Source organism: Phascolarctos cinereus, unplaced genomic scaffold, assembly GCF_003287225.1.
Source record: "Phascolarctos cinereus isolate Bilbo 61053 unplaced genomic scaffold, phaCin_HiC Scaffold_5;HRSCAF=322, whole genome shotgun sequence".
NCBI lineage: Eukaryota > Metazoa > Chordata > Mammalia > Diprotodontia > Phascolarctidae > Phascolarctos > Phascolarctos cinereus.
Window position 1 is genome coordinate 315,822,807 of NW_027555958.1, and position 222,358 is coordinate 316,045,164.

At 37.8% G+C, this 222,358-nt stretch overlaps 1 protein-coding gene across 1 annotated transcript; it reads left to right on the forward strand.

Annotated features, from left to right (window-relative positions):
• Positions 1-1,416: 1,416 nt before the first annotated feature.
• Positions 1,417-216,853, forward strand: PPM1E (protein phosphatase, Mg2+/Mn2+ dependent 1E). Its single transcript, XM_020991860.2, is given in 8 exon segments — positions 1,417-2,036; positions 2,038-2,093; positions 175,809-175,927; positions 189,526-189,725; positions 201,940-202,128; positions 205,013-205,156; positions 205,441-205,534; positions 211,382-216,853. Coding segments are annotated over 8 exon segments (2,289 nt in total). The 5' UTR covers positions 1,417-1,607; the 3' UTR covers positions 212,440-216,853.
• Positions 216,854-222,358: the final 5,505 nt, after the last annotated feature.

The following is a 222,358-nucleotide window of genomic DNA, read 5'->3' on the forward strand; positions in this document are numbered from 1 at the left end:
ACCCTGGTAAAAGTCTTCTGGACTTGGGCTCATCTTGGTGCTCGTCTACTCACAGAGTTCTGGAGTAGTTGCCCAAGACTCTTGCCCTTGCCAGGAGTCAGCTCTGAACGAAGGAGGACTAATGAACCTATCAGTCTCACGAGGTGATCTCTAAGCCTGGACACATACATCTCAGGATCAATTATTCTTTCACTGAAGAGCAGGAAAGAATGAACACTGAAGGAGCAGCCCCAAGTCCGGGATCAGAAATATAGGTAGAACATGGGCTTTAGCTGCCGTGTGCTTACTGCCAAAAGGCAACCAGGATGTGGATGGGATAAACTGCTTTTCCTCCTAAGCCTCAGGGGAAGCCTCGGGTAACAGTACCGACACAATCTGCTACTTGAAAAGAGAAGAGAGACAGGAATAGTAATTTCCTTTTTAAAGGTCCACTGAGTCATGGTTTTTCCTGATCAGCAGCCAATGAGAGGATTTCTTTCTCATCTCAAAGCAGAATAATCTTTCAGCCCCGAATTTGGCACACAAGGCCAGCTAGAATCAGCCAGGAGTTCTGCCAATCCCCAAGGGCCCAAGCTTTGAGCTACTATATAGGGTCAGCTGGAAGCGGGAAGGCGTTGCATTTTGCGTGCTTAACCCCCATCCACATGTAGAACAGTGCAGAGTTTTGTTTTGTTTTGTTTTCTTCTTCTTTCCCTGACAAGGTTTGACCTATAGCATACCAATGGTTTGTGTGTAGTTTGGGTGGAAAAGCTCTTCCGAGTTCCAGTCAGGAGTGGGGCGGGGGGAGGAAGAGGAAGAACAATTGTGGAATAATCTGTAACATGCATATGCTCTGAACCAACACCTTTAGTGCATGTTTAACAAGCCTCTAGCAATTCTCTCAAAAGCAGCTTCCTTCGCGTTATAAAATGACAAGCGGGTGGAAGACTTGTCTCGATTTAACTCCATTCTACAGGCGAGGAAACTGAGGTATGGAAGGGAGCTTCCTAGCTCAGTGTCCGTGGATCTGGGTCGCCTGCGCCCACCCGCATCCGCTCTGTCAAGAAGGGTGGGGAGGATGCTGACATCCTCTGGGAATCCTCAGGAGGGGGGGAGTAGAGGCGGGGGTGGCGGAGGGACAGGAGCGTGCTGGGTCCTGAAGACTCTGCGGACCCGGCAGGAGGGACCCGGAGATTCTTAATTAAAGCAGGTTGCCATGGCTACGGTCTCCAAGGCGGCGTGGGCCCAGCTCTCCGGGGGCTGGAGGGAGGGCCGCTGCTTGATGGGGATGGTCTTGGTCGTAGCCGGGGGCGCGCGTTCTGAACCAACTTTCTCTCCCGGGAGCGGAGGAAAGAGAAGGGGGAGGAGAGGAGCGGAGGGGAGAGGGAGGGAAGGGGGACGCGCTCTGCCTCTGCCCCCGCCCCCGGGTCGCGCACGTCCGTACTCGGCGGCGCGCACGCCTGCGGGAGCCCTCTCCAGGCAACCCTAGTGCTGATCGCTCGTGCCGGTGCGGTCTCTCACCGCCCTTGGGGGAACCGAGAAGAGGCTCGAGGGCAGTCCCCCCGCCCCTCCCTGGGCTCTCCCGCCCTCCCCGCTCCTGCCCGGCGCGCGCCGGGGCATGAGCAGCGATGATGGCCGGCTGCAGTCCCGAGGAGAAAACTTACCGGCGCTTCCTCGAGCTCTTCCTGGGCGAGTTCCGCGGACCGTGCGGCGGTGGCGAGCCCGAACCGGAGCCCGAGCCGGAGTCCGAGCCCGAGCCCGAGCCCGAGCCTGAGCCGGCGGCGGCGGCCGAGGGGACTCGGGAGGAGGTGGAGGACGAGGCGGTGGCGACGGCTGCGGTGCGGGTGCCAGAGCCCGGGGAGGAAGAGGAGGAGGAGGACGAGGCGGTAGCCGCCGAGGACGAGGACGGGGACGGGGAGGGCACGGAGGAGGGGGTGGCCGACGAGGCCAGCCCGGGCCCGGGGCAGCAGACCGGGCCCCCTCCCCCGCCGCAGCAGCAGCCGCCGCCGCCGCCGCCCCTGCCCCCGCTGCCGCGGCCGCTCTCGGAGCGCATCACCCCCGGAGGAGGTGGAGGGCGAGAGCCTGGACCTGTGCCTGCAGCAGCTCTACAAATAGTTAAGTAGCCGGGACGGCCTCTGGGTTGGAGGTGGGGGAGGGATAGGGAAGGATAGGGAGGGAGAAGAGAAGGCGGGAGGGGGGGAGAGAGAAGCACTGCCCCGGTTCCCCGCCCCAGCCGCTAACTCCCGCACTAGCACCCGCCCACCCTGCCGCAGCCCTCGCGCCCCCCGCTGGGGCCCAGCCTCCGTTTTCCTCCCCAACCCATTCTCGTGACCTCAGCTGCCCCTTCTTGCACGGTCCATCCCGCAGCCCTTTTACTTTCTCTCATCGCTTTCTCTCTGCTCCCTTGTTCCTCCTTCCTTGGCCGGCTCTCCAAGGCTCCATCACACACTCGCCCCCTGCTCCGGGGTGTTTCCTTCCTCTTCGTCCAGCCCTCCAAAGTCTTCATCCCAGGCTCGCCCCCTGCTCTAGGCTACCTCCTTCCTCCTTGCCCGATCTCCAAGTCTCCAGCCTACTGCTCTCAGCTCTAAGATACCTCCTTCCTCCTTGGCCAGCCCTATATTATGCTTCCCTCTGGCTTCTGGGTACCTCTTTCCTCCCTTGTTGGCTGCCCTATCTCCATTCTGTGCTTACCCCCCATTCCTGGGTACCTCCATCCTCTCTAGCCTGCTCTCCAAGTCTCCATTCTATCCTCTCAGCTCCAAGGTACCTCCTTCCTCCCTGGCCAGCTGTTCTCATCTCCATCCTAGGCATGCCCCTGTTCCTGGGTACCTATTTCCTCCCTGGCCTGCTCTCTAAGTCTCCATCCTATCCTTGCCCCCCTCTCTCAGGCATCTCTTCCCATGTTCCCAGTTCTCTTTCCCTCATCGCCCACTTTCTCTGTCTTCATTCTATGCTTGCCCTTGCAGCCCGAGTTCCTCCCTCCTTCCTGGTCCGCTCTTCCAAGTCTCCTGGGTTCTCTTCTCACTCCACCCCCATCTATACAGCCATGGGAGAGTGGTGACTGTTCTCTCCTTCGAGGGGCTGGGAGATGCCTCCTGTGTAATGGCAACGGTAACAAAGATGAGAATGGCTTCTAAAGAGCACAGGAATGCCTGGAGACTGGATTTCCTCTCGAGGTGGTGCTGGTTAGTGCGTAAAAAAATGAGAAAGCCTTTTAGAAGACTTCATGCAGTGGTGGAATCTCAATCAAATTGGGCAACTTCACAGCTTTTTATTTTGGTCAGGCTTGGTGATTTCAGTATCCTGGGTGAGGAAATCCTCTCCATCAGCAACTGCTTTGCCATTAGAGTTATGTAGAGTACTAAGACACTATAGCCCAGGTCACACAACCAATATGTGTAAAAGACAAACTTGAACCCAGGTTTTCCTGACACCAAGCTGTCCCTCTAACTTCAGTTACTAATAGTTTAAATTAAAATGTGATGAGAGGGAAGTTGTTTAAAAGAGAAAGAAAGAAAAGGAAGTCAGTTCCAAATTGAAAGACAAGGTTAGGGGATGATTTTGGGGGTGGTAGTGGGGGATAGTTTTGTAACTGATTAAAACAGAAAATCAGGTTAGTCAAATTGAAGACATCCTGGCACACTCTAGCACTTTTCATTGGAATTAGGGGGTGAGGAGTGGAGAAAGTACTAAGGTTTAGTACTCTGCACTAAAATTCAGAAATCTAAAGATCAGTTTCCAAGACTGTCTGGCATTCCACTTTAGAGTTCTCTTGTTATGGCTCCATATAGAAATGTGTTACAATGGAATTTCTTTTAAAATGGATGTTTTTAATTGATGCCACAGGAGGAGACAAATGAACTTGTGAAAACATTTGTAAACCTAGGAGCTTTTGCTATTTAGTCGATAATTATAATGCAAGGTGTTACTCTGGTTCCCAAAAAGTATACTACCACAGAACCTACTGTAATTAAACTGAATTTTGTCTCTGGGATTTCCCAAAGAGCAGAATAGGAAGGATCAGGAAATTTAAAACTCTTTTTACATGCACATACAGCAGCACGTAACTACTTGCTTAGAGTCCTTCTTAGTGTCAAAATAAAGGATTCTTAAGGGGAAAAAGTAAGTTGGAAGACAGGTAGGGATGGATTACTGTTAATATTACACCCTTTCTAGGTTTCATTGACTTTTTGCAAAACTGTCTTTTTGCAAAGGTACTGAAGACCTATTTTTAAAATGGAAATATCTACTAAACTGAGAGAACTGAAGGAATGCAATAATAGTGTCTCACAGTCAGAATATTCTCTGAGTCCTGACAGTTAATCGTTGTCTTTGTAAGTGCACTTGCTGACATATTAAAGAAAGAGACACATTCAAAATACTACAGAAAGTCCAAAAAAAATGCCATTAGTACAAGCTAATTTTATTGCCACAGAATATTGTCATTCCATAAATTATTTCTTCTTAAGAAAAAGTAGGTAATAAGTGAATGCATATTTTTCAGATGGAAAAGAGAGAGGTAATTCCAATGTGTTGAATCAAAATGCATTAAGCATTTCATCTAGAAAAGCCATTCAAACAACAGATTGATCCCTTACCTGGTAATGAAAATTTTAGTTTGAAGAAAAAACTAGCATGAAAATTAATTTTTGACAAACATAATTTTACTTTAAAAGAGGGCTTCATGTTGTCATGCTATTTTTCTAGTAATGTTCTGTTTTTATTTGGCAGTACAATAAAATGGCTGGTTTGATTGGTATGAGGTATGTCTGTATAAATTCCACGACATAGGAATTGATAGCTATTTTTCTTGTAATTTACACATCTCAGACTTTTTATTTGGTAGTTGCAAATGAAAATAAAGCTTCTTAAATGAGAATCAGTACATGCAGATTCCCTAGTGACAAAGGAAATGATATACAAATGGCCCCAGTATTTGTTTCTTGAGACTCTAGCTGAAAATCCTGTTTCAAGTTTCTGTCTGAAACATTTGGAAATATTTCTAAATGCCATAAAACAGACTTTGAAATAAAGCTGGGGGAAAAATATGAAGTGCTAGAAATAGGTAGAAAATCCCTTATTATAAGGAACTCTTTCAGAAATATCTCCAAAATCTATCTGCTCTGTTGCTTTTGGAAATATCGAGCATATCTTAAAAATAGATGAAAGATACTTGTCAATGTTAAAATATTTATATGAAGTTACTTGTGTGTTAACATTTTCTACCCATTATAAGAAGGGTGAGGGTTGTTAATCCTAACAGAACAGGGACAATATAAATCATTGTTTCCCTCATCTGACATGTTAACATTCTCAAAATATTTATATATGCTTTATAAATAGGCCAGAAACTCCTTCCAAAAGGAACAACAACAAATCTTATCCCTTTTTGCAATGTTTTACATACACATTGGTTGAAATTCTATTTTTTAAAGAAATCATAGAATCTTATTGTATAATATCTCCCACCCTCACTCCCCAATCCTCCTCTCTCCCCCCTCCCATTTCACTGATTTGTCCAAGATAATTTTGGGAAAGGAACTGTAAATATTACATATAAAGTCTTTATCTTGCTAGCTTTTAAGCTTAGGCCCCCTGCCTAGCTTCAGATTAACAATTACATAGTCAGCTATTAAGATGAAGATCAGCATTCTACTGGACAAAATTAAATTCCACTGAGTCATAATTAGCAACTTAAAAAAAAAAGCTCAAGGTAGTATCTAGGAATGACTTGGAGGTTAGCCTCAGGGTTCAAAATTAGAAATAGATACATCATCTAGAGATTCCTTAAAACTGAATGAGAAAAAAACATTTTGAAAGAATAATCAATTTCCTGGGCAAAAATTACTTGGGGAGTAGGACAGGACCTTGATTTTAGATTATTTTATTTTTTTCATTTGATTAGGCTTTTTTTGTTTATTTAATCTCTTGCATGTTCAGCTCAAATCATTTCAAGAGCCATTGGTAAGCTTAGTGAAATACATGTTCTGAAGTATCATCTACCCTGAAGTATTTTGCTAAAAACATAGTTATTAGACTCTTATCCTCCATAGCATGAACTATTCCGGTGATTTGAAAGTTCCACATGCACATACTGAAATAGATTGTACTGTATTTCTCCCTGTAATTGAACATCTACTCAAATGTCCACTTAAAGATTCAATTAAATATTTTAAGAACATAGTATGTATTAGGAGACAGGGACTGGACCTCTGATTTTATTGGTATAAAAAACTCCCAGATGTGAAAATTCTCTCTATCAATGCAGGTCAGTACCTTTTCTGCAACTTTTGGTCTCGCAGGGTAGACTAAAAGCATTAAGAGGGTAAGTGATTTTCCAGTGTCACATAGCCATTATGTGTCAGAGGAGAAATTTGAACCCAGCACTTCCTTGCTCTCTACCCACTATGCTGTGCTGTCTCTTCTATATCTTCTTCTTGTTCAGTCATTCAGTTGTATCCCATTCTTTGTAACCCCATGGATCATCCATACTGTCCATGGGGTTTTCTTGGCAAAGATATTGGAGTGGTTTGCCATTTCCTTCTCCTATGCCTTACATAGCTTATATAATTCCCATTCCTGAAGTTGGTAAAAACAAATTCTCCCTTTTGAAAAGTGAAAGTGAGGGGGGGCAGCTAGGTGGCGCAATGGATAGAACTCCAGCCTTGGAGTCAGGAGGACCTGAGTTCAAATGCAGCCTCAGACACTTGATACTTACTAGCTGTGTGACCCTGGGTAAGTTACTTAACCCCATTGCCTAGCCAAAAAAAAAAAGTAGAAGTGATATGGTTTTACATTTACATTTACATTTACAATGGTTTGAGAAAAGGGATTTCTAACTGGTGATATAACATATTATACTATAGTAGATGTGAATATGAGGTTACACATTTATAGGTTACATTGTTCAGTACTATGCACCTGATTTTCTTTTACTATGCTGGGGAACTATTTCACTCTGCTATAACCTAGAAAAATCAATGTTCTCAAGTCTTTTTTAATACTACGTGTCACATTTTCACACAGGTTGCTCTTCAAACAGTTATTCATTTAGTTTGGGTTGGACTTCCCAAGAGGGAGACAGAGAAATCCCAACAGCCTGGCAGCCTTAAGCAGCTCCAGATGGTCTGCTTCAGGGAGGAGGTGGACACAAAAATGGCATGAAAATATTAATTATTGCTTATTGAAATGAATATGTAATGTATGTTGTACTATATTTTGAAAGAAACTAAGTTTAAGGTATGACTGTATTAATGACTCAATAAGGGATAAAAAATTACTATATTACATCTGCATTTCACATATATCATTCCTTCTATTTTCTTGATGTTTCTATTTTTCCAACACATATCTCCATACTTGTGATTCCTTCAGTGTGAAGAATTCCTAGTGTGGAAATTCCTTCTACAAGTTCAGATATGCTACTGTATGAACCTTAGAATCTTAAAGATTTTTTTTTTTAGAGCATTGAAAGGTCAACTGACTTGGCCAGTTTATGTCAGAGGCAGGACTTTGAACACAGGTCTCCTCACTCTAAGTCTGACTTTCACCCTTCCACCCAAGTCACTATTTCCATGCTGCATCTAAATATGCCATCAGTGCCTCAGAAATGGAGATTATATATCTATATACACATCTGTATACACATATATACACACATACTGTGTATACTTACATACATGTGGGTATATATACATACATATATACATACGTGTGTGTGTGTGTGTGTGTGTGTGTGTGTGTGTATAATCCACTGTTGAATGGGAGTATAGAATGAGGGCATTTTGACCATGCACATTAATCTAAAATTCCATGCTTAGAAAAAGACCTTCAATTTCTACCTCACAGAACTTCATTTTAAAATCCTATTCACAGGGGCTGGCACTGCAGTCAAGAGTTATATGGTGTTTATTTTATCTTTCAGAATAATAACAAACTGAACTAATACTGTTTGGATTTTTATCTCTGTGGCAAAGTAGTCTGATTTTTCAGACTGAAAACTAAGATCACTCAGTATATTCGTTCTCCCTGCTAGAACCTGAGATGGGAGGAAGCAAGAGAAAAAAAGCATTCAGAAACTTATAAAACTTCAGAGCTGCAAAGAAACTTAGAGATTATGCAGCCCAAGTCTCTCATTTTACAGATGATGAAACTGAGGCTTAGAGAAGGCAAATGATTTCAGTTAAAGACAACAAACATAAAATGCCTACCTTATACAAGACTCTATGTTAGCGGTGAGGATTCAAAGACAAAAAAAGAGGTTTTTCCTCCAAGGGTTTTAACATTTCATTTGGGGGAAGGAAGGAGAGTTCTACAACATGTACACAAATAATTAATTACAAAGTATATTCAAAATAATGTGAAATAATTTCAAGATACAGACAGTGCTAGTAACTGGGAGGAGTGGGAGTGGCCAGGGAGGGGGTTGGGGATGGGGAGGGGGGAGAACCAGGAAAGGTTTCATGAAGGAGATAACACCTGAGCTGTGCTTCAAAGGAAACTACAGATTCTGTGAAGTAGAGGTAAGGAGGGACTGCATTACAGATATGGGAGGCCATTTATACAGAGGCAGAGAGGAGAGAGATGGAATGTCATATATGAGAATACCTAGTAGTCTGATTTGACTGGATTAGAGAGTGTGTGGAGAGTAATGTGAAATAAGAATGGAAAAGAAAGAAATGGGAGCCAAATTGGAGAGAGGTTTAAATGCTCGTCCAGTATCTAGTTAGGGGGATACTTCCTCACCTCAGTATTCACAGGTTTACAGGTTGGGTCTCAAGGGGAGATGAATAATCTCACATCTAGGGCACCCTGTGGATCTATACTCCTAAAACTGTAGTCCACAAGCCTCTACTAATGAATTTACCTTTAATCTAAGTAGGTACAATTAGTTCAAAGCAAATTCATTTACTTAAATGGCATAGTAAGGACTTCATCTATAAAACATTCTCCCTCATCCAAACCAGGAGTGAATTCTCTCATAAATACTTGTAGTGTCCCTGGGAAGAGTGACCACAAACTTAAAGTATGTACACAAATAAGGAATATATGTGGTCATTGCAACTCATGCCTTTTGTACTGCAGGACCAGGCTGTCATTTCTCCTCTTATGGTTGCTTCATACTTTTCCCTCCTGGGTGTGATATCTTCACTGAGTTGTTTGGACTTATTCCTTTGTTATGGTTTAACCCCGACCTTCAGAATTAGTTTTCTTTTGAATCCATAGTTGGCTTTTTTTTGCACTGCCACAGGTCACAATCCTTGAAGCTGCTTCTTGCCTCAGACTCTCTGTCTGTGTCTGTCTGCCTCTTTGCTTTCTCCTGGATGTGGTGTCCCCTATTGGTCAAATGGTTCCTGTAAGATGCCATGCCCAAGAAAAGAAGGTGGGGAAGAGTCCCGCCTTCCTAATTTCCTATAGTAGGGTTACCCTCCACAAAATAGTTTTCCATCCTTAACTGCACCTCAAATATTTAATTATCTCTAGGGTTCATTGGGCTTAGCTTTTTAAAGGACTCCAGAGGTATGGCCAATCTTTAGCCAGCTAAATGCCATTTCCCCTCCAGTTCAATCTGAAAACTTTTTCACATTTCATAAAGGAATATCTTTAAACATTGTTAGTGTATTAATATTTCATTACCTTTGTTATCTACCACTTTCTATGATTATATCAACTGAGGCAGTGGTGGTATAGGAACCACCACCAACTTCTTAACATATGAGGTTCAGGTTTTTGTATTGTATCTAGAAGCAATAGGAAGCCAGTGACAATTTTTTTGGGGGGAGCACTGTGTTTTAGTAGCATCAATTTAACATTTGAGTCAACAGTAGATTAAAGAGGGAAGAGATTGGAGTAAAGACCAAATAAGAGACTACTGCAAGGTGAAGTCAATATTGTGGAGTTAGAGTCAGTATTTTTATCCCTACTCCTTCAACTCTATTCATACCTCATTGTTTATAATACTTGTCAGAAAATACTTAATTTGATCTGGTACTTTGCTTGCATATATCTGGACATTTAATCCTAAGAAGACTGATACCTGCAGTAATTTATTCATAGAGTCTATGTATCAATCACCCTTTACCATGACTTGTCATACCACACATAGCTTCTTTTTCTTTTGATATTCATTGTAGAAAACTTATACAATAAAGTACAATTTTAAGAAAACCTGAAAAATTCACAACTTGACATGGCTTTGCTAAATAAAATGTCTCTCAGCCCAGAGAAAAGAGAAGAATTCAGCTTCATGGTTGGGTTGATTTTGATTTATGCCCTTAGGTATATAAAAACATACTAACTTCATAATGGAATATTTAATGGACTCTTACAATGTGATTTTTAATTAGTTGATTTAGCATAAGACTACAACCTCAAGGGTACTTTCTAAATGTTCACTTGTACTCCTCTATTTTTCTTACTCTGGGAAAGTGCTTACATTTTGAATTGATCTTCAGGCTCTTTATAGAGGTCTGTGGTAGCAGAAGCTAAAAACATTTTTCTCATTGCTTCCTCCTTTTCTTTTGTTGGTCAAGGACAGTTTTGATTTTAACATCAGACATTGTGTTCTCCTATTTTTGGTGGGTGAGAGGGGGGAATGCCATAACTGGAATTTTAAAATACCCAATATGACATAATGAAATTATAGTTCTGAAGTGCTAGCTTTACTTTCTGCCATTGTACACTATATTAAGTAAAATAATCATGATTATGCAATGAAAGTGATTAAAAATGTTACAACATATTAGTCTGATTATGGGGTTAATGATCTTTGACATTATTATATTATAATTTTTATGATAAATTAATCTATGGCTGATTACTGATCAGTATGCAGTTTAGAGACTTGCAAAAGACTAGATACTGAATATGTGAAATTAATACAGATTGCAGACTAATTGTACCAAAATATTTCTCTGTTCTTTTTACTTAATTAAAAAAAGTCCACTCCTTCCCCAAAGTGCTTCTTTCTTTCCAAAAGGCATTTTATTTGAATAAATGACAACTGCATTTGGGATTAGAATTGGGAAATAGCTGCCTTTGGCTACTTCAATAATTAATATTGAAAGTGAACTAGTTAAATCGATTTCAAGATTAGTTTTGGACAGAATGGAAAACACAGCTTTAGGCATCTATTAACTGAATAGCATTATGTTTTCAAGTTCTGGCATTGTTCCCCGTTCTGAACTTTTTTTTTTTTCATGCAGTTATTTGGAAAGTTTCCAGATTTCAAATTATGTTTTCAACTTTAAAAATACTGAAAATTTGGTCAGTAAACTTTGAAAACTTTTTTTTCCTAACCTAAAGCTTTAAGGGTTTAGGTATGCTTTTATTGATCTTTGAATTGCTTTTTATTTATTTGTATGCCTCAGCTAGAGTACCATTTTGAGGATTATAGAAGTAATTGGAGGGAATGGGAATTAATTTAACTTTCTAAGAAATGTAGTTAATTTCTGCTTTTTTTCTTTAATGAGTATTCCATACATTGGCAGAGACTTGAAATTCATCAAATGAATCTTTATTTTCTTTGGCTAGTACAAACTCAGTAAAGCAGTAGTCTTAACTCATGAAATTTCTAGCTTCACTTCCTATGTAACATATCTGAATAGTCTCATTCACATATCATAGTCACTGAAGAAAACCAACTGTGGTTAAACTTTAAACCCATGGTAAATGAAAATAAAAGATACAGTGGAAAAAGTGAGCATTTTAGTTTTTAAACTCTTAGTTTGATGCTATCTTTAATTTAGTTATATAAACTTAAGAGGAAGTACCACCTTATTTTTTACTGCAGCAAGATTAATGTAGTGCTAAAAGATACTATTTAACCCTTTTGCATCTTAAAATATTAAAAGGGTAAGAAGAGAAAAATAATTAATCTAATTTTTAATAAGTCCATTTTAAGTTCTCTTTTTTTGGAATTGTTTTCCTTTCTCTCTCCCTAACCCCTATCAGGAAAATTTCAGTGTGTGTGTATGTGTGTATGTGTGTTTATATGTACATACTTTATACTGTGTATATACATATATGTATATGTATATATATGTGTGTATATACATATGTACATATATAACTGGAATTTCATATATATACACACATATACACAAACATACATACTTGTGTGGATGTGCACAAAGTTGATTAATATTTCTTCTTGTTTGTTTTGTACAAGATTTTTATTTGATATCATTTGGAATAGATTATAGAATAACAATAGGTAATAGAATAATATTCTTTTTTCTCCTTGACTCTAACCTTGTTGCTTCTACCTGAAACATATGGTTCCTGATTGTAAAGAGAAACTCTGGCATGTTGTCAACCATTCCATGTTTTAAAGGTTGGAAAAGAGAAAAAAATAATTTATTGTGTGGTCTGTTAAGTACTTCTACATTTTCTTATGTATTAAATGTAAGATCTCTTTTCATTTAATTTGAAATATTGGCCAAGAAATGACTAATAAATACATTTATTTTTAAATGTTCATTTTGTTTGTTAAGTATAGGAGACAAGTATTTTTGCAGTTATGTTTTCTTATGGTTTATTTTTCCATTATTATGCATCTGCTTTGCTGGAAGTTATAAATTGTGTTGCTTGATTTTTGGAAAATTTTATTGAATATATACATACATGTATTCTACCCACAATGGAGTCAGTTTGACACAAGCTATTTGTATTTGGTGAGTTCTATGAAACAAAATTCTTTAGATGTTTATCATCTTTGAAAATAAAAAATAAATATAAATCCAGTACTCTTTCTGTAGCCTTAGAAGAAGAAATATTTTGGGTTAGAAATTGTTTTTTAGGGGCAGCTAGGCAGCACAGTGGACCTGAGTTCAAATCTGGCCTCAGACACATAATGCTCACTAGCTGTGTCACTCTGGGCAAGTTACTTAACCCCAATTGCCTCACACCCCCCCAAAAAAATTGCTTTTTAAAGGGTTATTTAATTCCTCAGTATTGGAAAGTATGTATAAAGAAATAGAAAGATTATCTCTAATTGTAAAATAAATAAATCAGAACCATACACTGGAATTTTATTCTTAAAAAATGCATATGGTGCTTTTGGCTACAGCTATATAATATAGCCAAATTAGTCCAAAATTTAAAAATATTTTCTTATTTCCTACTCTGTTTTTACAAGTAGCATATAGTACATATTTATAGAAACTTTCAAATGTCAATCAATCAGTATTTATTAAACATCTACTATTTGCCAGTCACTGTGTTAAACACTAGATATGTAAAGTATCTTTAAGTTATAATTTTTTATAGAAAAGTCATGCTATTGTACTAATACATCTAATCCAGAAAAACTCCTTTAAAAATTAGAAAATAATTTAATTTGTAACAATTCAAATGGTCACTACGGGGGCGGGAGGAGTGAGATTGGGATGCTTGCCCTTTCCCTTTTTCATTAAAGGGCCCCTAGCTCTTGATTCTGGATTAGGGCAGCTAGGTGGTGCAGTAGATAGAGCACTGGTCCTGGAATCAGGAAGATCTGAGTTCAAATCTGTCCTCAGGCACTTACGAGCTGTGTAACCCTGGGCAAGTCAGTTCATTCCTTTTTGCCTCAGTTCCTCATCTGTAAAATGGGGACACACTGGAAAAGAAAATGGCAAACCACTCCAGTATCTCCAAGAAAACCGCATGGACCAAAGTCGGTGGGTCACATATAATCAGACACGACTGAACAACAAAAACAAAGCTCTGGATTCACTCTCAAAGGTCGTGTTCAGTCCTAGGTAAGCCTGATCTCTGAAGAAAGGAGCAGTTGGGTTTGTCTGGTTTTTCTCTGGGTTGTTACTCCCTACCTCAGAGCCTCAGGAAGAATCACTTAAAGCTAGGTTTGGTTCATGTCTAGGGTCTCACAAAGTTTCTCTATGTGTAATGCAGATCAGGCTTGACTAGTAATTTCCACCACACAGAAGTGCCTACAAGACACACACACACACACACACACATACACACACACATGATTAACAAGCACATGTTGACAAAACCTCAAAACATGAAGCAGTAACTTGCAGCTGCTAGTATGCTCTCTTAAGCAGTTTATACTTAGCACATTAAAACATGAGATAATTTGTGAGGCTGCTTGATTGGCATTTCCTCTTTACCTCAGCCCTGTACTGTCCAAACATCTCCAGCAAGAACCACATCTTCTGATGAGCCGTGCCAGGTTTAGGGGCTCCATCTGTCTGTGGTCATCTCTGAGAAGAGTGTGGTTGCAGAACACTTCCAGCTGCCAGTTAGATCTGATTGAGGGACCCAGGAACTTCCAAACTCTTTAACTCATGAAACTACTTCCAAAGTGGGACCCATCCATCTTAGCATCAGGGTCCCAAGGCTCAAGCTCAGGCTTGCCTAGGTAAGATAGGCATCCATTGCCATGTGATCATAACCACCATGCTACTGGGGTCAGGAAAGGCTCCTTTCTACCTCTCCTGGGAAGTTCCAAAGTTCTATGATGTCACATGTTCCAGAGAGAGGAAAGAGAGAGAAGAAGCCATCACTCCTTTTAAAGTAACAAAATGCCCTGCTCCTGTTTCTGGGGGTTGGCTGAAATGGATGGAATGTGAGTGGGCAAGAGGAAAGGACCTTTAAGAGTTTGCTGTATCATCTCAAAGCACAAAGTCTTTCAAAGCTGAATGAATACATGTTTCTTCTGGAGTGGCCAGGGAGAGGATCAGCAATCCCTGTGGGGGGCTCTAGTCAGAACCGATCACAGGACATGCCATTTACTTACATTACACATATATTAGGTTTAACTATTGTAGTTACTTTTCAGGTGAGGAGAAAAATGTCTCTGTACTAGTGATTTAATTGATTTAGGGACCTCTCTACAAAGCAGGTAAACTACTTATCGTGTTCTTCAACTTACAGTGTTAGTTGTCTGTGGCACTGAAAAATTAAGTGACTTGCCCAGGGTCACACAGTCAGTATGTGTCAGAGGTGGTATTTGAACTCAAATTTTCCTATAAGGCAATCTCTTTAGTCACTATCCTGTGCTACCTCTCCTTCTTTACATCATATAAATTAAGAAGTTATGATTAGTTGCATTTATCTTCCTTTCCATTTTACCTTTCATTCTTTAGAGATGGTTTTTCATATGGTGATAAAATTATCATCATTCAACTCAATAAACATTTATTATGCACTTTCTATGTGCATAATATACTATACTAGGTATTTTAGGATACTGACAAAAAATGAAGCAATCTCAGCTTTCAAGGAGTTTATATTTTACTGGCAGCATACAAGTTGTTGGCACTGTGAGGCTATTTTGTCTGAGGAGACATGCATAACATCACGTATAACTTCAGAAATTGACATAACTTGTGATTCTTAAGAGAGATAGTATCTGACATCTTTTTGTCTCAAGTTCCTGGTTGTGACTTGCATTCACTGGTTTGGACTCTTCCTTTCAAGTGTGATTCCTGATTGGTCAAGCACTCTTAGATGTCTCATTGCTGTATAAAGAGCATTAGTATGGTTCATAAACCAATGTGCTGTCCAAAGCATCATAGGAGAGTCACATTTTCTCACACCCTGAAAACCTGTAGAGATCTTCTCTTATATATCTATAACTCGCCAGTCTTTCCCCATTTTTGAATTGGAGAATTTGGCTGAGTTTTAGTAGCTTGCAGAAAAGCCCAAAGATAGTGTCTGTAGAGATAGGTAACCAGGGAAGAGAAGAGAACTATTCATCTTCAAAATACAAAGATTAGCTTATTATCCCATTGTATTAGAAAGGACAATACCAAAAGAAAAAAAGAAAGAATTACTATATTAGGTTGAGGCATAAACATGGCATTACTGTCAGCAAAGAATATACTCTAAGGACTAAAAGATAGCCAAACACATGAACAGATGGCAGAGATGCCATACATCTAAAATCATCAAGGCATTCTTGGCAAGCAACTGAGTTTCTCCAAGGAAACATCTGCCTGACTGTAATGTGGGCCTTACTTTTTTTTTTTTACTTCTTTTCCAGTTTATTCAAAACACTACTGCTAAAGCCCATGTTCTTTATGTCCAGTCTTTCTTCTAGCTTCATTACTAGATCTGCTTTGCTTTTGGTTTTTTTTGGCACTCCTCTTATTTCTGCTATTCTGATAAGTTTTTTTTAAACCTAATCCCTCATTCTTTAATATTTACAACCCTCTTACACTTTGCCTATCTTTATCTACTAGGTCTACATCCTTTCTATTAAATATGTTTGTCTACAAATATTTTAATGAGAAGGTTTTTTTTTCTCAGTCAACTCCTAAAATAATTGCATTTACTGCCATGTTATATAGCATGTTTTGAAATGTGTATGAATTAAATTCAAATTTATAAAGCAAGGACTTAGATTTAAAATAAATAAGGAATATAAAAAAATATAAAAAATAAATAAGGAATATAAAAAAATTAACTGGGAGTCAAGAGACCTAGGTTCTTTTCCAAGCCATTTCAAATGACTTCAACTAAAATTACCTATTGCCTGGTTTTTTTACACCTAAAATAGAAATATTGTAATTGCCTCTAGGAACCCCATAAGGAAACTAGGAGAGAGATGTAACTTCCTTTTATTTTACCATACTGACCTGAATTCTGAAGAATCAATTTCTGAAGACATCCATATAGTTCCTGGAAAGTTTTTTGGGAAAAAATCTATCCAGAGATGCAGTTCACATAAGCTGAATACAGATGGATTAAACCAGAAGGTAGAAACATCTAGTATGATCAACAAGACAATGTAATTTGGAATTGTTAATTCAGATCCTACCCCTAGATTTGTGGGATAGGGACAACATACATAGCCCTAAGGAATTGGAAAAGAGCATCAAATTTGGCAGACTAGCCATTGGCATGATCTAAGTAAACATAATGTTCTGTGTATCCTGGAAACCAGCAGGAGGCCAAAAAACTGCAATTTGGTGGTTCAGGTCTTTCCATGACTACATATGATCGGCACTTGTGAATAAGACATTGTCCACAAAAAGGTAAATTGGCTGATGCATTTACTGAATTAATTTTTAAATAAAAGCATTTGTTTTGTCTTCTCATTTCTCCGGTAACCTAAAATAAAGCCAGACCCTTTTTACACATAGTCAGAGACACGTGAAATAAATTCCTACATTGGCCAGGTGCAAAAATGCATCTCATTCTGCTTATTTAGTTCATCATCTCTCTTTCAGGAAGTGGATAGCCTACATCGTTATCAGTCTCCTGGAATCATGCTTGATCATTACATTAATATCTTTGAAAATTGTTCATTTTTACGGTGTTGTTGTTATAGTACGTCATTTTCTATTTCTGCTCACTTCTTTCTGAAGCAACTGATGCAAGTCTTCTCAGGTTTCTCTGAAACTGTCCCCTTCATTATTTCTTACAGCACAATAGTATTCCACTGAATTTATGTACCATAATTTGTTCAGCTATTCCTCAGTTGATGGGCACCCTCTTAGTTTCCAGTTCTTTGCCAACATAAAAAAAGAGCAGCTAATAATTTTTTAAAATATAGGACTTTTTCCTCTTTGATTTATTGGGGTGTAGGCCTAGTAGTTGTATCACTGGGTAAACACAGGTTAGCAATTTTTTTGCACAGTTCCAAATTGCTTTTTAGAATGGCTGAACTAACTTACATTTACTTATAATTAATTCTGCCTTATTATAGCTTTGATAGAAAGCTTTTTTTAATGTTTACAAAGAGTTTTACTTATCTTATTTGATCCTCAACATTCTGTAAGGTAGATGCTAGTATTATTCCTGAGTTACAGATGAGGAAACTGAGGCTGAGAAAGATTAAATAACTTGCCTAGGGTCATAGAACTAGGAAATGTCTGAGGTAGGATCTGAACTGAGGTCTTAGTGACTCCAAGTCTATCCTTCTACTTACTATGTTAACATAAAATGTGTATTTTAAAGGGTAATAAAATATAGATTTTTTTTAATAATTAGAAGTGTACTAGTTCAAGAAATCAATTTTAATCAGATAGTTTATAGACATTAAAGATGAATTTTTTTCAGAGAACAGCATCAGGATAAAGCCAGTAGATATTTGTATTTGGGAAATGTATGTGGCCCACATGAAACAGCATGAGTCACCCTGATGATGTATTATAACATTTGACAGTTTGTTAGGTTTTGACATATTTGAGGATTTCAGGATAAAAGAAGCTTTTAGGAAGCTTTGTAAATGTACCAAGTTGATGAAAGGAAGTCCAAAGTGAAAATCTTGTAAAATCTTTAAAAAGAAAGAATTAACTATCCTGATAAATATGTTTTGGAAAGCATATAGGTTATGTCGTTTTCCTAGGTAGTCTGGTTTAGTGAAAAGAGCACTAGATTTGAAATCAGAGCATTTCAGTTTGAATGTCAGCTTTACTACTTACTGGCCATTTGACCTTGGACAAGTAAATTTACCTCTCTGACCTCAGTAAATTAGGGGTTTGGACTAGATGATCCCTCTCAATTCCAAATCTTATGGACCTGTTAGAAAAAGAGAATTAAAACTGAGGGAAAGATCTTATCTATTCCATAGAGTAAGGTAATACCATTAAACTTAGATAAGAAAATGTGCATCTGACAATGGCATTTAAGCAGAAATGTAGATTTATAATTGAAGGAAGATGTTACTTGCTCATTAAAGAATTATAACTATGGACTGCAGAAGTCATGGATTTCATTTCTAATTTACATGATATTATTCCTTAATATTTGGAATACTATATTCCCAGAAGGTTGGTTGTAAAACAAAATTTTGCATATTAAACCTTCTCCCACCAAATTCAGCATGTTGTTGTTCAGTCCTTTTCAGTCATGTCCAACTCTCTGTGACCCCATTTGGGGTTTTCTTGGCAAAGATACTGGAGTGGTTTGCCATTTCCTTCTCCAGCTTATTTTACAGATAAGAAAACTGAGGCCAAGAGGGTTCAGTGAATTGCCCAGGGTCACATAAGTGTCTGAGGCCAGATTTGAACTCGGAAGATGAGTCTTCCTAACTCCAGGCCCTATCCACTCATCTGGCTGCCCTTCCAAATTCAATACACAATATAATATTCAGTTCAAATACTGTAACACTGTAGCTACATCCTTTTTTTTTTAAGTAGCCAAGATGTAATATAGTAACATTTAAAGCTGCAGCAAGTTTTTCTAAAACATAAAGGAAAACATCATTTCATAATATGGGGGGGGGGAAATAGCTGACCTTTACAGCTATTTTAAGGCTTATGGAGTGCTTTCATTTGATTCTATCAAAAACCTTGTGGGGCTAGATACTATTGTGTCCATTTTATAGATAAAGAGATTGATGCTTACAAAGGTTGTTGCTTGCTCATATTCACAAAACTAGTAAGTGTCAGAGGCAGGAAATGAATGACTACAATTCTTCTTGATTCCAAGTTTAGTACTCTTTCTATAACACCAGCTCACAAAATAAAAATTCAAAAATGGAAAATTCCAGAAAATATGATGATTGGTACAATAGAATTTGGTAGTATTCTTATACTACCAAACAGAAAAGACATTAGGATCATATGCCTTATCCTGTGAAACATTACTCTTTTGCTTCAGGCTTTGTGTCTGAGAAGAATTTGGAGTAGAGAAAGACTTTGCCTGTAGGCTTTTCAATAAAGTTTTTTCCTCCTACCATACCTTTATTACTGCCTAGAAACATAATAGTCCTTTTAGTGCTTCTCTCTTTGTGTCCTTGCTTGTAAAATTAGGAATTAAATATTTGCTGATAGAATGATATTTCATTTATTACTAGGAGCATTAAAATTTTCATGTGAAGTTTCCAGAAATATCCCTGAAGCTGTTTTTTTTTAATAATTTTTGATCAAAATTGTTCTTCAATATATTACATACTTCCCTACCTTCTTAAACAGAACAAATTAAATACAATTTAACTTTTCCTTCATGACTTAGATTTGTCATTATGAACTCTAATTACTGTAGTATCCTGTGATGTTCGCTCAGGACCTTATTCAGTCAAGAAGCATTTATTTATTTTTTCTAATGAACTAGAAAATCATTCAGAAACATGAATATTTACACATACAAAGAAGGCCAGAAAAAAAGATTGCTTATGAAACTGAATTTATTACAAACAAGTTGTTGTTTTTTAAAAAATATTACATTTAATGTAGTAGTACCAACATTGTCCTTCTGATTGTGTCCCTTTCTGAACTTCCTTCTTGCTCTCTTCTATGTATTTTTAAAATGTTTTATTGATGCGCTTTATATTCAATCTTTCTTTTTTTACATCACTATCACTACCACCCATGTTCTTCTAACCCCCAAATAAAGTCTTTCTCTTGTAACAAACAAGTATAGCCAAGCAAAAAAAATTTGTGATGTCTTGTCAGTGTCTGAAAATGCATGACTCATTTTGCACCTATGGTCTGTCATCTTTCCGTCGTGAAGTGGGAGACATGCTTCATCAGTTTTCTGGAGTCATGATTGGTGATTGCATTTATAAGAGTTGGTAAGTCTTTGAACAAGTATTAAATGTCTATGTGCTAGGCGTTGTACTGGCTGCTGGAAATACAAAGACAGAAGTAAAACATTCTCTGTACATATAGAGGTACACTTACTAGCTATATGACCCTGGGCAAGTTACTTAACCCTGTTTATCTTGGTTTCCTCATATATAAAATGAACTTGAGAAGGAAATGGCAAGCCACTTCAGAATCTCTGCCAAGAAAACTCCAAATGGTGTCATGAAGAGTCAGACAGAAATGACTGAACAACAGAACATAGAGAGGCATATACAAAACAGATAAGATATAACCTTGGGTGGGGGGTGGTTTGGGGAAAGCCTCATGCATAAGGAGACCTTAAGCTAAATCTTGAAGAAAACTTGGAATTTTAGAGGCAGAGATGAGGAGGGAGTATATTCCAGACACAGAGGACAGCTAGTGCAAAGGATAGAGATGGGAGATGGAGTCTTGTATGAGAGGAGCAATAGCTTTCTGTGCCAGGCAAGAAAGCCAATTTGGCTGGATTGTAGACTGTGTAGAGGGGAGTAATGTGTAAAAAGGCAAAAGCAGAATGGATCTAGTCTGTGAAGAGCTGTAAATGCCAAACAGAAGAGTTTATATTTGATTCTGGAAGTAATAGGAACTATTGGGATTTATGGAATAGGAGGTTGATATGGCCAGACCACTGCCTAATGGAAATCATGAGTGTCTTGTCTCTGACATAATATAGATTGTATTACCCTAAGCAAGTCACTTAATCTTTCGGGATTCCCAGACAATACTCTAAGACCATAAGTTGCAGAGCAGGTGTTGATTTGCGTTGGTAAAGGGAGCTTTTTCACAGGAAGTTCCCTATGCCAGTAGGATAACTGGCCCATTAAAAAATTGCTTATTAATATGATGAGTGGGCTTCTTTGGTATGCATATGGTTTCTTAATACGTGCTATTATTGATCATATTTTAGAGGTAGCTGAGTATCTTGTGGAAGATGTCCTATCTTCCTGTCCTAGCCTTGATATTCCTATCAAGACCCTAATGTGAGTCTTGAAACATAATGTCAGTCACAGACAGGAGGTCATCCATGAATAAGATGAGAACCCCACCATCTATAGAGAATCTCACTTCTATTTGAACTTTGTGTAAGACATCATCCATCATAATGGGGAACATGATTGTTTTTGGAGGTCCTGTCCTTAAGACCAGGCTGAGTGGAACATTTAGCAGGCACCAAGGTGGTGGGGCAGTGTCAGATTAAGTTTCTGGAGCTATAAGCCCCTTGAAGTGGCTGCTCTTTACAATACTTTATAAATGCAGTTTCTGGCTGAATATGAGGCCTAGTTACTACTGAACAGCTGATGCTGGGCCATACCATCACCCTTTATCTAGTTTACCCATTATGAGTTGGGTGATAAAAGATGATCTACAAAGTAGAACAGGGCACAGGAGGCTTCTTTTGTTAAATGAAAATGGTATATTTAAGATTATGCTGGACCAAGGCCCTCAGGTATTAATACCATTAATTAACGGGTTATGATTTTGTTGGAGGCTTAGACCTACACTAGTGCTTTGCCTTCAGCAGCACTTAATCATATTGATCCTCTTTCCTGTTGAAGGGAAGGGGGGTTATCCTTACCACAGTTGATGCTTATTGTATGACATTGCAGTGCCACTTAAGTCCACCACCAAAGCAGCCACAATCAAAGCTTTTACAATTTGTATGACATTTCTGCTGTTTTCTTTATGGGCCCTCCAAAGCACTGTCTCTGATCAGGGGACCCATTTCAGTTCAAAGCAAGTTTGATATTGGTTAGGCCCTCTACCATTATATTTGCTGGGTTTTCTGTCTCCTGGGTCATCTTTTAGCAGCCAGTAATGTTGAATGCTTCATGGACTCTTGAAACAATGGCTTTGTTATCATATGCCTCATTACCAGGGTTGAGTGTCCCACCTTCCAGAAACTATATATGTGATAAATTGCTGCTACTCTAGGAAGGGAGAGAACTCAGTAGTTTCTTGGATCTGGCCTCTAGAAATATTTATCTGATAAGGATGGAACTACTTTTGGACAGAGCTCTGGATGTGTCTCTCTAGCCTTTCCTTGATTTCTACACAGTTCCCAGCGTGGAGTAGCTTTAGCCTTATTCAAATCCCCCTTAATTTGAAGATTTCCCTCCCTCATGGTTTGGACAACTTCCTAGAAAAAGATTAGGATTAGGTTGGAAGGTACTTTGCTTTCTAATAACATAGATGAGGTGAAACTCTCTTTACACAATTGTTGGGGAATATGAATTACCTGGAAGGAGAGGTATCTCTTAGCTGATTTAGTGGCAATCCTGAAATCCTGAAGATGAGGGAGAAATTTCATGTAGCCCTCAAAGAAGTAGGTGGCAGTCTTTCGATAGAAGTCTCTAAGAGGGCAAGATTTGGTATCACCCTGATGAGGTTTCCATGGAAACAGAGTTTTTGGCTCGTGGGCCAGGGAGCACTAAGTAGGTGGCAGTATAGGGTGAGCCTTGGTTTCAAATCGGATCCTGGGACAGGTTGCCTGCAAAAGATTTAGGATTCCTAGTTATCTTACTGCAGATGACCGTGACCTGTGATGAAGATCTAGGTGGTGAAGTAGATAGAGTGTTGTAGCTTAAGTCAAGAAGATCTGAATTCAAATCCTGTTTCTGATACTTACTAGCAATGTGACTTTGGAGGAGTTATTTAATTTCTCTCAACCTCATTTCCCTTATCTGTAAAATAAGTTAATAATACCTGCCTCCTAGGATTGTTGAATATCAAATGAGGTAACATATATGATGTGTTTTGTAAATCTGAAAGAGTTATATAAATGCTAGCTATTATTGTTACCAATGACTGTGTCAGAGGTGCCATCCTTGGTACTATGGTTATAATATTCCTGGTACTGCTCCTATTCATCATTCCTGGTTAGTATCAGGAGAATTACTGTGAACTGCCCTTGACATTATCCGCATTTTACGGTCTATACCTTTTTCATGGATTTTCATGTTATTTGTTGTTTATTTGTTATTTTGTTTTATTTTTAATCCTTTTTTTTTGTTTGAACCAAGATACTTCACTAGTGCTACCCATGCCACATTGGAGTTGTTTTAAACTCTTTTAAGAAGGTCCCCTAAAGGATTTTTGGGATCTTGCCACTCAGAAGAGGAATGTGGTAGGAACATTTATTTTATGTAGGCTGGGATGTTTTCTCTTTCAGGAGGCAAGGAGGCTGTCCTTGGAATTTAGTTGGTTTGGAAGATGAGAGATAAAAATCCTAGCCTATGGGAAGTTGATGTTCCTGAGGTCTGGTAAATTCCCATTGCCTTGCGGGATTCCTTTCTGATCCATATTGCTGTAGTGAGGCATGCAGAGGTGTAGAGAAACTACATCTATTTCTAATAATTGTATTCTTTGAAAATCTTTTATTACAAGTAAAGTTATTTTTATTGCATTATATAGTCTATGAGTATTTTTCAGTGTGCTCTGATACTGAACCTGAATCACTGGATTGTTCTGTGCCAGCATATATTAAGTACTTACTGTGTGCCAGGAACTGTACTAAGTGCTGGGGATATGAAAAAAGGCAAAAACAGTCTCTGTCCTCAAGCAGCTTACATTCTAATGTAGACAATATACAGACACCTGGGTAGTACAAGATAAATAGACTAGATGGAAGGCAATTTCGGAAGAGAGGATATTAGCAGCTGGGGGCAGGAGGGATGTCTGGGAAAGGCCTCCTGTAAAAGGGGGATTTGAGATGTGTCTTTAAGAACCAAGGTATCTAGGAAGAATAGTTGAGAAGGAAGAACATTATAAGAATGGGGGACAACCAGGACAAAAACATAAAGATAGGAGAGGCCTTGTCTTGTGTAGCAGATAGGAGGTAGGCTAGTGTAGCTAAACTGTAGATTTCATTGAAGGGAATAAATTATAAGAAAAATGGAAAGATAGAAAGGTTATGAAGAGTTTTAAATGACAAAGAGAGGGGTCTATATTTGATGTTATTCAGTCATGTCCAACTCTTGGTGACCCCATTTGGGAATACTGGAGTGGTTTGTCATTTCCTTCTCCAGCTCATTTTATTACAGATGAAGAAACTGAGGCAAGCACAGTTAAGTGACTTGCCCAGATTTGAACTCAGGAAGATAAGTCTTCTTGACTCCAGGCCTGGCACTCTATCCACTGAACCACCCAGATGCTAGAGGCAGTAGGGAGTCACTGGAGTTTATCGATTAAAGAATGACAGGTCTACATCACAAAAATCACTTTGTCAGCTGAGTGGAATGTGAATTAGAGTGGGGAGAGTGTTGAAGCAGAGACCAATTAGAAGGCTCCTTTAATATTCTAGGTGATGAGGCCCTGAATTAGGGTGGTAGCTGTGTGAGTGAGAATGAGGGATGTGTAGGAGAGATATTGTAATGGTAGAAACAAGATGTGGCAAAAGACTGGATATGTGGGGAGAGGGAGGAGTCAAAAACAATGCTGAGAGTGATTTAGACGACCAGGAAGATGGTGGTGCCCTTGACGACAGGGAGATTTAGAAGAGAGGAGGGTTCAGGTGGGGAGAAGATGATGTAGTCCAGTTGTGGACAAAGAAATGTGCCATATTTTTTGAGAAATCACTGTCACTCCCTTCTATATGCATTCTTTGGCTGTTAAAGAGACACTATCATAAGAGGCTTTAAAGAAATACTCTGCTTTAATGTACCTTTGTAAAATCAGTGGCAAAATGTTTGCATATACACTTTTTTCCTTTGAATGAAAAAAAAATCTTTTGTTTCACATTACCTTCGTTTCTGAACATCCCTCTCTCTTCCCTACTCAGCAAGCCATCCATGATAACAAATGTAACAATGCACAGCTCTCTCCTTTGCCATTAATGGAGCCCCTTTCTGTTCTGTACCCCTGCATAAGTGAACTAGGTTCAGATTTGGTTCAGTGCTGACCTTAAGGAAAGGGATCAACCTCTTTTTTGGGCATTTTCTTTTATACCCCATCTCAGAGTTACATTACAAATTTAAGTTAGGCTCCTATCTAGAGACTCCCCAAAAGGGGTTTAGAAAGATACTTAATATACAATATCAATCAGATACAGGACGGCTATTTCTTTCTACCATACACAAAAAACTGCTAAACAGATTCACAAGTATGCAATGCATTAAGCAAGCGGTAATTTAAAGCAGCTATTATACTCCACCAGGAGGCTGAGACTTGAAACATCAAAGCGTGTAGAACTGCTGAATTGGCCTTTCACATTCAGCTCCTCTGCACTGTCAAAACAATTTTCTTCAGGTCTCTATCTTCTGGCAACCCAGGCAAGGGGTCAGGCTCATCCTGCTGGTGGTTAACTTCTCCAAGGAGCTCTGTAATAGTTGCTAGGGGCTTCTCCAGAAATAGAGCTAGTATTTATTCAATATTTAGGTGTTTTCAGCCTTTCTAACTTACAAGATTGCCCCCAAGAATGGACATGTCTATTTTGGGATTGCTTTTCAATCACCTGTGCTCCAAAAAGAAGTATAAAGCAGGAAAGGCAACCAGTGTTTTAAGATTCAGTCTTAATTTACCTAGACCAGCGTGTATTGGCTGTTAAGTGCCAGTAGTTTACCATTTATGTCCTTTTCCCACCTCTCCAGAAAATGGCTCAAGGAATTCTGAAACACTCAGCAGATAGGAAGAAAAAGAGAGTCAGAGGGCAGTTATTCCCTTTATGTTATGCTAAATGGGATACTCCTGGCTTGATGGACAATACTCTCTGATTCAGCTTTGATGTGATCTCTTTCACCTACCTTTGGCTATCCTGGTGTAAGGGACAACCAAGTTTTCCTGGGTAATCCAAAAACACAATTTTTAAAAAAGTTCTTTGTTCAATAGGAGTATAATTTTAGGAAGATCCTTTGGGATGAAATTTTTTTTTAAGGAATATTGAATGTTTAGCTGCACAAAACAGACTAACCTCCTACTTGTGGTTTATCCTTCCTTCTCAAAGAGGACCATGACATTAGGGAGATGATGACATAACTTGCAATTGACTTTGATTTGAGTGAGGGAAGGCTGTGCGAAGTCACCAGCCTCACTTTCTACTCCAGAGCCATCTGGGTCCAGTGGTCAAATAATTGATCTGAATGACTAGAGATGGTCCAGGATGCAGTGGGAGACCTTGGCCCTTTTAAGATAAGGTTTTTTTCAGGTTCTCACTTTGAGTGAGGCAAAGCCCAATTACTGGCTAGATTTCTTTTTTGAAGACCAAACCTTAAACCCAATTCACTCTGGATGTCAAGGATTGGAGAATAAGTCCCTGCCCAAGCACCACTTAATGGTTATTTTTTGGGCCCTCCCGGCTGAGTGAATGTAAATAACAACTGTTTCCCTTTTGGCCAGCAGCCCTGAGGGTCTTCCCCTCCCAGTTTGATTTTTTTTTTTATTAAAGGAGCCGTGCCTTGATTCACAATCTCTTAGTGTGACAACAGCATCGATGGTCAAAATTGTTGGCAAGCAGGTATTTTGTCACAAAAACCCCAAGTGTGAGCATGTGACAATACCACAGAGATAGTTCCTCAGGACCACAAGACCTTTCTGTCAGGCTTAAAGCTAAAACCTGTATATATTCACATTCTAAATGTGAGCTCCTAGAGATCGGGGATTGTCTTGCTTTTCTATTTGTATCCTCATCACTTTTCACATAGCAAACAATAAATGCTTTTTCTTTCATTCACTTTCTTAAAGACCTCCATTGTTCTTTTTTATTAACAAAAGATATAATAACATAAGTGGTTGATGATATTTTGTAGTTAGGGGTTGGAAAATAGGAGTCTTGGATTCTCAAGTTGGTGCTTGTGTTCTATGTGATCTGGATTAAATTATTTAAAATAGTGTTAACCAGCTGTATAAAATGGGTAAAATTTTCTAACTGGTTGTGGTTATTTCCTTCTCCAGCACATTTTATGTTTTTGTTTTTTGGTTAGGCAATGGGGTTAAGTGACTTGCCCAGGGTCACACAGCTAGTAAGTGTTATGTGTCTGAGGCCGGATTTGACTCAGGTCCTCCTGACTCCAGGGCTGGTGCTCTATCCACTGTGCCACCTAGCTGCCTCTCCAACACATTTTACAGATGAGGAAACTGAGGCCAACAGGGTTAAATGACTTGTCCAGGGTCATACAGCTAATAAGTATCTGAGGCCAGATTTGAACTCAGGAAAATGAATCTTCCTGACTCCAGGCCTGGCACTCTATTTACTGCACCATCTAACTGCCCGTTATCATTATCATCATCGTCATCATTGAATGGGTAAATTTTTTTTAACTGGTTATGCACTGGTCCTCATTTTTAGTTTTAGTGACCCTAAAATGCAATATTTAAGTGAAAGATATGGTAGAGACTACTTCATTATTTACATTATGTTGATATATCATCCAGCACAGTACCTTGCAAATAGCAGACCTCAATAAATGTTGAATGAATGAATGAATGAATGCACTTATTGATACTTCTCTACAGCTAGTGGAATCTTCCACAACCTCTTTATAAATCATAGGTATTTCACTTCTATTAGCAAAAAAGAAATATCATTCTTGGTAACCTAAAGAACACCTTATACATTTTAAAATTTCTATTTTATTTTATTACTTTGGCTTATTTGCTTTTTGGAACAACCGTATCCTCAGAATTGCAAAATCTCCCTTTCTCTCTTTCTGAACATTTTTCCCACCATGACACTGATGCCAAGCTGTGTAGGGGTTTTAGAACTGATGCCTGACTAAAGTGTTTCCATTTCAACCATGCTTAACTCCTATTTACTTCCTGGAGATTTTGAAAGTTAAGTATATTACCTTATATCGGTACCTACCATGTAAACTTGTTTTTCAGTGGAGAAAAACCATAAAACAGCTCCGATCTAAGAAACTTCTAACTAGGCACCAAGAGCTTCTAAACAAGCATATCAAACTGCTTAATAGTGAAGACTGTACCAAACTGTGCCCCATATTTTAAGTGAGCACATGATATGTGGGAGAAAGTTTGAAGATCAAATTTTCTAACTGAAGCTATTTCTTGGAAAGATGCTTACATTTCTATTGTTTCTTTCTACCTTAATAACCCAAAGTATCAATCTTCAACACACATGTAAGAAGCACATTTAATTTAACATTTCCTAGTACTATCATTTTTATGGAAAATTCTGTGAATAAAAACTTATATTTGGAGCCGTAAAAAACCCAAAGTAATGATAGTCTGAAGTTTATCTGAAAAATGTATTTTCTATGACCTAGGCTATAGTTTAATCTATTAATAGAACAATGGTGAAGTGCAGTTAAGTGAAATCATAGAGCTATCTGTATTGTCAAAATAACAACCCAACACAGTACCAATACAATAGAATATACAATTAAGAACAGAAGAAAGTCAGGTAAACAGCACTGACACAGAATTTTTCACATGCAAGTAAAGATCAATGATTAAGTTTGGATATTTATAGTTTTAAAGAGGGCATATATTCTCCAAATAAAAACTAATTATTGTTGGGCCTTTACCATAAATAAATTTGAAAAAATCCTCCTAAACTGTTTAAATTTATTACAGGTAGCATTTATAATTGAGGCTAATAAAACATAGATTCTATATGGTATCAATGTATTAATTTATCTCTATTTCGATAAATAGGTTGCATTCACTCTCCCCTGATTTTTAACATTTAGCAAAAACATAAATAGATGTTTTTGTGAGTCCTGATAGTCAGTTTAGGAGAGGAACTAAAATTGAAGCCAAAGAATAGAGTCCCTAAATGGTAATATAATAAGAAAGGGAATTATTCTTTCAATTCTGAAACAAAAAGAAAATCATAGTTTAGACAGGTTATAAAGAATTGCAGGAATTTGGTATTCTAGCTTATTTAGGTTTTCGTAGGATGATAAATTTTTAAAAATTATCTCAAGTGCAGTAAAATTTATACTAAAATTTCACATGACAGCAGTGTAGTTATTTTATTGGCAATCTACACATGTATTTATGCTTGTATGAATGCATGCATTTATGTATGTGTAATATGAGAAGCAACATAATATAGTGAATAGGAGCTGGCCTTAGAGTGATCCTCCTTACTCAGGAGGAAAACCTGCTTTCACCTACTTCTGATATGTATTCCTGGTTGTGCTACATGGGGCATGTCATTTAACTGCTCAGTGCTCCAAGTAACTCTAAAACTATTAAGCTGCAGAGACTAATCTGCATCAGTACAGGCACCTTCCTCACTAGGAGCTCCATATATGAATAAAAATCACAAGTCCAAAAGAAAAACAAAATAACAGACTATAGACAGGCAATTTTGAAAACTATATTAGGAACATTTAGATGTCATTTAAATGTTAATCTAAACAAATCTAAACAAAATCTAAACAAATCTAAACAAAAATGGTTTATTCTGGGACTCTTCAGTATCTAAGTTATAAAAAGAATTGAATCTCTTTTTGTATGAATTAAGACATTTCCATGTAAATATACTCTGATGCTATAATGCTAAATTTAATAGGTGAAAAACAAGTAATTTTAAATATATGAACACATATAAAACATAAATATATACTTACATATATAAGTAATATATAAAAATAAACATGTAAAATATATGTACATTTAGCTAATATTTCTTTGAACTAGCATATAATTTGATTCAGGAGGTAGAACTATAGATTGGGTGGGAATTGATCTACTCTATTTATTTTAGCTCTGATATCATACTTTTAAAGTACTTTTTTGTCAGCCATTGTACTGTACAATTAGAACGTTCCAAGACTACCGGGTACTGCCACTCTTACTGGAGTACGTCACATTAAATTTCTTTTTAACATCCAAGCTACTTTTAGAGATTAACATTTATAAACTAGGTTAAAATTTCATATGTTTTCATGTTTTTTCTTATTAAATTTAGCATTCTAGTATCAAGGTATAATTATTAGGAAACTTCTTGCTTCATGCAAAATATTGTCACTGAATGTGGTCTATTGGGTTTTAGAAGAAAAAAAGTCATTTTTTTTGGCAGTTGGGGTTAAGTGACTTGCCCAGGGTCACACAGCTAGTAAGTGTCAAGTATTTGGTCTGAGGCCGGATTTGAACGCAGGTCCTCCTGACCTCAGGGCCGGTGCTCTATCCACTGTGCCACCTAGCTGCCCCTGAAAAAGTCCATTTTAAGAGGATTGTGATATCTGGATCTCAAGTTACAATATCTATAGCACAGGGTGTTTAGTATATGACCAATATTATCATTGTTAGAGAATTCATGTCAGAGAGACTGTGCTTTAGATAATATTTAGCAATACACACACACACACACACACACACACACACACACACACACACATAATCCTTATCTTTTTCTAGCACAATAGATGACAGTTCAGTCTGAGTTTTTCATGTTGGCTTTATCTATGATCCTTCCAAGTCTAGAATTCTTGAAAAAGTGCCAGCTATCTTGCTTTGTGTATTGCCAAAATGAGTAAAGGCTGTGATAAGCTTCAGCAAGCAAGACCAGTACATGTTTTCAGCCAAATATTTCTGCTTTATTTCTAATATGATGCAAACTATCTTTATTAGTGGGTAATGTGGAATTGCATGGTGATTTTGTTTTTAAATTAGCAATTCAGATGACTTGTCACACACTGCTAGAAGCTAATTTTTCAACATTTAGATAGCAAATATTTCCAGTCATATGACCTAGAATTGCTAAATAAACTTTTAAACTTTGAATTAAAGAGCCATACATTGAATTGCTTAATCCTTTGGAAGTAATTTTGAACACATTTGTTCTCATCTACTGATAAACTGTAATCAATAAAGATTGATCAAGGTCATTTCACTTAACAAAATTAATTGGCTAAATAAAGCTTTATGGGATATTTGAAAAGGAAGGTCCTTCTTTCCCTTCAAAATCTCATTTCAAAATATTTGTAGCTGCAGCAGATATGAACTCCATAAAAAACAATGATTGTTTAATATTCTATGGAAAAAATATAATTGAATCTTATAGCTCATTGCGATACAAGACCAAATACTGATTGGCATAAATGGTCCAATAATTTTCTTTTTCCATAAGTCATTTATAAAATTGTGATTTTTGTACTAATTAATTGTACTAATGATAATTCCTTTTTAAAATTAATTTTTTTTATAATTCCTTTTTATTTAGAAAACTTGTAGTGATTAATGAAATGCATGCCCAAGAGATATACAATTTTATGATCATAAAAATAAGTAATGTACTTGTTTCTCAGCAAAAGGAGGACCTGGATGATTATGTGGATCACATAATTAATATATTTATCCTTAATTTCTATCATTTCTTAATTCCTATTTAGCCAACTAAGCCATACTATTTGTTTTGTTTTATTGAGGTCTTTTTTATATCAGATTTATTTTCCAATATTTTCTCACCCCATTAAACCTCACTTATAACAAAGAAAAACACTTAAAAAGAAATGACCAACAAAACATCTTTTGTCTGACTATACCCATTGTTCTCTACTTCTTCACCAAGATTTTAGCTCCCTTTTAGAGCTGTCACTTATGGATTTGTATTCATTATGTACGTGACTCTTGGTTCTGCTTATTTTGCTGTGCAGCAATTTGATACAAACTTTCCATGTTTCTTTGAATTCTTCAGATTTTTGTTTTTGTCATAATTTTACTTTATCATGTTCATATAGCAATATTTTTTCCTTGTATTTCCAAATGAATGGATATCTACTTTGTTCCCAGTTTTTTGCTAGCATAAAAAGTGCCTCTATGCATATTTTAGAATATATGGAGCCTTTCTTTCATCTCAGATCTCCCCAGGGTGCATATAGTTTGCATTTCTTTTATAGTGCAAAAGTCATCAATAAACATTTATTATGTGCCTCCTATGTACCAGGCAATATGCCAAGAAAAATGTTCATATCCTTTGTTTACTTGTGTCATGGTTCCACTGACATTGATGGAGAATATAGCAATAAAAATCTTTTCTGGGGCAGCTAGGTGGTGCGGTGGATAAAGCACCAGTCTTGGAGTCAGGAGGAATTGAGTTCAAACTCTGACACTTGACACCTGCTAGCTATGTGACCTTGGATAAGTTATTTAACTCCGATTGCCTTGCAAAAAATAAAAATAAATAAAAATCTTTCCATTTTTCACATAACTACTGTCCTTCCAGAATCACAGTGGTCCAATGGAAAGAATACTGAACATGTAGTCACAGGATCTGAGTTTGAATCCTGCATCCTCCATTTACTACTTCTGTGATACTAGGAAAATCACTTAACTTCTCTGGGTTTCAGTTGTGTAAAATACAGTGATTAGACTAGGAGATAACCTCTAGAACCATCCAGTATGTGTCAGAGAAGAGACTTTCATGTCTTTTTGACTTCATGGCCAACTCTATCCTCCATGCCATGCTGCCAGGCTAGACATATTTATTGAAGTATATACAGGATCATATGGAAATCAGTAGTTCTGTGGTCTGGCTCCCGTATTCCCAAAGTGGGAACCTCACTTAGCTTTGTTGGTTGTGGGCTCAGCTGCTTTCTCTGTTAGGTATGCTTTGTGCTCCACCGACATCCAATATATATATAGCAACATGCAAGATATTGCCATAAATCGAGCTGACCCATTTGTCTTTGTCGACTACCCGTCTTTTTAGTATCATTGCAGGGTAAGAAGTGTCTATGAGACAACATCAGCTAGTGCATATCATTGGATCACTGAGCTACAAGACCCTGTGCTGTTTTTTGAGGGATGCAAAGACTTTCATGACCACTTTGTATTTCTTTGTAGGTGGTGGTAGCATCTTGTGAAGAAATCTATTCACTTGATTTGTGTTTGTTCTGTGTTAGATTAGCTTATTTTAACATGCTGCTTTTGTCCCAGTCTGGCCTTTTAAAAAGTAAATTTGAGAATTATTCACTTAGCTTCTGCTCCAGGGATTTAGCTGAAATAAGTTGAGACAGAGTGACATCATCACAGAATTCCTTAATAATAAGGACATATTAGAAGAAAGGGGAGACTGTCACCAGACAACTGTTTTACAAAGAAGCTCAGAAAGTATAGCCAGGATCACAAGGAAGGACTAGAGAAGGGAGGCTTGATTATAGGAAGAGGGGATATGTTCCATAAAAAGGAGGCTGGCTCTATGAAAGTTAAATAAGAAGTGGCTGTGGACATTCATGCTTTGTAGCTTTAAAGTAAACAGTGAATTTTTTAAAAGCATAATATGACTCTGGATTATCAATGGGAATCTGACAATTTAAAAACTTGCTTTGAGTAGATTATGAGAGATAAGCAGGGGAATAGTTACATTTTTTTTTGTTGTTACATGGCAAATGAAATAAGACAGTGAGCTTTTTGTACTTGGAAAGCAAAGGAAAAGAATTATTGGTTGATAAAGTGGGTTCACTTTTCTTTTTTTTGTAATTATTTTATTTAAGTATAGCACTGGCATGCTATTTTCCCAACCTTCTTTTCTTGTTCAATATTTGCTGAATGAATGAACTCTTAAGCATTGATCATACAATTTATTTTCTTAATAATGCCTGAGAGGGGCTAATGCCATTAGAATGAACTACTTGGAAAAATATTGATGAATAATCCATGATAGCCTAGTGACCATAATAGTCAGGAAGGATGGAGTTGTGTTGGAAAATTATGATTGTTAAATAGAAAGATATGACTCTCATTAAAATATCTATGTATCTATATCCAAATCTATATCCATCTCTATAAAGAGATCTGCAGAGATGTAGAGCTACATCTCTATCTCTAGAGACAGAGCTGTATCTATAGATATATAGATGCATTCCATCTACCACTGTATTTGTCCTTTAGATGCTCTCTAGCTCATCAATGTCACTCTTAAACTGTAGTGTCCAAAACTGAATACAATGCCCCAGATGCTCACTAAAAAAGGCAGAATACGGTGGAACTTTAACCTTTTTGGGGACCTAGGTGATGCAATGGATAGAGTACTGTGTCTAGAATCTAGGAAGACTTATCTTCCTGAGTTCAAATCTGGCCTCAGATAATTCCTAACTGTGAGACCCTGGGTAAGTCACTTCACCCTGTTTACCTCAGTTCCTCAACTATGAAATGGGCTGGAGAAGGAAATGACAAACCACTTCAGTATCTTTGCCAAGAAAACCCCAAAATGAGGTCAGTGGAGTTGGACATGACTGAAATAACTGAATCACCCTCTTAGAAACTATTCCTCTCAGTGCAGTAAGATAATTTTGATGATTATTTTACTCTAATATGTCATGTAACATTGCTTATGCTATGTGTTATTTTTAGATAGCAAAGACCAGGTAGGGTTCAGGATAATATATAATTCCTATATAGTGAATGTCTGTGCTCTTCCAGAATGAGGCCAGCTACATTTTTGCCTTCAGGGTACCCCTGAAGGTGTGGGGGTGTCCCTTCTATAATGCTATAAGGTTGAGTTCTTGTTCCAATGTACTCCCCCTACTGTTATCTGCCAGTTATTAGCACCCTGGTTCCATTTACCAGTTGGCATTATTTTGGGGGGGGGTGAGGCAATTGAGGTTAAATGACTTGCCTAAAGTCACACAGCTAGGGAGTGTTATATGTCTGAGGTCGGATTTGAAATCAGGTCCTTCTGACTCCAGGGCTGGTGTGCCACCTAGCTGCCCCAGCATCATTATCTTTTACAAAAAGATATTTAGTGTATGGTCAAGTAGGTGGCAATGAATAAATTGCTGGGCCTGAAGTCAGGCAAACTCATCTTCTTGAGTTCAAATGTAGCCTCAGATACTTCCTCCCTCTGTGACCCTGGGCAAGTGACTTAACCCTCTTTGTCTCAGTTCCCCATCTCTAAAATGAAGTAGAGAGGGAAATGGTAAACCATTGCAGTATCTTTGCCAAGAAAACCCCAAATGGGGTCACCAAGATTGGATACAACTGAAACAAATGAACAACAAAAAATTCAGTGCGCAGATACAGCAAGAACAAAAGTGCAATTATTTTCTCCCAGCACCTAGGGGCCCACTCTCCTCTATGCTACTTTGGTCCCTGGGGAATGTAAGGTTAAACTCAAAGTAGCTTTACATAGTATTAGCCCCACTATGATGACTTTTAAATGTGTCAATGGATGGATAATGGTGGCATCTCTACCACTGCTGAAGCAGTCAGGGCAGGTCTCTTGGGACTTCACTTGTCACCATTTGACTTTTAGGAGATCCTGGCTTGAGCTCCAGTTCTCAGACTTTTGGTGGCTTGCTCTACTGACCTTTTGAAGCTCTCAAAGTTGTACTCCCCCTCCAGCTCAAAGTAGAAAAGAATAGATATAGAAGTAACAGCAAGGCCAGGCACTTGACATACTGTGGCAGCCCTGGTGGGAAGATAAAGGCCTGAGGCCTCCCTGGTCACCAAGGGCTTAATCCTTGCCTCCTCACTTGGTAGGAAAGAGGAAAAGGCCTTGCATTGGATGGTTAGTGCCTTTCGAAGGCCTCGCAGGTCTGGCTCCACAGCTAAAACAAAAAGGCTCCTCTTTACTGTGTGGTTGTTAGACTGGAACCAGTTACAGAATACTTGTGAATGCTCCAAAGTTCACATGAGGATTGCATCAGCTAAACATACTGTTCATTCTCAAAAGGACTAGCCTCTTTGGGCAATCTCAGGTTTCTGTTACACATGTTGTGGATAACCACTCAGATTCAATAATGAAATTAAAAATCAAATAACATTTCTTTTGTATAAGGTGCTATGCTAGCCACAGGTGAAACACTGAGACAAAAACAAAACAGTCCCTGTCCACATAGAGCTTACTATCCTGGGAGATATAACATATATTCAAATAAGTAAGTGCCAGATAATTTTAGGAATGAGAGAACACTAAATAGAGGAAGGGAGGGAAAGACAAAGGAATGCTCCGAACAGGCAGGACCTGAACTGTATCTTGAAGAAAGGGGAAGCTGGGTGGCAGAGTGGATAGAGGGTTGGGTCCGGAGTCCAGAAGAAAGAAATTATCATTATGTATGGCATCAGGGAGGCCAGGAACAAGCAAGTAACTTCATGCCAAAGAGAGAGCTGAAAATAGTTTGTTGAAGGGAGAGACAAATGAGGTAACAAAGATAAGTGAGTGAGTTAGTGCCTTTGTCTCCTAGACTGAATTTAAGAGAGGGTTTTGGCAAACTGAAGGCAACAGATTCAGAAGAATCTCAGTCACTGGTCTGACTGTGTCACTCCACTGATCAAAAATCTTGAGTGGCTTCCTATTGTCTCTAGGATAAATTACAAATTTAGTCTGCTGCTTAGCTCCTGTGATATGGCTCCTGCCCACATTTCCAGACTTATTCCACAATATTCCCCTTCTCCCACTCAGTGCTCCAACCAAACTTCACATTGTCTCTCCTGCATCTGCATTTCCATGGCCATCCTCCAAGACAGGAATACACTTCCTTGTTATCTCTGTCAAAACCCTCACCATTCTTCAAGCTTTTGTTGTTTGGTTATTTCAGTTGTGTCTGACCCTTTGTGACCCCAGTTGGGGTTTTCTTGGCAAAGATACTAGAGTGGTTTGCCATTTCCTTCTCTAGCTCATTTTACAGATGAGGAAAGTGAGGCAAAGAGGGTTAAGTGACTTGCCCAGGGTCACACAGCTAGGAAGTTTCAGGCTGGATTTGAACTTGGGAAGATGAGTCTTTCTGACTCCAGGCCTGGTGCTCTATCCATTTTTGAGTCACCTAGCTGCCTACTAAGTGTCACTTATCAAATTAATATCATCAATCAGTGGAACTCTTTGCTTCATTCAAAATATTCTTTCACTCTCAATTTAGTAAAACACATATTTAATCTAAAGAGCACATGATAATTTTCATTATTGTACCCCTGAACATTGTGAAAATATGATAGGGGATAAAGAGGTTAAATTCTAATGTTTGGGTTTGGCTTTTTGTTTTTGTTTTCTTTTTTGCTTTTTTGACCAAATAGTTGTCCTAATGTTTGCCTGACCCTTCTTACTCTTTTCGGCCTCTATGAACTTAACAGATAGACCCCCATGAGCATCACTTCTGGTCCCTTTTTTTTGTCTCTCTTCTCTTAATATTCCTTCACTGGTTTGTTTGTTTTCCATTACTGTTTGCTTCCTTCCTCTGTGTCTTCTTTTCTTTTTTTTTTAATTCAACTTTATGGGGGTTTTTTCAGTTCCAGATTCTCTCCCTCATTGATTCCTCTGATATTCTTGCCTTTTATTTCTCCAAATGAATTTTGGTATCATTTTTTTTTCTATCTCTATAAAATAGTTCTTTTGGTAGTTTGATTGGTAGAGCACCAAATAAGTAAATTAATTTAGGTAGTTTTTATATTGGCTTGGCCTACCCATGAGCAATTAATATTTCTCCATTTATTTAGATCTGCCTTTATTTGTGTAAAGTGTGTTTTGTTATTGTGTTCATAAAGTTCCCGTGTGTGCCTTGGCAGGTAAAATCCAAAATGTTTTATTCTGTGTGTAATTATTTTAAATAGACTTTCTCTTTCTATCTCTTCCTGCTGGATTTTGTTGGCAATATACTGAAATGCAGATTATTTGTCTGGGTTTGTTTTATATCCTACAGTTTTGCTGAGGTTGTTAATTGTTTCATTTAGTTTTTAACTGACTCTCTAGGGTTTTCTCTAAATAAATCATTACATAATCTGCAAGAAGTGATAGTTTTGCCTCCTCTTTGCCTATACTTATTCCTTAAATTTTTTTCTTGTCTTACTATTATAGCTAGCATTTCTAGTACAATATTGAATAGTAATGGTGATAATGGATATCCTTGCTTCACCCTTGATCTTACCAGAAAGATCTTCTAGTTATCCCCCTTACATTAAATGACTTACTCTTGGTTTAAAATAGATACTACTTATCATTTTAAGAAAAAACTCCATTTACTCTTATGCTTTCTAGTATTTTCAACAGGAATAGGTATTATATTTTGCCAAAAGCCTTTTCTGAATCCATTGAAATAAATATGATTTTTGTTGTTTTTGTTATTAATATGGTCAATTTTGCTTATAGTTTTCCTAATATTGATCCAGCCCTGCATTCCTGATATAGCCTGATTATAACATATAATCTTTGTGATATATTGCTGTAACACTCCTTATTTTCTAAACTTTTCAAATGTTTAACAAAATGATTGGTACAAGCATCTTACTCTACTGCGTTCCTATTCTGTAGTATTTTTTCCTTTAACAATAAAGTCAAAGTTGGCAGGTGAATAACAACTTATTAGGTAATATCTTAGCACTTTTTAAACACTCTAAAAATAGTACCTTTGTCTAACATGGCACTGGTCTCCTAAGGATTTTCAAGGACTTCATGAGTAGTTTTGAGGTAAGGAAAAACTGAGATATAGTATTTAGTAAAGGACATTCTCCCAGCAATAACCAGAGATTATAGTAAAATTCATCATCCTAGTTATAGGACCATAGGATTTAGAGTTGGAAAAGACATTAAAGGTCATCTATTCCAACTCCATAATTTTGCATGTAAGCAGCAGTAGCTCTGTAATGTGGAGAAATTGCATGCTGGGAGATGAAATTCTTCAGTTCAAAATGGAAACTCTTGCCTTGCTATCAGGAGGAAATGTGCATAGGGACACAGAGTTGAGAAAGAGATTCATTGTATGGGTTTGATCTGAGTGCTGACACAGGGAATAATATGAACTTGGGTTTTTTCCCCCCCACTTTTGTTTTAACAAGGAAACAGAGGGAACTCTGGATACCACAGCTCTTGTTGCCACTACTAGATTTCTGCTAACTGTGGCCACTACAGATGAGGAAATTGAGGCCCAGTGAATTTACATGACTTGCCCAAAGTCAAACAGAGAGTAATTGGCAAAGCTAGAATTCAAACCCAGGTCCTCTGACTCCGAGTCTAGGTACTCATTAAAGTGTAATGATGATAACAAGACTTTTGCTTCTGGTGACACCTAGGAAGCAGGCGTTAGGTGCGAGTCAACTCCCTTCATTTTACAGATTAGAAACTGAGGGCGAGAGAGGTTGTGATTTTCATAAAATTAATCTTGCAAATTTTATTTTATGCATTTGAATCCAACATTATGAGAAGGGATTTGTTGACTTCACCAGACTGCTCAAGAGGTCCATGACTCACAAAAAAAGCTAAGAACCCCTGCTCTAGACTAAGAGAAAGGCCTAAGTACTTTGTCTCCATTCTTTATTTTTTAAGAGTAAAGATTCATATTTTATTAAGATAATAGCTATTGAACTAGAAGATTCAAAATAGCTTTGTTAAATTGAAACTTATTTTTTAAATCTATCAATAGTATGGAACTTTGGTTTTGGGGAATTGTAATGTCTGTTAGGGGCAGCTAAGTGGCACAGTGGATAGAGTACTGGGCTTGGAATCATGGGTTCAAATCTGGCCTCAGACACTTCCTAGCTCTGTAACTCTGGACTTAACCCTGTTTGCCTCAGTTCTTTATCTGTAAAATGAGCTGGAGAAGGAAATGGCAAACCACTTCAGTATCTTTGCCAAGAAAACCCCGAATGAGGTCACAGAGAGTCAGACATGACTGAACAACAAGAACATTATCTATTAGGCTGGCCTATTTGATATTAACTCAATAAGCATTTATTAAATACCTACTATGTTCAATGTTTTGTGCTAGGTGGTGTGTTCTGAAAAGCTGTTAATTCACAATTATGTATTACATTTGCAGTTCTAAAACTGAATCAATAGACAGTTTTTGCATTCACTTTCATCCAATAATAAATGGGAGAGCTTTCTTAGAGTAATGTTAACATAGGTGTTTGGGGGCCAGCTAGGTGGCACAGTGGATAGAGCACTGGCCCTGTAGTCAGGAGGACCTGAGTTCAAATGCGGCCTCAGACCTAGCATTTGACACTTACTAGCTGTGTGACCCTGGGCAAGTCACTTAACCCCAATTGCCTAAAAATCTCCAAAAACCACATAGGTGTTTGGTACAGAAGCTCCTTGAATGTACATAACTATGGTAGATTACAATTTTTCAGTTTATGTTCTTTAAAAAAGTGCTTTTTAAATGGCTCCTATTTTAAGACTGGCTTCATACTTACCCTGTGAGTATAACCATTCATTACTCTGTCATCTGTAAGAGTTCACAGATTAATAGTTTTCCAAGTTTCTTATATTTGCGTTGAGCTTTTCATTCCAACCATCCTACACTAAATGTAGAAATTATTTCTTGTTGAAGTCTCCACAGACCTCTGAATGCCTTAATAGATAAGTGCCAAAATAGTAAATTAATTTGAAATCTTCCTTAATACCAAAATCTGTCTTTTTTTTTTTTGGTGAGGCAATTGGGGTTAAGTGACTTGCCCAGAGTCACACAGCTAGTAAGTGTTATGTATCTGAGGCCGGATTTGAACTCAGGTCCTCCTGACTCCAGGGCTAGTGCTCTATCCACTATGCCACCTAGCTGCCCCTGTCATAATTTTTAATATCTAAGGTTTGAGCTAATATGTAAGGTTTTAGTGTCTTAGATTTTTTTCTAAGACTTTAGATTACAGATGATTTAGGTAGTCTGAGAACTTATATGATAATAAATTAATATCTCTCATCTGGGAGTCTCAAAGTGCTAATATAATGTGTATTCAGTTATTAGTGCTTAGCTGTTAGTAGCTTTTCAATTATAGATTGAATAAATGTAGTCTTTGAAGTAATTACTTCTGAGTGATAATTATTGCTGTAGCCTAAAATAGAAAAGAAGAAGAAAGCAGGTTTATACAAATTAACTCAGAAAAATTATATTTTTTAAAAAACAAATATCAGCATATAGATTATTTGAAATGCTAATGAAATGAAAGTCTTTTGCCACTTTCACAGATTACAACAGTTAGCTTTGAAGAATGAAAATGCCAATTCTTTATGCAAGTATTGGCTTGAGTTTCTAATTTTACATTCTTCATAATGAAGTATATAAACTGTCTTTCTTTGATGCTTATAGGAAGACTTAGACAACTTCCTCAGAGATGACTGAGAATTTTAGTAGTAACATAGCATTCCATGGAAGTCAAAGTGGAATGTATAGAAACAGCCTCTTCTAGCATATACAATACAACAAATGTTTATTTGGTATGTGTAACTCACTATACTAGGTGCTGAAGGAGTTATAAAGTTTAGATTAGACTTGGTCCCTGCCATCAAGGAGCTTATAGTCTAGGAAGGGGATAAGATATAGTATAACATAAAAATCACATTGGAAAGTTACAAAATAAAATGTTACTTGGAGTTAAAGGGGGCAGCTTCCTGTTCCAGCTCTGTCCTTACTATAAATATGATTTGGGACAAGTTACCTAATTTCTCGATCCTCAGTATCTTCATCTGTAAACTACAGATAATATATGTGTGCCTCCTGCTTCACTGGATTGTTTTGAGGAAAGCACTTTGAAAGCTTTAAGCATTATATAAATGTAAATTATTATTGTTTTATTATTATTAGTTTATTATTATTGTTATTATCTGTATTGGAGCAAGATGCTGATTGTTGAAGTGGTTGAATGATTCATCTCCTAATTCTTCACCTGCAAACTCTTTACAGAATTTGATGCCATTAACCACTTATTTCTGCACATTTTCACTCCTTTGGGCTTTTAAAACAATGGATAGTTTGGATTTTCCTTCTACTTCTATTATCAATCATTTTTTTGCCCCATGGCTGATTCTTCTTTCTCCTATTCCTTAATATAGGAAGGCAGAAGTAACATGATAGAGTAGTATTAAGTCAAGTTTTCCAGAAAAAAAAAACTTTAAGCAGATCTAGAAAACATATCAGACCAAATCCTGATGGGGAAATTCAAGAAAAAGTCACTGTAAGTAATTTTTCCAGCCCATGTAGGCACAGGAAGAGAAATAGAAAGGCCCATGGACCCTGGAAATGAGATCTGGTCAGGAGGATACCATGCATGGAGCACTCCAACATGCAGGGCAAGAGAAGGCCTCAGACATATACCAGGGCATCTCCAGACCCGTAGTGGGGCTCCACATGGGCACAGGTGCCAACTGGGAGCTTTGTCACCTACTACCAACTTCTGGGTCACAGATTCAGGATAGAAAGCAGAAGGGGACATGCATCCAGGGGTGGCATTCTGAGAAAAGGAGCTGCTGCAGGTCCTAGGCTGAGAGGAGCAACTTCAGAAGTAAGCAGCAGCAGCATTGCTCCAACCTCAGGAATTCCAGCTTCTAGCCCAGTGGGAAGCCTCTAGAAGAATAACCAAGGCAGCAGTTCCAGACCAAAGAAAAGCTTATAGCTCTTTACTCAAAACCAGCAGAGCTTCTTAGCTGTGTGATAGTGGCTGTGTCAAGTATCTAGTCTGCTGTTGCTCAGATCCAAGCTAAGGTAAAAAACGTGCAGAGCTCAGACCAATTGGGCAGTAATCAGACTTTGCCCTGGATCAGACCACATTAGGAGCCCTGAAAGTGTGAAGGTTCCTAGCTTGAGCTTTCCCTAAAATCTTGGAATGACATAACACTCAGTATCTCAAGAAAGCATCAATAGGACCAGTGCAGATATTCCCTTCAGAAGTGTGTAGAGCCCAACTATAATAAAGTCTGAAGTCAAGGAAATAGGCTGGAAGGATGAGCAAGCCAAAAAAATAAAAAAGAATTACAATAAAGAGCTAGTATGATCACAGGGATGCTCAAGACAGAAACCCAGAAAAAGAGAATGATTCTACAATATCTAAAAGCAAAGCTTCAAAGAAAACACAGCTTGCACATAAATTCAACTAGAATTTCTAGAATAGTTAAAAAGTGAATTTTTTAAATAAATGAAATGAAAGCACTTGAAAAAATGGGAGAGAAATGAGAGCTATGGAAGAAAGAATGTCAAAAAGGGAATTAACAGCTTTGCACATGAGGGACAAAACTTTGTCCAGTCAGTGAACTCTCTGAAAATTGAAATGGACCAAATAGAAGCCAATGACTCCATGAGACAACAAGAAATATTAAAACAAGATTATAAGACTGGAAAAAAGAAGAAAATCTAAGGTATGTCATAGCAAAAAACAACTGGCCAGGAAAACAGACAGGAGCAAAAAATTTAACAATTATTGTATTACTTCAAAATTATGACCAAAAAAGAGCCTTGACATTCTATTTCAATAAATTTTAAAAGAAAACTGCCCAGAAGTCCTAGAACAAGAGAGCAAATTGGAATAGAAAGTATCTACCCATTACCTCATGAAAGAAACTCCAAAATCAAATAGCCCAAATCCAGAGCTTCCAGGTTAAAAAAAAAATACTGCAAACAGCGAGAAAGAAAACATTCAAGTACTGAGGGGCCACAGTCAGAATCATATAGGACTTAGTAGCCATCACTGCAAAGGAGGAGAGAGCTTAGAAAATGATATCCCAGAAGGCAAAGGATATAGATGTATATTCAAGAATAACTTAACCAGCAAAACTCAATATAATTCTACAGGAGGAAAAATAGACCTTTAATGAAATAGAAAACTTCCCAAGCTTTTTTAATGAAAAGAACTATGTAGAAACTTTAAAGTTTAAACACAGAAGTTGAGAAACACAAAAAAGATAAGCATGAATGAACAATGATAAAGAACTAAGCAAAGATAAAACTACTTCTATTCTAATATGGGAAGATTACATATGTATGTGTGTGTGTGTGTATATATATATGTATATATATGTATGTATGTATGTATATATGTGTGTGTGTGTGTTGTTGTTGTTGTTGTTGTTGTTGTTTTGTCAAGTAGTCATGTCTGACCAAGACCCTATTTGGAGTTTTCTTGGCAGAGATACTGGACTGGTTTGCCATTTCCTTCTCCAGCTCATTTTATTATAGAGGAGGAAACTGAGACAAACAGGTTGAAGTGACTTGTCCACAGTCACACAGCTAGTAAGTTTCTGAGGCCACATTTGAAGTCAGGTCCTCTTGACTCCAGGGCTAGCACTCTATCCACTGTACCACCTAACTGCATCTATATCTATCTATCTATCTATCTATCTATCTATCTATCTATCTATCTATCTATCTGTCTGTCTGTCTGTCTGTCTGTCTGTCTGTCTGTCTATCTATCTATCTATCTATCTCCCGCATCATGAGAAATCCTACAGGAGTTCTGGTTAGACATGGCCTGAGAATGGTTCTATTATGTCTTTGATGATCTTAAGAGAAGAGAGAGGAAAAGAAATATACTAGAGGGTGAAAGGAAAGGAAGGTTAGGGGAAGTTACCTCACAAAATGAGGATGAGCAAATAGACATCTATATAAACAAGAAGGAGGAGGAGAAGGGAGAGGAGTGGCTTACACTTGAACCTTACCCTCATCTGAACTGGGCAAACATGAAAAGATACACGCACACAATTAGGTACAGAAATACATTTCACCCAATAGGGAAATAGGGGAGAATGGGTCAGGGAGAGTTAGAGAAAGAGCAGATTAAAGCAGGGACTATTCCTAAAGCAGCTACGTGGTACAGTGGATAGAGTGCTGGGCCTAGAGTCAGGAAGATTCATCTCTGTGAATTCAAATCTGACCTCAGTTACTTAATAGCTGTGTCACGTAGGTAAGTCACTTAACCCCGTTTGCTTTCATTTCCTCATCTATAAAATGAGCTGGAGAAGGAAATGGCAAACCACTCCAGTATCTCTGCCAAGAAAACCCCAGTTGGGGTCACAGTTGGACATGACTGAGTAACAGCACCATAAGGGTATTCATCTATTTGTAGTTCTCTTTCTTAGCTTTATTCTTCCCTGGTTTAAGTATTAGGATTCCATTTCATAAAGGATAGAATATTTTCTTTCTCAGTTTTTGAGAATAATTTCTGTAGTATAGATAATGTTTTTTGAATGTTTATCTATCCCTCATCCACCCACCTTGCCTCCTTTTTGTAGTTCTTTTACAACTAGTTAAATTCCCTTTTCTGAAATTGAATTGCTTAAGATCTTTTTTGTGTGTATATGTTCTGTTAATTGGGTATCTTGTGTTTTGCAATTAATCCTCTTCTTCTTTTGAATTCTCAGTTATCTTGGTACATAATTGTGCATAATAAGTTCTTTTAATTTTCTTTTCAGTTGTGATTTAACCTTGTTCATTTAATTTTCCTTTCTTTTCTTTTTAATCCAGTTGGGTAAAGGTTTATCAAATCTGTTAGACTTTTTGAAGAACAAACTTTTAGTTTTGATTATCAGTTCTATATTCTTTTTTGTCTCTTGTTTACCTATTTCTCCCTTTAATTTTTGAAGATTTTCTCTTTCATATTTATTTTACATTTATTTGCTGATTTTCTAATTTTTTTATTGCATATTCAATTCACTTATCTCCTCTTTTCCTATTTTGTTAATGCGTGTTTAGGAAGATAATTTTTCTATAAGGACTGAATTAGCTACTCCCAGAAATTTTGCTATTTTTCTTATGATAATTGTTGTCTTTCACCTACCTATTGTTTCTGTGATTCATTCTTTGACCCGCTCATTGTTGAGGATTTCATTATTACGTTTCTAATTAGGTCTGTATCATTGCATCATGGTATGAAAAGAATGTGCTTAGGATTCTTTTTATTTTTTTTTGGTACAGATGTCATGTGGTATTATGAAATATGTGATTCTTTAATGTTCCCAGAGACACCACAAATCTTTAAACTCTAAATTTATCATTGTTCAATTTGATACTTACCCTTTTGTTTATCTTTCCATCTGATTGATCCAGTTCCAAGAGAAGAACATTAAAGTCTAGTCTATTATTGTGTTGTCTGTGTCTTTTTACAGTAAACTTTTCCTTTATTAATTTAGATATTAAGCCATTTGAAACATGTTTAATATTAATATTGGTTCATTGACTGTGGTTCCTATACTGTAATTTCCTTGTTTATTGATATCATGAAATTTTATTTTTGTTTTAATACCATGTTGTACCTCCTTTTTTTTTCAGCATCACCTGATTCATAATAAATTTTGCTTCAGCCCCTCAATTAGATTGTGTCTGCTTTTTAGATGTGTTTCTTGTGAGCAACCAGATTATGGAGTTTTATTTTCTTGTCCATTCTGCCACTTTCTTTCATTTGATTTCTTAGTTTATTCACAAAGTTATGAGTTGAGCTTGCATTTTCTGTATTTTTCTACAGTATTTTAAAAAAATTTTAATCTCGTTCCTCTTTTAATTCAATAACACTATCACTGCTATTAGTTTGATGCAGTTATATTCCCACAGGCTTTCCATCACTCACCCCAGTCTCTAGCCATTCCCATTTGCTTACCCTTTCCTTAGTTTGGGGGTTTTACTGACATTTTTGTTTCTTTTTCTTTTATTTATTTAGTCACATCTTTTTTTTTCTATTTGCCCCTTCCTCTTCCCTTCTTTGCCTTCACCTTAGTTCACAGTTTGTCCTCTCCAATTTCTTATGCTTATTAGTTTTCCTTTTACTGAGTCCTTTCCTAAGAAGTTTATTCTTTGATTTAATCTCTTCATTAATTTTCTTTTTTTCCCCTCCAATCTATTTTGAAATCTGATTCTCTGATTCATGAGGCATACCATTATTTATTCCTTCTTTAATCTTTCAGTGTTCCTCATAGGGTTAAAGCTTCTGAAGTATTGAATTTGAGCTGCCTCTTCAAACCAATTTTTATGTTACTGCCTTTACATATCTTGCCTCTTCATCATTTTTTTCTGCCCTGACTCATTCGTAGAAGTATCTATTCATGAGGAAAGTAGTATTGGAGAGAAGCAGCATTGTATTGTAAAAATTACATGATGTATAAAATTATGTGGTCTGATTCTACCCACCTGACCACCTCATGTTCAGTCTCCTTCCTAATAACCATACAGTATCTGAGTCTGTGTCCCCTCAATCTTTCTGGTTGTGGCACATGACTATAATGAAATATAACTGTGCTATAAAATGTACTGATTATGAGGAATGCAAAGAAGCTTGGGAAACCATGAATTGATACAATATAAAGTAAGTAAAATAAGGAAAACAACACACATAATGGCTACACCAATGTAAATCGAAAGAACAATCACAAAATAATTAACAGTACTGTAATATTATAATGACCAAGCTTGGCCCCAAAGAAAATTTATGAGAAAGTATCTCCTCTCAGTTTCTTTACAGGGAAAGGGGAGCATGGATGTGGAACACTGTGTATAACGTCAGACTTTTTTGATATCTTGGTTAATTTTGTTGAAATATTTATCTCTTTTTTTTCTTTGTTATGATGTAGAACTCTTGAAGGGGGGATTTAAGGAAGGGAATAAGCATTTACATGGCACCTACTATGTACCTGGAACTATGCCAGGTGCTTTACAAATACTGTCTCATTTGATTCTCATGAAAACTCTGGGGGCAGCTAGGTGGTGCAATGAATAGAGCACCAGTCCTGGATTCAGTAGGACCTGAGTTCAAATTCGGCCTCAGACACATAATACTTACTAGCCATGTGACCCTGGGCAAGTCACTTAACCCCATTGCCTAGCTAAACAAAAAAAAAAACCAAAGAAAGAAAACTCTGCAAGGTAGGTGCTCTTATTTTCCCTGTTTTATGGTTGATGAAACTGAGGCAAACAGAGATTAAGTGACTTGCCTAGGATCTCAGTTAATAAGTGTCTGAGGCCAGATTTGAATTCTTACTCTGGGCCCAGTGTTATATCCACTGTACCACTTAGCTGACTCTAGGAGGGGGAGAGGTACATTGGGGAATGAAGGTGATACAAAAACAAAAGATATCAATAAAAAATTTACTTAAAAAGGAAATATCAAAAGAAAATGTTTTAAAAATTAGATTAAAAGGTTTAACTGTAAAAAAATAGTGAACTTTCATTTTTAAATGAACTATAAATAAACTGAAAATACTAAATTTCTAAACATATCTCCAAGGTTTTACTTCATACTTTAATACCTTTGTAGTGTGCCCTAATAATAATACTAGCTAGCATTTATATAATACTTTAAAGTTTGCAAAATTCTTTACAAATATGTTCCTATTTAATCTTTACAACAGCCCTGTAAGGTAGGTGCTATTATTATTATTCCCATTGTATAGACGAGGAAAACTGAGACCAAGAGGTTTGGTAAATTGCCTAGGGCCACCACTTAGAAAGTGTCTGAGGCAGTAACTTGAACTCAGCTCTTCCTGACTCCAACTCTAGCACTCTATCCATTGTGCCACCTAGCCTACTGGGTACTCTTCTCCTCCCCCTTCATCCCCCTCCCCGACTTACACTCATCTTTGTGGATTGGGTCCCCAGTAGCTATCCCCAGGTACTATTTTGTGTCCTCGGGTATTTTGTAGATGACTATTTCTGTTACTGTGTAGCTCATAGACCCTCATACAATGTTTCCCACTAATAACAGGCCAGTAGACTCACTTAGTGGAGGTATTTACTTAAACAAGGTGGGAAGGACAGTAGTTACAAAACATTGTCTCCCTAAATATGGGGGGTTATTATCCAGGAAGCATACACAGTATTGGTGAAGAGTGGGTTCAAACCTGGTATACGATGTTAGTGAGACACATCTAGCATGTACACATGGCAAAGGCACCTCACTTCTGCTAGAACTGAAAGTCCTACAAGTCCTTTCTCTCTTTGTGAGTCCTCCCATAGCTCCCCTTAGTGCCACACATCTGCTTTGATTCAGTCAGCTGGATTCCAAGTGTGCTCCTCTCTGTAACCTGGCTCTTTTTTTTTTCTTCTGCCATTCCTTGAAGCTGTTTCTATTCTTGGCTAGCTACCTGTATGCTTGTCTGGAGTGTGTGTCTGCTCCCAACTGGGTGCAATGTGTCCTATTGTTCAGATAGCACCTCCACAAAGCCATATGGCCACCATGGAAGAGGGAAGAGGAGAAATTCCCTCTTCCTTCTCTGCAAGGACCTTTCCCAAAATTAGTTTGTGACTTTTAGTCTCTTCCACTTTCAACTAATGTAATCATGTTGCTAACCTTCTTGATTCAAAGTGGTGTGTGCACCTCATCAAGGGAGTAAACCTGCCATTTTTACAATTAGTTTAATTCCTTATTGACAGTTTGTGATTACATCAGCTGAGATTAGTAACAAACCCCTTTCCTTACACCTTCAATGTTTTAGATATAAAGTCTAGTGGCTATGCTTGAGGTAGCAGTCTTTTTTATAAGGTTATTTTTGAGTCTGGTTCTGACGTTCTTTAAAGTAGAAATTTTTTTTAACATGCTGCTTAAGATGAGATCAAGTTAAATGTGTAAATCAGTTAAGTATCATGATTCATACTTTAAAGTTTGTGATATTTAAAGTGCCATAGCAGCACACTGAAGGTAGGATAACATCTTGGTATACCATGGAGCAAAAGCCGGGTTAGCAGAAACAAAGCTTGGTAGTAGCTACTGTGGTGGCAACACATCATTATTTAACATTCCATGAGTAGTAAAGCTGACTTTGGGAATATATGGGTACAGTGCTTCCATCCATGCTGTCACCAAGGAAGACAGAAATGAATGAAAAAGCATTTATTAAGCATTCACAGTGTGCAATGTACTGTGTTAAGGACTGAGCATATAGATACAAGCAAGTAAGATAGTCCTTGCATTCAAGAAGCTTATAATCTAATGGAAGGAAACAAAATAAAGGAGAGCTAGAAATCAGAACTGGAGAGTGGAGGTGTGGGGTAGGATTAGGAAATAGCTAATGGCTGGTGGCCTGGTTCTAAGCAAGATAAGGCAAAAACTCACTTAGAGTCTAGAGTCCCTGGAGCAGTTCCATTTCTGGTAAGAGAAAAAAGAGGAAGAAAGCCAGAATGCTAAACAAACAAACAAACAAACCAAAATAAGTCTTTATTGTGGTCACATTTTAATTCACCTAAGAGAAAACATGTGCTTCAAAATAGAGGGGGAGAGAAGAGAAGCAGTTAAGGCAAAGGATACATTGTGTCTCAGTCACTTGAGCAGCAAGGATACAACCAAATCTCTGTGGCTTCTGCAGGGATTGATGGCCTGAGAGTGTGATGACAATCTTCAGGTCACAATGGCCTGGAAGAGGGGAGTGGATGATTCCATAAGGATCATTCTATGGCTCTTGCATACCCTAGCTATGCCAGGCTCTTGCCATTGATCTGAATTTTTAACAGTGCCTTCTGATTTCCATCCCTTATGCCTCAGTGCAGCTCAGACCCTTCAAGTCCAAAGTGAAGGACTACCTCTTCCATAAAGGTTTCCCTTATCTTCTGACCCGTATATAGAGAAGACAAGAAGACACATGAAGGAAAATGCCAAATAAATATGTACCATTTTAGAGAAATCACCAGGAATGTGGATGTTAAATCTCTCTCTGAAAGGAAGAAAAAACATTTAACATTAAGATGTTCTTTCTTCACTTTGACAGTTAGTATTATATTTCTTATTTATCTTTACACAAAGAAATATGCTATGTGAGCTTTTTAAAAGGGTTTTAATTTATTATTTACTCTCACATCACCCCAGTGCAAGGGAGATTTGTTACCCTTGTAACAAATATGTATAATCAAGCAAAAATATATTCCTTCACTGTCCATGTCCATACAATATCTTATTCTGAACCTCGAGATCATTGCTTTTCTGTCAAGAGGTGGGTAGCATGCTTCATTATCAGTCCTCTGTATTCATGGTTAGTCACTGCATTGATCTGAGTATTTAAGTCTTTCAAAGTTGTTTTTCTTTATGATTTTGTTATTTTATAAATTGTTCTGATTCTACTCACTTCACTCTGCATCATTTCATGCAGGTTTCTCTGAAACCATCCCTTCTACAATTTCTCATAGCATAGTAATATTCCTTTGCATTCATATGCCATAATTTATTCAGGAATTCCCCCATTGATGGGTACCTCCTCAGTTTCCATTTCTTTGCCACTAAAAAAAAAGGAGCTGCTACAAGTATTTTTGTACATATAAGTCCTTTTCCTCCTTCACTGATCTCTTTGGGGGGTATAGGTCTATTAGCTATATAGCTGGGTTAATGAGTATGCACAGTTTAGTATCTTTTGGGGCACAGTTCCAAATTGCCTTCCAGCAAAGCTGGACCAATTTATAGCTCCACTAACAATGGCATTAATGTTCCTGTTTTCCCATGACCCCTGCAATATTTATCATTTTCCTTTTTTAAAAATCATCTCTGTCAATCTGATTGTGAGGTGGAACTTCAGAATTGTCTTAATTTTCATTTCTCTAATTAGTGAGTCAGATATTTTTTACACATAGCTATTGATATCTCAGATTTCTTAGAAAACTGTTCATATCCTTTGACCATTTATCAATTGGGGAGTGACTTTTATTCTTATAAATTTTAATCACTTCCTTATATATATATATATATATATTGGAAATGAGACCTTTATCAAAAAAGCTTGCTCGAAGATTCCCCCCTCCATTTATCTGCTTACTTTTTAATTTTAGCTGCATTGTTTTTTGTTTGTGCAAAACCTTTTCAATTTCATGTAATCAAAATTATGTACTTTATCTTCTGTATCTTGTATGATCATTTATTTATCAACATATCTGAAATATATTTCTTTCCTTGCTACTGTAATTTATTTATGATGTCACTCTTTGCATTTAAGTCACGTATCCATTTGGAGCTTTTCTTGGTATATGGTATAAGATGTTGTTCCACACACAGTTTTCAACAGACTGCTTTCAGGTCTTCCCAGTTTTTGTTGGATAGTGGGTTCTTACCTCAGGAACTAAGGTCTTCAGGTTTATCAAACATTAGGCTACTGTGTCCATTTGCTTCTATATTTTTTATAGCTTAACTGTTCCATTGCTGTGTCTCCCTGTTTCTTCACCAGTACCAAACTATTTTGATGATTACCATAGTAGTAATATATATAGTAATGTAACTATAGTATAGTTTAGTACTATTAGTCTCCCTTCCTTCCCATTTTTTTTCATCATTTCCATTGAGATTCTTGACCTTTTGTTTCTCTAGATAAATTCTAATTTTTTTTTTGGTAGCTCTACAAAGTAATCCTTTAGTAGTTTGGTATGGCACTAAATATGTAAATTAATTTAGGTAGCATTGTTATTTTTATTATATTGGCTCAGTCTCTCTATGAGTTAATGATATTTTTCCAATTACATAGTATTGTATTTCTGTAAGTAGTGTCTTGGCATCCTAAGTATTTTCTATCCCAAGTATTTTATATATTATGTAAATGAAACTTCTTTATTTTTTATTGCTAGGTTTTGTTGGCAACATGTAGAAATGCTGATGATTTATATGCATTTATTTTATATCCCCCGTCAACTTTGTTGAAGTTATTGTTTCTACTAATTTTAGTTGACTCTCTAGGATTGTCTAAGTAAGTCACCATATCATCAGCAAAATGATATTTTTTCCTCTTTCCCTATACTTATTCCTTTGATTCCTTTTCCTTATCTTATTATTATGGCTAGCATAACATGCCTGTATTTCAAATGATAGTGATGATAATGGATAACCTTGCTTGACAGTGATCTTATTGAAAAGGCTTCATTTATCCCCATTACATATTATGCTGGATTGGTTTTTATATACATAGCACTTATATTAAGGCAAGACCTCTTTACACATAAATTTTCCTGTGTTTTTAACAGGAATATTATATCTTTGTATCTATTGATGTAATAATATGATTATTGTTTTTGTTATTTATATGGTTGATTATATTGATAGTTTTTCTAATATTAGCCCTGCATTTCTGTTATGAACTTGGCCATAGTGTATAATCTTTATAATATGTTGCTATAGCACCCTTGCTAAATTTGATTTATAATTTCTGAGGTTCAGGTTGCAAAGTGTTTAGACAAATTGAAATTTCATCAAAGTTCAAAAGTATTTGCTATTATATTTGTTTTTAAGTTCTGAATCTGTTAAAAAATTTTAACAGATAATAATTTATGTTTTAGGTATTAAAGTTAAAAAAAAACTCTGTTACCTGTGATCAAGTTTCATTAAGGAAACATCTGGTTTGCATCTACTCTATTCAGTTTAATTCAACAAACATTTAATAAGTGCCTACTATGTGACAGGCATTGAACTGGGAGCTGAGGATGCAAAGACAAAAAAATAAAAAAGCCCCTGACGTCAAGAACCTTACCTTCTATTGAGGGAAATAATATGTACATAAAAATTAACTACAAAATATATGCAGAGTAATTTCCAGGAGGAGAGTTCTAGCAACATGGAGGTATAAGGAAGGGTAATCAGCATGTACTTCTTGTAGGAGGTGGTACTTGAGCTGAAAGAGGTGAAATATCATTTATGGAGAAGAGCAAGAAGGCTAGTTTGGCTAGAATACAGGGTGCATGAAGGAGAATAATGAGCAGTAAGCCTAGAAAGGTAGGATACAGCTAGATTGTAAAGAGTTTTAAAAGCCAAAGAAGTTTTGTGCTTTATATTAGAAGCAACAAGCAGCCACTGGGATTTTTGGAGCAGAGGAATGAAATGGTCAGACCTGTGATTTAGGAATATATTGCCTTTTGTTTTGTTTTGTTTTGATTTTTGTTATCCACTTCCCCCTCACTTTCTCTGCCACAAAAATGTTCTTGTACAATAATAAACAGTTATGCAAAAAATAGCCAACACAATGAACATATCTGATTATGTACTTGTAGCTTCCCATCTCTCTACCAAGGGTAGGGAAGTATGTTTCATCATTGTTCCTTTGGAACTAGGAATCTGAATCCTGCTGTCCTTAATATTGGTTTCATTTATATAATTGCTACTATTAGTGGAACATTCCACTCCTGGTTCTGCTTTCTTTGCTCTTCTTCAATTCATACAGGTCTTCCCATATTCAGTTTTGTTATTTTTTTTGTCTGCTTCTATAAAATAACTCTTTGGTGTTTTGATTGGTATAGCACTAAGCCTGTAGATTAATTGGAACAGTATTACCATTTTTTATATTGGTATGGTTCAGCAATGAATTTTTTTAAAGTTTCTTTTAAGTTTTCCTTCATTGCTATAGAGTGGTAGTTTTTTAAAAACATAAGACCTGGGGCAGCTAGGTAGCACGGTGGATAGAGCACCGGCCCTGGAGTCAGAAGGACCTGAGTTTAAATTCGGCCTTGGACACTTAACACTTACTAGCTGTGTGACCCTGGCCAAGTCACTTTAACCCCTTTGCCTAGCCAAAAAAAAAAATTAGAAAAACAAAAGACCTGAATATGTATTTGCTGGTTAACTTCCAGGCACTTTATACATTTTTAAAGATATTTTGGATGAAATTTCTCATGTTCAATTGAGTTTTGATAGTCCTATATAGAAATACTAATGATTTTTGTGGAGTTAATTTATTTCCTGTCTTTTTTTTAATGATGCTATTAATCATATTAATTTCTACACCGATTGTGTGTGGGAGTGGTATAAATAAATCATCTTATCACATGTAAATAAGGATCATTTTGTTTCTTCTTTGCCAGTGCTTTGATATTTAATGTCTCTTATCTTATTGCTATAGGTAATATGTCAAATGATTGTGGGGTCAAAGGACATCCCTGCTTTACCCCTTTACTTCATGTAAAGTTTCTAATATGTCTCCATTGTAAATGATGCTAGCTCTTGGTTTTAGATGTGTACCTTTGATTTTATTAAAGAAAGACCCTTCAATGCAATTTTTTTTTGCTTTAATTCTTAGAAGATTCTATGAGATTAAGTGGAATAAATAATTTGTAAATGTATATATAGATTCACACAATGAGGCTATTTCAGGTCTTGTTCTCTCCATATTTGGAGTTCTTATTATTTTTGAGTGATGGGAAGGTAAGTAGGCTGGGGGTGACTTCCTCAATATATTGCCTTAAGTGTTTTTCTATTTTTGAGGGAAGAGTACCACCCACACTACTCCCTGGCTTCTCTTATCAAATCTTTCATCCTAGTACTAAATCCAGCTAGATTCTGCTCAGCTAGCATCATATAACTGTCACAATTCAAGAAGATCTTTACAAAATATCAGTATCAGTAGAATAGGAAAACTACTGTTTTTGCTGGTGGTATTTAAAAATGTATATTTTACCTTTTAAATGTTCCTTTCTTCAAAGGTTTCTTTTTGAACCATAGCCTTTGGGACTAAAAAGTTATGGATTTTTACCAACATTAAATATAAATTAAGAAGCATGCTATGATTCATAAAAATATTGGTTGATCATTTTCAATGTTTCCTTTCTTTTACCTAAGATTTAAGATAATTGTGAGTATAATATTTAAGGTTATTATTACTATTACTGCTCTCCTTTATAACTTAAAGATGATACCTCTAGAAGCTAACTGCTGCTGTGAAGATATGATAGGATAAATCAATGAGTGAGGAACAACCTGTTCTATTTTCACACAAAGAATTGAAAGGGAGAGAGGGAGTGAAAATTAGCAGGACCTGGCAAAGAAGCTTAAGGTAGCATCAGCTAGCCCCAAAGTCCTAACTGGAGGTATATTATGTGTATATAGATAAACTTGCCCTGAATAATGAGGAAATTCAGTAAAGGACTCTAGGAAGCAGTCAATTTCTAGGCCTTATTCCAAGATGAAGACCAAAAGACTTGGGTTAGGAGTCAGCAAGGAGTGGTCAAGGAACAAAGATGATAAACCGTAAAAGATCTGTCTGATTCATAGACTAGAATCCATGGGACTAGAAAGGTCTGACCAGGAGATATTTGCTGAACCCCAACCCTGTATTATTCCCACCATACAATACCCACATGCTGCTGAACATAGATAAAAACAGTTACCCAACTGAGATGTTTAGGTACATTACAAATTTGTGCTATTTAATCTCTCTCTCTTTATTGATCCTGATTTATTTAGCTTGGGCATATTCTCTAGGAATACACTTAGAGGCCATTGAGTCCATTGACTAAAGAGCTGCCATAAATATTTTTGTACACAAGCATCTTTTTACTCTTTCTTCAGTCTCCCTGGGGCATAGACCTAGTAGTAGCATTTCTAGGCCAAAGGGTATGAACAGTTTAATAACTTTTGGGGCATAATTCCAAATTGCCTTCTAGAATGTCTGGGCCAGTTCATGGCACCATCAATAATGCAATAATATACCTATTTTCCCACAGCCCCTCCCTTCCAACATTTGTCATTTTACTTTTTTTTTTAACTTTTCCAATCTGATGGGTGTTAGTATCAAACCTTAGAGTTGTTTAATTTCCATTCTTATTGAGTGGATCTGCAATCTCATTTTGTTCAGGATTAGGGATCCAAAAGAGTGAATGGACATGTTACCAGTAATGGCTATCAATTTTAATATTGGGGCTGGGGGCAGCCACTTGTACCAATATTGAAACTTTTATTCTTAACCTAATCCTTATCTTACTTTTGTTCACTCAAGACTAATTGTTGGGATTTTGTTGTTATTGTTTTTTTTTATATTCTTGGTGTGTGAAGCAACTCAAAAGATAGGTAAACTATTACATTAAGAACAGATGTGTCAACACTGAAACAATCTACTAATGGCTTATTGATAAGCATTAACTAGTTAGTGAACTATTAGCCAAAACATACATTTTACCAGTACAAAACTCTAATACACAAATTTATATTGCATGAATTTCTTCTCTAGTAATATTTTTAAAAGGTGACTAATTATAGAAAAATCAAAGAAAAATATAACTAAATTTTTAAAACACAGATTCTGCCTTTTTGTGGAATTTGGAACATTTATCCCTTACATTAATAAATCAGAAATCATAATATTTTTTGAAAACCCAGTAGTATTAATTAGATTTGTTCCATTTACATGGATTGCAAAGTTAGAACAAAATTATTAGTAAAAAATGTAAACTTTTATATTCTGGCTATTGTCTTAAGCTACAGACATCTATGTGATTGTGAAGTATCCTATGTTAAAATACTGGCAATTTACTTATGTCTATAAGATGTCATTAATTATTGATTAGCAAATACAAAATGGATGAATTTGTTCTGTTCCTTGGGTGCATATGTTGCAGTTACATACTTGAATCTCAATACATCTTGGAGATTATTGGACATTGTCACACTTTGTCCTTCAAAAATCAGTGAAATATATTAGTAAAGTGACCAAAGTGTCTCTTCTCTTTGACCCAGAGATTCCAATGCTAGGCATGTAATCAAAAGACGTCAAAGACTGGAAGAAAGGCCCCATGTACACCAAGATATTTTAGTAACATTTTGTATAGTAGTAATGTTGCAGTTTCATGGTATGTTGCAGCATCACCATCTCAAAGAATTCAGAGTCAGACCACCTCTAATCCAAATTATTGAGACTGATGCCTCTCATGAAGCAGGCTAAGTTCCAAGAGGAACCAGCAACTTAGGAAGACAACCCAAATAAATTTGTAGTGTAATGATGCTGACTACGCAACAGAAATTATGAATATTAAAAAGGTAGGAGAGATTTGTTAAGGAATTAGGTAATGGGGAGGAGTCCCTTCTATGGTTCCGTAGTCAAACATCCTGGTTGTGCTGTCCTCCAATTGACCAGCTATTGTGGTCCCGTCTGGTCAAGATGGATAGTAAGGTATTGTGGTCCTGTCTTGGGCTAAATGGATGATGTGATTGTGGTTGAGTACAAGAACATGCCTGTTCAAATGTGTAAATTGGATCTGGGGGCAGTGGCTTATTAGGGGCAGTGACTATATTGAGTCTGGGGGCTTGAGTTGTGGTTAAAGCCAGATTGTGTGGTTAAATCAGGACATGCCTGCTATTCAGTGGGGCCCATAAGGAAGTTAGAATATTGGGGCTGGGGACAGCTTTATTAGGATTCCATCAGTAAAGAACTGGAAATCAAGTGGAGGTGGTGGGGGGGAATGGCTAAAAAAATTGCAGTACATGAATGTTTGAAAATTCTTTTTATTTCTTCTCTGTTGTGATTTTACCTTGTTTATGTTGTAGTTTGTTAATTTGATTTTACTTCCTCTTTTTATTCAGGTTGTCTAAAGGTTTATCAGATTTGTTCATCTTTTTTTTTTTTTGGCTAGGCGATGAGGTTAAGTGACTTGCCCAGTCACACAGTTTTAAAAAGTGTCAAGTGCCTGAGGCTGGATTTGAACTCAGGTCCTCCTGACTCCAGGGATGGTGCTCTATCCATTGCGCCACCTAGCTGCCACTGGATTCATCTTTTTTTTTTCTAGGCAAAGACAAGGTATATTAGAACATCCCTCATATTGGGTAGACTCTTAAAGAGTCTGAACATTAGTAAACTATTGGCTAGATTGTAAGAATCTGAGCAGTGGCTAGATTTTAATGGAGACAAGGTGGACCTCATATACAGAAAGACTATGAGAGGAATTTAGGAGTGCCTAAGTAGTCAATTAGGTAATAGAACTCCAGGGGTGACCAAAGGAGAATGGAGCCTAGACAGGATTAAGGGTGGGAGGGGGGAGGAGGAGACATGGAATTATAGCCTCAGGCTAATGCCAGAGATCTGGCCATGTGAAATAGTCCAGGGTTTTTCCTTTTTGGGGTCTAGATCCCACCCTCATCAGAACCAATAGGGGGAACCACCAGAAAGAGGAAACAAAACACAACAGAAGGAAAAAAATAGCAAATAGTATGCCTCGATCTGTATTTAAACTCCATTGTTCTTTCTTTGGATATGGATAGCATTTTCCATCATGAAGTCTTTGAATATATCTTAGATCCTTGTATTGCTGAGAAGGATTAAGTCTATCAATATTAGTACCTAATTGATTATGTTATTCCCTTCTTGAGCCAAATCTGATGAGAGTAAATTTTTTTTTAGGCAATCGGGGTTAAGTGACTTGCCCAAGGTCACACAGCTAGTAAGTGTCAAGTGTTGGGTCTGAGGTCAGATTTGAACTCAGGTCTTCCTGACTTCAGGGCCAGTGCTTTATCCACTGCCTAGCTGCCCTGATGAGAGTAAATTTCAAACAATGCTCATCTCCCTCCTTTCTTTCCCTCTGCTGTAGTAGGTTTTTGTTCCTTTTCCTGTAATGTTATTTACCCTTGTCTGCCTCCTTTCCTTTTCTCTCAGTACATTTTCTTAATTACATTGGATTAATCTACTTACTTGGATCCATTTAACCCACTTGATCAGATTTTATGTATACCCCTTTAACATGGTATAATAACAGTACAGTTCTTAAGGGTTACAAGTGTCATCTTCATCTTCCCTTGTAGGGATGTAAACATTTGCCCTTATTAATAACATGTTGTTTCTTTCAGTCCCATTTACCTTTTTATGTCTCTCTTGAGTCTTGTATTTGAAGATCAAATTTTCTGTTGAGCTCTGATCTTTTTATCAGGAAGGTTTGGAAGTCCCCTATTTTGTTGAATATCCATCTCCTCCCCTGAAAGATCATGCTTATTTTCGCTGAGTAGTTGATCCTTGGTTGCAATCCAAGCTCCTTTACCTTATGGAATGTTATATTCCACACTCTATAGTCTTTTAATGTAGAAGCTGCAAGGTCCTGTGTAATCCTGACTGTGGTTCCATGATATTTAAATTGTTTCTTTCTAGCTGCTTGCAGTATTTTCTCTTTGACCTGGTAATTTCGGAATTTGGCTACTATATTCCTTGGTGTTTTCAATTTGAGATCTCTTTCAGGAGGTGATGGTGGATTCTTTCAATGGCTATTTTACCCTCTGGTTCTAGGACTTCAGGACAGTTTTCCTTGATGATTTCCTGAAAGATACAGTCCAGGCTCTTTTTTCCATTGTGATTTTAAAGTAGACTGATAATTTTTAAATTGTCTCTCATGGATCAATTTTCCAGGTCAGTTGTTTTACCAGTGAGGTATTTTACATTTTCATCTATTTTTTCATTCTTTTGTTTTTGTTTGACTGATTCTTGCTCTCTTATAGAGTCATTATCTTCCATTTGCCCAATTCTAATTTTTAACAAATTGTTTTCTTCTATTAGCTTTTGTACCTTCTTCCTCATTTGGCCAATTGTTTTTTTGTTTGTTTGTTTGCTTTGTTTTGGTTTTGGCTTTTTGCTTTTTGGTGAGGTGATCAGGATTAAGTGACTTGCCCAGGGTCACATAGCTAGTAAGTATTGTGTCTGAGGCTAGATTTGAACTTGGGTCCTCCTGACTCCAAGGCCAGAGCTCTCTTCACTGCGCCACCTAGCTGCCCCTCCAATTATATTTTTTAGGGACATGTTTTCTTCAGTGTACTTTTTTTCCAGTTGGTCAATTGTATTTTTTAAGGACTTGTTTTCTGCTGTTAATTTTTGTCCTTCCTTTTCTAAGCTATTGACTCTCTCTTGCATAGCTCTCATTTCTTTTCCCATTTTTTCCTTCTACCTCTGACATTTGATTTTTAAAATCCTTCTTGAGCTCTTCTAAGAAGGCTTTTTGGGCTTCAGACTAGTTCATATTCCCTTTTGAGTTCCAGATGTGGGTTTGTTGACAATGTTGTCCTTTTCAGAATTTCTGCCTTGATCTTCACTCTACCCATAATAAGAATCTATCATAGGTTTCTTTTTGCTCATGGTGTTTTCTTATCTCCTGGCCTTTAAAGAGATTGATCTCTCCTGGGGAGCAGAGGACACTGACCCAAGCTTCTTGTGTTGGAGTCTAGGGCTTTGTGTGCTGGGGCCTCCAATGTTGGCAGTTGAAGGCTGTAGGGTTCTGGCGGCTTACCTACTGTTGGGCTGGAATCAGCAACACTGGAAACTCCAGGGGTAGGATTACATAATGTGGCAACTAGAGATTTCCTGCTCCCAGGGGCCTTTCCTTCCTTTTGCTTTCTTCAGTTTCTTTCAGATGGATATTGCAGAATGTTTATCCACCTGGGGCCCCTTGGAGTGCTGCTTCCTTTAGTTTTGCTGAGGCACTGGGGAATCTGGTTGCTGTAGAATGCTGAGGCACCTGGTAGTTTTCCAAGCTGGTTTCCACCGGTTTCCCCACCCTCACTGAGGCATTCAGGGGGTCCAGGTGTTGCTGTTTGCCTGCCTACCACCTGGGTTTCAGGATCTCCTTCTGGTATGCTGAGGTGGGGCTTTCCACTAGCTTGCTGGGATGCCTCCTGTTCTGTACTGCTCCCCTTCACCCAGGGCAAGCGGGGCCTTTCCCGTTAATCCCTCAAGCTACCTGGGTTACTCGACTGTTGCATCCCATCTTTATTCTGGTTCAGCTATTCCAGAGTTTTTCCTGGGGCCTATTGGCTAGGTTCTTAAAGAATCTGAGCAGTGGCTAGATTTTAAAGATCTGAGTCCCCTACTGTCTTTTTAAAAATGTAATGACAGCCTCTTCTAAACAGTTTCCCTAATTTATGCCAGCACTGTCAGTTTCTGTTCCCAGGGACCAGCTGAATTACTACTCCCTAAGGGCTCTAAGGGTAAACTGAGTTTTAGGGGTAGGAATTTCCAGTACTATCATTTGCTCATAAGGACCACTCCAGCATGTTCCCCATTGACTATCAATTAGCTAGCCAGAGTTAATTAGATTTTAGAAGAGGTACTTAAGAAGGTGGTACAAAAACGGTTTGTCCATTCCCCCAGGCTCCCTCCCCTCCCCCCAATTCTAGGACATACTTTCTCACAAGTACACACAGAGTCTAAGAGAAAGTAAAGTCAAGCTTAGAAAACACAAGTGGCAAAGGAGCAATTCAGCTCCTGGTTGAAGAGCAATCTTTTTCACCCTTTATGGAATCCTCATAAAGTTACCCTGAGATATATTGCTTTTCTAGAATCTATAGCTTCATTAATACAGTAAATATCCATAGATATAACTCACATAAATAAAAGCTCTTTGTGGGGGTCCACAGCAATTTTTAAGAATGTAAAGAGAACCTGAGACCAATAAATTTGAGAGCTTCTTTTTGTGGTGGCTAAGAATTAGAAATCAAAGGGATGTCCATCAGTAGGGGAATGGCTGAACAAGCTGTGGTATATGACTGTAATAGAATATTATTGTGCTATAAGAAATGACAAGCAGGATGATTTCAAAAAAACTTGGAAAAACTTCCATGAACTGATGCATAATGAAGTGAATAGAACCAGAAGAATGTTGTACAGAATAACAGCAATATTGTTCATGAAGAATTGTGGATGAATAACTTATCTATTCTCAGCAATACAATGATCCGAGATAATCCCAAAGGACTAATGATGAAGCATACTATCTGCCTCCAGAGAAAGAACTGATATTGATTGAATACAGACTGAAGCATGCTATTTTTCACTTTCTTTCATTTTTTTCTTTTATTCAAGTCTTCTTGTACAAAACAAATAATATAGAAATGTTTTGCATAATTGCACATGTATAACCTATATCTGATTGCTTACTGTCCCAGAGCTGGGGGGAGGGGAGAGGAGGGAGGGAAGGAGAGATGGAATTTGGAACTCAAAACTTTAAATAAAAATGTTTAAAAAATTGGGAGGGAAATTTGAGAGCTGCTAGTTTATTCTATTTCCTTTTTAAAGTTATGAGGCATGTGTTTTCCTCCATTTGTTTCCTTACTATTGTTTTTAAAGATATTTTTAATCTTAATTTGATTTTTGATTCTAAGTCAATACTTTCTCTCTGCAATTAGTTTTGCTTAAACTACTTTGATGCAACTCTTGCAGGCTTCCCCTCCCTCAATTCCACCTCATCCAATACCACTCCCATAATCGCCTTCCCCATTTGCCTATCCTTTCCTTATTTTAGAGGTTTTCATTAAATCACTGATTTTTCTTTTTCTTTTTAAAATGTTTGTTAGTTATCTATTTCTTCCCTTCTTTTGGCCCTTCTCAAAATAAAAGGTAGTGTAGGTAGTTAGTTCAAAATCTCTCCTTCTCCCCTCCAGCTGCCTATGTTAATTTTCTTTTTACTGTATCTTTTTCCAAGAAATTTTCTTTACTTTGTTTTATTCCTTAAATTTCTTCTTTTCCAGTCCATTATTAAATTTTATTTTTAATCCATGTAACATTTCACAAATCCTGTGATTTTTGAGGAAAGTAATGTATAGAAGGACTTCATTTATTCTAAGCAGGAAAGGTCAGAATGAGAACGGGTTAGAGAAAATAGTTGGATTTGGCTAGAAAGTAGAGTAAGTGGTAGAGTAGGTATGAGATAAGGTTGGGAAGGAAGATTGAAACCAAATTCTGGAGGCCCTTGAATGCTAAAATCAGGGAATTTTAAATATTGGGAAGCATCAGTTTGGTTTGGAGGAAGTAGAGCAAAGGTCACCAGTTCTTTTTGCCTTCCCACCTGGCAAAGCCCTTGTGATTTGCATAGAACACAAGGAGCAGGTGCTGGTGAGAAGAGTATCCTCAAAACAGCCTCACCCAGGTACTTTGCAGTTTTGCTAAGTGGAGCTCCTAAAAATGATTTTTTGGAACAGGCTATGATAGGAATTTAATGACATTCTCTGACCATGTCATTTAAAAGTTAGGTTGAGATAGTAGAGGAGGAAAAGGTTTTAAAAGACAGAACACCTAAAGAGCTCCCCTGGTGAGCTTACTGGGTGGGTCTAATCATAAAACAAAGCTGAAGGATGGCACCTGGGCTCTCAGCTAAAAAGCTGGCATTCTTCTATCACTGTCAGGCAACGGCTGTACTGCAAATGAAGGCCACCTCATGGCACCAGAATGGCAGCAAAGTCACCTGGTGGAGAATGGTGTGACCCAGACACTTTCCAGAAGGCAATCTGGCAGCCCGTCAGAAGATCCCAGCTCAGTGGAGCCAGCAGTTTGCATGATGGTAGATATCACAAAGACAACACTGTTGGCTCTGCAGGGTTGAAGGTGTCAGTTGCTCCAGCCAGGTTTGTGTCCTGGCCATAGGTGTTCCCTTAATACGTGAATGAATGGAAAAAATGCCTCTATTAAGCACTTACTTTGTACTTATCACTGAGCTAAGTCCTGGATATACAGATAGGATAGTGAGACAGTATCTGCTCTCAAGGAGCTTATAGTCTAATCAAGGGAGACAACATTTGTAGCAAGGCTTAATTGAAAGGTCCCTGTGGTCCTAAGGATGCAATATAATAATATATAGCAGGTCCTCAGCATCCTTAAGGTGCATTGACGTTTCAGAACGTATTGTCTAGGGATCCGGAGAGTGTAGCAATAAGACAGATGGTAAAGCCAAGTGGACTTTAGAGTTCAGTGTCAGGACAAAAGGTAAGTCCTGGTGGCTTTTCATCTTACTGGAGAACTTATAGTTAGTGACTTCCAACTCATCATTGTGGTATGCATAGCCATGTTTGCTCAACAAGGGAGTGGAGCTGGAGAGTACCAGTTCACCATTAGTGAGAAGGGAGGCATAGGTCTCAAATTAGAGAAGGTATTCTGAGTTCTTTCCTGCAGAGGGTAGCCTCCAGTCAAGAGTTGGAAAGGGGTAAGGAGCATAGGCAAGAAGGTTGAAGAAAAGATTGTGTCTCCTTATGACCGTATGTATTGCCTGAATGTACCCAACTATTGATGTGTTCATTTATGGCACAGTATATCCTTTTGTCTATGGAGGATCTTTCTTGTCAATTATTTTGCTAATCTATTTAATTAAATGTCTTATATTTTTCCATTGGTAATAGGGAGCCAGTAAAGGTTTGGGGGCTGATTCAATCACTGTGCCCTTCCTTAGAAGCTTGATTGAGGAATATAATTAATTGCTGTGTTCCAATAGAATGTGAAAATGTTATTATTTTGTACCTGCATAGATCAATATGTAGATATATATATGAATATGAATATATATATATATGTATATATGAAAACAACTGGTTTTATTCATTTTGGAATATAACTATTTCTTCCCACTTCCAATAATAACATAAATCTATTTTTGTAGCCCATACTCTGTATATATTCTGTATTCTTTATAAAATATTTCTTTCAATCCCAACCTCTTAAACATATTTCAAGTAGTTTGTGTTAACGAACTCAATGGGAATACATTATTTTTAATATTTTATGATGGAATAATATTTATATAGTCCTTTAAATAATAACATTTATAAAAGTGCTTTCCTTACCACAGTCCTGTGATGCAGACAGGACATGTTTTACCATTCTCATTTTACGGATAAAAAAACTGCTTATTTAACTGACTTTTCCAAGATTATATAACTAGTAAGTGGCAGAGCAGGTGCTCAAACCAATATCCTTTGACTCCAAGTCTAGTGCCTTTCCACCCTCCCACTCTGCTTGCCATCAGTCAATAAAAATGTATGCTAATTACAGTCTTTTCATTTTAGCATGCATATATCCTTTGATATTTATAAAATACCGGACTATTTGGAGGCAAGGTGATTTCTGGATAAAAAAAAGAGTGCTGGTTAACATGATTACAGTTGTAGTATCTTCTTTTCGCTTCTGAGTTTAAAATATAAAATACTGACGACTTTATCATACACTTTCTGAGAAACTAGAAAGATTTTTGCATTGCAATGACTGAAGCACAATGTTAGAATTAAATCATTACACCTTTCCTCAAACCATTTAACATTTAGAACTCCCTAGCATTCTGAAGCTTTTTGCTTTACTAAAATGCCATGTTTTGCTGGAAAATAATAGCTAGCATACACATTGATAGCACTTTAAAATTTTCTTACTGCTTTAAAATGTTCTCTTTTATTCTCACAACAATCCTGGTAAGTAGATGCTATTATTAGCACTATTTTACAGATGAAGAAATTGAGGCAGGAAGTAGTTAAGTAACTTGTCCAGAATCACACAGTATGTGTTCAGTATTAGTAGTAGACAATGGTCAGAGAGGGCTTCAACATGGCTGAACTTTATTACTGCAAGGCTGGTGGCAGAGTAGAATGGAAGAAGCAGGAAATTGGGAGTCAGGAAACCTAGGTTCAAGTCATGGCTTTTTATTTCTAGCTGTGGCCTGGGCAAGCCACTTAATTTGCCTGAGCCTCTGGTTTCATAGCTGTGACATGAAAGGGTTCAATTCAGCAAATTTTTAAGTACCTACTGTGTGCAGCACCTTGAGTTTGGAGTACAAATTAAAATAAAACAGCCTTTAGAGATTGCAGAAGGCAAAATTATCTCTAAGGATTCTTCCAGCTCTAAAATCTTTGATTCTGAGGTGCTACTCTGTGCAAAAATCCAACTTAGTAATGTGGTAACACAACCATGAAAGCTCTAAAGGGACAAAAATGCCAATAGGAAATTAAAAAAGAGTAATATCATTCATGTAGTGCAGCAGCATCCTCTAACATACATCTATTACATTTGTCAAGCAGAGGAGTAATTAATTTTCTTGAAGTGAAATGTCTTTGTAATGTGTCTATAGTCTTTCCTTTAGAACCAACCTGTTCCACTGAATTTGTCTTTGTTAATAGAAAAGAAATCATTTTAATAGCAAGAAGGGAGATAGTACCAATATTTGACTTAAAACTAACTTGGAGCCTTCTTCATTCAAAATAATTTTTAAATGTCTAATTGCATTTCTCATTATACAAGATGTCCAAAATTAAGCATATATAGACCTCCTTTCTGCTCTCTAGGACCTACATACTCTAAGACAGATAAAACCATACTACTGAGCAGCAGCTGTAAGGACAAAGAAGAAAAAGAATTGTTGGATTCCAGTTGCTTGAGTTTATGGAATATTTATTTAGTGGGTCAATCTGGGAAGTTCTCTGCTGATCAACCTGATTGTCTTAAAGAGAGGTGAGCCATTGTTCAGGGAGATGCTACCCTGGGAGGAAGGAGTTGGACTCACTGGGCTGCTGTTAGATATTTGTGTGTTTTCTGTATTTGGGTGGGGGTGGGGGTAAGATAAAGATATTCTATACTTGATATGCATTGGGTACTTGTAAGGAGCAGGAAGCCCTTTTACCACATCTGTGGAGATCTAGACATGAGCTAAATTCAGAGATATCTCAAAGAGAATGCAGGGTGAGAGTAAAAGGAACCAAACACATATGGTTAAGGGGGATGCTCTCAATATTAAAGGTTTTTGTAAACCCAGAGTTTGGAATGTTGGGCCATGAGTAACACTTATTATTGTATATCTTCTTTCAGTAGTATATATGACCAAATAGTATTACATACACTGTACTATGATATTGACATATATCATCAGGCATTGACAACTTATGTATGTACCACCTAGGCCCCAAGGTCCTGGGTAAAATGCAAAGTATCTATTTTGACACCTTCTGCCTTCTAGTACTTGTCCCCTACTCAACACTCACATCTCCTATTGTCCTTCACAAACTAGAAATTCAAGCACTCAAATGGCTCTGTGATTTTATCGATTTAGATGTTCTCTCCAAAGACATATATAGCAACCCATTCATGCTTGCCTATTCTGCAACTTTTGTTCTAAATTCATAACTGCTGGTTCACTGAATATACTGGGATCCTTCCTGGCTTTATTCTAACCAAATAAGGATACCTATGCAAAGTGGAACACTCAGGCTACACACTTACTATCCCTTAGTCTTGCCATGTGAGAAACTCATGTTGTTGTTTGTTAAGCATATATTTTCCTAATCACATTCTTAATCCTAGTTCTTTGAGATTCCTCATTTGTTAAATGTTGCAGCCTGCTTGCAGCCACAATGCACTTCTCCATTGCTCTCTGTGTGATACTCATTTTTAGTTCCTTAGAGATTGTAATGTTTTGTGATTTGCAGCCATAGGAAACAATATTAGGGGGAATAATGTATTAAAAAGGACTTTTTATTTTGGGGAGAAGTGTGGGACCCATTAAAGGAGCTTTGCATTTTCCTCTATGCAATTCAAGTCACTCTCTTCTTATTTAATCTTGGACCCAATTTATTCTTTTTATATTGTCTGAGTTACATACATATAGCTATGTATTAGTATATACATGTATGCAAATAGACAGATTCCATAGATTTTCTATATAACTACTTGTCATAGAACAGACATTCAATTTTGTCAATTTTATTCAATTTTTAAATTTCCCTACCCAATTTTTGATCTTTCCCATAACAGTGGCAAACACCTTTGGTAAGCATTTGTTTCTGTGTTTTATAACTCACTTGATGTTGAATCAGAGGGTCTTCAGATAGGTTTATCTCTCTTGTTATATATTTCAAGAAATCCTGAACAATTTTCATGTATGAATGGGAGATATTTTGTCAGAAGAGTCTTTAAGGTAGTATTCTGATCTACTGATCAAATCCTTTTCTCTCTCTCTGTATTTACATATAAATATATATATATATATAATGTATATATATAAAAAAATATATATATATACACACATACACACACACATATACATTTGTGTATGTATACATATGTAGCCAAGCAAAAAACAGGGAGATCTTGCCTTTATAACCTTCAGTAAATTATGTGATGGTAAAGATGTGATCTGATATGGAATATGGGGCAGCTAGGGGGTGCAGTGGTTGGGCCTGAGGTCAGTAAAAACTCATCTTTGTGAGTTCAAATCTGGCCTCAGATACTTACTGGCTGTGTAACTCTGAGTAAGCCACTGGTCTCTGTTTGCCTCAGTTTCCTCATCTGTAAAATGAGCTGGAGAAGGAAATGGCAAACTACTCCTGTATCTTTACCAGGAAAACACCAAATGTGGTCAGGAAGAGTCAGACATGACCAAAAAACAAACAACAGCATGAAATGTCACTTGTGAAAGCCTGCCTACTCCCTACTAATATCTTCATTGATATTATCCTCAGTGCATATATATGTGATTCTCATAAAAATTTTACAAAGGCAAGAAAATAGGCATCTACATCACTAGTAGTTATGTTCTTGCAGTTATCTTTTTGGCAGAATTTTTTAAAAGTCTGAAATATTCTCCACATCCTTCGTATTTTGCATACCTCCTTCAGATACCTTGTGAATTAGACAGTCAGTACCCTCAGGATGGTGTTTCCTCGAGTACAGAGCTCTTTGTTCTCTTGGTCTGATCCAGCTTTTTTTCTTGTCTTTGCTCACTTTAGTGCCATTTCTACTCATCTGCAGGCATCTCTGGGTCTCTGATGTTAGAATACAAGTATGGTGGAACTCTACTATCTTTGATGATGAAAGAAGTTTGATATAAACATCTTTGCAGATCTTTATAATTTGTATTCTATTTGTTTTCACTTCATGACTGGACCTACCTCCTTTTCCAATCATACATTTTCCCTGTCAATATTCCTTATACCATTTTTTTTTTACATTTAGAACATCACTGGAAATAGTTGCAATACTTTATCTCTCCATTGTCCTTGGGTCTGAATATGACTTTAGTTCTTGAAAGATTGTATGGTGTTTCAAGATTCCCAATCAGAGAGCATCACTAGGAAAAGACTTCTGTTAAAAAGATCAGTTTTTATGATAGGAAGACACTTGAGATTATTGAAAGCAACAGTTTCCCAAATAAAAGTTGCCCCCTTTTTCTTCTTCCTGTTTAAGTCAAGGCTTAACTCATTATTGGCTATATGCAGTGCCTTTCACAAATATATGTGTTAATTACCACCTCAGTGAACTGACCATCTAACTTCATGTCATAATCTGGAAAACAGACAATTTTTGTCTATTTAATTTTTTCCTACATAGATTGTTAGGCTATTTTTTTTTTTTGGTGAGGCAATTAGTATTAAGTGACTTGCCCAGAGTTACACAGCTACTGAGTATTATGTGTCTGAGGCCGGATTTGAACTCAGATCCTCCTGACTCCAGAGCTGGTGCTCTATCCACTGAACCACTTAGCTGCCCCTATTCTCTTGAATAATATGTTTTTCATTGAGGAGATTTAGGAATATCCTGGAGCTTGATGCAATCAGCACTATATTATACATAAAAAGGACATCTGCAGGATCTCACCATCTTTAGGGAACAATTCATGAAATGAATGAAATAATTCATCCCCAAGAACCCCAAAAGGGACTCCTTTTGCCCCCCACCCAGTTTGAAAATTGAGAAGTTTCTGAAGTTAATTTAGTTCTACCTATTTATTTACCATACTAACAGATCTAGGCGAGCTTGGAAATAGAAAAACAACAAACATTTAAGTGGGCCAGGAATAAATAGTAAAACAAGAAGAAACAATCTAGCCATATTCCTGAATAAGTATACTTTCAATCACCTTCCTCTCAACTAGTTTGAGAAATGAACTCTTCTAAAAAGGTAATGTTTGGGGCAGTTAGGTGGCACAGGGGATAGAGCACCCATCCTGAAGTCAGAAGGACCTGAGTTCAAATTCGGCCTCAGACCAAACACTTGACTGTGTAACCCTGGGCAAGTCACTTAACCCCAATTGCCTAAAAAAAAAAAAAGTAATGGTTCCAGTAGGGAATGCATAGTAACAGTCTTTCTCTAAAGCTGGAGTGAACTGGGTTGGAGCCTTCAGCACAGACATCCTTAAAAACTGATCCTGTCTGTAGCCCATCTGTTGTACAGACTCTACCCATTGCCAGATTTGCCTTATGCAAGTTACAGGCTAGCCTCAGGCACTCCTTGTCACTCCCAGAGGCTTGGTTTTCTACTCTCTAGCCTCCTAATCTCTTCTACCCCAAGGTTACAAATTCCTGCAGAGATGGTCAATGCTTTGTGATCTTCCTGCGCCTATGACCAGCTGCAGTGAGGACTCTTCTTAATGGGAAATATACTACTTTTCCCATCTACAATGGTGCCTATTATATGCAAGGTGTCTCAAAAGCATTAGTGCAGTTTTAAGCTTTGATACGTTGAGAGGCTTGGAATCATTGAAAGCAAAGCACTTTCCCAAGTACATGTCATATTCCTGAATAAATATGGTTTCCTTTCCTTTCTTTCTGAGTAGTTTGGGAAATGAATAAACTTTAATACCTTAAAACTGCACTAAGACTTTTAAGACACCCTCTGTAAGCAAATAACTCATGAAGGTTAAAGAAGATCCTATCATTCACTTCATGCCTTTGTGTGAATAAGTTTCACCTGTTTGTTTAAGTGGCACTAATAGAATTGGAGTTTTAAAGGTGTGGTGAAAGGTGGGTGCAAGTAATTTTTAGAGCAAGGGTCCTAAGCACAGAGCCTTAATAATGAATATTCACTACAGGCTTTTTGAATGAATGAATGAATGAACATTACAAGGAAAGACTAGGATGGGAGACCACACTTCAGTGGGATGGAGAATATAGTTTTGAGCAGCAAAAGGATAAGATGAGGGCAAAAGAAAGACGAGTTCAGGAGATAAAAGAGAGAAGAGCAGGAAAAAGGTGTGAGGAAAATTAAATATAGGCCCAGGATTTTTAAAAGTAGAAAAAGAAGAAGTAGATCTATATGGAGATATTTTGCTGATTGAGTTGATTGCCCATATGTTTGATTTATTAGAAACTATGATCAGTATGAAAATCTATAAATTTCTTCCCCTTCTCTGGCTTTAGTTTCCTACTTATGTGTATTGGAAGGCAAGCTGGAAACAAAGAAAGTAAACAGAAAATAAGGCCCAACTGAATTATAGCTGAACAATGGCAATATGAGTATGAGCCTGATGCTAATTCTGCTCAGCTGGCTCTTATGGGGTGGGGGGGCAATGGGAGTCTAGAGTAAATAGCCAGCCATTACTCGCCCATCTATCTTTCTCTACACCCCACCCCTAGCCATTTATACAGATGAAATAAGGTTAAAATGAATTTAAAAAAAATAGTCTTAAGGAGGAAAGAAGTCACAAAAAGTTAATACAACAGGCTCATATGGAAAGATAGTCCCAAAAGCACCACCACCTTTGCCTTGGTAATAGGAGAAAAGGAGTTTGATGGACTTTTATAAGTGCATATTATTATCTGATTGTATTTTTCCTTATAATAGGTTAATACAATCTCTTCTAGCCTCACATACATCCTTGAGTTGTTGCCTAGCTGATTTTTTTTTTGGAGGGGAAAGGGAAAGAAGGGGACAAGTGATCAAGAAAAAAGACCAATGGATTTGGAATGAAGAGGACATGTGTTCCAATCCCAGCTCTGCCATCTACATGACCTTCAGTAAATCATTTAATATTTCTGGGCCTCAGTTTCCTTGTTTGTAAAATGAGGGAATTGACTTAGATGCTTTCTAAGGAACCTTTCAGCACTAAATCTATGTCCTACGTGATTCCAGGTGTGGCTCCTATTCTATTGTCCCAATTCATCTTACTTTAGGGGTGGCCTAAAGGAACTGGAATTGACCATACTGTGTCTGAGAAATCAGAGGACAATCTTCTGCCTGCCATGACTTAATGGTATACCAAAAATAGAGAGCCTTTGCTCACTAGGTGCTGCCCTCATGCATTTATAGTCTTTTTTTGTATGATTATATTTGGGAGTTCACATTTAAATGCTGGTTGGCCATGTATGGAAAATATGAAAAATACAGATCATGGACTTTTTGATCATTCTGATAAGTGGTTCTTTTCTGGAACACCATGTGCCTTTCTAATTATAGCAAGCATTCAATTTAAGCCTCTAGTTCAAAATCAAAGCTATGACCTTATACAGTTCTTGCATCCTGCCAAGGCTTGCTGTTAGAAACTGGGGTTTTAATGGATTCTTTTATTCAAAGTTCATTTCCCTATCCTCTTCTCACTGTCTTATAGCTTATTTGTCCCCTATTTCCAATACTACCACCCAAAAAATAATATCTAGATTTGAAAGAACCTAGAAATTCTAACTTTTTAGAAGAGAATTTAAAGGATAGGAGAGACGTGGAAGAGCAGTGAAAGTACTAGCAAATCATCTTGTGGGTGCTTCCATGAAAAACACAGACTCACTTGAAATTCCAGTCACAATGTTGGTCTCTCAGGATGGTGATTCTGCTGTCCCCTGAAAGATTTAGATGAAAAGGAGAAGACTTCACTAGAGCTTAGATTAATTTGTGTTGATATGTAAAGTCAATATCATCAAAGATATGCAAATGCACCTATAGTTTCCTTTTGAATTTAGAAATAACGTTGCCAATGATGTACAGTACTAGGATCTACTATTATTAATTTGAATCCTAGGAAACAGGTTTTTTTTCCCTTAATTGATTCTTGAGAAACAGTTTTTCCCCTAAATCCTTTAACTACAATAAGATCCAGAAAACAATCTTAAATCATCAAAAAGGACAAATATAGTTATGATTGATGTCAATTTTCATACTAATTCAGCATGTATTGATCACTTACTATGTGCCTAGCCCTGTGTCACGGCAAAGTATTGGTGGTGGTAAGAGAATGTTGGGGGTGGATATGTAGATGAGAAATCCAACATAGGAAATATAAGCAATTTTTAAAAACTAATAACTAGAAATCATTTCAAACTTTTGTTTTTCGCTGTCAGCAAATTTAAGTACCCTAGGCGGAACATATTTAACTTCAATGATCCTGCAGTCACTTACTGTGACTCAATAACCCTGCCACAGAGCACATTGATCCCCGCTGAGAATCTGCTAATCATCCACTAGAAACTGCTTGCATGAACCTCTTTTATATGCTTATTTTTCAATATCACTGTCCTCTCAGTGAAGACACACATTTCTTTAATCCAATTATTTTAAGCTACTATAGAGCTAATGTAGCTATTTTGAAATGGGAAGCAATTCAGATGTGAAATTTTCAATTGACTCTTTTCTAATGATTTTTGGGATGCCTTCACTGCCTGATACATTTTGTTTTGTGTAAATGCCATTGTGTCTGTTCCTTAGTGGTTTTGTCTTTCATTACATAACTGTGGAGAAAGGAAACATTTAAAATATCCAAGCATATTTCTGCTCAGATGAGGAATGGCAACTTAGAAAGCTTTGTGTTGGTATTGCTGTTTCTTCAGTTAAAAAAAAAAGCATTGCAGTTTTCCTATTATTCTTTGTCTTACCTCATATAATTGATAGCACATTTCTATATTGAAGATCACGATCTTTTTAGTTTAAATGGTAGCTAACATTTGTTTTTCTTAAATTTATTCAGGACAAACAAAAACTATTTTGTCTTATGAGAGAAATTTAGATGGACAAATCCAGCTGTTGGATTTAAAAATAGCTACAGATATCTGCAGCAATAAAGGGTTTACTCAGGTTGTTATAGCAACTGAAATTCGGCAAAGCTCAAAGATCAGCAATATTGAGGGTGAGGGAAGTATGTTAAAACGTACATTTTTTTTCATTTTTTAATTTATTTTTCTGTTTTCAACATTCACTGCCACAAGATTTTGGCTTCCAAATTTTCTCCCCATTTCATCCCTCCCCCCACCCCAAGATGGCATACATTCTGTCTACCCCTTCCCCCTAATCTGCCCTCCCTTCTATCTCATCTCCCCCTTCTCTTACCTCCTTCCCCTTCTACTTTCCTGTAGGGCAGGATAGATTTCTATACCCCATTTCCTATATTTCTTATTTCCCAGTTGCATGTGAAAACAATTTTTTTAACATGTATTTTTAAAACCTTGGGTTCCAGATTTTCTCCCTTCCTCCCTCTCTACCCACTGTCATTGAAAATGCAAGCAACTCAATACAGGTTATTCATGTGTAGTCATGCAAAACACTTCCATAATAGTCATATTGTGAAAAACTAGGTATATTTCCCTTCATTCTATCCCACACCCCATTTATTCTATTCTCTCATTTGACCCTGCCCCTCCTCAGAAGTTTTTGCTTCTGATTACCCCTCCCCCAATCTGTCCTCCCCTCTATCATCCTTCTGCTCTCTTGTCCCCTTCCCCCTCTATTTTCCTGTAGGGTAAGATAGATTTCCATACCCAATTGATGGTGTATGTTATTTCCTCCTTAAGCCAAATCTGATGAGAAAGATTCACTCATTCCCTCTCACCTTCCCCCATTTCCCCTTCACTGTAAAAGCCTTTTCTTGTCTGTTTTATGTGAGATAATTTACCCCATTCTACCTCTCCCTTTCTCCTTCTCCCAGGATAATCCTCTCTCACCCCTCAATTTTATAAAATGTACATTTAAAAAATTGTTATGAAGAAATTTTAAGCTTGGTGCTTATCATTTTATATTTGAAAGAATTCATTTCACAACTTAATATAATGCATTATTCTTCCCATTGTCAGCAGGGCTTGTGCTTTTGAATTGTTTTCTAAGATCAGGCACATTGTGCCTAAGAGAAGACATTTGCAAATCTGCTGGTCAGGTCTTGGGTGTAGGTGTAGTATATGTTAATGGAACAGGGTAGAGCCAACTGACCCTAACCTAGATCTCATTGGCACTAAAGTTTCAATCAGCTAAGCTAACTACCCATAATTCCTTTTAATTTATTTAAACCATGGAAATGAGGTTTTTTCCCCCTTTGGAGTTTTAGCATCATCATTGTGGAAATATCAAATTAACATAACTTTGGTCAGTGTATCTATCTAATATTTATAATTTTTCACGGTTTTAAGACTTTGTACTTTTTCCTTTAACAATTTAGTTATCCTTCAAGGCCCCATTCATATCCCACCTCTTCCATAAAACCTTCCCTGACTCTTCCAGCTCTCACTTGTCTCCTTCTCCTAGAATTGTCTTAGCACTTATAGTATGCACCACTTATATTAGCACTAATTTACATCTTAACTAAATTATAAGCTTTTTGAGGGCCAGGACTTATTACTACTACTACTATTAATCCTCTATTCTACATAGCAAATAGCAGAGCATAATCCAGAGTAGGTACTCAATAGGCACTTGTTTTGTTACTATATTTAAAAAATTTAATAGCCCTAACCTGGGTAAGGAATTCATTGAATTTGTAATGGTTTGGGATCTGAATTACTTAGCTTAACACATATATAGCCACTATGAATTTTAGCTTTATAAAGTCTTTACAGCACTTATTTATTTATTTATTTATTTATTTGCTTATTTATTTATTCATTCATTCATTCATTCATTCATTCATTCATTCATTCATTCATTTATTTATTTATTCGTTTATTTATTTATTTATTTTCAGTTTTCAGCATTCACTTTTATAAGATTGTGAGTTCTAAATTTTCCCCCCTTCCCAAGACAGCATGCAATGTGATATAGGCTATTCGTGTACAATCATATTAAACATATTTCTACATTAGTCATGTTGTGAAAGAAGAATCAGAACAAAAGGGGGAAACTACGAGAAAGAAAAACAAACAAAAAAGAGAAAATGGTATGCTTCAATCTGCATTCAGACTCCATAGTTCTTTCTCTGGATGGGGATAGCATTTGCCATCATGAGTCTTTTGGAATTGTCTTAGATTCTTTCATTGCTGAGAAAAGCTAAGTCTACCAAAGTTAGTCATTGCACAATGTTGCTGTTACTGTATACAATGTTCTCCTGGTTCTGCTCACTTCACTCAGTATCAGTTCATGTAAGTCTTTCCAGGTTTTTCTGAAGTCCACCTGCTCATCATTTCTTATGGAACAATAGTATTCCATTATATTAATATACTACAACTTGTTCAGCCATTTATAAAGTCCTCATGAAATTAAATGAAAATTTTCTGTTTGATAGTGATAAAAATAACAGTCAATATTTTGAATGCCATGGGAACAATATTGGTTTAGAAGACCACCAGCAAATGAAACTTGTTATATACTATTCCTTACGGGATACCTGTTTCCTAGCACCTGAAATATTTTCTGAAAGTGTTTTTAGGTATTTCATTTTCCATTTTGTTTCTTTTCATCACCAAAATGAAGTCAATTCTTAGATTTACATGTAAGGATAAGGTTGAAACCATCCCACCACATTTTGTCTCTGATGCCATAATTAGGTGACAATACATCTCAATCAATCAAAAAACTTTGGACTAAATGTGAAAGATCTTTGAGAGCTATTAGATAAAATAAAATAACACCAGACAAGAGACCTGTTCCAATTTGGCTGAGGGATTTGACCCTGTATGTAAGCATCCAGTTAGCTAGAATAAGAGGAGCTTTTCCAGAAACTGGAGCATGTGGCTTTCCAGCACACCAATGAAAAAATATCACCAGGGGGACAAAGGGGGTCTCAGTCTCCTCCTCTCTGACCCCTTTGATTGAAGGATATCTTTTTACTTTTGAAAGATGTTGGTCTTTTGAAAAGAGGATATCTTTTTAGTTTTGAAAGATGTTGGACTTCCTCATCTCCCAATTGATGCCCAAGATGCCCAAAACAGCATCACCATATAATCTGGTGCCAATGTCTACATCATTGGGAGCCAAGGACAGACTGGACTCAGCAACTCTATAAGGAGCCCAGCAAAGAAACCACACCATGTTTAAAGGGAAATTCTTGAGCATCCCAGAAATGGGAGAAAAGAACTACCAGCAACCAGGAACTATGAAGTAACTATCCTTTGCCATATGTGCCTTGTAAGCTTGTACCCATTTCCACCTTATATGTTCCACTTCATATGTTCTTATGGGAAAGTGTATTACAGACTTTGGGAAGGGAGTATTTTATGCCAACTGTTAGTATTGTCCACCCATAGTAAATACACTTTTCTTTTTAAAAAAAATGCCATTTGAGGCTGGCTGACTAAATTGATTTTCAACTAATAATCTTTGGAAGAAGTATTTCAATGGGGGCTAAAACTACTGATGTAAGAAGAGTTCTTAACTGTTTTATTTCATCAACCCCTTTGGCACCCTGCCAAAATTTATGGACCCCACCCTTCTTGGAATAATGTTTTTAAAAGCATAAAATAAATACATAAGATTGTAAAAGAAACCAATTATACTGAAATGCAGTTACCAAAATAGTTTTGAAATATTCATGGATGTCAGGTTAAGAACTGTTACATTAGAGAAAGCCATGCTATTGTGCCTTAAGGTTATTCCTCTAACCCTAAGAGCAAGATTTAGCTAGTCAGGGTCTGGGAACCTAATTTCTCTGTGAGAGTTGGAGTTGGCTAAGGATCCTCAGAACCTGACATGGGCTACACACAAAATAACCATTCAGTAATCACATACATAGTTGTCGTTAGTTTGTGCTTCTTGTAAAATGGACAAAAGTTATATTTATATGACACTGGAGAAAATACTAGATTTTATTTGCTACTATAAATATCATCTAATGTCTCCAAATACCAAAAAATTCAGTGGCATTTTTATTTGTCACTGCTGGAAAAAGTTGCTCTGTGGCATTAGTAGACAATAGCTAACAACATCATTAATAGTATATTTCCTTAATCTTCTATTGTGGTTTATATACAGTTGGTAGTAGGGCACCTTGGTGGTGACATATTAAATGTATCACAGGGAATGCAAATAGCATGACAAAAGCTCAAGTCAATCTACTATTAGATCTAAGGATGAAAGTAACAAAGCCTGTGGCCAGATGGGAATGAATGAGTGGCTTGGATATGTACTTGAAAAGACTCAATTACCATCAGACTTATGTGGATATTTGTTATACACACAAAACTCCAACTCTCAGCATTTGCTGTTAACAGCATGGATAGGGTTTGGGAGTAGTAAAATATCACCTTATGATTCCTGTTCTTACCTTATAAGACAGTCTTTAATGGGTCTTCATGCAATGAGCTAATAGCAGTATAACATGAGATTTATGAAGTGACATTTTATGGAAATTTTCTTAGTGTGGCATTCATCCAAATTTGTTTTGAAATCTCTGGAAATTTTGCATAATTGGCTTTGATGTTTAAAGAAAGACTAATACACACACACATTTCAAGAAAAACATTTTAGACCAAATTTTCTTATTCTACTGTAGTTGTCTTTGGAATGTTTGTTTTGGTCCAGACCTGTGATTTCTTCTGTGTATAGAAATTCTCTTCACAAATGCTAATCAGCAAGCTGTCTGTAACTTATAGTCAGTCCTTTGAGAATTGCCTAGGACACAGAGAAGTTGAGCAATATAGTCATGGTCATACCTCTAAGATAGCTAGGTCAGAGGCAGGATTCAAAAGCAGGTTTTCCTGACTCTAAGGCAGGTATTTTTTGTACTATCCCATGCTTCTGATGTGTTCCTTTTTTTTTTTTTGGTTTGTTTTTGGGGGTTTTTAGGCAATTGGAGTTAAGTGACTTGCCCAGGGTCACACAGCTAGTAAGTGTCAAGTGTTTGGTCTGAGGCCTGATTTGAACTCTGATCCTCTTGACTTCAGAGTCGGTGCTCTATCCACTGCGCCACCTAGCTGCCCCTTCTGCTGTGTTTCTAAGTATATTTGGCACTTTTCCTTTGGGGAATTGAATTTGGTAGAAAAAATGACTTAAAATTGTAATGAGGACTAGCCAGTGGGAGCCTTATTCTCAGGGAAAAGCATCGTCTTTTGAATGCACACTCAATTACAGCTTAGCAACCAGTCAAGTCTTTTTCTTCACCAGGCAGTAAGCAGATGGGAAACAGTTCTAGAACAGTGGCACATGCTCTGAAGAGGAGAGTGGGGCCCCTTTATTCCACAAGAAGCAAGCTCACTAAGCCTGCCCACATAGTTTGGCAATAGGCAGAACTTGTTTCTCATGGGTATACCATTGGCTAGTCCTTTCTTTGTATGTATTGCCTTAACTTTAAAGGAATAATGACTAGATTATATCCTGACAGGCTGTCTTATATTTTAAAATGCAGATACTTAGCTTTAAGATATAGCAGTGACATGCATGTGACTATAGAATGTGCAGTGTAAATATATATATGTATATATATATATATATATATTTCTGTAATTCAACAGGTAAAGCTGTACAATATTTCATTCACCACGTCTTAGCCCCCATACGAATGTCAGACATGTATCAAAACATCTATGAAATAAAGGAAGGCACCTTGCTCTTCTCCCCCTTCCCCCAAAAGGTCTTTTTGCTACAAGATCCTAAGTCTGGACCAATAAGTATAAAACTCAGATCAAGTAATAAGTGTATTTATATGTTTCTTACATAAATATGAACATATTTATGATATATACATATGTGTAAGTTATCCTATTATCTTTTGTGGCATATTTCCATTTTTAAAAATAGGAACACTTTGAATCTTTGAAATTATCCTTTCTCATCTAGAGCCATTTATCCAAGGTGAAAATGAGCATTATTTAAAATTGTCTTCTTTTGATATGCTAAAGGAACCTCTTAACAAATGTGTGCATATATGTGTGTGCCTTTAATTTGGTTATAAATGAATTTCTTTTGAGCAGCTAAATATTTATTATGTATTTACTGAGGGCCCATAATATATAATTAGATTTAGTTCTTTAAAATATTTTTTCAATGAGAATATTTCTGATAGGAAACCTTCTTATCCTTTGTGGCTCTTATCTGTGTCCTTTCATAAATGCCCCAAAGAGGGTTCAATTAACCTACTCAATTCAGTAAGAATTTATCAAGCACTTACAATGTGCCAGGCATTTGCTAGTTGCTGGAGATTATGAAGACACAAATAAAGCAGTCCTAGCCTTCGAGGAATTTATATTTTACTGGGACCAAAAAAAAAAAACCAAACAAAAAAACCCAACAACTTATAAACAGATAGGTAAATAAAAACTATATGCAAAATAAATTTTATCTGATTCCAACCTCCTACCATTCTATCTCTTCTTATGTCCTACTTCTCCCAAATATATTCTTCATCCTCACAGTGGCCTATAATCTCTCTATCCCTCAGAATTTTGCAAAACCAGCATTCCTGCCTTGGCTATACTGTTTACTTAATAATCTTAGTGAACTAATTCCATTCTCTTTCTTATCCTGCATTCTCAAATCCCTTCTTCCTTTGTCTTAGCAACACTCACATCTCGCCTAACCCCAACTCTTTGATTACTTCTTTCATCTCCTCTTTTCCCCCTTCATGTTCTGACCTCAGAATTTTTGTGACTACTCTCTTCTGTTTTCCCTCTTACCTATCTGACCCCTCCTTCTCATTCTCCTTTGCTGATTCATTATCTACATCCGTTGGCCATTCCCCAAGGTTCTAACCTGGGCCCTCTTCTTTTATTCCTCTATACTCTCTTATGAATTATGAGACATCGGAGACGCTGGCACAGTTTTGTCCAGTGTGGCATGCTCTCATCGAGAAGGTGCTGTGCTCTGTGAGCAAAGCAGAATTGCTACAGCTCAAAAGAAGCATGAAATACACAAATTTAGAGACATCTTCTTCCCAAATGGTCATACAGACTATTTGTGCCTGACCCATAGTAGAGCCTTCCAAGCTCATTTTGGTATGATCAGCCACAGCTGGACACACTGTACATTGACCCCCAACATTGTGATGTCATTTTGGTTCTCTTCAAGCAAGAAGGACAAACAACAACAATATGCTTTTTTGGTAACCTCAGCTCCCATTAATATAACTATGTAGACAACTCCCTACCTATCCAGTCCACATTTCTTCCCTGAGCTTAGTGTCAAATCACCAATTACCTTTTAGACATTTCCAAGTGGATGTTTCAGAAACATCTTAGACTGAATGTTTCTAAAACCCAACTCATTCTTTTTCTTCATGAACCCACCCCTCTTCCAGACTTCTCTAGTTCTGTCAAAGGCACCATCCTAGTCTCTCAAGTTCATAACCTTGGCATTATCCTGAATGTTTCACTCTCCCTCACCCCCAATCCAAATTTGGCCCTTTATACCTTCACAATGTCTATCACATCAACCTCTTCTCTCCAACCACTCAACTACCATCTTAGAGAGCTAGCTAGTCAGAGCATAGCAGGCTATTCATGCACTGCCCAGGAAAGTGGGAGGTTTTTTTCCTGTGGACTTCTGGAACTTCCCTTAAGATTAGCGATAGAAACATCCCGTGAGTTTTTTGCCATTGAAATCGATTACTTGGAGAGTGAACACCCAAAAGAAATCTTATCTCAGAGGACCAGAGGACCTTTGAAAATTGTATGAAACTGTCAGGTGTCCTCAGACTTCTTTAGAGTAGTAATATGTTATCCTGCCCTTATCTATTCTTTTTCTTTTTGGCTCTTTTCTGTCATCCACAGTAAAAGAAGTAACAAAGGCTTTAGTTATTTCTTCCAACCCTACCTTCCCTATTCTTCCAGTCATTTTGGACTCCTCTGATCTTAATATGCACACACCCCACTACATCATTTCACCAAGTCTTGTTATTTTTTCTTGTTGTCTCTAGTATCCATTTCTTTCTTCTATTTGCACTGCTACCTTTCTTATTGAATCCCTTTATCACCTAACCTGGACCTACTGTAATAGCCTCCTACCTGGTAACCCTGATTCTAGGTCTTTCTCCCCTCTAATCCAATCTGTGCACTGTTGCCAGATTAATTTTCCTAAAGCACTTTTTTAATTGTGTCACTTTCACTCACAAACCTTCAATGGTTTTTTTTTCCAATGCTACTACCTGTTCAAAGAATAACAAATAGTTTAGCTTAGCATTTAAATTCCTCCATAATCTGGAGTTTTGTGCCTTTATTGCCAAAATTCCTCTCCACAGACCCCACCTTCCACTACAATCAAGCTGGTCTTATGGCTCACTGTCCCCCATATTTGCCGTGAGTTTTTTGGTTCTAGGCCTTTCTTAATGCTTCACCTTTTCCTCTTCTTTCCACCTATCCAAATCTTATACGTCCCCCAAGGCCTGCCTCAAGGTGTGTGTGTCTTATTAGCTTTTGTAGAACTTACAGGCCTGTGAGCATGGTTTTATCAAGTGGGAAGAGCTCAGGAGATTGATTGATATGCTGCCTTAGACTTCTTTAGAGCCACTATATAATATTTAAATTCTTTTTGAAGGAGGAGTATCATCTTTTAAAATGCTTTATAATCCAAGCCTCCTCATATGTAAAATTAGGCATATGTATTTTCATGTTATTCTGTTGATCAATTTAAAATTGAGGATTCATAAAACAGAAAGACATATACTCACCAAAGGTATTCACAACGTTTATAGAGGATTTCATTTAGCCCATATGGAAAAGTTATTACCTATAAATGGTGAGAACCTTCAGATGCTGCTGTTTGTGGATGGTATTGCACTGCTGGCATCAAGCCCCAGAACACTCTAGGACCTCCTCATTGAAACCCACAGCTACTCAAAAAAATGAGTCTAACAGTCAACAGAGGAAAAATCAAGTGGATGAAGGATGCATATTCCACATATCATAGAATGCAGTTAGATTGGGATTTCATTGACTTCGTCCTTGAGGATATATAGATATAGCTGTTATTACTCAGTCATTTCAGTCATGTCCAATTCTTCATGACTCTATTTGAGTTTGGGTTTTTTTGTTTGTTTGTTTATTTTGGGCAAAGACACGAATTTTTTTTTGCCATTTTCTTCTCCAGCTCATTTTACAGATGAGGAAACTGAGGCAAACAGGGTTAAGTGACTTGCCCAGGGTCATACAATTAGTTAAGTGTCTGAGGCCAGATGAAGATGAATTAATCTTCCTGACTTCAGTCAGCCACCTAGCTGTAGCAGAAATGGATAGCTCAGGAAAAATGAAAGTTCAAAAGGCAAAAAATGCCTGAGGGAATTTCTGGCAGTTTACTACTGGATTTTGAATCACAAAAAGAACTGGATTAGCCCCTGGAGATATGAACTAAAAGAATCATTGAACCCTTCTTACTCATAGTGAGTTTAAGGGGTCAGATGGGGAAGGCCAGGTAGTCAATGAATGTCAGTAAATGATATCAGTAAAGAACCCACAGAGATCAGCCCATCAGTGGAGGATGGACATGTGACCTTGTGGCAAAGAGAACACATGGGAAGTACAGCTCACCAACATAGCAGTCTGCCACAGATAAAATCAATGTCCCTGTGGGGCACAAGGGTAGCAGCAAACAGCAGCATTAGAGGCAGAGAGGGATTCCATCTCCAAAATGTGGCTTTTGGACTGATTGGCCTCTTAGGTTTCTTCTGGCTCTATATCTATAATCTGGAGTAGCTCCAGTGATGTGAGTTGCCCTGATTGTGTGTGTGTGTGTGTGTGTGTGTGTGTATGTCTGTATGTATGTTCATCCGTGTGTCCTGTAAGCATGTTCCTTAGCCACTAGTGAGTCTATGGAGTATATTCATAAAATATATATATATATATATCCCTTGCTCATCAATTGGGGAATGGCTGAACAAGTTATGGTGTGTGAATGTAATGGAATACTATTGTGCTATAAGAAATGACAAGCAGGCAGATTTCAGAAAAACCTGGAAAGACTTATATGAACTGATGGAAAGTGAAATAAGCAGAACCAGGAGAATATTGTATATAGTATCAGCAACATTGTACAACAATCAGATATGATGGACTTAGCTATTCTCAGCAATACAATGATGCAAGACAGTTCCAAAGGATTCATGATAAAAAAAAATGCTATCCACATCTTGAGAAAGAACAAAAGCATACTATTTTCACTTTATTTTTTTCATGTTTTTTTCTTCTTTTGTTCTATTCATTTTTTCACAATCTGAATAATATGGAAAAAATAAAGCTAACCCTTTCACCTAAAAAAAAAGAATATATATCTCTGTGCTTATGGGGCCAATATTTCTTCTTTCTTACTTTGTGATATGCTTAATTGGAAATGTCCCAAAAGTAGCATTGAAACATGCTATTGGGCAGGAGGAGACAGGTTTCTGTTTTCTAGTACGCCGACGCAGCATTGCAATAGAGTTCCCTTATAATTTCTCTCCAAAGGTAAATTTGGATCCTGAAGTCAAATTCAATGATAAACATTAGAAAATGGTTTTTGGAATAAGCCGGGACACAGGTATACATACCTTATCCTCACTGAAAGCAGCATTGAAGTTTTCATTTTACCTGAAATTTTAACATGATATTTTGTTCTTTATTTTCAAGATAGCCTGTAAAAATTTTATATGGTTTCTCTTTATATTGTTAAAATATACATTAAATCAAATAAATTAATTTGCTCTCTAGCCACTCTTTCTTCTTCCTTCTCCTCTCTTTGTTCTGCATTTTGCTTGATAGAAATTTAAGGGAGCTCTTGTGATCTGAGTAGTTTCTCTGTGTATTATATTGGTCTTTGACTAGGAAAGCATGCAGATAACTCACTCTGGTACAGCTGAAAGAGAGAATGAAAAATGTAATCATAAACTTTTTTTTAAAATAGCTTAATTTTTATTGTTATGATCCTTCCAAATTCTTCTTAAAATCCTATTTGGCTTTTATAAAGCTATATTCCTGCTAATTCCAAAATCATATGTCTACTGATACCTGAAATAGAATTCTGAGAAACATTTTGTTAATTTTTTTTACCCCATGTTTTCTAAAGCACTCATTCCCTCAGAAGCTTGTTTCCTTACGGTGACCCTGAACTGTGTCATTTTCCATACGCCTATCTGTGTTCCTCTCTCTTCTGCTTCACCACTATGTGCCAGGTGCTGTGCTAAGTGCTCTACAGTTATGATTTCATTTGAGCCTCATGACAATTCTGGGAGATAGGTGCTGTTATTCCCATTTTACAGATGAGGAAACTGAGGCAAATAGCATTTAAGTGATTTGCCGAAGGTCATACAGCTGGGAATCATCTATAAACAATGTTATTATTATCAAAATGGTTTTGTCCTCACACATCCCCTGAAAGGTCCTAAGAGTTCTGCAGACCACATTTGGAGAACTATCAACTTACATCAACATCTTCATTTTAGAGGTAAAGAAACTGAGGTCCAAAGAGACGGTTCAGTCCAGGGGTGGGGAGCCTGTGGCCTCGAGGTCACATGTGGCCCTCTGTGTCCTCAAGTGCTGCCCTTTGACTTCACATTGAAGTTTGGATTCTGTCGAAGGGCCACACCTGAGGACCTAGAGGGCCACATGTGACCTCGAAGCCATAGGTTCCCCGCTCTTCATTTGATATGTTCAATACCACATAACTGGTAAGTCGCATATATGGAATTTAAACCTAGGTCCTTATACCTCAAATCTAGTTTTCTTTTATACTACACCATGCTACCAAAAATTATGTATGTATGTAGGTGTGTATATATATATATATATATACACCTACATACACACACATACATGTACCTCCTTGACTAGAACCTTTGCCTTGATAATAAATACAATTATAGCATTTACTATTTTAAATGAGTTTAAGTCTCGAAGTCCAGGTCAGTTATATGCCAAGGTGCTGAAGGAATCCTTACATGTTAACTCAGCCACATTCTGTACTTCTTGTGTGTCCTTTGAGAGCCAAGGGAGGTATAAGAATACTAGAAATGAACAAATGTTCTCCTGCTCCTTAAACAAGAGAGGGAAAGATTGAGCCTAGAAACTAGACAGATTAGTTTGGTTCTAGAACAGAGCATCAAACAAGTAGATCAACTAGGCACCCTGAGAATGTAATTTTCTTTTTTATAGGTTAATAGATTGATTAACCAAAAGAATACTGTGGATATAATGAACCCTGTCAAGTCAGTTGGTTGTTAGCTTGTTGAAGATTACCTGGGTGTTATTTAATTGTTCTGAGTAACCTGAAGTGATCTCTCTCCTGGCAAGCCACAGCACTCTAAAGTATGTAGGCTGCACATCAATAGTCCCTCACTCATCACTGCAACATGACCAGCCCATCTTCTTTTCAGTAATACATTTATGCAATATCTTTTATGTGTCTTCTTCATAATTTCTTCTGTAAAGATTAGGTGATTGATTTATTCAACCCTATCCCCACTTTAAAGATTGATATAATGTTCAATCAATCTATTTCAGTCATAGACCTTGGACTAAGTGCAAAAAGTCTTTTAAAACCCATCTGAAGTGAAATGCTGCCACACAAGTTTGTTCCAGTTGGCCAGTGAACTTCATTATACCATATGGATCCTATATAAAAACATTAAGTTAGCTGGAATGGAAGGATTCTAGAAACTGGAACAAGTGTGGTTCTCCAGCACATCTTTGAGAAGTAACTGCCTGAAATTTGGAACTATGCCCAAAGGGCTATAAAAATATGCATACCCTTTGATCCAGCAATACCACTTCTAGGGCTGTATCCCAAAGAGATCATAAAAACAGGAAAAGGACCCACATGTACAAAATTATTTATAACAGCTCTTTTTGTGGTGGCAAAAAAATTGGAAATTGAGAGGATGCCCATCAATTGGGGAGTGGCTGAGCAAGTTGTGGTATATGAATGTAATGGAATACTATTGTGCTATAAGAAATGATGAGCAGGCAGACTTCAGAAAAAACCTGAAAAGACTTGCATGGACTGATGCTGAGTGAAGTGAGCAGAGAGCCAGGAGAACATTGTACACAGTAACAGCTATGTTGTATGATGACTAACACTGATAGACTTAGCCCTTCTCAGCAATGCAAGGATCTAAGACATCTCCAAAGGTCTCATGATGAAAAATGCTATCCATGTCCAAAGAATTATGGAGTTTGAATGCAGATCGAAGGATACTATTTGCTCTTTTTTTTCTTCTGCTTTGTTTTGCTTTCTCTTTCTTGTGGTTGCTCCTATTGGTTCTAATTCTTCCTTACAACATCACTAATGTGAAAATACGTTTAATAGGAATGTATATGTATAGCTATATCAGATTGTGCGCTGTCGTGGAGAGGGAGGTAGGGAGGGAGGGGGAGAAAAATTTAAAAATCAAAAGCTTATGGAAGTGATTGCTAAATCAAAATAAATTAATTAAAAAAAAAAGAAATAACTGCCTGGAGGAGAGGGGAGAGAGACCTTGGCTCCAATCTTGGCCAAGTCTCTGACTCCTCCACCTTTTGATCAGAAAAGGACCTTGCAAGCTTTAAAGGGTCTGGAGGATTTTGGACCTTCAATTTTCCCTTCCCAGTTCTAGTGTCATCTCTAGAGTGACTGGTGGTTGTGTTTGTGCCATCAGCAGCTAAGAACAGACTAGACTCAACTGCTCTACAAGAGGCCCAGTAAACAAACTCCACCATGTCTAAGGGAAACTTCTTGTTTACCATAAGAACGAGAAAAGGACTTCCAGCAAGTAGGAGCTGCTTTTTTCCATATGTGTTCTTCAAGCTCAAGACTACTTTTCCCTGAGTTCTGTATGTACTTATGGGAAAGTAAGTCAAAGATGTTTTGGGGCGGGAGGATGATTTGTACTAACAGTCCTTATTGTACCACTTTATTGAATATCTCTTTCTCTTAAAAGCTGCTTGGAGCTGGCAGACTGAATTGATTTTCAACTGATAACCTTGGAGGGGGGGTCAAGCCCATAGCATTAGAGAATCACCCTATTGCCCATTAGAGGTATCCTTAGAACCTAAAGAGGTGATGTCCCCATCCTCTGGGGACCTGACACATGATTAGGAGTTGAGATTAAGACCTTCCAAACTTGTTAAGTCTACACTTATTTGTAATACACTACAGCTTGCTTACACCCTGTGTGCACCTCCTCCATTGCCTTTTAAGTGATGGCAAACTATGAAGCCTTAGATGAATGTACAGGGATAGTATTTTTGTTTATCTGAGAAGAACTCAGAGAGAATTTCAATGGCCACTCTCATTTCCCCAAGTGCATTCCCTTACTAAGCACACAATCATGTTAGCTTACAGAAATCAAAGGAAATGTTTTGCATATGTTTGTAAATGAACCAAGGGGGTGCAGCTAGATAGTAGGTAGAATACAGGGCTAGGAGTCAGGAATCACAAAGAGTGGGACATGACTGAAATGACTGAACAACAACAACAAAATGAACCAAGGTACAGTGCTTTTTATAGAAAGGGCAACAACAAAGAACTTGGTTCTTACTTTGCCTCACCTTCCAGTTAAAATTTGAGAGATGATTTATTGGTTCAGGTAGATGCAACTATGCCTGATCAGAGAATGTGAAATAAGGTTATAGCAACCACAAGTGAAGAGTTATTGTTTTCTATGGACACTTATAATCTTTTCTGAGGGCAGTATTAGAACAATAAATAGCTTCTGTTAATATTCTTTAGAAAAGATTGCATTGTTTCTTAAAAGATTTAGGATCCTTAAATACCACAATAATTAATGTAGTCTGATGCTGCACAGCAATGTGATGGTTTTTCACAGACATTCTCAGAGAAGACAATTGCAGCTAAAGTCATTGCTTACAAATCTTTGTGACCATCCAATTAAGACACCACTATTAGAGGAAGACAGTGGGGAAGATCATTACTAAGTGATTAATCGTACATACCTAAAAGCCTCAAGCACACGATTTAAACAAAACTGTTCTTCAAGGAAAGGGGGAGAGGGCTGGCTTTTTTTTTAAACAGTTTTTAGGCAAGAATTATAAAATGATAGTTTCTGTAACAAAATTTTGATAACTTTCCAGGGTGCCATGCACAGTTAAATATGGGGACATGCTGTCTCTTGGATTCAGTTCATGAATATTACTTGATTTGAATGTTGAAGATGAGAGTTGGTGTGTTGTAATATCTTTTGGAGAAATCGGTTCCAATTGTTTGTCATGGTTTTATTTTGTATGAGGCCCAGGAAAAAACTGCCATTGCAAAAAGCAATGGATATAGATGGATGAATTCACTTAAATTAGTATCTAAACCAATTATATAGATTTTAAGGCCTAGTGAATAGATCTTAAAAAAAAACTACTGATGGCTTCTGGTTTAAAAGATCAATTAAGAATATAATACAGATAGGGGCAGCTAGGTGGTGCAGTGGATAGAGCACTGGCCCTGAAGTCAGGAGGACCTGAGTTCAAATTCAGCCTCAGACCAAACACTTGACACTTACCAGCTGTGTGACCTTGGGCAACTTACTTAACCCCAATTGCCTAAAAATTAAAAAAAAAAAGAATAGAACACAGGTAACCATTTGCAACTCAGAGTTGAGATGAATAAGAAAAGATAGCTTAGAGATAGAGATAAGAAATGAAAAATATAAAGTTAGATATAAAATGAGCTGGAGAAGGAAATGGCAAACCACTCCAGTATCTTTGCCAAGAAACCCCAAATGGGGTCATGAAAAATTGGACACGATTGCAAAAACCACTGAACAACAAGAGGGAAGAAATATAATGATGTTCAGAGCAATGCCAAAATAGGGAGAAAAGACCTTCAATAAGATTGAACTAATCTAGGTTGTAATAAGGGAGTAACAGGAATATATTTTTAAACATAGGAGGTCAACACCTTATAGTTCCAAGTTCTTTAATGATATATAAATGCTGAACTTTTCTATGTAACATAACCTCCAGTATTTTCTGTAGCATTTGAAAAGTACTGAAGAGGTCTAGGACTTTTGGGGTGCTGCAAAATCCCCAAGATCGCGGTACCGGGCCCTGCTGAATGAATTCAACTCAAATCTTCTTCAGCCAGAGGAAAAGTTTATTAGTGATAAATCACATTGGCCAGGTGATGCCCGTAAAGACGAGTGGGCATGAGAGGTTCTCAGCCTTGTGGGCCTGAGATTCTCAGCATCTGAATGAGGGCCAAGGTGGATCTTAAATAGTAAAGTAACTTTGGGTGGCCAGAGAAGGGTGTTGGGAAAAGGGTCTAGGTAAGAATTCTAATTGGGGAGGTCTGAGAGATTGAATAGACAATGGTAATAGCTAATGGAGGGAACAGGAAGGCAGAAATTTGAAAGACATCTGCACAAAATCAAGGTGGGGCTAGGACTGTCAAAAGGAGATAAGGGGAGTCAATAAGGAATAGTTTGAGACCAGAGAAGGCCTTTCTGGGGCCTATAGACAAAAGGGAGCCAGATTCTTTTAGGACACATCTGAATAAGATTAAAAGGTAAGGCTAAGGCTTTCAAAGGGAGATGAGGGTCTGGGGCCTGTGAGTGAGATTCCCTTTGGGGCAAAGGGCAAAGGTCTTGGCTTGGGCCCCGCCCCCATCAGTACTATGGACTTTTTCCCCCTCATGGACTACTAGTGTTAGCTGATTTTAGTTTAAGTAGGCAGCCTACTGTAGTTTCAATGTGCAGTTTTAGAGGATTGTCAGTAAACTTTTCATTTCCATGAAAATGGGGTAATAGAGTTGATTTCACTATTGAGTTTCATTTCTACCCACAGGATTTGTCCTAGAGGCAACGTTTCTATGCTGATTGAATGGAAAGAATGGGTTCTCTGCCACATAAGATATTCAAAATTATGTTTAAAAAAATTTCTAACACCTGCAACAAAAAAATAATAAATATTCAGATTGATTGGTAAAACAGAGGAGGCCTAGCAAGGCATAGCAGATAGACAGCTAGTGGTGAAGTCAGGAATATCTGGATTCAAATCTCAGCTCAGCTATATAATAGTTGTGTTACCCTGAGTAAGTCACTTAACTTCTCTGTATGCCAACAAACTCTTTAAGACTGTAAGTTGGGGAAATGGTGCTAATGTACATTGGTGGAAGAAGTTCCTTCTTCTGATGAAAGGAACTAATGAAATCATAGGTCTTGTAAAAGGAAAGAGAGAGAAAAAATATGAGTATCCTTAATGATCAGTAAAATCCAGGAAGAGACCATTGAGAATGAGATGGCCTGGCATTATTACTATACATTTTAAGTTAATCATCTTTGAGTCATGTAATGTGCATTGTTGTTCTGGTTCCATAACATAGGGGATCACAGAATCATAGCTTTAGAGTTGGAAAGGACCATATCTAGGTTAACTTCCTCATTTTACAGATGAAGAAACTGTAGCCTTTGTTATACCGAGAAATTAGTGAGTTAGACCCAGACTAATTTAAATTGTAGACTTTATTAGCGTGGCTGCCAGGGGTATTCACATCCAAATCAAGCAGCCCCCCTTAGGGGTCGAGCTAGGGTTTATATAGGGAGTATAGGGAGGGGGATGGATCTTTGAAGTCTGGCAAGAGGAAGAGTTTTGGGGCTGGTCAAGGACACCCCTCTCCCTCTGTCTAGACATGATAATGCTCTGCAACAAAGGAAAAAACTTTCTCACAATGGAGGCTTCCAGAGATATGATCTGAGGGCTGGGGCCTGAGCAGCCAGATAAGGGTCATGCTGAGGCCCATGCATGAATAGTGTTAGGCACAGTGTCCTTGGGCTGGGGAGTGGTTGTCAGAGATAGTGTTTCTGAGACTAGGGAGGCATTTTTGGGGCAGAAGTATAAGCACAAAGCATCCGAGCACCCCATCATTACAGGTCAGGGATCACACAAACCAGACCAGGTGTCCTGGTTTCTGGTATAAACATAATTATCTCAAGCCATTATATTGCAAATTTTCTTATCCATTTTCGTTGGAGGTATGGGCTGTGCTTAAGCTATGCAAGAGTACATTTCACAGTTGTTTAGATTTAGGAGGAAAGAGGTCTAGGGCAAGATTAAGCAGCAACTTCTGCTTTCCATGGCCTAAAGGGTCCTACTACCTAAATGGTAAAATAATGTTCTGTATTACACCTTGAGAGATAAAGTGACTTGCCCATGTTATATGGGTAGTAAATTGCAGTCAGGATTCAGACTGAAATTATCTGATTCCTAAGTCTGTACTCCTCCAATCTCACCAAAGAGCCTGAGTTGTAAGGTACAAGAAAAAGTAAAAACACCCCTTATAATGAACATACCCCAAAAGTAGTCATCCAGCCTTTGAAGGAAGACCACTAATGACAGGGGACACATTGCCTCCAGGACAGCTCATTCCACTGTTGGAGAGCCCTAATTGTTATGAAATTTTTCCTTCTGTTTACCCTAAGTCTGCCCTCTGCAGCTTCTGCCCAATAAAAATACATTTCTTCCATTCTTAACTTTGTTTTAATGATATATATTGTATTCCCCAAAAGAATGTAATCTCTTTGATGATTGGTCTGTTTTATGTTTGTCTTTGTATCAGCCCCTAAAATAGTACCTTGTAACAAAGTGCTTGATAAATTTTTGCTGCATTTTGTGACTTCTATATGACAGACTTTCAAATACTTGAATGCTTCTATCATGCCCTTTCCCCCTTCTCCAAGTTAAAATACACAAGTCCTTTAGTCAGTCCTCTTGTGGTTTTTTTTTTATCATCCTCATTACCATCTTCTACATGCTTTCCATTTTATCAATGTCCCTCCTAGAATGTGGTTCCTAGAGCTAAGGGCAATACTCCAAATATAGCCTAATCAGGACAGAATATAATGGGTCTATCATTTTTCTAGTCCTGGGGCATTATGCTTAGCTTAATGTAACCTAAGATTGTATTTGCTTTCTTTGGCTACCATATCATACCTTTGTCCACCAGAAGAGACTAACTGGGCATAAGATAACTTACCATACGAGAGAAATGATTATTTAATAACTATTTATTGAATTGGGACCAAGGTTTTTCCCCTTTTCTACTTCCTCATGCAGAAATCAGCCAGTGTGGGGAATCTTGCTCAAAGACTTACCCAGCTGTGAAAGTTAAGATTTAATCAAAGATAGTAAATAAATTCTAAGTTTAGTTGAATGGGTAGATTCCTGTTCATTGTATTTACTCCAACAGATCTGGGAAAATGTGGATTCTGCCTTTTGTCAGGCAAGTGATATGGAAATTAATAAGTCTCTTTGACTAAGATTTGGGTGCTCAATGTCAGGTACCTCAAGACCCTCACTGAAGACCCTATCATTATAATATGCATTCTTATTTCTTGTTAACCAACCAGTTTCAATTGCCAACCTCAGGAACACCCACCCTTCCAAGGGCATATAAGCTTTGAGTGGGTTCCATAAAGGATCTTTGGCATTTGAGAGTATCACTGACCCTTTTATTAATAAAATACTAGCATTATTAATAAAATGACTAATTACCCAGAAACCAAGTCTCTCAAACTTTTTAAACATCACACATATTTCACAAAGGGGAATCTGTCATAGCAGTGTGGACAGTTTGTGGAAGGGTCATGTGACTCCACATGAATTTGCCAGATATTCTAACTTTTTAAATACTCTAGGAGGGATTTCATCCCAAATTTTGTCTTGCCTTATCAGTGTAGAAACAGTCTAAATGTTCCTTTGCTGAAATGCATTTCTTAGTCAGGAAATGGTAGTAGGCGGTTCTGATCTGTCTCTGAAAATGCAGCTTAGAAAAATTAAACTTTTCATTATATTAAATAGAAGTAGAGTTAGAAAAATGCTAAAAACTATGATTCAGAACTGTCAGAATGATCTTATAATTCTACTTTATTTTAAACACACTCAAAGAAAATTTTGTGAAGAGGAAGATGTTATTCCACAAACATTGTGATAGCATAGGTTTTTAAAAGTACTCATGCTTTATTAAGCCCTTCACTAGCAATTGGCAGGTAGAGCTGAATATACTTTTCTAATTTTCTTAATCTTCTGTTAGTTCCCTCTTTTTTTAAAAAAAGATTTTATTGATATTTTCTGTTTCTCACATCATCATAATTATCCCATGTATACCTCCACATGCCCTCCCAGAGAGCTATCCCATATGACAAATAGTATTTTTTAAAGAGGAAAAAAAGTTCAAAAATATGTGCAATGTGTAACACCAGTGGGCCTCCCACTTCCATGGAAGAGTAGGTTGGGGATGTCTTCTCATATTCTTCATTTGAATCTCACTTGGTCCTTATAATTTTGTTGCATTTACTTTGTGTGTGTGTGTGTGTGTGTGTGTGTGTATGTGTGTGTGTGCGTGTGTGTGTGTGTGTGTGTGATTTTTCTTGCCATTTACATTGTTGTAGTTACCATATTGTTTTTTTGGCTCTGCTTACCTTACTCTGCATCCGATCATATAGATCTTTTCATGTTTCTCTGTATTCATCACACAGTATCATTTCTTATATCAGAGTAATATTCTATCATATTCATGTACTATAATTTGTTTAGCTACTCCCCAATTAATGGGTATCTACTTTGTTTCTGATTCTCAGCTATCACAAAAAAGTGCTGCTATAAATATTTTGGAGTATATGGGAACTTTCTTCTTATCAATACATTGCCTTCTTTTTAATGCTAATGTTGACTTTTTTTCTTTTAGGACTTTGGAATTTAAGGTTCTTTATAAAGTGTGATAGTAAAAATATTAAAATATTTAAAATTCTAGAGAAAATCCTAAATGATGTGTGAAAATCAGCTAATTGTATTCATGAGCACCTGAGGTAACCCACCTAAAAATTAATTTGTATTTTAAAAACTATCAAATACTATTTAACAAGGGCCTTAAAAATATGGCTGAAGAATTTCTTGCCTGATGAAGAAATTAACCTGCCTTAGACACTGAGGCAGATAAAGCCTCTGTGAGAGAGATCTGTGATAAATCTGATTGGAAGTTAGTGCCCAGGGCAAGAAGCCCAAAACACGTAGAAATAAGACAAGAAGAAGAGAATAGACAAGACCCAGAAACAGACCCCATTTCTGTTAAATACAAGGACATAAAATACAGGGGGAAGAATTCTTTATTCAATAAGAACTTCAGGGAAAACTGCAAATCAGTATGGTAGAAGAGGGTTAGCTCACCATCTTTCACCATCTGTCAGAATGAGCTCCAAAAGGATAAGTGATGTAAATGTAAAAGGTCACCTCATGTTTAAAAAAAATTACAAAAGGAGGTACTTGTCACAGTGCTGACTGGTGAAAATTCATAGCCAAATGAGGGATGGGGGAGTTCATGAAGAGAGAAAATGACTATATTATATTATATTATATTATATTATATTATATTATATTATATTATATTATATTATATTATATTATATTATATTATATTATATTATATTACATTGTATTGTATCGTATCGTATCGTATCGTATTATATTATATTATATTATTATCTGATTATATAATGCATTATATAAATAGGTCATATAAATTTTAAATACTTTTGTACAAATAAAGCCATTGTGACTAGAATAGGAGAAATTATTGTCAACCTACAGAGTTCAGTCCAAGACAAACCTTCAGAGTTAGATTGTCTCCATGTTTATTTCTCTCAAAGTGGGCACCATGCATGGGAGCTGCAGTTTGGGACTGAGTTCACTTTGGGGTTAGGATGCAGAGTTTATATACACTTTCAACAGGGGCTGATATCACTCCATCATCATTTCACCCCTGGATAGAGAAAATACCTCCATTATCAGGCCCCCGCCTCCAATTTGAGCTATCTAGACAAAAGAATCTGTCTGCATCCAAGCATGAGCAGAACACAATAGGCTTTCCTACCTTAGATTAAATTACTTGCAAATTTGCGTGGGGGCTGACCCAGATAAGGAGAGTCATTGCAATCTCATTATCAGTAATGTCCTTCTGAAGAAAAACTGAACTTAAAGTCAGGACTTTGAAAGAAGGAGGCTGGGGGAAGCTCTGCATCTCCAAGATACTGGTTATTAACAATCATTTTTCACATTCTTAAATGGGAAAGAATCTTTGCATCCAATGTCATTCATAAAAATTTAATATCCAAGAAATATAAAGAACTGAGACAACTATATAAGACCAAGAGCCAATTCACAACAGCATAGTGGTCAAATGATAGGAACAAATGGTTTTTAAAAGAAAATTTGGGAGCTACCAACAACCATGTTGAAGAATTACTCTAAATGATGAATAGTAACAGAAAGAGATATTAAAATAACTTCAAACTTTACTTCACACCCATCAAAATGACAAACTAGGATAAAATATAGAAATGGTTCATATTGGCGAGCCTGTGGAAGGCAAGAACTCTGAATTTGCTTTTGGTAGAGCTGTGAATTCATCTAGTGATTCTGGAAAACAATTTGTGAGAAAAAGCATTATTTATACTTTTTGACTCAGTTATTTCACTGTTGTGCATGTATTCCAAGCAAGTCAAAGACAATTCGACAAGCATTTATTAACTACTATTTGCCAGGCACTATGCAAGGCTCTGGGGGTACAGAGACAAAAATTAAATAGTCCCTCCCCTCAAAGAACTTGCATTTTGTTGGAAAAGATATCAAGTATGCGTGTAAACAGGAGTGTGGTAGAACCTGCTAGAGTTGACTCATGTTAACTAATTGTTAAATTTTCAGTGTGAGCATTTGCACCTTGGAAATTCACCAGTGCTCCAAATTGGGGCTTGATTTCTTGTTTTATTGATTGTATAGACCAGAGATCAGCAAACTACAGCCCATGGGCCAAATCTTGCCACTGCCTGTTTTTATAGGGCCTCACCGGCTTAGAATGGTTTTTCCATTTTTAACATAAAATTAAATCACATATACAGGCCACACAAAAGCAGGCAACAGACCAGATTTAGCACTGCCCCATCTCTAAATCAAGTAAGAGGCATAATCCTTCTTTTCCCCTGCTCAACCTCAATCTCTTAGAAGTGAAAGGGATTGGATTTATAGTTTAGCTCAATTCTGTAGAATATAGTCCCATTTCCAAGACTGAAACCCTTCTCAGGCTTGAGTTTCAGGCACCCTGGAATGCTGGTCATGCTGGGCTGGCTCACTAAAATCCTGACTCCAAGGTCATGATTCACACTCCTGGTCCTGTGGGGATCACCTTCAGCATGTAAAACTGATGAAAATAAACAATACAGTACCAAAACAACTCCCGCCCCACCCCACCTCCCATCCCTTGCCCCAGTCCCATTTCTCAGAGCCAGGGTAAAAGAGGGGGAGCAAGGGAAGGAAAATCCTTCTCCTCAGATTCAGTTGATAGTATCCTTGCTGTGGGTGAACTGGGTCTTCACCCTCTGGATGCAACAGATAAGGGAGTAGCAGAAACCAGGGTAGAGTGATCAACTCTGTCTAATGATAAGAATAATAGTAATAGTTAACATCTATACAGTGTTTATTCTGTGCCAGGCACCATGCTAAATGCTTGAAAGGATCTCCATTTTAGGCAATCCATGCTCCAAGGTTTCCCCAAGGGCACTTCCATGTATGTGAATTAGATACGCTCAGATATGCCTGGGTTACATAAGTATAAAACTTGGTACCATTTTTATTAGGTTTCCATCTTTTTTATACATCACTTGTGAAGTTTTAATGTTGTGTCCCTATTCTCATTTTCCCCATAAGATCTCTGGGTTTTTTATTGCTTGATTTTGCAAAGTGCAGTGCTTTGGGGAATACATATATATGTCATATTACAGCAGAACTGTCTGTATAAGTATATATCAAAAAATATAAGGGAGATTTATTTTTGTAGGTTCAGCCCAAATATATGGCAGGGGGTAGGGGAGGGAGTTAGGAAAGTTCTTATGTAGAAAGTGGTATGTTAGCTAAACTTTGAAGAAAACTTGGGATTCTAAGAGGCAGAGGTGAGGAGGGAGTGTATTCTAGGTATGCCAGATAGCCTATGCTTCTCTTCCCTTACATAGCCACTACTTATTCAAGCCCTCATTACCTGGTGCTTTAACTACTGAAACAATCTCCTAACTGATCTCTCTCCCTCCAGTCTCTCTCCATGCTGAAGCGATATTCCTAAAGCAATGATTTGACCACATCATTCCCCAGCCAATAATCTCCAGTGAGTCCTTATTACTCCTAGTATTAAATACAAATCTCTTTGGCATTTAAAGTCATTCTTAACATGTTTCTAACCTAATTACATATTATTCCTGTTCACATGCTTTACAGGCCAAAGTGGCTTTCTTGCTGTTCCTTATACACATGTCCTTTTTCTATAACTTTGCACCTATATTTCAAGACACTGCATGGATGCCAGTGGAGCATATAGGCTTTCATTCAGTTACCCCTTAATCTTGCTCTATGAATTACCCACCTTTTCTTCATCATGCATCTTGCTGACGTCTTTTACACAATGTCTTCTGAACATTTCTTCCTTCTTGATTTATGGCTGCCTGAGCAGGGCTCCATCATGCATCTGCCCCTTCCCTTTTGGGTGACTCTCAGCCCTCAGCTTCCTATTTTAACAGATCCTTGCTAACTAGGCACTAAATTCAAGTGTTAGTTTTTGATGCTCTAAATTTTGGCGCCTAGGGCGTGTGTAGTTCCGCCATAGTGACTGCTCTGACATCTGGCCACATGTTTTGTCATTTATAAAGTAATCTTTATTTGAATATTGGAATCTCAATTTGCCAATGCTTTTTTTATACTAGTATGTGAGAAATTGTCAAACAGGATTCTATACCTCAGAGAGCCCTTAGGCATTTGCTCAGTGGCCTGTGGAATAATGTGCACTTTTAAACAGAGGAAGGGAACAGTTGTGGCCCATCGCTTGTAGCAGCATTGTCTCATAACCTGAGCATAATAGGAATTTTCATAGTCTTTCACAGAGGATGTCTAACTTGGATAAAGAACATTCTTTGTTCACTGGTCTTGAATTTTTTGAAACAAAATTGTAAACAAAGAAAACATCTGCTATTAGTTATGAACCAAGAAAATATAAAAAGTGAAAATTCATTCTGTGGCTCTTAATAGGCTTAAGAGGTACCACATTTTGCATGTTTTAAGAGAAGTAGATTATAAGTCTATAAGTCTGAGACTTTAAGTTATCAGTGAGTATCCCATCTGCAGTGGTAGAGGAAGTTCTCCACTCGAATGAGCTCATTGGTCTGGTACCCTGCCCCCCCCCAAAAAAAAATTACAATCCCTTCTTAAATATCTTACTAGCCTTACACTTTACTAAAGGATGGAGGGTAACATATGTTCCTTGCATCAATGTTAATTAGTCTCATTAGCAGCAGGCACCTGGATCCCTGGGGTGGGAGTGGAGATGGGGGAGGAGGGAGAATGAGAGAAATTAGCAGGGATTGAGCTGAGAGAGTAGTGCAGAGAGGTGAGTCAGGGGGGTTCCCTCTTGCTCTCTTGCAGGGCCAGATGGCTCAAACTGCAGCCTTGTCTCACATGTTTACTTTAGCCTTTCTTTTCTTGGCTTTTAAAGAGGTACTACATTTTTGTTAATGCTTTCTTTTTCTTCTTTTTCTAAATTAACATCACAGTCGCTGAAATCTCCTCTGTGCACGTAAAGCCCATTTGTCTCAATTACTGCCATTTTTGAGACCTTGCCAGCACTGGAAAGTTCACTTTGCTACAGTCATAAATAACCAATGCTTCCTTGCTCCCCCACTCGATAGTCTCACTTTTTCTTTAATGATATAAATGTCCATAGGCTAAAGCTTCCACCCTAGAGCATAATTAAATCGAATTCTCTGTATCTTGTTTTAAGGACCCCTGTGATTCATCCACAATCACAGTAGGCTGAATAAAGAACTAAATTTAGGACCTTGCTTGAAAGGTACTGTAATTAACTCTGTTTTAGTCCTAATCATTACTACTCTGTGGATAAAGGCAGGAAAATACAATTCATTAAAGAGGTAACCTATGGGATGGCATCGCAGTTACCTTTGAGACTTAATGAAATATCTCAGGAAAGCCTACTTTGGAATTAATGAGAGAGATGGTACAAAGATTTCACTCATTTATTGATGCAGGTCTCATGAAGTGCAAATTCTGACTTAATTTCTCTTCATAGGACAAAGAGAGATCTGCGTTTTTTTATATTTCTGGGATATTATCATTTTCTGTTAACACTGACTATAGGATGAAAGCTATGGTTTGTGGTTTGCATGTGTCATGAACACAAATTCTTATTTTTCCTTGAAATTATGTTTTCTATTTTAGGCAAACACCACGAATACTAATCAGTTCAAGTCAATATGTTTATTTGTTTGATCTCATGTTCTTTAAGGAGGATTGGATTATATCTGCATATTGAAATACATACAGGTCATAATTCTAGGCTCTTGATGAACTTTAAGGATCTTTTGATGATGTTATTACCTTTAGTATTGTACTTTACTTGTAATTTTAGGTGCCTGTTCTTGCTGCATGTAGGGACGATAGAACTCTTTATATATAGATCAGAAAATATTTCCCCATGTTCAATCTCCACAGTGGCTTTTCAGTCTTTGGCTTTCCTCAGACTTCTAAAACACCAATCCACAGAGAATTCCATAACCTGGGAGAGGAATTTTTAAATCCCCTTTAATCATAAAATGTTGATGTCTCTTTGGCCTTCCCATGGAAAATTGAGTAATCAGCAAGCTGAAATCAATCACTCACAATCAGGCTACCTATTACTTCTAGCCCTCTTTCTCAGAAATTTCTCATGATGGAATAAAGACAGCATCTTTGCAATCAGTACAAGACATTCTGGATGTACATTTAATGGGTATAATCATATGGAAAACACTCCTAACAAGAAACTAAGTTGAGAATTAAGAGTAAATCTAAAAGCTGCATAAAACTTTTCTGTTGAAGACAATGAACTCAGTGTATTTATTAGAAAGAGCTTAGAAGCAAAAAGTGAAATTCAACAAGTACTTATTAAGTACCTACTAAGTGCAAGGAATTGTCCTTGTAACAGGTGAAGTGGATGATTATTTCTTGTTCCTAAAATGTACAAGTTCAAATATGGAAAAACCTAGGCACACTAGAACATTTTACCAAAAAAACCTTCATGAAATCATTAAAAATATTTAAAATGTCAACATAATGACAAAACTTCATTTGCTTCACCACACATGCAGCCTTGGCAAATACATAGCAAAAATTATTTAATGGGTAGTTTAGTGAGATAGATTTTGCTAAAAAAAAAAATCCAAATATAAAATAATATATTTTCTAAATTCTTTTCTAATTTTCAAAGAGTAGATTGCTGACTCATATTTGGATCTAAAGAAATTCTTGTACTAATTCCTCATAGAATATTCTGGTATTCATTAGGATCTTAGAGTTAGAGCTGAAAGGGACCTCAAAAGCCTATCTAATCCAACCCTCTCATTTTATAGATGAGAAAAACCAAAGCCCAGATATGGTAATGACTTGCCCAGGGTCACAGAGGGATTAAGTGGAAGAGGAATGATTGGATCCAGGTCTTTTGACATCAGGATGCTTTTTTTTCCCCACTGTAGTGTGCTGCCATGTAGAAGTCCAAAAGTTCATTTACAAGTTGGTTGTTTGGAACGTGAATTGCATTTTCTACAGAAATTGCCATATTTAATGGCATTTATTATATTACATTTTTATAAAGAACGGTTAGGTCTTTGGGCTAGTACAAGAGCCTTTTTAACCTACAGCACAAGTAGAAATACTGTACAATGATTATGAAAAATAGAAAACAATATTGTGACAAAAATAACAACCCCTTAAGAGTTTATAAGGCTCTTTCTTCTCAATAACCTTGTGAGGTGGGTATAGAAGTATTTTCATCCCCTTTCCTAAAAGAGATGATGTAACCAAAGCTCAGAGAGGTTAAATGATTTGCCCAGGGTCACACAGCTAATAAGCAGCAGATTCAAGTGCACACCATCTAACTCCAAATATAGAACTCTTTCCACTAACAACACTGCCTCTCTAATAACTGAAACAGAAAAACAAATTTAATAAGGAATGTTTTTTTAACTTTGGAGTATTTTTAAAAATCTCATTTCCTTACAAAACTCTCATCTTTTCTTTACCTTGATGTGAATGTATCTCTCTGGATACACTTTAGTTTATCAGCTGTGAGTAGAGTGATTTTTAGCTCACAAATAGAACCAAGGGAAAGAAAGGGACTTTCCTGGGGGAGTCTGTTAAGAGTTCGAAGAAAGAGGTAAAAGAGAAAAGGACTTTATGGGTTGGAGATGGGGTAGTACATGTGAAAAAGAAGATTGAGGTAGAATTATCTGAGCCAAAATGGCAAAAGATAGAAGAAAAGATAGAAGCATTGTATGTTTCCACTGCCTAAAGCGGAAAATAAGTCACTAGGGAAGAGGTGGCCTGGGATAGTTTAGTTATTTGGGGGAGGGAGAAGGGAGGAAGTGGGATGACCATGGTAGGATTTGGCAGGAGAGGTGGTATGAGATCATATGAAAAGAATATTCATAAGTTCAGTATATGTATCTCAGGAACTGCCAGTGTTTGGTCATAATAAATAGGTCAGGGAAACCCTTGTTGAGCTTACTGAAATATTGAAAGACCTTAAATCTGTCAGCAAGTGGAAAAACAGATGGCAAGATATAGAATGGGAGATCTTTTGAAGGCTGAGAATATCTTCTGCTAAATTGGAAGAATCGTTTAGAATATAGAGCCTTTTATAACCATGCTTCATTTTAATTCCAGGCTGAGTTATTTTTAAAATTTTTTTAGTCCCTATTCCCTTAATGCTAGTCTTGAAACTTTGGGGTCTTCTTTGTCTAGGAGAAAATGATGCTTCAATCCAATGAAAAAGATATTTTATTAAACACCCACTGTGTACAGTGTGAAATAACTGCAGTTAATTTGAGGAATAGAACAAGGAATGGAGTTTGCATTTTCCCCTATTCAACAACATAATTTTAAGTTCAATTTTTACTAGACAATTAGGAAATGACATAATGAACTAATGAATTATCCCAAAGTACTGCCAGTATTTAATGATCTTATTTTCTGCATCATCTTGCCACATATTCTCCTCTTCACCAGAGACTCCAGCTAAAGAAGACAGAAGGTTGTCCCTGCGATAATCCAGACAGATGCTCTTTTAATCATTAACATTGCTGGATTTTGGCAGTAAAGAACTAAGATGACTTCAGACTGCTAAACTTAATGATCACATGAAGAAGAGTTGGAGAGGGGGCTTTAATTGTTCTTCTTAATGTTGAAAAGTGTGATCAAAACACTTGCCTGCAACTATGAGAAGCATACATTTTGAAATGAGAGTTCCATCTTCAGCAGTTTTGAAAGTGAATTTTATTTATGAGTTCTTCCACAAAGTCCTACTGGGAAGCTAGGTGTCTAGTGGATAGAGTGCTGGGCCTGGAGCCAGGAAGAAAGGTCTTCCTGAGTTTAAATATGACCTCAGACACTTAGTAGCTATGTGACCCTGGGCAAGTCACTTAACCTTGTTTGCCTCAGTTTCATTATCTGTAAAATGAGCTGGAAAAGGAAATGGCAAACCCTTCAGTATCTTTGCGAAGAAGATCCCAAATGGGGTCACAAAGAGTCAAACACAAGTGAACAACGACAACCACAAAGCCCTGCTCCAGTGCCTTCCTCTAACATGAAGACAAGCCTGGATTCCCAAAAGCTATGCCAACTGAGCACAAGCCGAAGAAAGTTTTACCTAAAAATGCTTTGAGGATAGTTTCTGAAAAATACCTAATCTGCTTTACAAGGATTAGCCTAGCTAAGTAGAAAGATAGCTCATCACCATTAAGATAGGCATTTGATAATGAATGCTTTGGCCGAGGCAGTCTATGAAAAAAGAAAATTATTCAATGGCCTTCGGTCCTATACACACCTTTTTCTTTCTTTTTCTTTTTCTTTCTTTTTTTTATGATGTGAGGGTGGTTAAAAATATCAGAGGGTACCAAGAATCCCATAGGTTTTTGACTATCTGCAAACTTTAATATGGCTGTCTGAACCCTAAAAATTAGTTTCTTGCCCAATGAACAAGTAGCCATACTACCAGAGGAACTCAACGCTAACATTTTTAACATCCTTTTTATAAACAAAACAAGGAAGTTGTAGCTCATGGAAGGGTGACTCAGAGGCTCTCCTTAAAGAGGCAAACAAAGGAATTGGCAGTTTATTTTATCATGTGCCTAAAGGCAATAATAAACAGCATTTTGTGGGACATTTGGTCATCTGGCATTGCCATACTTTTGAGAAGTACCCATAAAAAAGGCCACCATGAAACTTATTATGGTTTTTACACTTGATTTTGTTGCAGGGAATCAAAGAGTAGAAAAATTCTATGAAAAAGCACGTAAGATTTCCCCCGTCCCCCCAAATTAAATCAACATACTTTGATACTTGTTTACTCTAGTGCAAAGCTGGGAATAAGTGAGGATGGAGAGAAATACATTGGAAAAAGAAATGAGAAAGACTGAACACTTGTAGACAGATTACCCAGAAAAACCTCATGTCTACATGTCATGAATATTTTTGTAGCAAGCACCTTGGCCTTACCTTCCCAGAGCAAGGCTAGATGCATTGTTGCCATAGGGTTCTAGAATGGTTCTGAGGAATTGAGGTGTCTCTTTGGTGATGCTGTTGTCTTGAACCTCCATTCTGGTGTGGTCCCCCAGCTGCTGCTGGAGATTAGCACTCCAGTTTCATTTAACCAGTTACTATCAATTAGTCTTTACAGAGAGATAGTTACTTTGAAGATATAGCAAGAACAAAAGTAGAAACATTTTCCTTCACCCCCTATATCATCACAGTCTCTGGAAAGAGCAGACTGAAACTAAATCCAGTTTCTACATAATGCTGGTCCCATCAAGTTCATATTCAAATGCGGCATCACTGCTGGATGAGTCCTTGTCTCACCTACCCCCGGTCTGGGTCTCAAAGGCTGCTCTTGATTTTTCTAGATCTTAAAGCTGAACTGGCCAGATACAACCCCAGGACTCCAGTCCTGGAACTCAGCTCATTTTCTTGACCTCTCAAGGCTTACTAGTTATCTACTCAACCTAAATTAAATGAAAATATAGTCAGGGAAAGAACCTGTATTCACAGTCTGCCTATGTGTCTTGGATGGAAAAGACCTGGGGCCTCTCCCTTTATAACATTGTCTCTTATCAGAATGCTGCCAGACTGAAAAACAAACAAACAAACAAACCAAGAAAGAGAATGAGGTTAAATACACCATTGGTGATGACTACACCAGCACAGTCACTGGTTAGTCTACCATAGTTACATAGTATTTGTACATGCTCCAAAGGCCCCATGAGATTGCACCACAGGAACTCTGTGCACGAATAGTCTCCTTGGCCAGTCCTCCACCCCTCCCCTTATAGCACTCTTTTATTAAGCATAAGTTTTTATTTAATAAAATTAAATGCTTTTAAATTTATTTAAATTTATTTAAAATTTTATTTAATAAACATTTATTAAGCCTAGAACAACTGTATGAGGTAGTGGATAGAATGTTGGACCTAAACTCAAAAAGACCCGAGTTTGAATCCTGACTCAAAAATTTACTAACTGTGTGACCCTGAGCAAGTCAGCAATGATTTATTAAGCACTTACTATGTGCTAGGTACTTTACTAACTGCTGGGGATGCAAGCAGAAAGTCAGTCTCTGACCTGAGTTTACAACTTGTGTCCTCATCCGTAAAATAAGGATAATAATAGCACCTAACTCATAGGTAATAACTTTTTATTACTTATTACTCATGGGTAATAGCATACATAAAATTACCTTGTAAACCTTAAAGCTCTCTATAAATACTAGCTATGATTATAATTACCTACTAGCTGCCAGGTGCTATCCTAGGTGCTGAGTCTACAAAGATAACAATAAAACCAGCACTATCCACAAGGAACTGTTATTTGAGAGGAGTTAAGAGGAATATAGGAAACAACATGTAAACTTATAGGTGAGGAGAGAGTGTGTTCCAGACATGGGGTATAGCCAGTGAAAGGGGGCAGCTAGGTGGCACAGTGGATAGAACACTGGACTTGGAATCAGGAAGATTCCTCTTCTGGAGTTCAAATCCGGCCTCAGACGCTTAGTATCTGTGTGACTCTGGGCAAATCAGTTAACCCTGTTTGCCTCAGTCTCCTTATCTGTAAAATGAGCTGGAGAAGGAAATGGCAAGCTACTCCAGTATCTTTGCAAAGAAAATCCCAAGTGGGGGTCAGGAAGAGTCAACAACACAGCCAGTGAAAGTTGTCATGTAAGGCAAGGAGGGATCTAGGCAACAGAGTGTGGGAAGGGTACTAATGTTTAACAAGATTGGAAAGATAGGTTCAAGCCAGACTGTGAAGGGATTTAAAAGCAAAAAAAAAAAAAGTAGTTCATCTCTGATCCTGAAGGCAGTAGAGAGCTTTAGTGTCTTCTTTGTACGTAGTTTATATATGCCTATATATGTACATGACACTGTTGCAGGGGTGGGGAATCTGCAACCTCGAGGCCACATGTGGCCCTCTAGGTCCTCAAGTACAGCCCTTTGACTGAATCCAAACTTCATGTGATTCACATGGATTCAGTCAAAGGGCTGGACTTGAGGACCACATGTAGCCTCGAGGCCACAGGTTTCCCCATCCCTGGAAGTTCCTTCAGAGCAGGGACTATTTGACTTTTGTCTTTCTTTGTATTCTCACCAACTAGGATTGTGTATACCAAGCACATAACAAGTGTTTTATAAATGCTCGTTGACTCATAGACTGTTGCCATTGAGTGCCGTGTCTCTCCTTTTGCCAGAGAGATCAAGTATTACTGTGTGAAGCACTTTCCAGGTTATTTTAATCTCCTGTTAGGGCAATTTATTTATAACAGGAAAATTTCTGGGGAAGTATCGTCCTTTTCTCTATTCATCTTCAAAATTTTTGGCATTAATAATTTATTTAAATAGGTTAAAATGCAGGTGTTTTAATTGAACACCATAAATTTTCCAAATTTTGATCTTTAATAAATGAGTGGATTTACTATGCCAATAGCTGATTTAGGAATGACTCCTCACATCACTAACTCTACTACTCAATAAACTCTAAAGGATCTGTTGGAGGGAAAGGAATTAGTAGCTGGAGGAAAGATCTCATATAGAAGGTGGTACTCAAACTTAGTGTTGAAGGAAGTTAGCAATTCCAAGAAGAGGAGGTGGGGAGTGAGGACATTGCAGATATTGGAGACTGCTAATGGCATGGAGACAGTGTTATGTGCAAGGAACCCCAAAAATGGACAAATGTGGCTGTATGAAGGGAATACTGTGCAAGAAGCCTTGAAAGGTAGGAAGGAGCCAGGTTATGAAGAGCTTTAAATGTCAAACAGAGTAGCTTATTTTTGATCCTGAAGATAATGGGGAGTCACTAGAGTTCATCGGGTAGAGGGAGTGACATGGTCAGGTCTCTTCTTTAGGAAAATCACTTTGGCAAATGAGTGGTGGTTGGATTGTAGGGCTGAGAAATTTGAGGCAGAGAGATCAATTAGTAAGCAGTTGTAATAGTCCAGGGGAGAGGTGATGGAGGCCTTATAGGAGTGTCTTCAAGTGGAGATGAGCAATGTTGTGGAGGTAGAAGTGATAAGGGTCAGCAGGTGACTCAGAGGGTCAGAACTGAACTTTAGGAAAAATCACTTTAGCAGTTGCTTGAAGGATAGAATGGAGTGGGGAGAGCTTCAGATAAGGAGATCAATTAGGAAGCTACTGCAATAGTAGAGGCCAGATAGATAGGAAAGGCTATTGGATTAGACTAAATATATACAGAGAAGGTGCATGAAGCAACCAGACTTTGAGTATGTTGAATGATCTATTCTCAAGGTATCTAAAGGAGGGAAAGCTATCACAGATGTGTGTGGGGGGGAGGGGTGAAATCTCAAACCTTAATATTATATTTATATCTCTATTTTAAAGGTGAAGAGAACATTAATAATTACTAACCCATATGTTTACATTCATACCTACATAAATTGTTAAGTGAAAAATATGCATACATGATAAAGGCAATGAGTTAGGTTCAGAATTGAATAATATAAGAGACCAGATTGGATAGTTTGATGAAACTGCATAGTTCTTTTCATGACCATAAGCTTCTCCGTAAAACAAGGGCACATCTTTTTATTAACACCATTGTTCTTCCGGTGATGTTGTTTGGCTACAAGTCATACAACAGTACAACCTCTGAAGAACTGATGGAGAGAATCATCCCAAGAACAATGGAAGGCACATGGGATGTGAGTCAGGTATGACCCATTACAAACAAGGTGTTATGAAGGAGAAGCATTGTAAAGAATATTATCCAAGGAACATATAACAGAAAAAAGAAGATAGGCTGGTCCCATAGTCAGACTGAAGGATAACCATGTTCACTAGTAAACATCTTATGTGCTCCAATGGTAGCCTTGTGATGTCAGTAGACTTGGAGAAAGTACTGTAGTATGTTGAGGGGACTGACTCTGGTGAACTTATGGGAAGACCTGAATAAGAGTTGATTAGTATGGTTAGGAATATTGGGATCTGCATCATTGCAGGAAATATTTACAATCATAGATTGATTGAAGTAATGAGACAATTTCCCTTTTCTTTTGAAAATTTGCTCGTAAACAGGTAATATGATCATAGCTTTAGAATTTATAGGGACCTTTAGAAGCCATCAGGGCCAATACGTTCATTTTAGAAATGAAGAAAAGGAGGCACTGAGAGGTTAAGGGTCACACATCTAATAAGTATCTGAAGCAGCCTATTGTTTCATCTTTAGGACATGAGTCTTACTGTCTCGCAGTGTTCAGTGGCTCTTAACATTGTTATAAACGTTAAGTGCTCTGCTTCTCTTTTTACTCCACCTTTCACACTTCGTACTTTAATGAATCAGAATCCTGGCAGTGAGCAAATAGAATTATTGTACATTAATATCCTAGTTAATAAAAACTCACAATTCATGGTTTTTTTCCTCAGCACCCCATGTTATCATGTGATTGGGAGATCTTTACTGTTTCCTTTTTTATAATCATGTTTCATTTTACTTTCAAAGTGAGTTTCCTTTTTTTTTTTAAATACCCTTAGTATCATCATTTTCCCATTAACCGAGGCTCATTAACTGGGGATTCATCTTTGACTTCTCTCAATTTCACTTCTGCATGTCCAGTCAGTCACTAAGTACTATGGATTTGTCCTCTCTTAGCTCTCTAGACTTGAGTGTTATGACCAGCAGTTACTCAGCTTGTGTGGCCCATCAATTTTCTGGTACTCATCAGTTCTTCCTATCCACTGCCTTCAAGAAGGAAAGACATATGCCAGAAGAAAAGAAATCTCTTTGAAGAAATCACTGCAACATTGATATTGCCACTACTTAAATTCATTTTAAAATTTCTTTTCTCTCCTACTTAGTAATGTAGATTTTCTTCACAAGTTTAAATTTTGAATTTATCACATAAGATTTGAGTTTTAATGTACTTCTTTGTGCTTTATTGGTTTGCATCAATGTATCTCCATAACAAATAAAAATATCTGTTTTTTAAAAAAAAGTTGACTACTTAAGAAATTGTGCTAAATGTATTAGAATGAATAACTAAGAAGAAATCTTTTTTAAAACTATCTCTTTTACTAAATGAAAATCTGAGGCCATCATATATCTCTATATTTGCTATTTATGTTTTATGGACTCTAGCTTTCTCATGTAACAGTCCACCTACCTAATAAACAAGGATTTAAAGGTCTCCCTTGACGATCTTCCGTAGTCTGTTGCTTTCTGAAATGAGTCATCCATCTTCAGAGTCTTAGTTTATGTAGGTGGCATTTTAAAAGATTAAACTGTAGAAGAAAAAATAAGCTATGCACAAATTTTGGTATGTGAATGTGATGGCACATAATTTGCTATGATTCAGGGAAATTTGGGAAAACATGTATGAATTGATACAGAACAAGATTAATAGAACCAGAAGAATAATTTACACAATGACCACAATAATGTAAAGCAAATGACATTGAAAAACTCAAAAATTCTACTGTAGCAACTAAAAAAAATAATAATAATAGCAGCTAACATTGATATAGTACTTACTATGTGCCAGGCACCGTACTAGTGCTTTACAGTTATGATCTTGTTGATCCTTACAACAACCCTGAGAGGTAGGTGCTGTTATTATCATCCCCTTCTTACGGATGAGGAAACAATTTACAAATGAGGCAGATAGAGGTTAAGTGACTTACTGAGTTACACGGCTAAATAAGTGTAAGGCTAGATTTGAACTCATGATTCTAAGCCTAGCATTCTATCCACTGCACCACCGAGTTGCCCCTACAATCATAACTTCAAAATACTGATGATGAAGCATATCTCTTACCTATCAGCAGAGAAAAGTGAATTAGTGGTATAAAATGAGGCATACATGTCAGACACGGAAAATATATTGATTTGTTTTGCTTGATTGTACTTTTGTTACAAGGGAGGGCTCTGGGGATAGAGAACGGTCGAAGGGAAGGGACAGTGATGTAAAAATAACAAATATTAATAAACCATTAAGTAAAGAAAAGAAAGAAAATCTAGTGTAGAGCCCAGAGTTACTGCATTGCTGAAATTAAGCCTTAGATGCTGGTCACCTGCACTACTCACCTTTCCCAACTATTGCAGTTTATCTGGGTTCAGACTTGACTGAACTTATACTTAAGCCTGACTTCTACTTAAGAAATTATGCTTCTCATTTTCATACACTTTAGCCTCATTAACAACCCCCCACCCTGGAACAATGTGAATTATAGTAAAAGTTACAGTTCTTGTCTGTGTTTACAAAAGTACCCGAGGTACAAACATAAGTCAGGTATAGGACAGGAAGTTTGTTATCAGAAAGCAATGATAACCTTAAAAAAGAATCATAGTGCACATTATAGAATTATTAGAACAGAACCCAGTAACTTATAACTGCTGTTGTAGTCTGTTGGGAAATGTTGGATAAGCCTCATTGGAATATAAAACAGCTTTTGCAAGGCACTAATTAGCCATTTACATTTCATCTCCACTGGGCATTGTCTCACCGATTCCCAGTACAGGTCTTCAGGCAAAATAGACCATACTTGGCATCCCCTCTGGTGATGTCCACTTTCTCATGCCGAAGCTTCCCTTGTTGTCAGCCTGCTCCTACAACCCCAACTGCTCTGATAACTGCCACCATCACTTGCAAACAGCCAGATTTCTCAAAACTCACAAGGTCACTTAAAGGAAAGGAAACACAAAAGAGAAGCAAAAGCATTTAGGGGTCAGTGTATGAGCCCATTCTGTTGAGTCTCCACCACACATAGGAGGTGGTTATGGGTTACTATGATATTGGGTCAGAGAAGGACCTACTGGAATTACATCTTGTCACCAGGAAAGCCGTGGCCAAGAAAACACCAGTGAGAAATTATCTTCTTTTAAATGGTCCCATGAGTCTTCAGTTCTGCCTCAATAACCAATTAGACTGCCCTCAGAGATGAGTTATATTTGGCCAGAAGCTGGCCACTGAAGTTCCTTCATGGTCAACGGAAAGCACGTAAATAATATCTGCACATGCTCTGGACAATCCATGGTAAAAATAAAAATAAGGTACCGTTGAAACTGCTGTTCCAAATAACATAGACTACTTACCAAGGCAACAGAATCTTGAATGAAATGTGAAATTTTAAACTATTTCTTAATTTAACATATTCCTTATCATTCTCTTTCTACTTCTGTTTTCTCTCTTTCAGTATAAGAGAGCTATCAGTTACTTATTGTTTATTTTTTCATAACAAAAAATTTTTTAAATTCAATTTTATTTTCAGATCCTCATTCTCTCCTTCTACCTTCTCCACCTTCTCCCACCTCCCATAGTGAGAAAAGCAGAACTGCTGTTATAAACATGTACATAGCATCAAGCAAAATAAATTCTCACATTGGCTATGTCCAAAAAAAAAAGGGCTCAATTTGCACTTTTGAGTTCTTCACTTCTAAGGAGGTAGGTAACTTATTTCATCATGGATCCCTTGGAATTATGACTGGTCAATGTATTGATCAGAGTTCTTAAGTCTTTCAAAGTGGTCTTTACAATTATGTTATTTAATATATAAATTGTTCTCCTGGTTCTTTTTGCTTCACTTTGCATCAGTTCATATAAGTCTTCCCAGATTTGTTTTTTTAAACCATCCTGCTCATCATTTTTTTTAGCACAATAGTATTCCATCACATTTCATATACCATAACTTGTTCAGTCATTCTTCAATTGATGGATACACCTTCAGATTCTAATTCTTTGCCACCACGAAAAGAGTGGCAATGAATATTACTCATTGTTTATTCATGAAAATGTTAAATGCCTACAAAGTTAGCCATTGAAAAATTATGTATGTACTTATTAAAGCTATATCACAATTATGAAATTCTGTTACCATTATTAAAATGTATCAAGTTGACAAAAATCTTTCTAGATTTAAAAAATGCATTATTTTCTTCAGTATTTTTTTGAAAGTAGAAATGCTGAGGTCATCAAAGTCCTTTTAAATCTTCTCTGAACTTTTGATCATGATTCAAAGGGCAGCACCCCTGCTCATCTGGGCTATGTACTTTTCCTGTACTTCTTCCCTGAACAATAAATGCCTACTTTTATCTTGAACTAGAAAAATCTAGACCCAGAGTGAGAGAACTAGTACAGTTGCTCAAATTGTGGAGATACCAGAGTCATATGGCAAAAACAGTCACAAAAAGTAGAGAGAATAAGGCCAGGACCAGCAACTTATAGCATATGGGCCAAAGGTAGCATAAGGGCCAACTTTTAGAAGCATGTGTGGATACCATATTCTTCTCCCCAAAACTTTTGGAGGATAGTCTGCCCACCAGATGCTCCCTCCTTCTCAAAAGCTATCATGCTTCAGCAACACTCCTTTATAAGGAAAGAGTAATCATCAGTAGGGGTAGCTAGGTGGCACTCTGTATAGAGCACCAGGCCTGGAGTCAGGAGGACCTGAGTTAAAATCCAGCCTCAGACACTAGCTGTGTGAACCTGAGCAAGTCACTTAACCCTGTTTGCCTCAGTTTCCTCATCTGTAAAATGAGCTGGAGAAGGGAAATGGCAAATCAGTCCAGTGCCTTTGCCAAGAAAACCTCAAACGAGGTCACAAAGATTCAAATATGACTGAAACAACTAAACAAATCATTCAGTAAACTTAAACCCTTAACTCCCCTAGAATGCTAAAATAACAGGAGACAAAACCCTAATATACTACCTTTGAAAGGCAACTATTAGAAGAGGGTATGAAAATACCAAGAAATAGAAAGCTGATCTTCAGATAATGTTAAACAAAGTACCAAAATCTGGTCGTTGATTCTGGTCTTCCTGTAACAAACAAGAGTGAAAAAAGAACTTCCAATGTAGCTCTTCAAAACATAAGAAAAACAAAAAGGATTGAAAAATAGATAATCAATATTATTATTCAGCGATGAGAAAAATTTAATTAACATGTAACATTTTAAAATTTGTTATAAGGCAAAGAATAAGCAGATGATAAAATCTTACCTTTTTGGAGAAATTGGGAATACTGATCCTGCTTTATATAATCAAGTAATGGTTCACTTTTAATTTTTGAATTTTATAACTGCTAAAGAGTGTTATAACATTGGCTTTCCCCTAAACAAATCTGTCCCTTTTTTTTTTTCGTGAGGCAATTGGGGGTTAAGTGACTTGCCCAGGGTCACACAGCTAGTAAGTGTCAAATGTCTGGTCTGAGGCTGGATTTGAACTCAGGTCTTCCTGACTCCAGGGGCAGTGCTCTATCCACTGTGCCACCTAGCTGCCCCAACAAATCTGTCTTTGCCAAGCCTTTTCTTCCTTTATTCAACCTAAGAACGTAAGGAACATATTGAGGGGTGATAACCTGAGATGTTTACTTAACATAAAAGGAAAAAAAATCATTTCCATAAAGCTAAGGAAAGAAGGAAAGTTATGAAAGAAAATAATATTGGGTTTAAAAAAAGAGTCTAGTGACTTAGATGTTATTTCTTATGAAAAGGTAAGATATATTCCAGAGATTCCTGGTCCAAAATAATGTTACAGGAAATTCTGAAGATGTACTTCAAAAGGATAGACTTGCAAATGAGAATTATAGTAACATACATATCCCCACCAATTGTTGTTAATTGTTTATATAAAAAATGACAATGCAAAATGTTATAATTATTATAGTTAGGAGAGAGTAAAATCACAGAATCAGAAAGGGTCCGTGATCATGTCATCCTATGCCCTCATGTTACAGAGAGGAAACTGAGGCCCTGAGAAATAAAATGTCTTCCCATAGATTACAAAGAAAATAAGTGTCAGGTTGGGATTCAAATCTGGGTCTTCTGACTTCTAAATCTGGCTCTATTCTCACTATTCCATAATGTAAAGATTGATCAGAGAAGTTTTATGAGCCAGTTAATGAAGTCATAGGAAGGTACATCTCTCTGGGGAAGGAATAGATAGGCTCTTTGCACTGGGTTGAAAGCATTAAGGACAGCCTGGAATATTTAGTTATACATTCATACCTTGACGAGGGTAAATGAAAAAGTCTCAGGAACTGGGGATGAGTTAGTTAGCTCAGACTGTTTTTGGTTAGAGCCATCCTCTTTGGACTGGGTCTAGAAAAGGTAGTCTATATTGCAAAGTTGCCCCTTTTTCAGACAGGTCTTTGAGAGAGAGCACAGCACAGACTAGAAAGCAGCAGATCCTAAGCAGGGACCTGAGGGTGGACAGGGAAGACAGCATGTGAACAGTCTTACTTTCCTGAAGCACGAGACAAAGCCTTTCAACCACATCTTTCACCTCCCCTCTTCCCAAGAAGATGGAGCCAAATGTCCAACCTCTTGGATAGAGAAAGGATGATCCTGTTAGGCTATGAGGGCGTCAGTTTGCTGGCTTTATAAATGTTGTGATTTCTCTGGCCTCACTTTTCCAGAACTGGGTCAGCTACATCTCCCCCTCCAAAGGGTTCTAGGAGTACTCTTGAAGGGGTATATCATCTCTAATTCTATCTGCTTGAGTACCCATCCCAATGTGGTTCCATCTACTGTTACCTGTCAGTGACTAGCACCTTGGTTCCATCTAACCATTTAATGTCAATTAGCTTTTACAAAGGCACATTTACTTCAAAAATATAGCAAAAACAGGGGGTAGCTAGGTGGCGCAGTGGAGAGAGCACCAGTCCTGGAGTCAGGAGGACCTGAGTTCAAATTTGGCTTCAGACACTTACTAGCTAGCTCTGTGACCCTGGGCAAGTCACCTAACCCTCATTGCCTCCAAAATTTAAAAAAATATATATATATATAGCAAGAACAGAAGTACAAATGTTTTCCCCTAGCACCTTGGGGGTACACTATCCCCTATACTACTTTGTTCTCTGGAGAGAGTAGGCTCAGACTTAATGCAGCTTCTACATTGTATTGTCCCACCAAGATTATGTCCAAATGCGACATTGAGGCTGGAAGAACCCTTATCTCGGCTGCTTCTGGACTACATCCCAAAGTGGCTCCTTGTTCTCAGGGGCCTCAATACTGGACTGACTATGAAACCTGGCATAGGCTCAAATTCCAGACCACCTAGTAGCTCACTCTCCTGACCTTTCAAAACTCACAAGGTCATAGCCTTATCCAGAGTGAGAGAACAAATACCTAGGCAAAGAATGAAGGCTTGTATTCACAGGCTCCCTGTTGACCTCAAATGAAGAGGGCCTAAAACCACTCCCCTTGCATCATTATCTATCTCTGTTCTTTCACCAGAATGCCATCAGGCAGGAAGAAGCCAAACTAAAAGAAGGAAGAGATTCTGGTCCAGCAGTGCCTTTTGATTGTACTCCCAGTTCCACCTGGGCAGCCAATCAAAGTGACTCCTATGCACCATATGGTTAGCACATGGAAACACATCACAAAATGTCTGTGCACAATCCAAGGTCCATATGGAGTTCTCATCAGCTGAGCACCCTGTACAGGAAGCTAGGAAAATGCATGATCACAGATTGAGAGTTAGAAGGGACCTAAGAGGTCATCTGATCCAACCCCTTCATTTTATAGAAGAAGAAATGGGGGCCTAGAGAAAGTATATGAGTTGCCCAAGGTCAGACAGTGATGGAATATCACATCTGTGGCCTTATCTTTGTCTCTTTTCACTGATTTTCATGAGCTTCAAATAAGCCTAAAATTAACATGGATTTTTAATTTACTGGAATCATCAATTACATCAACATCTGAACATGGTATTTATGCTACATACACATTTAAAAATTTCAGTTTCCATTATTAGGGAAGATAAAATTGTGTTATTCTTGGCTGTTAGATAATTGAATGTCACCTAAGAGATATAAATCAACCAGCAAAAATTAAAGTAGTGGCTAATACCATTTGTTGTTGTTCGGTCATTTCAGTTGTGTCTTATTCTTCATGACCTCATTTGGGGGTTTTCTTGGCAAAGATACTGGAGAGGTTTTCCATTTCCTTCTCTAGATCATTTTACAGATAAGGAAACTGAGGCAAACAGGATTAAGCGACTTGCCCAGGGTCATACAACTAGTAAATGTCTGAGGTTGGATTTGAACTCAAGTCTTCCTAACTCCAGGCCCTACACACTATGGTGTCACCAACTTGCCCTTAATACCATTACATGATCCTATTTAAAACACAGTATTTTGGAACTTGGTGTTTTATTACATCATTCTATGTCAGATTTCAGTGTCTATGGCCTCATCTTGTCCCTTTTTGTTCTCCCTACAATATATTTCTGGGGATGTAGATCTCTTAGTTCTGTAGTTCTAAATGATTCTAATAATTATCATAAAAAATAAAATTATGCCTAAAATGTCTTCAAATATTAAAAATAGGGACATTTGGCATGTTCTGCTTTTTTAAGACGTGTAAGTTTTAAAGGAACATTATTATCTATATCCAATCTGTTACCAAGGCTTGTTGATTTCACCTTTGCAATGAGCCCTTCTCTCCTTTGACATTGCCATCATTCTAGTGTAGACCTTCATCATTTCACACCTGGATTACTGCAATAGCCTGGTTGGGGCGGGGTTGGGAGGGTGGTGTCTGCTTGCCTTGCCTCCTCACCATCGCTCCCCAGTCCATCCTCCATTCAGCCACTAATGTGATTTTCCTAAAGTGCAGTTGCAGGTCTGATCATGTCAGCCCCCTACTTAACAAACTCCAATGGTTCCCTATTGCCTCCGGGAGCAAATACAAAATGCTTTGTCATTCAAAGCCCTTTATAACCTAGACCCCTCTTGCCTTTACAATCGCATGACACTTATTCTTTGATCCAATGACACAGAATCCTTTTGACTGTTCCACTAACAAGACACTACCTGTCTCGGGCCTGGGCACTCTCTCTGGCTATTTCCCATTCCTACAGTGCTCTTCTTCCAGGCTAACTACTGACCTTTGTAGCTTCCTTTAAGTCCCTACTAAAATCCTGCCTTCTGCAGGAAGCTTTTCCCAACCCCTCTTAATTCTATTGCCTTCCTTCTGTTCATTATTTCCTATTTATCCTGTATAGAGCTTGTTTTATATATATTTGTTTGCATGTTGTCTCCTCCATTAGATTGTAAGCTCCTTGAGGGCAGGGACTATCTTTTGCATCTTTTGTGTAACCCCATAGTGCCTGCCACATAGTAGGCACTTAACCAGTGTTTCTTGATCGATTGATTTGGGTTAAAGAACTCAAATTCAAATTCAGCCTATCCTATTTGTTATCCATATGAACTAGGCAACTCACTTAGCCCTTCTTAACTAGATAACCTTTATGGTTCTTTCCAGCCAAAAATCTATAAATTTAGCAATATTTTAAATAGTTTTAGTGAAAAAGATGTAATTGTTTGCTATCAACATTTCACTTTCTTTTTAAAATGTCGTTTTGTTGGCATGGATACAGAGTACAGTGTGCCTATATCTAATCAAATTATCATAATAAACTACTATGGCTGAAAAATACATCACTGAAACAAATTGGTGATGACCTCCTTCAAGGTTAGTGAGACTGTTCCTCAAATGATAGACACACAGTGTGTCATAGGGCCTTATTCAAAGCTTCTCTGGCTTGTTAGGAGCTGTCAAAAATGTATGCTTCTTTGGCACTGTCTTCTAGGATCCAGGATAACTACCATGTCAGAATAAAGCATCAGTATAGGACTTTTAATGTTCTCATCTCAAGTGGTATAAACCAGAGCAGCATTAGATGGGGGGCCTTACCTGGTAAGTTGCTTTACAACCGCTTTTGCTTTTTACTCAAGTAAAACCAAAAAAAGGGATTCGGGTTGTTTTAATTCATCACATTTTCACTTGCAAAATTTGAAGGTTTAATTTTTTTTTTTACTGTTTTGTTCATAAATTCCTTTGTGATTTTGCCAAAACCTTGATTTAAAAAAAATGGTAGCACACACACTGAATCAGAATCACTAAAAGTAAAAACATGTTGGAAATAACCATTGTTATATTTGTATTTCTTCTGTATTTGGAATTTGGTACTTGGGTGTATGGATATTCATTTCATCATCAAAGCCTTGATCACAGGATCACATATTTTGGAAGAGAAGAGGCATAAGAGGTATTCTAGTCTAGTTTTCTCATTCTACTGATGAGTAAATTAATGCTCAAAGAAATTCAATGATTTGTCCAAGATAACACAAGTAATGGAGGACTAGCCAATGTACCCACTTGTTATGAGCATGTACAACATGCTCAGCTCATTCTAAGGGCTAGGCTTATCACAATTTCAATATATCGCAATTTCAGTATATCATGGGTTCAATATATCATGGCATAAGAAATTAAATGGGAATTTTTGGAGTTTTGAAGAAGCTGTAGATGACATGTAAAGTGGCAGACAAAGGAAAAAGTTTAGAAACTCAGAAATGCGTTAAATATATGTATAATATTATGTAATATAAATGCAAATTTTACAATAAGGTACTATAAACACCCCATAAAAGAAAAAGAAAAAATTCAGACTTCTTCTCTGGTATGAAGGAAGGGCCAAAAAAATTTATGCAGATTTTCTAGATTGCTGGGTGCCATGCCCCTAACCCCCACAATGTGGAAGGGATAACTGTATAGCAAAAAAAAAAATCAAGAGTATAATATAATACTAATTATGTAATCATCCAAGACAAAATGATGTCAACTGTGCACCCTACAGTATTGGGTACAGGACCACTAGAGGGTCAACTGAATGGTTACATAGTCACCCCACCAAATGCTGAAACAAGTGATAGGATGGATAGGTTTGTACCATGTTGTGCTTGTATTGCAGCCAATTAATCAATGGTGCTCAGAGGAGCAAGGGGTAACCTCAGGAGAGACAGTACAGACTCAAGCCAGGGTAGCTAAGGACTCATGTGAACTTGATGAGATTGATTTGGGGTAGGAACTGTACTATTCACATTTTTCCTTTGGGATTGCCGAGGAGTTCTTACAAAATATAGTCTGACCAATTGTGAGTCACAGGGAGTACTGGGGTGGTAGCTGTCCTTCTCAATCCTCACATCCACATATGTGCATGTTATGCCTCTTGCACTAATTCAGCAAATGTGCATTAAGTACCTACTATGAACAAGGCACTTGCAGAAAGTTCTGTAAACTTTCACAGAGGAATGGCTATGGAAGCCTTATCAATCAACAGTATCACAATGATCATGACATACTTATGGAGTATTTGCTGTATTTAGGGAACTATGTCTTGTAGAGAAACATAACCAAAATGCTCAAGATTACATCTAAGTAAAGCTTATTTTACCCTGGAATTTAAAAAAAATCATGAAATAGGTGTTTATTAAATCTAGTAGTCTTATAAAGTGAACTATACTGGGGTATATAATGTTTATTTTTTCTCTATCATATATATTATAGCATACATAGTAAATGCTTGCATGAGAAGAGTTGGAGGAGTTTAACCAGATGATCTGAGTTCTTTTCCAACTTTAGTATTCTTTAATTCTATGTTAGTGTATGTGTGTCCATTCAGTGAGTTATTCAGACTTGGAGCAGTAGATTATGTAGTATGATGAGTGAATGCTTTAACTCCCTTTCTCAGAGCCAGGCAAACTACATCTGCCCTTCAGGGGTCTAGAGTGGTGCCCTGAGGGGTTGGGGTTTCTCCTTTTCAATGTCATTACCTTGGGCCCCTACTGGCTATGTTCTCTGTACTGTCAGATGCCAGTTGCTAGGTCCCAGTTCCATTTAACTACTTAACACCAATTAGCTTTTCCAAAAGGATATTTAATTTGAAGATATAGTAAGGACAAAGCCCATTTTCCACAATACCGTAGGGAAATTAGCACCTCTATGCTACCTAGATCTCTGGGAAGAGTAGGCTCACTGTTAATGCGGTTCCTACACAACATCAATCTCATCAAGTTCACATGAGTCATTGGCTACCTTGGCCTGAGTCTGTACTATCATTCCTGAGGTTACTTTGCTTCTCTGAGCACCAATGCTTAGTTGATTGCAATCCTTAGCCTGTACTCCAAATCTGGATTCCTGTGTCTCACTCTCCCAATCTCCAGATTCATCCTCACCTAAAACTGAAAGGAATAAATGCATTAGTCAAGGCGGAGTTTCAAAGCCAAAATGGCTTAGCTCCTCTTGGCCATGGTTTCTGGAGGTGTAGTTTGGAGGGTGCAGCAGTAGCATCAGCTACATGGCAGGAAAATAGCCTGGATGAAGCATTGTTTTAGGGCCAGCTAAACAGTGTTCCAAAAGTCTTAGTGCAGTTTTAGGCTTTAATATCTTAAAATTGCACTAAACCTTTTGGGACACTTTTCATAGTGAGCTCTCAGTTTGTGCTCACCAATAAAGAGAGCTTCGCTAAATTTTGAAAGAAGCTAGGGGCTTGAAGAGGTAGAGGTGAAAATGGACAGCACTCTAGGCTTGAAGAACAGCCTATTAAAGAGGAAGTAAATGAAACGTCACCTAAAGGGCAAACAGTCCTATCTGGTCACAAAGTAGAACAGGTGAAGAGGAATATATAATTTATGATGTGTGTATGTATAATTTGCCTAGAAAGATAGGTAGGAGTCAAAATTATCAGTTTTCCTATTATTTTCTAATCTTTATCTTATATACAGATAAAGACATTGAGCATCTAACAATGTCCTGGGCATTATAAGAAGCTGAAGCTATGATGCAGAATGCTTACACCTAAATAAAGGAAAATAAGGATACTTGTTTCTTCTTAAACAAGGCCGCTAGATGGCACTGTGGATAGAACACTGGGACTGGAACCAGGGAGATCTGAGTTCAAATCTAGCCTTAGACACTTATCAGTTGTATGACCCTGAGCAAGTCATTTAACCTCTGTGTGTCTCAGTTTTCTCAACTGTAAAATGAGAATAATTACAGCACCTACCTCACAGGGTTGTTGTGAGGACCAAAGGAGAAAATATTTGTAAAGTACTGTGTGTGACACATAGTAGGTACTATAAAAATTCTTATTCCTTCACCCTCCCTAAACAGGAGCATAAAAACAGCTCGAAATCTAAAAATTAAATTTGTTTTGCTACAGGTTGTTAATGTTAAATAGCAAGATTCTTGTATGTAGAACAGTGACTAGAAGACATGACTGTTGGACACTCGTAGCATTATTGATTACTTATGTATTGTTTCTCTAAGTATTGCTTCTTCGCATGAAATTGTCTTAACAAAGGGGTTGTTGGGAGAGACATTGTTTCTGATTGTGGCTGTATTCTGCTCTTCCTGTCATTGTTCACTAGTTGTTTGATGAACTATGTAAACAGTAGCACTAGCATGGAGCACTTCTTCATGTGAGCTTTGAGGATGACTCAACTAGCTACAATTTGTGGGACAATTAGAGGCTGAAATCTCATGGTTCCTAAACATAATTTGGTTAAAGAGTAATGTTATACTCATTTAGAGACTATAATTTAGAATAATTTGAACGTGGTACATGGGATTTTTTTGGGACCAGATGTATTATTTTCTTGGTGCTTGATACTCTTGATGAGAAAATTCCTCCCAATAGTACTTGGCACCTAACTGCAACTTACAGTGTTAGAGTTACCTGGAGAGGGGAAGATGAGGGGATCACAGGATGATAAAAGACTTGCCCAGGGCTCCACAATCAATATATACCAATGACTGGAATGAAGCACAAATTTACCTTCCTTCAAGGCCAGGTCTCTCTCCACTGTACCACAGCCATTTTTCAGGTGACATTTTATTGAGTAAAAATGTGAGAAATTGGTGATAGGATTCAGGATTTATATTGGATGTGTAGGTTTATCGTGAATGTAATTTCATTTTGCTTAGGGTGCATTTATGTATTTATAATATGTACAATATTTAGTAATATCGCTGGGGAAAATTATATAATTTGTGCTTTTCAAGAACTTTAAGACGGGGTTCTTCCCCTTTTTATTTTAATGAACATGTTTTTACTTTATATCCCAATTTCTTGAAAAGAGGTATGAAACGTCCTCATATAGCAAAATGTTCCAGTATTTTCTGGTCCTAGCACAGGTATGTATGTGAGAACCGTATTCACTAGTTTTCACCTCAGCATTTCAAACTAATTTGTTCAATTCCTAGGTATGTATGCTGAGTTAGATTTGGCTTAGACAGTGAATAAAAGAAAATTTATTCTTAAGAAATTTCATTCAGACAAGTATAAGTATAAAGATGTATATGAGAGGTATAAAGCATTGTACAAATAAAAGTTGTTATCAAAAGAAGCCGTGATCTATAATGCTGGGAGATTATGCCAAGTTCAACCCTGATTGCTACTTGTGGCTGGATTATCCAATTGTATTGTCTGGTAAACATGACTTATAATTACCTCTTAGTTGCTGATTATAATTGTGACACTGTCCTGTTATATACTGTCTTATGCTTATTTGTCACCTTCAGTGACTCAGATCCTAGTGATATTTTATTTCATTTCAGCTCCTACAGCAATAAACAAATTCCATTTTGTTCAAGAAAAAAATAATTGTTTATTGACTGTATTTGTGTTACCTGATCTAAAAATAAATGCCAACTACTACTGTAGTTTTTATCTAATTTAAGACCAAAATAAAAGGTTGTAGATGATGCAGATGCTCTAATCCTAGTTAATATTTCACTGTAGTTAATAGACATTATTTGATCAATCTAATGCACATGAAATTAAATTGAAAAGAAACCACATACATTTAAAAAACCATGATGTACTATCACTGTTTAGGACTGCTCATGTTTTATAGTAAGGTACATGATAAAGAAAAGTATGAGATGGGAAAAGAAACCCAGTCATAAGGTTACTCTGGGTATGGCTCAGCCTATATTAATTTTTTTTTTAATGTAGATGGCAGGGCGGGGATGGAGAGATTTACAAGTATTAGGGCATGTACAAGTTATCGAGAGATTTTTGGCTGAAATCCAGAGCATCCCCAAAGCCTTAAAACATACTTAAAACATTAAACTATACTGAGTATTTTGGGATGCCTTGAGAGCGTAAGTATTCAGTCTGTGTGCTGCTGAAACTTGAAGCAAGAAGCAGCCATAAGGTATAGCCCATTGCACAGTTATCAGAAATCCTTAGCTTTTTCAGACTCTATCCAGATAACTTCAAGTACAAATGAACTGTATATAGATAGATTTTAAAGGCAAGCTGTATCCTTTGAAAATAAAGGCTGGTTTTGTGTTTTGTGGGTTTGTTGTTGTTGTTTTTTTTTTAACAAGGAGCAGTGTGGCCCAGTGTCAACCTCAAATAGAAACTGTGGTCACTAATCCATTCATAAGGTTCCCTGTGTGCTGCATTTTGATTTAGTTTTAAAATGTCATGTCATCTGTTTTATTGCATTTTTAATTGTTTTTCAGATTGCAGTGTTTTATACTTCTGGCTAGTGGTTGTAAAGGGGATGGCCTTAGAACAGGCACAACCTGCGGCCCGAGGGCCTCTTGCAGCACACCAAAGAATTTCGGGTGGCCCACAAGAAAGATGGAGGATGCCTGTTTTGCGGGGGCCACTTGAAATCCTTTGGCATGCCGCCAGGCCATAAGCGGCCGGTGGGCCACAGGTTATGCAGGCCTGTCTTAGGAGCAAAGGAGCCAGACTGAAATACTGCCTCTGAAATATATACTAGCTCCATGTTCCCGGGCAACTACTTGAGCCTCTCCGGGGGTCCCCATGGGCTCTCTCAGTAAGGATGGTGCTGTTTTTGTTGGTCCTTCGTTTTGGAAGAGATCACAGAGAGGTAGAAGATCAGTCTACCTCAGTGGAGGAGCTTCCACACCAGAGGTTCCCCATCCTGATAAAAATCTCAAGTTAGAACCAAAAGTAATTTTTAGATAGTACTTTCTAGTTTTCATTTCCAAACATTTACAAGGATGCAAATCAAGATAATTTGCTGAACTAGAGAAAAGATGGGGAAAGTGAGGAAAGAAATGAGCCACATCTGTTTAGATCAAGTAGCTTCCCATTTTTGTTCATGGTTTAGTGGTGGGGTGGGTGGAAATCTCAGATTTAATTGTGATTAACTCAATGTCAAATTATAGACATAATAAAAATCATAATGTGCTGCAGATCACTGTGGAAAAGAAGATAGAGTGAAAGAAAATAAATATGTAGTGGTTTGGAGGTTTTTCTTTTTCTTTATTAGGTTTCTGTATTTTTATGAGTACATTTAAGGATCCTATAAATACTTCAGTGTTGCTCTTTTATAACAGGCCTCATTTAGGTATCATTCATTTAATTGAACACACTAGATATTCAGGTTTTGTCCAAAGCAGTCATTTCTCTGCCTCTAGGTAGGCCTTTTTGGAGAACATTGAGTGAAATTTTTTTTCTCCCGTTCTCATAAATGTCATATTTGTTAGTTCATAACTTCAAATATAAATTTAACACACAGAGAGACACCATGATGTTAAACTTCTCATATTGTAGTGAACTTTTCAGCTGCTTACCATGGTCACTTGGGTCCATTAAGTATTCATCTGCCTTGGTTCTAGGAAGTAAACTAGCAGAGTAGAAAGAGCACTGAATTTTAATCAGAAGCCTAGCCTGGATCCATGCCCTGGCTCTGCCCTGAGCAGGTCACTCTCCCTGCCTCCTTGGGCCTTATTTTCCTCTTCTATAATGTAAGGACTCTATTTCTTGGGTGCCTTCTGACTCCAAATCTGTGATCCTATGAAAATCCTATGAAAATTTCAGACTGTGATATTGCATCCTTCTAGAAAGTCATAAGTGCTTCATTAATCATGTTAAGGCTTATCATCTGCTCTGCCACAGTGGTCTCTAGACCCTTAAAGCAGTGCCTCTGCCCTGGACTTTTCCATCTGCCCTGCATCTGGCCCTCTGCTATGTGTTGTCTTCCCCAATTAGAATGTGAGCCCCTTGGAAGCAGAGACTTTTTTGTTCTCTTAATTAATCATGTGAGTGGAAAAGAGCATCGCAGAACAGTATCAGATAATGAATAATCCCTACATCATTTATATTTGTTTTTAATACATTTTAGAGACACATAATAGATACCCACTATCATGTCTTGATAAAGCAATGTCTTTTTTTTTCCAGATAGAAACTACATTTTAGTCTGGTTCAGATGGCAATCAGAAGTGTTGTGGGCCTCAATTGGCCACATGTTTGGCCCCTTGGCTACAGAGCTCTCACTCATTTATAAGGTCTTTTTTTATTGTTTAAAAGAAACAACTCTTCCTTAATTTCTTCCAGGAATCCTCCTGCCCAAGTTATTTTCTTTCAAGCATGGCTTGTAGATGTTTTGAGATAATTCTCTTCCTCTGTGTTCATATCTTGGGTATCTGTCACCATAATAATTCATGGTAGTATTCTTTTTTGTTTGTCTATTCATTTTTCAGCCTTCTCCAATTCAGACTTTAGGACTTTGCATTAGGGCCTGGCACTGTGCACTTCAGGAGTGAATGTCTGGGCCTTGCTTTGCCCTATTCTGTAGTCTTTTGGGGACCTGTAAGTTTCAGTGTGCCTATAGTGGTCTGATCTAGGGTGAGGTAGGATTTCTATTTCCTTGGTCTGAAATTTTGCAAGTTCCTGACTAGGGCTTGGGCTTGAGCAACACAACTCTGAGCTTGCCCTCCTGTTAGGAGCTCTACTGGACTTCTCCTGGCCCAGTCACCAGGTAGCTGGAAGGTTCTGCAGGTCCACAGCAGGCCCCTTGGTCTGAGCTCCCTACCCTGATTTTTCCACTGTAGGCATCAGAATGGGTTGGGGGCAAGATCTGAGACTCTGCTCTGCTTCAGGAGTCAGAATCCCACAGCAAGTAATGTATGCTCCCAATCTTGGCTTCTGAATTGCTTAGCTCTGCTGTTGGACATGCTTGCAAAATGGGTTAGGGTGGACTATTGCATTTGTGAATTATTGGACACCGACTAATTGTTCTACCTCCCTCAGGTACTGATCATGTGCTATTTTATATGAGCTTTAGGTATATATGTCATTTCCCCTCTCATCCATTGCCCCCAGTAAAACTCCATGAAAGTAGAGACTATATCAATTTATCTTTACATATCTTGTAGCACTTATCATATAGTACATACTTAATATATGTTTGTTGAATTAAATTAAAAGAGCAACTTGGAAACTAGGTTTATCCTTTCCATTGACTGACTGTGAAATCTAGAGCAAATGGTCTCATCACCCAGTGTCTCAGTTTTCCATTTTTCTGAATAATAACACAATACTACCCTGATGCTATAATTATAATTGAAAGCTTTTAATGGAAGATGAGAAATCACAAAATATTACTTACTATTTTAATTCAATCAGATCTATGATTCTCAATCAAAACTAAGCATGAAATGGAATGGAATGGAAAAGCATTTATTAATTACTTACTATATTCAAAAGTTGAGAAGAGAAAAAGACCAAAAAAGCCTCTGGTTTCAAAGGACTTACATTCTAATTGGGGAAGACAACACATACCAGATGGAAAGGTCCAGGGCAGAGATAATGTTAAAGGATCTAGAGATCAGAGTTGCAGGGAAGACAGTAAGGCCCAGCAAGTCCTTAGGACCCAAAGGATGGCAGATAATAAGATATGATATTGCTGCCCTTTATTAAAATGTGTGTGAAGTCTCCCTCTCACTCTTTTGCATTCTCTCTTCTGCCCCATTCCCTTTCCCAATAACCTTTAGGGTTAGCTACTGGACATGATGTTAGAGACAATAAGAAGATACCATAATTTCTTATAGCTTTCCTCTTTATACTTCTGCTAACTTTAGGCTATGTGTTGTGAATTTAACATGAATACTTAGAGTAGCTACCCATACATAGACAGTAGTACCCTTTAACAACATCATGACTTCTAGATGAGGGTAAGTCTAAGATCTTATAGATACCACCTACTTTTCTATTTTCTTTTATCACAGAAGAATCACAAAATGTTAGAGCTAGAAGATACCTGATAGGTCATCAAGAGGGAGGAAAATAAGAACCAGACAGGTCATGTGGTATTTCCAAGGCCACAGAGTTAGTACATAAGTGATTGAACTGGTACTTGGACTCAAACCTTTGGATGCCTAGCCTGCTTTTTTTTCTACCCCCACACCATGTTGTGATGGAGTTATTCTTATAAGTAAGCTAACCTCAACTCTGCCTTATTCATTTGTAAAAACCTAACCCAAAATTCTTAGCAAATATAATTACACTGAACAACTCACTCTAGTCTCTTTTAGAAACTTGCATCATCCTTCAGCTAAATAAATTATGGCACTGTAGCCTAGAATCAGTAAAATATGTTGAACAAGAACACATACAAAATTATGACTTTTCTTATGTTTAGGGAAATGTCAAATTATCTAAAGGCAAGAATTTTTATGTAAAAACATTTATATTATATGGTTAAAAAACATTTAACAACTATACTTTGCTGCCCTTCTATTATAAACTTATATTAGATTCTTCCCCCCCCATTAGTTTCAGTGGAGGCTAAATCATAATTGAAACTAAGAAAAGGATTCTTTTCTTCACTAATGGTACCATTAGGTATCAAATCAGACTGACTTTCAAATTGCCTGAATATCAAACAGAAATCAATACTATTATACTCCTCACCCTCCCATAAACAGCTTTTAGTCAATAAAGGAAACTCATGAGAACATTATGACACACTCCTGATTATCTATGGAAGGGAACAATGGCACTAATAATCTCCTATAGTATAAAAATCTGCATATTAATTCGTGAATATCACAGTTGCTGGGGCAAATGCAGCTCTAACCGTTCCTTACCAAGTCTATTGCTTTTCTAGTCATCATCTCTTTCTCCCCCTCCCCCCCACCCTCTATTTTCTCTCTCTGACTTTGTTTTCTTTTTGTAGGTTTCAGGTTTCCTTATCTTTAAATAGGAGAATAGTTTAGAGCTGTGGAAAGCTCATAAGAGAGACTGGGACCTGGTTCTACTACGCACTGTGTGATTTCTCTGACTCCGTTTTTCATTCTGAATGAATGAAAAAGCAAATATTCTGTTATTGTTTTACATTTTTAAAAATTCGTAAGCATTATTTTTAAACTTTATTAATTTATTTTGACTTATCAACAATCACTTCCATAAGCTTTTGAGTTTTTGAGAAATTTTTCTCCCTTTCCTCCCCATCTCCCTCCCCAAGATGGCATGCAATCTGATATAGACTATACATATACATTCCTATTAAATGCATTTTCACATTAGTGATGTTTTAAGTAAGAATTAGAACCAATAGGAGGAACCACCAGGAAGAGGAAACAAAATACAATAGAAAAAAAAATAGCAAATAGTGTGCTTCAATCTGCATTCAAATGCCATAGTTCTTTCTTTGGATGTGGATAGCATCTTCCATCATGAGGCCTTTGGAAATGTCTTAGATCCTTGCATTGCTGAGAAGGGTTAAGTCTATCAAACTAGTTATTCCACAAGGTGGCTGTGTACAACGTTCTCCTGGTTCTGCTCACTTCACTCAGCATCAGACCATACGAGTCTTTCCAGGTTTTTCTGAAGTCAGCCTGTTCATCATTTCTTATAGCACAATAGTATTCCATTACATTCATATACCACAACTTGCTCAGCCATTCCCCAATGGATGGGCATCCCCTCAATTTCCAATGCTTTGACACCACAAAAAGAGCTGCTGTAAATATTTTGTGCATGTGGGTCCTTTTCCCATTTGTGTGATCTAGAAGTACTATTGCTGGGTCAAAGGGTATAAGCATTATTCTTACCCACAAGTATAAAATAATAGTTAATAACAATTTCCTTTGATTATCCACAAGAACTGTAAGCAGTTGCTCACTACATACCAGGCACCGGTTAAGCACTGGAAACACAAATACAAGCAAGGAAGACAGTCCCTGCCCTTGAGCTTATATTTTAATGAGAAAACAACATATAAAGGGGAGCCAGAAAAAGGGATGGGGGAGTATATTCTTGGGCAGGCAGCTTAGCATGTGGTATGGTTTAGAAGGATCTAGGATATGATGTCGTAGGCTGGTGGGCATGATAAGCTCACCTCTGAGAGCTCAGGACTCTAGGGTCTAAGTTCAAGTTTAGGTGTGAAGAGGATGAAGAAGATAACCGAAATACAGACATAGGCAGCACGGTTTGGAAATGGCCAAGAAGTGAGGCAACAGCCTGGTTTGGAGTAAGATAAGTGGCACACTCGTTTATCAGGGCCCAAGGTCCCATGAGAAGTTTTAATGGGAGAGGGATGAGGAGGATGGCCTTCTGCAAAATAAATGATTTGTACTAGACAATCTCTAAAGTCCCTCTTGGCTTCAATATTCTTTTTTTGTGCTTTCCATTTCTGTTCTGTTTTCATTCTCCCTAAGTATATTTCATTCCTCCGCAGGGTTGGCTGCTTGCTAAAGACATCTGGTGGAACTCAAGTATAGAAAACAGTCAATTGTCAAGTGATAAAAACTGATTAGAGCTAGGAGGCATTTTAAATCTCAATTCTTAGAAAACCCACTACAAATTTAAGTAACTGGGTAATGTAAGATTCACTCTAGCCAGCCTTAGGCCTTTAAATGGTTAGAAGATACCCCAGCCCAAAGCAAGTGGGCTGCATGCTTTTGTATTTTCAAATGGGCAGGCCTAGTTTTCTTCTTCTAACCGATGGGAAAGCAAAAGAATGACCAAATAAAAAGAGTTAGGGAACACGTGAGACAGGGTAAAATTACTTGAATTCTTGGTGAGCAGGATAAGGACTGAGCTGAACCTCTTGAAGTGGGTTAGGAAGAAGAGGTCACCAGATCAGCTGGACAGTAGCGCAGAATTTAAGGGAGATAATCAAGAGAAACTCTTACTGATTATTATTTCACATTTGTAATAAGAATAATTATACATTTTTAAAATGTAATAGCAGAAGTAATAGAATTATATTTAATTTTAAATTCTTGTTCAAAAGTGACTTGAAATTCACATGTGGGACTCTTTTAACGTACAAGTTGCATAAAACCCAGCAAGGAGGGATTTTGAATGAAATGATTATTTTTATGATCAGCAATAAAATTGGGCTTAAGAACTATATACATATGGTCATTTAGGGGCAAGTTGAAACAAAGCACCAGTTAGGAGAGCTGGGGATGTGTTGCTTAGATTTAATTTCCATGATAATATCCTGGATGTTAAATCTATTGCTATACGCAGGTAGCTGCAGTGACTCTGTTTAATCAGTCAGTAAGTATTTTTCTTTTTTTTGTCCATTATTAATTTTTAGTTTTCAACATTCAGTTGCACAAGATTTTGAGTTCCATATTTTCTCCCTATCTCATCCTTCCCTCAACCCCAAGACAGCATGCATTCTGAATACTCTTTCCTCTAATCTGCCCTCCCTTCTGTCTCCCCCCCACCTTCTCTTATCCCCTTCCTCTTCTATTTTCCTGTAGGGCAGGATAGATTCCTATACCTCATTGCCTGTATATCTTATTTACCAGTTGCTTGTGAAAATAATTTTTTTAACATTTGTTTTTAAAACCTTGGGTTCCAAATTTTCTCTCTTCCTCCCTTCCCACCCACCCTCATTGAGAAGGCAAGCAACTCGATACAGGTTATACTTGTATAGTCATGCAAAACACTTCCATAATAGTCATGCTATAGAAAACTAACTATATTTCCTTTCATCCTATCCCTCCCCCTATTTATTCTATTCTCTCTTCTGACCCTGTCCCTCCTCAGAAGTGTTTACTTCTGATTACCCGTTCCCTCAATCTGCCCTCCCCTCTATCATCCCCCCCTTCTCCCCTTCCCCCCTGTTTTCCTGTAGGATAAGATAGCTTTCCATACTCAACTGAGTATGTATGTTATTCCCTCTTTAAGCCAAATCCAATGAGAATAAGATTCTCAGTAAGCATTTTTCAAGGGCTTACTATGTGCCAGGCACTGTGCTAAATACTAGAGGGTACAAAGAAAGGCAAAAGTAGACTTTGCTCTCAGGGAGCTCAACATTCCAAAGGAGGAGACATATTATTCATCCTTCATTCTGCAAGAGAACCAACATGTAAATAACTAGATATCTGAAAGAGTTATACAGAGTAGAGGGAAGAGTCTCAAAGGGAAGGCAGCAGCCATAGGGATCAGGAAAGGCCTCTTGCAGTAGGTGAGATTTGAGCTGAGTCTTAAGAGAAATCAGGGAAAATGAGGTCAAGTTGAGAAGGTGGAGGGTGTTCCAGGCAGCCAGGGGACAGCAGTGCAGAAGCATGGAGACAAGATATGGAGGCAAGAACAGCAAGAAAGGGGCAGCTAGGTGGCACAGTGAATAGAGCTCTGGCCTTGGAGTCAGGAGGACCTGGGTTCAAATCCAGCCTCAGACACTTAACACTTACTAGCCATGTGGCCCTGGGAAGTCACCCTATCCCCTAAGCAAAAAAATTAAAAAATTTAAAAAAAAGAACAGCAAGAAGGCCAGTGTCCCTAGATAATCTAGTGTGCGAGGGATAAAAATGTAAGAAAAATGGAAAGACCAGAAGGGGCCAGAATATAGAGACCTTTAAATGCCAAAGAGTTGGTTCTATATTTGATCCTGGAGATAAGAGGGAACCAGTGGAGTTTATCAAGTTGGGAATGATCATTGTCAGACTATTTGATTAGCAGGTGAGCCTTGCATTATAATATCTACAATGAAGCAAACACCGAAGCTATTGAACCAGTCCTTAAAAAGTTAATGTCATTCAATCATAGAATTTGGGAGCCAGAAGGGACCTTACATTGAATCAAACATCCTAATTTCACAAATGAAGCTAATGAAACCCACAGAAGGCCATGCAATTAGGTAACAGCAAATCCATATCTTCTAGTGGTTTTGCCACTCTTGCCACCTGTGTGCCAATAAGTCTTAAATTACTTAAATTACCACACTTAAATTTTTATTGGATTTTTAGTGGCCTCACCTAGTTACCCAAGTTGTAACTGGAAAGGGGAACCCAAAGTCAATGTTCTGTCTGAGACCTTATCCCTCACTATCAGCTTTGTTGTTAGTGGTTTTCAGTTTTGACTGACTCTTCCTGACCCCATTTGGGGTTTTCTTGGCTGAGATACTAGACTGGTTTGCCATTTCCTTCTCTAGCTCATGTTACAGATGAGGAAACTGGGGCAAACAGGGTTAAGTGACTTTCCCAGAGTCACACAGCTAGTGTCTAAGGCTAGATTTGAACTCAGGAAGTCTTCCTGACTCCAGGTCTGGCACTGTGTCCACTGTATCACCTACCTGCCTGCACTATCAGCTAGCTCCTAAGTAGTTCTACTTGGATGTTCCACTGCTAACTTGAAACTCACATCTAAAACTCCTTGTCCCCCAGACACTCCAATTCTACCTCCTGACTTCCCTATTTCTGTTCATAGTACCATCATTCCCAATCAGCTCTTCTTAAAACCTAGGATTAACCTTTGACTAACTCTTTTCATCCCATTACTCTCAATATCCATCCAATGCCAAGTACTGTCCATTCTTCCTTACAACCTTTCTCCAATCATTCATTCTGTTTCCATTACCACTGTCCTCATTTCAAGCCTCACTACCTCAAGTTAAGACCATTGCAATTGTCCAGCATTGCCATTCACTTTATTTTGTGGAACGCTAGAGGTTCTGTGAGAAAATGTCAGTTTCAGCAATATTTTTCCTCTAGTTATAATAGTTAATGTCAAATGATATACTAAAAATCTTTGAAGATAACAAATTCCCTAGCATTTTGTGATCCTAGGTTCATCAAATACTAAACTACTTTATGGATCTGGCACTAGTTTGTAATTGCCTGACCTTTTCTACTGATCTATTTTTATCCAGGACCAGATGGTTTAATAATTAGTTTTATGGTACGATTTGCAATCTGAGAATGCAAGTACCCTTTCTCCTTTTGCTTTTTTTTTGTAATTTCCCTTCATATGTTTTATATTTTGTTCTTCAATTCGAACTGTTAACATTTTGTGCCACTAGTATTTTTGATCATCATAGCACTATATCTATAGATTAATTTTAGAAGTATTGTCATCTTTACCATGGTTCAGCCCAACCATGAACACTGGAGAATGCTCAAATTATTTAGATGTTCCTTTATTTTGTAAAAAATTGCTTTATAATTGACTTTATATGAGCCCTATATGTGCTATTAGTTTGATTACCAGATATTCCATATATTATGTCATCTTAAATTGTATTTTCTCTTTCTATGACTTTTTTTCCTGATTTTATTATTGATTTATAGAGATGCTGATGATTTGGTGGGGTTACCTTATATCTACTATTTTGGTGAAGTTGTCTAGTATTTTAATTAATGTTTTTGTTGATCTTCTCAGATTTTCTAATAAGCCATGCCATCATCTGCAAATAGAGATATTTAAACTTATTTACTGATTCTAATTCTTTAATTTTTTTGGTCTTACTACTATAGCTATTATTGTTAAGACTCTCTTAGATAATTAATGCTGAGAGTGGGCAGCCTTCCTTACAAAGCTCTCATAAAACTCTGAAATCAGCACAAGGCTACATCTCCCTTTCTACATTTAAGAGGTACATCTCTTTCATGAGAGATGGTGGCAGGCAGAGCATACTGACCATGCTCTGTGGATGGAGCTCCATTGGCCAGGTTCTTGATATACAAAGTTCTGTGGTTTCTCCGTGACATATAATGCGGGCTGTTGGTTTCATGTAAATGATTCCTGTTGTATTGAGGAGAAAATCTTGCATTCTTTTACTTTTTGGTCTTTGTAACATAAGTAAGTGATGTTCTTATCAAAAGCTCTTCTGAATCTATTGATATAATCATATGGGAAAACTTAACAACACACTGAGTGTGATAATATGTGCAGTTTCACACCTGATATGAAAATATCCAAGGATTCATTGATAGAAAGTACTGCTGATCATACTTGTCAGCATGCAGAGACATTTTAAGAACTGGTACTCAGAACACAACTAAGGAAATCCAAAAATCACCACTGAACACCAGATAGAGTTTTCATAAGACTTACATAGTTTCCAGAGGAAAAAAAAATACACTTGGAATTTACAGCTACTGAAAGGAAAAGATAAAGATTTACATTTCAAAAATAAACTTGCAAAATTTAGAGCAGGCTAATAGAAAAGAAGGAAATTTAGCAAGATAGCAGAAAGATAGCAGAAGGGGAAAAATTAATCAGGTCAAGTTGTAAATTGATCAGCAAACACTGAGAGGAGTTATTCTGGAATTTATAACTAGATAATAGTTTTCATAAAGCTGAGCCAGAAATTCTTTTACCCCTAAGCAGTTAATCATCTGAGTTACATTATTGGAAGTCTCAGCTAAATTCCATACTATAAGGAAAGTCTCAGATGATCATGTGATTTTCCTTACAAAGAAAATGGCTATACTGCAGTCAAATAGAAAGGAAATTTTACCCATAGAAATCCATTCCTACAAAAAAAAGAAGTATGTTTTCTTATATATTCTTTGGTACCATATTTGGTTATTATAAATACAGTATATAGTATGCAATTTCAGGGGTTTTGTTGTTGTCTTTTCCATTTACATTGTTGTATTCATTGTGTCTAATGTTTTTCCTGGTTCTGTCTACTTCACTCTGCTTCAGTTCATTTAAGTTATCTCATGCTTGTCTGAATTCTTCACGTTCATCTTATCTTAATGTATAGTAATATTCCATTAAATTCTTGTACCATGATTTGTTTAGCCATTCCCCTATTGATAGGCATCTCCTTTGTTTCCAGTTCTTTACTACTACAAAAAGTGCTTCTAGTAGCTTTGCTATTTTGCCCCCCTCCAAAAAAAGGGGGGGGGCAGTCAGGGTTACAGTGACTTGCCTAGGTTTACACAGCTAGTAAGTGTCTGAGGCCAGATTTGAACTCAGGTCCTCCTGACTCCAGGACTGTTGCTTTATTCACTGTGCCACCTAGCTGCCCCTCTACCATTATTATTAATAGCAAAAAACATGGACATATGTTAGAGTCTGCCAATTGAGGAATGGCTAAACAAATTATACCATATGAATGCAATGGAATATTACTATGCCATATTTATCACTTGAATTTTTTTTTATTCTTGAGTTTCAAATTCTCTACTTCCCTTCACCCCTTCCTCCATCTATTAACAAGGCAAGAAATATAATATCCATTATACATGTGAAGTCATGGAAAACATTTCTATATTAGCTATGTTATTGGGGGTGGGGAGCAAGAAAAATAGATAAGTAAGTAAAATATACTTCAATCTGCACTCAGGTCCCATAAGTTCTCTCTCTGGGGTGTATTATAGCATTCTTTTTATCACGAGTTTTTTGCAATTGTCATGGATCATTGTATTGATTAGAGTACCTAAGTCTTTCACAATTGATTATCATTACAATATGCTGTTGCTCTGTGTAATGTTCTACTTCTACTCACTTTTGTATCAGTTCATATAAGTCTTCCCAGGTTTTTCTGAACCTATCCCCTTCATCATTTTTTATAACACAATACTATTTCCTCATAAATCTAGGTATATTCTCCTACAAATATATATGGCAGCAGTGGGAAGAATAGACATAAACTACTACCATATTGTTACTATTGGTTTCTCTATGGAAATGCCTTCTTTGCTCAGAAGAGTGCCTATTTTTCTAGGTACTCTTCCTCCTCCATCTTAGAAGGTGACTTGTAGACTAATTAGTGCATAGTGAGGGGAAACCTAGAGAAGGAGTGGATGGAGGAATTCTTGAATAGGTTCAGCAGTAGACCTGGGGTGAGAAGAGAATGAGAACTTCTCAATATGATGGAGTGTGGTAGGAAAGGAATTTAGGTTATCAGCTTGTCAACCACTTTGTTCATTTAGCTGCTGTCCACTTACTTAAAGGTTGGGGTGGGGAGGGGGGACAAATCTTCAGTGAGCCTTTAGGGCCTGAAATTTCAATACCCAATTTCCTTCTGTTCTCTCATCTAAACCTAGAAATGCTTAATTTGACTTTGTAAAAATGAAACTACCTAGTTATTTCCTGACCTGTTTTTATCATTTGTAACTAATTACCTTATAGCACAAGCATGATTATGCACATAATTAAATATATCTCACATTAACTTCTCATTACTTAACTGCAATCTTCATATATGTTCATGAGAGCTTAGACTTCATGGTTTGTTACTTAACAGGGCATGGTCACCCAACTCACATTTTTAAAAATATTAGAAGGAACATTGAGAGAGGCTTGAGTCTCTTCCCTAGAATAGCTAACAAACTTCTAATGGCTCCAGGAACCAGGCCAAATAGGCTGCTTCTGTTTTGCAGCTTCTTGATGACTATACCATTCATTTTATGAGCAGTGTTTAAAAATGTCACTCTATGTCATGCTCATTCCCAATCAATTAGTGTCCATTTAATGCTTCTCCTTGTTTATCAGCCTCACTATCCTCTCCTTCCTCATAACCAGTTTCTCTGGCTTTCCCGTTCTGAAGGCCCCAGGTTTCCTCCTAAAAACAAGAAGGTGGTGTTATTGTTGTTGTTTGTGCTTCATACTCCAAGAGGACCAAGGACATCATGATGTTGGGGCTTCACTGTATACTGGTTGATCAGTCCAGTTTGAGCTGAGAGGGCTCTAACACAGGTTGGGTACAAATAGTCCTTTTGAACATTTGGGATGGAGATGTCTCTAAGTTTTCACATCTCATGTTACCTTTGTGCTACTGCGATTCTGCTTTGCTTGCTTATGGAGTAGTGTCTTCTTTGATGCAGGGCAGCCATGCTGGGTGGTCTTGTGCCAGTGTCTCACAATTGATATTAAAGTTCTTCAGAGAGACCTTCAGAGTGGCCTTGTACTGCTTCTTTTGGCCTCGGTGTGAGCACTTGCCTTGTGTTAGTTCTCCACAAAAAAGTCTACGTATGCTTGGCATTTGGGCTACGTAGCCAGCCCATCAGAGTTGTGCTCTCTGCAGCAGAGTATGAATGCTTGGCAGTTCAGCTCCAGGGAGGGCCTCAGCTTCTGGTACCTTATCTTGCCAACTGATCTTCAGAATTTTCCTGAGAAAATTAAAATGGAAGCAGTTCAATTAAATAAGGAATTTTCATCAAAGTAGATTTGTATTTCTATTTCTATTTCTTATACCATATTTGTACAAGAAAACCATTACTTAGTAAGCTTCGTCTAGTGAGGAAACAGATGACAAGTAATTATTATTCAGTATTACTATCGGATTTTTAAATGTGCTCAGGCTGATATTCATCTAATCACATCAATTTCTGTTGATTTGTCATAAATTTAGGTAAGTAAGGTAATTACATAAAGCAGGAAAGTACTTACTATGATAATAATCTATCCCTTCTAAGAACAAATTTCATCTGCTTTAGAATCTAGAATCCATTCCTTCATTCAGTACATTTCAAGAATCAAGAAAAGCAACTAGCCAAGCCCTTGTAGGCTGAAGTCTCCAGGGCTGGTAACCCTTGACAATTCCTTTCCTTTACCTACTTTCTGCTTTGACTTCATTGGTTGGAGATTGGCTCTCTCCTAAATAAGGGAAGTAGATTCAGAGCTCTTTAGTTCCACTCCCACCTGACACACTCCTGAGGAACAATTCTATTTTTGCTCTAATGGTCCTCCCCAGCTGGTGGGAGTGGGGGTGGGGGTATGAAGGAAGTAAAAAAGTACCCGGAGTAGAAACATGAATTGGAAATGGAACAGGCAGTTTTATTCTTACACACAGAAAAGAAAATGCTTAACAATACAGTATTAGGTGAGAGGCTAATAGTTAAGCCCCACCAGTACATGTACAAGTAGCTTCCTCGTGAGAGCTGCTTATTAGCTATTTTATATTATACCTACACTGCATGCAGCCAGATCTGTGGCAAATGAATTCTTCCCTTGGGTGGTTTCTCTCCCTCTCTCGCCCAGTCTCCCCCTGCCTCTGCTCTTGCTGCTGTTGCCACTGCAATTGCTCTAGTAGCCAGTAGCTAGTGCTCCTCTGCTCAGGTGTCCAGGAAGGGGGGGGAAGTGCCAGCTGCCTTTTGAGCATGGAGCCTTGTGCCAAAGAAAAGAAGACACAAGTAAGAGGTGACCCCATCCCAGACACAGAATTGCCTAGGAGGCCATGAGCTCGCAGCCTGAAACCCAGAGCTCAGAGAATTGTCAAGGCTGGCATGAGGAAGAGACCTAAGAGAGGTGGAGATGGCCCCTTTCCTGTATCCACAAAGTTCAGGTTCAGTAGCCAAGTGATGATCCTTATGGCCAACAGGAAGCAGTCGGAGGATATCTGAAACGGGAGTAAAGGGAAGGGCCACTCCATCACTTATTCCCAGGGCATACTCTACAGTTGCCTATTATGTAAATCAGTGTATTAGGCTCTCTATGTGTAGAGTGGAACCAAGAGGAGTGTGATTCAAGATTGACAAAACAGAAGTATGTGAAATATCTCATGGAAAAAAAGAACTGAACTGGAAAACAGATTGATGAGAAATAATTTAAGAATCATCAGACCTAAAGCCATGAATGAAAAAAAAAAAGAACTTAGGCATCATACTTCAAGAAATCATGAAAGAAAACTGTCCTGATATCTTAGATACCCAAGGGCAAACATGGAAGAATCCACTAATTGTATCCTAAAAGAAACACCACAATGAAAATTCCCAGGACTATTATAGCCAAAATCTAGTGCTTCTAAGTTGAGACAAAATACTGCAAGCATCCAGAAAGAATTAAAATACTGAGGAAGCACATAAGGACCACACAAGATTTAGCAGTCACTATTATTACAGGGTTGTAATATGATGCTCCAGGAGGCAAATGATTTAGGCTTACACCCAAGAATAACCTACCAGGAAAAACGGAATATAATCCTACTGGAGGAAGAATGGACCTTTAACAAAATCAGCTTCCAAGGGTTGCTGATGAAAAGACCAGAGCTTAGTAAAAAATTTGACACACAAACATGGGAATCAAGAGAGGCATAAAAAAAGATAAATATAAACGAGAAACCATAAAGAACTAAACAAGGTTAAACTGTTTACGTTCTTATAAAGGAGATGTTACATGTAACCCCTAAAGAACTTTTTCATTACCAGGGATCATGGAGGGAGCCTAATTAGATAGAGGGCTCAAGTGTGATTCTGTTGTGTTTGGATGATCTCAAAAGAAGAATGGAATGGGTGGGGAAGAAGATATCACATTTGGAAAATTGCTATCTCTTTGATAGGGTGTGAACATGTATCCTCATTCTGAGAGCTTAGTGCTGGGATACCATATTAAAGATGACTAAGCCACGGCATTTGGGGATGATCAGATGAGTCATGGTTAGTTTACATCTAAGCTGCTCCATTAGACTTGGCCTTTAAAAGGGAATAATAAAAAGGAGAGAGCTGGAGCTGAGAGATATAGGTAGGAAGGGAGCTCTAGAGACTTAGATTTGTCTCACTGTAAAGAAAAGCTGTGTCATCTGTCAGGACCCTGCAGGGAATCATGTGGTCCCAGGAGAAAGGAGAAGGGTATGGCTGTAAAGAGGGCAGCAACAGGAGGCAGTGCCAGAGTAGTAAGATTTCCTGGGATAAGCCAGCAGTTGTAAGAATGAATGTGGTATCAACATATATAGCCCACATAAGCAAAAGCTGTTTGGGGTGTCCTCAATAATTTTTAAGATTATAAAGGGGTCCTAAGATCAAAAAGTTTGAGAAGTACAACTCAAGACCAAGTCTCCTATGCAAAGAAGAATTCTTGGACAACATCAAATCACTAAATCAGCCTCCTGGAAAGAAGAGGAATCCCTGAAAAACACCAAGTACCTGAACCAAAAAAGAACTGGAATCAAGGAATGGCGAGGGATAGAGTCAGGGCTGTCCATAGAGGAGGGCTATCCAGAGCCTAGTCCTCCATTACTACTGAGTTAGAAAGCACCTTTTTGGGTGAGAGTCCCTCCAAGATCTTTCCCCTTTTCCTGGAGTAAGAAGTACTTACAGGGCAATCAATATGAGCCTGGAAGATGATGAAGGTGTCTGGGGAGGAGAGGATCACCAGTGAGGGAAGATCATTTATTCTGACTCTTTCTGGCCTTGGGGATAAGTTCTTAGCATTCTGCATTATCTATTGGGTAAAAATAAATCCTGCCCTGTATACAATAGGTAGTCCTCCCCATTTTCCCTCCTGTGCTGAAGAGGCATAAATGATGGGGATGAATTGGGATCTCACAGGAGACCTTGGTTGGAGACATAAATGGAGAAAATTCTGATATTAGCAAACCTTGGGTGGGGCCACAAAGAGTATTTTGGGATGTTAGTAGCCCCTGAAGATCTAATTCAATCCATGCATACCTAGAGTTTCCAATTTCCAAGTTCCTATTCACTATCATTACAAAGCTACAGAAATGTTTCTATGGGGAAAAATCCTTAATATACCAAGCTGAAAATTTTTGGCAAAGGAGGATTAAGATTAGGCCTTGGAGTGGGTGGATGCTTTGTAGAATTTTCAGAATTTAGACACACTTTGTAGTATTTTCTTAACACTTTCCAAAATCTTCCCTCCCACATCTGACTCTTTTCTGGACCTTTCCATGACTGGAAGGTGGGGAGGCGGAAGTTCCTAAATTCACACCAGTAGTACCTGAAATTTCTCTGTACTCTTTCTTTTGTCTATGATATGGGAAGGTGGGGCAAGGAGGGTGTCAGGTGATGTGTTTGCATTGGTGAGGGGAGTTCAGTGCATAGAATTTCTTTCCATTGATACAGTCAATTACTTGTTTGTAACTTATACTTTAAAACAGTGGTCTTTAAACTTCTTTGATCATGCACCGTATCAGTAAAAAAAAATTTTGAACATACTCCCCCCACACCCAGGAGGGTATTTACTAAATTATATACATTTACCACTACACTAATTATTATATACATTGTAAAGCTTACACAAAAATGGAAATTAAATAGAGAAAGAGATGAAATAATATTTGAACCAACAGGCAACTAGGTGGTACAGTAGAATGCTGAGCCTGGAGTCAGGAAGACTTGAATTCAAATCTAGCCTCAGACACTTAATAGCTTTATAAATCCACGCAAGTAATTTAATCTCCATATGCCTCAATTTTATCAACTGTAAAATGGGAATAATAATAATAATGATAATAGCACCAACCTCACGAGATTGTTGTGAGGATCAAATATTTGTAAAAGTGCTTAGCATAGTGCCTGGCATATAGTAGGCATTTCATAAATACTTATAGTTATCCCTTCTACATTGTGACTTTCCCCATTGCAGTTTCCATACATCACAGGTCAGCATAAGAAATTAAATGAGAATTTTGGAGGAGTTTTGCAGAAACCACAGATGCACAGAGGCCCTCAAATGACACAGAAAATATTTAGAAATTCAGAAATGCATAAAATATATGTATAGTATATCAACCCAAATTTTACAATAAGGTACTGTAAATACCCCATAAAAGAAGAAAGAAAAAAATTCAGACTTCTTCTCTGGTACGAAGGCAGGGCCAAAAATTTTTACGCAGATTTCCAGATTGTGAGGGGACCACATCTCTAATCCCGCTATGTGGAAGGGAAACTGTATTCCCAACAAGGAACCACTTGAGTTTATGGAATGATTTGGTCAGACTTGTAGGTTGGGGAAATCATGTTGGTAGCTTTGTGGAATATGGATCAGAAAAGACTTGGGCAGGAAAACCAACTGGGAGACTATTGCAATAATCTAAGCAAGAGATGCTAAGGTCCTGAACTATAATGGAGATGGGGTGAATAGATAGAAGGGGACAAATGTGATATGGATGGAGAACCAAGAAGATCAGATGATGGATGTGTGGGGTGCAAGAAGGTGAGTCGTGGAAGATGAGACCAAGGTTGTGAGAACTTGGGTGATTGAAGGACAATAAATTTATCAGAGTGGTGCTTCAAGGGGGAAAGATAATGGAATGATGCCCTTCATGCCTACTTATCCTGTATGACTCTGTTCCACTCACAATAAAAAGGAGGAAAGAATTTTTATTCACCAATTACCATCCCCAGCAGAGGGCCTAGACTAGCTGGGGAGCTCCTGTCTTAGCCAGAAGTGATCTGGGGAACAGGGAAGAGGAATCTTCTCCAAGCTCATCTTCAGGAAGTTACTACCATTTAGGTTATTATTTCCTTTGAGGGTTCCAACCAACATTTAACTTAGAAGTAGTTAGGGAGAAGCTAGGAGCTTATATAGCAGAAGTGGAAGGTAGAGTGGAAGAATTTGGGTAATAATTAGCGGATAAAGATAGCTGTGGTTATGTTGAAGATAAGTCCTTTCTAGGTGACCTGGGATTTATCTTCTCAATTTCCAATTGGTTAACCATACATTCTAGCCACAGCCCCCTCTACCCCTACCCTTGGTCCCAACTTTGATTATCACTTGTTTGAGAGCTACCTGAGGCACTGAAATTAAGAAAATAATCATTTTGCCCATTATTATAGGACTTTAAGGGTCAAAAGCAGGACTTGAACCCAAGTATTCTTGCCACTGATTTACCTTGTACATCACAGGGCTTCAGTTATCTTTGTGTTAATCTTTAATAAAGTTGGACCACAATATCATATTTCACTAGCAGATGATAGCTAACATTTCATAGTATGTTATCCAGCCTGAAAATTCTGAAAATAATTAAATGTTTTATAAAATTCCAAGTTCAAAATATTGTTTTAAAAGTTTGCTATAATATCTCTATAACTATTTCCATCGAGTCAATCAAGAAACATTTATTAAGTACTCTTACTATGTGCCAGGAACTGTGCTAAGTGCTGAGGATACAAAAAGAGGGGCAAAACGGTGTCTTTGATAAAGGCCTCATTTCTAAAATATATAGAGACCCGAGTCAAATCTATAAGAATAAATGTCATTCCCCAGTTGATAAATGGTCAAAGGATATGAACAGGCAGTTCTCAGAGGAAAAAAATAAAACTGTCTATAGTCAATGAAAAAATGCTCTGAATCACTATTGATTAGATAAATGCAAATTAAAACAATTCTGAGGGGCCACATTATACCTACCAGATTGGCTAACATGACAAAACAGGAAAATCATAAATGTTGGAGAAGATGTTGGAAAATTGGAACACTAATGCATTGTTGGTGGAGTTGTGAACTGATCCACCCATTCTGGAGAACAACTTGGAACCATGCCCAAAGGGCTATAAAACTTTGCTATATAACTTTATGTTATATATATAATATATGTTATATTATATATGTCATATTATATATATTATATTGTCTATGGCTATATAAAGGACTATATAACCTTTGATCCAGCAATACCACTACTAGGTCTGTATCCCAAGGAGATCATAAAAAAGGGAAAAGGACCCACATGTACAAAAATATTTATAGCAGCTCTTTTTTGTAGTGGCCAAGAATTGGAAATTGGGGGGATGCCCTTCAATTGGAGAACGGCTGAACAAGATGTAGTATATGAATGTAATGGAACACTATTGTTCCACAAGAAATGGTGAAAAGGCAGACTTCAGAAAAAACTGGAAAGACTTGCATGAACTGATGCTGAGTGAAGTGAGCAGAACCATGAGAACACTGTACACAATAACAGCAATGTTGTATGATGGCCGGTTTGTTAGACCTAGCTCTTGTGAGCGATGCAATGATCTAAGACAACTCCAAAAGACTCACAATGGAAAATGCTATCCACATCCAGAGAAAGAACTATGGAATCTGAATGCAGATCGAAGCAGACTATTTTCTCTTTTTTTCTGTTGTTTTTTGTTTTTTTTTCTTTCTCACAGTTTTTCTCTTTTGTTCTGATTCTTCTTTTACAACATAACTAATGTGGAAATATGTTTAATATGATCATACATACATATATAGTCTATATCAGACTGCACACCATCTTGGAGAGGGGGAAGTGGAAGGAGAGGGGAATTTAGAACTCAATCTTATAAAAGTAAATGCTAAAAATTAAAAATTAATTAATTTAAAAAGAGGGGCAAAATACAATTCCTTCCCTCAAGGAGCTTATAATCTAATGGGGGAGATATGTATTTGTTTTCATTACATCTTTTTTTTGGGGGGGGGCTAGGCAATGGGGTTAAGTGACTTGCCCAGGGTCACACAGCTATTAAGTGTTATGTGTCTGAGGCCAGATTTGAATTCAGGTCCTCCTGAATCCAGGGCCAGTGCTCTATCCACTGCACCACCTAGCTTCCCCCTACATTACATCTTACATTAGATTGTAAGCTCTACAAATACATGTGAAGCAAGCTATATACATGATAAATAGGAGATAATTAACAGAAGGAAAGCAGTAGAATTAAGAGGGTTTGGTAAGGCTTCCTATAGAAGGTGGGATTTTAGTTGGAACTCAAAGTCGGGGAGGTCAGCAGTCAGAGCAGAGGAGGAAGCACATTCTAGGCATGAGAGAGAGCCAGAGAAAATGTTCAGAACCAAGAGCTAGAGTGTCCTGTTCATGGAACAGCCAGGAGACCAGTGTCACTGGATTAAAGAGTATGTGTTGGGGAGTAAGCTATAAAAAGACCAGGAAGGTAGGAAGGGGCTAAGTTATGGACGGCTTTGAATGACAAAGCATTTTGTATTTGCTCCTAGAGGCAGTAGGTTGTGGGGGGGCACCTCTGCAGGGAGATGTGACAGGATTGGACACGTATTGAGACTTGAGGCAGGCAGACCCACCAGCAGGCTATTACAATAATCCAGGTGTGAGTTGATGAGGGTCCGTATTAAAGTGGCAGCAGTGTCAAAGGAGAAAAGGAGGAGGCCTACAGGACAGATGGTGCAAAAGTTAAATCAACAGGCCTTGGTAATAGATTGATTATGAAAGGTAAGAGATAGTGAGAAGTCCAGAATGACTCCTAGGTTGTGAGCCTGGGGGACTGGAAGAATGGTGTTGCCCTTGACAGTAAAAGGGAAAGTGTGGAGTGGAGGGTTTAGGGGGAATGATAATGAGTTCTATTTTGGACATATAGATTTTAAGATGTCTCCTGGACATCCAATTTGAGATATCTGAAAATTAATTGGAGATGTGAGACTGGAGATCAGCAGAAAGTTTGGGGAAGGAAAGGTAAATTTGAGAATCATCAGCATAGAGATGGTAATTAAATTCATGAGAGCCAATGAGACCGCCAAATAAAGTCCTGTAAAGGGAAAAGAGAAGAGGGCAACAGCTTGGATATGGGGGTTTGGGGTGAGAGACTGTGAGAAATCCAGGATGACTTCTAGGTTTCTAGCCTGACGGATTTAGTTATGAGGAAAAATATTTCAGTTCTGTGAGTACATATCAGCAAAGAATCAGCCATAGTTCGTTATTTCATTTAAAGCAAAGTTAATGGTGATATCCAGAAAACCTCATTAAACAAATAAACCTTTTTGCAAATGGTAGTAGTATATAGTGTGTTTTGGGCTCAAGGAGAATAGTAATCATATATCTTGGGCTGCTGCATGAAAAAATTAATTAACTAGATATCAGACCCAGGTATCAAAGCATCATTTGCCTCTAAAATACAATCATTTGCCAAATCTTGTCATTTCTACTTTCATGACCTCTCCCCTTTTCTTTGGGCTCGCACAGCTATCACCCTACTTCAAGTCTTTATCACCTCTCACCCAGACCATCACAACAGCCTTGCAATTGATGTCCATGCCTCAAGTCTTTCCCCACTCCGATCCAGCCTCTTCAGTTACCAAAGTAATTTTCCTGAAAGGTCATTTTGACTATGCCACTCTTCAGCTCCATAAAGTCCAGTGGCTTCCCATACCTCAAGGGTTAAATAGAAAGTACTCAGTTTGGCACTTGACAAACTTTTCAGTCTCCTCACACTCTGCTCCCCTCCACAAAGGTACAGTACTGGTCTAGTCGCTGTTCCTCAAACATCCTCCTCCATCTCCTATTGTCACACTTGGTTGTTGCCTATGCCTGGAAAGCTCTTCCTTGTCACTGCAGCCTCTTGCTATCTCTGGCTTCTTCTGAGACTCAAATCAAGTGCCAACTTCTCCAAGAGGATTTCTTGCCCTCTTCCTCACCCAGGATTGTGCTGGAGCCCTTGAACTTGAACCTGCCAAGGTGATTGTTACATTTTCAGTGCGACCATTTGCACCTCATAAATTGACAACCACCACAAATCAGGCTTGATTTATTCTTTTGTTAATTGTCTAGACTTTAAAAAGTTATGGGGTATTAATAATACAGATCAAAAGTGTGCCATGCATACTTTTTTTTGGCTAGCTGATTGTTAAATATTTACTACTTTAACCAGTATTTAACACTGTTCTTTACTCCCCACCTCAGTTTTGTGAACCTTCTTTACCAAGCTTCCCTTCCTTTTACTCCATGTTATCATCTCTGCAGCTATTTACATGTTGTCTCTCACTGAGGAATTGTCTGAATGTTTTTTTCCCCTTTTCTTTGTATCTCTAACTTAGTGCAGTGTCTAGTCCATGGTAAGCATTTAATTAATGCTTATTGGTTGATTAATCTATTAAGAGAGAATTGTCTAAGCAAATTAATAATGTAAACAAATACCAAATTAATGTTTAATATACAAGAGGACAGTAATTTAGAAGCACCTGTTTATATCCTTACAATTGAGGTGATCTAACTTAATCTTTATACCCTTAGCAACCCTCTTTGTGTTGGAATTGGACATTTGTCAGAATGGTTTATTTATAATTTCTATCTCAATTTAGCCTTTGCAAAGGAGTCTCCCACTAAATCAAGGTTTTGCTGCATATTAGGGATTTCATTTTCTAATACCTTCAGTTCTTTTTTCCTTTTTAGTTTTGTGAGTTATAGCTTCTCTATGTGTTAGCTTGTAACTGAAATGGCCAATAACTTAGACAGAACTTATTTTTTATAATGTTCATTACATTTTTACATTGTAAGTAACACTGAGGCGTGAAGAACACAGAGGGGAGGGGCTACATTGTAAGGAGAGTTCTGACTCTCTCTCCAAAAGCCATTACAGGAGAGTTGTGTGAGCCCAGGAGTGCCACCACTTCTAAGGATAAATTGCTAGTCAGGTTGGGGTTGGGGGGAATATATATTTGATTCCAACATAGCACTTTGGTGTTCTTTTGTTGCTATTTCTTTTTCCATGGTGCAAACCCTCAGTGGATATTTATTTGAATTAATAATCAGAAAAAAATGCAGTTGGGACAAAAGAAGAGATAAAATATCATGAATTACCATCAACCAGTGAGCCCATGGGATTTCCTGTAATTGATAGAAGTCTAGTTTCAAAGGCCTGTAATCATTTCTGCAGATTCTGTCTCCAGTGTTTTGCTGTGATAAACTCCCTTGTGGAAACAACGACAGTGTAATGAAATACTCAGGAAAATAAAATTCTTAACTTTTTCTTCACCCTTTTCTACTCCTCAGATTCCATGTTTCTATTCTATTCAACCTGGGATTTTTTTTAAATCATGTATTTCTTTGTTTCCCTGTTAGGATATGCTTTGGAATAAAAGAGGGCTTTTATGGAAAAATAAAGCAATAGAATTAAATAATAAGAAGAGAACTTGCTACTTCACAGAAAATTGTTCTTTTAATAGATACTACTCAAATAAAAATTTTAATAGTCTGTGGTTTAAAATCCTTGCTAGTAAAATTTAGCTTTTATTAACATTTATTCTCTAAAAAGGGGTAATCTAGTAGATTTCATTGTGTTAGAAATAAATAGCAAACTAAATTTAAAACAAAAGTAATTAAGAGGAGACAATGTGGTATAGTACCCCTGGGAGTTAGAAGAGCTGGATTCTAGATCTTACCATGCCACTGACCAGTTGTAGAGCCTTGAACTTAATTTTCCTTTGGCTAAGACCCTTTACTTCTCTGAGACTCAGATATACCACATTTATTAAACAAAGACCTTGGATTATTTGGTCAGTAAAGTCCCTTCAAAGATTTAAACAGTTTTCAAAAGAAGAAACACAGACTATCAACAACCAGGTGAAAATGCTCCAAATAATTACCAATAAGAAAAATGCATACTTAAGCAAGTCTGAGATTTCATCTCACACCCATCAAGCTGGTAAAGATGATCAAAGGCAGAAAATAATCAATGTTGAAAAGCATATGAGAAGACCACCATTGGTACAGCTTTATAACTTTGTCCAGCTGTTCTGGAAAACAATTTGGAAATATATGAGAAGAAATTTCCAAACTGTTTATACCTTTTAACCCAATAATCCCACTACTGGATATGTACTCCGACCAAGAGAGAAAGCAAGGTCTCTATATGCCAAAGTGTGCATAACAGCATTTTTTGTGGTAGCAAAAACTCTAAATAAAATGGATCCTCATAGTTTGAGGAATGGTTGAAGAAACGGTGAATGAGTGGAGCAGAATATTATTGCATTGTAAAAAAATGACAAATATGAGGAATTCAGAAAAATATGAGACTTGTATAAACTGTCACAGAGCAAAGGGAGCAAAAAGTATAGTATATACAATGAGTATATTAAAGGAAATGAAAACAATACTAAAAGGCATCTGAGTTCAAATTAAATGCAATGACCAGTGTTAGTTACAGAGGCGAGGTGATTAAATATAGTTTGATCCTTTTGGAGAGGTAGGGAACTACAGGTGCAGAATGTGGCATATGCTATCAGACTCATTTACTGTTTAGGTTGGTTTTGCTTAACTGTTTTTATTTGTTATAAGGAGATCACTAGTGGTATGAGGGACATCAGTAAAGTTTTTTTAAAATTTTTTTAATGTCTGTAATTTTATAAATAGAAGTCCAGGCACAAACACTAACAAAGAGTTTTTATATGAGACGAGGGGAGGTGACAACAGGAATACCTGAAAGCTACATATTTTGCACATAAATACATATTTTGTATCTATACACACATATACACATATATGTGTATTTATCCCCTTGAAGACTCTGAATTTAAACTTATGCCATTGGGTGGGTTTCTTCTAGTCAACCAGTAACAAGAAGTAGTGAGATGACTTTTGAACCCTTAACCCAGTCTTTTCATTTGAGTGCCTGAATTAGTGTGAAAGTGTGAAAATGCCGGCCCTCAGCTTTGTTCCTCTGGCATACTTGGGTTGGAGCAGCTTCCTGGAGACTAATAAACCTTCAGCAGTAACTCTAGTCCTCTTGGTGCCTTTGAGTTCATTGCAGGTTTGTCTTAGGTCCTGGTTGTCACAAAATACTTTTTTCTCTCCTAAGAACTCTGGTTCATTTTTAGCTGCCTTGACTGATGCATAAACAGCTTGGCAGAGTGCGAATGTGATATATTGGGAGCAGCTGGTTTGCTGACGCAAGGACACTTTGAATCTATGACATTTGGCTGTAGGTACAGCTGAGAGAACACACCAGAAGCCATACATGATGACATTCATTACAGATAGGTGAATTTCAGTGTGTGACCCTTAAAAGGAAATAGAAGTCATAACTACTGATCTTCAGCACTGGAGGCTGAAACATGATTTTTTTTCAACAATAATGCCAGAATAGCAAATACTGCCACCAAGTGTGAGCAATAAGTACACGTAGGAACACATGCCTTTTGCTTTTGAAGATAACACTACTATCACTGATGGCTATGCGTACATGTGGTTGAAAGAACTGCTATATAACAAATAATCCTTTTCATTCCACCTACAGGCAAAGGGTCTCCTTTGGTTTCTACCTACTGTTATGATCATTTTTACTTGAAATTTCCCTACGCTCCCATTTTCTTTCCCTTCATTTTCACTATTTTTATTATTATTTTTGTTGTTAGCATTATTATTTTAGCCCCCAATTATTTGTTATATTTAATTTATACAATTTCTTGTCTTACTATAATGCTATACAGTCATGACTTGTTTTATTGCACTTCACTTTTATTGTACTTCACAGATATTGCATTTCTTACAAATTGAAAGTTTATGGCAATCCAGCCTAGAGCAAGTCTGTCTGTGTCATTTTTCCGAAAGCGTGCACTTACAACATGTCTCTGTGTTACATTTTGGTAATTCTTACAATATTTCAGATTTTTTCATTATTATCATATCTGTTACGATGATCTATAATCAGTGATCTTTGAGTATACCATTGTAATTATTTATCATGCCCGGATAAGATGTCTAACTTAATTGGTAAATATTATGTATGTTCTGACTGCTTCACCATCCACAGGCCATTCCCCATCTCCCTCCCTCCCCATTCTCTGAGACACAACAATATTGAAATTAGGCTAATTAATAACCTTACAGTGGCCTCCAAGAAAGGGAGAGTCAATCCATGCAGCAAACTTCATTGAAGTCTTATTTTAAGAAATTGCCACAGCCACCCCAACCTTCAGCAACCACCACCCTGATCAGTCAGCAGCCATCACAATCGAGGCAAGACCTTCCATCAGCAAAAAGATTACAACTCATTGAAGGCTCGGATGATGGTTAGCATTTTTTAGCAATAAAGTATTTTTAATCAAGGTATATACATTATTAGTTTAGATATAAGGCTATTACGCAGTTAATAGACTACAGTATAGTATAACCATAGCTTTTATATGCAAAAAAAAAGTTGTGTGACTTGCTTTATTGTGATATTTACTTTATTCTGGTGGTCTAGAGCCAAACCTGTAACATCTCTAAGGTATGCCTGTATATTGTTCCTATATAATGATCTATCTACTCTAACAGTGGATAGAGCAGTTAGTTTCATGTGGATCCCACCCAATAACTTTAAGAACTTGTGTAATTCACCAGGAAATCAACAGGTAACTATAATACTTTCAGTTCTCCTCCCCAACACCATTTTTACCTAGATCTTATCCCTTTTATCACCCCTACCCTGTGAGACTATAGCATTTTTTCTATTGGTTATACATTGTCTTATTCCTTTTGCTCCACTTGCTTTTGTGACATTTTTTCCTACAGCAATGCCCAAAAGTGCTGCTGTGGCTAAAGTTATAGTTTAGCATTTCCACTATGGAGGCATTGTCCCAAAAAACTGTGTTAGAGCAGAGAAATGCTTGTTCTGGGAATAGCTTTTCTGTTGGGTGCCAACATTCTTTATTTAACTTGATTAGTTAAGCACAATAAACCAACTTTAATATAGATCAAGAAGGAATAAAGATACTGCCATAGCTGAAAAAATGCATTTATTTTTAAATTTTTTTTTTTGCAGTTTCTAGTGCCAACTGCTTTTTCCTCTTTCATTGAGAATAATGTGTCCTCTGTAATGCCGTTGGCACTTCCTTATCTAACAAAATTAGTTGACACTTAGGTCTGTGATATATGAACCTTTTTTTGCCTTTCTTTCTGATTTAATTTTGTAGTAGATGCCTTCCTCTTTCCCTTTTGCTGGAGGAGTTCATAAAAATGACAGACTCTTCTAGCTTTTCTTAAAATCAAAGCTCCAATATGCCTGCCTCTTGGTTCCCTAAGTAGTAATTAGTGCAGCCTTAGCTGACTTTTTATGAAGGCTTAGTACTCCAACCAAGGTGTTTTCCTAGATTTTTAACATATGGCTTCTAAAAAATAGTATTCTATAGTACCTTCCTCAGTAACCAAAGACAGACTTTCACACACATGCGTGCACACCACCCTGACAGCAAACTCTGTGTGTATGTAAGGATGAGTCAATCAACTGAGTCAATCAACATCTTCTACCCCACTTATGAGAACTAACAAGATACTCTAGCTCTGATACTTTGACAGATGAGGCCTCTAATGAATCAATTAATAAAAGAGATTAAGTTTAATGGAGACCCTGTAACACCCTGTGGGTCTTCTACAAAACAGAAGGTCATTTCTGAACCAAACAGTTGCAGCTAAAGCCCAGACAGGGAATCAATTCAGGGTGAGAGGAAGAGAACCTTGTTCTCATTCTCCCCACCTTGGCCAGCACATGACCTTGTGAACCTTTGAGGGTCAGCCTATTTGGACTTCTCAGTGTCCCTGGAATAGTAGTGACTCACGGCAGTTTCTTTATCAGGAGCTAAGGATATACTAGATACACTGAGGAAAGGCAGCTCCAGGATTCTACAAAGGAACTCAGTAAAGAAGATACACCATTCCTAATGGGAACATGGGGGGGTTTTTTGTTTGTTTTTTTTAAATTAATTAACAAACATATTCTCTATCCCTCTCACTTCCCACCTCACTCCACTCCCTCAAACAAAAGAATATTCACAATCAATATGCATGGTCAAGCCAATCAAATTCTCTCATTGGCAACATCCCAAAATACATGCCTCATTTTGCATTTTGAGTTCACTCCGTCTCTGTCAGGAGGTAGGCAGCGTGTTTCATCTTTGGTCTTCTGGAATCATGGTCTGAATTGCATAGAGCAGAGTTCTAAAGTCTTTCAAAGTTGTTTTTCTTTATAATGTTGTTAGTATATAAGTTGTTCTCATTCTGCTTGCTTCACTTTGCATCCCTCTCTTCAAAGCTTCTCAGGATTCTCTGTATTTTGTAAAACTATATATTTTATTATTCTTGTGGTACAATAATATTCTATTAATTCATACACCATAATTTGTTTAGCCATTCCCAAATAGATCTGCAGACCTTTAATTTCCACTTTGGGGCTGCTATAAATCTTGTACATATGGGTCTTTTTCCTCTTTCTTTGACCTCTCTGGGTTATAGCCCTAGTAGTGGTATCACTGGGTCAAATAGTATGTACAATTTAGTTATTTTTAGGGCATAATTCCAAATTGCCTTATAGAATGGATGGACCAATTCACAGCTCCATCAAAATAGTACACCACTGTGCCCATTTCTGAAAGCCCTTCCACCATTTCTCATTTTCCTTTTTTCATCTTTTTTGCCAACCTGAAGGTGTGAGGTAAACTCTCAGAGTTCCTTTAATTTGCCTTTCTCTAATTTTACTGATTTGAAGCATATTTTCATGAGTATTGATAACTTAGATTTCTTCCCTTGAGAATAGCCTATTCAAATCCTTTGACCATTTATCTATTGAGGAATAGCTTTTGTTTTACCAACTTGAATCAATTCCTTAGACATCTTAGATATGCACCCATTGTCAGAGAATTTTGCTACAAAATTTTCCCCCATGTACCTGTTGTCCTTCTGATTTTAATTATATTGGTTTTATTTGTTTAAAAGCTTTTGGATTTTGTATGAGCAAAATTATCCCTCACCCTCCTTCCCCCCCTGCAAAAAAAAAAAGTTATGCTATACCGAAGGTGAACATCATAAGAACTCCAATAAAAAGTCTTCCAGAAGCTATGAGTCACCCCCTTTAGGCTATAAATGTGCTCTAAGCTTGAACCCAATTTCCTTTGCAGGGAAGGGCCTGATGGGGTGGGAAGGGAAATTTTTGTAGCAACCACTCTTACCATGTTAATAAATACTGATTTCTAAAAGCTAATTAAATTTGACTGACTGATTGATGTCAACTGATACCAGTTGACATATGAGAAACATACCAGTGGGACTTTTTAGCTGGTAGCATTAGAAAGACACTCCATTAAAATTTGTTTTTAAAAAAAAAAAAGGAAAAAGATTCTCCACCAAACCTCAAGAGTCCCTAGAAGAATACTTTGGGGAGAAATAGCCCCTATTCTATGGGGACCCAGCTTGCCAGTGCCTAGGGCAGAGTTGGGGAGGGGATTTGGTATAGTAGCTCCAGAAACTGTGCTATATGTAAAAGAAGTCATAAAGGATTTTTTTTTGTAATGATGCCTGATTTTCTTCTCTACTCAGTTCTGAAGACAATAACATTTGTCCATTCAGCACATGAGTGTATGTGTGTATTTGTATCCACAGATATGTGTATTCCTAACAAACTAGCCTACTTCCTATTCCCTCTGCACAATATTGCATTACCCGCCTCCCGTTGTGCATTTCATAAGCTGTTCCCATCACTGGAATGCCCTTCCTCCTTACCTCTGACTCTTGGAAACTCTCCCTTCAACACTCAATTTAAGGGGCAGCTAGGTGATGCAGTGGATAGAGCACCGGCCCTGGAGTCAGGAGGACCTGAGTTCAAATGCGGCCTCAGACGCAGAATAATACTTCCTAGCTGTGTGACTCTGGGCAAGTTACTTAACCCCAATTGCTTCACACACACACACACACACACACACACAACACAAAACAAACAAAAAAACACCACCTCAATTAAAAAAATTAAATTTGTTTAAAAACAAATTTAAAAAGACTCAGTTTAAGAGCTACCTCCTTCAAAAGGCTTTTCCTGATGTCCTCAGTTATTAGCGCCACCCCACCCCAAATCACTTTGCATTTATTTTATATACTGTATTTACTTTACTATGAACATGCTATGTCCCCTCAGTAGAGTGTTAGTGCCTTAAGGTGCTCTCTCATTTTTGTATTTTTTTATCCCCATTGCTGAACACAGTGCCCAGCACATAAGTGCTTGCTAAGTGTTTGCTGATTGAAATTTTCACATATATACATATATTATAAACATGCATACACATGTCACATATATAGTGCATACACATCATAAGATCATAGAATGTCCCCAATTGATAAATGGTCAAAGGATATGAACAGGCAGTTCTCAGATGAAGAAATTAAAGCCTTCTATAGTCATATGAAAAAATGCTCTAAATCACTATTGATTAGAGAAATGCAAATCAAAACAACTCTGAGGTACCACATTATACCTATCAGATTGGCCAACATGACAAAACAGGAAAATGATAAATGTTGGAGAAGATGTGGGAAAATTGGAGCACTAATGCATTGTTGGTAGAGTTGTGAAATGATCCAACCATTTTGTAGAGCAATTTGGAACTATACCCAAAGGGCTATAAAAATGCGCATACCCTGATCATACAAATGGGAAAAGGACCCACATGTACAAAAATATTCATAGCAGCTCTTTTTGTGGTGGCCAAGAATTGGAAATTGAGAGGATGCCCATCAATTGGGGAATGGCTGAGCAAGTTGTGGTATATGAATGTAATGGAATACTATTGTGCTACAAGAAATGGTGAACAGGCTGACTTCAGAAAAACCTGGAAAGACTTGTATGGTCTGATGCTGAGTGAAGTGAGCAGAACCAAGAGAACATTGTACACAGTAACAGCCACATTGTGCAATGACTAATATTGATAAGCTTAACCCTTCCCAGCAATATAAGGATCTAAGACATCCTCGCGATGGAAAATGCTATCCACATCCAAAGAAAGAACTATGGAAGCTGAATTGCTATTTTTTTTCTCATCTGTTGAGTTTTGTTTCCTCTTTCTGGTGGTTCCTCCTATTGGTTCTAATTCTTACTTACAACATCACTAATGTGAAAATATGTTTAATAGGAATGTATATGTATAGCCTACATCAGATTGTGTACCGTCTTAGGGATGGTGGTGGGGAGGAAAAGGGAGAAAAATTTTAAACTCAAAAGCATATGGAAGTGATTGTTGATAAATCAAAATAAATTAATTTAAAAAATTTTTTTAAAAGATCATAGAATGATAGCTCTACCTCCATCCTAGTTACTGTATTTTGTTATATTCCCAGTCCCACTGGAATTCCTATTCCTTTCTTTTTCCTTCTTGCTCTCCCTATCTTGGTTTATTTTCTGAATTTAACAGCAGGGAAGCCATTTGACTGCTCACAGCAGGTATAAGTACTATGGCAGTCACTGGATTGGTTTCTGTGGATGTTGAAAAAAAGAGGATAATTAGGCTCTTGTGAAACTGCAGCTGTATTGAGGTTTGGGTTTGTGTGTTGTTGTTGTTGTTGTTTGATGCTTATTTAAAAATAGTTCATCTAAAATGGAACCCGTAGAATCCTTTTGGGATTTACTCAGTGATTCCATTGCTGGGCACATACCCCAAGGAGATCAAAGACAAAAAAAAAAAAGTCATGCATACCAGAATGTTCGTACCAGCACTTTTAATGGTAACAAAAAACTGGAACTGAGGTGACTGCCCATCAATCAGGTAATGGCTAGACAAATTGTCTTATGAATATAATGGAATACTGGTGAGTCATAAGAAATGATGAATGTGAGGAATTCAGAAGTCTGAAATTCATTAGTCTGGGAAGACTAATGTGCAGTGACTATAAGAATGTAAATGAAAAGGCAACTAAATTCACATTAATTGCAATGACTAACTGTGGTCCTACCACCTCTGAGATCAAAAACAAAATCCTCTGTCATTCAAAGCCCTTCATAACATACCCCCCACACACACACCTTACCTGTCTTCATACACTTTACACCCCAACCTTTATACTCCCCTGCTCTCCTATACTCTGGCCTCCTTGTGCTTGAACAGGTATACTCTAGCTCCTGACGCCAGCCATTTTCACTGGCTGTCTGTCATCTGAGTCTGGAACGTCCTCCCTTATATATACCTACTGGCCTCCTTGGTTTCCTTCCAGTCTCAGCTTAAATCTTACCTTCCCAATCCTTCTTAATTCCAATGTGTTCCTCTGTTAATTATTTGCAATTTATCCTGTATAAACTTGTTTGTATATATTCATGTTGTGTCCTCTGTTAGACTGTGAGCTCCTTGAGACCAAGAAATCTCTCTAACCTTTCTTTGTATCCCCATTGCTTCACATAGTGCCTGGCACCAAGTAGATACCTAAATGTTTATTGATTGGGTATTTGTCCAAGAGAACAGATAATAAAACATACTCCCCAATCTTATTAGACAGGTGGGAAATGACAAGAGCAGAATATTACAGTTGCTGTCAGACACCATCACTTTGAGTTGCTTAGTTTTCCTTCCTTTGTTATAAGGGAAGAAAGTTCAATGTGGTATTAAAAAAACCTGCAAAAAACATCCATAATACTTCAAAAAACCAAGTAATTTTTAGCAGCATCTTCTTCCTTCAGCAAGTATAATTATATGGCAGGTGCTTAATAAATGTCAAGTATTAAAAAAAATGTCCTTTTTTCTTTAGTGCTCAATGCCATCCTACAAGATCTCATCCAGATTTAGTTTTCTTTAGTATTTTTACTTATTTTTTTTCAAGCAAAAGACTCTTTTCATGCTTTGAATTTTGGGTATGTGGGTGGTCTCATGATTTAGTGGGTTGGACGCACTCTTCACCGATGTAGACCTCCACCCCTCCACACTTTGTTGTTTTGTACAATTCTTGTCCATGCCTTTCTAGGAATGCTGCATAGAAGATCCACCCAACAAACTGAAGGCATTCCTCTCAATCTTTAACTATCTGAGGCATCCTAGTGGGCTGCTTGGCCTATCTATCTCTTGTTTCTCATTTTGCTACCTGAACTTGTAGTTAACAATGAATAAGTCTTGGAATATTCTACAAAATATCTAATAGCCCAAGATCTTTGTTAAATGTCCCCAAAATCTAAATCAGACAGACACAAAAAAGGAATACTTGTGATGAACTGCAGTTACTATGGTGCTGTAATAAGTTATATTATACAACTTTAATTAAGTAGGAGCTTGATATTTTCAAAATCTTGAGCTCTCTGTACCAAGCAGTAAATAAGAGTACAACTATGATCTTCTAGAGTCTAGAAGCATTATCTTAAAAGCAGATTGATTCCAAACTTAAATGGGAAGAGAGGCCTCGAGTTTATGAGATGAATGAACTAGTACTGCCAAGAAAAATGCATTAGACGTATGTGGGAGGATTGGGAGGAGGGAAGAGGTTGCCTATTGGAAACAGGAGCTTAGGGAAAGGAAGTTATTGCGTTGGAAAGGGCCTTGAGTACTCAACAGGGTTATTTCTGGAATATTGCTTCCAACTTTACTCTGCAGCTTTACACACAGTGAATTCTAAATGTCCTAGATTACAGAGATTGTCTGGCCTTTGTTCTCATTTAATTGAGGTGGTTTGTGTTAACCTAACATAGTTTAAAAAAAATGAAATTTGGGGGCAGCTAGGTGGCAGTGGATAGAGCACCATCCCTGGAGTCAGGAGGACCTGAGTTCAAATCAGGCCTCAGACACTTGACACTTACTAGCTGTGTGACCCTGGGCAAGTCACTTAACCCCATTGCTTAGCCAAAAGAAAAGGGGGGGGGAATGAAATTCATGGCAATTCATAATTTGTTAAAAAAAATGTTGACAAACTCAGTCATCAAAGACTTTAACACTCTGTGGGCAAAGTTTTGAAAGACAATCCATTTCCAAATCCTAACTAGAAACATGGTAGTATTTATAATTTTATAGTAGTCTTACTTTTTTATAAAAGCAGTTTTATATTATTGTTACAAATTCCTTATTGTATTTTAAGCTAAGTGGTTATATAGCATTTTTAGTTGTAGATTTGGGCTGCTGACATCACAAACGGTGGTGGTGGTAATGGTGCCCTGGAGTCAGGGACTGGCATTTTTCTTTTTTTTCTTGTAACAGGATGTTGGAGACCAATTACCTGCTAGCAGGCAGGAAATTCTCTGGTGGCCCTCTACTTGAGCCCCTAGAAAACCTAACCTCTCCCATACCCAAGGGAAGGAAAGAGAGAACATAGGAGAAGCCTTAAGAGAGGAGAATTTAGAGGTGGAATGAGCTTGGGTTGCAAGCATACTGGGGTCTAGAAGTAGGGCACTACTGTTGTTGCTGCTTCTACCAACATAAGCAAAAGCAGAAACAAAGACCACTGCCAGTCAGCACCATCACCATAGCTTCTGTCCCAGGGAGTGAACTGGTAAGGCGATAAATTGAGGACTGAGTATCCAGGAGATACAGAAGGGACATCTGCGAGTATCTGCTGAGAAAAGGATGGGTGATGACTTACTGTGTGTTCTGGTCCTATGCTTCACTTTCATTTTTATACTTTCTTAGAATGCTGAGCTTGTATTCCTAGTCCACAGGTCATAAGAATTTCTTTTGCTGTCTTTTGTTTTGAAAGAAACAGGTTTCTCCAAAATGAAGCATTAACCATTGATTGCTGATCTGTGTGTATTCTTGTACAATGGTAGCGGAGGGAGAGGCAATAAGTGGTAACATACACAGATGAGAGACAGACTTTATTGTTGTTAGGAGCTTTCCTGGCAAAATGGGGGCCTGGAACTGAAGAGAGACTTTGTAACTTTGTAGGGTCCCAGAGCAGAGAGAGAAAAATGTGGATCCATATTGCTTCCTAGACAAACATATTTAATAGCTTTGGTTGGGGCAGGTAGTGATTGTTGTGAGAGGTGGTGTTGTCTTCCTTTTTCCAATTCCTCTTTTCATTGTTCCCTTCCCTGAAGTAGGCTTGAAAGGAAAACGAAGTGCAGTGGATAGAGCACCAGCTCTGGATTCAGGAGGACCTGAGTTCAAATCCAGCCTCAGGCACATAACACTTACTAGCTGTGTAACCCTGGGCAAGTCACTTAACCCCATTGCCTAGCCAAGAAAGGAAAGGAAAATGAAGCCATGCCCAAGGAGCAAAGCTGAGCTAGTTGACTAAAGAAAAAAATCACACCCAAAGAGAGGAGATGAAAAAGAATTATGTATCAGCCACTAGGGTAGGGGCCAGAAAGGAATAATTAGCCCTCCCCTTATCAGCATAATGGGGCAGCTAGGTGGAACAGTAGATAAAGCACAAGGTCAGGAGTCAAATCCATCCTGAGATATTTGCTAGCTGTGTGACTCTGGGCAAGTCACTTAACTCTGTTTGTCTCAATTTCCTCATCTGTAGAATGAGCTGGAAAAGAAAACGGTAAACCACTCCAGTATCTTTGCAAAAAAAGCCCCAAATGGGGTCATGAAGGGTCGGACATGACTGACCAACAATTATCAGCACAGTGGCACCTACTCGGTCACAACTGCTAGACTTGTGTACCCAATACAATGTCTTATACTTGGTAGGTACTTAATAAACATTAAACTGAATCGGTGACTGTTTCAGTATACTTATGCCATTGAATAGGGAGAGCTGGTACAATTTTTTGTGGATCAAAGTGTGTGTGTGTGTGTGTGTGTGTGTGTGTGTGTGTGTGTGTGTGTGTGTGTGTGTTTGTCTGTGATACTGTACTATGAAAATGAAAAGCTAAATTCCTAAGGATATGTTTTGAGTTCTTCTATTGACAACATGTGACTTTGGAGAAAATATTTGGGAGGATAATCTAATGTTTGAAAAAAGGTAAGAGATTTTTCTGTTGAAGTTCATTTAAAAATACTTTTCTGTGGCACCAGTGTCAGAACATGATGAAAATAGTGACTGAATCATGGAATATTGAAACTAGAAGGGGCCTTGGTGACCATCTGGTGCAGTCCTTAGATTCTTTGGTAAAAGTTAGTTCAGAGAATTACCACAGGATCCTAGATCCCAGGCTGGAAGGAGCCTTAGTTATTTAGTCTGATCCTTTCATTTTACAGATGAAGAGACCAAAGTTCAGAAAGGAGATGAGATTTACCAAGGTCACATATGACACACTACCAGAGGCAGTATTTGACTCCAGATACTGTCATTCCCCTGACTCAGGAATGTCCTTTTTCAAAGTTAGCCTCAACTTTTTTTCGGCACTAAATCCAATGAAGAGGCTAGTTTAATTAGATTTTATCTAAACCTTAGAAGATTATGTAGCACATTGGATACATCTGGATATAGCTAAAACCTTCATCATGTTACTAGTAAAACTAACACGTTCTTGTTTGAGTTACAATTTCCTCATTATGACCCCTTAGAGTAAATGGTTAGCATGAAAGCATTGCTCTCTCTTCCTTTGGGGTTCTTTTCATGGCAATGTGCCTGTTTCTATTATGATACTTTTGATTATTCTGTCCTATCTTGCAGAATATTTATGAGCCAAGATAAAACTTTTTTTTTCATTACTGTATGAAAACTTCTAATCTATTCAATCATGTTCACTGAAACATAAAATGCCAGGTTCATAGAGGACTTGTATCATGTAGAGAGAAAATATTTATGGATATAGGAATTTTTTTTAAAAAGTTAACTTTCCCAAGAATAAAATCAATCCATTATGGCTTTTTAAACAATATTTTTTAGCCCTGCAAGTAGAGTCAGAAGTAAACATTACTCTCACCACGAAGCAATCTACAAATTAGATCAGAAACATACTTTTGTCAGTAGCAGGGATATACTTTCTTGAACAATTTAAGATGAATCAAGACTCTCAAAAGTAACTATTTGTCATATTTGCCCCATGAATAGAGGTGCTCATTAGCTTCTGAAAATTAGATCTCAGGGGCAGCTAGGTGGTGCAGTGGATAGAGCACTGGCCCTGAAGTCAGGAGGACTTGAGTTCAAATTCGGCCTTAGACCAAACACTTGACACTTACTAGCTGTGTGACCCTGGGCAAGTCACTTAAGCCCAATTGCCTAAGAAAGAAAGAAAGAAAAGAAAAAAATGAAAATGAGATCTGTTTTATGTTTGTGATGGCATAGTGTTCATTGAATCAAAACCTAATAGTCTTTGGTACTTAAAAATATAAGTGCTATGAAATAGTTGATTGCACAGATGAAAACGTATGGAAGTGTAACAATAAAAACTACTACTGAGACCAAGGGACTGGAGTATTATGTCTTATTTCTCTATTATATCCTATGCATAATCAGTGATTGACCACCTAAAAGAAGGATTATGTTGTTTTTCTAACTCTACTTATCTTCTTACATTCCTACCCTAGACTTCTAAGGAAAATTACTTAAAACTTAGATTTTAGCTCATGTCTAAGATATCCTGAAAAAGGGGAAGTTAAAAGTTACTTAATGTACAGTAGGGTATGGGGCAGCTATTTACTTCCTTCACACAAAAGATTCTTACAAGCACACATTAAAAGAGACTTAAACAAAGCAGCAGCAACAACATATGTACTGTTCTAGTCTCCCAGGAGGTTGAGACTTTAACTTCAGAACATGAAGCAGTTTGCAGAACTGATGAATAGGCATTTTACATTTCACCTTGGCTGTGCACTCCCCAAACAATTCCCCAAAGGTCTATGGCTTCTGACAAGCTCAGCCAGGGGTTGAGGTTCTTTCCTTGGTAGTAGTTATCCTCTCCAGTGCAGAAATTCTTACTTGTTATTGGCAAAGACAAACAAAAAAAAAAGGAAGATGACAAATGTTGAAGGGACTTTTTTTAAATAGGGAGGAGGGAGAGTACATTAATACACTGTTGGTGGGGCTGCGACTTAGTCTAACCATTCTGAAATACAATTTGGAACTATGCCTAAAAAATCATTAGATATGCATACCCATTAATATCATTACTGGTGATGCTGTTTACTAAAAAGTAAATGCTATACTCAAAAGAAATAGAAGAAAAAGAAAGAAAGAAAGAAAAGAAAGAAAGAAAGAAAGAAAGAAAGAAAGAAAGAAAGAAAGAAAGAGGGAGGAAGGAAGAAAAAGAAGGAAAAATGTTAAGTCAACAAGCATTTATTAAGTGCTTATAATGTACCAGGCACTGTGCTAAGTTCTGGAAACATAAATACAAGCAAAAAGAAAGACAGATTCTGCCTTAAAGGAACTCACATTCTAAAGGGGGAAGATAACACATAAAAGGAAAAGAAAAGCAGGGACATGGTAGAAAAAGAAGTGGAGTAAGGAGTAAGGAGTGGAGTCCAGAGAGAAATGAAGGAGTGAACATGGCCAGCTAGGACATTTTCCTTAAAATAAAGTTTTCAGAGAAACTGACCAACCAGAGGAAGGGGATGCAGAATGATCTTTGTGGATAAGAAGGATGTTGGGGAAAACTAGTTGTCATTGTTCAATTGTGTCCAATGCTACATGACCCCATTTGGGGTTTTCTTGGCAAAGATACTGAAGTGGTTTGCCATTTCCTTCTCCAGATGAGGAAAACTGAGGCAGACAGGGTTAAGTGATATGCCCAGGGTCAAACAGCTATTAAGTGTGTGAGGCTAGATTGAATTCAGATCGTCCTGAGTCCAGGCCCAGTGCTCTATCCACTGTGTCACCTAGCTACCTCTCCTGCCTTTTCATATGGGAATGTAACAATCAAATATAATTGAATAACATCTCATTTGGGGGCATGGCATAGTATTTTTTGTTTGTTTCCTTCTCCCAATTGAGATTTAAGCTGGGATTCTGATTAAATCTGGTTATATATCTGAAACACTGTTTATTGAATAAAAAGAAAAAAAACACCAAGGTCCTATGAAAAAAAAGTTTTAACTCGCTTTTTTCCAACAAGCTACACACATACATATAAAGTGTATATATTTTACCCACGTAGTGCAGAAAGTAGGGGTTTGTCACCTACCTACAAGCTTTGCCTGGTTTGAACTTTCATTTGGCTTTCTGGAATGAAATTAGGGAGGAGGAAGGAGAAGGCAGAAGAGAGTCAGTTACATAAAAACTTCCATACGTTTAGCTGATGAGCAAATACATACCAGTGTTATCTCAAAATCTGCAGACAAGCAAAATTCCTCATGGCCAAATGTCCATGCAGCAAATTCAATCCAACAAATTTCTATTATGTGCAAGATGCTGGTCTAAGTACTACAGACACTTAAAAGACAAAAAGTCTCTGGTTTAAGGGAGTATAGTCTACCTGAGGAGTTTATATCCTGTACACAATTAAATGTAATAAAAGGCAAATTGGGGAGCAAGAGAGTGTTGAGAATTGCAGGGACCCAGGAAGCCTCCATAGTATGGAGGTGGCACCTTGGCTAAACCTTGAAGGAAGAAAAGAATCCTGTGAGACATAGTTGTGGAGGAAACACAATCCAGCCTGTACTGATGGATAGAGGAAGGAGCCTGTACCAAGCTCAGGAAACCCTTCCACATCACTAGGGTTAGTGGCATGAAGCCCCTGCCATCTGGAAAATCCCTGTAAAACTCTTTGGCCCTCTGTTGGTATCAGAAAAGGTCTGAATTTTTTTCTTTTTCTTTTATGGAGTGTTTATAGTACCCTATTATAAAATTTAGGTTAAGTATTTGGTCATAGGCTCTGTGTCATCTGCTGGCCTTCATGTGTCATCTGCAGCTTCTGCAAAACTCCCCCCAAATTCTCCTTTAATATCTTAGGCCAACCCGTGATATATTGAAACCACAATGGGGAAAGTTATGATGTGGAAGGGTTGACTGTAATGGATAATTAATGGATAATAACTGAATAAGTTTGGCTAGAATATAGTTTATGAAGAGACAAAGCTGAAACTGGGGTGGGATGATAAGGCTTTGCCCAAGGGTGCCCAACTTAGGTCCCCAGAAGGAACTTTGAGTCTTTTAGCTGCTAGAATTAGTTAACAAAGAAAAAAAAAAGAATTAGTTAACAAAGGAGAATATTAGATGTGAACTTTACTCTGGCTAACAACACTCCCCTGGCCCCATTCTTATGAGGTATCCCCAGCAGCAGCCTCATAGTGACCTAGGGTCTCAGACCAAGAGGAATGGTTGTTGTATCAGCACAGAAGAAAAAAAAATGCTAGTTCAGGCACATGTGAAGGGGAGTAATATGAAATGTCTTGAAAAATAGATAGAAGCCAATTGTGGATAGCCTTAAATGCTAATCTAAGGAGGGTTTAATTTCAATAAGCATTTATTAAACACCTACTATATGCCAGGTACTCTGCAAGTGCTGGAAATACAAATACAAAAATGAAAAACCATCTTTTCTTCAGTGTACATTCATTATATTAAGCAGGGAAATAACACACATAGAACTATAAACAAGGGAATGGGGAAGGAGAAGTCTAATATGAAGGTCAGTATGTTAACAATAAAATAATAGGCAGGAAGCACAATGGAAGGGTAGGGAAAGAGTGTAATGCGATTAGCATTAATGAATATGAACATGTAAGCTGGCTCCAGCACACCACTGCTAACAGGGTCGAGACCATGAAGGATAGAAATTGAGAACAAGGAATGATATAGTCTGAGACAACAGGGGGAAACATAGAGGCTTCGGAATTAAAGAGTAAAGTTTCAAATTTTATGGAAAAAAACCCAGGAGGCATGGACAATATAAATTTCAAAAAACCAAAGATTATAGAATGAATAAGTGGTATCCAAAGGATGGAATTCAATCTCTACCCATTGACCATCCTATTGGAATTCCTCCTCCCTTACTGGCCAAATGTTTCCATACTGTTCATCTCCTAATTTATGATTTGTCTTTTAGATAGACATCTTTCATCTCACTGAATATACATTCTTTGTAGAAAATATAGTAATCTAATTTCTTGTAATCTAAAATTAAATTTGAGGTCCCAGTTACAGACTTGGAACCGGGCTTCTTTAGTAAGTTTATTGATCAGAATGTATTTATCCCAAATAGTAGGCATTTGATTCTCTTTCTGTCTAATGGAAGTTATTAGTTGCCTATGAAAGAAGCAGTTTGATCACAACAAAGAGTAGGAGATGGGCAGCTAGACAAACTGTGTTTTCATCTTCATTAAGATCTAGGAAAAATTTCCTTCTCACTCTGCCATCAATAAAAATTCACCTTGGGCAAATCACCTTGCAATATGGAATTAAACTTAAATATAAACTGATCTCTGTGGGATGCATATTGACTTAGAAAACCACAAATTAACATTATCTTTGTTATATCATTTTAATTTATTTTAAAAAAGTATTTCCCAGTTATTGCATTTTAATCTGGTTCTGGGTTGCACTAAGAAGCTTTGCCAGATGCTTGTGGCCCTCTGGCTGAGTTTTCTATCTCTGGTCTAGTGTGAAGCTCTTTGTATCTCCAGAGAGAGAGCTTCAATATAGACGCTCAGTTAAGTCCATGGACTCCCTTTTGTTATTCCCTGTTATGTTGTCCCCTCCTTTGTAGCAAACACTTGTTCAGAATGTAATAAAAATAACTTAGAGTTATCTAGAGCCAAAACTCATTGTAAAAGTACATATATCAAATAAACAAAAGTGAATCAGCACAGGAAACCACTGAAGATAAGTGACACTAGATTGCCAGGTGGCTATGAGAGAGGAGATGGAGATTAAAATAAATTCACCAGGTCCCAGTAGCAGTGACAGTAAAAGAAACAGCAAAAAAGAAACTGGCAGATTCCAGCTGGATTGGGTCAAGGAGCCAGACTGGGTTTCACCTGTCCAGGATAGCAGCACCTTTCATTTGCAATTGGACTGGCTGCTGGCACTTGTGCCTATCCATATCCCTGGGCCTTTCTCCCCAGAAATCCAAAGTTCTCAGGCTTCCTCTCTCCTTCCATCTGGGAAAAACTACATTTTCCCATCAGCCTCCTTGCCAATAAGGGTCTATAAGTGGATAGAAAACAGCCCTCAGAATCAGGGAGATTGTGAAGTTCTGCCCCTAACATACACTGGCCACATGACCCTAGAAAATCATTTAACTTCCCAGTGCCCCCAGGCAACTCCCTAAGCCAACAAATTTCAAAACAGCTTCCATCAACATTGGTTGAGGGTCTTTCCCTACTGGGAATTCCTTACACCGATGACAACACAGATAAAGATCAAAAATAAACTATCACTTTGCAAGTGTTCACAGGATACTGTAAATGAGAGGATATATGAGTATAGCTTTGAAAGAATGACATTATGTAATTTGTGTATTAATAGTTAGACTATGATCTTCCACCGTTTAAGCCTAAGCTTAGACTATCATTCGTAAATTGGAATAATTATTGCCAAATACATCAATAAGAGTTCTGTTTCAAGTTTTATTGAATTGATTAGCCTAATAGAATCTGATGCCTTACTGAGATAATGTTTGTAAGGTATTTAGCATGATGCTTGGCACATAGCAGGAGCTTCATAAATGCTTATTCCCTTTGCTTCCCCCTTTTCCTGAAAATTATTCTTCAAAAATGTTGGCCAGAAAGTTCATGCACACTTTTGAAATTTAAGAATATTATTTCTTAGTAAAAGGCAGTAATGACTGCAATAAAGTTGAGACCAGTTTAAACAAAGAAATTGTTTTGATAATAAAACAGTAAATATGACCCTTGTTGGCATTAGCTATTTTTTTATTGATGTTAGCTCAAGTTGCTTAGCCACATATATACCCAATGCTGAATGCTGAACAAAATATACTAATGCCTACTCATAAGAAGATTTCCTTCCAAGAAGCCAAGGCACAGATAAACCTACTCAGATGGAACTGTGATCTCATGGGTTTTCATGTCCCCTCCAATGATACAGATTGCAACCTGCCCATGCCTACCCATCTCATGTGACTCTTATCCATTTCCTCCAATAAGTTTGCCATAAGTATTACACTCAATGTGTTGGGAGCCTTTCATGGCAACATGTAAAACAGATAAACACACAGAAAGCAAAACAGGAGAAGAGGGACTTGTACTTTGTTATTTCTGGTCACAAAAGGGAAAGAGGAAGGAAGAAGATGATGAAAGGGATTCTCGTGTCTGTGAACTCCAGCAACTTACTGAGTAGCAAGCAGTATGTCCACTGTAATGCATATCTAGTGGACATCTAGTGGAAACATGCTTTAAAAATATTACATTCTTCAATAAATTCCCCAAGTTTCTGTGTATATAAGATAGGCTATCACTCCATCCCTTTTGAATGTCAACCTGTTTGTGCGAATCACAGTCAGTAAACATTTCACTGACAAAAGTATCAGGGAAAGATCTTTGTGGTATGAGAGTCAAAGAGGAAAGTCTCTGAAACTGGCCAGTAAGTAGCCAATAGTGGACAGGTAGAGAAAGCTAAGTTTTATTAAGAGAATGCCTGATGGGCATATATCACTGTCAGTTAACTACTGGGGGTTGGGGGAAGGAGGACATTGGCACTGATGGTTCCTAGATTGGAAAGAAAGCATCTTTGAAAGAGAAAATGTCTTCCCTGATTTGAACTCAATTTTATCTGATGAGGATTGATAAAGAATCCTAAGCCATTTTAATACATCTCAATATAGTGGCAAATTTGCCTTCTTTATTTTTAGTTTTGTGTGTTATTCCAGACTTAGCACACAGATGAATAATTCCAAGGAAGCAATCATAAATTTTTCATCATTTCAGTACTGTCATTCCAGAACAAGGACACATTGAGAGATAACATCATCTCAATATGTGGGCTGAGTTGAGTCTGCTTCAGATGGTTTCTCTCAAAGTTAATTGATGGAAACTTCCCACCTTCAGAGTCTCTTATTACCTTAGCAATGCCATGCCAAGACTGCTGAACTGCAGCTGTGGGTGTTACGCAAACACCCACACTACCAGTGTCAGGAAGGCTGTTCTTTCAAACCTCTAATTTATCTAATAATGTCTTTAGTGACTTGTGTAGGTTTGGCATTATGATGAAAATGTTGCCTGGCTTGGGCTAGAACAAGAGTTCAGTTTGCAGCCTTAAAATCTGTATTCTCTTGTATGCACACAGAAGATACTAGCATGTACACTGGGGATTAATACCTGCTTTGGTGTATCTGGCATAGTCCTTAGGTCTGAGGTATAAAATTCCGTTAACCATCCACTTGGGCTACTCTTGACTGATTAATTTCTCTGAGCTTCAGTTTCTTCCTATCTCACAAGAGTCATTGTGAAGAAAGCTTTTTGGAAACCTAAAATTGTTATAGAAATGTAAGTTATTGTTTTTGTCACCTCTATTACTTTTAATAAAAATGTTAACTTATTGTCTGTTTGCTGTAGCAAATTAAAGTACTGTTGATACCCAGACATATTCTGGGCAATCAGAAAATCATCATATTTTAAAGTGATAAAGAAATTTAAAGATTATCTACTTCCCTTCATTTTTCAAGTGAAGAAACAGAGGCCCAGAGAAATTAAATTATTTGCATAGTGTCATATGGCTAGTTAACAGCAGAATTGAGACCTATTTTCTGACTCTTAGTCCCATCATTCCGCATTGCCTCTATTAAGATTGGCTATAGCTGTTAGATGCTGAAATTTTGGTTCTGTCCCAGAAAAGTCTCACCCAGTATGAAACCCAGTATGAAACCATATATATCCAACCTTCAGAGTCAGGCTGTGTCACTGAATAGATTCTGAGATATCATCTAATCTTTTGGACCCTATGGCAAAATAGTAATAACACGTGGTGTGAATTATAAGATACCACTGCCTTCTGAGGGTTTGAGTTATCGCCATAATTATGAGGAGCTTTCCCTAATTGCTTTAGCAAACAAAAACAGGCTACAAGAAAAAAAAATATCAACTGTGTTCACTGCAGTGAGAGGAAATCCTAAAGGTTTCCTTTAATATAGTCCATGTCACTGAATCCACATGCTCCAATGTGAAGTCTAAACAGGAAAGTAGTCTTGTATTGCATAGAAAACTAACATGCTCTTTCCTGAGATGTGTCATTCGGCAAGGAATATAGTGTTAATCCACAGATTCTGAGAATGATTTTTGTGCTCCCATAATGACAGAACATCTGTGTCTGTCTTAACATTCTGCTATATCACTGCTTGACTTTTACAAAACGAATCATTTAGGAAAAGCTGATGAAAAAAATTTAATTTGTGTAAACATTGACTAAAGACTGAGCCACAGAAGGTGTGTGGTTTGTGCATTATAACACAATCAGTGTCTTTTTGTGAATCATAAAATATTCTTCTAAGCAGGTTTTGGTTTATACATATACATATATATATATATATATGTATATATTTTTAAAAGAATACAAACAGGATAGCAAGGTAGGCTAAAAGATGTTAAGACTAAAGATTAAATACTTAGTTTTAATAGCAGGTTAATAATTAATATTGTTAACAGGGATAAATAATCAAGACATTTGTGACTATGGCCTATACAAAGTGAAATCCCAAAGATTTCAGTACATGCCAGGTGAGTTGAGAGTTCATGTATAGATTATAGAAGGATAATTATTTGTTAGCTTAAAATAACACTAGATGGGTAAAATCTGAAATAACTGAGGAAACAGATTTGAACTTCTGAGCATATCAATTTATTAAGTGATACATGCCAATTGCGTAACAAATCTGGACCAAGCCTCCTCAGCTTGGCACTGGACCCTGAATACTGGGGGAGACAGATTTTTATGCATTAAAAGAAAACAATTAACAAGATGTAAAACAAGATTAGATAATCTGATTTCTGATTGGAGGAAAGATTAAGGGCTTCCAAATTGGGAGAGGGAGAGCCAACAGTTACAATTCCCTGAAATCAGAAAAGTTGTCCTACTCTCCCTCCCACAATTGTCTTATTTAATCAAAGAATACAAGGAAACAGTAACTGACCAGTACAGGGCCAATTTTCAACTAAGACATATGGGTTGCTTGAGATATATAATCATGAGAAAACTCCTTACAACAGTCTTTGGATCTGACTGGGGCTTCTGGTCAGCACAACCTAGGTCTAGGGGTTAACCCTAGGTTAAGAGTCTCTAAGCAACAGGTAGAGGTGGTCCAGATTCCCAGCCATGCAGGGTTAGGTTTAAACAATGCAATAATGTTTTCTCACAATTTCCACAAATGAATAAAGTTTTCTCACGAGACAAAAATCAGACTAGAACATAATAGAACAGGAAGAGAACTGAGCTAGCTCCAGAATTAAGTCACAAGATGGAGTTAGTGTGGTTCACTCAATTGCCACAGTAGTTTGATCCTGGGTATCAATATGTGACAATCTTATTGAACCTGGGAGCCTCCTCATGAGCAAAGCCACGGGAAATTCTAATACATTTTCATGTGCACAGAGTCACTACTAGCTTTGGTGAAGAATACCTATTTAAATGATCAGCTATCCAATTGAAGTATAAATAGAATTCTGATGATTGATTTCTCTCTTTTCTCAGTTGCTAGATTAAAAATGATCCAATGGCACATAATACAGAATTGTTATATTTACCTGCACAAAGCTAGAAGGGTTGATTGGGTGCTTTGGGATCTAAAGAGAAGACCAAAATTCTGAATGAGCATTCATTTCTTTTTAGTGGACTTGTTTTTATGAAGACATAAAGTTCTTGATGGTTGGGATGATGAACACTTAAGAAAGTATGATCATGTAGAATAGCTTTTACTGGTTAGGGTCGGGGGGGGTGGGGAGCATATGTATGAAGATTTAGAGAGGAAAAGTCTAGACTGTTAATTCATTGGTATGGGACCTCCCAGTGTAGAATTTCCTTAACTGGTACAAATTGCAACTCATCTATGATTTAGCGTCTTTGAGTGTTGTTGCCTGGGCACTGACAGGTAAAGAGATCTCTCCATGGTCACACAGTCAGTCTGTGCTAGAGGCTGGACTTGAACCCATTTTTCCTGGTTCCATGTCCCACTGTTAATCAGCTATGACATCTTATCTCTACCACCTGTATAATTTTTGTAAAAATAGTCATTTTCAAGTAATTTACTTCAAGTAATTAAGGAGGATTACTTAACAACTCAGAATCCCTAAGTTGAAATACAGAAGACCTGATTCAGATTCCATGAAGACACTAGCTTTGTATAAGTCTCTTAATCTCCTACTGCCCCTAGGCTACTCTCTCTTTCTAAAATAGTATTTTATTTTTCCAATTATATGTAAAGAAAATTTTCAAGATTCCTTTTTACAAAATTTTGAGTTCCAAATTTTTCTCCCTTCCTCCCTCCCCTTCTCTCTTCCTAAAACAGTGAACAATTTGATATAGATTATTTATATACAATCATGCAAAACATATTTCCATATTAGTCATGTTGTGAAAGAAGAAACAGACTGAAAGGGAAAACACACACAGACAGAAAATAAAGAAAGTGAAAATGGCAGGTTTCAATCTGTATTCAGAGTCCATCAGTTCTTTCTCTGGAGGTGGTTAGCATTTTTCATCATGAGTCCTTTAGAATTGCCTTGGGTCATTGTATTGCTGAGAGGAGCTAAGTTATTCATAGTTGATCTTTACACAGTGTTGCTGTTACTGTGTACAATGTTCTCCTGGTTCTGCTCATTTCACTCTGCATCAGTTCATATAAGTCTTTCCAGATTTTTCTGAAATCAGCCTGCTCATCATTTCTTATAGCATGATAATATTCCATTATATTCATGGCTTGTTCAGCCATTCCCCAATTGATGAGCATCCCCTCAATTTCTAGTTTTTTGCCTAGTTTACTCTCTAAAGTCTCCAAATTACAGAGAAGTTGCTAATCTCATTGGTGGAGGAGGAAGTTCCTGCACTAATAGTTCTCATACTATGAATTAAGTGGTCTAGACTTATATAGAGTATATATACTGAGTAGACCATTAGCATGTTTAAATGTCCATACTCCGAGCTGTTAATCTCTTTGTGCCTCAGTTTCTGCATCTGTAAAATGAAGGGGTTAGACTCCATGGCCTTTAAAGTTCCAGCTCTAAATCTAGGATTTTATCATCCTATGGTTATGGTACCAGTGTTTAAAGTGACCATAAAGTTGAATTTGCTCATTTCAGAGGAGTCAAGTGGAATTCAACAACATGGGACAGTGGAAAGAACACTAACTCTGGAGTCAACAGACACTTGCTTTTGTACTGGACACTGTTTGAAGTCCTAAGGATACAAAGAAAGATACAAATAAAGAGACAGTCCCTGCTCTGAGGACCCAGGTTCCTATCCCACTTCTGATGCTTACTCCCTTCCTCACCTTGGACAGCTCACTTCATCTCCCTGGGTGTCAGTTTTCTCATTTCTAAAATGAAGGGGTTGAATTTCATGGCCTCTGAGGTTTCTTCCAGCTCTAGTCCTAGCATCCTTTAGATAATGCCACCATGGTTATCCTAATTAAACATAATTATTTTCTCTACTTGGAAAAGAGGGGAATGAATTAGTCAAAACATATTTTTCAGAGCTCTTCCCAAACAAAGAACCTAACACAAAGTTCAGAGAGATCTCAATGCAGTGATTTTTACTAAATCATCCCCCTGTCCCCAACAACAGAAATTTGCACTCCCTTAATATTTGTTAGACATATCTTTCATTATTGTTGTTCAGTCGTTTCATGTTTGACTTTTGGTGACCCCATTTGGGGTTTTCTTGGCAAAGATATTGGAGTGGTTTGCCATTTCTGTCAGCTCATATTACAGAAGAAGAAACTGAGGCAAATTGGGTTAAGCGACTTACCCAGGGTCACACAGCTAGTAAGTGTCTGAGGCCAGATTTAAACTCAGGAAGGTGAGTCTTCCTAATGCCAGGTCCAGAGTTCTATCCCCTACGCCACCTAGCTGCCCCCAGACATATCTTACATCTGTTCGAACATCAACACTTGTATCAGAATCTTCCTAGTACTGTATGAGAAAAGGTGAATGGAGGCAGTTATTAGCACATTAGTCACTCCTGGTAATTCTCTTAATAATGACAGGATATGCTTCTGTTTAAGTAATATCAAGCATTCTCTGATGTGACTGTTTTAAAATATATTTGCAAATCTGATTTTTCAGAAATAATCACTGTTTTAATTCAAAGTCAAAACCATGAGAAGAGATTCAGGCTTAGTTTATAGCTTTCTGTCACATGGGAATAGCTGTGTGGATAAAGTGTCTGGCTTGATGTTGAACATCTCCCTAGGTATTAGTCAGCTAATCCTCTTCCCTACCTCACTGAAAATATTTTCATTCTGTCTGACAAAAAAGAAAAAAAAATCAACGGGGACTAAAAGTGTCCTGCAGATGATACATCTGCCACTAATGGAACTGATGGTTAATGCTCTCATTCCTAAAGTTTTCACATCCTTTTATGAGTTCAGAGCTAAACAGCTGGAAATTGAACAAGAAAGTTTTCTATTTAACTCAGAGAAAATGAGAGGATCAGGTGGGGGAAGTGACTGTACAGAAAAGGTGATTTGGGAATAGCCACCAGAGCCTGTATGGTCAGTCATATGGCAATAAAGGTAGGGGAGTAAAATAGGACAATCTTTATAAAAAGCCATTTTCAAGTCTACTTTGAGGCATTAAGGAGGATTATTTAACAACTCAGAATTCCTGAGTTGGAGTCAGGAAGACCTGGGGTTCAGACTTAATAGCTTTGTGACCCTGAGCTAGGCTCTTAACCTCTTACTACCCCTAGACAACTCTTGTAAGACTATAAATTACAGAAAAGTTACTAATTGCATTGGTGAAGGGAGTTTCTGCAGTGGGAGTTCCCACATCAATGAATTAAGTGGTCTAGAGTCACCGAAGGATTAGGGGCTCTGGTTAGGGCCATTGAATTTATTCAGAAAAGTAAACTCTTTGTTAGGTACCATTCAAGCAAAAGTGTGTGTGTATATTACCTCAGAACTTCCTGGGTTTCACAGGACCTACCATAAGTGGTGGTAGTTGTTGAATCGTTTCAGTCATGTCTGACTCTTTGTGACTCTGTGAGTTTTTCTTGGCAAAGATACTGGAATGGTTTGCCATTTTCCTTCTCCAGCTCATTTTACAAATGAGGAAACTGAGGCAAACAGGGTTAAGCGACTTGCCCAGGGTCACACAACTAGTCAGTGTCTGAGGTCAAATCTGAACTCAGGTTCTCCTGACTCCAGGCCCAGTGCTTTATCTACTATACCACCTAGCTGCCCTACCATGAGGAGATATCCTATTTATTTCCTCTGGTAGATTATAAACTCCATGAAAACAAGAACCGCTATCTTCTTAATCTTTGCATCTCTCCTGGTATGGTACCTTATGCATAATGAATGTTTAATTGAATTGGTCTGACAATTGTCAAAGGGGCTCAGCAATGGAGGATTTAAACATTGCTACTGTATCCCCTTTGTTTTACAATGCCCATTTGTTTTTAATTTCACAATCATTTTCTGACATACCCACTATATAATCCTTCCCAGTAACAAAGAAAAACAGTTAAGCAAAATCCCACAGTCTATCTCCTCTCTCTCTCTCTCCTCCCTTTCTTCCCCTCCCTCTTTCTCCTCTCTCTCTCCTCTTTGAGATCGTAACTGACCTTTACATTTCATCTGAATTTAGTTGCTTTTTAATGTTGTCTGTATTAGCATCTTTATAGTTACTGTATTTATTATTTTCCTGGTTCTCCTTTTTTTTTTTGCTCTGCATTCATTCATTCATACGCCTCCCCATATTTCCCTGAATCCCTACCCCTTCATTTCTTATAGCAGAATAATATTCCATTACATTCACATCCCACATTTCTTTCAGCCATTCTCCAACCTAAGAGTTCCCACTTTCTACTTTTGTTACCACAAAAAAACACTACTATGAGTATTTTGGTATATATGGGGCCTTTCTGTCTTTGACCTCCTTGTATCCCTTCTTATTTTGAAATATCTTCAGCTTTATATGAAATTCACTGCTTTATTAACTCTTGCTGAAAACTGCCTTTCCTTTATCTTTTTCAGTAATTGCCCTTCCTTTTTGGCTGCTGCTTTAGCCAGAGCAACATCAGATGAAGTCCTTCAGAGTGATCTTTCTATGTACTATATACCAAAGGAAACAGATGGCACAGAAGGAACTGTGGGTAAGTAGCTCTATACATTATTACATTATTAGTATAATGCTAAAATATTGGTATGCAGAATGACTCACAGCAAATGGCACCTAAATCTATATTCAATTGTATTTCCTCAGTGATATGTTTGTATCGACTACCAGAAAGGGACATTAAAAAGAATAAGTTGGTAGAAGGGGGGGAAACTTTTAGTTTTTGTAGATGAATTCAGAAGAGAGGAGAGAGGTATAGGAGGTGTGATGCTACAGTGCAAAGGAAACAGTTACAGTGATCACTAGAGTGGAAGAGATTGATGACTGGTCAACTGGAAAGAGTGAGCCAAAGAGAAGCATTAATTATTATTCAAGGAGCCTGTCAGGTTATTATTATTATTATTATTATTATTTTAATCATGTCTTACTTCTGAGTTTAAATGGGAACAAAATAAAAGTAAAGTTTTGTAGCTTACCTTTAATAAATCAAGCACGTAGAGTGCCAAAAATATTGTATTATACCCCCCCAAAAAATGTCAAGAACAAAATAGCTTTCTAAAAACAACTGTAAAGCAGAAACTCTTTGTTATGGTAAATTTCCTATCAGTCAACAGGGAGGTGGCTATAAGGAAAATATGCATCTGGCACTCCAGCTTTTCTGAGAGGCTGTTGTAGGCTTTTCCCCCCAGGCAAAGAAAGGAGCAGAATAGATTTGTCTATGTCTCAGAGAAGCAGAATTTATTCAGTCCATAACTGCCTCTAAAGAAATGTTGATGTTTTTGAAAATAAGAGCCCTTTCACTCAAAATAATCTAATACGGCAATTTTTCATTTTAACACATTAACCTAAGAGCCACTATGTTTACCATTCTAGGCACCAGTGATGAAAAGATAAAAAATACCATAGTCTCTAACTTCAAGCAGAGAACAGAGGGGGGTGAGGTATATACAATTCAGTTCAATGAACATTTAACTATCTATTCTGTGCCAACTCCAGTAATAGGTGCTGGGGATACAATGACCAAAGCAAAAGTCCCTGCCCACAGCGAACTTACATTCTGCTGGGAGAAATAATTTTCACCTTAACAAAAATGTAAGGCAAACTGCATAGGGGTAGCAATCAGAAAAGACTTACGGGGGAGGAGATCACTGAACTGAGCTTTGAAGGAAGACAAGAGGGCAGCTAGGTGGATAAGCTCTGGCCTTGGAGTCAGGAGGATGTAAGTTCAAATCTGTCCTCAGACACATGACACTTGTTAGCAAGTCACTTAATCCTGATTGCTTCACCAAAAAGGCCAAAAAAAAAAAAGACAAGAATTCTGAGAGGCAAAGATGAGGAGGAAGTACATCCCAGGCAAGTGAGACAGTCTGTGTGAATCCATAGAGGCAGGAGATAAACTACTGAGTTCAGGAAATGGCTATCTGGTTTAGCTGGAATGTACAATTCATAAAGGGCTGTAATATGAACTAAGGCTAGAAAGATAAAAGTCACACTGTGGAGAGTCTTAAATGCTGTTCTGAAGACTGTATTCTATCTGAGAAACAGTGGGGTGAAAGAAAAGAATGCTTTCAGGTGTGATTCATGAAAGGCTTCACAGATAAGGTAGTACAGGTGCTGAGCCTTGAAAAAAGATAAGGATTCTGAAAGACAGAAATAAGGAGAGTGTCATTTTTGACATGAAAGACGGCTTGTGTAAAATTCATTGAGAGAGATGTCATGTTGAGTTAGAAGAACAACTAGTGTAGATTTACCTAAGAGTAATATGGTCAGACCTGTGCCCTAGATTATTTCAGTAGGTGTGTCAAGGGTGTATTTAAGAAGGGAGAGTTAGTAGACTATTGCAGTAGTCCAGATGAGAGCTGACAAGGCCTTGACTGAAAGGTCAGGGAAGGGAAGTAGCTGAGCAAGTAGAGCAGATGGGACAGATGTGAGAGATGTTGTGGAGGAAGAATTGACAAAACAAGGCAATTGACTAGATGTGAGGGAATGAGGGAAAGGGAAGAACAAATATGATAGATTTTGAATCTGGGTAACTGGGAGGATGATAATGCACTTAGTAGAAATAGGGAATTTGGGAAAAGGAGAGTGGGTTTTTTTGAAGGGAAGAAGAGAGATGTATGGTTATGTTTTGGACATGGTGAATTTGAGGTGCCAGTGTGAGAATCAGGTAAAGCTGTCCAGGCAGCCAAATGGAGAACTGGAGCACGGAGGGGAAAACAGAGCTAGAGATTTTGATTTGAGAATCATCTCATGTGGTGATTACACCATTGGAACATGAGGTTACATGTGATTGTTACACTGTTGGGGACAGAAGAGATCACCTGCAGGAGTATAGGAAGGAAAGCTGAAGGACAGAGCTTTGAGGAATGTTCATACATGGGTAGTGGTAGAAAGATGAAGAACTAACTAGCTTAGGACTTTGGTCAGAAAATCTGGAAAAGAGCCAGAAAAGAGGAGAGTCACAGAAACCAAGGGAGGAAAGGGTAGGAGGGAAGATTTCACAGTATTTAAAGTTGCAGAAGAGTCAAGGAGGGATAAGGGCTGAGAAAAAGCTATTGGCATTGACAATTAAAAAGTTATTGGTAATTTCTTTGATAAAGGCCTAATTCCTCAAATATATAGAGAACTGAGTCAAATTTATAAGAATATCAGTCATTCCTTGACTGATAAATTGTCAAAGGATATAAACAGGCAGTTTTCAGAAGAAGCCAAAGCTATCTATAGTCACATGAAGAAATGCTCTAAATTACTGTTGAGAAATGCAAATTAAAACAAGTGAGATTCTACCTCACACCTATCAGATTGGCTGACATGACAGAAAAGCAAAATGACAAATGCTGGAGGGAGTGTAGAAAAATTGGGACACCAATGCACTGTTGGTGGAGTTGTGAACTGGTCCAGCCCTTCTAGAGAGCAATTCAGAACCATGCCCAAAAGAGTGATGCCACTCAAGTGAAGAAGACCCAGTTGAGGTTAAAGTTGCTTTTTGATCTAGCAATACCACTACTGGATCTGTAACACAAAAAGATCAAAGGGGAAGGAAAAGGACCTATATGTACAAAAATATTTATAGCAGCTCTTTTTGTGGTAGCAATTGGGAATGGCTGAACAAGTTGTAGTTTATGATTGTGATAAAATACTATTGTGCTATAAGAAATGACAAGCAGGGTAGTTTCAGAAAAAACCTGGGAAGACTTATATGAACTGATGCAAAGTGAAGTGAGCAGAACCAAGAGACCATTGTACAGAGTAACAGCAGTATTGTCTGATGATCAACTATGATCTAGCTATTCTCTACAGTACAATGATCCATGACAATTCCAAAGAACTTATGATGTACTATGTACCTCCAGAGAAAGAACTGATGAAATCTAAATGCAGTTGAAATCATACTTTTTTCTTCTTTATTTTTCTGGATTATTGTGAGGGGGTTTTTTTGCCTTTATTTTCTTTTATAACATGGCTAATATGGAAACATGTTTTGCATGGCTGCACTGTATATAATCTATATAAAATTGCTTGCCTTCTCAAGAAGGGAGGAGTAGAGGGACAGAGAGAATTTGGAACTTAAAATTTTTTTAAATGATATTAAAAATTGATTTTGCATATAATTGAGGGAAAAAATTTAAGTTTATTGGTGACCTAAGAGAGGAAAAATACCAGTGAGAGGATTGAGAATATAAGCCAGATTGTAGGTGGTTGGAGGAGTGTAGTATTAAATGAAGAAGCACTAGTTGGGGAAGTAAACTGCTCTGGCTAAAAAAAGTGTAGAGAGGGAAGATGAGATAAGAAGATATCTTGTAGGGCCAAACGAAAGGTTTATTTTTGTTAGATTGTTGATCAACTAAGCAGGTTCCGAGAGACTGGAGGGGATAGGGTTGAGGAGTTAGCTCTACTTATGTCAAGACTTGGGTTTTCCCAATGAAATAGGAGATGAGGTGATTTGCTAAGAGGAGGGGAGTGGTGAGTTGAAGGGGTAGGAAGTAAGTTGGAGCTTAAGGAGAGAAGGTTTGGAACAACTGCTTTGAGGAAAGTCATAGGGAGTCAGTATGAAATGGATAAAAGGATTTCCACACAAGTGAAGACATAGTTGAGGTTAAAGTTGCTTGCCCAGTTTTGGACATTTGCTTTTAAATTTGCCGCACAAAAAAACCAAACCACATTAGTTAGATGCTGAGGAATGTAAAGAAAATGAATAATGAAAAAATTTGTTCTTTGTACAGTGGGTGTTTATGTCATTTAATAAAGGGCAAAGCAAACAATATTAGGAGACACCTAGAAGACTTGTATCTCTCTTTTCCTCCAAGTTATTCTTTGGTAGGAAAAAATATCTAGGAATGAAGAACTGTTGCTTTTGAAGCAAATGTGTCCTCTTGTCTTAGCCAACAGTAACTAACTCACCTGAAACCATTGTGGTCCAGAGTGCAGTTAGATAGGATTCCTGCTCTGATACAGGTAACAATAACTAGGGATACTAGTGCAAGGAGGCAAATTTAACCTGATAGGTATCATGGAAACTTGGTGGGATGATCCATATGACTGGACTGTGGCTACGGATATAGGTTTACCTTATTCAAAAGAAAAAGAGTAAGTAGATGGGGAGGGTGGGGTAGCACTGTATATTAAGAAGGTGGAAATACAGGAACCAGCATGATAGAGAGTATTTGGGTGAAGGTCAAAGGAGGAAGGAACAAAGTGACTTTGTCATTGGAGTACACCAGTAACCACCTAGACAGAAGAGAAGAAATAAATGAGGAGTCTGGGGAACGTCACAAGTCTAGCGCAGAGATATGATGAAGTAGTGATAAGGGACTTCAGTTATTATAACATCTGCTGGAACTCTCTCTCTCCCCAAAGCAGAGCAGCTAATAACTTCTTGTCATCCTTGAAAGACGGAGAAACCAATAAGGGGAAATTCTATTCTGAGTCAGTTTTCTCCCTAACAGGGAGAAACTTATTGCAGTGGTAGAAATGATAGTAAACCTGAGTAGGTGAGGGGAAAGTATCTAACCTGGAGTTTGTGATAGAGAAGGAGAAGATTTCCAGGTATAATCTAATAACATTCTAGATTTTGGGAAAGCAGACCTCAGAGATTTCAGAGGAAAGATATGCAGGAGCCCATGAATTAAAAGGCTTCAGAGGAAGTCAGCCCAGGAGAGATATAAGTTGCTCAAGATTGAAATTCTGAAGACACAAAGGGAAATAATGCTATTGAGAAAGAAAAATAAGATTTGTCTGGAAAAATCAATGTGAATGCACCAGGAACTCACTAACCAACCTGAATTTTAGAAAGAAATTTACAGAAGATGAAAGCAAAACCAGAGAATGAATATTAGAGTGTGGTTCTGTCCTGTAAAAAGTGTCAGGAATGTTAAAACTCAGGATGAGCTGAGGCTGGTGAAGAAAACTAAAAACAACAAAAGGGCTTGTTGGGCTTTTTTTTTTAACCTATATTAGGAGGTAAAGGAAGACCAAAGAAGAGAAAGGATTTTTGCATAAGATAGGTGGGGATGATGTTAATTAACAAAAGAGAGAGGCAGAGCCATTCAATTTGTATTTTGTTTCTGTTAACTCTGCAACCAGGAAGAATGACCTTTACTCTGGAAATGACAGAATGAAATGATTAACATGATGGCCAAGATAAATAAAGAGATAATAAGAAAACATCTAGCTGCCCTTGATAAATTCAAGTCACCAGTCTCAGATGAGCTACATCCTTGGTTTCTGAAAGAACTGGCAGATATGATTTGCTATGCTACTATCAGCAATATGTAAAAGATTATGAAAAATGAGTTACCATAAGATTGGGGAAGAGCAAGTGTTGAGAGAGAGAGAGAGAGAGAGAGAGAGAGAGAGAGAGAGAGAGAGAGAAGAGAGAGAAGAGAAGAAGAAGAAGAAGAAGAAGAAGAAGAAAAGATAATAGTGACGGCAAGCTATGGGGCAATAATATCTTCCCTTATTGGGAAAATTTTAGAATTGATCATTAAAGAGATGGTTGGCAAATATCTAGAAAGAGAAATGGTGATTACAAAGAACCAGCAGGGCTTCATTAGAACAAGTCATGCCAGATTAACCCTACTTCCTTTTTGATGGAATTACTAAACCAGTAGGTGACGGAAATGCTATGGATATGGTTCGTGTAGACTTGAGGAAAGCTTTTGATTAAGAATTTCATGTTATTCTTGTGGAGCAGATGGAGATGTGGACTAGGTAATGATACAAGGTGAATTCAAAACTGGTTGTATGGCCAAACTCAAAGCCTAGTTCTTAATGGTTCAATGTCTGCAGTCTAGGAGGTATCTAATGACATATCCCATGTTGTGCCCTGTGCTATTTAACATTTTGATCTATTAATAGGATAAGGGGATAGATGGTATTCTCATCAAATGTACAGATCACACAAAGCTAGGGTTGATGACTAACAAAATGGATGATGGAGTCAGGATCTAAAAGGATCTTGACAGACCTTTTTGGCTAGTTCTAATGTGATGAAATTTAGTAGTGATAAATGTAAAGTCTTGGACTTGAGTACAAAAAAATCAACTAAAATAAGATGGAGAAAGCGTGTTTAGAAAGCAGTTGTTCTGGAAAAGATCTAGGGGTTTTAGTGGCTGACAAACTCAATAAGAGCCAGCAGTGTGATGTGGTCCCCCAAAAAGCTAACGTACTGGGACAGCTAGGTGGTGCAGTGGATAGAGTACTGGCCCTGAAGTCAACAGGACCTGAGTTCAAATCTGACCTCAGACGCTTACTAGCTGTGTGACCCTGGGCAAGTCATTTAACCCCATTGTCTAACCAAATAAAAACGAAAAAGCTAATGTGACCTTGAGCTACATTTAGAGAAGTGTAGCTTCTAGAATAGGAGGTGATAGTCTCACCAGTGCCCTCATCAGACCTTGTCTAGAGTACTGTGTTCAGTTCTGGGTACCATGTTTTAGGATGTACATTGATAAGATTGAGTGTCCAGAAAAGAACAACCAGGGTGGTAAAGAGCTCTTACTTAGTTCAGGTCATGTCAGTATAGGTTAAAGGAACTAGGCATGTTTAGTCTGGAAAAGAGAAGACTCAAGCTATCTTCAAGTATTGGAGGGCTGTCATATGGACAGGAGAATAAAAATTGTTCTGTTTGGCCCCAGAGGGCAGAGCCAGGATGGATGAGGACAAATGAAAGCTCTAAATGAAAGCTCCAAAGACGACAAGTTAGGATTGACATCAGGGAAAACTGCCAACAGTTAGAATTGCCTAAAAGTGGAACGGTCAGCCTCAAGAGCAGTGGGTTCCCTTTACTTGAAGGTCTTCAGATAGAGGCTGAACAACTACTTGTCAGATGATTCCTTTTATGTATCAGTTGAAATAGATGGCCCTCTAGGGTCCCTTCCAACTCTCTGATTCTATGATTCTATGATCTGGAGTTATTTCTCTACAAGCTCTGTCACTGCAATAAAATTCTGCATCATATAGTCAGGATGATAGCTGACTCAGCTTTAACTCTAGACGAGAACCAAGACCTTAATGACTACTGAGTAATTTACAGCTGCGAGGGGGCGGATTGCTACTGGGGACCATTTTTACTCCCCTCCCCCTTTCCCCTTCCATTTCAATCAGCAATTATTTATGTTGCTGACATTCTACAGCATTCCCTTCAGGAAAATGTTTCATGTTAGAGAAAAGCTGAAGGGTTGACCTAGACTCTTATTTAAGGAAAAAATTTGTTAAATGCCATAAACTTGTGATATTAAATTGAAGAGGCTTGGAGGGGGTGGAGAAGGTGGGGAGAAAATCAATAGTGACTGTTCTTGCTTTCAGGGCAGCTAGGTTGCATGGTGAATAGAATGTCAGGCCTGAAATCAGGAAGACTCGTCTTTCTCAGTTCAAATCTGGTCTCAGACACTTACTAGCTAGGTGACCCTGGGAAAGTCATTTAACCCTATTTGCCTCGGTTCCTCATCTCTAAAATGAGCTGGAGAAGGAAATGGCAAACCACTCCAATATCTCTGCCAAGAAAACCCCAAAAGGAGTCACCAAGAGTTGGACATGACTCAACAACAACAAAATTCTTGCTCTAAAACCTTTCAAGAGATGCCAGGGAGATATGCCCACGCCAACCCTGTGATTTGAACTGGTATACCATCATTCCAAATCATTTGAAAAATCTTTAATTTACTTAATCAGTCTCACCCAGGATGAACTGTACTGAGATCTCACTGGGAGAGAAAGTTTATTTATAAATCCGTGGGGGAAATAGGCATATGAAATATGGTTTTGTGTTCTGGGACAGTTCTTTAATATTATAAGTTGCAGAGAAGGTGCCAGCCTACATTGGAAGAGTGATTTTTCTGATCCAGGAGTACCCTATATCAATGAAACACAGGTCCCCTGTTTATCTCTTATCCCCATTGTTAGGATCACATACTCCAGGAAGAAGGTCAAGGGTTGCTAACAAAGGATGATATGCTCCATGCCTGAAATTCTTTTCCTCCTCACTTCCACCTCTTGGCTTCCCTATTCTTTCTGATGACTTCAAAGTCTCTGATTCCTGGGTTTTGTCTTTCACTCTGGTTATTTCCATTCTAAACAAACATTTCTCACAACAGGAAAATACGTATTGAGAGGCAACAAAATGAAATGGGAAAAACATTAAGAGAGAAACTTCAATTTAGCAAACATTAAGCATCTTCGACATGACAGGGACTATGCTAGACCCTGGGAATATAGAAAGACAAGAAAAGAAACAGTATCTATCCATAAGGAGCTTATATTCTACTGGGGAAATACATGTACATAGATAAGTAAATACAAAGTCCATGCAAAGTAAGATAAAATCATTTCAAAAGGAGAAAGCACCAACTAGAGAGAGTCAGGAAAGAGTTCATGCTGAAAGAGGCGGCAGTTGAGGTACTCTTTGATGGAGACCAGGGGTTCTGAGGGGCAGAGGAGAGTAGGGAGTACATTTAAGACGTGAGACATCATTTGTGCAAAGACATGGAGGTAGGAGATGAAACTTTGTGTCCTGGGAAGAGATAGCAAGCCAATTTTTCTTGAATTGTGACTGTGTGAAGGGTAATAATATGCAATTAAATTGGAAAGGTAAGTGGTAGCAGTGAGACTCAGGAGTTGTATTTTATTCTAGTGACAACAGAGGGGCACTGACAAGTTTTGAGTAAGGAAGCAGCAGTCAGAAATGTGTTATAGCAATATTAATTTGGCAGCTTTGCAGAAGATAGATTGGAGAGGGGAGAGACTGAAAACAGCAAGACCAGTTAGGTTATTGCACTAATCTAAGAAATAGCTGATGGATACTTGAACTGGCACAATGGCTCTGTGAGTTATGAGAAAGGGACAAATCTGAGAGATTTTTACAGAGGAAGAATTGACAAAATTTAGTAGGTGCTTTGATATGCAGGGGTGACATAGGGGAAGTAGTCATGGATGTCTTCAAGGTTTCAAACATTCATCACTTAAAGGATCTTGGTGACATCAACAGAAATAGGGAAATTTGGAGAAGGAAGGGATTTGGGGGGACATATAATGAATTCCATTTTGACCATTTTGAGTTTGAGATGCCTATGGGACATCTTGGTGTAGCTGTCTAGAAGGTGATGTGGGATTGGAGTTCAGGAGAAAGATTTGAGATCTATAAATAGATTTAGGAGTTATCTGTGTAGAGATGGTAATTAAACTCATGGAAGTTTATGGGTTCTCCAAGGAAGACAGCTTGTATTCTAGCTCAGCTACTTGGGCAGCCTCTGTGGCCTTGGGCCTGTCATTTTATTCTCTCTAACCATCTGTAAAATTGGGATAATAATTGATGTGAGGTTCAAATGAAATAACAACCTATGAAGTCCTATACAAGGGCAAGGTGGTGTTTCTTATTATCATGTTCTCCTTCTGTTGTGGCTTTCCAGGTTCTGCATGCCTTAAGGTTCAGGAGACCCAAATTAGCTATCACACAACTCTGGGGGAGGGAACAAGTTTGCAGTGTGTAGTCCAGCTGAAAATTCCACATGGTCTCTGAAATACAGGACTTCATATTACTTCTTCTTTTACCCAGGATAGCTTCTGCTATTTATAAATTTTGTTAGCTCCTTGGTTCCCATAACATTTATATCCTCCCTATGAAGCATTAGGCATGTTCAGGATTGATTGAAGCATCCCTTGAAATTGCTTCTGAAAAAATTAGCCTCTTGAGACTACCACCTTGGTGATTTATAGTAAGAAAGGTACCTTGTATATGGTTAATTAAAATTTGCTCATTTATTCTGCTTTGCTTGAATAGGCAACTGATTTGCTGTCTCAAATTGATGTTATTCTATCAGATGAACCCCCACCTCTTCCCCACCCCACCCCAGTGTGATGTGTGCTGCTAGCCTTAGAGGCTTTTTCTTTGAGTCGGGAAAGAAACTATATTACTTTCCCAAAGTAAAAAGACTGGAGGAGGAGGGGCAAGGGTTGCTGACAAAGAATGATAGCCTCCATGCTTGGAATCCTCTCCCTTCTCCTCCACTTCTTAGCTTTTCCTTCAAAATGCAAATCAACTCCTGCCTTCTACAGAAGGCCTTTCCTGGTACTCCCGGCATTTAGTGCCTTTCCTCTGAGACTAGCTACCATGGAGTGTGTGTGTGTGTGTGTGTGTGTGTGTGTGGTGTGTGTGTGTGTGTGTGTGTATCTTTTATGTACCTAGATAGTTTCATGTTGTCTCCCCCATTAAAATGTGAGCTCCTCGAGGGCAGAGATTGACTGACCAGTTGCAGATACCATGATTCATCATGGCTTAAAATGCAGCTCTTCACCTGAAATCAGCTGGTTGAGGGCTCTTGTTCTGAATTTTCTATCCTAATATGTAAGAAATATAGACAGAGGCAGTGGCAGAGCTGGGAACAAAAGATGGGAATTTCAGGTTCTTGTGAAACACGAAGCCCTACTTACTTGTTCAGGATTTGTGTTACTTTATCTCAGGCTGTCTGGTTACGTCAGGTTTGTGAAAAATCCAATTTTTAAAATAGCATTCTGTTCCTTCTTCTCTTTGAGATAATCAAGGATCTGTGATTTTCTCAGTATAGGAATTCCCTGTACTAGGTATAGCATAGTATATTATGAAGTTACCTGAGGCTCAGAAAGATTGGGTGACTTAGCCACGGTCACACTAACCACCAAGTGTCAGAAACTGGATATTGACTTAGGTCTTCTGACTTCGAGTTCAACACTCTATTTACCATATCTTTCCAACTCTCATAAAAGTTATTAGAAGCCTTTGAAGTAGATTGCAAAAAAAAAAATGCAGGTGGTTCCTTTGCTATCTTTGGAATTTAATACTGTTATATCTTGAGTAGAGGATAAAATTAGATCTAATATAATTTCTTCAGCACCATTCAAGTCATCCTACAATGTATTGTTCCTTCTGTCACCATCAATTAAGTTCATACAAATTGAAGGTGGAATGTTTGAGCAATTCAATTAGTCTATCATGCCTTTAGAGTTCAAACAATAGATCAGTGGTTCCCAACCTCAGACAATTTCTCAGACTGCCATTTGAGTAGATGTGCTGTTAATATCTTTCAGTAAATTACAAATTCCACAAGAAACGATGAGCAGGTGAATTTTAGAAAAATCTTGAAAGACTTACATGAACTGATGCTGAGTGAAATGAGCAGAACCAGAACAGTGTACACAGTAATAGCAACATTGTGTGATGACTAACTTTGATAGACTTAGCTCTTCTCAGCAATGCAATGATCTAAGACAATTCCAGGACTCATGATGGAAAATGCTATCCACCTCCAGACAAAGAACTATGGAGTCTGAACACAGATTGAAGCATATTATTTTTGTTGTTTTTTCTTTCTCTTGGTTTTCCCCTTTTGTTCTGATTCTTCTTTCACAAGAGGACTAATGTAGAAATATGTTTAATATGATTGTACACATATAGCCTATATCAGATTACATGCTGTCTTGTGGAGGAGAGAGGGAAGGGAAGGGGCAAATTTTAGAATTCAAAATCTCATAAAAGTGAATGTTGAAAATTAAAAATAAACAAAAATTTTAAAAAGAAGTGGAAGGGACCATGCTGGGGCAATAACAAAATATAATTTGAAATTACAATTAGAAATTGCAGGTACAAAAATTATGGTAAATTCAGTAACTTTTAAATTTGTATTTTATTAAATACAACAGCATCACATACATTTGAAAAATAGTAGTATGTGCACAAGACATCATTCAGTCTAGAGAAGGCATGTTGGATTATTTATTATACTGAGTCACTGGTACATATTTTGTTAGTGTTAAAGATGAAGATGGCAGTGCTTTATACACATACAAAGTTGGGGATCCCACAGACTGAGAACCATTGCAATGGAATGAAAAGCCATGAATGATTCCCAATAATATTGCCTAACTGCAGCACCAGCTAACAGCTGTGAAGTCACACAACTTTTCTTTTATTTATATTTCTCCATATTTACAATAAAGAAGGAGCATCATTGTCTCAAAGCACCAGGAGCCTCAGTATTACACAAAAACAGAGCTACATTAACATGCTAGAGTTACTTCTCAGCAGTGTTAAGGTTACCAAATGATAAGATTCCAACCTATCTTTAGATTATGATTTAATCTAACTAGAAGGAACCTTTCTTTCTACTGAGAGTTAGTGATCCACAGAGAAAAAGAAAGTCTCCATGCAAATAAAACACTTTTCTTTCCTTAGTGAAATTAAACATATCCTATTTGCCTGCTTTTAAAATTAAGAACAGAAAACATAGAACTTTAATCACTAAATATAATATTATGTACAATGGCTTTGGAGTTAAAGGACCTGGGTTCTATTCCTATTAGTCTGTGTGACCTTGGGCAAGTCACAACTTCTCTGCTCACAGTTTATGCATTTGTAAAATGAAAGCTTTGGGCTAGATGTTCTAAGCTCCCTTTCAGCCCTAAATCCATAATTCTGTAAAAAAAAAAAATTTAAATCAATTAAGAAGCATTTCTTAAGCATTATTCTGTTTCTAGGCCCTGTGCTAAGTGTTGGGATACAGATTTGAAAATGATACATTACCTGCCCTCAAGCAGCTTACATTCTACAACCAAAATTCCAGCCCCATTCTACTCAGAACTCCAATCCTTTAGTGTTCCACAAGGAAAGAGACAGAAAAAGAAGGTAGAGCAGAAAGGAATAAAGGAAGTGGAGAAAAGGAAAAAAGAAGATAAAGGGAGGAGGAGGAGACAATAGTGCTTAAATGAGGTAAACTGTTTTTTAGTAACCTGCAGCTACAGATTTTAAGTTAATGCCATTTAACAATGCCCTGTGAAGTACCAGTTAGTTAATTAACCACTCTTCTTTGGGGTCTTTTATGTCTGGAAGGGCACTTATGCCACTGGAACCCAGTAGGGATCTAGTTTCAGAGATGGGATGAAATCAGCCTTCCGGACTGGCCCTTGTCCATTGGTCTGACGTTAATAACAGAGACAAGCAGTGATAGCATAACATTGTGCTTCTGAATGCAAAGTAGTTGTCTTGGGAAGGGTGAATCTCTTCTATTCATGAATTTGACAAAGATGAACTACTTCTGTCTTTAGCAAGCCAGGCAGAAACAGTCCTCTAAATCCTTTCATTTGGGGGTTTCTGTATTTCTTCCACAGAGATTGAGACAGTGAAATTGGCACGTTCTGTCTTCAGCAAACTACACGAGATTTGCTGCAGTTGGGTGAAGGACTTCCCTCTCCGCAGGAGACCCCAATTGTATTATGAGACATCAATCCATGCCATCAAAAACATGCGCAGGAAAATGGAGGACAAACACGTCTGCATTCCTGATTTTAATATGCTCTTCAATCTGGAGGTAAAAAGGGCACATCCCAGGGGCCAGTGGGATAAAGAGAAGAGGATTTGCCTTACTACCTTAAGCTCCTTTATTGAAAATGAGAGTTACCATAGATTCTTAGTAATGGACCTTACCATCAAGTGGTAGAAGTTTGCTTACATTAAAATATGAAGAATCATTTCTCCATGATGTAATCAGATGATTTTGTTATGGGTAAATTCACATATGTGTTATAAAAATCCATTTGGAAATATTATTATCAAAAGGAGAGAATAGGTTTTATTTGAGGAGCAAGCCAAAGGACTAGAGAGGCCTGAAATCTATTTCTGAATGTCTCATTGACTTGCTACCTGATGTTGGTGAAGTTTCCCAGGCCTGTGCTTCAGTTTGCTAAAAATGCCCTTGAAATTCTTTTTGTTTCTCATGTAAAATGTGGTGGGAATAAATGTAAAGATGCCTGTCTGTGGATGATTTTGGCTTAGAGGAAGCTCTTTGGGTAGGTCCTAAGTAGTGGCACCTCTTGTTTGACCTAGATGGACTCCAGGCTAAATAGTAACAAACAGAGCTAATAGGTGATACTTAGCATTTACCTATGCAGCTGAAGTTCATATGGAAGCTTCTCTTAGCTGGGAGCTACCTGGGATTAAAAAACCTGTGAGCAGCATCTAACACTGGGAAGGGCATTCAATAAGCATTTAAGTGCCTACTATGTGCACTCAAATACAAAGACACTTAGGAGTACACAAAGGCAGTGGGGATACAAAAAAGACAAAATGAAAAACAGTTCTCTCCCCTCCCCAACAGAAGTTGCATTCTACTAGGGAGACGAAACCTGTCAGCAGATTATTTACTCACAAATATGACAACATTTGAGGAGGGAGAGAATTCTAGCAACTAGGAGGAATCAGAAAAAGCTTCTCATAGGACATTGCATTTAAAATAAGAAAGGAAGGAAAGAAGGAAGGAGAGGGGGAGAGGAAGGGAGGAGAAAAAGAAGGAGGGAAGGATAGAAGAAAAGAGACAGAGAAGGAAAGAAGGAAGGAAGGAAAAGAGAGGGAAGGAGAGAAAAAAGGAAGGAAAAAAGAGGAAGGAAATAACCATTATTAAGCACCTACTACATGTGAGGCACTGTGCTAAGGGCATTATAAATACTATCTAATTTGAACAGTTGATTTGAAGGAAGCTAAGAATTGTAAATGATGAGCAGGTGGATGCATCCTAAGTGCACAGAACAACCAAATGGTGGTTGTGGGCTTTATCTTTCTTTTTTAAAATTGTGAACTTAACATGAACATATTTAAAAAATACTTTTTATTGATATCTTGTTTTTTGCATTGCCTGCATTTGCTGATGTATCCCACTCCTCTCCCTCTTGATCTCTCTTTCCCTATAACAAAGAATATAAAGGCCGGGGATGGGGACAGCTAAACAAAACCAGCCAACATATCAGAAAAGTTTGACATAGATGCAGTGTTCCACCCCCATGGTCCCCTATTTCTGCAAAGATATAGAGGGGGAGGGGCCCTCTTAGATGCTATCTTTGCAGCCAAGCTTGGTCATTATCTTTTTAAACATTCAGTTTTGATTGTTTTGTTTTTATTCTTTTAATTTACATTTCTGCAGTAACAGAGTACATTGCTTTCCTGGTTCTGCTTACTTGACTTTGCATAAGTTTAATCAATCCATAAGTATATTTTAAGCACCTACTATGTGCCAGCACTGTATTAGGCTCTGGGAACATAAATACAAAGAATGAGAAGATCCCTACTTGCAGTGAGCTTGCATTCTAATGGGAAAGACAACAAGTACATGTAAAATATACATACAACATAAATCTATGGTTACTAAATACACGTACAGAGAAGAGTTAAATGCAAGGCAGTTTGGGAATGGAGAATACTATCAGTTGGTGGGATCGGGAAAAATTTCATGCCAAAGATGGTGTGTGTATAACTTCATATAAATTTTGTGTTTCATATTAATATCAATATTCATAATATTAATATTAATATTCATAATATTAATAATTTCCTTTTTTTTCTCAAAGAATGCACCTGCATTTCATTGAAGTAGGGAGCTCTGGGATAAGGCATTATACCTTTTTACCAAAGCAGATTCATACATACTTTCAACATATCAATTTATAATCTTAAAGAGTTGTAGTACAGCTAGGTGACACAGTGGATAGAGCACTGCCCTGGAGTCAGGAGGACCTGAGTTCAAATCTGGTCTCAAACACTTACTAGCCATGTGGCCCCGGGCAAGTCACTTAACCTTAGTTGTTTCAAAGAAAAATAGTTGCATGGGGCATGGAGTATTAAAGGGCTTGCCTGGAATCACACCAGAGTGTGTGTGTATATGTGTGTATACATAAGTATGTGTATATACACATGTATGTTTATCTATGTATGTACATATGTATGTGTGTGTGTACACACACACATACACACACACATACACACGTATGTCAGAAGCAGGATGTAAAAGCAAGTATTCCTGACTGCAAAACCAGCTCCCTGTCTCCTGTGCCATTCTGTTTCTGCATCATTTCTTGTAGCATAATAATATTCCATTACATCCATGTACCACAATTTGTCTTTGTTAGTCATTCTGTTAGTCATTCCCCAATCACAGGGCTTCTATTTTGTTTCCAATTCTTTGCTGTTAAAAAAAAATGCTGCTATAAAATATTTTGGTGGCTGTGGGACCTGTCATTGACTTACTTGGTATATGCTCACCAGTGGAATCTCTGGGTGAAAGGGTAGGGATCTGTCAGTCATTTTCTTTGTGTAATTCCAGATTGCTTTCCAAAAGGGTCCTATTGATTCAGAGCCAAACCAACAGTGAATCAGTATGCCTGTCTTTTCACAATCCCTCCAACATTGACTATTCTCTTCTTCTGTTGTCTTTGTCAATTTGTTGGGTATGAGCTTAAACCTCAGAGTTGTTTTGATTTGCATTCTCTTATTATTAGTGACTGGGGAGCCCTCTTTCATGTGATTGTTAAGTTTGCCATCCTTTTGTGACCTGTTTGTTCACGTCTTTTGACTAAGTGATTCAGGAATGATTTTTCGTCTCATCTATTAAGCATGAACAATTCAGTATACAAAGAACAGAAGGCTGAAATTGAATATTCACATTGTGAACTTCTTTAAATGTATGTTCAGTTTAGGGACAGAGCCAAGATGGCAGAGTAGAGGCAGAGATTCACCTGAATTCTCCCAAATTCTCCTCCAAACAACTTTAAAATAACACCTCAAATTGAATTCTGGAGAGGCAGAGCTAACAAAATATAGGGATGAAACGATTTTTCAGCCCCAGACAACTTAAGAGGTCAGCAGCAAAGGTCTTCACACTAGGGTGTGGAATGTACAGCACACCTTGAAGGCAGCTGCATCAGCAGCAGCAGCAGCTTTGGGAGTTTTCAGCCCACAGACAGTAAGGGAGTCAGACAACTCATCATAAAGAGATTACAGGGGACCCTTTGCTGGTATTGGGTTCAGGACCCTGTTGCATCGTCTATATGCAGTTCTGATTCACAGTTCCAGGGCCAAGAGGAGTGCTAGTACTTGTGGCTACAGGGAACAAGGTCCTTTTCTGTTTAAAGACCAAAGTAGGGAGACAAGATGGCAGAGTAAAAGCAGTGACTTGCTTGAGCTCTCCCCCAAATCCCTCCAAATACCTGTAAAAAATGGCTCTAAACAAATTCTAAAGCCGCAGAACCCACAAAAAGACAGAGTGAAACAAATTTACATCTGAAGACAACCTGTATGGTTGATCAGAAAGGTATATCACTCTGGGCAGGGAGAGGTGTACAGTTCAGTGGGGGTACACCAGCCACAGCGAACCTCGAGCAGGCTTCAGAGGACTGAATCATGGACAGTTGTGGGGGTTTCCAGACCTCTCAACCCACAAATGCCAAAGACAACTTAGAAGGTCAGTGGGAAAAGTCTGTGACTGCAGAGAGAGAGAACCTCAATTGCAGCCACAGTCCCCAACTACAGCTCCAGAGTGGCAGCTGCTTCCAGAGCTTCTGGCCCACAGACTGAGGGAGAATTGAGTGGCTGATCAGAGGGGGATTGCAGGGATCTCTTTGCTGGTGCAGGATTCTCTTGCTTTGCCTGTGCTTGGATCTGAGTCACAGTTCTGGGTGGTGGTCCTGGGGCAAGGAGGAGCGCTGGAGTGGTGGAGTTTGTAGCAGCTGTAGAGAGAGAATCCTCCTCACAGTTCCAAGACAGAAAAGAATGTTTGTGGTAACTTATAGACCAGAGCACAGGCCAGAAAAGGAGTAAACACCTCACCCTTGATCATAGCACCTTGGAAGAACTGAAAATTTACAGGACCCTAGAAGTATCTCTGAAAACAGCTGCACAAAACCCTGAAGCTTGGGACAGTACATCCTCCACACTGGAAAGCAGACCCCTGCCTTAACAAAGAGTTTATAACTCAAGTAATTAGCTGGGATCATGAGCAAGCAGTGCAAAAAGAGTCAGACTATAGAATCTTACTTTGTAGACGAAGAAGATCAAAACATACAACCAGAAAAAGACAACAAAGTCAAAGCTCCTACATCCAAAGCCTCCAAGAAAAATATGAATTGGTCCCAGGCCATGGAAGAGCTCAAAAAGGATTTTGAGAAGAAAGTAAGAGAAGTAGAGGAAAAACTGAGTGATACAAGAAAATCATGAAAAAACAAGTCAACAGCTTGCTAAAGGAGACCCAAAAAAATACTGAAGAAAATAACACCTTAAAAATAGCCTAACCCAAATGGCAAAAGAGGTCCAAAAAGCCAATGAGGAGAAGAATGCCCTAAAAAGCAAAATTGGCCAAATGGAAAAGGAAGTCCAAAAGCTTACTGAAGAAAATACTTCCTTAAAGATCAGAATGGAGCATTTGGAAGCCAGTGACTTTATGAGAAATCAAGACACTGTAAAACAAATCCAAAAGAATGAAAAAATGAAAAAACAATGTGAAATATCTCATTGGAAAAACAACTGACCTGGAAAATAGATCCAGGAGAGAGAATTTAAAAATTATTGGACTATCTGAAAGCCATGATCAAAAAAAGAGCCTAGACATCATCTTTCAAGAAATTATCAAGGAAAACTGCCCTGATATTTTAGAACCAGAGGGCAAAATAGAAATTGAAAGAATCCACGATCACCTCCTGAAAGAGATCCCCAAAGGAAAACTCCTAGGAATATTGTAGCCAAATTCCAGAGTTCCCAGGTCAAGGAGAAAATATTGCAAGCAGCCAGAAAGAAACAATTCAAGTATTGTGGAAACACAATCAGGATAACAAGATTTAGCAGCTTCTACATTAAGGGACCAGAGGGCATGGAATATAATATTCCAGAGGGCAAAGGAGATAGGATTACAACCAAGAATCACCTACCCAGCAAAACTGAGTATAATCCTTCAGAGGGAAAAATGGTCATTCAGTGAAATAGGGGACTTTCAAGCATTCTTGATGAAAAGACCAGAGCTGAATAGAAAATTTGACTTTCAGATACAAGACTCAAGTGAAACATGAAGAGGTAAACAAGAAAGAGAAATCATAAGAGACTTAATAAGGTTGAACTGTTTACATTCCTGCATGGAAAGATGATATTTGTAACTCATGAGTCCTTTGTCAATATTAGGGTGGTGGGAGGGGAAAAATTATATGTGTGTATATGTAGATAGATAGATAGAGGGCACAGGGTGAGTTGAATGAAGGGGTGATATCTGGAAAATAAAATTAAGGGGTGAGAGGATTATACTGGGAGAAGGAGAAAGGGAGAGGTAAATTATCTCACATGAAACAGATAAGAAAAGTCTTTTACAGTGGAGGGGAAATGAGGGAAGGTGAGAGGGAATGAGTGAATCTTATTTTCATAGGATTTGGCTTAAGGAGGGAATAACATACAAAATTGGGGATGGAAATCTATCTTACCCTACAGGAATATAAGGGGGGAAAGGGACAAGAGAGCAGAGAGATGATAGAGGGGAAGGCAGATTGGGGGAGGGAATAATCAGAAGCAAACACTTCTGAGGAGGGACAGGGTCAAAAGAGAGAATAGAATAAATGGAGGGTGGGATAGGATGAAGGGAAATATACTTAGTTTTCCACAACATGACTACTATGGAAGTGTTTTGTATGACTATACATGTATAACCTGTATCAAGTTGCTTGCATTTTCAATGAGGGTGGGTAGGGAGGGAGGAAGGGAGAAAATTTGTAACCCAAAGTTTTAAAAACACATGTTAAAAATAATTTGTTTTTACATGCAACTGGGAAATAAGAAATACAGGAAATGGGGTATAGACATCTATCTTGCCCTACAGGAAAATAGAAGAGGAAGGGGATAAGAGAAGGCGGGGGGAGAGATAGAAAGGAGGGCAGATTAGGGGAAGGGGTATACAGAATGCATGCCATCTTGGGGTGGGGGGAGAGATGAGATGGGAAGAAAATTTGGAACTCAAAATCTTGTGGAAGTGAATGTTGAAAACTAAAAATAAATAAATTTTTAAAAAAGAAATTGAATTAATTTTTTTTAAAAAAAGACCAAAGCGCAGGCTAGGAGAGCAGTGACCGCACCTCTCCTTAGATCATACCACCTTGGAAGCACCCAAAACTTACATCCTTGCAAAACTAGCTCTGAAAACAGCAGCAAAAAAGATCTGAAGTTTGGGACAATGCCCCCTCCCTCCTGGGAATAGAGCCCAACTGTAATATAAAGTTACAAATCAAGAAATAGGCTGGGAAAATGAGCAAGCAAAAAAAAAAATGACCATAGAAAGTTACTGTGGTGACAGGGAAGAGCAAAACACAAACTCAGAAGAAGACAACAATGTCAAAATAGCTACATCTAAAGCCTCAAAGAAAAATATGAATTGGTCTCAGTACCCAAAAAAGATTTCCTGGAAGAGTTCAAAAAGGATTTTAAAACTGAAATAAGAGAGAGGAAAAATTGGGAAAAAGAAATGAGAATAAGGCAAGAAAATTATGAAAAGAAAGTCAGCAACTTGGTTAAAGTGATTACTAAATTTAACAAGAATAGTACCATAATTGTCCTTCTTATCTTCTGAACTTCCTTTTTTCCCCATATATATATATATATATATATATATATATATATAATATTGGAAATTTCATTTGTATTCTTTTTCTTCCTTTTTTGCATCACTATTACTAACCACCCATTCCCCTGCCCCAATTCTCCTCCTGTAAATAAAGGTCCTCTTTTGTAACACATTGTAATCAAGCAAAACAAATAGATACATTGGCTGTGTCTAAAAATATAGGACATCCCAAAAATCTAAGAGCTGTTTTAAGCTTAAAATGAGACCCTCTATATATCGCTTTATGCACCCACCACTTCTCTGCCAAAAAGTGAGAAGCATGATTCCTCATTAGTCTTCTGAAGTCAAGACTGGTCCTTGCATTGATCAAAGTTCTTTTGTCTTTCAGCATTATTTTCCTTTGGAAAAGTATTGTCATTGTATAAATTGTTCTAATTCTGCTCACTTTATTCTCTATCAGTTCATATACATCTTCTCAAGTTTCTCTGAATCTACCTGTTATAATTTCTCACCACAACATTCCATTATATCCACATACTGTAATTTATTCATTCCCTACTTAATGGACAACCACTATGTTTCCAGTTTTTTTCTTCAACAAAAAGTGCTGCTGTAAATATTGTTGTACATATGATCCCTTTCCCCATTTTTGACACCTTTGGGTGTCTAAGCCTGTGATGGTATCACTGAATCAAAGGGTCTGCACAGTTTAGTAACTTTTGGATATCATTCCAAATTGCTATTCGGAATAGTCGGAGCAATTCATATTTCCACCAATAATTGTCATGTTTCTGTCCTCCAGTCTGTCCAACAATTATCATTTTCCTCTGTCATTTTTGTATTTGTAGTCTCGCAGGGCTTTTTTCCCTTTTTTCTGCTCAGTCTGTGATTTTGCTGATTACAGGTTCTATCTTTCTTGTGTGGATATGCTTCCTTACAACTTTCTGTCAATTCTGGCTTTGGTTCAAAGAGTCACATAGACTATCAAAATGATACATTCTACATATCAACTTTAAGCCCTATGGAAATCTGACAAGTTTGTCTTGGTTACCCTGCTAACCCTTTTTGCATGAGATTGACTTTGAGAAAGCACCATGCTGCTCTCTTAGCTGAGTTATTTCTGACTCCACTGTGATTTAAAAAAAATATACCTTGGCGACAATTCCAAAGGATTCATGATTAAAAATGCTATCCACCTGCGGAGAAAGAACTGATGGAGTCTCAATGCAGATCGAAGCATGCTATTTTTCATTTTTTTGTGCATTTTTGTGCTTTTGGTCAGTGTCTTCTTTAACAGTATGACATGGAAATATGTTTTGCATGATTGCACACGTATAACCTATATCAAACTGCTTGCTGTCTCAGAGAAGGAGAAAGAAAAGAAGGAAGGGAGAAAATTTGGAAATCAAAATTTTTTTAAAATAAATGTTTAAAGTTGTCTTTATATGTAATAGGGGAAAAATAAAATATGATTTTAAAATACACACACACACACACATATATATATGTATATGTATATATACATATAAAGAGAGAGAGAAACCCCTAAGAAAGAGAGAGTAGCTGGGCCTGCACTTGAAAGAGATGTAATTGATAAACTGGGTCTTCATTATCCATGTCAGCTTAATAAACATTTTCCTGTTAGTGTCTCCTAGTTCTTACTGTTAAAACATAACAAACTAATACAGAAGTAGGTTTTTTTCTTTTACTTGTTCCTCACCACTCTTCTTTTCTCAAATTTGCATCTGAACATCACTTTAAAACATTATAAATCACAATATTTCACATATTTAGACGGCTGTCAAGGTTGACTACTTGTGTGTATGTCCAAAGTTATATCAGCAGATGTTTGGTACGGTCCAGCCATGTATGCACAAGATTGTGGCTATATTGATTGTTTTCTGAGGTGACTCAGCTCCATGCATATACGGCTCAGAAGACCCATGTGTGACAATAATTGCTACCATGGCACATACAGATTGGGACTGCTCTTTGACTCAAGGCTCCTGGTGCTGTTTGCTGAAGCAGTTGCCACTTTTGATTTTATTTCTTGATTCACCATCAGCCCTGGGTCATTGTTTCAAAATTTCACCCTGTTCCTGCTTGCTATCTGCCAGGTTGGTAAGTCAGTGCAAGGATACTGGGATAGAAATTTCCCATCACACAGATCCACTCTCAAGGAGTTTATAATCTAAAGAAAAGAAAAGAGATATACTAAGATAACTTCCAAGTCTATCTATAACTCTATGTTGTTGTTTTAAGTGTGCTCTGATTGCAATACAGAGCCACTTCTACTCTAAATGTTCTAACAGAGCACTTGTGCCTCATCTGTGGTAGTGCCTTCCAAATCATATTGGACCAATCAGCCACAGACAAACACACTGTACCCTGACTCTAACATTGTGGTGTCTTTGGTCTTCGAAAATGAAGGACCTTCAACAACAACAACAACAACAATAATTGGGCAACTAGGTGGCTCAGTGGACAGAGTGCCAGGCCTGGAGTCAGGAAGACTCATCTTCCTGAGCTCAAATCTGGCCTCAAACAAATCACTTGGGTGACCCTGGGCAAGTCACTTAACCCTGTTTGCCTCAGTTTCCTGATATGTAAAATGAGCTGGAGAAGGAAATGGCAAACCACTCCAGTATCTTTGCCAAGAAAACCCCAAATGGGGTCACAAAGAGTCAGACACAAGTGAAATGACTGAACAAAGCTGGAAAGAGCACAGGATTTGGAATCTGAGGACCTGTGTTCAATATATGTCTCCCCTGTCACTGCATTGACCTTGGATAGATCAAGTCCCATGAGGTGGCATCCTCAATCCTCAACCTCAAGATGAATTTGTCTCTAAAAAAGCTGATCAAATTCCACGTTGCCAGTACTGGGTGCCAGAATTGCTAGTTATATCCCTGGGTTCCCTAACTCCAGATTTGGCATTCTTTGCATTGTATCATGCTGCCTCCTCAAATCCCCTGGATTTCACCTCATTTTGCAGAATGCTTTGAGATACTCAGTTTAAAAGATCTACTATAATTATAATAGCAGGGTAAATCTATATGAGAATCTGTTTATGAACCTCCTAAACACAAGCCATTTACAGATATCAATTAAGAGCCCAGAATTAGGTTCTAAATGATTTGGTCTAGAATATTATAGATGTAACCTGCAGTCCAGGCCTGAAACTCCGTGTTTGTAAGGACTGGGTTCAAACTTCAAAGACTTTTCACAGAATATCTGCTTTTTCATTCCTTCCCTACTCTCACCGGCCTTGGTAAGCCTTAGACAATAATAGGTAATTCCTGAGTAGGGTGAATGACATGATGCAAGCTGTTTTAGAAAGATCGGTCTGGCAGTGCTGTTTTCTCTCCTCTTCAAAGATATCCATACTCTTTTCCTCTGGATTGTACCTCCACACTTCCAAGTCTTGCTTCCTTAAGTATTATTTTTCTCCTTAGCACCTCCAGTGTCTTAACTGATTCCCTCTTCCTTGCCATCAAGCATTTTAAAAAGACATTTATCTTTAAAAAAAAATTTTTTTGAGGCAATCAGGTTAAGTGACTGGCCCAGGGTCACACAGCTAGTAAGAATTTGAGGTCAAATTTGAATTCAGGTCCTCCTGACTCCAAGGCAGTGCTCTATCCACTTTACCACCTAGCTGCCCTTATCTTAAAAATCTTAAGAATCTATTAAAAATACATCTTAATTTGATCCTGCTGCCTTCTCTGTCTACAATCATATGGACATAGGAACTCTCCTACTGTATTAAAACCATCCTCAGTCCATTCTGTTTTATATCCTTTTGCTAACAGAGGCCTCCAGGAATGTTCTATGCAGAAGGAGGTATGATGCCCGCTATAAGGTCTGAGTTCCTATCATTCATAAATTTGTCTAAATTCCTTTTTGGATCCATTTTGGATCTCTCTTCAGGGAGTAAAGTTGTAAAAAGAGGTTGGTCTATATTAAAAAAGGTAAGGATAAGGAAGACATTCCATTTCTCAGGGCCCTTCCCAAACTATTATTTTAATGGATCCTCTCAACATCTCTACAAGTTTCATATCACTCATCCCTTTTTAACAGATGGAAGAAATGAAGGCATGGAAAAAGTCAAGCAGCTTGGTTATACAACAAATGAGTGGCTGGGATGGCACTAAGCTCCAGCTCTCCGAAGCCCCAGGAATAAAAAGATTTGCCCGCTGAAATCACAGTGTCTCACCAAGGAAGCCTGGGAACCAGTAGTCCAAAGAAACATTAACCTCTTCTCCAGATGAGAATTGATTTTTGGTCTAGACCTGTGATCATCAGTGTGGGGACCTCCCAGTATGACTACAGGGCAGTAATTCCTCTATAATCTGTAGAGTTAGCCTAGGGCAGAGGTTAAGTGCCTTGCCAGTATCACACAGCTAGTATGTCTTGGAAGCAGGGTTTGAACCCAGCTTTTCCTGATTCCAAGGCTGGCCTCTTAACCTCAGTGCCATGATTAAAAAACAAACTTCTGGGATGGGCCGAGAACCAGCATTTGGTGGTTGAACATCCTTGTCTTTTCTACAATGTCAAGACAAAGCAAGGACAGAGTGAACTCCATCTGGCATGAATTGTGACCAAAGGGGTTAGATGGCAAGCTGATTTAAAGAATTTGGGCCTCATATGGTGAGAATTCTGGTATCATGAAGTGTGTCGATATCATATACATATCCACATATATGTTATGCCAATGGTTTACATTCTATATAGGTTTTTATTTTCAATGTTATTTTAACGTCCTCAATCCATAAAGGCATTTACTTCTTGCCTTTTTGTGCTGTTTATTTGTATTTTTTTGCTTTGGCTGCATGAGGAAGGTTTGAAGCAAATGTGTGTGGGTGGTTTCCATGGTGCAAACTTCCAGAGAAGGGGGCAGTTCTGCCTGAGCTAATTGGGCATGTGTATTCCAACGTGCTGGGACGGAAACACAAATGCCCTGATATGGCAGGTACTTTCGGCAGTTGCTAGGAAAAGGGAAACGGTTCCTCTTGTTGGGGAGGCAACTAACTTGGCGGAGGGGGGGGGGAGCAGGGAAGTGAAGGAAGAGGAAGAGGAGGAAAATGGATAATGGGAGCTTTAAGGACGGTAGTTTATCAGATTTCAGCGTAATCGAGCAATCACCTGTGTGCTCTGTTTCCTTTAACAGGATCAAGAAGAACAAGCTTACTTTGCCGTGTTCGATGGGCATGGTGGGGTAGACGCTGCCATTTATGCCTCTGTCCACCTCCATGTGAACTTAGTACGCCAGGAAATGTTCCCCCATGACCCCGCGGAGGCGCTCTGCCGGGCCTTCCGGGTGACCGACGAGCGTTTTGTGCAGAAAGCAGCCAGGGAGGTTTGTAACTTCTTCATATGGGCAGTTGTGGGCCCAAAGAAGAATCGTTTTTTTCCTGAAACACGAACTAAAAAAACACTAGCCTGGTCTACTCATTTAGTCCGGGGGGGGGAACCTGGCGCCTCCAGGCTGCATGTGACCTTCTAGGGCCTTGGCTGTGACCTTTCCACTGAGTCGGAGTTTCACAGAACAAATCCTTTTATTAAGGGGATTTGTTCTGTGAAGTTTGGATTCAGTCAGGGCTGCACTTGAGGACCTAGTGGGCCACGGGTGGCCTTGAGGCTGCAGGTTCCCCACTCTTGATTTAGTCTGTGGCTAAAAGGCTAATTAGATTCAGATTCTGCTTTCTTTAGCACTGCCTCCCCTCCCACTCCCAATCTTGGTATTTACACACCTGGGCATTCTCATCTGGATTCTGCTCCTAAGGCAACACCCTGAATTCCATTGTAGTTCTCACTCACCATATTCCATTTACAGAACATGCCAAGTGAGTTAGTGGTTCATGAACGCAGTCCTAATTTCAGGGTCATTTTAGGTGTAGCGTATAGAAGTTCTTGGGCTACAGTTTTCTAGCAATTTCTTACCACTAGATTTGTCAGGTAAATTTTTACTTTCTTAATCGCCAACGTCTATCAGTCATACCATAATCATTTCTTTCCCTTTCTGTTGCTACCAAGTTTGGATATGGTCATTAAGTCAGCAAACTGTAAGTGGGAAAGACCGCTTTAGTTTCCTATGTTAAGAGCCTTGGAGAAGAACTGGGATTACAGTTTACTGTAATCTATTGGGATTACTCACCATATTAGTCTGATCTCACTGATTATTAGTCTCAAATGACTTAAGAACCAAATTTCCTCTTGCCAGAATAAAAAAAGTTTGAGGTTGTTCTCTATATTGTAATGATTTCCACTATTTAAACATTTACTGACCTGAATGTTTACTGACTCTGAACAACAGAAATGAGATATTAGGATGAACAGTGGGAACTTCAACCTAATTAATCATTCTGAGCCATGGGTACATAATGAACTATAATACTGAATGCTGGAAGTCTTAACCAGGAATGAACTGAAAAATAAATAATTTTTTTTCTTAAAGAAATGGATTGCACAGAGAGAAAATGATTCTCTCATAACTGAAACATTAACTCTTTCATGGAATGGGCTGGGTGTGGGGTGTGCATGAACATTTTACCCATTTCAGTTTGGAAAACTCACATAAGCAAACCAGTAGGAAAGCTCAGAATGTGGTCCAGAATTCTTGATGATCCATGCCCTAGTGAACCTTAGGGTCCCACAGAAGATGAGCATGTGTTTCCTTTTCTTCTGATGATCCTAAGGTCTGCCTAGGTTAAATGCAAATCCAGTGATAGTAGTCACTAGACTTTTACAATTAAACTCAGTTCAATTCAATTCAACAAGGATTTGTTGCCTACTATGTCCCAAGAATTAGGCATATGGGAATGGGAAATAAAATTAAAAGATGAATTAAACAAACCCTAGATTAAATATGAAAGGTTTTATTGATTGAATACTATACTTTGCGCTGGCTGCTAATCCCCTAAACCTCCTGAAAACCCCAGCCTCCTGGCTTTTCCTCTTATGGTTATTCTCCCTCTGCTTTGAGCATGGAACATGATACCTTGACAAATGATCTAGAGATAACCCCAAGCATGCCTTGAGGTCTTTTCTCTCCACCATATCCTTCCATTTCTTCAAGAGTACACAATAATCTTGACTGTATTCACACTTACTTATTTTGTCTGAAGTTCCAGTGTGCCTCAGTCTCCCCAACAGTTTGCTACTACCTTAAATAACTTAGATCTTGCACAGCAAGTTCCCTCTTGTGCTTCCATGTGCTGTTAACTGCTGAGAAAAAAGTAGCTATTCCTGTTGTGAAACAGCCCAGCCTCCTGTTCTCTCCAGAGCATATGCGGTGAAACGTCTTTATAATTTGTACTAACGGGGCTGAATTATCTGCATGTTCTGTGTGGGAAGACATTCTATTGGTGGGCGAGGATTTATAACAAACAAGGAATTCTCCCCATGTAGATGATGGGCAATGGGAAGGGGATATTGGAAGGGAGAAGACAGATGTGCCTTTAGCCACCTGTGGTTCATTAGGTCTAATTCAGAGTGATAGAAAATGGTGATACGTGGGTCACTTAAGTCAAATGGATCTGTTGTGTCAGTCTGCTAATAGCATCAGCATCTTTAAGAGCCCTGGGAATCAGAAGACCTTGCTTCTCCTCCTGGGGCTCCAAATTCCAAATGCAATAGTAATTGAAAGGGAAAGTTTCTCTGCATGTAATATTACCAAAACCTAAGCCTCTAAAAAACATTTTATATAAGTTTCATTGTAGTTGTGCATGTCTCAGAACGTGGTTTGTGCTAAGAGTATAAACCATGTGCTCTACGGAATACAAAAAATACAGAAATGAAATCCTTTTCAATTGTTTCCTCCTTATGAATCCTTCACATATTCCATCTAGATGCATCAAAACATTGACTCCATTTCCCCCTCAAGTGAAACGCTATATATCGTAGTTTTACAAAAGATGGGACCTGAGGCTATGACTTTTCCCTGACCAAATGATTTAGTAGTGCCTGTGAGACACATGACACAGTGGGAAAAGCCCTGCCCTGATGGATAGAGAACTTGTTCTGGATCTGGTTTTAGTTGCATGACATTGGACAGGGGTTCTTAGGAGGACCAAATGAGATAATATACGTGAAAATGTTTTTTAAAAGTATGATGCACAAATATAAAGTATTATTAATAGTTCAGCTATTCCTTACTTGCTAGGAGTGTAGAGTTACCTTTCAATGAGAATTCAGTGCCTCTGGATCTTCATTTATACTGACTTTGCATTCACCATTTTCAGAGCTTACGCTGTGGGACCACAGGCGTGGTGACATTTATCCGAGGCAACATGCTCCACGTAGCCTGGCTGGGCGACTCTCAGGTCATGCTTGTGAGGAAGGGCCAAGCCGTAGAATTAATGAAGCCACATAAACCGGATAGAGAGGTGAGCAGAGCCTCTTTCTTTTGGCTATAATCCAAGGTCTGTTCTCCAGCTAACTATTCATGCTATTATGTTTTATTATAATAATTATCATTATTTTCCCAGCAACCAGCCCCATAAAGTTCCTGGAAAAAGAAAAAAGGAAAAGAATCTTTCCAGGAAATGGCTATATGTCGTGTCTGCCTCATGGCAACTGAATGACATCCCTCCTTCTAATTCTTACCACTCCCAGAGCCTGCTTATGTTACATTCTCTGTTTTTCTCTTATGTGCTACACTGTGATTTAGGATGAGAAACAACGAATTGAGGCCCTTGGAGGCTGTGTGGTCTGGTTTGGGGCCTGGAGAGTGAATGGAAGTCTGTCTGTCTCAAGAGCTATTGGTAAGAAATTATTTAACTCATTAAGGCTCTCCAGAGTGCCCCCATCCTCACTTGCCCCCTACACATTCACTACAATACCACTGAGAAACTGGAGACAATACAATTACCATTATGAAAGAACTCATGGTACCATTTATACAGCAATTAAGGGATGTCTCTCTTACTTTTAATTACTGATTCATATCCTTTTGTCTGTGGAGGCTTATGTTTAAATTCCATTATCGAAATGAAAAAAAAAAACCCTAAGCACATAGGGCCTACAGGTCTGCTCTTTTCTTTATTGAAAGCAGCCTGTGACTCATATTAAGGAGAGCTGCTGCTTGAAATCACGCTACCCCTTTATTTCATCTCATTCTACTCTTATCTGATGCACAGTCACAGGTTTCCCTGACGCACAGGATGATGGCATAGGGCTAGACACCACATCTTTTACCTCATGTAGACTCACCTATGGCAGTTCATCTAAGCAACCCCTGGTTTTAAAAATGTCCTACTTATTTCTACCATATTCTAAGAGACTGCAATTGTTGCCCTCAGTGAATGAAAACAAATTTTAACAAAAATATTTTAATTTTTTAAAAAGTATATTAGAAATTATCTAGCATATGGGAAACAAGAAAGAATCCCAGTAGCATTCCAGCTTAATTATACTAAGTTTTTTGAGGAGCTTTAGGACCAGAACTGAAACATACAGGCACAGTTCATGAAGGGTCAAATGTGAGAGTTTTCTAGCTCTCTAAAATGACTTTGGAACCGGCAGGTAAACCTGACCAACAGCAGCACTTGCTCTTTGAGGTCAGTGTGCTATCTGAAGTCCCCACTAGATCATGAATAGGTTTAATAAAAATGGAAACAAGAGGGAACCATCAGAAAACACTTTGTGTTTTTAGATGGAAAATTCTTTCTTTATTTATTATGACAATTTGCTAGATAACCTTGGGGCTAGTTATTATGAAATCTTTTGGTGTCCTACTACACTGACCTATCTGAGCCTCTTGGGGGAACAAAGGTAAGTTAAATGGAACTGTCTCACCCTAAATCATATGGTCCGTGGAAGAAGCAGCTGAGTTTGCTGGCATAATGAAAAGCTGCGAAATGGGAGAACCAGGTTGTATGTAGTCGTGGAAACCACATGCACTCACTTCGGGCACTAAGCCCATAATTTCAGGCTTCACACTGTAGTAAAGTTGGCTAATACTGTGTGGCCAAACTCTTGCTTATCCATGTCACAACAATGACTCTGACAATAGCCTACAATATTCTCTAGTATCTATTTTTTTATCTGTAAGATGATTTCGCAATTTTTATTTTAAAAAGAATCCTACTTGTCTTGATTTTCTTTCAGCTGAGTATATGTGATTTGTACTCACTTTCAAGGGTGTAGCGACAAATGCCAGCCTCTCTAGGAACTGGGCACAGGGATAGGATAAATGAAATTTATATATAATCCCCCAATCTAATTTCACTCATTAATTTTAACCTTCTCCCTTTCCAAGGCAGTTAACAGGAGCTAAAAGGATTCTCTGAGCTTCACCTCCTCTCGCCTACTCTTTGGTAGAGGTGGTAACAAGCTGTTGAAGGGCCCAAATGTGGGGAGTAGCAAGTAAGAGAGAGGAAATGCATTTCTTTCTAACTACAGTTAGTAAAGGATTCTAGAATAAACAGCCCAGAGGGAAAAAAAAAATCTCTTTTCTAGAATATATTCTGCATCAAATCTATTTGATTCCAGAAGTATCAGAAGTCCTGTGAATCATCTTCAGATACATTAGAAGCATGGGAATCTTTGATACTTGTTAATGAGCCAAATAGCCTACCAAAAAGGAAATGGAAAGGAGTAAAGTCAAGAAGGAAACTAGGAACATATCTCTCCTTGGTCTTAAACGAATGATACATGATTACTAGGGTTTTTCTAGATTGGAGAAAAATGTTTTCTACTTCAACATAAACGTAATTTGCATCTTCAGAAATGAAATCCTTTTCAATTGTTTCCTCCTTATGAGCTCTTCAGACATGTTGAGTTTCCATGGTAGATGAAGGGGGTAGTTCAAAGATAAAAGGTTAATGCTGCTTCTATCATGAGATGGATTCATGCCCTCCTACCAAGTTTGGGGGCGAAATGTCATGAATTTGACACACCCCACACAAGAGCAGGTGAAAAGCCAGACTCTTGGCAGTGTTTGCCGGGCACAGATATTTTTTATGCTTCATTCTAAAGTAACAGTTGCAGTAACCCTTTAACTGAAGCACTAAAATGAGAATTTGGGAACAGTATGAGTCAGATCACATGTATTTTTAGAGCTGGAATTCAGCAAATGATAATGATGATAATAATACAGTCAGGTATGGTAGGAGCTGATGAATTTCAGAAGAGATGCATAGAGGCCATTGAAGGGAAGGTCCATGACTGGGAGTTTTAATGAGAGTAAAAAAAGAGACAGCTGAGAGCTACTATAGCATTCTGAAAAATGAAGTAATGTCTTTAGGTCACTGAGGAAAAGGATTCCAGCTGCTTGATGTAGTCGTACTAATTGGAAGGAGAGGCCAGATATTAACAATAATAACTATAACAGCTAACAGGTACATAGCATTTACTACATGCCAACATAGTAAATCCTCACAACAGCACTGCAAGGTAGAGACTGTGATTATCTCCATGAAGAAAATGAGGCAAACAAACATTAAATGACTTGCTCAGGATCACACAGCTAGTAAGTGTCATGAGGCCAGATTTGAACTCAAGTCTTCCTGACTCCAGGCCCAGTATTAATCCACTGTGCCACAGTGAGGGGATCTGGTCAGGCTTGTAGGAATGAATACAAAAGGCTGATTTTGAGAAATATTAGGACAGAAGAAATAGGATGTGGCAGTGGCTTCAAGGTAAAGATGACCTAAATGTCTTAAGTATCCAACAGTTGAGGGTGTGAGGGTATGACTAGTAGTGAAAATAATAGTAAAGAATTCAGAGGGGTTTAGGGGAGTAAGAATGTGTATGGTAGTGATCTAAATGACCTTGATTTTTATTACACGATATCATGGTATAGTGAAACCATGGGGTTAGACTAAAGGTTTTTTCTACTTTCATAGTATGCATGAGGACTCTAGTCATTCAACAAATATTTATTGGTCATCTTTGACATATAAAGCACATTATGCTGGAATGTTATGAATTTTAAGTGTTAAAATAGCCAAGCAGACATGTTTCTTGCAAATACACAGTCGTGAAACCATCAAAGGTATGAGAAATCAGGGCTGGGAACAAACTTGGCAGTTGTGGACGTGACGGTCATCACACATGGTGAGTAAGACCATGAATGGATCAATAAGCTGTCTGAGGGAGTTACAGTAGGACAAGCCTTGAGGAACAACCACATTAATCATGGAAAAGCAGCAAACCAATGACTTCTACGTAGACAGAAGAGCATTATTATATTTATTAATGACTCAAAGATGGGTACGCTAGCTAATACAACAGATGACAGGTTTCAAATCCACAAAATATCGTGATAGGATAGAACAATGGGTCTGATCCAACAAGATGAATTTTAATAGAGATAGAAATAAAGTCTTGTAACTTGTATTAAAGGAAACAAGTGCAAAAAGATAGGGAAGGCAGCTTAACGGTGATTCATGTGAAAAAAGTCAGGGGTTTTGCTAGGCTGCAAGTTTATTATGAGTGTCAAGTGTGTGAAGTGTAAAAGCAGTGTAATGTGACTGCTGAAAATGTTATTTGAATTTTAGGCCTCAGTAATAGTTATATAGTGTCTAGGGATAGGGAAGCAACAGTCATGTTTTCTTCTGCCCTGATAAGAAGATAGAGTGCCCACTGGGAGTATTGTGTTGTTCTGTGTGCTGTGCTTTAAGGAAAAAAAAATCCACTCCAAAAATAGAAGATAGAGAAGGCACAGGTAGTTAAAAGTTTATGTAATAAATACCTGGAGGTTTCAGTGGATTGCAAGCTTAAAGTGAGTCACTAATGCAATGTGGAAATCAAAAAAGGTAATGTGATCTCAGGTTGCAGTAAGAGGCACCGTCCTGAATCAAGGGCGTAATATTGTCCAGTGTTACTGTGACTGCATAATGTTAAATTCTGGACCACAAATTGTAGGAACAACCATCAAAACTTGGAGAGTGACAAGGGTGGTGAAAGCCTTGAGATCAGGTCGTAAAATGATTGGCCAAAGGGGAATGATAGTTAAAAATATTTCATGGACTGTCACAAACTAGAGAATGTCTAGGTGGCCAGAATCATCACGGGTTTTGAAACCTTGCCATATGAGGACAGCAGAAATAACTCACCTCTAACTTTAGGGGGAAAAAACCTAGGAGCACGAACAGCTGGATTCAAATCAATGGCTAACTTATGGATTAGGGTACAGACTTGTTCTATGTGGCTTCAGAAGGAAGAACGATGAGTAATGGGTGGAAATTATGGGGAAGCAGATTTTGCTTTGGTATAATCAGGAACTTAAGCTGTCCAACAGTGCAATAGGATGATTTCCTTGCCATTGGAAATGTTTAAATGAAGATGAGATGGCAGGGATAGATGACTGAAGGGATTCCTACATATAGCATACCTCTTAGGTTCTATAAAATTAGATGAATGGAGGTCATGATATGGCTTATCACTGATATTAAGGCTCTTATGAGAGAGGGACGTTTTGCCTTCCTCTATCTTATAGTACTTTCAAGTCTTCAAAACTATGTGGAAAGAGCTTTCCTTTGGGACTGTGAGACCTAGGTTCTAATTCCAACTCTACCACCAACTTGTAAAGTCATTCATTCTATGAGTATTTATTAAGCACTTATTTATGTGAAAGGTACATTCTAATGGGGGAGATAACATATAAATAGGGACAATTAAGTCCCAATCAGTGTGAAATTCACACTGAATATTTCCATTGGGCTGGAACCAATTACCATATTATACATAATTATAATTTTAAATAGGCCAAATTCAAATACATGCAAACTTTGCAAGGGATTCACTTCAGGGGATTCATTTATTCCCACTAAAAGGGAGCTAGCTATGCATATAAGACACATGGGGGAAGGCATTAGCAGCTAGGGCAAATGGGATATAGAAGCTGGCATATCAGCTAAATCTTGATGGAAGTCAAGAATTCTAAGAGATGGAGATTAGGAGAGAAATCATTCCAGGCATGGAAAACGGCCCAGTGTAAAGGGATTGCTTAAGGGGAGGGGAGATAAGAGATGACACTTTGGCTACAAGACAGAACAAGTTAGCCAGTACAGCTGGATTATAGAGTATGTAGAGGAGTGTAAAAATTAGGAAAAAGGTAGTAAGAGGTCAAGTTGTTAAGTTTTAAATGCCAAACAAAGAACTTGACATTGATCCTGGAAGTAATAGGGAACCACTAGAATTGGGGATGGGGAGGTAGGGAAGGCTGACACGGTCAGACCAATCATTTAGGCAATTAAGTAAGTACCTTAAACTCTCTGGGTCAGTTTCCCCACCTATAAAATTAGGTAATTGGACTGAAGTCCCTTCTAGTTCTAAAATTCAATAACTCTTAGCTGTCTATCTGTACAACAGAAAACCAGCCCAAATGTCATTACCTACCTATGGAGGTAATGGTCTAGGGCTGAAAGTCTAAGCCAAAAAGAAGCATGCCTCCAGGATGGTCTGGGTATTGTGGTACATAGGTGGTTATAAGCATGTTTTATAGATCAATGTAATAAAATACTTTTGAAGGTATTTTATAAATTTCTGTAAGTCTATATTATCATATTACTATAGAGTCATTTAGTGTGGCCCAAGTAACTCTGTTGCTACATCAGGCTAAAATAAAACCTTACTCCTCCATATCTGCTTTTTAATTCCCACAGGAGATGCTGAGCATAAGCCATATATCTGTGGGGATGCAGACTCTGCCTCCACTGTTTTGGATGGGTCTGAAGACTACCTCATTTTAGCTTGTGATGGCTTCTATGATACCGTGAACCCCGATGAGGCAGTGAAGGTTGTGGCTGACCACCTAAAGGAAAATAATGGAGATAGCAGCATGGTTGCCCACAAATTGGTAGCATCAGCTCGTGATGCTGGGTCAAGTGACAATATCACTGTCATTGTGGTATTCCTAAGGGATATGAACAAAGCTATAAATGTTAGTGAGGAATCAGACTGGACAGAGAACTCTTTTCAAGGAGGTCAAGAAGATGGCGGGGATGATAAGGAAAATCATGGAGAAAGCAAACGCCCCTGGCCTCAGCACCAGTGCTCAGCACCGGCAGATCTAGGCTATGACGGGCGAGTGGATTCATTCACTGATAGAACTAGCTTGAGCACAGGGTCCCAAATCAATGTGCTTGAAGATGCAGGCTACCTAGATCTCACAAAAATAGAAGCAAGCAAACCTCAGAGTGCCAAATTTTGGTCACCAGTTGAAATGTTTGGTTTTACAGTACCAAAGAAAGCAGATCTTGTTAATGATATAATAATGGAGAAAGAATCGGTCTGGTCTTCAGTGCATGAACAGCATGATGCTGGAGAATACCCTGCTTATCTTAATTCGGGTTCAACAGGGCAGCATATATATAGAATGGAGAGCTTGTCTCCAGTCTTTTCTGGGTTGGAAAATGAACCCCTGGGAAAGAGAGTTTCTAATTTCTCTCATTTACGCCACTATTATGCAAAGAGACGGCATGGATTCAGGCTCAAACCAAACTTTCATATGTTTCTCTTTGCTCATGAGCCTTCCCACAAAGCAGGCACAACTAGCCTGTCTTCAATTATTCGAAGTGGGAATAGAAATAAGAGGTTGGTAAGAAGTTCTCTGCCATGGAGACAAAATGCTTGCAAAAAGTACAGTGAGATTCTGATGGGGATGCTTAGAAACAGTCATTGTATACCATATGCAGACATTCCCTGGAGCAGTAAAATATAACAACTCTTCTTTAAAGTAGGTTAGATACCTCCCCTCCCACACATCCCCCCTCCTAATAAAACAGTATCATCAGTATAGAAAACAAGATGGGCATTTCAGAAACATGAAGTATGTTATGACTTTATGAAAGGCTCAATTCTTGTGTGTAAATAATCTCTAGGAAATTTTAAAGTGTTTCAATCTTAAAAATACTAGTGATTCTACTCCCTGAACTATGGATCCATGTGTGCACCCACACCTCTAACACACACACCTCCTTGTGTCACTAGTGGGAAGCGGGCTTAGTTGGTTCATTTGATTAGATGCAGTCAGGAAAACTGTTTTGATCTGGCTGAAATGTCTGTGAAGGAATATATATGTGTGTGTCTGTGTGTATATATCTGTCTATACAGATAGATACAAATAGATAGACACACACATATATATTTTTTAAAATATATATGAAGAGAACCTAGTTTAGAATTGTCAAATTTAGCGCAGAAAATGTTCCCCAAAGCCTGGGTTCATTTCTGGGTCTTTTTTTTTTATTAATAGCTTCCCAGGGAAAGAACTCTAGGAAAATATCCACTTTGTAGGTAAAAGATTAAAAGCCATATGGATTTTAATGGGGCACACAGGAAGTGGGAGTCTAGTGTCAGGTCTCCCCTTCTCAGACAAAGATTGAAGTATAGTCAGGCATAAAAGCTGAACGTGAAAACTCTTTCATAGTTTAAAAAAATCTTTTTCCTGTGGGGCTTCTTCAGAATCTTTTTTGGTGCTTTTTTTTTTGGAGGTTTTATGATTACTTTGTCAACTGATTTTAATCTATGATGTTAATGAACTCCTTTCTCATTGGACCTTCATCTCAGGAGTCAAAAGGAATCCGTTTTTTCAAGATGTTATCAAGGTAAAAATTTGCCAGTTAGTACTGAATTAACAGGCAAGCTTAAAAATTCAAAATATCATGTTACTCCAATCTAATAATTTATGCTACTTGTTCAAATGTTTCAGTTTACAGACAGCAAAGGTATTTGTTCCTATAAAAGTGTTACGAGGATGAAAAAACACGTACCCCACACACACACCCAAGAAGCTGAAGCATTAGGAACATTCTCTAGCTAACTGGTGACACACTGAAAATAGCTTAAAATGAGCCTGATGCCAAGCACTGATGAGGAAAAATGATTAGACAGGAACTGCATGGCTACAACTTCAGTGAAAACTGCTACTATGCAGAGAGAGGAATGGAAATTTCTTTCTGTTAACATCAATCTCAAAATGGTTCAAGTTTTTTTTTTCCTAAGGCCCTAGTTATTAGTGGGTTTATATATTTACAAGTTGGCATAATAACCTCCAGATAATTAAAGGAAATAGTAATAAGTCAAATATAGAAATTATGTTTACTCAACGAAGGTATAGGCATTCATATCTAAAAACCCATCGTTCAGTGTTATGTAGAATTAGCTCTTGATGATTAATCACTAATCAACAGAATAATTAATAGTGGTAACCAAGTTGTAGGAATTCTAGGAATCACCTCTGTGGGCTATTGAACTGGTGGTATTTGCAAATTTTGCCCTATGTGTTTGCATATTAAAATTAGTTTACAGTTATATTTCCTGAGCATATAATGGAAGGTACAAATTTAAATATATACCACAGATAATACAGAAAATGTTGACTCTAGCATTTTAACCATACCAGTGAAGCTATGAGTGGATTAACATGAGCATGTCATTAAATGTACAGATTTTATTTTCTAAATATTTGAATTCTTAAGTAGACATATGGCTTGTATCCTATTGATTTTGGATTTATTCCTTCTTATAAGATCTATGAAAGATAATAGGGTTGGAAAACAATGAGTAAATAGGTCTGAATGCAGCACAGGAGTCATTTAGTCATTCTTCAGGGTACAAGTTCACGTGTTAAGACAGCAGAAAACCTATCTGTTGAGTTTTGAAGCCTTGGATGTCATTGTTAATATCCTATTAGGTATACTTAGTGTTTCAAATCAAATTGTTTGAGGAAACAAGAAACCAGAGGCAGCAGTGGGATTTTCTCTACCCTTTCTATTCTCTTCTCAAACTGGACAATAAGCTTGAAGTAGGTAGTCTGAAGGTCTCTAAATTTAATATTCTAATCCCTTTAATTAAGTGTACTAAAAAGAAAAGTCCACCTTTGATCAGAGTAACTAGGTTAAGCTTATTTGGTTGAGATGAAGGTGGCGGGGGGGATGGGGGAAGAGAGGGAGGAACACATGACAGCACTTCTTCCTGGTGTGCAGAAAGATCGACTTGGCACTGGCATGAGTACTCACATCTGCTAAGGGTCTGGTTTTCTAGGTCTAAGTAAACATTTCTCATATAACTAACCCTTTAGAAATTAAATGAACAGTAGTTCCAGTGTGATCAAGGTATAAACCAATATTGTAAGAAATAGCAAGTGTTCATATTTTCACCACATGCATATTTATAGAGTAGTTAGGAACCATTTGTAAGGTAAGTCCTTTAAAATTCTATAATACATATTAAAGTAGTGGTTATTGGTCTGATTTATGCTGCTCTTGATTCTACACTAGACAAAAAAGCAGTGCTTTGTGAGATGCAGTGTTTTATCTTCATGCCACTGGTGATAGAAAGTAGTTCTCTTCAGTTCACACCCTGTGCCCTTATTTGCTGCTTGCTGACGTAAGCAATAAGAACCCCTCTAATGGTATCTAAACGTTTTTGTATCACGTAGTTGATGATGGTGTATTTGGTGACAGTGTAAAAATACTAGACAGATATAAAAGTATCTATAGAATATATTTATTAACTGTTAATACTGAAGTTTAGTCTGTGAATTATGTGTTTTGTATTTTTACTCATCATGTAATTTTGGTGGTGGTGAAATTTGTACAACCAATCCTTAAAGAGCTGCAGCATCCCTTTTGCAATTTAACATAGTTTGCATCAGTTTCAGTTTACTGGCCAAACAGGCTTTATAAAGAATATGAGGTAGTTTTAAAAAGTCGAGGTTTTTTTTTTAAATAAAAACTATGTTTGTTTGGGAAATAGACTCCAGGTCCCTAGCCTGAAGTTACTGAAAACTCCTTATAAGCTCTTCACTGTGAGTTTCAAAGGGATTCAATCCCCAATTTAATGGTTTCCTTTGTTTTGAATTTTAAACGCGCAGTTTTGAGGAATATCTGAAGTTCGGTAACATTACAGCCCCAAACCCTGGTGCTGTTATTCCCATTTAGATTTGCACTAAAAAGGTGAGTGGAAACTCACACGTGTAAATATCTTTTCTTTACCTAGAAGTGCCATCCATTGTCCTTGAAAGTAATGAAACAAAACAAGTTATTAACTGCCATTGATCAATACTGATTCAATTAGCCAGGGTATCCTGAAATGCAACAGACCTTTTCCAAGGACAATGTCAAAGCTGAGTTTAACTTTGACCACATTTATAGTGGTGTATTGTCAACACTGCATTTTCATAAGCTCCACTCCATTGTTGGAACGCTGTGTGTCAGTGAGATAAACATGATGCAGAGAAGTTCAGTGTTAACAGAGATGACTGCTGTGGTTCACATACTTCCTCCCCCAGCAAAGGTTTGCTGAAGCTCCATGAGGAAGACTGATCGAAATTACCAGTTGTCTTTAACCCAATTTGTTCATTCATTCAACACTCACCTAGGAAAGACCAAGAAAGGGGATACTACAGCTTTGTTTGTACCTATAATTTAGGGAAATCCTTCTTTGGATCCTAACTGCACCAGGAAGAAAATAGTTTTCTCCCCTTGTGTGCCTATAACCTACAACCCATTGGAAGGATAAACACGCATCTTTTGTTCTTTGACTTGTGTAAAAGTTAACATTCTTTTTCAGAGCTAGTAGCAAAACAACACAATCCTAGAGCTGCCCAGCAATGCGACTGATAATCCAGGGAAAAGGAGACGTTAGCTTAAAAGGGACCAGGCACTATTTCCATGTTTTCCTATAGCCACATTTAGCTTCCATTTGTAAGACTATTTACCTTACTTACTAATTAGAAGATATGACACAGGATAGGGAACCCTGGCTGACACAGCTGTCGTCCTTGAAAAAGAAATCCTCATAATAAAACTTTTGACGTTTTGTGTTAGATATCCACAGATGTGTTACTGTCAACTCTTACACTGGGTGCTCTTTGGTGACAGACATGCTGTATTCTCTTGTTCATGACATTTCTCTGCAATGAATTCTCTGTGGAGTGAATCAGTTGAAGCAAATGATTTTCTTAAGAAGTTTAACTTTTCAATTTGCAAACTTGCTCTACAGCTCACTTGTGAGTTCAGTTGTAATCATGTATTAAGTCATTCATATTTTATTTATTAAAGCTGTTCATTCAGTAAGGACTATGTTGAAATTTTGCCAGTATCTTAATAAAACACAGCAATTTAAAATAACTTCTCCCTTGTGTTTTTATTCCAAGGAAGGTTCAGTTCCTACTGCTCTAACAAAGAAAACATGGCAATTCGGGGAGCCAACTTAATATGCAATTTTTTTGGTTTACTTAGAAGTGCCATCCATTGCCTTTGAAAGCCATAACAAATGAAAATAACATAAAAAACAAAAGCTTCTCTTGCTGTTCTGTGCAAATGAACTATATGAGAAAAAACTTTTGTGTACTATCAAAAAGCTCCTGTCCCACAGTTAAATAGTATGAGTTCTTTACCTGCTACATTTGAGAAGCTGAGTCAAAGCACATTTGGTCCTGCCTTGCTATTAATTCTCTTTATCTAGTCCTAAACTTAAAATAGTATAGTTACACATCACATAACAGAAAAACACAAGAGATCACTGCTGTATGGCTTTTGTCCCCTCTTTTCCCAAGGATCTGTTTTCATGTACTGGAAATATCACATCAACATAGTTAAAAATAACTTTCTCAGTTCTTCTGAATTACCATGTAGATTATGAGGACATGCTAAGCCAAATAGAGCTCATCTTAAAAAAATAAAATAAAATAAAAACTTTAATATTTATTTTAACGGGGATAAAATGCAATACTTGGGGTAAGGAGATAGAACACACTGACTTACAAGCAGGGGAGTTGCTATCTGAACTAAGGAATGGCCACATGCAGGGCAAAGGTGAAATTGCAATTAACCACTGACTATAGCTGTAGGCAAAGGATAGATAGCCTTTCCGTTGCCAAAACAGAGAAAAGGTTCACTAAGCCACTATGGTCAGAAATATCCAGAAGAACCATCAATAACATCATCTTTGAAGATGGTTGACATATCAGAACATTCATATTATACAGCTCATCTAAGACGTAAATGACAAAATCTGCTGGCTCACTTCCACATTAAAAATGCTAGGATTGGGTTGTTTTAAGTTTACACTCCAAGATCAGAAGCTGAAGGCTAGCTTGGAATAAGGCTTAGATTTTCTCTGGGAACTAGATTCTGACAATGATCAGCTTCTCTCATCATGTACTAGGAGTATTATCTTAGGGTCCAAAAATAAGAAAAGTGACATCTGACTGTATATGCACTAAATTTCCACTCAGTCCTTCAAACCCTGTTGTCATCTGCTCAGGTTTTTTGTTTTTTTTAATTTTTAGTTTTCAACATTCACTTCTATAAGCTTTTGAGTTTTAAATTTTCTCCCCCTTCCTCCAAGCCTCCCTCCATAAGATGGCATGCAATCTGATACAGGCTATACATATACATTCCTATTAAACATATTTTCACATTAGTCATGTTATAAAGAAGAATCAGAACCAATAGGAGGAAGCACAAGAAGAAACAAAATAAAACAGAAAGGAAAAAAAAGAGCAAACAGTATGCTTCCATCTGCATTCACACTCCATAGTTCTTTCTCTGGATGTGGAGAGCATTTTCAACCGTGAAGCTTTTGGAAATGTCTTAGATCCTTGCATTGCTGAGAAGAGCTAAGTCTATCAAAGTTGGTCATTGCACAATATGGCTATCACTGTGTACAATGTTCTCCTGGTTCTGTTCACTTCACTCAGCATCAGTTCATACAAGTCTTTCCAGGTTTTCCTTTTTCTTTCTTTTTTATTTTGATGAGGTTATCAGGGTTAAGTGACATGACCAGGGTTACACAGCTACTAAGTGTTAAGTGTCTAAGGCTGGATTTGAACTCAGGGCCTCCTGACTCCAAGGCCAGAGCTCTATTCACTGCACCACCTAGCCGCCCCTTTCCAAGTTTTTCTGAAGTTCACTTGCTCATCATTTCTTATAACACAACAGTGTTCCATGACATTCATCTACCACAACTTGTTCAGCCATTCCCCAATTGATGGGCATTCCCTCAATTTCCAATTCTTGGCCACCACAAAAAGAGCTGCTATCAATATTTTTGTACATGTAGGTCCTTTTCCCATTTTTACGATCTCTTTGGGATACAGCCCTAGAAGTGCTATTACTGAGTCAAAGGGTACGCACAGTTTTATAGCCCAATGTGTAAGTGAACCAAACTAGATGCAATAACAGATAGCTAGCATTTCCCAAAAGCTATTAACTAAGCTACTCTCTTTATCAACATCGCTTGGGTTGAGTCATTTTACGACACATAGCTAGAGCTGGGATGTTCTTTGACTGTAACTTTTCCATTTATTATGAAATTATGAGGGGTTCTGTTTCATTCAAGAGAAACACTACTAGCTTTTGGTTGGCAAAATAATACCACGAAGTGACAGAAGCCCATGTCTATATAACATTTAAAATGTGACACTTACGGGGGACAGCTAGGTGGCACAGTGGACAGAGCTCCAGCCCTGAAGTCAGGAGGACCTGAGGTCAAATCTGGCCTCAGACCAAACACTTGACACTTACTAGCTGTATGACCCTGGGCAAGTCACTTAACCCCAACTGCCTTAAAAAAAAATTTTTTTTTAAGTGTAACACTGATACTTCTAACAATTGCTTATGGTTCTTTTGGGAATATAGAAACTTTCTATCTTTCCAGGTTCACTGTGGTTGTAAACACAGAGGATTAAAAAATAACTGTGTTTTCTGCTGAGAACATTGTGGGGCACAGGTACACTCATGCATTTCTAGTGGCAATGCAGATCATTGCAATCTTTCTGGAAATCAAACTGATAAAACATAAGAGCGAGAAACCTGATCACACACTTTGACCCAGTAATTCGATGACTGACGATAAATGAGTATCTCAAAGGGAACAGTTTTTAAAAACTTATATGTTCAAAGACATTTTTAACTAAACCACAAATAATAATGAAAAAGTGGAAATCACTTCAATTCTAAATGAATAAACAGACTGTGGTGTATCTCTAGAACAGAGTGCTATATTGCTATAAAAATGAAAAGGATGACGTATACACAAAACCTGTAAAAAAAATCTGCATAAAATAGTGCCAAAGAAAGTATTAACTAGGACATTATAACATGGATATTATAACACATGTACATCTGAATTGCAATCATCGGGATTAAAAAAATTATGCTCTAGTGTTTGTTACTTATAAGATAGATGCCACTTCTGTCTGTGTATAAGTTAACTTTTTTTATTAGTTATTGAACACAAAGACATTTCCAATACCACAAACACCACTGAATGGCAAATAGTTAATTCAAACGTCAAGGCAAAAAAAGTTTCTAGAACCCCAAATCCAGTTCACCCAAATCAGCTGCAGACTTTCCCTGGTTATCCTATTTTAAGACACAGAAGGAAGAATGACTCCCAGGGGCTTTCCTGATTTAGTATGTGACCTCCCATAATATGCTTCCTCTCTGCCTCACTTTTGTTGTTCACTTGCCAAACAATGAATCTTGTCCAAGGCTCAACTAATACCAGAATGATTTCCATCAGAATGTAAGCACAGTTTCTGTGCTTACTTACATAAACAGCCATTGGACCTGCCACTTGGAAGTGTGCTTTCTAATACGTGCCAACTTTTGCTTCCAAAGTAATAGAGGAATTCTGTGTTAGGATACTGATTACAATCCTATTATTGAAATATGAAAATATATCTTTTCACATGTGTTTTACAGAAAGAGAATTTCCTTCAGTATGGTTTCAAAATACAGTACAATTGGGCTGTTTTCTGAAATGTTTCTTCTTTGCATCTTCAGTGCCTAAATAAATCTTTTTTTGATGAAATGAATTAATTCTGAAAGTGAAAAAAATAATATCCTCATGAAGAACATGTAAATGTTCTCTACAAATACATTTTTTTGATGTAAAGCTGTATTTTTATTTCTCTATGCATGCAGTCACTGAATCTAATCCAACAAGTATTTGTGAAGTACCTTCAATGTCCAAGGGAGGGCAAAGTCTTCCTCACTAACTAAACTCAAACTTCCCACCATCTTACAAAGGGTCTCATCACGGTCATCTGAACAACAACATCACCAGTTCACATTTGTTTGCAAAGCATTTTTCTCACAACCATCTTGGAAAGTAGGTACCGCAAATATTCACATCCTCATCTAAGAGGCTCTCAGAGGTTCAGTGACTTGTAACAAAACTAATAACTCTCTTGTGGCAGAATTTGAACCTAGGTCTCCTGACCCCAAGTCCACTAATCTACGCAGCTTCTCAAAAACGGCAGCAGCTTGATTTTTACACACAAGTGAGAGAGAGAAGAAACAACTGCGAGAAGATCACAAGAAATGCAGGAGGGCACTTGAGAATCAGATTAGGAATGCACCCATTACACCATTTTGATCAATCTATTGTCTTTATTAAACTTCAGGGTTTGATGAATATTTGCACATTTATGGTAAAACAGGAATTCAGAATGCTGAGCTCAGATAAGAACACGGACAGCGATTAACAGCCCAAGAAAACAATGTTAAGGGCTGTCAAAGAAAGGTTTTGGTAATCTAATGTGATAAACTAGGGCCCCTTCCTATCTTATCTGCCCCAGTTCCTAGTGCTTCCCCTTCCCACAGTTATATAACAACAAGAACGACCTAAATTTCTCTAACAAGTTAAGGTTTACAAACCAATCTCCTTACAACCCTGTAAAGTACAAGTCTATTAAATAATCCCCACTTTAGAGACAAGGAATTGAAAGTTTGGAAGCTCTCAATTGTGACCTGCCTAAGGCCACAGAATTAGTGGCAGAACAAAGATTCAAAACAAGTTTGTTGACTCCAAATCCAATACTGTTTTTTATATTACCACAAAACAAACAGGAAAATTTCAGACAATGCAAGAAAATCATGTGGCAAATAATGGAGAGTGGAAATAACACTACACTTGGAATCAGAGGACCCAGGTTTGAATTCTGGCTCAATCACACTCATACTAGCTGTCTAATTTTAGGCAAGCTAATTAATCTCTCTAAACTCTAGTTATCTCCTCCGTAAAAACAGGGATAATAATATCACAAGGCTATTGTGAGGAACAAATGAGAACAGATGTAAACTGTCTTTCCCCTCCCCCCATGTACACATATAAAAATGTTATATGCTAAAAGTAGCATATAAGTGTCAGCTACCTCTACAATTATGAGAAATCAAATGAATGTACACTGCATGGATAAGTAATCAATTCTAGAATAAATAGAGATCAAGTCAGAATTTGCCCAATAATTATAAGACCCAGGCAACTAACTTAGCTATATTCAGGTGTATTTTTCTGGAAAGAATTGCATTTCAGTTTTGTTTTAATTCTCCTATTGTCAGTCAGTTTTATTTTTCACAATGGAAGATGATGGAGAATTGTTACATAAAGTTTGTCATCATTACATAAATGACATATATACATATAGAATGTATATGTAATTATATATATGTATGTGTGTGAAGACAGTTAAATTAAGAATATCTATATGTCAAAATGTAATGAAGGCAAACTCTTCTGAATCTAATTCGCTAAAAGCATTGAAGGGTCTACTTATAATATTTTGCAAAATAACCCCATGAAAAGAACATGAGAACTACAGAGTTAAGTTTGTGCAAAGAAAA